Source organism: Hyla sarda, chromosome 1 (assembly GCF_029499605.1).
Source record: "Hyla sarda isolate aHylSar1 chromosome 1, aHylSar1.hap1, whole genome shotgun sequence".
Taxonomy (NCBI): domain Eukaryota; kingdom Metazoa; phylum Chordata; class Amphibia; order Anura; family Hylidae; genus Hyla; species Hyla sarda.
Genome location: NC_079189.1, coordinates 552,994,289 through 553,244,408, shown reverse-complemented (window position 1 = coordinate 553,244,408; position 250,120 = coordinate 552,994,289). Strand labels below are relative to the sequence as shown.

The 250,120-nt window shown below is 43.5% G+C and overlaps 3 protein-coding genes across 9 annotated transcripts; 1 reads left to right on the top strand and 2 right to left on the bottom strand.

Moving 5' to 3' along the window:
• Positions 1–16,705: 16,705 nt before the first annotated feature.
• ITGA2 (integrin subunit alpha 2) lies at positions 16,706–151,776 on the top strand. Of its 7 annotated transcripts, none has more exons than XM_056541896.1 (30): positions 16,706–16,842; positions 82,076–82,199; positions 105,871–105,977; positions 109,030–109,121; positions 110,699–110,813; positions 111,350–111,477; positions 112,481–112,629; positions 112,715–112,865; positions 113,758–113,923; positions 115,250–115,326; positions 118,197–118,335; positions 119,042–119,187; positions 121,589–121,732; positions 123,728–123,931; positions 125,599–125,729; positions 126,897–127,036; positions 129,214–129,368; positions 132,591–132,701; positions 133,582–133,664; positions 135,170–135,311; positions 136,432–136,524; positions 137,546–137,622; positions 139,098–139,181; positions 140,768–140,870; positions 143,414–143,524; positions 146,177–146,281; positions 147,537–147,650; positions 149,743–149,832; positions 149,956–150,072; positions 151,654–151,776. In XM_056541896.1, the coding sequence occupies exons 1-30, from the start codon at positions 16,800–16,802 to the stop codon at positions 151,729–151,731; spliced, it is 3,519 nt and encodes a 1,172-aa protein (XP_056397871.1). In that variant the 5' UTR covers positions 16,706–16,799; the 3' UTR covers positions 151,732–151,776. The 7 variants fall into 7 exon arrangements, with proteins under 7 accessions (XP_056397871.1, XP_056397900.1, XP_056397917.1 ...); XM_056541925.1 differs by lacking the exon at positions 16,706–16,842 and adding an exon at positions 80,509–80,610; XM_056541942.1 differs by lacking the exons at positions 16,706–16,842; positions 82,076–82,199 and adding an exon at positions 104,567–104,679.
• A 13,690-nt stretch (positions 151,777–165,466) lies between these two features.
• Positions 165,467–179,991, bottom strand: LOC130293332 (molybdopterin synthase catalytic subunit-like). Its single transcript, XM_056541872.1, has 5 exons — positions 179,871–179,991; positions 174,914–175,067; positions 167,279–167,402; positions 166,771–166,832; positions 165,467–165,663 (listed from the first exon to the last, which is right to left on the bottom strand). Coding segments are annotated over exons 1-5 (462 nt in total). The 3' UTR covers positions 165,467–165,662.
• A 1,022-nt stretch (positions 179,992–181,013) lies between these two features.
• LOC130293337 (molybdopterin synthase sulfur carrier subunit-like) lies at positions 181,014–188,485 on the bottom strand. Its single transcript, XM_056541884.1, has 3 exons — positions 188,335–188,485; positions 182,049–182,170; positions 181,014–181,152 (listed from the first exon to the last, which is right to left on the bottom strand). Exons 1-3 carry the CDS (start codon positions 188,344–188,346, stop codon positions 181,026–181,028), a joined length of 261 nt encoding a protein of 86 aa, XP_056397859.1. The 5' UTR covers positions 188,347–188,485; the 3' UTR covers positions 181,014–181,025.
• Between the last annotated feature and the right edge of the window lie 61,635 nt (positions 188,486–250,120).

Sequence of the window (250,120 nt, the reverse complement as noted above, 5' to 3'; positions counted from 1 at the left end):
AATTGTGTGGCTGGTAAGGCAGTGTAAACATGGACAGGGTAATGTGATAAAGCTTCCCCTGCACTAAGAAGAAGCACTGCTTGGTTATACAGCCTGTAACCTGTGATCAGCTGTTTCCTCTAAAAGTGCAGGGGGGGGGGGGGGGGGTTGTGTGTGAGGCAAAAAAGATCAGTAACACCATCCTGCACTGAGGAAATCTTAGTATCTGGATGACCTAGGTGTTTTCCAGACCAGATCCATTAGTTAGGGCAGATGGGGAAGTCTGGCACAGCTTAACGGAATAGAGGAGGAGATTTTGTAGGGCAGTAGCTGTAAAGGGCACTGGACCCCTCCTGCTACAGGCTGTATGCCTCTTTTGCCCTTTGCTATAGTGCCCCTGTCAACATTTTTTTGTGCCATGAAAATCACATGATTGTATTCATAATGTGTAATATACTGTTTATGTTGTACCAGCACCATCTATTGGCATTTACATATATCTTAGAACAAGTGTGTCCCAGTTTAGTCACCATAGCTTGCACCTATGAACTCTGGTGACATCATCAGCTAGTATAGCAGCCATCTTCTTTCCATCTCTCTCATTTTACAGCAAGCTCATCTAGAGGTGGCACACGGCTAGTGCATCTTCCTTCATTCTAGTTTATGGTCGCATCGCTGGTGTGTACATTATTACCTGATGTTGTAGTTTTTTCATCTTTATGCATAGTGATGTGTTTTCATGTTGCTCTGTTATTACAGTCTATAGTTAGCAGCTAGGGACCATGCTTCTCATTCAGATAGGATAGTGTGCTGCTTAGTATATATTTGTGTATACTCTTATGGACAGGGCTGCCATCAGAGATGTTGGGGCGTCTTACACAGGTTAAGGCCTGGGCCCCCTTCCCCCTAGTGGCCTGTCCCTGAGTCTGCCCCCAGAGACACCTCCTCCACCCCCCCCCCCCACATACACAGCCCCCATATACACAGCCCCCATATACATACACACAGCCCCCATATACACAGCCCCTATACACATCCCCCCACACATATACACAGCCCCACACATATACACAGCTCTCATATATACACACAGCCCCCATATACACACACACAGCCCCCATATGTATACATACACAGCCCCCATATACACAGCCCCCATATACACATACACAGCCCCCATATACACAGCCCCCATATACACATACACAGCCCCCATATACACATACACAGCCCCCATATACACATACACAGCCCCCATATACATATACACAACCCTCATATACACATACACAGACCCCATATACACAGCCCCCATATACATACACACAGCCCCCATATACACAGCCCCTATACACATCCCCCCACACATATACACAGCCCCACATATATACACAGCTCCCATATATACACACAGCCCCCATATACACACACAGCCGCCATATACACAGCCCCCATATATACATACACAGCCCCCATATACACAGCCCCCATATACACATACACAGCCCCCATATACACAGCCTCAATATACACATACACAGCCCCCATATACACAGCCCCCATATACACATACACAATCCCCATATACACATACACAGCCCCAATATACACATACAGAGCCCCCATATACATATACACAACCCTCATATACACATATGCAGCCCCCATATACATATACACAGCCCCCATATACATATACACAGCCCCCATATACACATGCAGAGCCCCATATACACAGCCCCCATATACACATACACAACCCTCATATATACATACACAGCCCCCATATACATATACACAGCCCCCATATACACATACACAGCCCCCACATACACATACTCAGCCTACAATACACGCATACACTGCCCTTGCACACATAGGGTTACCACCTTTTTTCCAAAAAATCCCATGGTAATTTGCATAATTAATTATATGTGCATGACATCACAGGAAGCTACGCACATGCCCATACATGTTGCATCGCGTAATGGCACAGAGGAATCAGAAGGGGATAGAAATGGCAGCGGAGGGGGGGGGGGATCAGAGAGGGCAATTGAATATACATAAAAAGAAAGAAATATGCCTAATATGCCTGGTTATCGTGACCTTAAACAACAACAAAAAACGTGACCTTACAATTCTATGAGAACTGTTTTGATCATTTTGGTGGAATTTGCATACTTTCACTTTCTCTTTCCATATCTTCACCATTATGTCTTCTGCTCCAGTTGACAAACATTAAGTCATAAGAATATTAGTTACTGCTACACCAAAAGCTATCACAAGAGGACAGGATACTGGGTTAGTTGCTACTTACACTAACCCAGTACAAACTCTCTCCTCTCCAGTCCATCCTTAATGCTGCAGCCAGACTCATCTTCCTCTCCAGCCGCTACACCGACTCCTCCTTCCTGTGCCAGTCACTACACTGGTTACCAATTCAGTCCAGAATACAGTACAAAATCCTCAGTCTCACACACAAAGCTCTCCACAATGCTGCACCTCCCTACATCTCCTCTCTCATCTCTGTCTACCATCCTACACGTTCTCTCCGATCTGATAATGATCTCACACTAACATCTTCTATAATCCGAACTTCTCACTCCCGTCTCCAAGACTTTACTTGTGCTGCACCGGTTCTCAGGAATGCTATCCCTCAATCCCTCAGACTCAACAACAACATCCATAGTTTCAAACGTGGCCTAAAAACACATCTCTTCAGACAGGCCTACAACAGTCTCTAATTGGCCTCAACATATCCTCAACATATCCCCAACATATCCCCAACATATCCTCAACATATCCCTAACATATCCCCAACATATCCCCAACATATCCCCAACATATCCCCAACATATCCCCAACATATCCTCAACATATCCTCAACATATCCCCAACATATCCCCAACATATCCCCAACATATCCTCAACATATCCTCAATATATCCCCAACATATCCTCAACATATCCCCAACATATCCCCAACATATCCCCAACATATCCCCAACATATCCTCATCATATCCCCAACATATCCTCAACATATCCCCAACATACCCCCAACATATCCCCAACATATCTTCAACATATCCCCAACATATCCTCAATATATCCCCACACCTCTTGTTTGAATAGTTATTGTGTAATTTTATGTCTGATACTTGTCTTTGTTTGTACCCCATAATTGTAAGCGCTGCGGAATCTGTAGGCACTATATATATAAATAAATAAATAAATAAAAATAAATACTTAAGGGGAGATTTATCAAAACCTGTGCAAAGGAGAAGTTGCCCAGTTGCCCATAGCAACCAATCAGATTTCTTATTTCATTTTGCAGAGACCTTGTTAAAAATGAAAGAAGAGAGCTGATTGGTTGCTATGGGCAACTGGGCAACTTTTCCTCTGCACAGGTTTTGATAAATCTCCCCCTTAAAGTACAGAACATATAACATGAAAGTAAGCAATAACTATTAATTATCAACAAATACATGAATTGTTCTCATAAACACAGACATGAAGAACAGATCATAATTCACACATAGTAAGAACTGTACAGGCTGAAGGCTGGTAAAATATTTAATATCTGTCTCATATTCATCTCACTGTAATCAGAATAGTCTTATAAGTGGTTATTTTTATTCAGTTTCCTATTTATAGTCTTATGATATTGTGGAAAATGTTAGTGTTTTGTTCTATATACAAGTGGTGGATTATTAGAATTTCCAGTTACTGGATTCCAGATTAAAGTGGACCTGTCAGCAGTTTTAGGGTATAAATTAAAGGGGTATTCCAGGCAAAAACTTTTTTTTTTATATATATCAACTGTCTCCGGAAAGTTAAACAGATTTGTAAATTACTTCTATTTAAAAAATCTTAATCCTTCCAATAGCTTCTGAAGTTGAGTTGCTGTTTTCTGTCTAACTGCTTTCTGATGACTCACGTCCCGGGAGCTGTCCAGCTCCTATGGGGATATTCTCCCATCATGCAAGGGATATTCTCCCATCATGTATAACTCCCGTGACGTGACATCATCATTGAGCAGTTAGACAGAAAACTTCAGAAGCTAATAACTATTGGAAGGATTAAGATTTTTTAATAGAAGTAATTTACAAATCTGTTTAACTTTCCGGAGCCAGTTGATATATAAAAAAAAGTTTTTGCCTGGAATACCCCTTTAACCCCTTCATGACCCAGCCCATTTTCACCTTCATGACCTGGGCATTTTTTGAAAATCTGACCACTGTAACTTTAACCATTAATAACTTTGGAATGCTTTTACTTATCATTCTGATTCCGAGATTGTTTTTTCGTGACATATTCTACTTTATGTTATCGGTAAAATTTCACTGATATTTGTATCCTTTCTTGGTAAAAAATCTAAAAACTTCATGAAAATTTTGAAAATTTAGCATTTTTCTAACTTTGAAAGTCTCTGCTTGAAAGGAAAATGGATATTCCAAATAAATTACATATTGATTCACATATACAATATGTCTACTTTGTGTTTGCATTAAAAAATTGACAAGTTTTTACTTTTGGAAGACACCAGAGGGCTTCAAAGTTCCGCAGCAATTTTCCAATTTTCTCAAGATTTTCAAAATCGTAATTTTTCAGGGCCCAGTTCAGGTTGGAAGTGGATTTTAAGAATCTTCATATTAGAAATACCCCATAAATGACCCCATTATAAAAACTGCACCCGCCAAAGTATTCAAAATGACATTCAGTAAGTGTTTTAACCCTTTAGGTGTTTCATAGGAATAGCAGCAAAGTGAAGGAGAAAATTCTAAATCTTCATTTTTTACACTCGCATTTTCTTGTAGACCCAATTTTAGAATTTTTACAAGGGGTAAAAGGAGAGAAATCACCCTAAAATTGGTAACCCAATTTCTCTTGAGTAAGGAAATACCTCATATGCGTATGTAAAGTGTTCGGCGGGCGCAGTAGAGGGCTCAGAAGGGAAGGAGCGACAATGGGATTTTGGAGAGTGAGTTTTTCTGGAAGGGTTTTTGGGGGGCATGTCCCATTTAGGAAGCCCCTATGGTACCAGAACAGTGGACCCCCCCCACATGTGACCCCATTTTGGAAACTATACCCCTCATGGAATTTAATAAGGGGTGCAGTGAGCATTTACACCCCACTGGCGTTTAACAGATATTTGAAACAGTGGACTGTGCAAATCAAAAATTTGATTTTTCATTTTCACAGACCACTGTTCCAAAAATCTGTCATACACCAGTGGGGTGTAAATGCTCACTGCACCCCTTATTACATTCCGTGAGGGGTGTAGTTTCCAAAATGGGGTCACATGTGGATATTTATTGTTTTGCGTTTGTCAGAACTGCTGTAACAATCAGCCACCCCTGTGCAAATCGCCTCAAATGTACATGGTGCACTCTCCCTTCTGGGCCTTGTTGTGCGCCCCCAGAGCACTTTGCGCCAACATGTGGGGTATCTCCGTACTCAGGAGAAATTGCGTTACAAATTTAGAGGGTCTTTTTTCCCTTTTACCTCTTGTGAAAATGAAAAGTATAGGGCAACACCAGCATGTCAGTGTAAAAAATTTATTTTTTTACACTAACATGCTGGTGTAGACCCCAACTTCACCTTTTCATAAGGGGTTAAAGAAGAAAAAGCCCCCCAAAATTTGTAAGGCAATTTCTCCCGAGTACGGCGATGCCCCATATGTGTCCCAAAACTGTTGCCCTGAAATACGACAGGGCTCCAAAGTGAGAGAGCGCCATGCGCATTTGAGGCCTGAATTAGGGATTTGCATAGGGGTGGACATAGGGGTATTCTATGCCAGTGATTCCCAAACAGGGTGCCTCCAGCTGTTGCAAAACTCCCAGCATGCCTGGACAGTCAATGGCTGTCCGGCAATACTGGGAGTTATTATTTTGCAACAGCTGGAGGCTCCGTTTTGGAAACAGTAGCGTACCACACGTTTTTCATTTTTTGGGGAGGGGGGGCTGTGTAGGGGTATGTGTATATGTAGTGTTTTTTACTTTTTATTTTAGGTTAGTGTCAGTGTAGTGTAGTGTTTTTAGGGTACAGTTACATGGGCAGAGGTTCACAGTAAGTTTGCCGCTGGAAGTTTGAGCTGCAGCGCAAAATTTGCGCCATCTCAAACTTGCAGCACTCACTGTAAACCTCCGCCCATGTGAGTGTACCCTGTACATTCACATTGGGGGGAGGGGGCAAACATCCAGCTGTTGCAAACTCCGAGCATGCCCTTTGGCTGTCCGTGCATGCTGGGAGTTGTAGTTTTGCAACAGCTGGAGGAACACTGGTTTGGAGACACTAAGTTAAGTAATAAACTTTCAAGTGTTTTGCAACCAAACTTAGTGTTTCCAAACCAGTGTGCCTCCAGCTGTTGCAAAACTACAACTCCCAGCATGCATGGTCTGTCAGTGCATGCTGGGAGTTATAGTTTTGCAACAATTGCAACAGCTGGAGGCACTGAGGTAGGAAACGGACAATGTTTCCCAACTAGTGTGACTCCAGTTGTTGCAAAACTACAACTCCCAGCATGCCCAGACTGCCAAGGCATGCTGGAAGTTGTAGTTCGGCAATATCTGAAGGATCAGATGTTGCCGAACTACAACTTCCAGCATGCTTGGGCAGTCTGGGCATGCTGGGAGTTGTAGTTTTGCAACATCTGGAGGTCCACAGTTTGGAGACCACTGTATAATGGTCTCCAATCTGTGCTCTTCCAGATGTTAGAGAACTACAACTCCCAGCATGCCTGGACAGACTGAGCATGCTGAGATTTGTAGTTTTGCAACATCTGGAAGAGCACAGATTGGAGACCATTATACAGTGGTCTCCAAACTGTGGACCTCCAGATGTTGCAAAACTTCAACTCCCAGCATGCCCAGAAAGCCAAAGGCTGTCTGGGCATGCTGGGAGTTGCAGTTCTGAAACTCTCAGAGGCAGCAGTGAGATCGCTTTACGGCGATCTCACTGCTGCCAATGAAGATGCCGCACTGCTGCCGGAAACTCACCTCCGGGACGCAGCGCAGCCGGGACCGCATGGAGGACGCCGGGACCGCTCGGGACACCGCTCCGACGGGTAAGTGACGCCGGGGGACGGGTCAGGGACACTTAGCAGAGCGGTGTGTGTCCCGATCCTCGTGATCGGGACTCACACACCGCGCTGCTAAGTATTTTCATAGGGAAACGCTGCTATCAGCTAGTCAGATTTGACCAGCTGATAGCAGCGATCGCTGGGGGGGGGGGGTGGGGGACGAAACCCCCCGTGGTCGCACGGTAAGATGGCTGGCTATCAGTGATAGCCACCATCTTTCCGGGCGCTGCGGGATGCCGCGAGTAGCGGCAGTAATGTCCATGACGTACCTGTATGTCATGGGTCGGGAACACCTTGCCACCCATGACGTACAGGTATGTCATAGGTCGGGAAGGGGTTAAGGCCTTGGTTTTTTTGTCCTTTTACCCTGAACCCTCAATACCCTCCATTAGTAAATGGACCCCATCCCGTACTGAGATATAGTGTTGAGCACGAATATGAATAATCGTCAATATATTTGCAAAATGTCGCAAAGTCGAATCTGGCCCCTGCTGCTCATCACTACTGAGATATCAGAGTTTTAAAAGATGTTCAAATTAGGCTATAAATGCCACTGGGCATTCCCCTCGGCTGCTAAAGCCCAGTTTGCCCCCTTCACCTATAAGTCACTACCTTGTCAATAAATGGGGTTCAGGAGGTAAGTAGCGCATAGAGGGAAGTGACTTACTGGTGAAGGGGCTGAATTGTGCTGGGCTCTAGGAGAGCACCCAGTGGGAGCCATAGCCTAATTTGCACATCTTTTAAGACTGTGATATCTCAGTGCTGAAGGGGCAAAGTAACCAATAAAAGGTACCAACAAATTCAGGATCTAAAGGCCGATACAGCCATGTCCTTACTTTATACCCTAAAAATCTGCTGACAGGTCCCCTTTAATCTGGCATCCAATAACAGGAAATTCTGATAACCCGCCACTTTATGTAGAGCAAATCTAAACAATATTTTGAAATATCAAAAGACTGCTGACAGGTCCACTTTAAATGGGTTGTCCAATGACATTGGACAGGTCAGTGCTGGTAACACATCATGTAATGTACTGAACTGGCTTAATGTAGAGATGGTACAAGGTAAGTTAAGTAATATAAATGTAAGCAAATCTCCAGGGCCGGATGGACTACACCCAAGAGTTCTTAGAGAGGTAAGTTCAGTAATATCTGTACCCTTGTTCATGATATTTAGAGATTCTCTGGTGTCTGGTATTGTGCCAAGGGACTGGCGCAAGGCAAATGTGGTGCCAATCTTCAAAAAGGGCTGTAGGTCTTCCCCAGGAAACTATAGACCGGTAAGTTTAACGTGCATTGTAGGTAAATTGTTTGAAGGACTTATAAGGGATTACATACAGGAATACATAGGGGATAATTGTATTATAAGTGATAGCCAGCATGGGTTTACTAAGGATAGAAGTTGTCAAACCAATCTAATTTGCTTTTATGAAGAGGTGAGTAGAAGCCTTGACAGAGGAATGGCTGTGGATATAGTGTTTCTGGATTTTGCCAAAGCGTTTGATACTGTCCCTCACAGACGTCTGACAGGTAAGTTAAGGTCTTTGGGTTTGGAAATTTTAGTTTGTAACTGGATTGAACACTGGCTCATGGATCGTACCCAGAGAGTGGTGGTCAATGATTCGTACTCTGATTGGTCCCTGGTAATTAGTGGTGTACCCCAAGGTTCAGTACTGGGCCCGCTGTTGTTTAATTTATTTATCAATGATATAGAGGATGGTATTAACAGCTCTGTTTCTATCTTTGCAGATGACACCAAGCTTTGTAGCACAGTACAGTCTATAGAGGATGTGCATAAGTTACAAGATGACTTGGATAGACTAAGTGTCTGGGCATCCACTTGGCAAATGAGGTTCAATGTGGATAAATGTAAAGTTATGCATCTGGGTACTAAGAACATGCATGCATCGTATGTCTTAGGGGGGATTAACCCGTTCATGACCCAGCCCATTTTCACCTTCATGACCTGGGCATTTTTTGAAAATCTGACCACTGTCACTTTAAACATTAATAACTTTGGAATGCTTTTACTTATCATTCTGATTCCGAGATTGTTTTTTCGTGACATATTCTACTTTATGTTATCGGTAAAATTTCACTGATATTTGTATCCTTTCTTGGTAAAAAATCTAAAAATTTCATGAAAATTTTGAAAATTTAGCATTTTTCTAACTTTGAAAGTCTCTGCTTGAAAGGAAAATGGATATTCCAAATAAATTACATATTGATTCACATATACAATATGTCTACTTTGTGTTTGCATTAAAAAATTGACGTGTTTTTACTTTTGGAAGACACCAGAGGGCTTCAAAGTTCCGCAGCAATTTTCCAATTTTTCTCAAGATTTTCAAAATCGTAATTTTTCAGGGCCCAGTTCAGGTTGGAAGTGGATTTTAAGGATCTTCATATTAGAAATACCCCATAAATGACCCCATTATAAAAACTGCACCCCCCAAAGTATTCAAAATGACATTCAGTAAGTGTTTTAACCCTTTAGGTGTTTCACAGGAATAGCAGCAAAGTGAAGGAGAAAATTCTAAATCTTCATTTTTTACACTCGCATTTTCTTGTAGACCCAATTTTTGAATTTTTACAAGGGGTAAAAGGAGAGAAATCACCCTAAAATTGGTAACCCAATTTCTCTTGAGTAAGGAAATACCTCATATGCGTATGTCAAGTGTTCGGCGGGCGCAGTAGAGGGCTCAGAAGGGAAGGAGCGACAATGGGATTTTGGAGAGTGAGTTTTTCTGAAAGGGTTTTTGGGGGGCATGTCCCATTTAGGAAGCCCCTATGGTGCCAGAACAGTGGACCCCCCCCACATGTGACCCCATTTTGGAAACTATACCCCTCATGGAATTTAATAAGGGGTGCAGTGAGCATTTACACCCCACTGGCGTTTGACAGATATTTGAAACAGTGGACTGTGCAAATCAAAAATTTTATTTTTCATTTTCACAGACCACTGTTCCAAAAATCTGTCATACACCAGTGGGGTGTAAATGCTCACTGCACCCCTTATTACATTCCGTGAGGGGTGTAGTTTCCAAAATGGGGTCACATGTGGATATTTATTGTTTTGCGTTTGTCAGAACTGCTGTAACAATCAGCCACCCCTGTGCAAATCGCCTCAAATGTACATGGTGCACTCTCCCTTCTGAGCCTTGTTGTGCGCCCCCAGAGCACTTTGCGCCCACATATGGGGTATCTCCGTACTCAGGAGAAATTGCATTACAAATTTAGAGGGTCTTTTTTTCCCTTTTACCTCTTGTGAAAATGAAAAGTATAGGGCAACACCAGCATGTCAGTGTAAAAAATTTATTTTTTTACACTAACATGCAGGTGTAGACCCCAACTTCACCTTTTCATAAGGGGTTAAAGAAGAAAAAGCCCCCCAAAATTTGTAAGGCAATTTCTCCTGAGTACGGCGATACCCCATATGTGTCTCAAAACTGTTGCCCTGAAATACGACAGGGCTCCAAAGTGAGAGAGCGCCATGCGCATTTGAGGCCTGAATTAGGGATTTGCATAGGGGGGGAAATAGGTGTATTCTACGCCAGTGATTCCCAAACAGGGTGCCTCCAGCTGTTGCAAAACTCCCAGCATGCCTGGACAGTCAATGGCTGTCCGGCAATACTGGGAGTTATTATTTTGCAACAGCTGGAGGCTCCGTTTTGGAAACAGTAGCGTACCAGATTTTTTTCATTTTTTGGGGGGAGGGGGCTGTGTAGGGGTATGTGTATATGTAGTGTTTTTTACTTTTTATTTTAGGTTAGTGTCAGTGTAGTGTTTTTAGGGTACAGTCACATGGGCAGAGGTTCACAGCAAGTTTGCCGCTGGAAGTTTGAGCTGCAGCGCAAAATTTGCGCCATCTCAAACTTGCAGCACTCACTGTAAACCTCCGCCCATGTGAGTGTACCCTGTACATTCACATTGGGGGGAGGGGGCAAACATCCAGCTGTTGCAAACTCCGAGCATGCCCTTTGGCTGTCCGTGCATGCTGGGAGTTGTAGTTTTGCAACAGCTGGAGGAACACTGGTTTGGAAACACTAAGTTAAGTAATAAACTTTCAAGTGTTTTGCAACCAAACTTAGTGTTTCCAAACCAGTGTGCCTCCAGCTGTTGCAAAACTACAACTCCCAGCATGCATGGTCTGTCAGTGCATGCTGGGAGTTATAGTTTTGCAACAATTGCAACAGCTGGAGGCACTGAGGTAGGAAACGGACAATGTTTCCCAACTAGTGTGCCTCCAGTTGTTGCAAAACTACAACTCCCAGCATGCCCAGACTGCCAAGGCATGCTGGAAGTTGTAGTTCGGCAATATATGAAGGATCAGATGTTGCCGAACTACAACTTCCAGCATGCTTGGGCAGTCTGGGCATGCTGGGAGTTGTAGTTTTGCAACATCTGGAGGTCCACAGTTTGGAGACCACTGTATAATGGTCTCCAATCTGTGCTCTTCCAGATGTTAGAGAACTACAACTCCCAGCATGCCTGGACAGACTGAGCATGCTGAGATTTGTAGTTTTGCAACATCTGGAAGAGCACAGATTGGAGACCATTATACAGTGGTCTCCAAACTGTGGACCTCCAGATGTTGCAAAACTACAACTCCCAGCATGCCCAGAAAGCCAAAGGCTGTCTGGGCATGCTGGGAGTTGCAGTTTTGAAACTCTCAGAGGCAGCAGTGAGATCGCTTTACGGCGATCTCACTGCTGCCAATGAAGATGCCGCTGCTATCAGCTAGTCAGATTTGACCAGCTGATAGCAGCGATCGCTGGGGGGGGGGGTGGGGGACGAAACCCCCCGTGGTCGCACGGTAAGATGGCTGGCTATCAGTGATAGCCACCATCTTTCCGGGCGCTGCGGGATGCCGCGAGTAGCGGCAGTAATGTCCATGACGTACCTGTATGTCATGGGTCGGGAACACCTTGCCACCCATGACGTACAGGTATGTCATAGGTCGGGAAGGGGTTAAACTGGCAGAGTCACTGGTAGAGAAGGATCTGGGTGTACTTGTAGATCACAGACTACAGAATAGCATGCAATGTCAGGCTGCTGCTTCCAAAGCCGGCAGGATATTGTCATGTATAAAAAGAGGCATGGACTCAAGGGACAGGGACATAATACTCCCCCTTTATAAAGCATTGGTACGGTCTCACCTGGAATATGCTGTTCAGTTTTGGTCACCTGTACATAAAAGGGACCCTGTGGAGTTGGAAAGGGTGCAGAGAAGCGCGACTAAACTAAAATGGGGCATGGAACATCTTAGCTATGAGGAGCGATTAAAGGAGTTACAATTGTTTAGTCTTGAGAAGGGACGTTTAAGGGGGGATATGATAAATGTATATAATTATATTAATGGCCCATACAAAAAATTTGGAGAAAAACTGTTCCAGGTTAACCCCCCCCCCCAAAGGACGAGGGGGCACTCCCTCCGTCTGGAGAAGAAAAAGTTTAGTCTCAAGGGGCGACACGCCTTCTTTACCATGAGAACTGTGAACTTATGGAACAGTCTACCTCAGGAACTGGTCACAGCAGGAAAAATGTACAGCTTTAAAACAGGATTAGATACATTCCTGGAACAAAATAACATTAATGCTTATGAAGAAATATAAAATCCCATCCCTTCCCCAATATCGCGCCACACCCCTACCCTTCAATTCCCTGGTTGAACTTGATGGACATATGTCTTTTTTCGACCGTACTAACTATGTAACTATGTAACTATGTAATGAAAAACAACTTATCCCCTATTCACAGGTTATGAGTGTCTGATTGTGGGACATCTGACCACTTGGACTCCCTGTAATCTCCAAAACAGGGCCAAGACATGCTCCATTAATTTCTATGGGAGCGCCAGAGATACCTGAGTACAGCACTTAGTCATCTCCGGCATTCCCGTTATCCCAGCAGTCAGGCAGAGGATAAGTTGCTTTTCATTGGATATCCCCATTAAATAGGCACTGTCAGATTCAAAAACTTTTTATATGTTCTAGATCATGGCTAAACATTAGCCTTTCTAATATACTGCACAAAAAATGTTTATATCCTCTTTTATGGAAATCATGGCTTAAAACGGTAGCACGACTATCCCAAGGTTAGGCAGGGCAATAATAGTCCAAGACCAGGTTAGGGTTAACGGTAGCTTTACTGAGGTAAACAGATGGAAATAGTCTTTACAGCTAGGCCAGGATCCCAGAGAGGTGGCCAGTAACACAGAAGGACCTCGCAGCTTGCTGGAACTTGTAGTGACTTTGACAGACTTTAGGACAGCCACGCTGACTATAATAGACTTGACTATAGACTTGACTTGATTGTAGGTAGTGACAGCAGACATAGACAACTTGACTTACTGGCATGTGGCTGTAGGTTAGGCCTAAGGCTCCTTTCACACTATATTATTGTTCCGTTTAGGAACTTCCGTCAGAAGTTCCATCACTATATCGGGGAAAACCGGCCGTTACAAACCCCCTGACGGCCGCGACTAAATATCATTGCAGCCTATGGGGTTTTGTAACTGCCCGTTTGCACCCGTATATGCCCGTAATTCAATGCGGACGTTATACAGTGACGGGACATCGTGGCGGAAACATTCCGCCACAATGTCCCGTCACTATATAACGTCCGTAAGGAATTACGGGCATATACGGGTACATAACAGGTGATACCTCCAAATGTCCTTAACGACCAAGGACGTATATTTACGTCCTGGGCCGGCTCCCTCGATATATCGTGGGGTCACGTGGTGACCCCGCGTCATATCGGGTCGTCCCGAGGCTAATAGCATGTGGCAGCTAACGTGGTGCCGCACTATTAACCCTTTAGACTAAAGCGAAAGCTGCCCGGCTGCTCAGTGGTGCTGATCGGGACCACCGCAGTGAAAATGCGATGTCCCGATCAGCTGGGACACGAGTGGAGGTCCTCTTACCTTCCTCCGGTGTGTCCATTCGGCGATTGATTGCTCCAAGCCTGAGATGCAGGCTTGAGCAATTGACCGCCGATAACACTGATCAATGCAAAGCTATGGCTTTGCAGTGAACATGGTATAAGATCAGTGTGTGCAGTGTTATAGCCCCCTATGGGAGCTATAACACTGCAAAAAAAAGTGTAAAAAAAAAAGTTAAGAAATGTCATTTAATCTAATCTAATAAAAGTTTGAATCACCCCCCTTTTCCCATAAAAAAAACATGTAAATAAAAATAAACATATGTGGTACCGCCGCGTGCGTAAATGTCTGAATTATAAAAATATATCATTAATTAAACCGCATGGTCAATGGGGTACGCGCAAAAAAATTCCAAAGTCCTAAATAACATATTTTTGGTCACTTTTTATATCATGAAAAAATGAATAAAAAGCAAACAAAAAGTCTGATCAATACAAAAATGGTACCGCTAAAAACTTCAGCTCACAGCGCAAAATATGAGCCCTCATACTGCCCCATAAGCGGTAAAATAAAAAAGTTATAGAGGTCAGAAAATGAAAATTTTTAACATATAAATTTTTCTGCATGTAATTATGATTTTTACAGAAGTACGACAAAATCAAACCTATATAAGTAGGATAACATTTTAATCGTATGGACCTACAGAATAAATATAAGGTGTAATTTTTACCAAAAAATGTACTGCGTAGAAACGGAAGCGCCCAAAAGTTACAAAATGGCGTTTTTTCTTCAATTTCGTCGCACAATTGTTTTTTTTTTTTGTTTTGCCGTAGATTTTTGGGTAAAATGACTGATGTCACTGCAAAGTAGAATTGGTGGTGCAAAAAATAAGCCATCATATGGATTTTTAGGTGCAAAATTGAAAGGGTTATGATTTTTAAAATGTGAGGAGGAAAAAACTAAAGTGCGAAAACGGAAAAACCTGTGGTCCTTAAGGGGTTAAAGGTCCTTTATACTTTATATACCTATTCATACCATTATACACTATATTTGCAACACTATAAATAACATTAGACTTACTACTATGGGGGAGACGCTGCAGGAGAGCCCCTAAGGACAATGAGGGACTCAACCTGACAGGGCCTAAGTATAGGGGTCCCTCAACATATGATGGTAATCCGTTCCAAATGAACCATCGTTTGTTGAAACCATCATATGTTGAGGGATCCGTGCAATAGGCAGAATAGGCAGTTAGTACAAACAGGAGGGGGACCTATGAGTGGAGGGTTAATTTAATATATTTACAATTGATCGCTAAGCGATCACTAGAACCCTATATTTCCCACCCAATATAAAATTTAACGTTTAATGAGCCAAGATTAAAATAGCCCCACACATAGAATTCCGTATTCCATTATTGGCATGTCACTGCATGCTATCTGATAAGAGTGATACGATTGTGGCTGCAGTCCACAATCTATATGTGTGAGACAAATTAAAATCTAACACATTGCCCGCCCGCCGGATGTTTCGCCACAAGCTGTGGCTTTATCAAGGGCTAAGAGGCAACTGGCCAATTGCCTCTTAGCCCTTGATAAAGCCACAGCTTGTGGCGAAACGTTGGGCGGGCGGGCAATGTGTTAGATTTTAATTTGTCTCACACGTATAGATTGTGAATAGGCAGTTATACTCACCTGTCCCCGCCGCTCCGGATCCATCACCACTCGTCACTGCTACCCTGGATGTCGCTCTCCATCGCTGTCATCGCGTCCCCGGGGTGTCCCTGACGCTCCAGACGTCTCAGCTTTCCCGGAATCCTCGCTCTCCATCGCCGCCATCACGTCAATATGCACCCCGTTCCTATTGGATGACGGGACGGTGTGCGCGGCGACGTGATGACGACGAAGGAGGGCGCCAGCGATGCAGGAGATCCCGAAGACGACGCTCCGGAGCTCTGAGGACAGGTAAGTGATCGTCAGCGGACCACACGGGGCACCGTAAACGGCTATCCAGTGGCAGCTGAAGCAGTCAGCGCTACCGGATAGCCGTTCATGTGATGGCCCCGGCATACAAAAGCATCGTATGTTGATGCTGCCTTTAACATGCGATGGCCTTTAAGAGGCCATCGTGTGTTGAAATTATCGTATGTCGAGGCCATCGTAGGTCGGGGGGTCACTGTACTGTACAGGAGTATATCCTGTATTGGGACATTACATATATATCATCATCAGAATGGCTGCTTACCCCAACAGCAAGATTTATTATCCATGCTAATAAGTGATGTATCTATGGGGTTCACTTATACAAATGATAATGTTTTCTTTGGCATTTCTATAGTATTTAGATACATTGTGATACCAGTAGACAATACAGTATTTATATTATGGTAAGGAAGGAAGTAAAAAAAAAGACAGGATATCAAGGAGAGGATGTCTAGAAGAAAGCGAGAGCTGAACCTGAATTGTTTAATATGACCAGGAAGGCAAATGTGAGGACAGAAGGCACCAAGTGTAATGTGATATATGCTACAGGGACTGTGTGTGTTCACTGTGCAGAGAGGTGCACACATAATATTCACTAGTACCGCCTGATCTTATAGGAGTGCTATGTGTTTGCACTGAGCTGGCACCCACTGACTCATGTGCCAACCTGACTGCAGGAGCTGCTGAGGCTATTCACTGCTGACATGGTGTATCCATTGTGAAATGCTCTGGCTCCTCCCTGGCTATTCATTGCTGCCTTTTGCCTATAAGATCTCCAGCCACTTAGGAAGACTGAGCTATTAACTTTCTCCTTGGCTGCTGCCATCCACAATAAGAGGCTGTGACAGGTTTATACTCCTCCGCTTTAAGATGGACAGAAGAAATTCTATTTCTTTGCTGTTGATACTACAAGGTAAATTTGTTTTCTATTGATATCTTATGCACTGGAAGTTTGCAATGTGGATACAAGTTTGATACAGTACAGAAGTCGCAGGTGTGAGTTGGCTGCATGTAGCATTCTGCGATTTGTCATTTGGCGCAATTCTTTGGTGTCATTGTGGTGTGTAAATGTGGTTCTACATAGGACTACAGGTAAACCTGCATTATCATTTAATATATATATATATATATATATATATATATATATATATATGTGTGTGTGTGTGTGTGTGTGTGTGTGTATGCATATTATCATGTTAATATATATTTATATATATATTTATATATTATGTTAAAATATATATAGATATGTTAAGATACATATATATATATATAAATATATGTAGATAATATATATATATATATATATATATATATATATATATATATATATGTGTGTGTGTGTGTGTGTGTGTGTGTGTGTGTATCTTATATATATCCTATATATATATAGGGGTACAGGGGTCAAGTCTTGGGAAAAAAAAGTTTTGGAACTCACCCAAGATTTCCACTCAAGGGTTGGTCCTGCATAACTCCAGCTAATGGGAATGGTGGTCTTGCTGTGGAAAAAGTGCAGGAACTCAGTTCCCATACGTTCCTGCAGGACTTGAGTCATATATATATATATATATATATATATATATATATATATATACACACACACACATATATACATATTTGGAATAACCTCATGTTTCTGGTATTTGACAGCAGCAATAGTGATGCACACTGCACAAATTTTTCCACGTAATACACAGAAAAGACACATATATAGCTATACATATATATATACACACACACACACACATATATACACTACCTATATAGTCTAAATATAATATGAAGAATAGTAGTAGTGTGAACAACAAAGTCTCGCATGACATATTCAGCTCCACTAGATCTATGTTCCAAAATTGTCCTATTGCTATCTATTACCAATTGTTCACCCGTTTCTAACGTGAAAATGTAGCAGAGACGAGTTTCTCATCATTATCTTTAATACAACATGATAGATAGCGAATAACAACGCTAGATCTGCTGCGTTGACAAATTCAGCACTGCTACATCATTCAGGGTACGCTCACACAGGCAGATTACCTGCTGAATTTCTGCAGCGTATTTGCTGCGGAAAATCCGCAGCAGATAATCTTCTACCATTGAATTCAATGGGTCCGAAGGAAGATCTGCAAAACTGCCTCTATTGCCGATTTTCTGATGACCCATTGAAGTCAATGGTAGCAAAATCCGCTGCGGATTTTCTGCAGCTGAATTTATCTCTTGTATGAAAGTGCAGATTTTTTTTTTATCATACCATGACTGTATATTGTACCAAATGACAAACTCTCCCACACTTGACAAACTCAGCTCTACTACAACAGAAATAACTGAGCAGTAAATGTTTTTTTATATCCTATACCTGTTGTAACATGACTGTGAACAGCTTCATGTACAGTATAAACATGTAGATAAAATAGAGTCAAAGTTGGTTTGCGACTATATCAGTGTTTCCCAAGTAGAGTGCTTCCAGCTGTGGCAAAACTACAACTCCCAGCATGCCCGGACAGCCTTCGGCTGTCCGGGCATGCTGGGAGTTGTAGTTTTGCCACAGCTGGAGGCCCCCTGACTATGTAGCTTGCTGTAGTGTTTTGGATTGCATTGAGTTTATTTTGTCATTTAAGCCGCAACATCATCATATTTACTAAATAGTTCTGCTATATCTATGCAACATTGTCACCATTGTCCCTAATGAAATTCTTCACATTGTAAAAAAAAGTAGCATTCTGTGAGATAATAAAGTATTTTTACATGTGAGTCTGCTTTGTAGAAAGAACAGTCTTTACTGTACACCAGTGTTCTGTCTGCCTGCAGTTTAATGGGAGGTCAACAGGGTCTTTGATCTTGAGTTTCCAGAGACCCTTGTCCTTACAGGTCATTATCTATGAGACCCCTCATCTTCATTTATGAACCATCTGGAGCCCTTTAGTGAAACTGCATATAACATCAAAGGGTCTAATGGTCAGCCAGAGAAAGTAATATCTGAGCTTTCTCTTCCACAGTAACAATAAAACAGATATCCTTTACAGATGCTGATAAAACAGCGCCACCCAGTGGTCAGCTTCTAATGAAAATGGTTTAGCAAAAGATAACATTATCGTGAAATTGTCACTTAAAAATTCAGTTCTTTTTTAGCATGCCTTTTTAAAGGTAGGATCACACGTGCGGTATTTTGCTGCACATTTTCTGCAGCTGATTTTTCCAGAAAATATGCAGCAGAATACAGCTGCATATTTTCAGCAAAATCAGCTGCGGAAAATGTGCAGCAAAGTACGGCACGTGTGACCCTACCTTTAAAAAGGCATGCTAAAAAAGTACTGAATTGTGAACATACCCTTAGCGTGCATCTTGCGCCAAAGTGAAGCTAAGTTTCCACTTTTTTGGGGGCCAAAGAAAAGGCCAAGAAAAAAAATGGGTGAAAAACTGCCACTGCATTATCCTACGTTTTTGTGGTTTTCCTTGCATTTTTTCTTTTGTGTGGAAATTGGATTTTTTTTCTCCTTTTGCAGTTTTTCCTGTTTCTGTGGCCATCCCTTTTTTTAAATTTTCTTTAAAAATAAAAATTAAAAGTTAAAACACCAGAGAAAAAGCCACTTTGTGTTTTTAATGGCTTTTTTTTCCCTCTTCCATAAACTTCTATGGGAGAGAAACACCAATATTTCCTAGAAAAAAAATGCCATAGTCCCAACATGCTGCGATCACATTGCACACTAACCGAAAAAGGCTAAAAAACTACAAAGATATATACAGCAAGTGGGCATGGTGTTTCATAAATCCGTATTGACTTGCAGCTAACATCTAGCCAACAAGTACATCTGCTATTCACAACCCCTGGAAGCGCACAACAAGAAAAATTGAGAAACCAGCACAGAAAACATAAAAATAGCATAAATCAGATGACAATTCCAGTGCTGGATAAAAGCACACTCCACACGCAATTTTTCAAATGCATGTCCATTGATAAAATCTCATCTAAGAGCCTATTCACGAGTATAGTATCTTGTGCATAGTTGATGCACAGGATTTAAAGCTACAGATTTTATGCTGCAGAGTACAATGTTAACTTAAAGACTGAGCACAGCTTCAAATATGCATAGGACACTCTATGTGTGAATACACCCTTAGGGTATGTTCACACTACAGAATTCCTGTGGAATTCCGCAGTGTGAACTTAACATTAGTGTGAATGGGTCTCCGCGAGACCCGTTCACATTGCGGAATTTCAGCGGCGGACAACTCCGCCGACGAAATTGTTCTGCGCAAAGAAAGAACATGTTCATTCTTTGCGCGGAAGTCCGCCAATGGTTCAGCGAGCCAATCCAGCGAGCGGAGATTCCGTTCACACTCTGTAGTGTGAACATACCCTTAGAGTACAAATAATTGTTGGATCATGTGAGCAATGTTTGTTCTGCACTTGCACTAAGACAGTGTTTCCCCACCAGGGTGCCTCCAGCTGTTACAAAACTACAACTCCCAGCATGCCTGGACAGGTTTTGGCTGTAGTCTTGCAACAACTAGAGGCACACTGGGTGGGTAACACTGCACTAGGGTTTAGATGTATTTGTATCTCTTCAGATAATGTTATAATAATCAGAATTTACAAATCCATTAGGCTAAGTTTCCACTTGGTTTTTTTTCTGGCAGTTTTTGGTAATCTGCCACTGCAGTGCTTCAGCCAAAGTCAGACGTGGATCTATTTGGGAGGAGAAGTGTAAGTTCTTCCTTTATTCGTCCTATTCCTTTTGAATACACTTCTGGCTTTGGCTCAAAAACTGCAGGGGCAGTATTCCAAAAACTGCCAGAAAAAAAAAACAAATGGAAACTTAGCCTTAAGGCAGTTTTTGGCTCACTCATTCTGACATTCACTGTTCAGGAAGGGGTGTGTCCGAGGCAAGAACTGAGTCTGCCCTCACTCACCATGAATCCACTTCCTCCCTGATTCTGCTGTGCTGTGGTCTCTTCATCCAATCACTGCAGGCTGCTCTGTAACCCCATCCTCCCGCTTCTCATGCAGCAGTCTGATAAGACAGGAGTGAGCAAAGAGGAGTGCTAGTCCCACCATCACTTCCCCAGACTTTTTCCTAGCCTGTGCTTCAGCTGGGACAAAGATGATGCTGGAACTGGACAGGATTATGTTCTGGATGGTATGGGGACCCCTAGTGGTCTTTTTTTTTATTTATTTTGTATAAGCCATGTTTTCTATAGTATACAATGAACAAAGTGTGTAGCTTAATTCCATCAAGGGTTCAAGGTGCGACGTTTCGGCTACCCATGTAGCCATAATCAGAGCATCATGGGTAGCCGAAACTCCGCACCTTGAACGCTTGATGGAATAAAGCTACACACTTTGTTCATTACCTTAGAGTGCTGCCATATTTCTTTCCTTCTATAAAAAGGAGATACAATTAGAAAGGTAAATGTTTTGCCAAGATGTACAACATATAAAAAGTTTTTGATTATGACAGTGCCCATTTAAAGAACCTTTCTTAAAAAAAAAAAAAAAATTGGTAGCCATACACATCAGTCAATCCTCGTTTGGAGGAAATTCCTTCCAAAGTGATCTGTGACAGCCTATCTTTGCAAGAAGAGATAAGTAGTGTCTATGTATTGCTGCTCATCTCTGTATTGCCGCTCATCCTATTGTGACATCACAATGTGGTGTTAGGTCACACCTAGCGCATTCGCCTCGTATTTGATGCTGTGGATGCGCTACTTACTGTCCCTAGAGTGAACCTCCTGATGCACCTTGCGTGTCTGCTCATAGCAGCAGTTTTCCATTCTGTTCAGATTCACAATGATCTGCGGGTTGCTGCGCGTATGTGCAACATGCTCACAGACGTGGCGGTCGCTCCCCTGCTCCCAGAGTTAGGCAGAGACTGTGTTCTGTGAGTACACTGCGCATGCGTGAGCGACTAGCAGATCACTGTGTGTCTGCTCTTAACTGTGGATTGCTGCTATGAGCAGACACGCAGGGCGCAGCAGGGGGCTGACTCTAATGACGGTCAGTAGCGCATCCGCAGCATCAAATATGCTGCGGATGCGCTACATGTGACCCTACCCTAACATTTAAATTTCAACTGTGGGCTGTACATTGCTTATTCTCAGTACATGAAGCAGATTTATGTAAGTGACAGTCTCTGTAGGACCTGAAATGGTGGCCATATTGCTACTTGGCTTTGCCAGCAGAGCTAAGAAATATCTGACTAGAACTATGCCAAGTTGTGAGTAGCAGACAGAGGGTCTTACTGTAAATTCACTGGTATTAGATTCTAGAAGTGCTCTTTAACAAAGTTTGCATTTATTTGGGTGCAAAAGGAGCGCCCGGGAATCTGACAGCTGTGCATATGTCAATGCGGCAGACAATGTTGTTTTATTGTCCCTCTAGAAAACCCATTTGATCACAGTTTCCTATTTGAAAGCAGCTAAAAATAACACAGCTGGCGACCCCGCTGCATGGAAGTAAGTGGGCCCTCCGCATCTAGGATCAGACTGTGAGGTTACATTTCTGGAGTCACATTTGTAGTCTCTTGTATATGGAGGTTTTCTCACAAATATCAGTGTTTTCCAACCAGGGCGCCTCCAGCTGTGGCAAAACTACAACTCCCAGCATGCTCGGACAGCCAAAGGCTGTCCGGGCATGCAGGGAGTTGTAGTTTTGTTACATCTGGAGGCGCCATGGTTGGAAAATACTGTTCTAGAGACTGGTAATACTGGAAATCAACTATAAGAAATATAATAGAACCTGACAATTATACAGAGAACAGCTGCACGATATGATCAAGAACTGCATAATAATAATAACAACACAACAACAATAACAATAATAATAAGAACCCCTTCCCGCCCTAGGACGCAAGCATACGTCCTAGCGATCTCCTGCTCAGCGACATGTGCTGCAGGAGATCGCCAGCGGGGCCCGGCTGTCAATCAAAGTCAGAGTCCCGCCGCAGCTGCCGTGACCGGGATCGCACCAGTCTCGGCCACATTAACCCCATAGATGTCGTGATCAGTCCTGATTACAGAATGTATGGGGTTGACAGGGGGAGGGGGCTCCCCCTGTCCACCAACTGCTATCCCGCAATGCGATCACGGGAGCCTGTTGGTTGCCATGGCAGCAGGAGGCCAGTTGATGGCCTCCTGTCTGCCTAATACGGCAGCCTGTGGGGTCCAGCTATAGGCAGCCATAAGCATATCAGTGTAGTACTGACTGTTATACTGTACTGCAACATAGTATAGCAGGTAAAAAGTGAAAAGGAAAACAAATTTAAGGTTTTAAATGAATTAATAAAAAGTAAAAAAAAAAATAAAAAAAAAATACTTCTTTCCCAATACAAGCATATATTATCACCCAAACAAAACAAAACCCCCAAACCTGTACATAATAGGTATTGCCACATCTGTAATTACGTGTACAATAAATTTATCATTGTATTTATCCCGCACAGTGAACACGTATTTAAAAAAAAAAACGACAAAAAAATGCAAAAAACGCAAGATCAAAAGATAGCATGAATCGCAAAAATGGTACAGCTTGTCCCGCAAAAAATAAGCCTTCCCGCAATGGCGTTGGATGAAAAAAATAATGGTTCCCTAATATTGAAGAGTTTAGAACATGCTGATCCCAAATCTGTCATTTTATCTATGTGCTTGCATTCTTCTACTGTAAGGCGGGGTTCACATATGTCCGGTGTCCGGCTTAGTAAACCCAGCCTAAAACTCGCAGCAACTGATGATGAACGTGCATTAAGGGTCATTAAAGGGGTACTCCGGAGGAAACTAAAAGGTTTTCAAATCAACTGGTGTCATAAAGTTAAACAGATTTGTAAATTACTTCTATTTAAAAATCTTAATCCTTCCATTACTTATCAGCTGCTGTATGCTCCAGATGAATTTGTGTAGTTATTTTCTGTCTGACCACAGTGCTCTCTGCTGACACCTCTGTCTGTGTCAGGAACTGTCCAGAGTAGAAGCAAACCTCTCCTGCTCTGGACAGTTCCCGACATGTACAGAGGTGTCAGCAGAGAGCACTGTGGTCAGACTGAAAAGAACTACTCAACCTCCTCTGTAGTATACAGCAGCTGATAAGTACTGGAAGGGTTACCTTTTTTAAATAGAAGTAATTTGCAAATGACCCTTTAAATTTTTTTTTTCAGCTGTACTGTTTTATATTATATTATGTATATTGCCCTATTAAGTATCAGGCCCTACATACTGCACAATATACAAATAAACGTGTCCGCTGCAGCTGTTGTATGGCTACGGAATTACTTGGTAACTTCTAATATTCTTAGATTTTCCAGAAGGGTGGCATTATTTCATGTGATCAGTTCTGAATATAAAGGAATTTACAGAGTGGCCAATGAATAGGATATAATGGAATTTCCCAAACAGTATTAGGTTATTTATAAGAAATACTGGTAATAAAAGTAGAGATGTAGTAAGCAGCAAATGAACAGTCGTGATATGCTACATTGTTATCATAGCGTACCCATTCTACTTACTTGGCAAGACATTCATACACTTAGTACAAGACACTAGTGGGACACTGGAAGCTATGATAGCATAATGCTCGGCCGTTTATTTGCAAAATAAATGAAAAAATTGGGCAATCTGAACCCCATTACTGCTCTTTTACAAGATGCTTAATTCTCTATATCTCAGAGTCATAATTATAGCTGCAGAGGTTGCAGCAACTTTTGGGCCCTGATCCTGGGAGGCCCCAGCAACCCCTCTGTCACTTGAGAATACTGCAGTATTACAAATGGTATACAATGGCATAAATTAAAGATACTGAGCCCCAAACTCTGTATCAGGTTCTACTCATATAGTAAAAAGATACCTTTTGGGCCCTTTAGGCTCTTGGGCCTTACAGCCACAGCATGCTCTGCTTCCCCTATAGTTACACCTCTGATGGTATTGGGCAGTTTGTGGGCCCTAATATAGATTTGCTATTTGGGCCCAGAACCTTAAAGTTACACCTCTATAGTTGCCCACCCACTGAATATTGAAGTGCTTTCATGAATGTAAAAACTCCACCATATATATAAGGATTTTCATGCTGTGCTGTTCATTCACGTGTTCTTACCCTCAGGACTATAGACATTTAGAGATTTCCTGTGCGTAAATCTATGGTTCATTCTACTTGGAAAATGGCGTCTCAGTTCTATTGACCAGAACACTTTGAATGAAGACTATAGTTCCTCTGATGTTTCCATGCTATTTTATGAATATAACATTTATTTTACATGACATCAAGTCAACCCAGATTCATATATGACATCCAATTTGTATTGTTCATGGTTTCACTGCAGAACCTGCTGGATGCATTTCCCAGTAACTCAGACTTATGTACCTCAATCCAAGGCCATCCTCCAACTGCTGAGCACACAACTTTAGGGTGCATTCACACGCTAGTAGTTAGCAGCGAGTTTCCCGTTGCGGAAAACCCGCTGTGAGTTACGCTGCCATTGATTTAAATGTGTCCGCGGACAGTCCGCAAATCTGACACTATTGCGGACTGTCTGTGAACCCATTCAAATCAATGATAGGGTAACTTGCAGCAGGTTTCCCGCAGCATGAAACTCGCTGCTAGTAATAGTGTGTGAACGCACCCTTAAAGCGGGTTTCCACTGAAAATGTATTGATGGCCTAACTTAAGGATTATAAAGGAGGAAGAGAGTGCTCCATAGCGTAAAACCGCCAGGGTAGGATCAATGGTAATTTGGAGGAACTATTACCACAGGCGGTTGTGTGAGCTTACACACAACAATGGTCAGCGTGGGTGAGTGACAGGCCTGGTCTGCAGCCTCCCCAACCAAACTAGCAATACCAGGTGAGGACTTCCAGGGAGCGGTAAGTTTCAGCAGCGCTGACCAGGAATGGACACGTCAGGTAGAAAGAAATTTATTTAGAACAATGCAACACATTTTACCACTGCATGATGAAACCGCGCAAGTGCGGGGAAACACGTTGCATTGTTTTAAATACATTTCTTTCTACCTATCTGACGTGTCCATCCCTTGTCAGCGCCGCTGAAACCCACTGCTCCCTGGAAGTCCTCACCTGGTATAACTTAAGGATTGACCATTAACATCTCATCAGCTGATCACACAGGGTGAACTGAGTCAGAGGCAGACAGCTCCATTGATTTTATAGTGGCTGTGCTTTGGAATTTCCTCTTATTTTTCATGAATGACCAATTTTTTTTGGGAGGAAGTAAGAAAGCGGGCAGCTTACCTCATTGGATGACTGCAACTCCAAGCATCTCCAAGGCCTTGAGTCGAGACGAATAAAGAGGGAGCCGTGAGGAAAGAGGGAGCGGACTAGAGGGAGGGAAGAAATGTTACTAGGTGGAGGCAGGGGTGCAAGAAGCAAGAAAGTCAGATGAGCCTATCAAAGCCAACCATGGGGACCAGATAGCCATGTATCTATCAATCCTGTGATGAGAGTCAGCAAGTAGCTCTTCAATTCTATGAAGGTGGGCCACTTCCTGAAGCCAGGACGAAAGGGTCGGGGGGATGATGATCTCCAAAGGCAGGGTATAACCGTTCTCGCTGCCAAGAGGAGACCAACATTTTTTTGTTGCTATAAAAAAATCTCCGTACAGACAATATTGACATAAAAATTATATTTACATTTGAATCCATCTGCGTTGAATTTATGGGAAGCTCAGATATAATGTTTCTTCTTTGAGTTATAACCAGGCCATGCATTGCATAAACTTTTCGCAGTTGGCTCTAACTGCAGCAAACATTTCCATTCATATTATTTTATATTATGTCATTATGATATTATGTCTATCTATCATACATGGGTTTTGGATTTACATTTATCATCTCGTGCTTCTAGTCACCGGTGATAATCTCAGGAAAAGCTCTGGACAGGCTCTCTTTAGCGCTCTCCCATGCCTGATATTCCTAAGGGCACAAGAAAACTCATTTACTTAATTTTCTTGGCAGCCATATTGGCTAAAACTAAGAGTTGGAAAATGCATTTGGTCTCATTAAATGTAGTTTAAAGCAAACTGGGGTTTATAATGGTCGATCATAAACTCACAAGTATTCGGAAGGGCTCCCAATCCCTTATTGATGTAGTATGGAAACCTTGGATATCATTCCTTAAAGACTCGCCATAACAATTTGCTCCTCATTAATGGCTGATAACATATACTTGGCACATCATTCCTCCCTCCTTTGTCTTGTTATTTCCATATGTGTCTCAATGGGTTAACTCTTGAGCTATCACCCATGGCCTTATCTTTGGCTCATATTGCTTATTGCTTTTCTTTTTCCATAATTCTATAATATTGGCTTTAAATATAATCACTTGCCAAGTTGATTTCTATGGGCTACAATAATGCAGTATCATAATTTTGTAACGTTATAAGAATTTCTGTATTTATTTCTGCTCGTTCTCTGTTTTTCCTGAAGTGTTTTGTCTACATTGCTTACGACTTTTGGATTTTTTCTAAATTTGTAAGATTCAATAGAAACCTGTCAGCGATAAAGAAATGACTCATGAGATAATTTCAGGAAGTTGTTCAATAAGTTCAAAACAAGAGAGGGCATGCTGAGGGAAAACCAAGACTTTATATGTTTGGTACTCCTTAACCCCTTAAGGACTCAGCCCATTTTGGCCTTAAGGACTCAGATAATTTAATTTTTACGTTTTCATTTTTTCCTCCTCGCCTTCTAAAAATCATAACTCTTTTATATTTTCATCCACAGACTAGTATGAGGGCTTGTTTTTTGCGCGACCAGTTGTCCTTTGTAATGACATAACTCATTATATCATGAAATGTATGGCGCAACCAAAAAACACTATTTTTGTGGGGAAATTAAAACAAAAAACGCAATTTTGCTAATTTTGGAAGGTTTCGTTTTCACGCCGTACAATTTATGGTAAAAATGACGTGTGTTCTTTATTCTGAGGGTCAATACGATTAAAATTATACCCATTATTGCATACTTTTATATTATTGTTGCGCTTAAAAAAAATCACAAACTTTTTAACCAAATTAGTACGTTTATAATCCCTTTATTTTGATGACCTATAACTTTTTTATTTTTCCGTATAAGCGGCAGTATGGGGGCTCATTTTTTGCGCCATGATCTGAATTTTTTTTGATACCACATTTGCATATAAAAAACTTTTAATAAATTTTTTATAATTTTTTTTAATAAAATGTATTAAAAAAGTAGGAATTTTGGACTTTTTTTTTTTTCGTTCACGCCGTTTACCATACGGGATCATTAACATTTTATTTTATTAGTTCGGACATTTACGCACGCGGCGATACCAAATATGTCTATAAAAAAAAAATTACGCTTTTTGGGGGTAAAATAGAAAAAAACGGACGTTTTACTTTTTTATTTGGGGAGGGGATTTTTCACTTTTTTTTTTACTTTTACTTTTACATTTTTTAAATTTTTTTTTTACACTTGAATAGTCCCCATAGGGGACTATTCATAGCAATACCCTGATTGCTAATACTGATCTGTTCTATGTATAGGACATAGAACAGATCAGTGTTTTCGATCATCTTCTGCTCTGGTCTGCTCGATCACAGACCAGAGCAGGAGATGCCGGGAGCCACACGGAGGAAGGAGAGGGGACCTCCGTGCGGCGTTATGAATGATCGGATCCCCGCAGCAGCGCTGCAGGCGATCCGATCATTCATTCAAATCGCGCACTGCCGCAGATGCCGGGATCTGTATTGATCCCGGCACCTGAGGGGTTAATGGCGGACGCCCGCGAGATCGCGGGCATCGGCCATTGCCGGCGGGTCCCTGGCTGCGATCAGCAGCCGGGATCAGCCGCGCATGACACGGGCATTGCTCCGATGCCCGCGGTTATGCTTAGGACGTAAATGTACGTCCTGGTGCGTTAAGTATCACCGCACCAGGACGTACATTTACGTCCTGCATCCTTAAGGGGTTAAAGGGGTACTCCGGTGAAAACCTTTTTTTCTTTTGAATCAACTAGTGGCAGAAAGTTAAACATATTTGTAAATTACTTCTATTAAAAAAAACTTAATCCTTCCAGTACTTATTAGCTGCTGAATGGTACAGAGGAAATTCCTTTCTTTTTGGAACACTGATAACATCACGAGCACAGTGCTCTCTGCTGACATCTCTGTCCATTTTAGCAACCGAGCATAGCAGATGCATGGTGGCTCAGTGGTTAGCACTGCTGCCTTGCAGTGCTGGGGACTTGGGTTCAAATCCCACTAAGGACAATAATAAATAAAGTATTATTATTATAATAACGTCAGCAGAGAGAACTGTGCTCGTGATGTCATCAGAGAGCATTCCAAAAAGAAAAGAATTTCCTCTGTAGTATTCAGCAGCTAATAAGTACAAGAAGGATTACTACTTTTTAATAGAAGTAATTTACAAATATGTTTAACTTTCTGCCACCAGTTGAAAAGAAAAAAGGTTTTCACCAGAGTACCCCTTTAAAGCAGTTTTGTTCGACACACTTTAGCTAAGCTTAAAGGGGCACTCTGCCTCTAGACATCTCATCCCCTATCTACAGGATAGGGGATAAAATGTCTGATTGTGGGGGGCCCAGCCGCAACATCTGGAGGGCCGTAGTTTGAAAACTAGAGAAAGCCTAGGAAAACAGAACGAAGTTTACACAAATTCCAGGTTTCATTTAGGTTTATTCTACAAGGCAACTGTGCCAACCACTGAGCCACCAATACTGCCTATTGTTTGTACATTGTCTCACACTAAAACTGGCCATGCATATTAGATTTCAGAGGAGAGGAGGATTGGACAATTGGATTTTAACCTGATCCTTTTGTTCTCAGCAGAGCTAAATCTCATAATCACGATTCACTACATATATATATATATATATATATATATATATATATATATGCATTATCTGTAATGTATGGATAATCTTACACATCTCCCCATGATGGAAAAACTGATGACAAACTGACTTCCTTCCTCTTTAAAAGTGTAGCTGTCCATTCAGATAACATGGATGAGGTAACTTTTTTTAAGTTAGTATATGCTCTAAAATTAGGTGTAGAGGCTAACCAACTAAGACTACTGTCACGATGCGGCTGGCAGGAGGTGGATCCTCTGTGCCAGAGAGGGATTGGCGTGGACCGTGCTAGTGGACCGGTTCTAAGTTACTACTGGTATTCACCAGAGCCCGCCGCAAAGCGGGATGGTCTTGCAGCGGCGGTAGTAACCAGGTCGTATCCACTAGCAACGGCTCAACCTCTCTGACTGCTGAAGATAGGCGCGGTACAAGGGAGTAGACAAGAGCAAGGTCGGACGTAGCAGAAGGTCGGGGCAGGCAGCAAGGATCGTAGTCAGGGGCAACGGCAGGAGGTCTGGAACACAGGCTAGGAACACACAAGGAAACGCTTTCACTGGCACAATGGCAACAAGATCCGGCGAGGGAGTGCAGGGGAAGTGAGGTATAAATAGGGAGTGCACAGGTGAACACACTAATTGAACCAACTGCGCCAATCAGCGGCGCAGTGGCCCTTTAAATCGCAGAGACCCGGCGCGCGCTCGCCCTAGGGAGCGGGGCCGCGCGCGCCAGGACAGGACCGACGGAGAGCGAGTCAGGTACGGGAGCCGGGGTGCGCATCGCGAGCGGGCGCCACCCGCATCGCGAATCGCATCCCGGCTGGGAGAGGAATCGCAGCGCACCCGGTCAGCAGATCTGACCGGGGCGCTGCAGTTGCGAGGAAGTTGCGAGCGCTCCGGGGAGGAGCGGGGACCCGGAGCGCTCGGCGTAACAGTACCCCCCCCCTTGGGTCTCCCCCTCTTCTTGGAGCCTGAGAACCTGAGGACCAGACTTTTGTCTAGGATGTTGTCCTCAGGTTCCCAGGATCTCTCTTCTGGACCAAAGCCCTCCCAATCAACCAAAAAATTTTTTTTCCCTCTGACCGTCTTGGAGGTCAGTATCTCCTTCACGGAGAAGATGTCAGAAGAGTCGGAAACAGGAGTGGCAGAGACAAGTTTGGGAGAGAAACGGTTGATGACGAGAGGTTTAAGGAGAGAGACATGGAAGGCATTGGGAATACGAAGAGAAGGAGGAAGAAGGAGTTTGTAAGAGACAGGATTAATCTGACACAAGACTTTGAAAGGACCAAGATAGCGTGGTCCCAGTTTGTAACTGGGGACACGAAAGCGGACATATTTAGCGGAGAGCCATACCTTGTCTCCGGGAGCAAAAATGGGGGGAGTTCTTCTTTTCTTATCGGCAAACCTTTTCATGCGAGATGAAGCCTGTAGAAGAGAATTTTGGGTCTCTTTCCATATGGTGGAAAGATCACGAGTCACTTCATCCACAGCGGGTAAACCAGAGGGCAAGGGAGTAGGGAGGGGGGGAAGAGGGTGACGGCCGTACACCACGAAAAATGGGGATTTAGCAGAAGATTCAGAGACTCTGTAGTTGTATGAGAATTCAGCCCATGGTAGAAGATCTGCCCAGTCATCCTGGCGGGAGGAAACAAAATGCCGTAAATAGTCACCCAGAACCTGATTAATTCTTTCAACTTGCCCATTGGATTGAGGATGATAAGCAGAAGAGAAGTTTAATTTAATCTTGAGTTGTTTACAGAGGGCCCTCCAGAATTTTGACACGAATTGGACGCCTCTATCCGAGACGATCTGCGTGGGCAAACCGTGAAGACGAAAAATGTGTACAAAAAATTGTTTAGCCAACTGAGGCGCTGAAGGAAGACCAGGAAGAGGAATAAAATGTGCCATCTTGGAAAATCGATCAACGACCACCCAAACAACAGTGTTGCCACGGGATGGGGGTAGGTCTGTAATAAAGTCCATACCAATCAGAGACCAAGGCTGTTCGGGGACAGGCAGAGGATGAAGGAGACCAGCAGGCTTCTGGCGAGGAGTCTTATCCCGGGCACATACAGTACAGGCCCGCACAAAATCAACAACATCCGTCTCCAGAGTCGGCCACCAATAGAAACGAGAGATGAGTTGCAAGGACTTTTTGATGCCCGCATGGCCTGCGAGGTGGGAGGAGTGACCCCATTTGAGAATCCCGAGACGTTGGCGTGGAGAAACGAAGGTCTTCCCTGGAGGAGTTTGCCTGATGGAGGCTGGAGAAGTGGAAATCAGACAGTCAGGAGGAATGATGTGTTGCGGAGAGACCTCTACTTCCGAGGCATCCGAGGAACGAGAGAGAGCATCGGCCCTAATGTTCTTGTCGGCAGGGCGAAAATGAATTTCAAAATTAAAACGGGCAAAGAACAACGACCACCTGGCCTGGCGAGCATTCAGCCGTTGGGCAGACTGGAGATAGGAGAGATTCTTGTGATCGGTGTAAATGATAACTGGAAATTTTGATCCCTCCAGAAGATGCCTCCATTCCTCAAGTGCCAATTTAATGGCCAGTAGTTCTCGATCCCCGATGGAGTAGTTCCTCTCCGCCGGAGAGAAGGTCCTAGAAAAAAAACCACAAGTAACAGCATGCCCGGAAGAATTTTTTTGTAGAAGGACCGCTCCAGCTCCCACTGAGGAGGCATCAACCTCCAATAGGAAGGGTTTAGATGGGTCAGGTCTGGAGAGCACGGGAGCAGAAGAAAAGGCAGACTTGAGCCGTTTAAATGCGTCTTCCGCTTGGGGAGACCAGGACTTAGGATTGGCATTCTTCTTGGTTAACCCCTTAAGGACCAGGCCATTTTACACCTTAGGACCAGAGCGTTTTTTGCACATCTGACCACTGTCACTTTAAACATTAATAACTCTGGAATGCTTTTAGTTATCAATCTGATTCCGAGATTGTTTTTTCGTGACATATTCTACTTTAACATAGTGGTAAAATTTTGTGGTAACTTGCATCCTTTCTTGGTGAAAAATCCCAAAATTTGATGAAAAATTTGAAAATTTAGCATTTTTCTAACTTTGAAGCTCTCTGCTTGTAAGGAAAATGGATATTCAAAATATTTTTTTATTTTATTCACATTTCCAATATGTCTACTTTATGTTTGCATCATAAAATTGATGTGTTTTTACTTTTGGAAGACACCAGAGGACTTCAAAGTTCAGCAGCAATTTTCCAATTTTTCACAAAATTTTGAACCTCACTTTTTTTCAGAGACCAGTTCAGGTTTGAAGTGGATTTGAAGGGTCTTCCCATTAGAAATACCCCACAAATGACCCCATTATAAAAACTACACCCCCCAAAGTATTCAAAATGACAATCAGTAAGTGTTTTAACCCTTTAGGTGTTTCACAGGAATAGCAGCAAAGTGAAGGAGAAAATTCACAATCTTTATTTTTTACACTCACTTGTTCTTGTAAACCCAATTTTTGAATTTTTACAAGGGGTAAAAGGAGAAAATGTATACTTATATTTGTAGCCCAATTTCTCTCGAGTAAGCACATACCTCATATGTCTATGTAAATTGTTCGGCGGGCGCAGTAGAGGGCTCAGAAGCGAAGGAGCGACAAGGGGATTTTGGAGAGTACGTTTTTCAGAAATGGTTTTTGGGGGGCATGTTGCATTTAGGAAGCCCCTATGGTGCCAGAACAGCAAAAATAACCCACATGGCATACCATTTTGGAAACTAGACCCCTTGGGGAACGTAACAAGGAATAAAGTGAGCCTTAATACCCCACAGGTGTTTCACGACTTTTGCATATGTAAAAAAAATATTTTTTTTTTCCACTAAAATGTGTTTCCCCCCAAATTTCACATTTTGCAAGGGTTAATAGCAGAAAATACCCCCCAAAATTTGTAACCCCATCTCTTCTGAGTATGGAGGTACCCCATAAGTTGGCATGAAGTGCATTACGGGCGAACTACAATGCTCCGAAGAGAAGGAGTGATATTTGACTTTTTGAGAGCAAATTTTGCTTAGGGGGCATGTCGCATTTAGGAAGCCCCTATGGTGCCAGAACAGCAAAAAAAAAACACATGGCATACCATTTTGGAAACTAGACCCCTTGAGGAACGTAACAAGGAATAAAGTGAGCCTTAATACCCCACACGGGTTTCACGACTTTTGCATATGTAAAGAAATATATATATTTTTTTCACTAAAATATGCGTTTCCCCCCAAATTTCAAATTTTTGCAAGGGTTAATAGCAGAAAATACCCCCCAAAATTTGTAACCCCATCTCTTCTGAGTATGGAGGTACCCCATAAGTGGACCTGAAGTGCACTACGTGCGAACTACAATGCTCAGAAGAGGAGGAGCACCATTGAGCTTTTGGAAAGAGAATTCGTTTGGAATGGTAGTCAGGGGCCATGTGCATTTACAAAGCCCCCCATGGTGCCAGAACAGTGGACCCCCCCCCACATGTGACCCCATTTTGGAAACTACACCCCTCACAGAATTTAATAAGTGGTGCAGTGAGCATTTACACCCCACTGGCGTTTGACAGATCTTTGGGACAGTGGGCTGTGCAAATGGAAAATTACATTTTTCATTTTCACGGATCACTGTTCCAAAAATCTGTCAGACACCTGTGGGGCGTAAATGCTCACTGCACCCCTTATTACATTACATGAGGGGTGTAGTTTCCAAAATGGGGTCACATATGGGGGGGTCCATTGTTCTGGTACCATGGGGGCTTTGTAAACACAAGTGGCCTTCAATTCCGGACAAATTTTCTCTTCAAAATCCCAATGGCGCTCCTTCTCTTCTGAGCATTGTAGTGCACCCATAGAGCACTTTACATCCACATATGGGGTATGCTCTTACTCAGAAGAAATTGGGTTACAAATTTTGGGGGGCTTTTTTTTATTTTCCCTTGTGAAAATGAAAAATTTAGGGTGACACCAGCATTTTAGTGAAAAAAAAAATTTTTTTTTCACTTTCCCATCCAACTTTAATGAAAATTTGTGGGGTGTTCAGGCTCACTATACCCCTTGTTAAGTTCCGTGAGGGGTGTCGTTTCCAAAATGGGGTCACATGTCTGTATTTATTGTTTTGTGTTTATGTCAGAACCACTGTAAAATCAGCCACCCCTGTGCAAATCACCAATTTAGGCCTCAAATGTACATGGTGCGCTCTCACTCCTGAGCCTTGTTGTGCGTCCGCAGAGCATTTTACGCCCACATATGGGGTATTTCTGTACTCAGCAGAAATTGCGTTACAAATTTTGGGGGTCTTTTTTTCCTTTTACCTCCCGTGAAAATAAAAAGTAAAGGACAACACCAGCATGTTAGTGTAAAAAAAAATTTTTTTTTACACTAACAGGCTGGTGTAGACCCCAACTTTTCTTTTTCATAAGGGGTAAAAGGAAAAAAAGCCCCCAAAATTAGTAACGCAATTTCTCCCGAGTACGGAGATACCACATATGTGGCACTAAACTGTTTCCTTGAAATACGACAGGGCTCCGAAGTGAGAGAGCGCCATGCGCATTTGAGGACTAAATTTGGGATTGCACAGGGGTGGACATAGGGGTATTCTACGCCAGTGATTCCCAAACAGGGTGCCTCCAGCTGTTGCTAAACTCCCAGCATGCCTGGACAGTCAGTGGCTGTCCGGAAATGCTGGGAGTTGTTGTTTTGCAACAGCTGGAGGCTCTGTTTTGGAAACACTGCCGTACAATACGTTTTTTATTTTTTATTAGGGGGACAGTGTAAGGGGGTGTATATGTTGTGTTTTACTCTTTATTATGTGTAGTGTAGTGATTTTAGGGTACATTCACACTGGCGGGCGTTTACAGTGAATTTACGGCTAGGAGTTTGCGCTGCGGTGAAAAATTTCTCCACAGCCCAAACTTGAAGCAGAAAACTTACTGTAAACCCGCCAGTGTGAATGTACCCTGTACGTTCACATGGGGGGGGGGGGGGGGGGGCAAACCTCCAGCTGTTTCAAAACTACAACTCCCAGCATGTACTGACAGACCGTGCATGCTGGGAGTTGTACTTTTGCAACAGCTGGAGGTACACTGGTTGGAAAACCTCCAGTTAGGTTCTGTTACCTAACTCAGTATTTTCCAACCAGTGTGCCTCCAGCTGTTGCAAAACTTCAACTCCCAGCATGTACTGATCGCCGAAAGGCATGCTGGGAGATGTAGTTATGCAACAGCTGAAGGGATCGCAACTACAACTCCCAGCATGCAGAGACAGCTGTTTGCTGTTTAGGCTTGCTGGGAGTTGCAGTTTTGCAACATCTGTAGAGCTATAGTTTAGAGACCACTGCATAGTGGTCTCCAAACTGTGGACCTCCAGATGTTGCAAAACTACAACTCCCAGCATGCCCAGACAGCAAACTGCTGTCTGGGCATGCTGGGAGTTGTAGTTTTGCAAGATCTGGAGGTGCACAGTATAGAGATCACTTTGCAGTGGTCTCAAACTGTAGACCTCCAGCTGTTGCAAAACTGCAACTCCCAGCAAGCCTAAACAGCTCTCTGGGCATGCTGGGAGTTGTAGTTTTGCAACATCTGGAGGGTTACAGTTTCGAGACCACTATAGTGGTCTCAGACTGTAGCCCTCCAGATGTTGCTAAGTAACTCACCGGCTTCCGTTGGATCCAGGGAGCTGCGTTGCGGTCCTCTTCTTCCGCCGATTGTCGCCCGCTGCCGCCGCTGATCATCGCCGCTGCCGTCGCCGGTGGGTAAGTGGATCTTCGGCGCCGGTCCCTGTCGGTTTCCCCGTCCTGCCCCGCCTATTGTGGGAGGGCAGGACGGGGAAACCGAAAGTAAACCCCTCCGCCCCCTATCTGCTATTGGTGGTCGCGTCTAGACCACCAATAGCAGAGATAGGAGGGGTGGCAACCCTGCCACCTCACTCCTATCGCTACAGGGGGATCGTGGGTGTCTAGGACAACCGCGATCCCCCTTCTATTCCGGGTCACCGGGTCACCATAGACCCGTATGACCCGGAATCGGCGCAAATCGCAAGTGTGAATTCACTTGCGATTTGCGCCGATCGCCGACATGGGGGGGTCTAATGACCCCCCTGGGCATTTGCACGGGGTGCCTGCTGATAGATATCAGCAGTCACCCCGGCGCGATCCCCGCCCGGCGCGCGGCGGGGACCGAAATTCCCACGGGCGTACAGGTACGCCCTTGGTCCTTAAGTACCAGGGAGCAAAGGCGTACCTGTACGCCCTTGGTCCTTAAGGGGTTAAAGCCACGATAGGAGCCACAATAGTGGAAAAATGTGGAATGAATTGTCTGTAATAATTGGCGAACCCCAAAAAACGTTGGATAGCACGGAGTCCGGAGGGGCGTGGCCAATCTAAGACGGCAGAGAGTTTATCTGGGTCCATTTGTAGTCCCTGGCCAGAGACCAAGTATCCTAGGAAAGGAAGAGATTGACATTCAAACAGACATTTCTCCATTTTGGCATAAAGTTGATTGTCTTGAAGTCTCTGAAGAACCATGCGGACATGCTGGCGGTGTTCTTCTAAGTTGGCAGAAAAAATCAGAATATCGTCCAGATACACAACCACACAGGAATATAAAAGATCACGAAAAATTTCATTAACAAAGTCTTGGAAGACAGCAGGGGCGTTGCACAGGCCAAAGGGCATGACCAGATACTCAAAGTGACCATCTCTGGTGTTAAATGCGGTTTTCCATTCGTCCCCCTCCCTGATGCGGATGAGATTATAAGCACCTCTTAAGTCCAGTTTGGTAAAGATGTGGGCACCTTGAAGGCGATCAAAGAGTTCTGAGATAAGAGGTAGGGGGTAGCGGTTCTTTACCGTGATTTTATTAAGTCCACGGTAGTCAATGCAAGGACGTAGGGAGCCATCTTTTTTGGACACAAAGAAAAATCCAGCTCCGGCAGGAGAGGAGGATTTGCGGATAAACCCCTTTTTTAAATTTTCCTGGATGTATTCAGACATAGCAAGAGTCTCTGGGGCGGACAGAGGATAAATTCTGCCTCGGGGTGGAGTAGTGCCCGGGAGGAGGTCAATAGGACAGTCATAAGGCCTGTGAGGAGGTAAAGTCTCAGCTTGCTTTTTGCAAAATACGTCAGCATAGTCCATATAAGCCTTAGGGAGACCGGTTACAGGAGGAACCACAGGGTCACGGCAGGGAGTACTGGGAACCGGTTTAAGACAGTCCTTGAGACAAGAAATACCCCAGCTCTTGATCTCTCCTGTGGACCAATCAAGGGTTGGGGAATGGTGTTGAAGCTACGGTAGTCCAAGGAGAATTTCGGAAGTGCAATTGGAGAGGACCAAAAACTCAATTTTTTCGTGATGAGGTCCGATGCACATTAGGAGGGGTTCCGTGCGGTAACGCACGGTACAGTCCAATCTTTCATTGTTAACACAATTGATGTAGAGGGGTCTGGCGAGACTGGTCACCGGGATGTTGAACCTGTTGATGAGAGAGGCCAAAATAAAATTTCCTGCAGATCCGGAATCCAAGAAGGCCATAGTAGAGAAGGAGAAGGTAGAGGCAGATATCCGCACAGGCACAGTAAGGCGTGGAGAAGCAGAGTTGACATCAAGAACTGTCTCACCTTTGTGCGGAGTCAGCGTACGTCTTTCCAGGCGGGGAGGACGGATAGGACAATCCTGTTCGGTACCGGCACAGTACAGGCAAAGATTCTCCATGCGGCGTCGTGTCCTCTCTTGAGGTTTTAAAGCGAGACCGGTCAACTTGCATAGCCTCCACGGCGGGAGGCACAGGAACGGATTGCAGAGGACCAGAGGAGAGAGGAGCCGGGGAGAAAAAACGCCTCGTGCGAACAAAGTCCATATCCTGGCGGAGCTCCTGACGCCTTTCGGAAAAACGCATGTCAATGCGAGTGGCTAGATGAATGAGTTCATGCAGGTTAGCAGGAATTTCTCGTGCGGCCAGAACATCTTTAATGTTGCTGGATAGGCCTTTTTTAAAGGTCGCGCAGAGGGCCTCATTATTCCAGGATAATTCGGAAGCAAGAGTACGGAATTGGATGGCGTACTCGCCAACGGAAGAATTACCCTGGACCAGGTTCAGCAGGGCAGTCTCAGCAGAAGAGGCTCGGGCAGGTTCCTCAAAGACACTTCGAATTTCCGAGAAGAAGGAGTGTACAGAGGCAGTGACGGGGTCATTGCGGTCCCAGAGCGGTGTGGCCCATGACAGAGCTTTCCCAGACAGAAGGCTGACTACGAAAGCCACCTTAGACCTTTCAGTAGGAAACTGGTCCGACATCATCTCCAAGTGCAGGGAACATTGTGAAAGAAAACCACGGCAAAACTTAGAGTCCCCATCAAATTTATCCGGCAAGGATAGTCGTAGGCCGGAAGCGGCCACTCGCTGCGGAGGAGGTGCATGAGCTGGCGGAGGAGATGATTGCTGAAGCTGTGGTAGTAGCTGCTGTAGCATCACGGTCAGTTGAGACAGCTGGTGGCCTTGTTGCGCTATCTGTTGCGACTGCTGGGCAACCACCGTGGTGAGGTCGGCGACAGCTGGCAGTGGAACTTCAGCGGGATCCATGGCCGGATCTACTGTCACGATGCGGCTGGCAGGAGGTGGATCCTCTGTGCCAGAGAGGGATTGGCGTGGACCGTGCTAGTGGACCGGTTCTAAGTTACTACTGGTATTCACCAGAGCCCGCCGCAAAGCGGGATGGTCTTGCAGCGGCGGTAGTAACCAGGTCGTATCCACTAGCAACGGCTCAACCTCTCTGACTGCTGAAGATAGGCGCGGTACAAGGGAGTAGACAAGAGCAAGGTCGGACGTAGCAGAAGGTCGGGGCAGGCAGCAAGGATCGTAGTCAGGGGCAACGGCAGGAGGTCTGGAACACAGGCTAGGAACACACAAGGAAACGCTTTCACTGGCACAATGGCAACAAGATCCGGCGAGGGAGTGCAGGGGAAGTGAGGTATAAATAGGGAGTGCACAGGTGAACACACTAATTGAACCAACTGCGCCAATCAGCGGCGCAGTGGCCCTTTAAATCGCAGAGACCCGGCGCGCGCGCGCCCTAGGGAGCGGGGCCGCGCGCGCCGGGACAGGACCGACGGAGAGCGAGTCAGGTACGGGAGCCGGGGTGCGCATCGCGAGCAGGCGCCACCCGCATCGCGAATCGCATCCCGGCTGGGAGAGGAATCGCAGCGCACCCGGTCAGCAGATCTGACCGGGGCGCTGCAGTTGCGAGGATGTTGCGAGCGCTCCGGGGAGGAGCGGGGACCCGGAGCGCTCGGCGTAACAACTACATTTACCCTGCTTATGCGTTATCCAGCTGATAGTAACTCCGGTCGGCTCATTTTTGCACTCTATCCAATTTTGTTGCCGTACTGAAAACCGTGGTCTGCCGTGGTTTTTAGTCCGGTAATATAACTGATGCGGTGCAAAAATAAACCAAGCGGAGTCACTATCTGATTCATTTAAATGAATGGGATGCGACACTAGTCCAGAGGGGATACGGCAGCGACTGGTTTTTAAATTAAAAGCCCAAGTAGCCACAGCACTGGTAAAACCATCCGTTTATTGTAATTCCATTAAAATCGACAGGATACAAAAAAGGTGCAAACCGACATGTTCGAGGTAAAACCTCCCCCTCTGAAGCGTTTCCGCCCGGTAGGGCGGAAACGCGTCAGAGGGAGAGGTTTTACCTCGAACATGTCGGTTTGCACCTTTTTTGTATCCTGTCGATTTTAATGGAATCACAATAAACGGATGGTTTTACCAGTGCTGTGACTACTTGGGCTTTTATTCTGGAGACAGTGATGGAGGACTGAATGCACGTGCACGGAGGAGGTAAGCGCTTTCCATTTTTTCTTTTTCCTGTTTTTTAAATTACCCTGTTGTATTGCTCCGGTGACTCTGTATTGCTATACCATGGTGTGAATGCACCCTTACACTAACACATCCCAATTCAATAGACCAAAATCACATCTAATCCGGAGGATAGGTCATCACTATTAAAAGCCAGGATAACCACTTTATTTAATCTCACAGAGAATGAGGACCCTTATTGTTAGATGAAATTAGGGCCCCGGCAGTTAGGGCCTTATTGACCATACATGTGTTACTTGGTTGACAGGTCATTAAACTGATTCTCCTTTTAATATTATTGCTCTTAAAGTGGCGACCATAGTGGGTATAGCTGTTATAATGGATTGTCTCTCAGAGGACACTTTCATGATGTGTTTCCCATCATCAATGGGCCAAAGGTGTTGAAGACCTGCTCCTGTTGTTCTTGGTAAATGGTTTTTCGGTATTTATGGTAGTCTATCTATGCCTGATTCCCGGCATAATAATGCACCTTTGGGTAAATCCAAGCCATACCTTGATACAAGTACATACTGTAAACCTACTGAAAACACAACTTTACAAGATAAGAAATATACCAGAGCATATCAGTGTACTCAAGTACTGTATATGAGGACTTCCGATGCCATCTGGGCTTCACTGATCATCTGGTGATTGGCTTCTCAATCTCCATATTACTGTCCATAGAGGGCAGTATTCTAACAACAGGTTCCTAAGGATATTCACCTTTAGAAAAACAATAATTGAAATGTGCTCGAGTAACAGCAACCATGTTTCTAAATAAGAAATAGAACAAGGACCACATGGACGCCTAGTACATTACCCCCAAGACACATTTAGGCTATGTTCACACAACGGAATGTCCGCACGGAAAATCTCTGTGCAGACATTCTGCAAACTGCGGACGCCAGCATAAAAATGCCGGCACTAGGACCAAACGGGAATGCTGCATCTCATAGACGGCTATGCATTCCTTGCGGACACAGCACATCCAAACACAAACATGTTCATTCTTTATGCAGACACGGAAATTGGAATTCCGTGGCGAAAACATCTGGCACAGAAATTCCACCGAGTGCACAGAGCAGTAAAATCCCATTGAATTCAGTGGGACTCTGCTGCAGCAGTATTTCCGTGCAGACAATTCCGCACAGAAATTTTTATGTGTGAACCTGGCTTTGGTGTCAGTAAAAAGGAGGTAAGAAATTGCTGCTCACCTGGAGCGAAGAGTTTATATGCATATAACCCCCGCCGTAGTGTCTGCATCGCCGCCTGTATCGCTATCCAAAGTAAGCAACAAGAAATAACCCAGAACCACTCAGGGAAAGGAAGATATCCAGTTTAGGAATTTTTATTTGACAGAGACTGATAAAGCTTTTATTTGACAGAAACTGATAACACGTTTTGGGGTTTGACTCCTTCAAAGTGCTGCTAGATATGCACAAAGGAAGTAGAAACACAGAGGGACATGTATCAATAATGGTGTAGCAATGTGGGATTTTATGTATGTTTATTTGCGTCAAATGGAGCATATTTGCTCCAAAATTATCAATTGTCGTACGCAAGTTTGAATTTTGGCATAAATGTAGCCCTACAAAAGGCGCAGGCCCCAGAATTCCAGGCAGTGAATCTGACTTTGAGACATTCTATTGTTGTAGCTATTTTCTCTGTCACTTTATTCATGGTGTAGATTTGCGCCTAAATGAAGGTATTTGCTCCTAAACTTGCTCCAAATCGAAAAGTCGCAATTAATGAATTCCAGACCAAAGAATGATTGTATCTGAAATCACGACTAACAAAGTGAAATCAGTGATTTTGTTCTAAACCATTTTGCGCAATTGTTTGTCGCAAAAAGTGACATAAAAGGAAATTTGAGACAAATCACAGTAAAAAAAACAGGGTAAAATCCTTCATACATACCCCCCCTAGACTGATGCAATGCAAAAAAATGGGAAAATTTACATAAAATGTACAGTGAGGTATTACATTTTTGTTTACCTAATATACATTTTTATGTAATTTCATTTTTTACATATTATGCTTTAAGCCTTTGTTTAGTGATTTGTTACTTACTAAAACTAATGATGTTTTTAATCAATACTTACTCTGCATTACTAATGGTTATTTTCCTCCTTTAGAGTAGGGTCACACGTGCCATATTTCTGCTGCGTATTTGCTGCTGTGTAGTCAGTGGGTACCAAAATCAGCTGCGTATTTTGCTACCCATACGACACGTGTGACCCTACCCTGTTTGATTACTCTTCTAGAATTACAGTAAAACTGTTATATTTTACATATTATTAATTGTTTTTTTCTTTTTGGGACCATGTGCATCAGTCATTGGAAAAGGGGGTTAATGTGGTTGTATTTATTTTGTAAACATGTTCCCCGCTGAGACATGGCGTCATGTGGTGGGAGTGTTCTTCCCACTCGTGGATGTCTCACCTGAGAATCACCTGAGGATCACTGTATATATATATATATATATATATATATATATAAAACGCAATGTGTATGTATGTGTGTATGTATGTGTGTATGTTCCACAAAAATTTCCAAACGGCTAAAAATATTAACATGAAACTTGGCACACATGTTACTTATATGTCAACAACAAACATAGGATAGGTGATTTAACTCTTACTCACCCCCATTTGCCAGGGGCGGGGCTTATGGTTAAATGCAAGCCCATGCAAGTCAATGGAAAATATATGTTACTGCATAACTTCCAAATGGCTGGAGATATTTCGATAATACTTGGTCACATGTTACTTATATGTCCACTTAAAATATAGGATAGTTAATTTAACCCTTAACTACCCCCATTTGTGAGGGTCAGGTTTTTTGTTTAAAGTCCCATGCAAATCAATGGGAAATGTATGTTCTCACATAACTTCTGTACGGCTGGAGATATTTCAATACCTGGTACACATATTACAGGTCGGGATAGGAGGTCAGGATAGGAGGACCGGGATAGGAGGACCGGGATAGAAGGACCGGGATAGGAGGACGAGATAGGAGGTCGGGATAGGAGGAAGGGATAGGAGGTTGGGATAGATGGACTGGATAGGAGGACTGGATAGGAGGACGGGATAGGAGGACTGGGCTAGGAGGACGGGATAGGAGAACAGGATAGGAGGACGGGATAGGAGGTCGAGATAGGAGGTCGGGATAGATGGACTGAATAGGAGGACGGGATAGGAGGACGGGATAGGAGGTCGAGATAGGAGGACGGGATAGGAGGTCGGGATAGGAGGACGGGATAGGAGGTCGAGATAGGAGGACGGGATAGGAGGATGGGATAGGAGGTCGGAATATGAGGACGGAATATGAGGATGGGATATGAGGACGGTATAGGAGGACGGGATAGGAGGACGGGATAGGAGGTCGGGAAAGGAGGTTGGGATAGGAGGTCGGGATAGGAGGTCGGGATATGAGGACAGGATATGGGGTTGGGATAGGACAACAATATATGAGGACTGGATATGAAGTCAAAAGCTTCCTCCTTTGTTTATTTTCCTCCCCAACAAGGATTAGAACAGAAAAACCGGGCAACGCCGGGTACTCCGCTAGTATATATATATATATATGTATATATATATATATATATATATATATATATATATATATAGCAGCACTATACTGTTCTCTACTAAGCTGTTTTCTCTTAAGCTGATGAAGGGGTCGAACTCCTGAAATGCGTTATCAGTTTCTGCCAAATAATAGTTTCCTGAACTGGATATCTTCCTCTCCTCGAGTGCTTCTTACCCCCACTCTGAGGACTGTTGTCCCCATCAAGGCATTATGGGAGAAAAAAGAATATGTTTCCATTTAATGGTGTTTATGTAAAAAGGCTGTGGATTAACTCTTTCATTTGAAACACGTATCTATGTTATGGATTTACTTGATATAAAAGGATGAGTAAGTATTCAAATCTGCATAGCTGAACGTGTCGTAACAGAGCCTATCCCCAATGGATACCTGCCTGTAAGGAAAGGAGGGTAAACATATTATACTTGCAGCTTGCCGCCTATTGGCTCATGGCAGTGAAGAATAGATGTCCGTGCACGCAGTCTCCAGGGAAGTGATTACACAGGAATGTGTGGCCGCAGGGTGCGAGGTTAAATGGGGAAATTTCGACGAAGTGTTCTACTTTTGTTGCTGTGTCATATTTTTGCTTTGGTGCAATAAGCTGCCTGCCATGCTACTTTGTGCTTGGTAATCCTCCCTTTATTCTCCTAGTTGTCTGTTTATAAAAGGAGCCATTCAGTCCGTGGGCCACCACTACTATGTCTTTGTCTGGATACGTGACCTCTGCATGCAAACAGGATCCATCCACAGTAGTAGGCTGATGTTCTCTTACATGGGACTGTAAAATAGTGGAAATAGTTTTCAGCATACACTACTTTAGTAGAACAAAATGAAATGTTAGGAATGGGTATCAGTTATGCATTTCATCTACAAAAATACTAGTAACTGGAGTAATGTATTAAGCCAGTGTTTCCCAACCAGGGTGCCTCCAGCTGTTGCAAAGCTATAACTCCCAGCATGCCCGGACAGTCTTTGGCTTTCTCCTGCGCTCGCATCTCTGCACTATACTCCGGCCGGCTAGTGATGTGAATAGAATTAACATCATTACTCATTCCCGCAGAGAGCTGTGATTGGCTAGATGGTTCCAGCCACTCACAGCTCTCTGCGGGAAATATGAATAATAGGTATATATATATATATATATATATATATATATATATATGGCATATACTCATACTACAGTGTACAGTGTACATTATACAGGATGATCGTATTGGGTGTCAGAAGTAACACCCGATGCTATCTGTCTATTAATACAGGTAATACAGCTCCCAGCATGGAGCAGAGTGTGCTCCATGTTGGGAGCAGTAGTACCTGCAGTAAAGGACAGATCACAGCAGGTGTCACTCCTGACACCCGATGCGATCTAGATATGAGAAAGCCGTCTGCATCTATACATGTCTATTAGCACAGGTACTACTCCTCCCATCAAGGAACAGTCTGTTCCATGCTGGGAGTAGTAGTACTACCTAAAAAAATGTAAAATAAAATAGAGAAAAAAGTAAAACACAAACACTTTATTAAACACATTATTAAAATACATTACTAATAAAAATTTGCTGAGAATATATTCGGATCGAATCGATTTTTTTTTTTAATTCGGTGAATTGGCAGATTTGAATTTTTCAAAAATTCGCTCATATCTAGTACTGTCATATACAGTCATCAGTATCCTCATCTGCTCCCTGGTAAGTAAGAAAGAGCTGCTGGAAGCTGCAAATTACTGTCTATGTAGAGGACAGGAGCTTCTTCAGGGTCCTGTACAGTACACACAATAGGGGGTATGTATCAATAATGGTGTTGCAATGTGTGATTTTATGTATGTTTTTTTGCGTCACATGGAGCGTAGTTGCGCCAAAATTATCAGGTTTGTAATTTTGGCACAATTGCAGCCCTACAAAAGGCGCAGACTCCTGCCCCAAAATTCCAGGCAAAAAATTCTGGCTGTGTGGCAGCAGCTGAAAAATGTTAAATCTGACCTTTGAATTTTGCCTGGTTCCCAAAGGTAAATCTTACACAGCTAGGTCCTTTTTGTATGTTTAAGGCTAAGTTTCCACTTTTTTTTTCTGGCAGTTTTTGGAAAACTGCCGCTGCAGTTTTTGAGCCAAAGACAAAAATGTATTAAAAAGGAATAGGACATATAAAGGAAGGACCTTCTTATTGACACATAAATTCCATGTGGCAGCCCTCTTTAGATAAGGAGACAGTAATCTGTAGGAACTATATTTCTGACTTCGAATGCAATGATGTCATGGAGGCTCTGGGAAAACAATGAGGGAAAGTATGTAGCTTTTATACGGCGAGTAAACACGCAATATTCTGCTTTGTTAATGAGCAACAGAATGGACTTTTTCTGAAAATATTTTCACTACCATCGTATCCCACATTGAAGAGAAGCGCTGCGTTATGTTCCGGAATGTTTCACATTAGAAGCTGATAAAAGTTCTTACTTGTGGGTTTGTGGTTTGTAATATTGTTAATGAAGCATTTTGTATGGTCCTGCTAATGACAGGATCACTGTGCACAGTAGAGGAACAATGTAAAATGCCTGACTATAGCATAAGCATATGCAGCTTTTTCTACCTTTCCATTCTACAGAAATGGTTACAGTGATCTCCTAGCTTTACAGGACATGTTTCATTTGATCCTTTGTTAAAGGGGTACTCTGCCCCTATATATCTTATCCAATATCTAAAGGATAGGGGGGATAAGATGTCTGGTCACAGGGGTCCTGCATTCTGAAAGTTATCAGTACGCTGGGTTTGCCCCTCCATTCATGTCTATGGGGGGCGTTACGGCCCTTCCATTCATATTTATTGGAGGGTGCGCCCCCTCCATTCATGTCTATGAGAGGGGGCGTTGTGGTACGCCCCTCCCATAGACATGTATGGAGGGGGTATGGCGTGACATCACGAGTGGGCATGACATGGCATGGCCATGGCCGCCCAAACCCAGCGTCCTAAAAATAACGTTCAGAACTCTGGATGCTGAACGGAGATCGCAGGAGTCCCAGAGGCGGGACCCCCCGTGATCAGACATCTTATCCCCTATCCTTTGGATAGTGGATAAGATGTCCAGGGGCGGAGTACCCCTTTAAAGTGTACCTGTCATTGGCATAAACTCTTTCTATAATGTAGATAATAACATTATATGTATATTTGTAATATACATTGGTTAAAAATGTGTATAGTTTTGGGTGCAAAAATACTGTCTTGTCCCTGTTTCATATTCTGGACCATCAATTGAGAAGACTACTTAAAAGTAACAACTAAACCAACTTAAAGAGTACCTGTCATGTCCCATAAAAATGTTTATGTTACTCAGGACCTTCCTGGACTTTGTCTCAGCCCGTGTTTCAACTCGGACAAAGAAAATGCTGCAGCCGGACAGGATTATGTTCTGGATAGTATGAGGACCCCTAGTGGTCTTTTTTTTATAAGCCATGATGATACATGTTATAAGCCAGGAGATACATTGTTTATGAAGTATACTTAAAAGGAAATTTTTTCCAAGATGTACAATATATAATAAGGCTTTGAAACTGACAGTACCTATTTAAATTTGGAGACTTACAGATTTACAGAACCGTCCCATAAAAGTGCATAGGCACAATATTATGGCATAGCATACATACCTGTATGGAAAACTTTTTATTTTACCCTAGATTCCATTGTAGCACTGGGGTCCTGGCTGGGTTTGAGCCATGATGATAAGTATATCATTCGGCCTCTATGGTTAGTTATTTTCTGTATGACACTCTTGCGGTTTAGCTCCCATTTCCATTGTAATGACAGTGATATCATTATACCATATATATTATTACTGCAGGCACTTTGCATGTAACAGAATCATATCGATGTCAGGAAACGCTGACACGGTGCCTCAAAGGAAGTATAGCAGATATTGCTTTATCTTAAACACGTATTCCTAGATGATCATCTCTATCGTATACTTCCTCCTAAGATATGAAAGATAGAAAGATAGTGTCTTTTGCATATAAGAAGTGTATTGTGCAGTAATGGTCTGTAATTTATATACTTTGTAGTTGTATTAATGCCTGAATTGTAATTTACACTATGTACAGATTTATATACCAGAGGAGGAGACAGCAGGATATGGGGGCAATAGCACATTGAGCATAATGGTAATTATGGAATTCATGGATTTAAGCACCTCATCTATTGATTTAACCCCCTCAGCCATTGCCACTTATTCCATTGCTTGCAACTTTAACCCCTTTAAAGGTGTTATCCAGCATAAAAAAACAGCAATAGCTTTCCTATCAGAAACAGTGCCACTCCTGTGCTCAGTTTGTGTGTGGTATTGCATCTCAGTTATATTGAACTTAATGAAGTCAAGTTCTATTATCATACACAACCTGAGGACAGGTATGAAGCTGCTTTACGGAAAAAAAAAACACACCATTGTTTTTCTAATCCTGGATAACCCTTACAGAACAAGCTACCTTTTTAACCTCCTGTTGAGTAGAAGTCCCAGTCTACATTCCAGTTGTTGCATGTGCCACAGATTGGTTCTCTGTTCTTGCTCATAGAGTGGGGTCATAAGTTTAGAATCCCCCTAAAGTTTACCTTGCAAATTAGATAGATGACGTCTACGATTGGCATTTCATATATTGTAAATTGTAGCCTTTCACATGAATTGGAAAGAAGAAAATAAACATGAATAAAAGAACTGGAGACATCTTACAAGGGTCATGAGTTAGAGCCCAATAGGGTGTTTATTCTGTTTGTTGCAATGAGCGTTTGCCGGCAGCCCAGTACTATCAACCATACTGTGTAACATTGAGATGCTTAATGGGTGTACAATAATGCTCGAACCATTGGGTAATTCTATTTCCAGTTGCTAGATCGACTGAAGGTAATCTTGTATATAAAAATGCCTTCCAACTATCCCCTGATGTCATGGGGAGAGAAGGATCAGGCATGTTGGATTTCAACTTCCCAATCCTTTTGCTTGGGTTTTTAAACCACACTAAAGGTGTCCAACAGTGTCGTTCTTCCCTCTACCCATTCAGAACACACGGTCACTTGGCTGACTTGCTGTCTAGGAATGATGGGAGTTGTAGTTTAGCAACAGTCGGAGGATTCCTGTGTGGGAAGACACTGGCAAAAAGGGTCTGTTCATATAATACATTTTTTACATGCCTTTTTAAAACAAGAAAGGCATCCTAAAAAGCATAATGTGAACAGAGTCATACTTACCACATCTTGTTCCAGGCTGTGAACTTCTTTTTGTGTAACTCCACCTGTAGTGATGTTATCGCTGGAGGCAGGGCTATACAAGAGGCTGTCCAAAACAGTGACAAGGTAGTAAGAAGAACTCTCTTTACTGTGTACAGTATACAGCCATCTATAGAGATGGCTGTATAAGGTATACCCCCCCCCCCCCCTAAGTTAAATAGCGCAGCACTAATTAACTTCTACCTTGCTGGGTTGGCCTCTAGCAAGCTGCTACAGTAAACCAGCGGATTTGCAAAGTTTGCCACAAACCAAACACTTTCCGAAAGTTTGGCCAACCAAGGGAGACAAACCTTCGGAAAGCTTGTTCATCTCTACTTACTTTCATTGGGGAGCAGATTATTATTTACCAATTCATCATGCCTAAGTCAACTTTCCCTTGACATCTGCCATCCAGGGAAAGTAAGGGCACTATTAATTACTTTTATACTTTAGATAGGTGACCTGTTCTGCCAAAATTGGCAAGTTTGGTCCACTAACATTAAACATGTACTGCTTTGTAGTGCTGTATTATGAGATATTCTACCCTAGCAGCGTTGTTTCTATTGGAGAATGCCTCCATGATACATCATTCAATGGTACATAACAGCATGATTAATTTTTTCTGTGCATACTGTATGAATATTGGAAATATGGTGTGGAAGTGGTCCCGTAGATTATTTGGAGGTTGTGCACAGCTACACTGTAGTATGTTGTGCAATAGTCTGTGATAAAATAAACAGTGATTTAGAGATGAGAAGACTGCTTCCTATTTTTGACAAAATTCAAGGAGCCTCAGAAGGTTCAGGGGCATGTCAATATGAAGAATCTGTATAAAGTTCTAGACCTCATGCTAGTCATCATGTTGGCATGATAGAGGGTAATATACAGTTATGGCCGTAAATGTTGCCACTCCTGAAATTTTTCAAGAAAATGAAGTATTTCTCACAGCAAAGGATTGCAGTAACACATGTTTTGCTATACACATTTTTATTCCCTTTGTGTGTATTGGAGCTAAACCCAAAAAAAGGGAGGAAAAAAAAGCAAATTGGACATAATGTCACACCTAACTCCAAAAATGGGCTGGACAAAATTGCTGGCACCCTTTCAAAATTGTTGAAAAATAAGATTGTTTCAAGCATGTGATGCTCCTTTAAACTCACCTGGGGGAAAGTAACAGGTGTGGACATTATGAAAATTACACCTGAAAGCAGATAAAAAGGAGAAAAGTTCACTTTGTCTTTGCATTTTGTGTCTTTGTGTGCCACACTAAGCATGGGCAACAGAAAGAGGACAAGAGAAATGTCTGAGGGCTTGAGAACCAAAATTGTGGAAAAATATCAACAATCTCAAGGTTACAAGTCCATCTCCAGAGATCTACATTTGCCTTTGTCCACAGTGCGCAATATTATCAAAAAAGTTTGCAACCCAAGGCACTGTAGCTAATCTCCCTGGCCATGGACTGAAGAGAAAATTTTATGAAAGGTGTAAACGCAGGATAGTTCGGATGGTAGATAAGCAGCCCCAAACAAGTTCCAAAGATATTCAAGCTGTCCTGCAGGCTTAGGGAGCATCAGTGTCAGCGCACACTATCCGTCTGAATTTTAAATGAAATGAAACGCTATGGCAGGAGACCCAGGAGGACCCCACTACTGACACAGAGACATAAAAAAGCAAGTCTATATTTTGCCAAAATGAACTTGAGTAAGCCAAAATCCTTCTGGGAAAACATCTTGGGGACAGATGATACCAATATAGAGATTTTTGGTAAAGCACATCATTCTGTTGTTTTCCGAAAACAGAATGAGGCCTACAAAGAAAAGAACACAGTACCTACAGTGAAATATGGTGGAGGTTCAATGATGTTTTGGGGTTGTCTTGCTGCTTCTGGCACTGGGTGCCTTAAATGTGTGCAAGGCATCCAACGGGTTACCAACAGATTTTGGATTGCACTGTACAACCCAGTGTCAGAAAGCTGGGTTTGCGTCCGAGATCTTGGGTCTTCCAGCAGGACAATGACCCCAAACATACGTCAAAAAGCACCCAGAAATGGATGGCAACTGTTACGCCGAGCGCTCCGGGTCCCTGCTCCTCCCCGGAGCGCTCGCGGCGTTCTCCTCTCTGCAGCGCCCCGGTCAGACCCACTGACCGGGAGCGCTGCACTGACACTGCCGGCGGGGATGCGATTCGCATAGCGGGACGCGCCCGCTCGCGAATTGCATCCCAAGCTGCTTACCTGTCCCGGTCCCCGGCTGTCACGTCCTGGCGCGCGCGGCTCCGCTCTCTAGGGTGCTCGCGCGCCAGCTCTCTATGATTCAAAGGGCCAGTGCACCACTGATTGGTGCCTGGCCCAATCACTGTAATTAGCTCCCACCTGCTCCACGCCCTTATAACCTCACTTCCCCTTCCCAGCATTGCCGGATCTTGTTGCCCTTGTGCCTAGAGAAAGCGTTTCGTGTGTTTGCCATACCAGTGTTCCCGACCTTCTGCTATCACCATTGATTACGAACCTTGCCGCCTGCCCTGACCTTCTGCTACGTCTGACCTCGCCTCTGTCTAGTCCTTCTGTCCCACGCCTTCTCAGCAGTCAATGAGGTTGAGCCGTTGCCGGTGGATACGACCTGGTTGCTACCGCCGCAGAAAGACCATCCCGTTTTGCGGTGGGCTCTGGTGAATACCAGTAGCAACCTAGAACCAGTCCACCGGTACGGTCCACGCCAATCCCTCGCTGACACATAGGATCCACATCCAGCCGGCCGAATCCTAACAGTCATCCAGCCTGCCGAATCCTAACAGCAACAAAGTGCTTGAGAGTTCTGAAGTGCCCAGCAATGAGTCCAGATCTAAATCCCATTGAACACCTGTGGAGAGATCTTAAAATTACTGTTGGGAAAAGGTACCCTTCCAATAAGAGAGACTTGGAGCAGTTTGCAAAGGAAGAGTGGTCCAACATTCCGGCTGAGAGGTGTAAGAAGCTTATTGATGGTTAAAGGAAGCGACTGATTTCAATTATTTTTTCCAAAGGGTGTGCAACCAAATATTAAGTTAAGGGTGCCAATAATTTTGTCCAGCCCATTTTTGGAGTTTGGTGTGACATTATGTCCAATTAGCTTTTTTTTCCTCCCTTTTTTGGTTTAGTTCCAATACACACAAAAGGAATGAACATGTGTGTAGCAAAACATGTGTTACTGCAATCCTTTTCTGTGAGAAATACTTCATTTTCTTGAAAAATCTCAGGGGTGCCAACATTTATGGCCATGACTATATATATAATAAAATATTTCCATGAAGAACTACATATAAAATCCAAGATGCAAAGGTTATTCCAATACGTACTGAATCGTCAACATTCAGCCAATTCGTGGAAAATCAACCCTCATTATATGGTAAATATGTCTCTGACTTCATACTCAGCTTTTCCTCTCCTGTCAAGCTCCGCATGTGGACTATAGTCAGCCCTGGATATATGTGATATATGATACGCACAGTATGTCATCTAGTGAGGGATGTTATTCTAACTAATAAGAAACATATTTATGGATGGTTTTCATTTCTCTATATAGAGAAGATCATTACCATCAGTAACAGATACTGTAGCAGAGCTTCATCTGAATATGGGGGAAAAAAATTTAAGGATTGAAGGTGAATATTTTGTTAGCCGGGACCCTAAGTGCCAATGCATTATTTTAGGTGGCACTTGAAGGTGACAGGCAGTCATGTACAACTAAAGAATAAATTCACCTCTGAACATGATTGTAAAGTTTACATATAGGATGATATATATATATATATATATATATATATATATTTGTTGCCGTGTAATATATGTCTACGTATAAAGAGTGTTCATGTTGCCTGAGGTGTGCCTTGGCCATATTTATAGGATTTACATATAAGTTGCTATGTATTACCATTCTTGTATTGATCCTCAGCTATAGTCAATTCTATGTTCCAGAGCTGCATGCACAATTCTGCAGGAACTAGCCTATTGTATGCACGTTGCATTACACCATATTCACGTAGCTATATGGCATCTCGCTTTGTATCTAAGCTTACCTCAACTCATAATAAACAATAGCAAATATAGAAAAAAAACATGGGCACTCACCATTAAAACGTAGCTTTTATTCTTCCATATTAAAAAAAAATGCTCATGGACAGAAAAACGGAAAATGACCCAACAGCCCCAGAGGCCGAGCAAGCGAAAGACTGTTTCACAGTAAAATCCACTTCCTCTGGCCAGACAGACTGTTTAGCGGGTTTTACAGCGAAACAGTCTGTCGCTTGCTTGGCTTTGTTGGCTGCTGGGGATGTTTTTTGTTTCCCAGTCTATGAGCATTTTTTAATATGGAAGAATAAGAGCTACATTTTAATGGTGAGTGCCCATGTTTTTTTCTATATTTGCTATTGTTTACTGCGGATTTGTCTTGGACTCTGTTCACATGTGAGCACCACCAATTGGGGTTTCTAGTTGAACTGCTTGTACTTGACTACAATTTTTTAAGGGTTTCCGTCTCTTTAAAGGAAAAACTGTCACCTTGATCACCCACACTAAACCCAATACACTGGGTAATAGTGTGGGTGACCAGGAATCCAAAGAGGGGTCACTTACTATAATCGCTGCTGTGGTTCCCGAAATATTGGCTGGCGAAGTTCCCCTTCTGAATTCAGGGAGTCGAGCGCAGGAGGTGGGGCCTCACGGCTGGCCGCCCCTACTTCTTTCCGTCCCCTTAGTTAGCATATTCATATTCTGCGACTCTACATCCTAGTGACATGAGTCGCATGTCACGTGAGCGCTGTGCTCTGTTGGTAGAGAACCTACGCCGACAGCTCTACAGCTCTCACATGACTACAGCTCCCACATGACTGCTTTCAGCAGTTAGAGCTCAGGACATGAAAGCTGTATGTAAACTGCTGGCGCATGCGCTCTACCGACAGAGCTACTAGAACTAACTTCACTAGGAAGTGGAGTCGCAGAATATGAATATGCTAAGGGGACAGCTGATTGAGAAGATGGAAAGAAGCAGGGGCGGTCAGCCGGCGAGGCCCTGCCTCCTGCGCGCGACTCCCTGAATTCAGAAGGGAAACTTCACCAGCCAATATTTCGAGAACCACAGCACCGATTATATTAAGTGGATTCTTTGGATTCCTAGTCACCCACACTATAACCCAGTACATTGGGTTTAGTGTGGGTGATCAGGGTGACAGTTTTCCTTTTAGTTTGCACTGCAGTAGTGCCACCTGCATTTCTTACTGGGCCTAGTGCTTATCTCATTTCAGTTTGCTAATATAACAGGAGTTACATTGGTAAGGTTAGGGTTCCATTGAAGTTTTTTCCAACCAGCTAAAAAGCCAGGAAAAACTGCCAGGAAAACTGCCACAGCTTTTTCCTGCATTTTGGCACAGTCACTCCTGACACCCGCTGCGATCGTCCTGTATAACGTATAGATGCGGCTGGCAGCTCTTCTCTGGTCCCCTGCACTGCCGTATATATATATATATATATATATATATATATATATATATATATATATATTCATATTTCCCGCAGAGAGTTTTGATTGGCTGGAACCATCTGGCCAATCACAGCTCTCTGCAGGAAAAATGAATCATCATGAATTCACATCGCAGAACATAGTGAAGGATAGCGGAGAAGAGCGGCCATGCTGCCTGCTTCTATACAGGAGGATCGCAACGGGTGTCAGAAGTGACACCCCGGGCCATCAGTCTATTAGTACAGGAACTACTACTCCTATCATGGAACAGGAACTTTATTAAACACATTATTAAAATACTTTACTTATAAAAAGTTAAAAAATATATTATTTTTACATTTAAATTACCCATTTCTACATTTTTATTATTGTCGGCTACATTTTTAAGGTCCCTGCCCACATAAATTGATCCATGTTTAATAAAAAATTGTTATAAAAAATATAAATTTCATTAAATACAATTTTTCCATCACTACTGTATCTCTTTTTTTTTTTTTTTTTTTAAATGGTACCCTACAAAATTTTAATTAAAAAAAAGGTATCTCCAACCATTTTTGGATCGCAAAAGTCCAAAAAAAGAATAAAAACTGCCTGCAAAAATGCCAAAGTTAAAACCCACATGACGTTTTTCTTGCTTTTGGACTGCTATGGGAGAAAAACGCCAGGATTTTCCTGAAAAAAATGCCAAAGTCTCAACAAAAGGTCGTTTTTGAAAAACTGCCAAGGAGCCAAAAATAGCTGAAAAATGCCAAAAGGATTAAAAAAATGCAAAACTGAAAAATGCCAAGTGGATATGGCATTTTGCAGTTCCCTATTGACTTGCAGCTAACATCTGGCTGCAGCGTTTTTTCACTGAAAAAACGCTGTGCGGCAGAAGGGCGTTTTTGTGTGAAAAACCTTAGTGGAATTTCAGCCTAATGCAGATTGTTAAATTTAAATATATAAAGTCATGGGAAAAGAATGGGATAAGATCCAGGCAGAACAAGGTAGAAACACCTTTCCCAGGACTGAGTTTGGCAAGCGGTTCCCTGCTGTATACGGTTAGGTTCCAACCCCATTCTCAGCTATACGTCTTAAATGCTCATTTTACTCCTCTGATCAGTCTAATACATTTTCAACCTTTTTTATAGTTTGGGATTGGATAAAATTGAAACTGAGGGAAATAGGTTGGAGATCACCGCAGTAAAACACAAAAACTGGGCAAATGCTAAGCAAGTGGTTTTTAGTATAAGGTTTCATGTACATTGCCCACACCTCTAGGGAGTAAGCACCATTGCTAGGTGCAAAATAGTACCCTACACAGGCACCATATGGTATCAGAGTGTTTACAGGTATAGTATACAGCACCGACCTTTAGAGACTACATTTGTTGCCACACAGGATCTGTGTAGTTGGCATTTCCTTGTGTCTAAGACCTTACACGTGACTCAACTTAAGGGGCATGTAGGGTGCACCAGAAGGGGTATCCCTGGCCTGATGAGCTTGATATATAGAATGCGCTCTCGCCCAATTGGAGCCTGAATCCAGAGCCACCATCAGGGCAGTACTGGTCATACTAACGTCAGGGGTTCAGGGCAAATTAAACATATAAAGGAACCCCTTGTTGTTGGCTCTCTTCAGTCCCTATACACTGGGGACCCAGACAGTTTGGCAGTATGGAGTCTCAACATTTTTGGTAGTGCTCCTGTCTGAACCTATATGATGACAGGTTTATCAGGTCTTGCTGCTTTCCCTAGTTTATCAATTGATCTGTGTTTTACATTATCGTATCATTCTATTATTTGGGCATTACAGTATATGGTATGGGGGTACGGGAGGTGTTGTAGAAGGTAATGCACAGGGCACCATCATATCTATATGGCCTTTACCTCATACATATTTCCCTGTTGGGTCTGACCATAGTTTTATAGTCGATTGAATTTTTACCACTGAGCCCACAAGGAGGCAGGTTGACAGTCATGCTGTCCATTTTGTGCAAATCACACAGAAAACATGACATGACCTCAATGTGTGAACAAAAACATTTTTTTGCAGCTGAATGTTGAGGATAACCATGTGGACTGATGACCTGGAGTTTATGACAATGAGGTCTGCTCTTTTATTACCATAATTGAATTTCACTCGGCCCGTCCATCCAACCATACAGGACATGGTTACAATTTGCTGATTTCCCCCTGGACCCACCTACCTAGAGACCTGTGTTTTGAATATTCTTGTTTCTAAGCATTTAATACCTCATTGGAAAAAATGAAACATAGTTATGGAAAGCAGGGCACAGAAGTAAGAAATGTTGTAATGTGACTCTTAGCAAATACAGCGCAACATGCTACTATATGAAATGATGTTAACAATAGGGAAACAATGTGAAGTCGAGAATTCTACATACATATAAAGTCACATAAAGCATGTCAGCATGTCACTGGGGCATTTGTGCAGAATCTGACAGAATAACTAACAGCAAATAGAGGTAGTGAAGAACTCATGCACTTCAATAAAATCCTATTGCAGCTCAATACAAAAGACCGTACATATAAACCTCAAAGTCCATTCCAGAAAGTGTTTATTTTTAACATTGATCCAGCAATACTCAGACTTTAGCCTGTCAAGATGAACTTCCTTATACAGTACTAATACATGTAGAATTATGAAGGACTCCAGTTTTTTCCTCCTTACCTTTTAAAAAGCATAACCCTTTCACCTAAAAATCCATATTATGGCTTATTTTCTGTGTGACCAATTCTACTTTGCAGGGACATTAGTCATTTTACCCAAAAATTCACGGCAAAACGGAAAAAAAAATCATTGTGCGACAAAATCGAAGAAAAAATGCCATTTTGTAACTTTTGGGGGCTTCCGTTTCTACGCAGTGCATATTTCGGTAAAAATGACACCTTATCATTATTCTGTAGGTCCTTATGGTTAAAATGATACCCTACTTATATAGGTTTGATTTTGTCGCACTTCTGGAAAAAATCATAACTACATGCAGGAAAATATATACGTTTATAAATATTATCTTCTGACCCCTATAACTTTTTAATTTTTCCACATACAGGGCGGTATGAAGGCTCATTTTTTGCGACGTGATCTGAAGTTTTTATCAGTACCATTTTTGTTTTGATCAGACTTTTTGATCACTTTTGGTATAAAAAGTGACGAAAATACGCTTTTTGGACTTTGGAATTTTTTTACGTGTACGCCATTGACCGTGCGGTTTAATTAATGATATATTTTTATAGTTCGGGCATTTACGCACGCGGCGATACCACATATGTTTATTTTTATTTACACTGTTTTATTTTTTTTATGGGAAAAGGGGGGTGATTCAAACTTTTATTAGGGAAGCGGTTAAATGACCTTTATTAACACTTTTTTTTTTACTTTTTTTTAAAGTGTTATAGGTCCCATAGGGACCTATAACACTGCACACACTGATCTCTTACACAGATCACTGCCGTGTATTAACACGCCTGTGATCAGTGTTATCGGCGTTTGACTGCTCCTGCCTGGGTCTCAGGCACAGAGCAGTCATTTGTCGATCGGACACCGAGGAGGCAGGTAAGGGCCCTTCCGGTGTCCTGTAATCTGTTCGGGACGCCACCATTTCAACGTGCCAGTTCCGAACAGCCCGACTGAGCAGCCGGGTGACTTTCACTTCAGACGCGGCGGTCAGCTTTGATCGCTGCGTCTGAAGGGTTAATACAGGGACGTATATCGCGGGAGCCGGCAGAAGATGTAAATATACGTCCTTCGTCGTTAAAGGGGTACTCCGGTGAAAAACGTTTTTTTTTTTTTTTTTTTTTTAAATCAACTGGTGCCAGAAAGTTAAACAGATTTGTAAATTACATCTATTAAAAAATCTTAATCCTTCCTGTTCTTATTAGCTGCTGAATACTACAGTGGAAATTCTTTTCCGTTTGAAACACAGAGCTGTCTGCTGACATCACGACCACAGTGCTCTCTGCTGACATCTATGTCCATTTTAGGAACTGTCCAGAACAGCATATGTTTGCTGTGGGGATTTCCTTTCACACTGGCAGTTCCCAAAATTCAGCAGCTAATAAGTAGAGGAAGGATTAAGATTTTTTAATAGAAATAATTTACCAATCTGTTTAACTTTCTGGCACCAGTTGATAAAAAAAAAAAAAAAAAAGTTTTTCACCGGAGTACCCCTTTAAAAGTGTATGAGGTCAACACAGTAAGGCAGTTCATTATTATGGGAACTTCTAGGGGATTTATCAAATAAAGGGTGTTTTCACTTTTTTTTTTTTTTTTAAACAATAACGATGTGTATGCTCTTATCGATCCTTTAGTTAAAAGGGGTACTCTTCAATGTCAAATGTTATTCTCTATTGACATAGGGAATATCTAGCTGATCGGTGGAGGTCCTTTTACGAAGATCACTACTGATCCCAACAACAGAGGTCGGATGTCCTTTAAATTAGTGCATTTTTGGTCACTGATCCATTTATTCTCTATGGGGCTGAGCACTGAGCTGAGCAATACTCAGAAGCCCCATAAAGAATGCATGGAGCAATGTACTGAGCCCAGCAATACTGAGAAACCACATGGCGAATAAATGGAGTGCTAGCCACACATGCAAGCTGGGGCTCTATTCATTCGGGAGACTTTGCACTGAATACATCAAGTTTAAGGTGAAGTTGAAGGGTTACTATCAGAATGGCTGGGGACAGAATACTGTTAAACTAAAAGTGCAATCTTGTTGCCCAAGACTATTGCCGAAACTTGCTCAGACGGACTCCCAGACATCCCATCCCAAGTGTTATAGACTTAAATGGGACCTTCAGATTGGGACATCTGACAGTCCATCTGATCATGTGAGCGTCAGTGCCAGTCTGGGGTAACAGGATTGCTCTTTTCATTTAACCTTTTCCTGCTGCCAGCCATTCCATAGTAACCCATTAAGAAAGAACACAACTGTAAATTTGTTATTTGTTGTGGGATATCATATCAAACCAGTGCTAACTAGGAAGAATGTGCATGGATTCTGCAAATGTTCTGTCCTACAACATGCACTCTACATATTTTAAATAGACACTATGTAACATGTATTTTCCCCAGTGGTCTTGCTCTACAGAAATCAATTCCTTACTGACAGGTTCCTCCACAACTCACAGCTGATCACTGGAGATCAGTTTATTGTCATGGGATTGCCTAAAGTGGACAACCCTTGTAATTATGTCATATCAATGACAGTGAGAATGAACAGGCCACAACTATATGTGTTAGTTATAAACATGGGACATCCCCGAAGCTTATTCACATTGCATATCCATCAGCGAAATGGAATTGTATTTATGTAGTGGCTACATATCGTGCAACAATGAGAATATATCCAATAACACAGGTCCCTGCTGTCAAACCTGCCTTACTTCTCAACCTTGCACGCATTTGTGTATTTATTATTTCATTCATCCCTCCATTCATGAATTAATATAAAACCAGCCTAGCAGCATCCCTATATGTTTTATATAAAGCTGAACCATATAAAATCCACACAAGCTTAGGAGAGTATATACGCAGCCTGAAGATGTTAATATAGTTAAATAAAAACACAAGGCCCTTGAGCGACTCTAATCTAATATGATAAACAGCTTAGTCACACTTAATAATCCTGCGGTGTTTGTTCTTTTATTGTCCTTTATGGCTTAGAATATGACTCATTGCACATTCCTTACAGTGTAAGAAACAGTAAGCGGCACAGGAAGTTGACTTTTTATGGTTGTCCTGCTAGTTATACAGTAACCTGTCCTCAGACGTTATTCACACATTACGAGGAGGCAGGTCACTTCTGTTTTACACATTCCTTATGATCCTATAGATGAGACAGGATGTTAGTGTTACCTAATCATTAAAGAGTACCTGTCATGATCTTGTTAAATTTTATACTCCTCCCAGTTCACTGCCCCATCATGATAAACCACTCCCTGCCTTAATTTTTATTATTTGTTAGTTTTCTACCTTGATATTGCCCTGTATTTTCTGCTCAGTCTCAGTCAGATTCACAGACTGGGAAGGGACGTTACCCAGCAGGCGTTACATCATCTTAATCCCTACAGGGGAGAATTTCCTCCCTCACTCTGCTACACACAACCCAGAGCAGTTCAGTGTGAGATGAGCCATGATTGGCTGAGGCTGCACACACATCCCCCCCCCCCCCCCCAAACTGCACTCCAGACTGCATTTCCTGATTTTGGACTTCTGCCAGGCCAGCAGGAGTCCAAAGTCTGTGTTAAAGATGGGGTAAAATGTGCTCTGGACAAGTAGGGAGACACCTAGTGGCAGTTTTTTAAACACAAATAAAACATAGAAAGCTTTTTTTATTTACCATAAGGAGTGCAATAGCAAAAAAAATGTTTTATTAGAGTGACCATTTAACTAATTGTAGTTATTATGGCAGCTGGGGGTGAAGTGGATAACTACCTGGCAAATGTCAATTTTGTGATGCCAAAAGTAGGGTTGTGTTTGTAGTAAATGCTTGATGATGAGGTTTGTAGTGTCACGTGGCAGGAGTGGTTCAACCATATGTTAAGATGTATAGTCCTATATACCACTGCTTCAATAAACTGAAATCTGTACCAAGGGCCCAGGAAAATAATACCCCAAATTTGCCACAGTTTTGGAGTAATTGATAGACTTGATATGGTTATTATAAGACTTGTAGTCCTCCTGAGATCTGAGCTGACTCTGTCATGTAGTAAGAATCCCCAAACGGGAATCTGTCGCTCAACTAGGCCAGGGCCTTAGGAATAGTCACACCTAGTCTTTCCTTTGCAATTGGAGCAATTAGAGATGAGCGGATTCTTGAAAAATCGCTATAAAAATGGCTATTTCTGGCCTACAGTGAGCCTCAATAAGAGTGTAGAACACCTTGCCTTGCTGAACCACGCATAGGGTGTGTGCTGGGTTAGTGAAATAATACTGTTATTCAGTATGAAATGCAGATCAGAGGTGTCACTATTAGAATTACTGTCACAGAGCGGCACAATGACAGAACCTGGAGGTGGCATCAGTATGAGGAGACCATATAGTGGCTAAATGACACAGAGTGCAGGTGGCGGCAGCATGAGGAGAACATATAGTGGCTGAATGACACAACCTGGAGTTGGTGGCAGCATGAGGAGACAACATAGTGGCTGAATGACACAGCCTGGAGTTGGCGGCAGCATGACGAGAACATATAGTGGCTGAATGACACAGCCTGGAGGTGGTGGAAGCATGAGGAGACCATATAGTGCCTGAATGACACAGCGTGGAGGTGGCTGCAGCACATGGAGAACATATAGTGGCTGAATGACATGGCCTGGAGTTGGCGACAGCATGAGGAGACCACATAGTGGCTGAATGACACAGCCTGGAGTTGGCTGCATATAAAGACACAGTCTAGAGTTTGCAGCAGTATGAGGAGAACATACAATGGCTGAATTACACAGCCTGGAGGTGGTGGAAGCATGAGGAGACCATATAGTGGCTGAATAACACAGCATGGAGGTGGTGGCAGCATGAGGAGAACATATAGTGGCTGAATGACACAGCCTGGAGTTGTCGGCAGCATGAGGAGACCACATAGTGGCTATTGGCTAAATGACACAGCCTGGAGTTGGTGGCAGCATATAGTGGCTAAATGACACAGTGTGGAGGTGGCGGCAGCATGAGGAGAACATATAGTGGCTGAATAACACAGCCTGGAGTTGGAGGCAGCAGGAGGAGACCACATAGTGGCTGAATGACACAGCCTGGAGTTGACATCAGCATATAGTGGCTGAATGACACAGCCTGGAGTTTGCAGCAGCATGAGGAGACCATATAGTGGCTGAATGACACAGCCTGGAGTTTGAAGCAGCATGAGGAGACCATATAATGGCTGAGTGACAAAGCCTGGAGGTGGCGGAAACATGAGGAGACCATATAGTGGCTGAATGACACAGCATGGAGGTGGCGGCAGCATGAGGAGAACATATAGTGGCTGATTGACACAGCCTTGAGTTGGCGGCAGCATGACGAGACCACATAGTGGCTGAATGACACAGCCTGGAGTCGGCGGCAGCATATAGGGACTAAATGACACAGCCTGGAGTTTGCGCCAGCATGAGGGGAACATATAGTGGCTGAATGACACAGCCTGGAGGTGGCAGCAGCATGAGGAGAACATATGGTGGCAGTATGAGACAGCTTGGAGATTGCATCAGCATGAGGAGAACATATTGTGGCAGAATGAGGTGGTGGCAGCAGCATCAGGAGTCCTGAAATTGACCCGGTGAGAGAGTGGTGCAGTGGGTGGTAATACCAGTCCCCGGTAAGGAAGGTGGGTGAAGAAAAGGAGAGCTTGGCATCAGATGTTTGGCACTAGGCAGGTGGCAGGATCAGAATAGTAGCTGAGGCAGGCAGGCAGAAGAAAACGGTCTGTTTTGTAAAAGTGCAAGTGTGCACAAGTAAGTATTGAGGATATGCATTGCATAAAACTTAACTTTTTATAATATGCTTAAGATAAAATATTGTTGTTTTTTTAATCAAACAAACGTAAAGGTGTGCAAAAAACACCATGTGCCACCTACACCACCAAGTATTGATGTGATACAAAGACCTCTAAAAGGTGGAAGGGAACAACGTATGATCCATTGTAAAAGGTGGGGGTAAAAACTTCCCCTGTAAGGCCCTAATCTTGCATTATTAATTCCCTTCTTGGCAAGTGTTACTCACCCTAAAAAGGGCAGCCCCACATAGGAACCTCTCCCTATTTCCACCTACAAACACTGCCATTTCCCAGGGATTTTAGGTGGAAATATGGTTTGGTTAACATGTGGGGCTGCCCTTTTTAAGACAAGTAACACTTTCCTCGAAAAGGTGGAAGGGAACAACGTATTGTCCATTGTAGCAGGTGGGGGTTAAAACTTCTGTGGTGTCCCAGTACAGTATTGCATACTGTACCTAGTGTAGAGGTCCCCATAGTCAGAGTAACGACGTTCAGGTAGGGTTCCTCAGGTTGGACAGCCTCTAGTCGCCTCTCCTTAAGTCTATCTCTAGTGATAATATATGTATATATTTAAGAATTATATATATTTTATAGTAATGTATAGTGCTTACCTTGTTCAGCGTCGCAGGACCTGCGGTCATGTGACCATGCTAATAACCTCTATGGTATGTTGGAGGACCTTTCGAGGTCCTTGGGTCCCGTGTTACCCACAAATCTTTGTAATGGTGATTGACATCAGTATGGACCAATTAGCATTAGTCCAGCCCCTGCCCATATTAGGGAGCTGCGTCCAATTATCGCTCTCTTGGGTTGCTGCTTTCGTGGATGCCGGACTAACAGGACGATGCTACGCAACTTTCAAAGACACGCTAGGCCTCAAAAACCTGCTGGCCTCAGCTGAACCAAAACCGTGAGTTCAAATTTAAATCCCGGCTAATGCTAACATGACTACTGGACCACAGCTAAACCCCTAAATCCAGTTGAACAACGCACATTACTAAAAGACTCTAAATACTAAAGTCCCAACCTTTGTCAATCTCCAAGGAAAGCCGTTGTTATGCTTAGAGACTGTTATGTTATTGAAGCTTGCAGAAAACCTTCAGTAAAAGTTAATACTGTTTCAGAAAACTCTCCGGTTGTGGACAATCTATTATTATCTACCTCCCTATCGCTCTTGGGAAGGGTGGCGGTAGGACAAGCATTACTGAGGACCCCTCACCCTGGCGTCACGAATAGCAAGGGTTAACAAGCACCCTTTAATAACCCAACAGCTACACTCCCCATACCCTACATCTTCCAGTCTATCACACTTCCACTGTAAGGCCCAACTCTCGTCCTATTAATTCCCTTCTTGACAAGTGTTACTCACCCTAAAAAGGGCAACCTCACACTCTCTCTATTTCCAACTTAAAGCCCTGGAAAATGGCAGTGTTTATAGGTGGAAATAGGGAGAGTTTCCTGTGTGGGACCGCCCTTTTTAGGGTGAGTAACACTTGCCAAGAAGGGAATTAATAATGTGAGAGTAGGGCCATACAGGGGAAGTTTTTACCCCCACAGTTACAATGGACCATACATTGTTCCCTTCCACCTTTTAGAGGTCTTTGCATCACATCATACTTGGTGGTGTAGGTGGCACATCGTATTTTCTGCACACCTTTCCTTTTGTTTGATTAATGCATATCCTCAATACTTACATGTGGTCTGATGTGGAGGAATGTCTGTAACTGTTGAGCAGCACCTTAAATATGCTTAGCACTATCCACACTTTGTGAAGTGTTGGTGTGGCACCATGGTCAATCTTCTCTGATGCATCAGGAATTGGTGGGTAGAAATCCTGGTTGATTCATGCCTGATTCATCTTTACAAAGGTCAGTCTCTCCACATTTTTCATGGACAGACATGTTCTCCCTGGGGTTACTATGGCCCCCGCTGCACTAACACCCGCTCTGATGGCACATTACTGGCAGGGCAGGACAGCTTTTCCAGGGCAAACTCTGCTAGTTGCGGCCACAAATCAAGTTAGGCCGCCCAGAAGTCCAGCGGATCTTCAAGGTGTGTTGGCATGGTCATGTCAAGGTATGCCACCATCTGCTGGTTCAGGTCCTGCTCCAGGTCTACCTGCTGCTGATGAGTTGCTTCACTATGCAGGTGAAGAAAGCTACTCATCAGCGACTGTAGACTCAGGCTGCTGCTAATGAAGCTGGTACTGCTCCTTCCACCCCACCCCTCCCCAGCAGCCATGCCAGTGGAAGGTGAGCGCAGAGGGCCCCCCGATTCAGACCTGCAAGAGTATGGACAATGGTGCAGATAGGCATCGGCCAACTGACTATGTAGGATGTCTCTGTAGTAGGTCAGTTTGTCCTCCCTCTCAGTGGGTGTAAAAAAGGCCCCCATTTTGTCCGGGTAGTGAGGGTCCAATACGGTGGAGAGCCAGAAGTCATTCTGCTGCCAAATGGTGACAATTCGGCGGTCATTACACAAGCAAGAGAGCATGCATCGTGCTATTTGTGCAATTCACTCGGAGGGACTCCCTGCCTCCATCCCCACTGCATAATGCCACGGTGTGTCCTATGTCTCGCCTTTCACATAACCCTCTAGCTCCTCTGGCTGCTCCTGCTCCTCCTCTCCTGTCAGATAACTAGAAAAACTGCCCATCTCATGAAACCTAACTGTGCTCTACTGTACCCCTCTCCCTCCAGTTCAGCCCCCACAGGGCTCATGTGACCATGAGATGTAGGCACCATGTCTCCAGTGCCCTGACCAGCCATTGTTTCCAACGTGTAGTAGTAGATGAAGCAGTGGAATGACGTTGTTCATCCCATAAATCTGGCAACTGACTAATAATGTGGCTTCCTCAAAGGGCATGAGCAAACGGCAGGTGTCACGTATGAGCTGCCACTGGTTGAGATTGAAGTTATACAGAGGAGTTCCCTTATCTGCTGGGATCATCAAGAAATCAATGATGGCTTTTCTCTGTTCATATAGTTGGCCCAACATATGGAGGGTGGAATTCCAACGTGTGGAAACGTTGCAAATCAGACTATGTTGGGGGATGCTGTTCTGACGCTGAAGCTTAAGGAGGGTGTGCTTTGCGGTGTACGAATGGCTGAAGTGCATGCAAAGTTTCTTTCGCATTGTTAGGATGTCTTGCAGATAGTGGGGGAACACTTCAGGAACCGCTTGACAACCAGATTGAACACGTGTGCTATGCAGGGCGCACGTCTCAGGCTTCCTTGTCGCAGTGCAGACAAGATGTTCTTCTCGTTGTCGGTCACCATGGTTCCCATTTCCAGTTTTCGTGGAGTAAGCCATGATTCAATTTCTTGATGAATGACTTTTAGCAAATCCTCCCCTGTGGGACTCCGTTTGCCAAGGCAAACCATGTGAAGAACAGCGTGACACCGCCGTGCCCTGCACACATGGTATGCTGGAAAGGCACTGAGACTTGTCCGTGTAGTGGAGGTTCAGGAAACGATGGAAGATGAGGAGGCGGAGTCCCACACTGTCACAGGACCAACCGCCTTAGACCGGTGGGCCATAAAGGACGTGTATTGTTCCTGACCATAGTTACAGCTCCACACTTTGGCGCTGCTGTGCACTTTGGTACATACCGACAGGCTCAAAGACTGGAACGCCTTCTGTTCCACAAAATTGTGCAGGGCTGGTACTGCCTTCTTCACAAAGAAATGATGGCATGGGACTCTCCACCTAGGCTTGGCACAAGCCATCAGTTCTCTGAAAGATGCAGAGTCCACCAATTGAAAAGGGAGGGATTGCAGCACCAGCAACTTGGACAGGAGCACATTCAGCTTCTGCGCCGTTGGATGAGTGGGTGAATACTGTTGTCTCTTGGACATGGCTTTGCCGATGGATTGCTGGTGGAATAACTGACTCGAAGTAGGAGGAACAGGAGCATCTGGAGCAACAGAAGATGTATATGACACACAGCTCCCTTCGGCTGAAGTGGTGGAGCTTTGGCTGGCTGAAACAGGGAGTGGCGTGCCACTGGGTGATGCAACAGGCTGGACCACCGCATCGGAGTCACGGTTCTCCTAGGCCACTTTGGTCTACTTGGTCTACCCCAGGCACAATTAGCTCCAGACTTTCCACTTCTGCCACCATGCTGACTGCCAACCATGCTGCTACCTTGCTGCCTCAGCTGCTACCTCATTGACAACCTGCAACCCTCTTCTCTTGATGATGATGAAGCCTCTTCTGCACCCGGCTCCCATGTGCGATCGGCTTAATCATCATCGAGTTGTTTCTGCACGTCACTAATGTCCTTCTCAGGTTCCTAAACAGTATCTGCTTCAGGAGCCCGAACACTCGCAACGCCACCTCCTTGCCACTCTCCTCCACTTCTTGGCTGGGAAGTAGCTGCTGACTGTCCTTTAGTAGATCGTACTCACTAAATAGTGGAGCTGAACCCACAGCATAAGATACTTCTGTGGCGGAGGGAACAGCATAGGACAGAGACAATGGGAGGACAGGGACTGCTCCCGGGCCATGCCAACTGAGGGTTGTGTCTGAGGAACCCACCGACTGTTGACTGGGGGTGTCAGATGTCACTTGATAAAGTGGATAACCATGTTAACCAATCGATGATGGCAGATGGGTTGCTGGTCGAGACACGACTGCCAGCTGATACTGGGAGCTCAAGGCTCTCGATGCGACTCCTGCTGCCACTCTAGTCTGCTGCGACCTCTGCCTGATGAATTTTGACCTCTACCACTCCTTTGTGCACGTCCTTGCACTTCTCTGCCTGACATACTTAGTGCGTATATGAGGGGAGAACAATATGATCCACTACGCTTAAAACAGTTTTTGTGTACAACACAGTATCTAGGCCCTTAAGACTTTAACAGGAGCAAAATGGTACACCACTTAGATGTACGTATGTGGTATGCACTTATGAGGGGAGAAAAATACGCTCCAGTACGCTTAAAACAGTATTTCTCTACAGCACCAGCAATACACACCAGTGCTGCAGCACACAGTCGCTGCGTATTGCACCTAAAATTGCACTTTCTCTCTCAATCTCACTCTCTTCCCTATGAGTGCTTCTAGGCTGGATTTGGGCTTGAGGTGAATCGCTGCTGTAAAAAAGCTTTTCTGTGCAACACACTGCTCTCTGTCCCTCTCTGCAATAGAACGCTGGGAGGTGAATTGCTACTGTAAAAATGCTTTTCTGTGCAACACACACTGCTGTCTGTCCCTCTTTCTCTCTCTGCAATAAAAGGCTGAAGTGACTGGCTGCAATATGGCTGCCTATTATATAGGGCTGTGACATCACAGGGGTGGCTGGCTGCTGATAAGCTGCATGCTTCATGTGATTCATGGTCATCCCGCCTACACTTGTTCCTGCTTTCCCTGGATTTTCTGCCCCATGTCCTCACATGTGGATCCGCCATTTTAGATGCCCTGGAGCCTGGACAGCACTAAATGGGGTTTAATGAAATGATTCACGCGATTGAATTGCGGCGATATTTGCATTCTTTGCAAATCGAATTTTTCCTGAAATTCTTTACAAATTCAGATTCGTCAGATTCGATTCGCTCATCCATAGGAGCCATCCATGAAAGAGACGCAGGGTGTGATGTTACCCTTTCTCTGACCAAGGCCAGACTAGACCATATATGTGCTTTGCTATTCTCCCCTATTCCCAGAATTGGGGTGGAGACAGTACAACCCTTAGCCGCACTGGCTGAGGGGTGGACATGTGACAGTGAAGATAAGGCTTTTTCAGATTTTACCAGTAAATTATGTAACATTAAAGGGGTTGTTGAGGTTAGAAAGCTTATTTCCATGTATCCTATTAGGAAATTCTAAATTAAGAAAAGAAGATTTTCTGCTCAGGATCCTCATCTCTTGGCCATAGAGAAAAGTTATGATTACAAAAGCTCCTCTCACTGTCCTGCCCTGCATTGCACAAACAATCCACTGATTTAAATAAAAATTTTGTAATGCTTAGTTTCCCTTGTGGGGGCGCTGCATTAAACATTTACTTTCTACAAATCACAACTAATCACCAGGGGTCAATTTTACATTCCAACAATTTAAGATTGTTAAAGAGCTAAAGACCTTTAATGACATCATCTCAATGGAAGAAAAAATGCGCATGAAGCAACCATATAGGTTAGTTACCAGCCACAGGCTCCAAAGCTTATTTATGCCCCCCCCCATACATATAAATGTTTGTCCCAAATGTTTATTTTTCCTCTATTGGGTGGTGTGAGCCACAGACAGAAAGCTCCGTTGCTGGCTTGTCCCTCCCAGAACAATAGGGTCAGGTGGTTGATATGCCCATCTCTTCTATCCACCAACATCATCTGTGGAGTGGGGAGATAGAAGACCGCCCTACACCTCAGACAATCAGCCAAACCTGTTGAAGGCAGAAGGTTCAGCCAACTTTAGTGTAAGGTGTATGGGTCCCTTTTTTGTATATGGGATCCATTATGGTACATGAGGATTTTGTTGTATATAGCAGTGAGGTGATCTGCCAACAGTAATGTTCTTGTAGGGACTGACAGATTTTCACCCATGTTCTGTTCAGGAAGAGCAGAATGGACAAGTGAGACGTCCTGCCCAATCCCACGATTAAGCTAAGCAGTGACGGAAGAATCTGGCTGGCACTCAGATCTGTCAGCTAACAATAAAACAATAACTTTGAATTTACTAGAAATGGTATAATGGTTAACCAGAATGATATGTCAACAGTAAGGAAGGCAATGTTCAAAGCACTTTTGTGCCCTCCATCAGATGTAATACTGTATTTTTTTTCTTTTTTGGAAACGTGTACAAATATATAAATTAGATGTTGAGCTTTCCTCCTAATTGTTCTCTACCATTACTATTACAATTGTCGCTAACTACAACTAATATTCTATAAGGCTTCAATGTGTGATAATGCAGAATATCTGATAATCTGTCAGGTCCTGGGGAAAGCTTACCATATGTGCAACCTATGAAACTACAGTGGGGCCAATAAGTAAGGGGCCCGCTGTCACCATAATAGCAGGTTTATGTTGTCTTCATCATGTGTTACTTAGAAAATCTTGCATCATGTTGACTAACTTCCTGTCTGGTATCTATGATGATGCTTACTGTAGACAATTGTTGCATAATCCATTCATTCATGTGTCTGTATTTATTTTGGAAATGTATACACATAGTAGAAATATAGTGTAGACACAAATGTTATTGTGAGTCACTCTCTGTAGGTGGCCTCTATCTTAGTCACTTTCGGTCTCTAACCTGGGTGTGTAGTCCCGTTATGAGCCACTTCCAGGAAATCCAATATACTTGTGATATATCCTTCTGCGATTTCTGCAGTTTAATGGAATCTGTCAGCTCTGTGCTGTTATGTGATGCTTAAGGGTCAAGGAGGCGGTGCTGAGCCACAGAATTCACAAATCTTCCCTCACCCACACCTCCTGCCTTAACTGATTGATAAACAGTCCTGAGTGTTGTAAGAGAAGTCTTGTAAGGCAGTCAGTCAAGGCAGGGATGGAGGAGGCATGCATGCTGCGACTCAGCACTGTCCCCTTGACACTTCAGTCCAACATACTGCTGATAGATTTCCTTTAAGCCATTCTTGTATTCTTGTATTCTTATTTCATTGGGCACCCAAAGGTGGCCAAACATTAACGCCCAAGGGAGACACCAAAACACTTTTCTCCTGGAAGTAGGCAACTGGACAACATTGTTCTTGAAATCTTTTAATAAATCCAATCAATATGCTATACATTGTCTATACGGAGAAAGCTCCCTCACCTTTTAGAGCTCTGACTCTCTTCTTCATCTCTGGGCTTGTGAAAGCTATAGTGAAGTATTCATTTTCCCTGCAGCAGCCCCAACACCCTATATGTCGTCCATATACCTAATACTGTATATAATTCTACATATATATATATATATATATATATATATATATATATATATATAGAAGCAGCACACCACAGGTAGACTTCAAAGGAAAGGTGAATTTATTCCATGATGTGAGAGACTACGTTTCTCAAGCCTTACGCTGGCTTTCTCTTGAGAAAGCCAGCGTGAGGCTGGAGAAACGTAGTCTCTCACATCATGGAATAAATTCACCTTTCCTTTGAAGTCTACCTGTGGTGTGCTGCTTCTATATTTTTGTATGCATTGAGGAACCACTGGACCGAGGTTCAGAATATGCGGGCACCTCAATTTCTTTTTTTCTACACATTTCTGGAGGTGCTGTTTTTATTGGATATATATATATATATATATATATATATATATATATATATATATGAATAGGTGTAAGCTTCAGACTAGAAAAATACAGCAACACACATTCTTTATATGCAAAAGAAAGCTATACAGTGCCTTATTTATCACACAAAAAAAAAATTACAACATTTTGGCAGTACCGCCTTTCCTTTGTCAAGGTACGTTACAAAGCCAATATGGCACTACCGAAAGGTTGAAATAAATCTTCATGTAGCCTTCTTTTGCATTCACAGAATTTGTGGTGCTGCTGTATTTTTCTATTCTTTGGTTTAATTGAGGCCTAGGAGGTCAATGCCTTATACTGCATGTACTGGGGGAAACACGAGGTTGGATCTACATTGGACTTCTATACAGAGGGTGCCGCTTTTCTCCATGTTGGACATGTGTAAGCTTAGTGAGTCTCATTGTTGTTTCAAACAAGGGGCATCCTCTACATCTAGAGGACAGAAGGTTTCACCATATCACAGGGGATTCTTGACTGTAAGAGCAGTGAGACTATGGAACTCTCTGCCACATGATGTTATTATGGTTTATACATTAAGAAAGCTCAATTTGGTCCTGGATGCCTTCTTTCAAAAGTATATTACAAGTTATGGTTACTAGAGTTCTGGAGGTGGGATGTTGGGATTTAGTTCAATTGCTATCTTTGGATTTGACATTTTTTATGCCTTCCTCTGGTTTAAGATAGTAGGGCTATAGGGTGGGCTTTAAAGGGGTACTCCGGTGTCAAACATTTTTTTTAAAGGGGTACTCCGGCACTAAGACATCTTATCCCCTATCCAAAGGATAGGGGATAAGATGCCTGATCGTGGGGGTCCCGCCGCTGGGGACCCCTGTGATCTTTCACGCAGCAAAAATCACGTCACGCCCCCTCCTATAGGTTTGCATTGAGGGAGTGGATCGTTATGTCACACGGGGGGTGGAGCCATGACATCACAATACTCCGGCCTCGTGTTCAGCAGTCGGTTGATGGTAACGGGGTGCTGCGTGAAAGATCACGGGGGTTCCCAGTGGTGGGAGCCCCGCGATCAGGCATCTTATCCTCTATCCTTTGAATAGGGGATAAGATGTCTTAGTGCCAGAGCACCCCTTTAAATCAACTGGTGCCAGAAAGTTAAACAGATTTGTAAAGACTTCTATTAAAAAATCTTTACCCTTCCAGTACTTTTTAGCAGCTGTATGCTACAGAGGAAATTCTTTTTTTTTTATTTCTTTTTTGTCTTGTCTACAGTGCTCTCTGCTGACACCTCTGTCCATGTCAGGAACTGTCCAGAGCAGCATAGGTTTGCAATGGGGATTTTCTCCTGCTCAGGACAGTTCCTGATAAGGGCACCATGTGTCAACAAAGAGCACTGTGGACAAGACAAAAAATAAAAAAAATAAAAGAACATACAGCTGCTAAAACGTAATGGAAGTGTAAATATTTTTTTAATGAAAGTCATTTACAAATCTGTTTAACTTTCTGGCACCAGTTGATTTAAAAAAAAAATGTTTTCCACCGTAGTACCCCTTTAAAGGAGTACTCTGATACCCAAAAATCTGACACCATAGTGAAGTGTCCTGGAATACCTTTCATTTGAGGTCCTGGTCGCCCAAATCGGTCCAGCCATTCTCCTGTAATTCTCCCCGGTAATTTTGCTTACTTCCGGGTACTGTAAGCATGGCCGTGATGTCAGGAATGACGTTTTCCCATCATGCTTACTACACTTCTTCCGCTCGCAAGACCTCCCTTACTCCTGTTCCCCACCCCTGAAATTATAATGTATAACGCCCCATGCTGCCTCCCCTTGTTGCTTTACCCACCCCCTGCCACTACGCCATCTCCTCCCACTCTGCCTCCTCCAATCAGCTCCTCCTAATCGCTGCAGCCGGCGCACAAAAGTAGCTAACAGCTCACATAGCTGTAGCTTTTGTGCCGGAGAAGCAGCGTTCCCTGGAGTTGGCTGGCACGCCGCTCGAACAGTGATAGGAGGAACGAATGAGAGGCGCTTACTGCACGCAGCGAATCACTGCTGGGGAAACGAGGTGGGTTATGCATATTCAGATATGGGACCGCACCGCAATAGTGGGGGCTGGCATTAGGCGGGGAGTGAACTTAGAGATATGACGTTTCGTTTTAAAGATGGCCGCGGGCAGACAGTGAGTGTTGAACGAAAGTCATAACTCACTATGAGAGGCTGCACTTCCGGTTTTGCCGAAAAACATGGATGCCTGCATGGAACGCTAGTGAGGTAATTGACAATCTTATATATCTTAGGGAAAGCTTTATAATGGTGCTTAATAGTTTTGCCTCAGAGTACTCCTTTAAGGACTCCTGTCTTAAAAATGGATTGAAACAATAAAATCTCACCCTGACAATGTCATTTTGTTAGCAGTATAATCATGTTCATGTGTAAAAATAATTGGAGCATTAGTTACTGTATGTAGTCTGTCTAGGTTTCAAACAATCGAGGAGGAAATGCATAACTGATGCACTAAAGTATGAAGTGTACAATTCTGATGCATTGGTGACACTATGAAGATACTGTAGCCCTTTTTGAGGATGTCTCTGTGTAATAAACATAAATAGGAGGCGCCGCGGCTTCCACACATTCCAGTTCCAATCCATGTTGTTTCTCACTAATTATATATTAAGCCCAACCTGGTTGTGATTACACTGTACTTACCGTATTACTATTATATGTCTTATATTCCACATTTGTGTAGAACTATATTTCTAAGGATTTTCAGCTTTTGAACATAAACAAGAATGGTTTAATTAACTGACAAGAAATACAGTGATGATACTGATAGTATATACACAAGGTCATTCTACATGACAAAGCTCTGTACACATAGCCTATACCAGTGGTCTTCAACCTGCGGACCTCCAGATGTTGCAAAACTACAACTCCCAGCATGCCCGGACAGCCGACGGCTGTCCGGGCATGCTGGGAGTTGTAGTTTTGCAACATCTGGAGGTCCGCAGGTTGAAGACCACTGGCCTATACTATGAATGGCACAAAGGCTTCCTATGATTTGGTATTAAGAAGCCGTAAGCAGGGACACGGGTATTCCAGGAAAAAAAACTTTTTTTTATATATCAACTCGCTCCAGAAAGTTAAACAGATTTGTAAATGACTTCTATTAAAAAATCTTAATCCTTCCAATAATTATGAGCTGCTGAAGTTGAGTTGTTCATTTCTGTCTGGCAACAGTGCTCTCTGCTGACATCTCTGCTTGTCTCTGGAACTGCACAGAGTAGAAGAGGTTTGCTATGGGGATTTGATTCTGCTCTGGACAGTTCCAGAGACAGGTGTCATCAGAGAGCACTTAAATAGAAAATAACTCAACTTTAGCAGCTCATAAGTACTGAAAGGATTAAGAGTTTTTAATAGAAGTAATTTACAAATCTGTTTAACTTTCTGGAGCCAGTTAATTTATTTTAAAAAAAAGTTTTTTTTTTCCTGGATAACCCCTTTAAAGCATACCTGTTATATCACAGAAAAATGTATCTCAAAGGGGGACATTTATCAATGTTTGCTTATGTATTCCTTTTTTTAGTTATTTTTTTCTTACAATTTTTTTTTGCTTATGTGCAACGTATTTATCAACTTGTTTCAGCCTGTTGATGCATTTCTTTCACATAAGTAATTTTTTTTATTTTTTATAAATTTTTTTGCTTTGGTACTAGCTTTTTCTGCTCCATGTCTGAGCTGGAGTTAATTTAGTAGGTTTTTTCATGCCATGCGACTTTTTTGCGACTTTCGCACTTGATAAATCTCTGACCACTGCAAGTCAAAAATCACTTTTTGCTTTGGTAAGCAAGATTTTTATTTTTTGCTTAGGACACTGCACAATCAAAAAGTTGCAGAAAAAAGAGAGTAGTCGCACTTGCGACTTTTTTGCGACAATTTTAAGCAAAAAAAAATCTACTAAATGCTTTGATAAATCTCCCCCATAGATTTTACTCACTAGATCGTGCAGATGCTTTACATGTCTTTTTTTTTTTTATGTTTCTAGCATTTGTATTTGGCTCACAAATGTTCTGCTGCTCACTCATTCTGACATCCACTACTCAGGAAATGGCAAGCACTGAGCCCGCCCTCACTCACCATGCATTCACTTCCTCGCTGAGTCTACTGTGCTGTGTTGGGTCTCTTCATCCTATCAATGCAAGCTGCTCTGTAACCCCTTCCTCTCTATTTTCAGACAGGAATCTGATAGACAGGACAGGAGTGAGCACAGAGGAGTGCTAGTCTTGCTCTCACTTACTGGAGTTTACATACTGCAATTCATATCACAACTACTGGCTGATGTTTGGCCACACACAGACATATACAACATTTATATCTAATAGAGTAATAAAAATGTTTTTGTTCTAAAAGGGTCATCTTATACACATTTTTGGATCTGTTAAGCCATGAGAAAAGGTGAGAAAGGACACATCTGTGTCAGTTACACCTCTGATATTCCATACTTTTATTCTTGCTGTATATTGATATAAACCAGAATAGGACCAAATGCTAAACAAAGTGTGTATTAGGTACACAGACAAATCCTCAGTATCCAGAAGATGTAGGAAAAAAAACCTTTTCAAGTAAGGCGCTGCTGAGGTCCAGTGCGAGGAGGATGTCCATAGTGAAGGTAAATGATCAAGCGGGAAAAAGCGGGAGTGTAGAACCACGCAGGAACAATTTATTAAGCAAAGAAAACAGGTATACACAGGATAAAGCGTTTCGGGAGACAGCGCCCCCTTCTTCAGATCAGCACAAGTGGCCTGAAACACATCTACAGGCAGTAGTTTTTGAGTTTTTGTATTGCTGTATTTTATGGTACTGCCTAGAATAAAGCTGTATTTTTATTGGATCTCTGTAGTTACTGTTTGCATTCTTGCGTTCAAGCATTTCCCAGGAAATCCTAGCGAACTATTGCCCAACAGGCAACCTGGACACAACACTAGTGCACAATATTCTTAGCATATGCCGATAAATATTTTTGTCAAGTTAAATCCAAATATTTTTAGACAATAATGTTTTTGTGACATTATATTTGAAGCATTGTGTTGTTATTATTTATGCTAGTTTATACCTAGAACTCCAATGACTTTCACTTTTTGTCATTGAATTTGTCTATAAACACCCAAAACCTTTAAACTTTCCTTTTTATTTGACGCCTTTTATGTGTCTTTGACCATTAGTCGTGTTATAAGGTCTTTGTAAAGCAGACAAGTAGTAAATTGTTAAACAGATTGTTGTCAAACACAACATTTGGCTTTAGAATTGTTGCTGCTTTTTATTTTTTCTAAATGCATTATTAGTTTCAGGATGTGGGATTGGAGGTATATTGCCTCAGATCGATGCGTGGTTTTGTTTTCCAGAGTGTTCACAGCGAGATAATGGTTTTTCTGGCCCTTTCCATTTCCTGAAAATGCCATATGTGGAGAAAAAAAATAATGCTAAATTTAAGACAACTGTTAGTTCTGTCACTTTCTGTGCAAACAGAATTAGTTTCCACGCTGTCTAAAAAATATATATTTCTATAATGTTTTCAAATGGTTAATAAGTTCACACATTTCTAGGCCGGTTGGGCCTTAACCGTCAGAATGTCCGCACATAAAATTTCATTGCGGACATTCTGCAGACCGCGAGCGCCGACATGATATGCCAGCACTAGGACCGCATGGGAATGCGCCGCCTCATAGTCGGCAATGTATTCCGTGTGGCGTCCGCAGGAGGAATGGACATTACTTTTTTTTCTGCGGACACTGGAATTTGAATTTCCACGCCAGAAACATTTGGCCCGTTTATAGATTACTTTATGTATGGAGTTGTTATTTAGTGATTGTTGAATGGTATTCTTTCGGCACTGTATGGTAGTACAGTGACCCCCCGACCTACGATGGCCCCGACATATGATCAAATCGACATACGATGGCCTCTCAGAGACCATCGCATGTCGATGTCAGCATCGACATACAATGCTTTTTTATGTCGGGGCCATCGCATTAAGTGCTATCCGGCAGCGCCAAATGCTTAAGCTGCTGCCGGATAGCAGCTTAATGTTCCCCGTGTGGTGCGGTAAGTATTACTTACCCCTCCACGATGCTCCGGGGTGCCCTCCGGGTCCAGCACTGGTCTTCCGGTGTCTTCTCGGCCCTCTCCGATGACGTCAATACGCTGCTGCGCACGTCATCCAATAGGAATGGCGTACGCAGCCGTGTAATGACATCACTACGCAGGCCCAGTAAGGCCTTGCGGAAGAAAGCAGAGGACCGGAGAAAACAGCGGAGAACCGGAGAAGACAGCGGAGAGCCCAGTGGAGGCCCGGGGACACCATCTCGAGGGGCAGGGACAGGTGAGTACAGCTTCCTATACTTTACATTGAACGAATCCCTCAACATACGATGGATTCGACAAACGATGGCTCGTTTGGAACGAATTACCATCGTATGTTGAGGGACCACTGTATATAGGTTGTGTGACATTGCCACTTAGTACTGTACAGTAAAGTAATTTTTTATTCTGCATAGCCTTGTTATTTAGTCAATTATAATTGAAGTATTATGTAGCCAATGACTTTAACTCTTCTTTGGGCGCCATACCTAATGGAACATATACCGTATTTTCCGGCATATAAGACGCACCTAATTTTATAGGATAAAAATCTAGAAAATAAAGATTCTGAACCAAATACAATGTAAAGTATAGGACAGTGATCTTCAACCAGCGGGCCTTCAGATGTTGCAAAACTACAACTCCCAGCATGCCCGGACAGCCGTTGGCTGCTACGCACGCCTCTCCTATTGGATGATGGGATGGCGTGCGTGAAGACGTGATGACGACGAAGGAGAGTGCCGGCCATGCAGGGGATACCGGCGAGGAGCAGTCACCGAGGAGGCAGGTAAGGTCCCTCCCGGTGTCCTGTAAGGTGTTCGGTCCCGAACAGCCCGGCTGAGCCGGGTTAGTGTTATTTTCGCTTCAGACGCGGCGGTCAGCTTTGATCGCCATGTCTGAAGGGTTAATACAGGGCATCACCGTGATCAGTGGTGTCCTGTATTAGCCGCGGGTCCCCGCCGTTGATGTTGATAGGTGTGTTTTCGCCTTATAAGACGCACCAACTTTTCCTCCCCCGGTTTTGGGGAAGAAAAAGTGCATCTTATACGGCCAAAAATACGGTAGTTGGGCACTATTTTGAATAGTTATGTATACACTTAGAGACACTTTGCCATTTAAAGAAGGAACTGTCCCATAGGGCCCCATTTATCAAAACCTGTGTAGAGGAAGAGTGGTGGAGCTGCCCATAGCAACCAGATTGCTTCTTTCATTTTTTTTTTAAAACTGGACAACTGCCCCACTCTTGTCAGGTGCCGCTGTTTTTCAGCGGAAGTAGTGGGAGAAAAAGACGGCATAAGCAGTATTTATTCTCCCGTCATTCTCCACGGCGGCCATTACACTACCGTGTCACTACGGTAGTGTGAAAGGTGCCTAAGGTAAAATGATCTATCACACTGTGTTGTAGTTTAGATGAGATTTTTACTTTTCTTATCACAGCCAACAGAATTATGAATGTTGTTCTGGGCTACGTTTTATATGGATGTTATCCATGTACGAAGGCTAACTGGGGTTCAAAGACGAACCAAACCTTTTTAAAGAAGTGTTTCAAACAAGCATGCGGGAAAAAAGTTTGTACATGCTTTTACGCATTCTGCTATGTTGTGTCATGAGGTATTAAATCAAGTGTGCAATTCCTGTGCGTTAACATAGCACCACTGTGAATGAAACCCCTTTCATGTATATGCGTGTATAATAATAACAACCAATAAACAATGATTGCAAAAATCTATACATTTTATTGAATAGTTAAACCAAATTCAATAACATTTATAGATTTTTGCAATCATTGTTTATTGGTTGTGGTGACAATTGTAGGAGTTATTGTTATAGGAGTTTTGTTACCATTTTTCTATTTGGTTCTTCTTTATAATATTCAGAGGGAAGAGTGTAGGTATTATATTACATGTATATGCGTGTGTAAGAAAAGAAAAAAAATAGGTCCAGCTGCTTCCAGACGATGCAATGCAAAGTCCATGGGGGGGGGAGAGATTTATCAAAACATGTCCAGAGAAAAAAATTGCTGAGTTGCCCATAGCAACCAATCAGATTGCTTCTTTCATTTTTGAAGAGGTCTCTGAGAAATGAAAGAAGCGAACTGATTGGTTGCTAAAGGGAACTCAGCAACTTTTCCTCTTGACAAGTTTTGATACATTTCCCCCCATGTATTTTTTTACATCAATAATACATTTAACATAACATCTCTGCTATATTACTTACCGTATATAATTGAGTATAAGCCAAGGCTCCTGATTTCACCCCAAAAATCTAGGAAAACTTATTAACTCGAGTATAAGCCTAGGGTGGGAAATACAACATCCCCCCTGTCATCATCCATCATCCCCCCCTTGTCATCATCCGTCACCCCCCACCCTGTCATCATCCAGACCCCCCTGTCAACCCCCCCTGTTATCATCCAGACCTCCCCTGTCATCATCCCCCCTGTCATCATCACCCCCTGTCAATATCCCCCCTGTCATCATCACCCCTGTCAATATCCCCCCTGTCATCATCCAGACCCCCCCCCCTTTCGTTGTCTACTCACCTCCCCAGTTGTTGCTCTCTCAGTCCTTTCCTGTTGCCTAGTAGCTGCAGGGACCGTCCGCATATCAATGGAGAGGGTGAGCCCAGGCCATCTTCACCGGGAGGCCCTCTTCTCCGCTCCGGGTCAGCCCCGGACTAGTGACGCTGCATTGACGCTGCCTCGCAGGAATGTCCGTGCGCAGCAGACATCCATAACGGACGTCCTGGACCAGTTCACCACCGAAGATGGACGGCCCGACCAACCCCCCTCCCCCCTCCTCACCTAATATGCCTGAAGCAATTACTCAAGTATATACGGTATATATTTACTAGCTGTGTAGGACTATGTGTGAATGGATTTTTAGCATTTGAATACAAACAAGATTGTTTTTCTCTACTGAAGCAAAATACAAAGCTGTAGGCAGAGGCATCAGTATAGGGGATGCAGAGGTAGCAGTCACACACGGGCCTTGTTGGTGTAAAAGGTTAAAAGGTCCAATGGCTCCTCTGACACAAAAGAAGATACCAGTATTATAAATGGAGCAAAGCAGGTGGTGGCCCTGTTAAAGAGGTTATCCAGCTAATAAGAGATAAGTGTCTGATTGTGGGAGGTCTAACCACTTTAACCCCCCTAATCTCCTGAAGCAGGCCCATCTTTCCCCATTGAGCCGGCCTCATCTTTCAAGACGTACTAGTCTTGACAGCCACAGCCTACTCAGCCAATCACCAGAAAAGGTGAGACATATAAGCAGCTGGTAATTGGCTGAGTGGGTCGTCAACACTGAGACTAGTATGTCTCAGAAGGTAGTGGCCAAAGCATTCAGCGAGTAGAGTTCTGGAGTTCCCCCGCTGGGACCCCCATGATCTGACACATATCCCCTATCCTATCGAACACATGGAGAAGGAGAAAAGTCGGCACTGCCGCACTCACGATTCTGCCGGAGTTACTGGATCACTGCACCTTCACGTCCAGCTGCCACAAATCCGGTGCTCAGTCCGCCATAAGCATAAGCGTGGGAAACTTGAAAGAAGAGATCGCAGACGGCACTCACGGAAACAGCAAGAATTTTTATTCGGGATCGCTGGTCCACGCAACAACAACGACAGGTAAGTCGACCGGTTTCGCGCTACACAGAGGCGCGAAACCGGTCGACTTACCTGTCGTTGTTGTTGCGTGGACCAGCGATCCCGAATAAAAATTCTTGCTGTTTCCGTGAGTGCCGTCTGCGATCTCTTCTTTCAAATATCCCCTATCCTGTGTTTGCATTGAGACCCAAAAGCTTCAAGTTACCATTTGACTATATGGCATCACCATATGGTATCCCTTTAGGGTATTGTGTTTTCTTTTAAGAAACAATGCTCTAAGGCAGTGTTTCCCAACCAGGGTATCCCCAGCTGTTGCAAAACTACAACTTTCAGCATGCCCGGACAGCCAGAGGCTGTCCGGGCATGCTGGGAGATGTAGTTTTGCAACAGCTGAAGGCACCCTGGTTGGGAAAAACCGCTTTAGGGAAAAACACCAAGCAGTTTGAAAGGCATTGTAATATTACATTTTCACTGCAGCAGCCATTGCTATGAAAACGTGTGGCTAAATGAACATCCTCAAAGCAAAAAGTGTACTACGCCTTGGAGTAAAATATGGTCATTTGCCTGGTTCAATTACTTTTAAACCCTAACTATTTATGCATTATAATTATAAACCCATTGTGGATACAATCGATACATTATTTAGTTTGTTACTTTGATGCCATTACTCAATTTTTAAATTTTTTTTTATTTTTAGGTGCCTTTTTGAAATTCTGCATCTCCTACAATGTCGGACTATCAGGGAATAAAATATTTTCGGGACCACCAGGTGTACAATTCGGTTATGCCGTACAGCAGTTCAGCAATCAGGATGGAGACTGGTGAGCATGAAGCCATACCTGTAATAACATGTACCGTCACGTTATGTAATATGTCATTTTATTGACTTCATACAAGTACAGGATGTACAGCACTGGGTGTGATTCCTTTTTATTGGAATCATATATTCTGGTGCCACATTGCATAATGAACCACCATATGCTACATCAAGAAAATTATGAACTAATAACCCTAGAAATTAAAGTGTTAAAGCACTCAAATTAAGGCTCTCCTTTTGAGAAGTGGGGCCTAGTTAAAGGGGTACTCCGGTGAAAACCTTTTTTCTTTTAAATCAACTGGTGGCAGAAAGTTACATATTTGTAAATTACTTCTATTAAAAAATCTTAATCCTTCCTGTACTTATTAGCTGCTGAATACTACAGAGGAAATTCTTTTCTTTTTGGAATGCTCTCTGATGACATCATGAGCAAAGTTCTCTCTGCTGACGTTATTATAATAATAATAACACTTTATTTATTGTTGTCCTTAGTGGGATTTGAACCCAAGTCCCCAGCACTGCAAGGCAGCAGTGCTAACCACTGAGCCACCATTCTGCCCTTAGCATACATTTGCTATGCATCTGCTATGCATCTGCTATGCATCTGCTATGCATGGTTGCTAAAATGGACAGAGGTGTCAGCAGAGAGCGCTGTGCTCGTGATGTCATCAGTGTTCCAAAAATAAAGGAATTTCCTCTGTAGCATTAAGCAGCTAATAAGTACTGGAAGGATTAAGATTTTTTAATAGAAGTAATTTACAAATATGTTTAACTTTCTGCCACCAGTTGATTTAAAAGAAAAAAGGTTTTCACCAGAGTACCCCTTTAAGGAAAGGGGCTTAAGCTATGTTCACACAATGGAATTTGCGTGCGGAGATTCCACAGCAGCAGAGTCCCATTGATTTCAATGGGATTCTGCTGTGCTGTTCACAAAGCAGAATTTTAAAGGGGTATTCCAGGGGAAAAAAAATGTTTTCTTAATATCAACTGGCTCCAGAAATGTAAACAGATTTGTAAATTACTTCTATTAAAAAAATCCAATAATTAGCAGCTGCTGAAGTTTAGTTGTTCTTTTCTGTCTGGTAACAGAGCTCTCTGCTGACATCTCTGCTTGTCTTAGGAACTGCACAGAGTAGAAGAGGTTTGCTATGGGGATTTGCTTCTGCTCTGGACCAAGACAGGTGTCATCAGAGAGCACTTAGACAGAAAAGAACAACTCAACTTCAGCGGCTCATAAGTACTGAAAGGATTAAGATTTTTACAAATCTGTTTAACTTTCTGGAGTCAGTTTATATGTATATAAAAAAAAGTTTTTTCCTGGATAACCCCTTTAAATCCCAGTGTTCACAGAAAGAATAGACATGTCTATTCTTTCTGCAGATTCCACACGGAAATGCATTGCCATCTGAGATGGCGCATTTCTAAGTGCTCTGCTTTCAGGGGAATGTGCGCACGGAGATTTTCCATGCGAGCATTCCCCATGTAAACATAGCCTTAGAGTTTTTAGTCTCCTCTTGTAGAGATGCAATCCCGTCAATTAATTTTCCTTAAGTTGTATCTCAATATGTATTTAGGCATATGGCAACATTGGCAGCTCAATAGTGGCCCTGTTACATATGTTACATAGGCTATTTCTCTACTTCAGACTTCTTTCCTGCCCTCCTTCCCTCATTCTGCACCTTTCATTTTGAACAAACTGCTTTAGTCTAGGTCGAACTAAAATATCAGCTTACATCTGCTTACAAAAAGAGAGGGGAACATCGCTGGAGAGAGACAAAAACAGAGGAGAAGACAGGGCTGCTGCTTATTTTGAATATTCTCACCCCAGTGATGGATTCACAGTTTACAGTGCTCAGGACTGCTCTATAATGTCTCCATGCTGCTGCTTGTAAGAATGTTTATAGGATTTAAGATCCCCTCTTCTATGGGTTATATTATCATTATAGCAGCTTGTCTACACCCAGTAGCAAGGACAATTGGAAACTAGAAATGCAAGAGAAAAAGCAAAGCAGAGCAGAAAACTGGTTAAAAAATTAAATATAAAATAAACATACATCATCTGGTGTGTGCCTCCTCTTGATTCCTGACATGTCATGATATTGAAGTAGGTTGTCCTAACTAGTTACAGAACACAAAACCTGAGTTTAACATTGCTCCTCAATTACCTATCAACTGGCTCCAGAAAGTTAAACAGATTTGTAAATTACTTCAATTAAAAAATCATAATCCTTCTAATAATTAAGCTGCTGAAGTTGAGTTGTTCTATTCTGTCTGACAACAGTGCTCTCTGCTGACATCTCTGCTTGTCTCAGGAACTGCACAGAGTAGAAGAGGTTTGCTATGGGGATTTGCTTCTTCTCTAGACAGTTCTCGAGACAGGTGTCATCAAAGAGCACTTAGACAGAAAATAACAACTCAACTTCAGCAGCTCATAAGTACTGAACTGAAAGGATTAACCTGTTAAGGACCCAGGGTGTAAACTTACGCCCTAAGTCCCGGTCCTGCGATATAATGCAGGGTCACAAGGTGACCCTGCCGCATCATGTCGCGGCGGGCCCGGCGTCATAGTGAAGCAGGGACCCGCCTCTAAGAGCGCGCGGCACTGATCGCGGTGCCGTGCGCTATTAACCCTTTAGCCGCGCGCTCAAAGCTGAGCCGCGTGGCTAAAAACGAAAGTAAAAGTGCCCGGCTAGCTCAGGGAGCTGTTCGGGATCGCTGCGGTATAATCGCGGCATCCCGAACAGCTGTAGCACAGGAGGAGGTCTTCTTACCTTCTCCTGCGCTGTCCGATCGCCGAATGAATGCTTCAAGCCTGAGATCCAGGCTTGAGCATTCAATCACCGAAAACACTGATTGATCCATTCCTATGGAGATGGATCAATCAGTGTAAAAGATCAGTAAATGCAATGTTATAGGCCCCACTGGGGGATATAATATTGCATAAGAAAAGTGTAAAAAAAATCGTTAACCCTTTCAATTATCCCTTCCCCTAATAAAAGTTTGAATCACCCGGCATTTCCAAGAATAAAAAAAAAACAGTGCAAATAAAAATGAAAATAAACATATGTGGTATCGCCGCGGGTGGAAATGTCCGAATTATAAAAATATACCGCTTTTTAAACCGCACGTTCAATTGCGTACGAGCAAAAAAATTACAAAGTCCAAAATAGCGCATTTTTTATCACTTTTTATACCACAAAAAAGTGAATAAAAAGTGATCAATCAAAAAGTCTGATCAGAACAAAAATAGTACTGCTAAAAACTTCAGATCACGGCGCAAAAAATGAGCCCTCATAGCGCCCTGAACACAGAAAAATAAAAAAGTTATAGGGCTCCGAAAATGACAATTTTAAACGTATAAATTTTCCTGCATGTATTCATGATTTTTTTCTGAAGTGATACAAAATCAGACCTATACAGGTAGAGTATCATTTTAACCATATTGACCTACAGAATAAAAATAAGGTGTAATTTTTGCCGAAAAATGTACTGCGTGAAAACAGAAGCCCCCAAAACTTATAAAATAGTGTTTTTTCATAAATTTTGTCGCACATTGATTTTTTTCCCGTTTCACCGTAGATTTTTTGGTAAAATGACTAATGTCATTACAAAGAAGAATTAGTGACGCAAAAAATAAGCCATCATATAGATTTTTTATGATTTTTATGATTTTTTAAAGTTAAGGAGGAAAAATTGAAAATGAAAAAACGGAAAAAGCCTGGGTCCTTAAAGGGTTAAGATTTTTTTAATAGAAGTAATTTACAAATCTGAATTCGAGTAGAATACAGACATGGCGCACATCTACAATCTTGTATAATGATCTGATTGCTTCTCAGCACAATATCAAAAACTAACAGGTTGTCAGTATACATTTTTGATCAAAAAGTACAAGCCCACTCGCCACGTCAAGGCCACCTATTCAGAGTGGGTCCCTAACGTCCCTAGCATAAAATGGCGATACAAATCTGTTTAACTTTCTGTAGTCAGTTGAGATATAAAAAAAGTTTTTCCCTGGATAACCGTTTTAAATGGGTATTCCAGGAAAAAAACTTTTTTTTATATATCAACTGGCTCCAGAAAGTTAAACAGATTTGTAAAATACTTCTATTAAAAAATCTTAATCCTTTCAGTACTTATGAGCTTCTGAAGTTAAGGTTGTTCTTTTCTGTCTAAGTGCTCTCTGATGACACGTGTCTCGGGAACCGCCCAGTTTAGAAGAGGTTTGCTATGGGGATTTGCTTCTAAACTGGACGGTGCCCGAGACAGGTGTCATCAGAGAGCACTAAGACAGAAAAGAACAACCTTAACTTCAGAAGCTCATAAGTACTGAAAGGATTAATATTTTTTAATAGAAGTAATTTACAAATCTGTTTAACTTTCTGGAGCCAATTGATATATAAGAAAAAAGGTTTTTTCCTGGATAACCCCTTTAACACACTCAAGATAACCATAGCTACATCTGTAAGTGAGACTGTATTCTGAAAAGTTACCTGCAGGTACACTTTAAAGAAGGAAAACTCAATCCGTACTAAAACAGAATGTTAACACATATCGTCTTTGACAAGTATGAAAAGTTTGTCTATCAAAGAGGGAGCAGGCATGGCATTACAAGGGAGAGGCGTTGCAGCGGACCCTTGGTCACACCTCTTTGACACTCTGGGCTTTTTAGCAAAATAAAGGCATCAACAGCTTATATAAATTTCTCGAATGTAGCATTACACTAACATCATATGTTTCATATGCCTAAACCCCCTCCTCTCTGCCTTCCTCTGCCTATATCTCTGGCCGGCCCTACAAAGTACTAAAAGTACTAGGATATAACATGTAAATCTTATAATTATGGTTTAATATTAAGTAACTGTTCTTGAATCTGTCTGCTTTCTTAAAGGGGTACTCCACTGGAAACATTTGTTTTTTAAATAAACTGGTGCCAGAAAGTTAAATAGATTTGTAAGTTAAAAGTCTATAATCACTGGCGCAGGGATGGTTCCCTTTTAGGCAGCCAAGATACAGCAATATGGGTCCTGGCTAAGGCCCAAAAATAGTGTGAACTCAAGGAAGAATTATACTTGTGTATCGGCGCACATAAAAGGAACACCCATATGGGAATAAACTTTATTATTCCCATATGGGTGTTCCTTTTATGTGCGCCGATACACAAGTATAATTCTTCCTTGAGATTTGTAAGTTACTTCTATTTATAAATTCTCACCCTTCCAGTACTTATCAGCTGCTGTATGTTCCAGTGGAAGTCCTTCTTTTTATTTCCTTTCTGTCTGACCACAGTGCTCTCTGCTGACACCTCTGTCCATTTTAGGAACTTTCCAGAGTAGGAGCAAATCCCCATAGCAAACGTATCCTGCTCCGGACAGTTCCTAAAATGGACAGAGGTGTCAGCAGAGAGCACTGTGGTCAGACAGAAAGGTAATTCAAAAAGAAAAGAACTTCCTGTGGAGCATATTGCAGCTGATAAGTACTGGAAGGATTACAAATTTTAAATAGAAGTAATTTACAAATCTGTTTAACTTTCTGGCACCAGTTGATAAAAAAAAAAAAAAAATGTTTTCCAGGGGAGTACCCCTTTATTTTACTTTCATTCCATCTTGTTCTAAAATTATAATTTTCCCAAGTCTGGACAGTATAACAGCTGCACGAAGCTTTAGAGTCAGTGACATAACACAACCTGTGCCTATGATTACAGCTACAATTCTGCCTTCTACCTGCTGTCATACAGTATAAAATGATCATTTATCATCTGCGTTAAGAATAATCTATGACAATTCCTCTACAAGGTAGTGGGATCAGATGTGTAATGTAAAGTGCATTGAATACAGCATATTTGATGAGGATGCTGCAGAACATCATATAGGCTGATTCAGTGGTGCAAATAGAGAAGGTCTCCTCCTATTTTTTGTTCAGGCCTTGGCATTCCTCATAAGAGGAAGAGCCTGGAGGTTGTTTCATTTGAGTAGTAGTCTAATGTCATATCACCATTAATACCATAGGCAGAAGAATACACGTAGGTACCACCGTGCTCACAACTTATCCCCTATCTAAAGGATAGGGGATAAGTTGCCTGATCGCGCGGGGTCCCGCCGCTGGGGACCCCCGCTATCTCGCACACAGCACCCCGCTGTCATCAGGCCCCGGAGCGAACATCACTCCGGGTCTGATGACTGCCAATTACGGGGCCGGAGTATCGTGACGTCACGGCTCCACCCCCATGTGATGTCACGATCCACTCCTCAATGCAAGTCTATGGCAGGGGGCGAGACAGCTGTCTCGCCCCCTGCCATAGACTTGCATTGAGGGGAGGAGCGTCACATCACATGGGGGCGGATCTGTGACGTCACGATCACAGGCCCCGTCATCAGACCCGGATCGGATGTTCGCTCCAGGGCCTGATGAGAGCGGGGTGCTACGTGCGAGATCGCGGGGGTCCCCAGAGGCGGGACCCCACGCGAGCAGGCAACTTATCCACTAACCTTTAGATAGGGGATACGTTGTCAGCATGGTAGTACCTCTTTAAACAAGACAAAACTGGAGTGATTTGCCCATAGCAACCAATCACAGCTCAGCTTTCATGTAACCAGAGCTCGGTAAGGTATGAAAGCCAAGATGTGACTGATTTGTGACTGAACTGTGTTGGATCTACATATTGTTGCCAAATATTGCTAACAGTAAATACACAGTGGTAAATTCAGCTGAAAAATCTGTATATTTTAAATGCAGATATTGATGAGGATGTTCCATGGTAAATTCCACAACAGAATCCACATGTATATATGTTGCATATGTTTGCCATACACCTGCAAAAATGTAATGTGAAAAGAGTCTAAGATGTACAAAATCTACTCTAAGGGCTCATTCACACTATGGAATTTATGCCTAGAGACACTCCAGGAGGAGACTCTATGTGCAGCGCAGTTGGTCATGATCGCACAAACATGCAGCGTCCCCATTTACAGCAATGCTGTCTGCACAGAATTCCTTTTCCATTTGTGTTATCCTGGGGAGTGTAGGGTATAGGGAGTGTAGCTGTGTGGTAATTAAAGGGTGCTTGTTAACCCTTGCTATTCATGAGGCCAGGGTGAGGGCTCCTCAATAAAGCTTTTCCTTTTACTGAAGATTTTCTGTACACTTCATTAACATAACAGTCTCTTAGCATAACAACAGCTTCCTTTGGAGATTGACAATGGTTGGGACTTTAGCATAAAGAGTCTTTTAGTCTATTGCGCTGTTCCACTGGATTTAGGGGAATTAGTTGCGGTCCAGTAGTCACACTAGCATTAACAGGAATTAGACTTGAACTCACGATTTTTGGTTCTGCTGAGGCCGTAGGTTTTGAGGCCTAGCGTGTCTTTGAAAGTTGCGTAGCACACCGTCCTGTTAGTCCGGCATCCACGAGAGCAGCAACCCAAGAGAGCGATAATTGGACGCAGCTCCCTTATATGGGCAGGGGCTGGACTAACGCTACTTGGTCCATACTGATATCAATCACCATTACAGAGATTTGTGGGTAACACGTGACCCAAGGACCTCTTAAGGTCCTACAACATACCATAGAGGTTACTAGCATCGTCACAAGAACGAAGGTCCTGCGACACTGAACAAGGTAAGTACTATACATTACTATAGAACATATATAATTATTAAATGTATACATATATTATTGTTAAAGATAAACTCTAGGAGAGGCGACTAGGGGCTGTCCCACCTGAGGAACCCTACCTGAACGTAGTTACTCTGACTTTGGGGACCTCTACACTAGGTACTGTATGCAATACTGTACCGGAACACCACACATTCTTTCCGTGAAGCCCGGAATCCAGAATTTCTGAAAATTTTGCCGAAGATATTCTGCAGTGTACACGGTGTAGCAGAATCCCATTGAAAGCAATAGAAGGCTGTTACACTGGAACAGTGGTCTCCAACTTGCGGACCTCCAGATGTTGCAAAACTACAACTCCCAGCATGCTGGGAGTTGTAGTTTTGCAACATCTGGAGGTCCGCAGGTTGAAGACCACTGCACTAGAATTTCCAAGCAAAATTTGGCTTGGAAAGTCAGTTTTGTGAATGGACTCTAAGGGTAGATGCCCAGAGTTACACAGCCTTTTCTTGTCCCAGAAGCATTCCATATGACATTTATGTCAGATTTAAATGAAACCCAGAAAAAAAAATAAAAAATAAAACGGAAAGCTTCTAAATGAAATGAGTATGAACCCTATGATGGCCCTATACAAAATGATTTCATTAATATAGCAATGTGCATGAGGCCCCGTGCCCCCAAGTCATTTATTATAGGAAGCTGTTTACATTATCTGTTTGTGGTTTATAATCTCTAGAGTTATTAACACATTTGCTCCTAATGCATGAGGTTATTTGAAAAAAAAAAAAAACTACATTCACATACACACATTCATCAGGATTTTTATTAAACAAAAACTTTAAACCATAAACAGTAAATGTACACAATCTGGTGAAAAGGAACGTCACTGGAATAACTGGAAATGTTGGGTTAGATTATTTAGATGTACAGTACTAATACATGACAGGATGTTACATTAAGTGCGTATATTTGCTTATACAAGATGAAATGTATTATGTTGTTGGAGGCATATAGGCAATGCTGAGCTACTGCGTGACAAAAAACACATATCATCCTAGACTTGGGGCAAACACGTTGTTAGGATTAGGATGATATCAAGTAGTCTTTTGGGACTCTGTGCTGTTAAAAAATTTTTTTTATATTTAAACAAAAATTTTAAAGGGGCACTCCCGTGGAAAAATGTTTTTTTAAATCAACTGGTGCCAGAAAGTTAAACAGATTTGTAAATAACACTGTTACGCCGAGCGCTCCGGGTCCCCGCTCCTCCCCGGAGCGCTCGCTACACTTCCCTCACTGCAGCGCCCCGGTCGGTTCCACGGACCCGGGGCGCTGCGTTACTACCTCCGGCCGGGATGCGATTCGCGATGCGGGTAGCGCCCGCTCGCGATGCGCACCCCGGCTCCCGTACCTTACTCGCTCCCCGTCAGTTCTGTCCCGGCGCGCGCGGCCCCGCTCCCTAGGGCGCGCGCGCGCCGGGTCTTTGCGATTTAAAGGGCCACTGCACCGCTGATTGGTGCAGTGGTTCCAATTAGTGTTTACACCTGTGCACTTCCCTATATCACCTCACTTCCCCTTCACTCCCTCGCCGGATCTTGTTGCCCTAGTGCCAGTGAAAGCGTTCCTTGTGTGTTCCTTGCCTGTGATTCCAGACCTTCTGCCGTTGCCCCTGACTACGATCCTTGCTGCCTGCCCCGACCTTCTGCTACGTCCGACCTTGCTTCTGTCTACTCCCTTGTACCGCGCCTATCTTCAGCAGCCAGAGAGGTTGAGCCGTTGCTAGGGGATACGACCTGGTCACTACCGCCGCAGCAAGACCATCCCGCTTTGCGGCGGGCTCTGGTGAAAACCAGTAGTGACTTAGAACCGATCCTCTAGCACGGTCCACGCCAATCCCTCTCTGGCACAGAGGATCCACTACCTGCCAGCCGGCATCGTGACAGTAGATCCGGCCATGGATCCCGCTGAAGTTCCTCTGCCAGTTGTCGCTGACCTCACCACGGTGGTCGCCCAGCAGTCACAACAGATTGCGCAACAAGGCCAACAGCTGTCTCAACTGACTGTTATGCTACAACAGTTACTACCACAGCTCCAGCAATCATCTCCTCCGCCAGCTCCTGTACCTCCTCCGCAGCGAGTGGCCGCTTCTGGAATACGACTATCCTTGCCGGATAAATTTGATGGGGACTCTAAGTTTTGCCGTGGCTTTCTTTCCCAATGTTCATTACACTTGGAGATGATGTCGGACCAGTTCCCCACTGAAAGGTCTAAGGTGGCTTTCGTAGTCAGCCTGCTGTCTGGAAAAGCCCTGGCTTGGGCCACACCGCTCTGGGACCGCAATGACCCCGTCACTGCCTCTGTACACTCCTTCTTCTCGGAAATTCGAAGTGTCTTTGAGGAACCTGCCCGAGCCTCTTCTGCTGAGACTGCCCTGTTGAACCTGGTCCAGGGTAATTCTTCCGTTGGCGAGTATGCCGTACAGTTCCGTACCCTTGCTTCAGAATTATCCTGGAATAATGAGGCACTCTGCGCGACCTTTAAAAAAGGCCTATCCAGCAACATTAAAGATGTTCTGGCCGCACGAGAAATCCCTGCTAACCTACATGAACTCATCCATCTTGCCACTCGCATTGACATGCGTTTTTCCGAACGGCGTCAGGAGCTCCGCCAGGATATGGACTCTGTTCGCACGAGGCGTTTCTTCTCCCCGGCTCCTCTCTCCTCTGGTCCCCTGCAATCTGTTCCTGTGCCTCCCGCCGTGGAGGCTATGCAGGTCGACCGGTCTCGCCTGACACCCCAAGAGAGGACACGACGCCGCATGGAGAATCTCTGCCTGTACTGTGCTAGTACCGAACACTTCCTGAAGGATTGTCCTATCCGTCCTCCCCGCCTGGAAAGACGTCCGCTGACTCCGCACAAAGGTGAGACAGTCCTTGATGTCTACTCTGCTTCTCCACGTCTTACTGTGCCTGTGCGGATGTCTGCCTCTGCCTTCTCCTTCTCTGCTGTGGCCTTCTTGGACTCTGGATCTGCAGGAAATTTCATCTTAGCCTCTCTCGTCAACAGGTTCAACATCCCGGTGACCAGTCTCGCCAGACCCCTCTACATCAATTGTGTAAACAATGAAAGATTGGACTGTACTATACGTTTCCGCACGGAGCCCCTTCTAATGTGCATCGGATCTCATCACGAGAGGATTGAACTGTTGGTCCTCCCCAATTGCACTTCTGAAATCCTTCTTGGACTTCCCTGGCTTCAACTCCATTCCCCAATCCTGGATTGGTCCACTGGGGAGATCAAGAGTTGGGGGCCCTCTTGTTCCAAGGACTGCTTAAAACCGGTTCCCAGTAAACCTTGCCGTGTCCCTGTGCTTCCTCATGTAACCGGTCTCCCTAAGGCCTATATGGACTTTGCGGACGTTTTTTGCAAAAAACAAGCTGAGACTCTACCTCCTCACAGGCCTTATGATTGTCCCATTGACCTCCTCCCGGGTACTACTCCACCCCGGGGCAGAATCTATCCTCTGTCCGTCCCAGAGACTCTTGCCATGTCTGAATACGTCCAAGAAAATTTAAAAAAGGGCTTTATCCGTAAATCCTCCTCTCCTGCCGGAGCCGGATTTTTCTTTGTGTCCAAAAAAGATGGCTCTCTACGTCCTTGCATTGACTACCGCGGTCTTAATAAAATCACGGTTAAGAACCGCTACCCCCTACCCCTCATCTCTGAACTCTTTGATCGTCTCCAAGGTGCCCATATTTTTACCAAACTGGACTTAAGAGGTGCTTATAATCTCATCCGCATCAGAGAGGGGGATGAATGGAAAACGGCATTTAACACCAGAGATGGACACTTTGAGTATCTGGTCATGCCCTTTGGTCTATGCAACGCCCCTGCCGTCTTCCAAGACTTTGTTAATGAAATTTTTCGTGATCTACTATACTCCTGTGTTGTTGTATATCTGGACGATATCCTGATTTTTTCTGCCAATCTTGAAGAACACCGCCAGCATGTCCGTATGGTTCTTCAGAGACTTCGTGATAATCAACTCTATGCCAAAATAGAGAAATGTCTGTTTGAATGCCAATCTCTTCCTTTTCTAGGATACTTGGTCTCTGGCCAGGGACTACAAATGGACCCAGATAAACTCTCTGCCGTCTTAGATTGGCCACGCCCCTCCGGACTCCGTGCCATCCAACGTTTTTTGGGGTTCGCCAATTATTACAGGCAATTTATTCCACATTTTTCTACCATTGTGGCTCCTATTGTGGCTTTAACAAAAAAAAATGCCGATCCCAAGTCTTGGCCTCCTCAAGCGGAAGACGCCTTTAAACGACTCAAGTCTGCCTTTTCTTCGGCTCCCGTGCTCTCCAGACCTGACCCATCTAAACCCTTCCTATTGGAGGTTGATGCCTCCTCAGTGGGAGCTGGAGCTGTCCTTCTACAAAAAAACTCTTCCGGGCATGCTGTTACTTGTGGTTTTTTTTCCAGGACCTTCTCTCCGGCGGAGAGGAACTACTCCATCGGGGATCGAGAGCTTCTAGCCATTAAATTAGCACTTGAGGAATGGAGGCATCTGCTGGAGGGATCAAGATTTCCAGTTATTATTTACACCGATCACAAGAACCTCTCCTACCTCCAGTCTGCCCAACGGCTGAATCCTCGTCAGGCCAGGTGGTCTCTGTTCTTTGCCCGATTTAATTTTGAAATTCACTTTCGGCCTGCTGATAAAAACATTAGGGCCGATGCTCTCTCTCGTTCCTCAGATGCCTCTGAAATTGAACTCTCTCCTCAACACATCATTCCTCCTGACTGCCTGATTTCCACTTCTCCAGCCTCCATCAGGCAAACTCCTCCAGGAAAGACCTTTGTTTCTCCACGCCAACGCCTTGGGATCCTCAAATGGGGTCACTCCTCCCATCTCGCAGGTCATGCGGGCATCAAGAAATCTGTGCAACTCATCTCTCGCTTCTATTGGTGGCCGACTCTAGAGACTGATGTGGTGGACTTTGTGCGAGCCTGCACTATCTGTGCCCGGGATAAGACTCCTCGCCAGAAGCCCGCTGGTTTTCTTCATCCTCTACCTGTCCCCGAACAACCTTGGTCTCTGATTGGTATGGATTTTATTACTGACTTACCCCCATCCCATGGCAACACTGTTATTTGGGTGGTCGTTGATCGATTCTCCAAAATGGCACATTTCATCCCTCTTCCTGGTCTTCCTTCAGCGCCTCAGTTGGCTAAACAATTTTTTGTACACATTTTTCGTCTTCACGGGTTGCCTACACAGATCGTCTCGGATAGAGGCGTCCAATTTGTGTCTAAATTCTGGAGGGCTCTCTGTAAACAACTCAAGATTAAATTAAATTTTTCTTCTGCATACCATCCTCAATCCAATGGACAAGTAGAGAGAATTAACCAGATCTTGGGTGACTATTTACGACATTTTGTTTCCTCCCGCCAGGATGACTGGGCAGATCTTCTACCTTGGGCCGAATTCTCGTATAATTTCAGAATCTCTGAATCTTCCTCCAAATCTCCGTTTTTCGTGGTGTACGGCCGTCACCCTCTTCCCCCCCTCCCTACCCCCTTGCCCTCTGGTCTGCCCGCTGTGGATGAAATTTCTCGTGATCTTTCCACCATATGGAAAGAGACCCAAAATTCTCTCTTACAGGCTTCTTCTCGCATGAAGAGATTCGCAGATAAGAAAAGAAGAGCTCCTCCCATTTTTTCCCCTGGAGACAAGGTATGGCTCTCCGCTAAATATGTCCGTTTCCGTGTCCCGAGCTATAAGTTGGGACCACGCTATCTTGGTCCTTTTAAAGTTTTGTGTCAAATTAATCCTGTCTCTTACAAACTTCTTCTTCCTCCTTCTCTTCGTATCCCTAATGCCTTTCACGTCTCTCTTCTTAAACCTCTCATCCTCAACCGTTTTTCTCCTAAATCTGTTCCTCCCACTCCTGTTTCCGGCTCCTCGGACATCTTCTCTGTCAAAGAGATTTTGGCCTCTAAAAAGGTCAGGGGAAGAACTTTTTTTTTAGTGGATTGGGAGGGTTGTGGTCCAGAAGAGAGGTCCTGGGAACCTGAGGACAATATCCTGGACAAAAGTCTGATCCTCAGGTTCTCAGGCCCCAAGAAGAGGGGGAGACCCAAGGGGGGGGGTACTGTTACGCCGAGCGCTCCGGGTCCCCGCTCCTCCCCGGAGCGCTCGCTACACTTCCCTCACTGCAGCGCCCCGGTCGGTTCCACGGACCCGGGGCGCTGCGTTACTACCTCCGGCCGGGATGCGATTCGCGATGCGGGTAGCGCCCGCTCGCGATGCGCACCCCGGCTCCCGTACCTTACTCGCTCCCCGTCAGTTCTGTCCCGGCGCGCGCGGCCCCGCTCCCTAGGGCGCGCGCGCGCCGGGTCTTTGCGATTTAAAGGGCCACTGCACCGCTGATTGGTGCAGTGGTTCCAATTAGTGTTTACACCTGTGCACTTCCCTATATCACCTCACTTCCCCTTCACTCCCTCGCCGGATCTTGTTGCCCTAGTGCCAGTGAAAGCGTTCCTTGTGTGTTCCTTGCCTGTGATTCCAGACCTTCTGCCGTTGCCCCTGACTACGATCCTTGCTGCCTGCCCCGACCTTCTGCTACGTCCGACCTTGCTTCTGTCTACTCCCTTGTACCGCGCCTATCTTCAGCAGCCAGAGAGGTTGAGCCGTTGCTAGGGGATACGACCTGGTCACTACCGCCGCAGCAAGACCATCCCGCTTTGCGGCGGGCTCTGGTGAAAACCAGTAGTGACTTAGAACCGATCCTCTAGCACGGTCCACGCCAATCCCTCTCTGGCACAGAGGATCCACTACCTGCCAGCCGGCATCGTGACAAACACTTATATAAAGTAGAAAAAGATAATGGCGGTGGCACCTAACGGTATATAAAAATGCAAAATATCTATTATAGAAGTCCAACAAATGACAGACTATAGTGGTAAAGGAGTTACAATTGATTAGTCTTGAGAAGAGACGTTTAAGGGGGGATATGATAAATGTATATAAGTATATTAATGGCCCATACAAAAAATATGGAGAAAAACTGTTCCAGGTTAAACCCCCCCAAAGGACGAGGGGGCACTCCCTCCATCTGGAGAAGAAAAAGTTTAGTCTCAAGGGGCGACACGCCTTCTTTACCATGAGAACTGTGAACTTATCTACCTCAGGAACTGGTCACAGCAGGAAAAATTAACAGCTTTAAAACAGGATTAGATACATTCCTGGAACAAAATAACATTAATGCTTATGAAGAAATATAAAATCCCATCCCTTCCCCAATATCGCGCCACACCCCTACCCTTCAATTCCCTCGTTGAACTTGATGGACATATGTCTTTTTTCGACCTTACTAACTATATGTAACTATATGAAACTATATATGTAGTCCATGTTCATAATGAATTTCCTGCGTTACGGTGGTGCCAGGACTGAAGTATGCAAACAAAACAATAATGGTAACAAAGAAAAGGGTCCGGAACCTCACCGTCTCGACGCTTACTGCTAAGAAGCTTGAAATCCATCCATGAGGCAGAGGTAAGTGCGGGAAGCTCAGGAGGCGATTAACCGGTTGATTTTGTGCAAAAGCACGAAATCAACCGGTTAATCGCCTCCTGAGCTTCCCGCACTTACCTCTGCCCCATGGATGGATTTCAAGCTTCTTAGCAGTAAGCGTCGAGACGGTGAGGTGCCGGACCCTAATCTTTGTTACCATTATTATAGATTTGTAAATCATATCTATTAAAATATCTTAATCCTTCCAGTACTTTTTAGGGACTGTATACTAAAGTGAAATCCCAAAAAGAAATGCATTTCTTCTGATGTCATGACCACAGTGCTCTCTGCTGACCTCTGCTGTCCATTTTAGGAACTGTCCAGAGCAGGAGAAAATTCCCATAGCAAACATATGCTGCTTTGGACAGTTCCTAAAATGGACAGCAGAGGTCAGCAGAGAGCACTGTGGTCCTGACATCAGAGGAAATGCATTTCTTTTTTGGATTTCTCTTTAGTATACAGCCCCTAAAAGTACTGGAAGGATTAAGATTTTTTAATAGAAGCGATTTACAAATCTGTTTAACTTTCTGGCACCAGTTGATTTAAAAAAAAAAAAGTTTTCCATGGGAGTACCCCTTTAAGTTAAGCAGAGGAACTGTACTGTTGCTATTCCAGATTGTATGTAAGCTGCTCTCTTTAAGAAGCAGTGTCCCTATTAGACTGGGACTTGTAGTGCTTGTAGCTGTGAGTGATCAGAAGGTGGTTCCATAAAGAGTAGCAGCCAAGCAATTGTTGGGAACCATGAATCAACTGGACAAAAAGAAACAAGTGGTTGGTGCAGCCTTACAAGTAAAAAACCTTCAGCAACAGAAGTGGTACAAGTTCTGCGGTCATTTTAAGCAAACTAGATCCTTGGTGAGATTCTACAGCATTTCTTATGGTCTCTTGGACGCCTGTAAGAGACCACTATGGTGGTGCTAATATTTTTGGGTAAATTTACATTGCCCCTGTGCTTCGTCCTGTTCTGGGTCCATTCAGCTCTTTTTTTGTCCCCAAAGGCCCCAAAAATGGGTTGGAGCACTGTAACACTTCTGTTGGTCAGCAAGCACTGACACGTGTGGGGAATAGCAGACAGTGATCACGCCTCTAAAAGGAAGACAGATGCCATCTATTATTAATACCCAGAAAAAGATTAACCTCCAGTTTCAGGTACGCATCTAAAGGGGTATTCCCATGCAAAACAAAATTACATCTTGCTGAGGCTGCTGAAAAAAAGAAATGATATTTACCTACCCAAGTCCCCCACAGCTCCTGTTGTGACTCCTTCTGGTCCCCCCTACTCATCACTTCTCTCTGATTCTGGAGAGGTCAAAGCAGGACCTACCTAACCCATTCATTCACTGACCACAGTAGCGTCCCATCTCAGCCAGTGATTGGCTAAGCCAGCAGGTCCTGCTCTAACCTCTCATATCAGAAGCTTGAAGTAGAGATGAGCAGCAGGGCACAACAGAAGCTCGGGGGGGGGGGGGGGGGGGTTCAGGGTAGGTAAGGTCAAAACAAACAAAGCAATATATATATATATATATATATATATATATATATATATATATATATATTATACAAAAAAGAGGATTGCAGCAGCACACATTGGTCAAAAAATTGAGGCTCTTAGCACACTTTTTGAAACGCTATGGCAGGAGACCCAGGAGGACCCCACTGCTGACACAGAGACATAAAAAAGCAAGACTACATTTTGCCAAAATGAACTTGAGTAAGCCAAAATCCTTCTGGGAAAACGTAATGCGGACAGATGAGACCAAGATAGAGCTTTTGGTAAAGCACATCATTCTAGTGTTTACCGAAAATGGAATGAGGCCTACAATGTAAAGAACACAGTACCTACGGTGAAAAATGGTGGAGGTTCAATAATGTTTTGGAGTTGTCTTGCTGCCTCTGGCACTGGGTGCCTTGAATGTGTGCAAGGCATCATGAAATCTGAGGATTACCAATGGATTTTGGGTCGCACTGTCAGAAAGCTGGGTTTGCATCCGAGATCTTGGGTCTTCCAGCAGGACAATGATCCCAAACATATGTCAAAAAGCACCCAGAAATGGATGGCAACAAAGCGCTGGAGAGTTCTGAAGTGGCCAGCAATGAGTCCAGATCTAAATCCCATTGAATATCTGTGGAGAGATCTTAAAATTGCTGTTGGGAAAAGGTGCCCTTCCAATAAGAGAGACCTGGAACAGTTTGCAAAGTATGAGTCGTCCAACATTCCGGCTGAAAGGTGTAAGAAGCTTATTGATGATTATAGGAAGCGACTGATTTCAGTTATTTTTTCCAAAGGGTGTGCAACCAAATATTAAGTTAAGGGTGCCAAAAATTTTGTCCAGCCCATTTTTGGAGTTTGGTGTACATTATGTCCAATTTGCTTTATTTCCTCCATTTTTTGGTTTAGTTCCAATACACACAAGGGGAATAAACATGTATATAGCAAAACATATGTTACTGCAATCCTTTTTCTTTGACAAATACTTTTTTTCTTGAAAAATTTCAGGGGTGCCAACATTTACGGCCATGACTGTGTGTATATATATACCGTATTTATCGGGGTATACCACGCACCGGCCTATAACACGCACCCTCATTTTACCACGGATATTTGGGTAAAAAAAGTTTTTTACCCAAATATCCATGAAAAAATGAGGGTGCGTGTGTGTGCGCGTGTATACCCCGATATACCCCCAGGAAAGGCAGGGGAGAGAGGCTGTCGCTGCCCGCTTCTCTCCCCCTGCCTTTCCTGGGGTCTAGAGCGCTGCTGCTGGCCCTTCTCACCCCCTGGCTATCGGCGCCGCTGCCCGTTCTGTCCCCCTGACTATCGGTGCCGGCGCCGATAGCCAGGGAGAGAGAAGCGGCCCCGACAGCCAGGGGGAGAGAAGGGGCAGCGGCACCCATTGCCGGCGCCGCTGCCCCGTTGCCTCCCCCCATCCCCGGTGGCATAATTACCTGAGTCCGGTCCGCGCTGCTCCAGGCCTCCGTCGTGCGTCCCCGGCGTCATTGCTATGCACGGCGCGGCGCATGATGTCAGAGCGCAGCGCCGTTCAGCGCATAGCAATGACGCCGGGGACGCACGACGGAGGCCTGGAGCAACGGAGCAGCGCTGACCGGACTCAGGTAATTATGCCACCGGGGATGGGGGGAGGCAACGGGGCAGCGGCGCCGGCAATGGGTGCCGCTGCCCCTTCTCTCCCCCTGACTGTCGGCGCCGCTTCTCCCTCCCTGGCTATCGGCGCCGGCACCGATAGTCAGGGGGACAGAACGGGCAGCGGCGCCGATAACCAGGGGGTGAAAAGGGCCGACAGCAGCGCTCTAGACCCCAGGGAAGGCAGGGGGAGAGAAGCGGGCAGCGACGGCCTCTCTCCCCCTGCCTTTCCTGGGGGTGTATCGGCGTATAACACGCACACAGACTTTAGGCTAAAAATTTTAGCCTAAAAAGTGCGTGTTATACGCCGATAAATACGGTATATATATATATATATATATATATATATATATATATATATATAAATGTAGCAAAGGGAAATCGGCACTGTAGAAATGACTTCAAGACAGAGGTGGGTGCTTTGCTCTTCAGGGTCAGACTCCAAAACCGTCCATAACATTTCAGATTATAAAAGCTGCACTCCAAGCTTGCAATTAAAGTGTCTTTTATTCACCCATCAAGGTGCAAAGTGCAACGTTTCAGCCTCACAATGAGGCTGAAATGTCCCCTTTGCACCTTGATTGGTGAATTAAAGACACTTTAATAGCGAGCTTGGAGTGCCGCTTTTATTATCTAAGGTTGAATGGCTAAGATGGGAACAGGGTTGTGTTCTACGACTGTACACCACGACTGATCTTGTGGGTACATTTGCATAGTGTAAGTGAACATCATGAGAAGACAACGGATGTGCATTTTCATCATGGAACACGGACAGGTCAAGCATTCTTATGTAAAGGTACTCAGCACCAAAATGTTGTGTAAGGGGGTCTGTTGAAATTTCCATTTACTGACTGTACACTTTGTGTCCCCACAAATAAAGGAGCCTCAACAGAATACTAACTGGCCACATTAAAGTCAATGTAGTTAACAATAGTATAAACAGAGTCCCTCACTCCATTCTCTTTCTTTCTTCTGCTCGTTGTATAGTGACAACTCAATCCGAGCTGAACACATTGTTTGTTAGAAATACCAGAGAACCAATCAGATACAGTTGAATATGTATGACATCTTGGGATCTTTAAGGGGTGATTATTTTCAATTGTCTAATACATTAACACATATCTTAGTAAAATTTTTATTTTATTACATAACCGTGGACTTTCATACTATTACTCTGCTTTTTTATGCAAACTGCTCTATTGTCTTCATAAGCCCAACTGCCTGCCTGGTGTACGTTCTGTAACAAATTCCCTGTTTCTGTGTGCACTCTAGCCAGGAACTTAGCCAACAAGATCTTCCTCACACTACACCTTCTTCACTATAACTCCTCCCACATAGCGGGGGAGAGATAGAGTTGGCTGAATTCCTGACTAGAGTGTCCACAGGAACAGGAAGTCCTTTACAAAATGCACTCCAGAAACAAAGTTGGGCTAATGAAGACAACAGAGAAGACAGTTTGCATCAAAAGCAGAATAAAAGCACAAACTACCACAAAAAGGTATTTAAACTAAATGTATTTACCAATATATGTTCAGTTATTAAACTGTTAAAAATATGTTTCCATGTGGGAAACCCCATACCCCAACCCCAATGACCAGATAGGAGTTAACTTTTAAGATTTTGTACAACTACATTCCATGAAGAACATCTTAAGACACTGGCACTTTATGGGTTACCTTACATATCCTGAATTTTTTATTAGGAAATATACAGCTGCCTCTAGAGTTAAGTAGGAGGTTTTCATATAATAACCGTTAATAGGTACATCTGTTTTAGATCTGGATTCCTCTGTAAAACATGTTACACGCACAGGGAAAGAAATGACAACATTCATCTTGCTACTAGATCTGTGATAAAGATGAGATTTATTGCAGAAGGAAGTGCCACTGATGGGTTTTACATAGACACTCAGAAAAATAAATGACTTGGCTATAACTGTTTCTCACACTAGGGGCAAAACTGTGTCTTTGATAGGAGTTTACAGTATATGGTGGCCTTCTTTCTGCTGAGTCATATAAAAGCTGTACATCTTAGAAGCTTGTATTTAAATGTTATATTCTCTCTTAAAGAGGTATTCCAGTGACTAAATTCTTATACTAGGGGGCAAGTCCTGGCAAAAAAAAGATTTTCATCTAAGGGCTGGTCCTGCAGGATTCCTACTAGATATGAGCGAAGTTACAGTGATTCGATTCGTCACGAACTTCTCGGCAGTTGCTGACTTTAGCCTGCATAAATTAGTTCAGCTTTCAGGTGCTCCAGTGGGCTGGAAAAGGTGGATACAGTCCTAGGAGACACTCTTTTAGGACTGTATCCACCATTTCCAGCCCTCCGGAGCACCTGAAAGCTGAACTAATTTATGCAGGCTAAAGTCAGCAACCGCCGAGCTGAGAAGTTTGTGACGAGTCGAATCACTGTAACTTTGCTCATCTCTAATTCCTACTAATGGGAACAGTATTCCTGCTGTGGAAAAAGTGCTGAAACTTCGTTTCCATGTGTTCCTGCAAGACTTGAGCTCCAGTGGATAGGGGATACATGATCTGATCATGGGGACTCTGACCTGATTTTGAAAATGAGGGGTTCCGACTCTATCAGCTCAATGTAGCAACGGGTCTGGACACACACCATTCATTCTCTATGGATCCGCCTACAATAGCCGAGTGCTGTACTTGGATACTGTTGCTTAGGTGTGGTGATTTAAGACAACCATTAGCCCTGGGAAGAGTCAGCTTTGGAAAGGCTGAAAGAGACATCGACTCTAACAGGGGCTGTATAAAAAGTGCGCTTGGGAACAGGGCCGGCTCTACCTATAGGAAAATAGGCAGCTGACTAGAGCGCCCTCTTGATTGGGGAAGGGGGGGGCGCTTTGCCTGCCGCAAGAAAGTTAGACAACCAACATCCGAACCACTCGTTCAGCCAGCATGGGGCGTGTCAATTTTGGCCAATGGATTGAGTCAAGAGGGCGGCAAAATTAGCTTTTGCCTAGGATGGCAAAAATCCTTGCACCAGCCCTGCCTGGGAAGGACTGTGACCAGCGAATAGCGAGACGTTGGCTGCCATGTGGCCTGTTGTATAGCCTGTAGAGTTCAATTCTGTACTGAAGTGGAAGTCCCGGGACTGTATTGTAGGAGGGGTTGGCTCAGGATGGTGGAGGTGACTATTGTCTTGTAAAGACAAGGGGCCATGCCAAGCAAGTTATGTGTACAAGTAAATTTAACTGGGACAGGTAGAGGAGGTGGGAAATGAACAATGACTTGAGGTTGTTTTGCAGAGCTAACATTGACCTGTAACAGACCTTTCCTTAGAAGGTGAATGGCTTTAATGTTGCCCGGTCTTGCAAAATAAAGCATAACCTTGTATGGCACTCTCTCAGTATGTTGCCCTCTTTAAAGCCTTACCCTTGTCCTGCACTTGCTGTCCTCCTTTTACCCAAACAGTATAAATCTATCAACATTTAAATATATGTAAATATTTCATGTTCACTGTATTCATGTGCAAATTATCTCCTAAGCAGATGTTCTTCCCTTGGGCCACCTATAAGCCCAGAGGTGTAGCTTGTAGCTTCTGGGCCTTGATGCAAAATCTGAAACGGGGCCCCATATGCCAATTATAATACTGGTCTCTTATGGGGAAGATGTGCTTTGGGGGCCCCCTTAGGTACCAGGGCCCCGGTGCCTGCTACCTCAATAGTTACACCCGGAGGTTAAGTCCTGGGGGGGAAAAAAGTGTGAGAACTCAGTTCCCACGTGTTCCTGCCTTGACTTAAAGGGGTACTCCGCCCCTAGACATCTTATCCCCTATCCAAAGGATAGGGGATAAGATGTCACATCGCTGGGGTCCCGCTGCTGGGGACCCCCGGGATCTACCATGCGGCACCCACCTTTAGCGGCTTCCGGAACCGCTGGAGGTCCTCAGGCTGAGTCCATCTCAACCACGGGTAAGGAAGATCGTGACGTCACGATTCCGCCCCCGTGTGACGTCACACCCCGCCCCTCAATGCAAATATACGGTTTTCACGCCCCTCCCATAGACTTGCATTGAGGGACAGAGTGTGAGGTCACATGGGGACTGAGTCGTGACGTCATGATCTTCCGAACCCGTGGTCGAGATGGACTCTGCCTGAGGACCTCCAATGGTTCCGGAAGCCGCTAAAGGTGAGTGCCGCATGGTAGATCCTGGGGGTCCCCAGCAACGGGACCCAGGCGATCTGACATCCAAAGGATAGGGGATAAGAAGTCTAGGGGCAGAGTACCCCTTTAAGCACTGAGTAAGGGACAACAGAAAAGACTTAGGGGAACATTTATCAAAACCTGTCCAGAGGAAAAGTTGTTGAGTTGCCCATAGCAACCAATCAGATCACTTCTTTCCTTTTTAACAAGGCCTCTGCAAAATGAAAGAAGCAATCTGATTGGTTGCTATGGGCAACTCAGCAGCTTTTCCTCTGGACAGGTTTTGATAAATCTCCCCCTTTGTCTCTAAAAATAAATGTTGGTTACAATATGATAGCTTCAACTCTGTCCCAAGATTTCCACTCTAGGGCTGGTCCTGCTAATGGAAACGGTGTTCCAGCTGTGGGAAAAGTGCAGGAAGTCAGTTCCCATGAATTCCTGGTGGACATAAACCCTGGTTACGCCCCTGTATAGACCCAGGCCCACTGCAGGTTTAGACTACACCAGTGGTGTCAAACTGTGTCCCTCCAGATGTTGCAAAAATTCAACTCCCAGCATGCCCGGACAGCCGTTGGCTGTCCGGGCATGATGGGAGTTGAAGTTTTGCAACATCTGGAGGGACACAGTTTGACACCACTGGTGCAGTTTGTAACCATGGAGAAACATAGATCTACATAGGAATGGTAGACGGGAAGATTTATCAAAACCTGTCCAGAGGAAAAGTTGCTGAGTTGCCCATAGCAACCAATCAGATCGCTTCTTTTATTTTTTCAGAGGCCTTTATAGAAATGAAAGAAGCGATCTGATTGGTTGCTATGGGCAACTGGGCAACTTTTCCTCTGGACAGGTTTTGATAAATCTCCCCAATGGTTGAATATTTGTCGGTTTATAGGTTAAATTAAATATTGCAATAAAACATTGAAGTTTACATAGGTAAACACGGCTTGAATGTATAACCAGAATGTATAGTATGGCAGACCGGTGACACTTTGGGATAATCTGATGGCGATGACAGATAAGGGAAGACAAGCAAAGTTTTCCTATTTGGTGAAGCTAAAAATACATAAAGTGTGAATGCGCTGTTGTTGTATGTTTCCTAACATGATGTAGTGCTGTATTGTAAAATTAGAAGAATGTCAAAAATGTATGAAACTAGAATATATTTCTATCACTCAGGTTACTGGTGAGTTCTCCTTGGAGCGGCTATCCCAAAAACAGGATGGGAGATGTCTATAAATGTCCTCTCAACTCCCAGACAAGGTGTGATAAAATGGACCTGCCAAGTAAGTTCTTCATGTCATTATAAAACAAAAACACATTTACTCACCGAATCTTATATATAATCGTATATATAGTATAACAATTTGTTACTCTCCGAATCGTTATATTATATCTTTTCGACTTAGGGTAGGGTCATACGTGCTATATTTGCTGCTGTGTATTTTCCTACCTATTAAAGTCAATGGGAAGCAAAATATGCAGCAAAATAAGGCACGTGTGATCCCACTCTTAAAGGAGATATCCAGTGCTGAAAAACGTATCCCCTATCCTAAGAATAGGGGATAAGTTTCAGATCGCGGGGGGTCCGACCGCTGGGGCCCCCCGTGATCTCCTGTACGAGGATACGGCAGCCTGCGGAAAAGGGGTGTGTTGACCACTGTACGAAGCATCAGCTGACACGCCCCCTCTATACAACTCTATGGCAGAGCCGGAGCGTTGCCTTCGGCAATCTCCGGCTCTGCCATAGCGATGTGTTGAGGGGGTGTGTTGGCCGCTGCTTCGTGCGGTGGTCAACATCCGCTATCTGGCCAGCGAGCCGGGGCCCCTTACAGGAGATTGCGGGGGGCCCTAGCAGTCGGACCCCCCGCGACCTGAAACTTATCCCCTTTCCCTAGAATAGGGGATACGTTTTTCAGCACTGGACTACCCCTTTAAGGTGTTTTTCGTGCAGGATAGTTTAATGTGGATTCTCTGTGGAAATTCTGCATTGTATCCATATGTAATTCTTCAGCGGAAAGTCCACACCAAACCTTGTTGATTTCTGAGTCAAAGGGGGACATGTATCAAAGATTTTACCCCTGTTTTGTGTGTATTTTTTTGCGCAAAATTTTGCTCAAGCCCTTTTTTTGCGCAATTTTTTTGCGCACATTTTGGTAGAGCATGTCCTCCAGATGTGGCTGAATCAGGGTACCTTGGAGTGACATCTATAGTACACATGGATTTATTAACTGCGTACTTTTTTTTTTACACCAAAAATTTTGCCGCAAGAGCTGTTTTTTTTGCGCAAATATAAGCCATCTTGGACTTAACGTAGCAAGATGCTCTAAATCATCGATTCTATTTTCCAAAGAGTGGATTTAGGAGATTACTATATTTACCCGCAATTTATGAAGCACATTGCACTTGATTGATAAATTTAGCGCTTCTGCACATAATTTAGAATTCGGGAAAAGGGGTAAAATGCTTCTACCATACACAAATAATGATACATGTCCCCCAAAATCCATATGGTTTTAGAGGAGTTTACATGGGAATCTATTGATCACCTTTCCACAGACAACCAGTCAATGTTTTTGCCAGTGTGCAAAGTGTGGTAGCCCAGTACGGGATGGTATTTCCCTGTACTCTCCTGCCCTTTCAGGCAGTGTCCTCAGGGCCCCCTGCAGTTGTTTTCCCCCATGTAAATAGGTAATGCATTTTATTTTGTGTTGTGACTTTAATAAATGTACCATGTGATTGTTATCTAGGAGGTACTAGTGACCAGCTGACCCCAAAGGTGACCTATGAGCTCCCTGTTAGTCTCACCCTTATAAACCTTGGGTGGAGCTAGCTTCTTTCTCTTTGAGCTCTGCTCTTGTTCCTGAGGTCCAGTGCAGTCAAGTCGTCTTAGTATGTGTGTCCAGAACATTGGAGGCCTTAAAGGGGTACTCCCGTGGAAAACTTTGTTTTTCTTTAAATCAACTGGGGCCAGAAAGTTAAACAGATTTGTAAATTACTTCTATTAAAAATCTTAATCCTTTCAGTAGTTTTTAGGGGCTGTATACTACAGAGGAAATGCTTTTCTTTTTGGATTTCTCTTCTGTCACGACACAGTGCTCTCTGCTGACCTCTGCTGTCCATTTTAGGAACTGTCTAGAGCAGGAGAAAATCCCCATAGCAAACATATGCTGCTCTGGACAGTTTCTAAAATGGACAGTAGAGGTTAGCAGAGAGCACTGTGGTCGTGACAGAAGAGAAATCCAAAAAGAAAAGAATTTCCTCTGTAGTATACAGCCTCTAAAAAGTGCTGGAAGGATTAAGATTTTTTAATAGAAGTAATTTACAAATCTGTTTAACTTTCTGGCACCAGTTGATTTAAAAATAAAAGTTTTCCCACGGAAGTACCCCTTTAAGTCAAGTCCTGCAGCTACAAGTCAAGTTATCAAGTTATACTATTTTTTGTGTCCACAATTCCATACTGATTTCAACATGTATGTTTAATAGTAGTTTGAGCTCTTAGGTCATTCATGCATGCCCACGACCTGTGCAGAACCCGGTACTGCCCCTGGTGCCCCTATGTGAAGCACCTTTCCACATCTTTTGGCAGTGGCCCTTTGCACAGGGTCTGTTGGATGCCCTGGAACCTGAACTCAAAGACTTTGTTCCCAGAAACTGCCTATTGTACCATTCAGTGCTTTATGGTCTGTTCCCTGGGGTCCACGAGGCATAGGCCATCCAGGAGGTCTGGACCAGTGTTTGGCCCTTTGATCCACTCAATTATTTCAATGGCCCTAGCAAAGACAGCAAATAAATATGTTCAGGCTTTTTTCTGAATGTATCAGATTTTTGTCTTGGACTAGAAAGTGCTGCAAGCCACAATTCTCAGTCAGAGCCAAAACTTGTATACACTCGGAAAATAAACCTCGCCTTAGCTGTCGTGCACTGTAATACCAGGCACAACTGCTGGAGATATGCTGCCCCTATACAGCTGATCAGTGGGGGGCTCATAGTTGGTCCCCCATCAATCTTATATAAATGGCCTGTCCCAAGTATAGCCTATCAATACAATAAAGAGCTCAAATTGTGTTCATTTATTGATGCTGCATTTTCATACTGTCAAGTGTATGAAGACCAAATGTGTTATCATGTTATCTATGCTTCCAGTGCATTTAGTTCCGAGCGCTCTGAGCGTGCGGCAGGGGTCGGCCACGCCCCCTCCCATAGACTTGCATTGATGGGGCGGGGCGAATGCTGGTCAGTGGAGTAACACTTTAACCTGTCAGTATGGTCCATTCCTTTTAGAATTTCTCATGTAATAATCAATTATTAAAATTAAACCCTTCATTCATCTTGCAGGTGCAACTGTGATCCCAAATGTTACTGAGGTAAAGGAGGAGATGAACCTTGGGCTGACATTGATAAGAAATGAAGATACAGGTGGATTTTTGGTAGGTTGAAACAGAATATAAATTGATATTAAATATTTTGCTAGATTAGGCAGGGGCTCACCAGGAATGGTCCAGTCCAGTTGTGAGTTGCAGCTCCTTTCATTCATTTCTACGAGTTATGAAAGTAGCCAACCATGCAAATTGAAAGCAGGTTAGGGGATCTCTGATATCTAAAATCAGAAAACTAAGTATTGACCAATGTGGTAACCATTAAAGCTCCCACTGTGGTCTTCAAACTACCATTATGACACAGTAGTGTGAAGAGCATCGGGGGAGCCGGGGAGAATAGCGGCAGGAAAATTACTGCAAGCGCCGTCTTTTTCTCCTGCTATTCCTGTCAAAAAACAACAGCACCCGGCAGTCCACATAATAGTAGATGGGAGCCACTGGGACTAATTGTTACCCTTTGCTTTAATGGCCATTATCAATGGCAGTGTGAAAGGGGACTTATTGTTAATAGGTCTGGAAAATCTGTGAGACTTGAAACATGTAGAAAAATAGCAAAATCTAATAAAAGATATAATTTCATTGTTGATTGGAGTCTGCTTGAGTGCAACCACAGAACCAGTTCCGAGGGCTATACCATGTGGTGTATAGAACGTGTGCACTTCTACATTTATTTGCATGTTTGCATAAAAAGGACCTAATATTAATAAGATCTAACAGTGTTTTAGGTGCCACCACAGGTGTGGACCCACTGTGTAACTTACCGGTGTTGCATAGGGCCAAACTTGGTAGTGGACACTAAGTGTTCCCCTAGTTTTCACCTTTTATCCTGCTCCAGGATGTAGAACCTTGTCTTAGCTGTAGGGAAGACACCAGGTCGTTTCCAGAAGAGTGGTTGCGGTAAGTGGCAGCTGGCTGAGTAGGCCAGAATTCCCACGGTGCCAGGAACCGGGGATAAAGGTAGGTAAGAGTGAGCTGACACTAAAGATGGAAGATCACAGCAGGCTGAGTCAGACACAGCAGGGCAAGCCAGGTGATTAGCAGAGCTGGTGCTGTTAACAGCAGAGCGGAATAGCTCAGGTGCAACTGGATGGAACAAGCTTGCTAGCAGGGAGAGGCATAGTCAAATGTCTGACAGTAGTCAAACAGTTGAGAGGCAAAAAAGGAGCAGAAGGATCAGGCAGAGATGAAGGAACAGGATCAGGTCAGGAAACTGGTACACAGGAACACAGCAGACGGACACCTTTGCCTGTGGAAACTATAATATTGCTCAGGCACCAGAGAAAGGAAGGAGCCCCCTTATATAGGTGGTGCCTGGCAGGGATGGAAGGGGAAGCGGAATCATGGGTGCGCACCCTTAAAGATACAGTACACATGTGGCCCCCACGAGGTGTACCTGAAGCTGTCCCCACCTGCGACAGTGCAGGAGAACAAGTCTGGAGCCTTCAGCGAAGAGGAGGAGCTGTGCCTTCAGTTCAGCCAAGTTACTCAGCAGAATGCTCTGCACAATGGCGGCTGTCAACTGTCTTAAGTGGATCTCTGTAAACCATTCTTTAATGTCTCGTATCATGAGATGTAATTCTGAAAAAACCTGCACCTGGTTACAGTTATGTTTTTCTTCATCTTTGTAGACATGTGGCCCCTTATGGGCACAGCAATGCGGAAAAGATTATTATGCTACAGGTGTATGCAATGACATAAGTCCTACCTTCCAAGTACTAAGAAGCTTTTCTCCAGCTCTTCAAAGTAAGTAAAATTGTAAATGTTTCTCATCTTTTTCATCTTTCTTCACCTTTAACTATTTTCTTATTATTTTGTTTTCTATTATTCTAGTTTTGTTAATAAAACTTATAATAAATTTTATAGATAATATATGTATTACCAAAGAAATGCTGTGGCACTCAAGTATGGTGAAAAAATGAAAACTATTTATTCATCCCAAATGTGCACAGAGCGATGTTTCGATGGTCTCACACCATCATTATCAAGCCGCTTTTCATTTTTGCACCATACTTGAGTGCCACAGCATTTCTTTGGAACTACGTATGCAGGATCCTGGACCCGGACCCTAGCTGGAGGCACCTACTCACCTTTTAGGAGTGCTGCTTTCTTCTTCAATATATAATATATGTATTAGAGTTACAGTATATACAGTTACTGATTAATATCAATATATCATTAATATTTTTAAATAATCAATATTATTATTTCTAATTATTATTATTTAACTATTAGTGTAATATACATTTAGACTTATAAAGTGTGTGTCTTTTACCCCTTAGCCTGTTCTTCTTACATCGACATTGCTATAGTGTGTGATGGTTCGAACAGTATTTACCCATGGTCAGCTGTACGAAATTTCTTGGAGAAGTTTGTGGAGGGCTTAGATATTGGACCGACAAAGACTCAGGTATTGTTATTATTTTATTTACCATGTGAATTTCCAGTTTAAAGCACTGTAAGTACATTATGTACAGACCTGCCTATGACTTGTATCCCCACTTCAATATTGAAAATGTTGTTTCACCTTAAACAATTAAAAAAATATTTAAATACTAGATTCATCCAGTGTAATAGTAAAAATGTCATTTCTGATACATAAAAAATGTTAATTGGCCATACGTGTACCACAATATATTTGCTATTCAAAATCAAACCACAGGCTTCTACTATATACAGTATACACCTTCATCACTCAGTCCCCATCTTATAAAGTTTAACTTGCCTAAAGCATTATTCTGGCTCTGTATAGGGCCTTATTTGCAATTATATAGCACTTTGAGAGTATTCTGATAATACAGCAGGGCAAATAAACATGGCCGGCGCTACCATAAGGCAGCTTAGGCAGCTGCTTTAGGGTGCCAGTGTTTGGGGTCCAAAAACTCTGAATCCCCAGCCACTGGCAAAATGAGAGTGGTATGGAGGTATTATATTATGCTTTTAAACCATAACCTGTGAGAAAATCCTGCTTCCACCCATCATGAGCGACAATGTATACACTGTATACATCAAAATTTTCTGAAACAATGGGAAGAGCGCAAGAAACAATGGGACATTTTCAATAGAATAAGATCAATTCTTACGTTTCCCTGCATTTGTGCTTATGGAATTTTTTTATCATTTTTTTAAATCTTGGCCATTACTGATGATAAAAACTATCAAAGTAACTAAATCATTTTATGCAGGGCTATGAGCGAAAACAATGTATACAAAGATGGGATTGATGGTCCCACTGGGGAAAAGTTTCTATCCTTTCAATAATTCTTCACTTTCTATACTAGAGTCCCCTTGTTAAATTTCGGGTGGAGGGATGTTACTGTCTGTGGCCATGTATATTTATATACTACATATATATGATGGATAGATAGATAATATCTGCACTTTTGATAACTGTGGATGTTTATAATTTGAAGGTGAGTCTCATACAGTATGGGAACTATCCGAACGTCATGTTTAAAATGAATACCTACAAGAACAAAGATGCCATGAAAAATGCAATATCAAGTATCAATCAGATGGGTGGAGATCAGACAAACACATTCAAGGCTATTGACTATACCAGGTACAATATGCCAATAACACTGAGGTTTTATAATAATCCACTTTTATTGACTAGTTAATACATAATTTTTCTCCTTGTACAATAGGCAGTATGCTTTTTCTGCTGACTATGGTGGTCGGCCAAATGCCAACAAAGTGATGGTGGTCATTACTGATGGGGAATCTCATGACAGTGCAATGCTGAAAGAAGTCATTTCACGCTGTGAACAGGATAAGATCACCCGATTTGGCATTGCAGTGAGTAACTCGTACCTGTATTGGATTCTACCATCATAGATAACACGGTTATACTTTCTAAGGTTGTTGTAAATCACTGATTGTTATTCACTCTTTCCTGGATCATAGAGGTTATACAGTTCTATGTGCCCATATGCCCTAACAGAGCATATAAAAAGGGATGCTCTAATAGAACAACTTCTTTTGTTATACAATAATGCTTCCTATTAAGTGAAAATTTATGGACAAGCAACTGTTGGGGAATTTATTGCACTACAACGTGGTCTATTGGCCCAAAAATACGGTAGATAAAAAAAACGTGTTTGGAGTGTTAAAAAAAAGTAGAACTTCAGTAGATAGATAACCATTTTAAGCATTTTTTTTAATTTGTTGGAAATACATTACTTTATCTATATTTTCTCTACATATTTTTTTAAGGAATTAAATCAATACAGTTGGCCCACCCTCAGAATCCATGCGTGTGTCTTTATCTAGTTCACCGTTGCTCATAGATTTGGTGTATTTTCTGACTGCTCTGATTAGCCAAACTGCACAATATTTTTGGGAGAGCAGACTTGTCCCCATACTGTTGTGTCATAGAGCCATGTTCACACGTCAGAATTTCCTGCCAGATTCTGCATTGGAATTTGGCACATAAGTTATGCTGCAGCAGGGATTCTGCTTCCTTGTGCACATGGTGGCTTTTCTGTGCCAGATGGAAATTCCATTTTTCATGTCCGCACAAAGAATAAATATGTTCATTCTTTGTGCGGAGTCCACATCAAATGCATAGCCGTCCACGTTCCTGTGCGGTTCTAGTGCCAGCATATTATGTTGGAGCCCTGCAGTGTCCGGAACGTCCGTGCAGAGATTGGACGTATAATCAATTTGGTAAAGTGCTTTTCCTCCTTAGGTTTTAGGTTACTACAACAGATACAGTATTGACAGTAAGAAACTCATCGAAGAAATCAAAGCCATTACAAGTGATCCCAAGGAGAAGTTTTTCTTCAACGTGTCCGATGAAGTTGCACTGTTAGACAAGGCTGGGACCCTAGGAGAGAGAATTTTTAGTATTGAAGGTAATAGTATATTAAATGGGCACTGTCATTAAAACTAATTTTTGCTATAGCGCTCCTTATGGTAGATAAAAAAAAATTCTAAAGTACTTTGTTTAAAAAAATGAAGCTTTCTATGTTTTATTTGTGTTTAAAAAAAGCTGCCACTAGGTGTCTCCCTACTTGTCCAGAGCACATTTCCCCCTATCTGCTGGCCTTGCAGAAGTCCAAAATCAGGAAATGCAGTCTGGAGTGCTGAGGGGTGTGTGCAACCTTAGCCAGTCATAGCTCATTGCACACACTGAACTGCTCTGGGCTGTGTGTAGCAGAGTGAGGGAGGAAGTTCTCCCCTGTATGGCTTCAGATGATGTCACGCCTCCTCTGTAACACCCTGTCCCAGTCTGTGAAACTGACTGACACTGAGCAGAAAATACAGAGCAATATCAAGGTAGAAAACTAAAAAAATAATAAAAATATAGGCAGGAAGTTGTTTATCATGATGGGGGCAGTGAACTGGCAGGATTATAAAATTTAACAAGATCATGAAAAGTACTCCTTTAAAGAGATCACAAATTTGAATGATCACAATATTTCTAGATACAATGAGACATATGTAGTTGTCCATCAAATACATGAAAAGTCTGTAATGACTGTAATATGAGGAGTTACTTGATCAGTACTGTACCTAGAAAGAACCCAACCAAAGCATATGTGTGCTGTAGGACCTCTATTTATGCCCAACATTGGCTTGAATTTCATATTTTGCTAACCCTAGGACTTCAGTATAAGGACTGGAGGTAAAATCTCTTTTAGAAACTGAAGCAGAGTAACACTCTCTAAAATGGGGTAAATGGTCACCAGTGGCAAGAGGACAGAATTATAGTCTGACCAGGTCGTCAAAGGGACAAAATCATAGTTAGCAATGGAGGTTCGGCAATGATCATGCTGCCTAGTTAAGAACTGTAGACAGGACCACATGATGTCTTCTTTCATTTTAGACCAGTGGTCTCAAGCTGTGGCCCTCTAGATATTGCAAAACTTCAACTCCCAGCATGCCCGGACAGCTAACGACTATCTGTGCATGCTGGGAGTTGAAGTTTTGCAACATTTGGAGGGCTCCAGTTTTAGAGCCCTGTTTTAGACCCCTGTTTTAGACCCACAGATCCATGGGATAAACCTTCTTTGAAGGCATATGTTATAGGGTATAAGTGATCCATGACTATTATTTCACATTGGCCAGTCTGTCCACCCATGGTGGTATGTTTTTCCAACAGCCGCAGAACCACTATTATACTTCTTATTTTATAACTTCATATATATCAGCAGTTCTGATTTATTCTTTTTATATAGGTACAGCACAAGGAGGTGATACCTTCCAGATGGAAATGGCACAAGTTGGCTTTAGTGCACAATATTCAAAAATGAAGGTAAGATGAAAGTCCTTATGAAAGCCCTGAAGTACTAGGCAAAAGGATCGTGACTTTGAGAGGAGGAACTGTAAATTCCTGTTATTCCTGTTAGTTATAATATAAATATATGAGTTAACAAGTGAATATATGCAATAAATTATTTCTTTTTATAATCTTTGTCATTTTATTGCGAACGTTGGGCAAGGATCAAGTATGGGTTTGATATATATATATATATATATATATATATATTATTTTTATTTTTTTCTTATTACCAGCATATAGACATATAGTTGGAGGGGTTAGTCAGACTGTAAAAATGATGGCTTATCCTCCAGACCCTGCAGGGTCGGCCACACCCCCTCGTGATGTCACGTCCCCTCAAAGCAAGTCTATGGGAGGGGGCTTGATGGCTGCGTCCCGCCCCCTCGATGCAAGTCTATGGGAGGGGGCTTGGCCTATGCCTTCAGCACACGCACAGTGTTTGGAACTAAATGTTCCGAACTCTGGCCAGTGGAGTACCCCTTTAAGTACTGGTGGAGCAAGGAACTGCAGCATGGTCCTATTCAAGTGTACAGGCCAATATTTTTAAAATAACCCTATATATAAGTATGAATTTTTGATATGGCTCTTATACAGTAGCAAGCTACCTATGTTTAATCTGTTTAGTGTCATGTATGGTAATTGTATTTGCTTCTCAGCATATGTATCTTATCTTCTTATACATTAATCTGTCTATTACTTTATCTGCCAGTAACTTCCCATTTAGAGGTTTCTCCCTTAAGAATATGTTTAAAGAAATATCTAATGTTCTGTTTCCAATTTCTCCTGCTTTGCATTCCTAGAATTATAGTCGCTCCAGAAAATCTAAAACATAAAGTATAAAACACATCATTTCTACAAAACTGACCCCCTCTATCGATCTATCTATTAGAGATCAGCGGATATCAGCAAACTTCCTGAAATGTGTTTTAGGATAGAATTCTTTGAAATCGACACTAAGATTTGATTCAGTCCAAATTAATTCAATCCAAAACAAAAGTGACCTTATTGCGATGGAAGTCATGTTTGTCACTCTGAGATCTCCTAGGTTTTATTAAATGTATCCTGTGCAGGGTAGGGTTCCCAGCAGCAATACAGTATGGGACATGATGGGCAATGCAGGAGATGGACGGCTGTGAAGGGCTAGGAGTAGTAGTAGTAGCAGTAGTAGTATGGAACATGATGGATTTTGAATTCATTTGATTTCTGTCAAATCAGTTAAATTATCTATCTATCTATCTATCTATCTACCTCATATCTATCTATTTATGTATCTATCTACCAAACAGATGCACAGTAGCACTCCAATCGGTGATTCAATTAGTGGCTTTATTTCATCGCACAGTTAAGCGACCTTTCGGTCACCTCACGTGACCTTTGTCTAGCAATACAATTAGAACAGTGCCTGGTTTAAATAGAGGGTGCATAGTGACATAATTTCCTCTGACATCATATTTTGATTAACATATGTAAATAAACAATGTGGTAACAAAGTGAACAAAAAGTGCAGTGATCATATATGCATACAGTAATAAATCCTATATTCATATACATGGTATTGCATCCAATATACAGGGTGATAGGGGCTGCTGTGAATTAGTGCTGGTGTACCTGGCATCAGGAGGAGGATATTCCGGCCGCCCACATAGAGTAAATGATAAGGAAACAGCATGGTTTAAACATAGAGCTGTCAGCAAGGACGCCGAAGACCGGTCGCGCAAATTTCCGGTCTTGGGCGGAAGTAACGTTGCGCACTGGAGAATGTCAGCGCATGCACACTTGTTCTTTGCAGAGAGGACACCATTGTAGATATTGGCCATAGTGCAGGCACATAGTATCAGCGCATGTGCACTGGTTATTTTTTAAGGGGACACCATTGTAAGTGTTGGCAATAGTGCGGGCACATAATGCAGGACTGAATTACAGTCAGTTAATTTGACAAAAAGAGAGGTAGTAAGGCATGGTTCATGGATTTGCACTAGTGTGTCGAGAAACTGTACTTCAACAGTGGAAGATGTTAATGTAAATTTAATGTGATCATTGATGGAATTTAGATAAAGGTGGAAGTCCTGTAGTTTGGCGGAAGTACCCGCCCAAACCAGGAAGATATCATCAATGTATGGCCACCACCTCAGCACATGGCTGAAATGGTGCCATACATAGATGATACTCTCCTCCAAATCTGCCACAAAAAGATTGGCGTAAGTTGGCACCATGTTGGTACCCATTGCGGTGCCAACTTGTTGGATATAAAATTGATTGTTGAATATGAAGTAGTTTCTCCTGAGGACAATAAGAGAAATCAAGAAGTCAACATGTGGGGAGTTAAAATAATTTTCAGTTACATATGTTAATCACAATATGATGTCAGAGGAAAGGATGCCACTATGTACCCTCTATTTAAACCAGCCACTGTGCTCATTGTATTGCTTGACAAAGATCACATGAGGTGAACGAAACGTTGTTCACCTGTGTGATGAAATAAAGCCACTTCTTGAATCACCGATTGGAGTGCTACTGCGCATCTGCTTGGTATATCGTGTGGGGGTTCAGGACCAGAGCCTGACCGCGGTTAGCACCCATTCACCGTGAAGTTTGCTGCCTTCTTTTTACTGCTGTGCATCTATCTATCTCATATCATATCTATCTATCTATCTCATATCTATCTATCTATCATGCATTCATCCAACTCTCTAAATTTTCATATAAGTTAATATTATGGACTTTAGAATGCATTTAAATGACGATAAAGATGAAACATGCTAAGAAAGAATGGAAATATTTTAACACACATTAAATAAGAGAGCTTTCTCATTATATATATTGATATAGTGTCATTTTTGCAGGCATCATTGGTGTTGGGAGCTGTCGGAGCTTATGACTGGAGTGGCACTATAGTTCATCAGAATGAGAAGCAGTTTTCCATTTTTCCTTTTAATGCATTTGAGAAGGTTATTCATGGGAGAAATGAAAGCTCTTATCTAGGTAAGTTACACCCTAAAGCACTGTATTTATACCTATACCTGGTATGTAACACAATTACGCCAATATAAATGATTTACAGCTTGTCAATGGTTGATCCTTGAAAAGTCATAATGGGCCTCATCTACATTCCAAGTAGATTTTACATGTGCCGTGTGGCAGAATTTCCAACAAAAAGTCCAAAAAACCCTACTAACTCTCCAATTTACTCAGAAAACCCTACAAAGGGGCAAGGCGGTCAGGGAAAAGGGGCTTGTCTCCAAAAAATTCAAAAAATGTTAATGAAACCTACAAATTTACAAATGTTTCCACATAAAATATGGTGAATATGAGCTTTGGAACAGATCAAAGCAGGTGTAAAAAGAGCAAAATGTAAGGAAAAATCAACAAATACAAGATACAATAGTAAATACCATGGAAAAATACCTGTCGGAAACCCACAAATAAAACTCCACTCCACTCCTAGTAAATGAGGGCCATTATGTCTGATTCTTACATTAACCAACATGTAGAGCTGGTCCAATGACTCGTGTTGTGATGTTTGCGGTCGGCTCCTGTTGGTGTCCTCTCACTTGCCATTCCCACCGAGTCTTTCTCTGTGCTCTTGGCCCCTGCCGCCACCGTGCTCCTACTTCCTCATGCAGTTACTAGGTCTAGCACTAGGACATGTGCCGACTGCATGTTTAAAAATTGTTTCCTTATTTTGTAGGATATTCTGTGGCTCTGATCAACATGGCAAAAACTGTAAATTTTGTTGGGGGAGCTCCAAGAACCAACTACACTGGACAAGTTGTAGTGTACAACATAAACATCCAAGGGAATGTGACAATTCTACAGATTCAGAAAGGAGAACAGGTATGGCAGAAAGGACATGACAATAATTATACTGGTATGAAATAGAACACTTGTATTCCTCATAAAATCAAAGAGTTTGAGAATCTTTTATACTGCATTGTGCTATTCCTCTGTGTCCTTTTAGAAACATAAGACTACATTGGCTCAGGAGTAACTTGAAGCTCTTGGGCGCCAATGCAAAATTTCTAACCTCACCCGCCATGTGTTTTCTTTTATTGTTTTTAATTATATTATTGTCTTAGTAACAAAGTAGGGTGGGCCTCTACACAGTCATGACCTGGGTTAACAACCATGCTGGAAGCTCCACCTGGTGCCTCCATTGCAGGTTCAGTAGAATAATACCAGACAAAATAACACATCATGCTGAAATAGCTTGACCTGTAAGATGCCAAAAACATGATGGAAACTTGATGGACCCTAATAAAGTCAATGGGGTTTGTCTGGATTGGTTGGTCACCAGCATGCATCTGATCCACCAGCACAGTTTTTTTTTTGTGTGTGTGTGATTTCATTGTTCTGCTGCAATGATACAGAAGAATAATTAGGCTGGGTTCACATATGTCCGGCATAGTTTCCCTCCGGAATGCACCAGAGAGAAACAGATGCTAGAACTGATGCCATTTATTTGAATGAGACTGTTAACAATCATCCAGAATCTCAAATTTTGACGCCGCATGGTTGGACACGCCGGATAGCATTGGACAGGGGAATGCAGCTTGCTACATTTCCCAGTCCAGCATCCAGAAACAATGGCTGCCAGATGCCATACAACTGATGACAACTGATGCACGTTGTCATCAGTTATGGCATCAGTTGCATCGAGATCTAGGCTGAATTCACCTATGCCGGATGTCAGACATATGTGAACCCAGCCTTAAAGGGGTACTCCCCTGGAAAACTTTTTTTTAAATCAACAGGGGCCAGAAAGTTAAACAGATTTGTAAATTACTTCTATTTAAAAATCATAATTCTTCTAGTACATATCAGCTTCTATTTGCTCCACAGGAAGTTATTTTCCTTTTGAATTTCCTGTTCAGTCTTACCACAGTGCTCTCTGCTGACACCTCGGTCCATTTTAGGAACTCATCTATCTCCAATTCCCACTCGGGCTTGCACCTTCCTGGGACTAATTTCCCAAACTCTGGAACCCTAAGTTTAAAATTTAACTTTTATTATACCATACTAAAATTTCATGTTGTGAGAAAAACAAATTAATGTGGGTTAAAACCACAGTCATTGGTCCAGTTTCGGGGTTAATTTGTTATATTCCCGTTAATTCAGAAGTGATCCCTCTATTTCTGAGGAATCTCTAATTTATAGGGTTAATCCCTTTTATTCAGCTCTCTTTATATTATTTAGAATACACTGTTACCAATGCTGCTGTTAAAAACTGCACACTGACACCCCCCCCCCCCCCGACGTTTCGCCGGCCGTAACCGGCTTTATCAAGGGCCGAGGTGCTAATGGCGCACGGTCCAACTCACAGGGATTAAATATCCTCTGTTTGTGGGCGTTGTTAATTGCCCATTCCAATTCCACCAATCGTGAACACAATAGAGAGAATCCATGTCATTTCCGTTATAGGGTATATCTTTATATAGAAACTGTTTTTAGGAACTGTCTGGAGCAGGAGAGGTTTGCTATGGGGATTTTCTCCTGCTCTGGACAGTTCCTAAAATGAACAGAGATGGCATCAGAAAGCACTGTGGTCAGACAGAAAGGAAATTCCAGAGCACTAAGTACTAGAAGGATTAAGATTTTTAAGTCACCAGTTGATTTAAAAAAAAAAAAAGTTTTCCAGGGGAATACTCCTTTAATCAGACAACAAAGATGTGAACCTAGCCAACAACTTTAAGACTGATTTTGTTTTTTGGGTCACGTCCGCTAATAAGGGGAATACCAGTGCCCGGTTGTCAATTTATTCATACATATTCAGGAGAATAGCCAGTGGCTACAAAAAATGTTCCTGTCTCTAGAGAAAAGTGGACATTCCCATAAGGATATATCATTTAAGTCATCTCAACTTTTTAAATAGAGCACCATTATAATTAACATTGCTCTATGAAAACCATTGTGTTGGGAATTTCTATTGAGCAGCACAACCCTGGATGAGTATCATTTCCCAGTAGACCCCTGTGATTGTAAGTCTAGGTTTCCACACAGTTTATTTTCTGTCATTTTTTGGAAAACTGCCAATGCAGTTTTTGAGCCAAAGCCAGAAGTGTATTGACAAGAAATGAGAAATATAAAGGAAGAACTTATACTTCTCTTTCCTCTTGGATCCACTTCTGACTTTGGCTTAAAAACTGCAGAGGCTGTATCCCAAACAACATCAGAGAAAAACTGTGTGGAAACCTAGTCTAATGCTGTTTGTTGTATTTTTTTTTTTTTTTACCACTAGATCGGTTCGTATTTCGGCAGTGTGCTGTGCTCTGTGGATGTTGACAGGGATTCAGTGACTGACATTCTATTAGTGGGAGCTCCGATGTATATGAATGAGTACAAGAAAGAACAAGGTCAAGTTTATTTGTTTACTATCAAGGCGGTAAGAGTAAATTTTATATTTTTTATCTATTTCGATTCAAGTCAGTTTTTGCTGAGTGCAAAACATTTACACCAAAATAATTTTGGTATCACAATTACATCCTCCTCAGTAGTTCCTAGCCTTTTCTTAGCTACCAGAGGGTGCCAGATCACTTCCCAAGAGTGATCTACTTTCCAGTTGGGGGTAGCAGCTGGCCTAGCAGACTAAAGTTTACAAGTCTTTGACAGGTGGCACAGTAATGGGGTCAGGTACAAACTCCACTAGATTATATACAGGAAAATCTAAACGGTACAGCATGGTTGGGCCGAGGCAGAGTCAGGAGGTCAGGCACATGTCAAACATAGGATATCAGAATAGCTTTTCAGTACACCTTCAATAAGGAAACCACTACACTGTATTTTGCTCAGTTACCAAGTAGGGGATGGGGCTGCTATAAATTGGCAGTGCAGATCCAAATAGGTTTTGGGTGCACGCATTGCCCCATTAAATGGCTTTGGGAGGCGTGTGCACACCTTACGATCTAGAGTAAACACTACAGCAGGGGGAGAAGCACCATAGTGGCAGCAAGTGCCAGATGCCTGGGGTTCTGGTCTGTTTCAAGGAAATCACACAAAAAAGAATACAATTACATATATAGCAAAAAATATGTGAACCCTCTTCATAGTTATTGAGTTTAGATGCATTAGTCACACTCACTGCCAACAGGTGCATAGCATTAAAGGGGTTATCCAGGAAAAAACTTTTTTTTATATATATATCAACTGGCTCCAGAGAGTTAAACAGATTTGTAAATTACTTCTATTAAAAAATCTTAATCCTTTCAGTATTTATGAGCTTCTGAAGTTTAGGTTGTTCTTTTCTGTCTAAGTAATCTCTGATGACACGTGTCTCGGGAACCGCCCAGTTTAGAAGAGGTTTGCTATGGGGATTTGCTTCTAAACTGGGCGGTTCTCGAGACATGTGTCATCAGAGATTACTTAGACAGAATAGAACAACCTTAACTTCAGAAGCTCATAAGTACTGAAAGGATTAAGATTTTTTAATAGAAGTAATTTACAAATCTGTTTAAGTTTCTGGAGCCAGTTGATATATATAAAATATAAGGGAATATAAGGGAATACCCCTTTAAGTACACAAACATGCAGTCTTCATAGACAAACAGTAGTAGTAGTAGTAGTAGTCTTAGTAGTGGTGGTGGTAGTAGTAGTAGTTGTTGTATGTGTCATGCACCTTAAACATGTATTAATGTGTAAAATTTATGATAACTACCCCAGGTCACCTGTATGTGTTACTATTGATAAACGGAAGCATAAAGTAGTAACAACAGCTCGTTCACAAAGTGATAGACCCCACTTCCTTAAGCGGTTGCTGTTAAGTGCTGAAGGGTAAGGTGTGTTAGAGAGTAATCCAGTTTCTGTCCACCATCTTTATAACAGTAATCACTCTTCACAGGCAGTAACTCTGTTCCTAAATGAATGCCTAATGTCTTGCCTGGGCACCATATTGGGAGATGGGGATGGGTCAAATATATGTAGCTTTAGGTAACAATTCCGAGAACAATGACACAATATCAGTCTTTAACTGTACCAACCCTAGGACCTAAATCTCAGACCCAGATTGACCCATAAGTTCTAAAACTTATTAAACTATATTAAATATAACTCAAACTTCAGCCTCCATTGTCCCTTTTCTTTTTTATACTCTATGATTTGATATTTCCCTATTTCTTGGATTACCACTGCAAGTTTTTAGATGGGTTGAAATAAAATTCAGATTTGGGACTTTTTGCCCAGATGCCATCAACATTTCAAAATATCGATGTATTCTACAATGTGCCCCTCAAATAAGTTAGATAAACACTTACATTGTATATCATATGAACAGGAGAGCTGTAAATGTTACATTTGCTTGATTCAATTACACAATTTATTAACCATACACAACTTTTATTTCTACTTCAAACATTTTATTTTATTTTATTTTTTTCTTGAACAGGGAATCTTACACCAGCGTGAACTTTTGGAAGGCCCTAAAAGTGTGGAAAATACCAGGTTTGGAGCAGCAATAGCTGCCCTTACAGATATAGATTTAGACGGATTTAATGATGTCATTGTTGGAGCACCCTTGGAAAACCAGAACAGTGGAGCAGTTTATATATATAACGGCTATAAAAACACAATAAGAACTAAATATTCCCAGGTAATCTATATGACTCATTTAGGATCAGCTTTCATATTATATATTTATGACTAGGTGTTATAGATATAACAGAACAATCACATAGATCAATTAGATTGACATTGGTTAATTAGGTCATGTTGGAAATGACAAATGAAACCCATTTCCACAAGTGAAACTACTTTTTTTATAGAGCACGTTATAGAGCAGGAGCTGAGCAGATGATATATAGTATACAGTACAATCTGCAGGCATCATGTTATAGAGCAGGAGGAGCTGAGCAGATGATATATACAATACAGTACAATATACAGGCATTATGTTATAGAGCAGGAGTTGCTGAGCAGATGATATATAAAATACAGTACAATCTGAAGACATCATGTAATAGAGCAGGAGGAGCTGAGCAGATGATATATAGTATACAGTATGATCTGCAGGCATCATGTTATAGAGCAGGAGGAGCTGAGCAGATGATATATAAAATACAGTACAATCTGAAGACATCATGGTATAGAGCAGGAGGAGCTGAGCAGATGATATATACAATACAGTACAGTCTGCAGGCATTATTATATAGAGCAGGAGATGCTGAACAGGTGATTTATACAATTCAGTACAATCTGCAGGCATCATGTTATAGAGCAGGAGGAGCTGAGCAGATGATATATACAATATAGTACAATATGCAGGTATCCTGTTATAGAGTAGGAGGAGTTGAGCAGATGATATATACAATACATTACAATCTGCAGACATCATGTTATAGAACAGGAGGAGCTGAGCAGATGATATAGACAATACAGTACAATATGCGGGTATCCTGTTATAGAGTAGGAGGAGCTGAGCAAATGATATATACAATACAGTACAATATGCGGGTATCCTGTTATAGAGTAGGAGGAGTTGAGCAGATGATATATACAATACAGTACAATATGTGGGTATCCTGTTATAGAGCAGGAGTAGCTGAGCAGATGATATATACAATACAGTACAATATGTGGGTATCCTGTTATAGAGCAGGAGGAGCTGATCAGATTCCTATTTACTTTTATTGGAAATGTTCAGGGATAACTTGTCATTTACCCATGTAACACTCTGCTCATTCTGGGCTAAGTAGTCATGTGGGCGGTGCTACTCAGAGATTGACAGCTATTTGTGTACAAGGGTGCATATAGATAGAGTGGTCTATCACTGAGTAGGAACACCCACTTAACTACTTTGCTCATTCTCTACTTAGTAATTGACAGATAGCTGTCAGTCACTGAGTAGGACCGCCCACATGACTACTAAGCCAGAATAAGTAGAGGGTTAACATAAATAAATAACTTTTTCAACAAACCATCTATCAATCAGTTCAGCTCCTCCTGCTCTATAAAATGATAATCGTTGGGATCCCTAGCCATCTCAACAACAGAGGTCAAGCATTGTAACTCCCAGCAAGGGCTCTCATTCACTCTGGGACCCATAGTAGTTGTTTGGCACAATTTCTATATAACTTGCCCCTGTACATGTACCCTTAGTATGACTGTGCTTCCTAATGATTATACTACTGTACTGTTCTATGTATTTATACACTTATTCTTCAATCTAGTGTAGCTAGACCTTATGTTTTTTGGTTACTGTGTAATGTTTTTTTCTTAATTTTGTAATGTTTTAAATATCTAAACTTCGTTCACATGCAGAAAATACTTGGTTCCTCATTCACACCGTCCCTGCAGTTTTTTGGTCAATCATTGGATGGTCATAAAGATTTGAATGGAGATACCATCACAGACGTAACTGTTGGTGCCTATGAGAAAGTTATTCAGTTCTGGTGAGTTGTCTGGTCAAAAAAAAAAAAAAAAAAAAGGCAAAATGTATTTAGCATAATAAAAATGTATGAAATGTAAGTGTTGGATGAGTGGGGGTCTACTGATCCGGAGAATCTGCTTGTTGGCCCCTATTGAGTATGTGCACTGCTGCTCCTTACAAACTCTATGAGATCAATGGAAATTTCTAAGTGTTGTACTCTGCATACAGAGATTTTGCATACATTGCACATTGACATACAACTTAAAGGGGCTCTCCGGTGTTTAGACATCTTATCCCCTATCCAAAGGATAGGGGATAAGATGCTTGATCACAGGAGTCCCGCCTCTGGGGACCCCAGGGATCTTGCACCCCGTTTGTAATCAGTCCCCGGAGTGTGTTCGCTCCGGGTCTGATTACCGGCGACCACACGGCCAGCGGCGTGTGATGTCACGCCTCCGCCCCCGTTTGATGTCATGCTCCGCCCCTCAATGCAAGCCTACGGGAGGGGGCGTGATAGCTGTGTGGTCACCGGTAATCAGACCCGGGGACATGCTCTGGGGACTGATTACAAATGAGGAGCCGCGTGCAAGATCCCGGGGGTCCCCAGCGGCGGGACTCCCGCGATCAGGCATCTTATCCCCTATCCTTTGGATAGGGGATAAGATGTCTAAGCACCAGATAACCCCTTTAAAGGGGTACTCCGCTGCTCAGCATTTGGAACAAACTGTTCCAAACGCTGGAGCCGGCGTCGGGAGCATGTGACGTCATAACCCCGCCCCCTCATGACGTCACGCCCCACCCCCTCAATCCAAGTCTATGGGAGGGGGCGTGATGGATGTCACGCCCCCTCCCATAGACTTGGATTGAGGGGGGCAGGTTGTGACATCATGAAGGGGCGGTGCTATTTGTTCCAAACGCTGAGCAGCGGAGTACCCCTTTAAGCATACTAAATGTAATATGTATCTGCTAGAGTAGCTCCCCCTTGTGGTTTATAGTGAGGGTCATGACATATTTAACTGGCTAATTATTTTATTAGGGAATATGGACAGGGAGCATCTCCATGAGACAAGCCCTCTAAATCCCTGCTACTTTATGCATATGACACCAGTATATGAATGAGACTGAGTTGCATTATTTTTTACCTTTGTCTTATTGTGTCATCTATGATAACTATGTGTCTTCTATATAGGTCACAGGGTATTGCAGATGTATCTGTGAAGGTTACATTTATTCCAGATAAAATCGTCCTCACAAATAAGAATAGTGAAATTGCTGTGAAAATCTGCTTTGCTGCTCGCTTCAGACCTGCAAACTCCAGACAACAATTGGGTGATTAATATAATGATTATATTTTATTAATAATAACTTTATTAAAATATTGAGTTGTCTTCAATAAGGGTCTGTTCACACTGTTGTCAGTGACTCTATTCCTTTGTTTATTCCTTTGTTCTAGCCATCAAAATACAGATGCCTTTATAATTCACCGAGTCCATCAGACCCTATTGGGATTTGTCATTTTGTCATTTTTGCTTCCCTTATAATTGCAAAATATTACACAGATGTCAACACTGTCTAATACTGGTCATGTAACAACAGTTAAAGGGGTACTCCGGTGGAAAACATTTTTTTTAAATCAGCTGGTACCAGAAAGTTATACAGATTTGTAAATGACTTCTATTAAAAAATCATAATCCTTCCAGTACTTATCAGCTGCTGTTTTCTACAGAGGAAGTACTTTTCCTTTTTAATTTCTTTTCTGTCTGACCACAGTGCTCTCTGCTGACACCTCTGTCCATGTCAAGAACTGTACTCCTACTCCTACTCTGGTCAGTTCCTGACATGGACAGAGGTGTCAGCAGAGAACACTGTGGTCAGACAGAAAGAAAATTCAAAAAGAAAAGAACTTCCTGTGGAGCATACAGCAGCTGATAAGTACTGGAAGGATTAAGATTTTTATATAGAAGTAATTTACAAATCTGTTTAACTTTCTGGCACCAGTTGATTTAGAAAAAAAAAATGTATAGTTCCACCAGAGTACCCCTTTAATATATTTGTATGATCTGTGTTAAAACAAAATCACATTTCAGTTTTCTTAGCATGGAATATTCTTAGATTAGTGGTGAATTGTTCCTCTATCTTGTTCGACTCTGATGTCATAAAGGGAATATGTCAGCTCTATTTTCTGACCTGTAGACACTATTAGATAGGTGCTAAGGTATAAAAGCAAACAGTATCTTTACTGGAGTTGATGGTGGTTGGCAAAGTTATAAAATCATCTTTTTGATTCTCAGCCAAGTGTCAAGGGGGTGGTGCCAAGTCCATTTTTCTCAGCAATAGGGAGCTTCACAAAGGACGGCCACCCCCCTGACCTACTTTTATTACCTGTCATGTGACTCTAGTCATATAACTTTAAGTGACTTTAAACCTTTAAATTATAGCAAATAATGTATAATACTGTTATTGTAATAAAAATTATTATTGTTATGAATTATTATTATTATTAATATTATTATTATTATTATTTATCACTGCATAGGAATCTATGTGAGTTACAAAAATCTTTAAGAAAGTAAACTTAATGTTGAGCCACCTCAGGATATCAGCTTTAGTGGTTATGTACTGAACTAAAATGCTGTTCTTATGATTTCATGTATTGATAATACAGGAGATGTAGTGTTGTGTAATATGTCAGTAGGACACAAAACATTGACTTGTGAAAGGCAAGGACCCCTTTTGGTCCTGTTTGGCTATAGAGTCTATACATGTTTAGCAACTTTTTGAAACTGAACTAATAAACCTTTTATAGATCTCTGTAATGAACAACCCAATGCTGTTGTACAGTATTAGGAAACAATGACTTTGCCAGGAATTTAATTGTAAACCCCCTTGTGATTCTACTGGACACAGCTGTGATCAACCTGGAACTTTACAGTCATTTACAGTAACTACAGCTCAAAAAAACCATAAGGGTATGTTCATACTGAGGAATTGGAAAGGAATTAACTTGAGTAATTCTCAAGTTAGGTAGTGCAGGTGACACTGATGACAACCATACTTACCTGATTCCGTTTCGTGCTTTCCTGCTATCTTCTTCAATATCTTTCATTCCGGGGCTGACTTGGAGCTTTGGTGAGTTTGGGTGAAGCTTTATGATGCACCAAGTTGGCCCTGGAACGGAAGATACTGAAGAAAATAGCGTGAGAACTGGAGCACAGAACGGGGATAGGTAAGTATGGTTTCATCAGTGTCACCTGTACTACCTGTCTGTACCTACAGGTTAGTGTATGACATTAAACTGTCCCCTAGATGACATTTCCTTTAAATGAAAGGTACATTGACTTTAATGGACTTTCTGCTTCTGCTAGCAAAATTCCTCAGTGTGAACATACCCTGAAGGTTTAGGGTTACGTCCTAATTACATATGGTTAAACAGGCTTGTATTACAGCTGTCTGTGCATGCTTTAAGGCTTTTACTATTTTGTAATCCTGTTTTGCTCTCGATGCAGTGTCTATCACTTACAATGCAACGCTGGATGCGGATCTCATGTCATCACGAGTGACATCTAGGGGACAGTTTAAGGAAAACGGAGACCGGTTCATAACTAAGGCCATTGAGATAGGCACAGCCGAAAGATGCACTGAGCATGTTTTTAATGTTCAGGTAGGTAAATTGTAATATATTTATACATTTGTATTCCTGATTATTTTGAAAGAAACTTATAGCAAAGATTTTGCCCTTTCAACTGCATGCATCCCCTCGTCCGCACCTCACACAACACAATTGTCTCCAAGATTTCTTCCAATCTTCCCCCATATACTGGACCTTGCTACCCTTACACATTCAGCTCTCACCTACTATCAATACCTTTACAACAACCTGAAAACCCATCACTTCAGGGCAGCCAACAACCTAAAATAACCCTTCTGCCACTGTATTACCCTATGAATGGCTGCTTCCTTACCTACCACAGATGACCAGCTGTCTCCTCAACTTCTGTTTCCTTCCCCTCTATCCTGTATATTGTATGCCTTTGCTTTACTCTGCCTTAGGTTCACTGTACTTTAACCCTTATAATAATCATAACAATAATAATGTAACATGAGATTGACAGGTCAGTCAATCATTAGCAGTTCTGTGGACACCTTTTGCACTACTTTTATTTGTTGTTGATTTGTTTCCTGAGGGTAGGGTCACACAAAGTATATACGCAGCATATTTCACGCTGTGCAGGGGGAAATAAATTGCATATTCTCCTATGAGCAGACACACATGGCTAACCAGTGGCAGCCCTATGTGGAGGTTTGGAGGTGGGCCCAGCACGCCGATATAAGTGTGACAACCAGGCCCACCTCCAAACTTCACTGCACACACAGGGCTGCAGCAGGTAGCCTGCTGTGCAGTGGATTTCGCACAGTGTTAAATACGCTCCGAATACGCTATGCGTGACTTTACCCTTAATGAAAACTAAAGCAACTTCGAATCTCATACAACACATTGTAGAAACTGCTAATTCATGCAAAATGTTCTCTATCAATAATAGGCAAGAAATGCTAGTGTCCCTCATTGAGTCTTTTATCCATATATCCTATTTTTTATATCTGCCAATGATATATGCACAGGGTGCCAGGTAAAGATGATTTGTTTTGGGAGGCTTTGTTTGAATAGGGTTATCAAAAGAATTTCAGATTGAACTCTGATTCAGATTTCTCACTGGGCTTGGTCCATAGCAGGAGGCATAGCGAGTTGAAGGTGTTGAGTAGTGATGTACAGCATCACTACTTACCTCTTTGGGTCATACAGTAAGGAGCAATGCATAGCACATCTCTGTTCACTTTACAGAATCAGGGACTTCTGTCAAAATGACAGGAGTCCCTACTCTCTGAGTACCTTAGGGCACAATGTAAATTATGTACTGAGTGGGAGGCTCATGCAAGTGTGAGGTGCTAAGTGGCAGTAAGTAGTCAGATACTCACCTGCTCCCCTCTATTGTCAGTGACCAGACCAGGATCAGGTGACCAGAAGTGGATACTAGAGGACACAGACAGCAGAGTGGGAAAGGATTTTCACAACATCACTTAGGATATGCCTGGCAGCTTAACAAATCACACATTGAAAAAATTTGAATTCAATTTTGACGTACAATTCATAAAATATGCAATTTGTTACCATTCAATTTGCTTATCACTAGTGCTGCAGGAGCACCCAAAAAGTCACCCTGTCTAGACTAGAGTACTTAGATACAGGGCTAGGACTCCAAACTGAATCCGAGGTAAAGATAAGAAAACTACATTCATTGTCTGAAAATATATCTAGATTTCTGTGATATGCATATGTGGTGACCCACAGTGGTGGCGGGACCATGGGGTGTAGCGGTGTAGGGGGATGGGGTAAGATGGTATTAACCCCAGGGGAAAGGTGTTATTAACCCCTAATGTTCGTGACACCAGAGTGGTTTTTGGGTACCGGAACCACCTAAACGGTATCTCCGCTATTCCAATAGCTAGGCAGTGAAAATGAGAGTCCATGGTTATGGTTTAACAGAGGCTTTACTGAAGTCAGATAGGTGTTATTATCTTCACAGCTAGGCCAGAATCCCAGAGAGGTGGCGAGGAACACAGAAGGACCTTGCAGCTTGCTGGGACCAATTATACTTGTAATAGACTTCAGATAATTGACTTGAGGCTTGACTAGACTGTAGATAGTGACAGCAGACATAGACTTGACTTACTGGAATTACTGTAGATTTGAGGCCTTCCAGGTGCTGGACACTAGCACTGAGATCTATGGTGTTTGCTGGTCTCAGTAAAGTGATGGAAGAGATAAGAGAGAGATTGCAGCACCTCCCTTCCTTATAAAGGGGGGGCTGTACTAACAGCCCATAGGTCAATCTGCGGGTCATGTGTTAAATGTATGCCCTCTGGGTAACATGTGATAACATAAACATTACATGTGACATCTCACAGGTCCTTTAGATGACTTCTCACAGGTCCTTTAGACTAACTATACACTAATACACTGACCACAATTCTATAACAATAAATTACAGCATAGTAACAGCAGGGGAAACACTGCAGGAGAGCCCCAGGTCACTGAGGGACTCAACCTGACAGGGCCTAAGTGTAATGCTGGACCATGTCCTGTACTGGGACATCACACATATGACTGACAGATAGATGTGGTCAATGATGCAGCCCCCATGTGCTTTAATGATTTATAAGGGGCTTGTTTCTGGAAGAGCTTCATCCCAGCTTGACGACTGGGAAGACTTATCATGGAATCCTCTCTAAGCAAACCAGACGGTTCCGTAATTCCACAATATACAGATGTGTAACCTTCGCAGTCAGCTTTCTGGTTAGCACTTCAAGAATAACCTCACTGCCTCCAGTGCAGCTATAATTATAACACTATAATAAAAGAGGCCACGACACTGCTACCAATTATCATGGCTGCAAACAGGAAGATGGAAAAAATAACAAGTGCTCCCAACCACCACATAAAAGTACAAACCACCTCCCCAAGGGGAAAAAATACTCACTAGTAGTAGAAATCCTTATGTCAACCATTTATCAGTTCCATCTAATCGGGAAAACATGGCAGTACAGAGAACATTTGCCTTTTCACAATCCTGAATTGCAAATAAGTAAAAAAAAAAATATGAGAACAGTAGAATATAGGAAGAGAAGACTGATATCAAATGGCAAATATACTGCACTATATACATTGTCACCAATAGTAACAGAATGTACTGCATTGATTTTGAAGGTTTATTTTTTTTTTATTTTTTTATTATTATTATTATTATTATTATTATTTCTACAACTGTACCTGTAAATATTTGCATCACTGTTTTATGTAAGGATTTTTTTTTATTTCTACCACCAGGAGACATCAGACTCAGAGAACGCCTTGCCATTGCGCATTAATATTGCTGCCCAGAAGCCAGACAGCAGTCCTGTCTTGAATCCTTATTCATCCGGCTCAAGTGAATGGCTTGTAAGTATATTACAATTCATAACCCAAGATTCGAGTGCCATACTTCCCCCACTTTGCCTTTCTGAAACCAACAACTTCCAGGTGGGAATGTCATTTGGCTGGTTCCGAGGGTTGGTCAATCCATAAAAGTTTCCCCAAAAGCACACTTCTGATAACCATCTATACGCACGAGACTACTGCTGGATACAGCCAGAAAAACTATTCTCCAGCTTGTATAATATTTTTGATACTAATATTGCTTTGCGTTTACAGCTCCTGTGTAGACCTATGTGTCTCCATGGTTACAGACTACAAATAAACCCTGTGTAGCCAGAAACTACAATCATGAGTTAGGTCATGATATCAGGATGGAATTTCTGTACAGAATCTAGAATTCCGCATGGACATTCCGCTGCAGCAGAGTCCCATTGATATGAATGGGTTTCTGCTGCACTGTGCCCATGGCGGAATTTCCACGGCAGATGTTTCTGCCACGGGAATCCGGAGTGCGCAGAAAGAATAGAAATGTTTATTCTTTCTGCGGAGTCTGCATGGAAATGCTTCGCCGTCTATGAGATGGCGCTCCTCCGAGCAGTCCTAGAGTCGACATGTTCTGCTGGCGCTCCGCTGTCGGTGGAATGTCTGCACAGAAATTTCCTGTGAGGACATTCCATCGTCTGAACATAGCCTTACTCTCTTCACTTTCTTCAACTATCTGTAGGGTTTACATATATCTGCATAGACTGACAAAGTGTGTTCTTAGACAGTGCTTATACTGACAAAGTGAATGGAGCTGTAATGCCAGATTTGGCCAATAGCCATGAGTGGCGCAGTTTCTAAGACATGTTTTATCTACTTTAGTGATGGATTTAAATAAGGTTCCATTAATTTTTTCCAATAGATTCCCTTCCAAAAAGACTGTGGTGATGATAATATTTGTCATTCAGACCTTTCCCTACAAGTGGTACAAAAACCTGATGATGGGTAAGTATAGTTTTATTTTTGCAGTTAAAGCCTTTATAGTATGCCCACACAATGAAAAACTAAAGGGTTCTTAAACAGCTCCCTGGGCATTTTATGGACATATCATGGCCTCTTTCTGTTGACTAGAAACTTACCTTAGGCTGATACATTGTATTCTGTATGTCGCATAGGTGAATTAGACAGGTGCATTGCATGTGTATTATAATAACACAATGCATTCTATATTCACAGCATTTGCATGGGATCCTTTCAAGGGCCTAGCCAAAAGAAAATCTGCAGATAACCCTATTTAACTACGTTGTTCACATTACCCAAAAATACTCTTTTACTTCCTACTAAAAATACTGCCTGTGTGCAAGGTAGGGATGTTCTGATTTTTTTAAGACCAAATACGAGTATCCATCCTTTTTTCAAGTACTTGCCGATACCAATTAATGATACTTTTTTCAATGTCATGTGACAGGTTTTTTTTTTAATACATTTTTTCTTTAAAGGGGTACTCAGCCCCTAGACATCTTATCCCCTATCCAAATTATAGGGGATAAGATGTCTGATCGTGGGGGTCCCGCCGCTGGGGACCCCCGCAATCTACCATGCTGCACTCACCTGTAACGGCTTCCGGAAGCGCTGGAGGCCCTCCGGCTAGTTCCATCCCGACCACGGGGGCTGAAGATCGTGACGTCACGACTCCGTCCCCGTGTGACGTCACACCCCGACCCCTCAATGCAAGTCAATGGGAGGGGGCGTGACAGCTGGGAAAGGGGTATTTTATTATAAGAGACATACATATATATATATATATATATATATATATATATATATATAGTAAAAAGTAATTGCAGCACAGCCCAGTCCCAAAAACAAGATGGGTGCCAGCGTCCAGACCAGATCAGGGCCTCCTTTAGACAAAAAACTCCAATGGCGCAGCACTCCAATAAAAAAAAGTGCATTTTATTCACACATATCTCAATACAGCAACGTTTCTGCTCCTATGGAGCCATTTTCAAGCCTAGTGATACATACAGCTTCAGGGGTATTTATACCCAATCCAAGTGCAAAATACAATTAAAGTGCCACAAGTGCATATCATAATCAATAAACAATTACATAAATATTCATATATTAAACATTATTTCATATTCGTGTTATACATAATAAAGTGCATTATGAGTGTCAAAGTGCATAAAGTGAAACAGCTTGAAAGAAAATATTCCACAGGAACTATATCAAAATTCATAATATTAATTCATCCTAATTAATAACAAATATGCATCTGTGTGCAAATTATAATTTTACATAAACTATAATAACAATAATAACAATAATCTCTGTGCTGGAGGCACCCTGGTTGGAAAACACTGACATAAACACTACAGTTCTGCTTCACAGACAACTTTTAAAAGTGGAGCTTACTGAACACTGCTACATCTGTACCATATCACTCAATATGAATGAATGACTACATGTACATTAGCCTTATATTTAGTGATACGTTTTTTGTACAGGAAACATCCGTACATTGTCAGTGACAAAAACAGACGGCTGATGTTCCAAGTAACATTGATGAATAAAAAGGAAAACTCGTACAACACCAAACTTAAGGCAGTTTTCTCAGAAAATCTTTTCTTTGCATCTTCAACTTCTCCTGTAAGTAAATATTTACATATTTTAATTATTGTTTGACTAATTTTTATATGCCATTGAATGTAAATTAAAAAATGATAAAGCAATTTTCCAAACAGTCTTTATTAAAATTGTCTTACTATTTTGTGTCTACAGCCCTTATACAGACCTAAGTGTCTCCATGGTTAAATTGTAGGTTTGTTTGTACTGTAGCTTGCAACTAGGAAGATGCATAGATGTGCATAGGAGTTGAACACATAAAACCGCATAATATTTATAGTCAATTTTAGTTTAGATTGTAGGGCAAGGAATTTCGCAGACGCCTCCCTCTTCAGCCTAGCCCCGTGCTTCATCAGGATGCCCCTAAGAACACACTTCAAGGCCTCCCACCTAGTTAGCGGGGATGAGGGGTCAGAAGCATGATCTGATATGAAATGTGTAGTGGAGGGCCTTAATTCCTGAAGACATAACTCATTTAGTAGAAGAGATTCGTTCAGGCGCCAATTTGAATGTGGCTTTGCGAAAGAGGGAAGCGGGAGCGAGCATAATACAGGGGCATGGTCCGATATTGTTATGGTGCCAATTTGGGTATGGGTTATGGAATCTAAGAGGTGGTGCAGGCAGAACAGGTAATCTAGTCTGCTATATGTCTGGCGGGCGTGGGAGTAAAAGGAGTAATCTCTATCTTGAGGGTGAAGTATAGTCAATTTTAGATACAGAAATTTGGTTCATAATAAATGTCCATTCATGCAGTCCCTTCAGAAGTGTCAGGCTTTGTTCATACTGTGTAAAAAATGTGCAGAATGGCTGCCTGGGGAGACATTCTGCATATTTGCACGATTTAACAGGCGCTAGAACCACTTGGAAATGCGCCATCTTATAGTCGACAATGCCTTTTTGAGCAAATTCCGCAGAAAGAATAGACAAGTCTATTCTTTCTGCGGATGCCGAAGTCGGGAAATTCCCCCCCTCTGAACAATGAAGCAAAATCCCATTGAAGTAAATGGGGCTCTGCTGCAGCGGAATGCCCATGCAGAATTCTACACCGACGTTCCGCCATGTGAACATACCCTCAGGCAGTTTTTTGTTTGCATTTTATGGTCCATGTATTCATTCTGTGTTGACACAATCATTTGTGTTGCAGAACGATGGAACAGAAGTTTTGTGCCAAGTTGGCAGCGCACAGGGGTCCGTAAGCTGTCTGGTGGGATTCCCTTTTCTGAAGGACCAGCAAAAGGTATTTTAAAGTTATTAACAATATTTGAGGAGTCCTTTAACAGTATGCTCTTTTGAAAATGCTAAATTACAACTAACATGGCTGCCATTATTACCCATTGATTCTGGGTACAACGATTCCCACTATATGCACCGATGCAGTCTTGCAGTGTAAAGCTTTAAAGGGGTACTCTGCCCCTAGACATCTTATTCCCTATCCAAAGGACAGGGGATTAGATGTTTTATTGCGGGGATCCCGCAGCTGGGATCCCCGCCACCTTTGTGCAGCTCCCGGCGTTTGGTTAGAACGTGGCGAGGAAACGTGGATGGCGGGGGTCGTGACATCAAGGCCACACCCCTTGTGACATCACCCCACACCAATACATGTCTTGCCACGCCCCCTCCCTTAGACCTACAGTGAGGGGGTGGGGTATGGCGTGACGTCACAAGGAGTTTAGCCGTGAAGTCACGACCCTCGCCGCCCGCTCCAAGACTTCTGGACAAAATGTTCCGAGCGCTGGGGCAGCAGAGTACCCCTTTCACCATAAACTCACTGGCTATTCTGCCTAAATAATATTAATAAAAAATAGTGTCATTATTTATATTTGTGACATCCACAGGCAGACCCTAAGTTTCCTAGATGTTACTGACAAAATAGTGATGAATACATAAATGAACCTGGGCTCAAATCCTGCAGGAATGCTTTGGAATGGAGTTCCTGCACTTTTTCCACAGCAGGAACACAGTTTCCATTAGCAGAAGTCCTGCAGGACCAGCCCTTGAGTGGAAATCTTGGGTGAGTTCCCACACTTCTTTCCCAGGACTTGACCCCTGAACTGAACCATCTCTCAGGAATCTGGGAAAGCTTGATGAAAACCCCTATGATAGCTCTATTAGTGATCATTGTGGTTGTCAACCAGCTCTCAAAGATGCAAATATGATGTAACTTCAAACTTATAATCCAAATGATACAGTTAAATAGGTTTTTAATCCAAAACTAGTGTGTCCTAACTGCCAGACGAAGAATATGTTTTCTTTTCTAGGTTAAATTTGATATTGGATTTGATTTCAACCTCAAGTATCTTCAGGATAAAGCTTACATCTACTTCCAGGCTACAAGGTACAGTCCTTTAAAGGGTCCAAATGAAGATAGATTTATGCTAAGTGATCGTGTGACATCTTTAAAAAACATTAACAAATTTCCTTGGCTGTAATAGTTCATGGCTTATCTCCAGCCAATCAGTTGTTTGGTGCCCTATACTACTGTAAACAGGGCCAGCAGCCCTCCGCCATTCATTATATAGTGTGGTACTGGGTTACTGCAGATCACCTCCCATTAAAAGGAAACCCAGAAAGCCTCTTTAAAGGACAACTGCAGCGGAAAACACTTATCCCCTATCCACAGGATAGGGGATAAGGGTTTGATAGCGGGGGGGTCCCAGCGGTCAGGGGGGTCCCAGCAGATCTCCTAAACGTGGCCCTGGCATTAGCACTCAGTGTAAGCACTAATGCACATAGTGTCGACCTGAAAGGTCGACGGTTACGCCCTGTCCCCGCCCCGTCCCGGCCCCCATACATTTCTGTGAAGATGCGGGGAGGCAAGAACACTGCATCCCTGCCTCTCCAATAGAGTTACATTGTGGAGGCTTGTCCCCCGCCGCCGCGTCATACTGCGGCCGGAACTCCTCCCATCGTTCGGACCCCCGCGATCAAACACTTATCCCTTATCACTTATCATGTGGATAGGGGAGAAGTGTTTTCCACTGCAGATCTCCTTTAAGTGGCCTTTCCACAGATTCAGGCACTTTTTTTTTCTAGCCCCCTCTTCCTTTCCCAAGTTTCTGGGCCAATAGTTTTGGTACTCGACAACTGGGTGATTATCATTTTCAGTTTTTAAAAACGAAAATGCTCACACTCATGTCAGTCATTTAACCCCCTGAATAACATTATCAATTGCAATAGGATTTAAGGAGTTTTCTGACAGGTGCTTTTCCTTTCATACCTGTGATTAGCACCCCTGCACAGCAATTGCGGGTGTTTATTGGTTACCATGGCAGCCACAGACCTTCTGAAGGCCTCCATGCCTACCAGGTTAACTCCACTTAAAGTTTTATACTATACTAAGAGTGCTAAACTTACAGCTCAATGCAAGGGCACTGCAATCATATGATGCACACCCAGATGAGCTGTAGTGCAAGCATTTTTATTTTACTATTGCCTTGATCTTTCCCAGCATTCCATGTGGCCAGAGTCAATATGCCATAAGTCATATGGTCTCCAGGGGTGTGGCTATGCTGCAGTGAGTAGGTGGGTAGCGTTACTTTAGTAAACCCCTTACAACCAGCTATTCACTCACCCACTGCAGCATAGCTATGCCCCCTGGAGACCATGTGACTTATGACATATTGTCTCTGGTTACATGGAATGCTGGAAAAGGTCAGAAACTACAGTAAAATGAAAAGACTAACACACCAGCACTTCCATGTGTGGGTACTGTGGCATAGAAACTGGACAATGCGATGAGGTGATAAAAACGTATTACACAGTATTATAACTTCAAATCCAATAACCTTTATTTTTTTTGTTTTACTACAGTGAAAGCTATGAGGATTTTTCTCAAGACAATACAGTGAACATATCTATCCCTGTAAAGTACAACACAGAGATGCACTTCACAAGGTGTGGTAGTTGCATATAATGAATGTTGTTATGTGGCACATATAGTAATGTGGTACCTGAGCCTATTCATGATCCATTGGTCAATTCCCCCATCCATTACTTTGTTGACAATGCAGATAACTGGAGAGAGGAGTTATAAAAATAGTTTTTTACCAATTGACCAATAACTTGTACTAACTGGGGCTGGCTCCATACTCTTCAAGGGCCCCATAGCAGCTGCATGTGCTGGACAGCTTTGCAAGGGAGTATATTATACAACATGCAATAGAAAATGCTAATAATATAGTCATCCAAACATGTTAAATCATGTTAAACATGAGTAGCTGGCTGAAGTACATGGCAAATGTCTTTACTGCCTGGCTGGCCACCTGATCCAACTCATTAACTCCATAGACGGCAGGGGAGTGAAGTGTCATTCAGCTGGCTATTACTACAATAGCAGCAGGTAATCAAAAAACAGCAGTCAAGCCAGGGGTCAAAACTAGAGGGCAGCATCAGAACAAAGCCAGAATCCAAAACCAGTACCAGAAATCAAGCCAGAACAGGAGGTCTTATCAGGTCCAAGTCAGAATCCAAAAAGCAAGGGTCAAAAAGTTGAGCAGAGGTCAGAATCCAGGCGATCAAACAGTGGACCAGCAGCTGCCCATTTCAATCTAGCACTATCAGACAGCATGGAATGCTGGTACCACACCTGACTTGCCCATTGTCCACACTGTCTCATAAGCTGTCCAGGCCTGCTGTCAGTGCTGCAGAGAAGAGGAGGTCTAGGACGTCGCTGTAGCGCAGCTCAGTAAGTTTCCTACAGCAACAAAAGCATCATTAGCAAACGTACTATATCATACTCCAAATCATAGAAAAATAGTGGTTTCTATGTGTAGCGCAGCAAATTTTGTTGGACTTGGTCATGCCCCTCATTAAAAGAAATGACCCTACTAGCACACTCTCGATGGTCTCAAGATCATTGTTGAACTAGGGTCCCTAGGGTCCACCATTAAAATTGATACTGCAGACCAACCCTACATACACCGAAGCTGCAAAAAGCTGCAGACTGATAGAATATGGATAGTTTGTCCAGCGTTCAGAAGTGTCTAGGTCCAGGTAGGGAGAAGTTTGGTAGTTACTATGCTAACAAAGTGGCTAGATGACGTGACATCTTTTTATGTTGCCACTTTTGCTAAAACTAGACACAACAGGGGGCCCACTGTAGCTCGGCTGTCCACCAAGTTTAGTCACCTGCTCCCCTGTGGACCAGACTAAGCCTGGTCAAATTCATATTCAAAAGGGGCTGCCGTTTGCTGAAACTTTGGAATCCATTACTGTGTCCAAGAGGGAAACTTGCACTGGAGCCCTTTTCTGTTTGTGCACATAAATGGGTCTCAGAAATGGATGGCCCTTACTCTCCACCAGTAATGATGAACCTTAATATTCATTCTTGGTCCAATTAATGCAGTCCAATAACCAATAGGAAGCTGCTATTATAGCAGCAACACTCTCCTTACCTACTGGGCCATTGTACAGCTCCATATCCCCTTAATGTGCTACTATCTATTGTGTGAAATGACGCATCTTATTATATTCACTACTAGGTCTTCAAGCATAAACTTTTATGAGGTGTTTCCGGTGGCTACTGCTCCATCAAAGATAAATCACCTTGAAGAAATTGGCCCAGAATATAATTTCACTATAAAGGTAAATAAAGTTATTTTTCCCTTGACCTCTCTTTTTTTGTGATTTACAGTGTGTTAATATGAGTGTAGAACTTTGAAAGGTATATTCATTATTTGTCCTATTAAAATAAACAAATTTGGTTAAGCACCACTTTGAAGGATCTTCAGAGATTATTTTGTATGTTAGACCTGAAGAAGAAAATATATAGTGATCACTTTGAGTTTTTTAATCTACATTGGTCCGAATTTGTGCTCAGAGTATTTTTAATATAGCTTCATAAGACACGGTGCTCTGTTTCTCTGCTTCAGAGTCTAAATCCTTTTCATAAGTGTGACTACCTACAGCCACCATCTAGAATTATAGAACTCCCATTGAACAGAGTAGTACATGTGTATGTAGTAAAATCCACCTAGCTGTGGCTTTTAGCAGAATTTTTATTATTTAAAGGGAATCTGTCAGCAGAGAGCTCTGTGCTTGTGATGTCAGCAGAGAGCTCTGTGTTCCAAAAAGAAAATAATTTCTTCTGTAGTATTCAGCAGCTAATAAATACTGGAAGGATTAAGATTTTTTAATAGAAGTCATTGACAAATCTGTTTAGCTTTCTGCAGCAGTTGATTTAAAGAAAAAAAAAAAGTTTTCCACCGGAGTACCCCTTTAACTACTGTATCTGCCTATGTCTGCAGCTCTAAACATGATATAATACTGAAATCTATCACTAAAAGCAAGGCCTACAGCGCTCTACATCAGAAAAAAGTTTCAACCTTTAAAAAGATTATATTTAGAAAATATTCAGCATTTTTGGACCAAAAACTTTGACATTTTTTTTGTGTCTGAACTTATTGTGTCACCCTTCCCATTTTCAATGTGCCTAACAGATCATATACTTAGAGAAAATACTTTTTAGAGGAAAATTGGCTGTTTGGAAATATGTCACTTGGCAGTAAACAGGAAGACTTGAAATAAGAAAAGGGAAAAAAGGAATGAATAGATTGTAGTTCCAGCTCAGTGCTCTCCATTACTGAATGTACACCAAGAGCAAAGCACATGTAATACTATTGAAAACATTTTTTAGTACCAATGAAAGCACACAATGCGTACAGGATCAAAATATTAATTCATATTGTTTATAAAATCTATATTTGTTTCTAAACCTAACATTATAACAAATAAAGGGTGATCATACAATATGAGTGACCTCTGCAGCTGCACATGGGCCCAGTAGGTATGGGGACCCACTACCAGCTTAAAGGCAGCTTTCTACTGTCTATTAAATGTCTGAGGAATTTTATGGGTCACCAATTCTGGTAGATTATCAAGAGGTATTCAGGAGTGTAATGAGCTATTGGAGAGCAAGGGCTGTAACAGATCACCATTGTCTAGTAACAGATCACCATTGTCTAGTTACAGATCACCATTGTCTAGTTACATATCACCATTGTCTAGTAACAGATCACCATTGTCTAGTAACAGATCACCATTGTCTAGTAACAGATCACCATTGTCTAGTAACATATCACCATTGTCTAGTTACAGATCACCATTGTCTAGTAACAGATCACCATTGTTTAGTAACAGATCACCATTGTCTAGTTACAGATCACCATTGTCTAGTAACAGATCACCATTGTCTAGTAACAGATCACCATTGTCTTGTAACAGATCACCATTGTCTAGTAACAGATCACCATTGTTTAGTAACAGATCACTATTGTCTAGTAACAGATCACCATTGTCTAGTAACAGATCACCATTGTCTAGTAACAGATCGCCATTGTCTAGTTACAGATCACCATTGCCTAGTAACATATCACCATTGTCTAGTTACAGATCACCATTGTCTAGTTACAGATCACCATTGTCTAATTACAGATCACCATTGTCTAGTTACAGATCACCATTGTCTAGTTACAGATCACCATTGTCTAATTACAGATCACCATTGTCTAGTTACAGATCACCATTGTCTAGTAACAGATCACCATTGTCTAGTTACATATCACCATTGTCTAGTTACATATCACCATTGTCTAGTTACAGATCACCATTGTCTAGTTACAGATCACCATTGTCCAGTACACAGCTTCAATTACAATGCAAACCTGTGTCTGAGAAAACCCCTTTGTCCCTCATTATAAAATTGCCAGCCCACAGTGGTGAAATATGGGCCTGTAAAACTATGTAAATGTAGTGTTGTTAATCTTGGTCCCTAAGGTTGACATTAAATGGGTTACAAATTGTCTATTTTTTTCTATAATTAGGGTTACTCTAGTTTATGGACTGAGTCAGCTTATGCAGTTTGACCCTTATTTAGGTTAATGGATATGAGCTGCAATACCAGTGTATGGACAGAAGTTGAGCTGTTTTTAGATAAAAATAATCCCTCCTTGTCTAATCTTAGATACACATTTAGTGTCACCTTAGGAATCATGTACATGTTTAGCACAGATCTGCATTACTGTGTCTATAGAGTTGTATTTGCCCATACTGCATGTCTATCATTGTCAGGCAATGATTTTAGCTTGTTTTAAGTTTTCTTTTTTAATGATATTATGGTATTATTATAGATCAGTATGGGGACAATTCCAGTAACCTCAGCATTCGTAACCGTTAATGTGCCAGAGTTTACAAACCAAAACAATCCCTTGATGTACATCACAGATATTCAAACAGACCAGGTAAGATAAAGCAATACCAATTGCAGTGTCCCACCGCGTGTCCTGTCAGGCACGAGTATTGGTTGTCAGGCATTTATTGTTAATGCTGAAATGTGTTTATGATGTTGCACTGTTATATGATGCACATGTGTGATTGTCCTTGTATTTGCTGTATACATGTTATTTCAATGTGTTGTGCTTTCAAATGCTTTTGTGCCTGCTGTAAGTGAGAGAACCCTTGTCATTCTAACAGATTTAGGCAAGAGAGGAAAAGCTAGAGACATAAAGGCAAGACCTTGTGGGGAGAAGTGGTACAGGAGCACCAAAGCACATTTAAAGTCTTCTGGTTAGACCTAGAGACATTTATGGAAATTTATCAACGCGTTTAGTCAGGTTTTCTTTACTATAATTGTCGCAACTGCGACTATGCGATTTTTCGTGCGACATTTTGACTGGAAAGTGAGAAAAGCAAGTTTTCCAAAAATTTACTACGTAGTAATAATTTTAAAATGGAATACGGGTAGACAGGTATTTATTAACTGCGACAGTCGCAACTGCGCAAAAAAAAGTCACAACAGGGTTAAAAATTGACTAAATTTACTGCTTACGTGAAAGAAAATGATCAACAGGCTGAAAGCAGTTGATAAAGAAGTCACACATAAGCAAAAAAAAAAAGTAAGGAAAAAATTACTAAAAAAAAGAATACATAAGCAAACATTGATAAATGTCCCTCATTGTGGCTGCCACAATAAGTTTTTACCAAAGGACTTGCACCCCACAGTGGGCACTACAGCTCAATTCTGATGAATATGATGAATATTATTTTTTTCACCTCAAACTGAAAAATCCTTGTACTAGTGTATTAACCTTAAAATGGCAAGAATGGAGCATAGACTGTATCTGGGTCCAACAAATATTACTTCATTTAACCTTAGGGTGCTCCCCTGCTAACTAGTTTTATCTGTTCCTCCACATATTGGAAAATTTGTCTGAACTTTGTTCAGTAAAGAACTGTGCCTTATTTCATCCATTTCTGTGTCTGGTTCCTTATCTGCAAGTTTAAGAGCAACCCACTCTCCATCTGACTGGACACAACACAGAACTAGCACCATCTACAAAAGCCCCCCTCCACTGTGCTGGCTATGGTATGTGGGAAACCCTGTGGAAGGCTTTTAGCACATCTGACTGTGAAACCAATGAACCCTGCAGTCACACAGGCTCTTTCCCCTGCTATGCTCGTACTTCACAATAATATAAATATTGGCAACATTTATTATTATTATAATTATTATTAAGTGGACTTCTTGAGGAGAAGGACTGAAAGGCTCATCAGTTTAGAATTGTAGAATTCAATACCCTTGAGGTGTCTCCTAGATTTTGTGGTTAATTTACATATTTTAAAGGCCAACACTACTGATGGGATTATCCCACAAAGTGGGCAGAGATGAAATAGGGCTTATGTAAACCCATTGGCATTCTGGAGGAGCTTTCTGAATGGTTTTGGGGCTGAACGTAAAGGGAATCTGTCAGCAGTTTTGTGCTATCTAATCTGCTAACAGCCACAATGGGAAGAGGAGATCTTACATACCTCGTCTCTCTAACTTTGCAAGATCGAGAATACAGTTTCTGATGTGCTGAAGAGTCGGAGAGGCAGGATTTTCCCCCAAGCTTCCTAATGTGAGAGCCCCCCAGCCCTGCCTCTCACCAATAATTGACAGCTCCAGCATCTAGTCAGAAAGCGGCAACAGCTGTCAGTCATTGGTGAGAGGGAATGCTGGGGAGGCTCTCATTACAGGAAGCTGCTGACAGGTTCCCTATTAACTGTCCAGAATACGGCTTTGATAATATTGGTAACTATGATGTGCCACATGATTGTATTTATAGCTCCGCACAATATTTTCCCATTAAAACACCAGTATTCAATTTTTTTCTCACTTATTGTCCAAAAATATTGTCTATTATGGGTATCACCATGGGTGTCACCAGGCTCTGCATTGAGGCCACCCTGTGCAGCCAATCCTGGGACACTAGAAAAGACCCTAGGGATGTCTATTGCTTTAGCACTAAGTATTGCCCTGATAACACCATGTTTAATAGCTGTGTTGATCATAGTGCATTAGCATGCAATTGTATTAAACATAATCACAATATTATATTGTATTCTATTATTTCTCTTAATAACATTGTTAATTTAACCCTACAAATTTTTTTTTATTTTATAGTGGGGTTGGATATAAATGTACAAAACTTAATTCAACCAAACACCAACATTGTATTGTAGTGCTGGACAGTGATCTTCAGCACTAATATGTTATAAGAGGAGTGAGGATTGTACCTGGCACTGGCAGAATCATTAACCTTCTGCAGTGAAATCACACGCACCACCTAATCTCCAACTATTCATTCCAGTGACCTTCACTTTAAAGTATTTGGAACATTTTTCCTGCTACACAGGACTGTGAAAGACATCTCCAGTAACAAATTCTTTACGGGAATGGTATTGATTTCTAATGGGATCGAAGCTGTTTCGCCCTTTGCGGATCTATGTTGCTTGGAGTCTCTTAAACAAACAAAGAATTTACAGTTAAACTAGTTCTAAGGTGTTTTACTTTTTTTTTGCACAGGGTTAGCTGGAAGTTAAAAGCTATTATGTTTTTTTAATTCTTTTTCTAGGTTAAAGGAATAAGTTGCAATGCCGTCACCAATCCTCTTCATGTCGGAAAAAAAGAATATGCGGTTATATTCACAGAAGAGAAATTTACGAACATCCAAGAATTAGTAAGTAGAATTGTCTAAAAGAAGAATTCAAGACAGTTCTGGATAAAATGTGCAAAAGCTTTTCTAAGTCATCTGACTGTCAGTAGATTGTGTGCCCATGACAACAGTCCCTATTACGCTAAACAGACCGAAATCTCCATTTCTGTCAATGTCAGAATCCTAGATTGCTTAAAGGGGTATTCCGGGCAAAAACATTTTATCCCCTATCCAAAGGATAGGGGATAAGATGTCTGATCGTGGGGGGCCCGCTGCTGAGACCCCCCACGAACTCCCTGCAGCACCCGCATTCTATGCGTCTGTTGAATCTCCAGTTCTGGAAACCTCCGGGTTTCTGGGACTGGGGACGTGATGTCACGCCACGCCCCCTCCATTCATGTCTATGGGAGGGGGCGTGATGGCCATCACGCCCCCTCCCATAGACATAAATGGAGGGGGCGTGGTGCGAAGTCACGTCCCCAGTCCCGGAAACCAGGAGGTTTTCGAAACTGGAGATTCAGCACCCGCATAGAATGCAGGTGCTGCAGGGAGATCGTGGGGGGGTCTCAGCAGCGGGCCCCCTGCAATCAGACATCTTATCCCCTATCCTTTGGATAGGGGATTAAATGTTTTTGCCCGGAATACCCCTTTAAGCAGTTAGGATGTGGACATTGAGGTGCATAGGGATTTCTTCCTATATCTATGTACAGTTTGACCCTATAAAAATGCTGGGGGACAAGCTAAAAATGTTTCATAGGGATACATAAGCTCTTTCCCTAGGCCACCTGTAATTTAAACATCGGATGTGCTATTTAGCATTTGATCTTAGGAGATAGCCCCCAGCCAATTCCAATATATTATTGAAGACAAATCCTCCCAATGTTTCATAGGATGGACTTTTCTGCAAACCTCAAAAATAAAGTGACCAACTATTTAAAAACACATCTTTTTTGTCCTTTTTTTGACCTCTTAGGTAATGTTTATGTTTGATTCCATTTTTTATCTGCATAGGATAGCATAGACCTAGATAGCAAAATCTGGACCTGTTCCTTTTCATTCTGATCCATCTTAAAAATCTATGCAAAGTATAGTGTAATGGATAGTTTTTTTTGTTTGTTTTGTGTCCGTTTAATGGCTCTGTCATTTTCTTTTCATATTTGGTCTCTTACAACTAATGCAAACTGTGAAGAAAAATTTATAGAATGGATTAGCATTTTATCTGTATTTATCCAAAAAGGAGGTCCTTAATGATCTTTTTCTATATGCAATCTCTTTTTAGACCTGTGATAATACTAGATGCGCCACATTCAAATGCCTGATGAAAGATCTTCAGCTGAGAGAAGATTACTTTGTTAATGTATCTACCAGAATCTGGAACGGGACATTTGCAGCTGTAAGTGTTGAACCAAAACCATAGTTACTTGCCCTTTATGTCAACAGTGGCCAATGTAATAGATTCTAGTGGCCTCCCCTGCTATTAATGCAAAAGAATTGCAAGTAAACACAGGCAGGTGATTCATACCTGATAGTTATTATTGCTTCTATTTGGCTGCCTTTGGATCAGTCCTATGTTTCCTTTATGGGGAGGGCTTACCTGCAGCCAGACAGCTCTGGTACCAGCTTATTCCTCCCAGAACATTCCGGTTGGGCAGAGAAAATTCAACACATCCGACCCTTTTCTCCATGGACATCATCTAATGGTGGAGATTTATTAGGCCACCATACACCTTAGACAGTCAGTTGAATACAACAAAGACAGTGGTTCAGCCAGTTATAGTCTAAGATATATGAACAGCATATCAACAGGGAAAGAGCACAGGTAAGTCCAGCCCATGTCTTCTATATTACAGCCCACTGGCCCACTTGCATCCACCTAAGCCGTTTGTTTGATGGGCTGGGCTAGGCTGGACTTACCTGGGCTCTTGATGGAAAAAAACCCTGGGCTTTTCAGCTTAATTTGCATAAAAATAAGGATCATATCTTGGCACTGGATAGGACTATAGAGCTATAAATAAAAGGTATGCCCAAAATCCGGATGACTGGCTCTATCTAGCCATGTGCTTATTTACACCCATGTTTTTCTGCTGACAGGTCCGCTTTAAGATAAGCAGCAGTGTCATGAGCCTATGTTTCCTATAAAAAGAGCAATATGGGCCAACGCTGTGTGTGGGTGGCATTAATAAAAATGTATGTGAAACATTTCACCAGCTTTCTCTTAGTGGAAAGTATAATGTAGGTCTTTTTGGACTTTACAAATCCAATCCACAGAAGGAGATATTATCCAGACATTAGTATGTACGATGGCAAGCACAACTGGAATATATTGAATGGAAAGAATAGTTTAAAGACACATCTGCCATGGACTTCATAGCTGTGGAAAATATGCTAACGAAATAATTGCTACTATATTTTCTTGTCTCAAATGCTTTCATATGGTTTGGAAATCAATTGATCAAAGAATAGCAGGCACATACCTCCTTTTTGTGACTACTGAATATTAATTTCTAGAATATAGTCCACCATTATATAATATGTAGACCTGAGTAACTCAGAGCCAAGGTAACCATATCAGTAATATGATTCCTCCCTACTTCTGTCATATAGAAGATGAAGACACAGGTGTCAGTCAGGGTAGGGATCACCTTTGGGGGCTTGGCCTATTGATATACCACCATTGAAATTCATTCGTATGGTCCCTGGAAGGTTATGTGCTCAAACAGACTATAAGGATCTCTGAACTACAACCTAATAATTTATCAAGGCCATAATAAACCTATATTTTGCACAGCGAGTGCCTTATTAATTATTCAACTTTCGCCAGCATATGTTGCTTTCTGTGCCCGCAAATCCAGTGGGCCTTTTGTAGTCATGATGCCCACATTTTATGCTCTTATTTGTAACAGTGCTCCAAACCTCTGCATAGACCTAGGTTAAAAAACCTATTTCAGTATAAAAAAAAAAAGCTTTTTTTGTAAATTGTTGCCTTCAGTGTCCTGTTCCAATGCTGTTTTTTTTGATGCTTCACTTCCCCATAACATTTTTGAGCACATACTCTAATATTATTACATTACTTTTTTTCTGCAATTCTATTAATATATGAGCAATGGAAAGAAGAGGAAAAATCTCACATTTGGTATGGTGATATTGTGATTAATATTTGAGCTACTTTTCCTGTAGGCTTTCATATAATGTATATTGTTAAAGGGCTTATCCCCAGAGTATAACTTATTACCTATCCTCAAAATAGGTGACAAGTATGGTGAGTTTGTGACAATGGAACCTCCACTAATCACAAGAATAGGAGTCTCTTGTCCTCATATGAATGCAACAGCAGCAGCCAGACATGCACTCTTGTGCTCCATTCACTTGCTATAGGTCTGCCTATGATAGGCAAGGACGCCTTTGGCTATATTTGGCAGTCCCATATGGAGCGGCATCCAGCTTGACAAGGGGTCATAGGTAACAATTGTTTTTATTTTTCTCAGGCATCATTCCAATCATTGGAGCTGGTAGCGAGTGCAACACTTGAAACCCTTAACCCTGAAATATTTGTTGTCAACAACAACAAGTTATCGGTGAGTGTAATATACATAACATAGGATCATATATCCAGCTATTATGTAGATGGTATCAGAACAAGAATGTGATTTTGGCAAGTAACAACATGGCATCTGATGTTTTCTCACTTTTTATCATAGATCTCACTCACTATTATAAAACCAGGTGAGAAAGCGGAAGTCCCTATTGGCGTGGTGGTTGGAAGTGCCATAGCCGGACTTTTACTTCTTGCTGCTTTGGTGGCTGCTTTGTGGAAGGTATGAGAAACAACTACTACAGTGCTTTTTATTACTACATGTTGATTATATTTTCATTATAAAACAGGCCAGGAGATCTATTTGAGAATTTTGCAGTAGATTTTTTAGCAGGTTTGACAGTACCCATTTCAATGTCAAGGGTAAAATCTGGAGCAAATTCTTAGCAAGTAAAGCATATAGCAGATTAGAAAATCCCCAAAATGGCCGCAAATCAGGACATATGCTTTGTACTTGGCATGTACTGAATATTGTTGGAAACTGGGAAAAAAGGGGAAAGTGTTTTTAGCCAAAACCAGGAATGGGCCAAAGTACAGAAAAAGGTACAACTCTTACAATTGTAGTTTTTCAGTATTTGTTCTACTGCTGTTTTTAGCTAAAATAGTGACCAAAATAAAGATAAAATACTAGCCAAATACTGACCAAAATACCATGTATGAACCTATCCTTAAAGCGGTACTCCGCCGCAAACAACTTACCCCCTATCTAAAGGAGAGGGGATAAGATGTTTGCAGCGGAGTACCCCTTTAATGTTCTGAACTCATCCAGATGAGTTGTTTAGACATTTCTCTAACAGACATATTAAAACTGGATAAGGTTCTTTAATAAATAATCCTTGTTGCCCCCCCCCCCCCCTTGCGGTAAATAGCTGAAATTTCACTGAGCCATTTCTTTAGTTTAATTTTACCCTTAGGTCAGGTTCACATTTTCTTCAAGTTTTTCAACATATACCACAGCCATTTAATGGGGCTAAATTCCTTCCATGGTCCTGAGTAAAATATGTGACACAAAGTTAAGCCTACCCTCAGAATCCCTACCACATTGTCATCCCCAATAATCTCTTGTGATCTTAAAAATTATTACAGTCACATCCAGTGATTAGAAGGGAGTGTCGGAGTTGTCTTTTTTTTTCTCACCTTCTCAATCTGGTCCTGACCACCATGAAAACTTCTCCTAGCACAAATCATCTCTGCAGGCTTTTTTTTCTAAAAATATTAGAAAACATTTTATGATCTCACTTTTCCAGCACTCTCCTCAACTTTTTCAAGCTCCAAATCCGTAGAACCCCAAACAGTAATAGTTGCCCCACACTGTAATGAGCCTCTTTTGTGCTCACACACTTTATTTAGGCCCCCACAGTGTATGCTGGCTCCTTTCTGTGCCCTCACAGAAAAAGCCTAAATTAGACATATAGAATGGGCTAAGTAATCTGGGGTGCACTACCAAGATGTGTGAATGAGAAATCATATTTTCATATTAAAGGGGAGTACAAGCGCAGAATAAAAAAAATAATAATAAAAGACGTAGTACTCACCTAACCAATCCCAGTTCACCCTTATTCTGTTGCTTACTGGGTTCCTCTCAACACAGACGTCTGACTGCAGCCGATCAGCCAATGTAGCAGATTACTGTTATGATTGGTGCATTAGTTACATCCTCGTTGCAAGGGATGGGTAGGGTGAATACTACCACTTTTATTTTACAACATTCTGAGCATTTTATCTACTTAGGTTACCTGACAGTTCCTTTACATTATAATGCTGCATTGCTCTATAAAGTAAATTTCCTATTTCTTTGTTCCAGCTCGGATTTTTCAAAAGAAAATATGAAAAACTTCAGAAAACTGAAGATGAACTTGCTGAGACTGCACAACTAAATTAAAGATGGAATCGTTTAATGTATATTTTTTGGGGAGAGGGGAAGGGGTGGGGGTAATTCTTCTAAAAGTATTTTAAGAGTAAATGAATTTAAGGGGTTTCAGAACAAAATGTATTTTATCAAACTGCTGGGCAGTTTTTGTATATCTATATATATATATATTTTTTTTTTTTTCATTTTTACTATTTTACTAGCTGGTCTGGGGAACTTTGCTATACATTTGTATGTTTATGATGATGATGATGGAAAAAATATTTTACATTTAGGTGAACTTCAATTACTTTAAAGAGTATCTGTCACCAAACAAAACTTTTAACATATTGATGTGATGATAAGACAATTTGCTATTTACTTGCTGTTAAAATTCTCAACCTCTTTATGTTTCATGTTTTTGATTGAAAAAATGGCCACTAGGTGGCTCTGTTCTGTTCCATGTGCAAGTCAAATAGTTAGTTTGGTCTCCTCCCGGCCAGGCAGGAAACCAAGCTCAGGAAGTGCGTGCGGGGCATGAGGCACAGCTCTTGCAGGCTTCAGTGATGTCACGCCTGCTCTTGAACCTCCACTTTCCCATGCTGGGAGCTCACACAATGTGAGCAAGGGGAAAGGTATCATACAGAGCTTTTTAAAGCTAGGAAATTTTTTAAGGGCAGCGGGGTGTTAGAAGTAGTTAGGGAATGTAATCTTAGTTTGGGAAAAAAAAATTTGATGACAGGTACTCTTTAAGTCAGTGTTTCTCCTTCGGCTCCATTGCGGGACACAAAGACCGTGGGTATATGCTGCTGCCACTAGGAGGCTGATACTAGGCAACAAAAAGAAAGTCGGCCTACAGACTCTGAGATATCAGTTTTAGCTTAGTGCCCGTAGGAGGCAGACACAGGTCTGAAGTTCCCCAGACCTGGTCTTTTACTTTTTTATTTTTTAGTTCAGGGAGGTATTTTTAGCTTTTTATGACCTTTTTATTTCCTTGTTTTTAGGTGGGGGTTCAGGAGCAGGGTGCTACCTGTTCCCCCATATGTGATGAAAGGACACAGACATCGAGTTATGCACTGTCAGCCCCTTCTCGCCATCGGCAAGCACCTGGGGTTGTACCTTAGGTCCAGATCCCCCTACCTTCCCTGCTCGCCTTGCTGTCTCAGCCTGCCCGGGTCTTTCTTTTCAGGGCTTTCAAACTCTGGAGTACCCCTGTTTTGTGCCCACTCTGTTGGGAGGCAGACTTCCTCAGTTGCTCCTCTGCTGACACAGGCGAGTGGTCTCTTAATCCAGAGGTGTTTGCGGAGATCTTCAACCTCTGGGGCACCCCAGACATGGACCTCTTCGCATCTCACCACAACCAGAAAGTTCATTGCTTTGTTGCGAAGTCCCGAGATCCTCTGGCCCTAGCCGTAGACGCCTTAATGATCCCCCTAGTCGCACTTTGTTCTCCCTTATCTCTTCCCTCCTCTTCCTCTCCTTCCCAGGGTCCTGAGGAAACTGAAAGCAGAGGGCGTCCCTGCCATTCTCGTGGCTCCGGACTGGCCCATTTGCGAATGGCACGCCGACGTTGTATGACTAGTGGCCGATGTACCACTGCGCCTCACAGTTTGTCCCGACCTGCTCTTTCAAGGTCCCCTTTGCCACCACAATTTACTGTTGCTGCATTTGATGGCGTGGCAGTTGAAACCGCGGTTCCAAGGGCCAGGGGGTTCTCTCCCCAGGTGATCTGCACAATGCTCAGGGCACGCAAGTCTTCCTCTGTGAAGATTTATCATAGTACTTGGCGGTCCTACTTTCGATGGTGTGAGTCTCAATCCTTCTCCACAGTTGTTTTCTCCCTTCCATGCCTCTTCCTTTTTGCAGTCTGGGCTGGAACAACGCTCTGCTCTTAGTTCCCTTAAGGGTCAGGTGTCAGCTCTCTCCATTCATTTTCAATGCCCCCTTGCGTCCGACCCTCACATCCGCACTTTTCTGCAGGGTGTAGCTCTGCTGTACAGATCCCCTCCTCCTCCGTGGAATCTGAATCAGGTTCTCAGTGCTCTCCGGGATGTTTCTCTTCCTGTCCTTTCCAGGAAGGTGGCCTTCCTCATTGCGGTCACTTCCATTAGGAGAGTTTTGGAGCTGGCAGCTCTCTCCTGCCGTTCCCCCTACCTGTTCTTGCACCAGGACAAAGTTGTTTTCCGTCTGCTCCCATCTTTTTTGCCTAAGATGGTCTCTGCCTTTCACCTAAATGAGGATATCGTCCTCCCGTCCTTTTGTCCAGCTCTGTCCCATCCCAGGGAACAGTTGCTTTATGGCCTTGACGTGGTACGGGCCATATGGATTTTTCTTTCATCGTAAGGGATTTCCTGCTTCGAAGGTGACCATTTCGCAGTGGATCCGTTCTGCCATCTCGGAAGCTTAACGCTGCATAGGGAAGACTCCGCCATTCCGAGTTCATTACACTCGTTCCGTCGGGGCCTCCTGGGCTCTCCGCAACAGGGCTTCAGCCGTGCAAGTCTGTAAGGTGGCCACCTGATCGTACTTGCACACTTTTACAAAATGTTACCAGGTGCACACTTTTGCGTCCGCTGACGCTGGTTTGGGTTGCAAGGTGTTGCAGGCGGCTGTGGCCCAGCCTTCCAACTGAGTTGCTTGGGTTCTCTCCCACCCCGGGGACTGCTTTTGTACATCCCACGGTCTCTGTGTCCCCCAATGGAGCCGAACGCGAAAAGTAGATTTTTATGGAAACAGCACTTACCCATTTGTTCTGGTGTCCTTGGTCCGGTTGCCTGTCCGAGGGTTAGTTTGGTTATTTTTTTGTCTGTGGTTTCCTCGGACAGTTGCTGTTTTTTTTTTCCCTGTCGGTCCTCTCCTACTGCTTTGGGACTGACAGCTCAGAGTCTGTAGGAGGGGTATATCCTGCTAGGAGGGCCCAGCTTTCTTTTTATTGCCTAGTGTCAGCCTCCTAGTGGCAGCAGCATATACCCACGGTCTCTGTATCCCTCAATGGATCCTCCGAGAAACAGTTTTTTACGGTAAGCATAAAAATCTACTTTTCCCAACCAGTGTGCCTCCAGGTGTTGCAAAGCTACAACTCCCAGCATGCCTGGACAGCAAAAGGCTGCCAAAGGCTGTCCAGGCATGCTGGGATTTGTAGTTTTGTAACATCTGGAGGCACCCTGATTGGGAAACACTGCATTAAGTATTTTATTTTATGACAACAGAAGTCCATGAAAATTTTATATAATTATCTTGCCATTGTATAAAGTCAGTTTTTGCACTGTACAAGAACAAATCTGTTTTCAGACTCTCTTATGTAAGGGCAGCATAGTAGAGGGACAAGTCTGCTTTCCTATTGGGTATATTGGCTACTATGAGAGGGGATCTTTCTCTATATTATACTGTTCAGGGCTTAGAAAACACTTTACACTGCTGTGGCTATGCTTTCCTTCACTAGCGAACACATTATTTCTTTCCCTACCCTTATATTGAAATAACTTGGCCAAGAAAAAGAAGCTTGTTGGCATGCCCCACCAACACTATGCATACTACACCTCTGCATTACAGACCATTTTCACCTAAGTTTAGTCAGCCTTTGCAACCATTTCCCCCTTGAATCTAAGGCCCTTTTCACACTATACATTCATCCGTCTTAAAGTTCCGTTATGAAAACTCTGAAATTGGCCGTAAAATGGCTGTTACAAAATCCCATACGCCTATTACAAAATCCCATTATAGTCTATGGGATTTTTACATTATCTGTTTTAACCCATCATAGCCCGTTATTAATAAAGGACGTTAGTTAGTAACGGGAGAAATAGTGCATGCATTCTTTCTCTCATCACATTATATCGGCTCTTTAAAATGGATGAATGTATAGTGCGAAAGGGGCCTAAACTCTCCTCCCGGCACCCCAGCTCTCTGCCTGAATGGAGTGTGAGGAGCATGGCATGAAGCATGTTTTGTATGTCGATCTATGGTAACAGACTGCAAACAATCTCTGTGTGGTCCGATCCTGCTGACATATTCCAACTCAACTGTCCCCTACTTCTTACTAATACACCTTAAGAAGGTTTGTAAGAATTAAAGGGGTACTCCAGTACTTAGACATCTTATCCCCTATCCAAAGGATAGGGCATACGATGCCTGATCTCGGGGGTCCCGCCGCTGGGGACCCCCGTGATCTTGCACGCCGCACCCCATTAAAATCAGTCCCCGGAGCGTGTTCGCTCCAGGTCTGATTACTGTCGATCACGGGGATGGAGCGTTGTGATGTCACACGGGGGCGGAGCCGTGACGTCACAACGCTACGTTCCCGTGATCGACAGTAATCAGACCCAGAGCGAACACGCTGCGGGGACTAATTTTAATGAGGTGCGGCATGCAAGATCACGGGGGTCCCCAGCAATAAGATGTCTAAGAACCGGAGTACCCCTTTAAAGGAGTAGTCCAGTATCCAAAAACAGATACGTTTTAGATCGCTGGGGTCAGACCGCTGGAATTCCCGCAATCTCCCGCCCGGCACCCCAGCTTTATGCCTGAATGGAGTGTGACGACCATGGCATGAAGCAAAGGCCAACACACCGACTCCATGTATCTCTATGGCAGAGCCGGAGATACCTGAATGCTGTATCTCTGGCTCTACCATAGAGATACATGGAGGAGCCTGATGTCCGCAGCTTTGTGCAGTGGTCGACACGCCTCAACTTATGTGGAGAGAAGGGCCCTGTGATCTGACACTTATCCTGCGCATGTGGGATACATTTTACTGGATAACCTTTTTTTAAGAAACAGGTGCAAAGGAGTACAGTAAGCCAGTAGGATCAGCTACACAGGGTATATATGGAGACTGTTACTTTGGAAACAGTATAAACTCAACATCATTTTTAATTAGGACTATTTTCAAAGTTTTGCATTTTAGATGCAGTAAAGCAAAAAAAAAAAATAATTTAGTTGTGAAGATAACTTTAGCCTCTAAGGCCAGAGCTCCATGTGACATAAGATTGCCCAAAAATCCTGATAAAGTCATTATAGCATCCTTCCTATAAAAAAAAAAAAAAAAGTCCTTGTTGGAATGTTTGCGATTGTCATATTCATTCCCACCCTACTCATTTTTTCATTCATTGTTGTTGAGGTAATGTTGCTGCTGTGACATGCTGCTAGAAGTGCAATAGAAGTTAATGTACACATTTCCACACTATAAATGTAATCAGAATTTATACAAAAAAAAAATGATCGTGTATTCAAATATACAGTGTACAATATATATATATATATATATATATATATATATATATATATATATATACATATATTTTATTTTATTTTTTTCAGGGTCACACACTGGATGTAAGTATGTCTGATAGTTAAAAAAAAATTCTAGCTGTTAATATCGTACTCAACTTTCAAAACCTCCATAAAACTTCAATTAGATCAGATTTTTGAAGTTTTGCTTTGTTAAAGGGGTTTTCCACACGAAATGTATTCATGAACCCTCGCATATCAGCTGCATCGTAGAAGAAGACAGCTCTGTACATTGTGTAGTGGCCATTCACTTCAATGGTACTGATCCGCAATAATCTAGCATGGCTTCTTCTAAACAATATACATAACTTTATCACTGCAGTCCACTCTTATTGACCAATGGCCCACGCTATGCTATGTGTATGCTGTATATGTGTTATTAATAACTCTTGTAGGTCAGTGACAGCATCAGTGCACTTTAGTATTTTCTGTATTAAAGGGGTACTCCGGCACTAAGACATCTTATCCCCTATCCAAAGGATAGGGGATAAGATGCCTTATTGCGGGGTTCCTGCTGCTGGGGACCCCCATGATCTTGCACGCAGCACCCCATTATAATCAGTCCCCGGAGCATGTTCGCTCCGGGTCTGATCACTGGCGCTCACCGGGGCCGGAGCATTGTGACGTCACGGTCCCGCCCCCGTGTGATGTCATGCCCCCTCAATGAAAGCCTATGGGAGAGGGCAGGACCCCCGCAATCAGGCATCTTAGGGGATAAGATGTCTTAGCGCCGGAGTACCCCTTTAACAAAAAAGATGTCACAGACAGATATTTGTAGTAGATCTGGAAAGGAAAGTGGTGCTAAACAATAAACCATCATTTACTTTATACATCTGATAATATTTTTATGAATTTAAGGGGGTTTAAAGGAGGTTTCACAAAAATAACTTTGATCACTTTTTATTCAGAGAGTTCTTGGCAGTTTCTGTATATTATCTAATGAGAGAGACTGCAAGCAGAGGTGTAACTTGTAGCTCCAGGGCTGTAACAGGGTCACCAATCTACCATTTATAATACTGGGGTCTTTGGGTACCATTCAGGCACTTTGGCCTAGTTGCAACTTTGTCTTCTAGCACATGACCACTAAAATAGAGTTTTTAAAAAGTGAGTGCAACATTTTTCTTGCAACAAGTTGCACTTTTGGGATATTTGTGTCTGACTTTTGTATAGAACTGTTATAAATGTACTGTATAGAGTTTAAGAATTTTTTTTTTTAAATACTTGAAACACATTTTACTTATTAATTGTAAAAACATTTAGAGAATAAACATTTCTAAGCTGGTGGGTGTTTTTTTTTTTTTTTCTTCCAGAAGTTCCATGCTGCCCAAATCGTAGGCAGCATGAAATAGGTTCAGTGAGCAGGGTCACTGACCACTATGATTTATTCTGAAAGGCTAGAGTGTGTCAGGGAAATCATAGCTTAAAAAAGCCGCAGGAACCTAGCTCAGTAGTCACCGAGGGATGGTTTTAGCAGCCTAAACCAATGATGAGAAACAAGGTTTGCCTTAGACTAATTCAGACTTCCTATATGTATTGTAGCCAAGCTGTAGTCACAGATCAAAGCTTGGCCCTAATTAAACTATGCAAAAAATCGGGTGTAGATGCTACATTCTGTTCACATGAAAGCATTGTCACTGGCCACGGATGGGGTGCCCAGAAACAAGGGCTATAAGGAAGTGAAGGAAGGCGAGTTAAAGAGGTACTGCTACCCTAGACATCATATCCCCTATAGGATAGGGGATAAGATGTCTCATCTCAGGGGTCCCGCCGTTTCTCTGCTGCACAGAGTGAGGATCACTCTGTGGCTTATGACAGGTGATGCAGGGAACTGAGTATCGTGACATCACGGCTCCGCCCCCTCGTGGCATCACTTCCCGCCCCCTCAATGCAAGTCTATGGGGGGAGGGTGACTGCCGCCATGTCCCCTCCCATAGACTTGCATTAAGGGGGTGGGGCGTGAATAGGGGGTGGGGCCGTGATGTCATGATACCCCATCCCCTGCATCGCCTGACATCAGCGACAGAGTAATCCTTGCTCTGTGCAGCTGAGAAACGGGGGTGCTGCAGGTGAGATCTTGGCGGGCCCCAGCGGCGGGCCTCCAGAGATCAGACATCTTATCCCCAAGATGTCTAGGGGTGGATTAACCCTCTAAACCCAGAGACTACTGCCCACCAATGGTGCATAGCAGAATGGTGGTGTTTAATGTCAGAGGATGCATGCTGGTGAAATAAGGACCTCCCAGAATTTTACAAACAACTCATTTTTTTTTTTTTGCTTATATAGATGCAAATTACACTCATTGACAACAAACTAAACAAAAATAATGCAGAAGTTCTTGAAATTCAAAAAAACTTTGTGTGTGAATGTAACGAATTTAGGGGATTGCAATATAAGAGGAAAAGGATATGTTTATTGTGGGAAAATTGTATAACTAAAATGAAGCCCAAGCTCTAGTCTGGAGATAGAGCATGGTTAATGGTGTTATTCACCAAAAGGTGATTTAATATGTACCTGCCAGACAGTAATGGACATGGTTAGGATGTATCTGTGCTTGTCTTGGGGCTAAATGGCTATGTTGTGAGATTACCATAATGCTGTGGGGCTATCTTTTTGTAATCTGGGTATTTCCTGTTGGATATTGTTCTCTCAAACTACATATGCCATAGTTCCTTCTTTGTAAGTGTGAGATCACTTTCCTCCCTCCCACACCTCAGCCACCCTACCCATTGAAACACAAATGAGTTGCATTCCATTCAAAAGACCAGTGTTTTCTAACCAAGGTGCCTCCAGCTGTTGCAAAATGAACTTTCTCTCTCTTTCACTCAGCGGTCGCTCCACCCATTGAAGCAGGACAGGCTCCCTGTCATCACCTGATTAGTGTTAACATGTCTTGACGCACTGCAACCTAGGAAAACCCAAGACCTGAGTAATTATGTATGCTTTTAACAATAAATATTGGGGCAAAAATCACAAACCACCCTAACACACAGGTACAGACACTATATTATGAAGTACACTAACTATCTTAAAGACCCTTAGTTCTTCTGCAGAGTACTAATGGATTGAATCCTACTACTATTCTACAGATATTCAGAACTGTTCCAGGAAGTTATCCCCAATGGTTATTGAACTATAGACATTCATTATAATTTTATTGTTATTCGCATCAAAGAAATAGGGAGAATTCAGTAAAGCAACGCCTTATATATCACCTGGGTGATTATATGGTTGGCTACTGACTACTATATAGCACCCTTGGTTATATGTCTACTAAGTTTTTTCTTTATTCTGATGTTTAAAAAACATTTTATTCTTGCTGCTAAGCTTTTCAGTAAAGAAAAAAAATGCATTTAATGCTCCCCTCCTGTCTTTCAAAAAAACTATATTTTCTGTCACCTAGGAGAGGAAAATCTAAAATTTTTCATTTTCAAAAGGGGTAATAGGATAAAATGCCCTCCAAAATCTAAACCCCCATTTGGAAATACCTCATATATGGACGTAAAGTGCTCTGTAAGGGCACTACAGTGCTCAGAAGGAGCAAAACTTGGCTTTTGGAAATAGAGTTTTGCTGAAATGGTTTTTTTGGGGGCATGTTGCATTAAGAAAGTCCCAAGGGTGCCAAAACAGCCAAAAAAAAAACACATGGAAACTATTTGGGAAACTAAACCCCTCAAGGAACGTAACAAGGGGTACAGTGAGCCTTAACACCTCACAGGTGATTGACGACTTTTCGCTAAAGTTTGATGTGAAAATGTTAAATTAAAGTATTTTTAACACTAAAATGCTGGTGTAACCCCAAATTTTTCATTTTCACATGCGGTAATAGAAGAAAAAGGCCCCAAAATTTGAAGCCTAATATCTCCCATATGTGGATGCAAACTGCTCTGCTGGTGTACTACAGATCTCAGAACAGAAGGAGCGCCATTGGGCTTTTGTAGAGAGAATTTGGCTGGAATTGAAGTCGGGGGCCATGTGTGTTTACAAAGCCCCCATGGTAACACCAAAAAGAGAACCATACCACAAATTAAACAGAAAAGTAATAGAATGTACAAAATCAACTTTATTAATACAATTTAGTAATAAAAAATAGATATTAAAATTAAAACAAAAATGGATAGGCACTAGTGGACATACAAAGATATAGGACAATAGTAGGACCCAAATACATCAAAATATACAAGTATAAGGAGTAAATGCCACAGTAGCTGGTAGGATACAAGAGTAATACCTGCCAAAAGTATACAATAAAGGGTGCCAAACCATACCTACACCTGACGCCCCCTGAAGAAGCGGCATAATAGCGAAACTATCGTTGGGGTTCAGGTGTAGGTATGGTTTGGCACCCTTTATTGTATACTTTTGGCAGGTATTACTCTTGTATCCTACCAGCTACTGTGGCATTTACTCCTTATACTTGTATATTTTGATGTATTTGGGTCCTACCATTGTCCTATATCTTTGTATGTCCACTAGTGCCTATCCATTTTTGTTTTAATTTTAATATCTATTTTTTTATTACTAAATTGTATTAATAAAGTTGATTTTGTACATTCTATTACTTTTCTGTTTAATTTGTGGTATGGTTCTCTTTTTGGTGTTATAATTACAAACACATACCTTTACCTACTATATATGTAGGGTTATATATATTTTTGGTGACAAAGCCCCCATGGTGCCAGAACAGTGGAAACCCCCCACATGTGACACCATTTTGGAAACTACACCCATCAAGGACCGTTACAAGGGTTACAATGAGTACTTACACCTCACAGGTTTATTGAACAGTGGGCAATGAAAACGAAAAATTTGATTTTAAAACACAAAAATGCTGGTGTTACCCCAAATTTTTCATTTTCACATGGGGTAAAAGGAGAAAAAGGCCCCAAAATTTGAAGGAAGGAAATACCCCATATATGGACGTAAAGTGCTCTGCTGGTGCACTACAGGTCTCATAACAGAAGATGCGCCATAGGGCTTTTGAAGAAAAAATGTGGCTGGAATGGAAGTCGGGGGCCATGTGCGTTTACAAAGCCCCCATGGTGCCAGAGCAGCAGAACCCCCCCCCCCCCCCCCCGTGACACCATTTTGGAAACTACACCACTCATGGGATGTTTTAAGGGGTGCAGTGAGCTTTTACATCCCACTGGCGTTTGACAGATCTTTGGAACCGTGGGCTGTGCAAATAAAAAATTTAATTTGTCATTTTCACGGAGCACAGTTCAAAAAATCTATCAGACATCTGTGGGGTATAAATGCTCACTGTTTCCCGTATTACATTCCATTAGGGGTGTAGTTTTCCAAAATGGGGTCACATGTGGGGGGGGGGGGGGGTCACTGTTCTGGCAGCATGGAGGCTGTATAAACGCACATGGCCTTCAATTCCAGCCAAATTCTCTCTCCAAAAAACAAAACACACATTGTAGTGTGCCTGCAGAGCACTTTACGTCCACATATGGGGTATTTTCAAATGTGGTTGAAAAATTTGGGGGCCTTTTTCTACTATATCCCTTTGTGAAAATGAAAAAATTGGGGTAACATTTTTTATTTTCACATACAATTTAACGAAAATTCATCAAACACCTGTGGGGTGTAAATGCTTACTGCCCCCCTTATTACCTTCCTTGAGGGCTGTAGTTTCCAAAATGGGGTCACATGTTTTTTTTTTTTTTGCGCTTATGTCAGAACCCTGTAACTATCAGCCATCCCTGTGTAAATCACCAATTTACACCTCAAATGTACATGGTGCGCTCTCACTCCTGAGCCCTCTTGTGCACCGCAGAGCACTTTACGTCCACATACGGGGCATTTCCCTACTCGGGAGAAATTGTGTTACAAATTTTGGGAGTCTTTATTTCCTTTCACCTCTTGTGAAAATTAAAAGTATGGGGCAACACCAGCATGTTCGTGTAAAAATGTTGTATTTTTTTTACACTAACATGCTGGTGTAGCCCCCAACTTTTCGTTTTCAGAAGGTGGTAAAAGTAGAAAAAGCCCCCCAAAATGTATAACACAATTTCTCCCATGTACGAAAATACCCCATATGTGGCCCTTAACTGTTGCCTTGAAATACGATAGGGCTCTAGACTGAGAGAGCACCATGCACATTTGAGGCCTACATTAGGGATTTGCATAGGGGCAGGCCCGGATTGAAGGGTTACAATTGCCTCCTACCAAAATCCCCCTACGGCAGTGTTTCCCAAACAGGGTGCCACCAGCTGTTGCAAAACTCCCAGAATGCCTGAACAGTCAATGGCTGTCCGGTAATGCTGGAAGTTGTTTTGCAACAAATAGAGGCTCAATTTTGGAAACAGTGGCGTTTTTCATTTTTATTGGGGGGAAGGGGCGGCGGATAAAGAGTAAGGGTGTGTAGTGTATATATAGTGTATTCCTCTTTATTCTGTGTAGTGTAGTGTTTTTAGGGCACATTCACATGGGCGGGGGTTTACAACGAGTTCCGTCCTTGGAGTTTGAGCTGCGGTGGAAAATTGCAGTGGGAAACTCACTGTAAACCCCCGCCTGTGTGAATGTATCCTGTACATTCACATTGGGGGGGGGGGGAGAAAAACTCCAGCTGTTGCAAAATTACAGTTCCCATCATATGCTGAAAGACCATGCATGCTGGGAGTTATAGTTGTGCAACACCTGGAGGCACACTGGTTAGGAAACGCTGATTTGGGTAGCAGACCTAATTCAGAATTTCTCAACAAATGTGCCTCCAGCTATTGCATAACTACAACTCCCAGCATGCACGGTCTGTCAGTGCATATTGGGAGTTGTAGTTTTTCAACAGCTGAAGACACACTGGTGCGGAAACACCAAGTTAGGTAACAGACTTTAACTCTGCATTTCTCAACCAATGTGCCTTCAGCTGTTGCAAAACTACAAATCTCAGCATGCACTGACTGTCAAAGGGCATGCTGGGAGGTGTAGTTATGCAACAGCTGGAAGTACACCACTAAAACTCCCAGCATGCCCTTTTGTTGTCCGTGCATGCTGGGAGTTGTAGTAATGCATCAGTAGCTGTTGCAAAACTACAACTTTAAGCATACACAGACAGCCAACGAGCATACTGGGAGTTGTAGTGGTGTGCCTCCTGCTGTTGCACCACTACAACTCCCAACATGCTCTTTGGCCGCCAGTGCATGCTGAGAGTTGTAGTTTTGCAACAGCTGGAGGCACATTGGTTGAGAAACGCAGAGTTAGGCTTGGTATTTCCACACCAGTGTGTCTTCAGCTGTTGCAACTCCCAGCATGCACTCACTACCAAAGGGTATGCTGGGAGTTGTAGTTATGCAACAGCCAGAGGCACACCACTACAACTCTCAACATGCCCTTTTGTTGTCTGTGCATGCTGGGAGTTGTAGGTATGCAACAGTAGATGTGCATAACTGCAACTCCCAGCCTTACCTCCTGCTGTTGATGGCCCTCCGGTCCTGGGGCCCCCGATCCCACCGCCGACGCCGGTCCCCCACTGCAGGTGTTCCCTCCTGGCACCCGTTTTTGCCCTCCAGAATAGGGGCAGAGCGGGTGCCATTAGTGACACTCCCAGCAGGAGCCCTGATTCCTCGGTGACTATAAGTACCAGAATGATTAAGATTTTTAAATTTAAGTAATTTACAAATCTGTTTATCTTTCTGGAGCCAGTTGATATGAAAAATGTCTTTTTCTCTGGAATACCCCTTTAAAGGGTTACTCCGCCCCTAGACATCTTATCCCCTATCCAAAGGATAGGGGATAAGATGTCTGATCATGGAGGTCCCGCCACCGGGACCCCCCGCGGCACCCGGCGTTCGTTTAGAATGCTGGTTGTGGCACCGGCGGCTGGTGACCTCACAGCCACCCCCCCATGTCACGGCCACGCTCCCTCAATGTAAGTCTATGGGAGGGGAAGTCAGGAAGGGAGGTGAGGCCATGACGTCAGCGCCACATAGCTAGTCATCAGGCAGAGAGGGAAGTTCGCTTTGTGCACCAAACGACTGTGGTGCCGAAGCAGAGATCACGAGGGGTTCCAGCAGCGGGACCCCTGCGATCAGACATCTTATCCCCTATCCTTTGGATAGGGGATAAGATGTCTAGAGGCGAAGTACCTCTTTAATTAATGTAAGTTTTAATCACCCCCTTTTCACAGAAAAAAAATACAGTATATATGTAGACAAAAACACAAACATAAGTGGTAATGCCACGTGGGTAAATGTCCAAACTATAAAGATATCATGTTAATTAAACTGCACAGTCAATGGCGTATATGACAAAAAATACCGAAGTCCAAAATTGCATATTTTTGGTCACTTTGTATACCCTAAAAAAAAAAAATGTATAAAAAGTGATCAAAAAGTCCCATAAAAACTAAAATGGTAACAAAAAAATGAGCCCTCATATAGCCCCATGTTATAGCTATAAGAGGACAATTTTAAACGTACCGATTTTCATCCAAGAAGTTATAATTTTTTAACAGAAATAAAACAAAATCAAACCTATAGAAGTTGAATATCATTTTAATCGTATCGACCTCCAGAACAAAGTGTAATTTTTACCGAAAAGTGCACTGCGTAGAAACGGAAGCCGCCAAATTACAAAATTCATTCAATTTTGTCCCACGTACATTCTGTGGTGAAATGACTGATGTCATTACAAAGAAAAGTTGGTAGCGCAAAAAACAAGCTCTCATGTAGGTCTGTAGGTGGAAAACAAAGAGTTATGATTTTTAGAAGGTCAGGAGGAAATAACGAAAGTGCAAAAATGAAAAAAAGGGGTTAAGCATAGAATAATAAGAATTAGTTTCTAGTAGTTTTCAAAGTAGTATACATGTGTGATTATCACATGACCAGGATTTCTAATTAATAACTACCGTACAAGCAGAAATCTTGAAAAACATACCAGAAAATATATCTATCTATCTATCTATCTATCTATCTATCATCTATCTATATATATATTTTTTTTTAAAAAAGCACAATTAGATCACATAATAAATTAGCTTAAAGGGGTATTCTGCCCCTAGACATCTTATCCCCTATCCAAAGGATAGGGGATAAGATGTCAGATCGTCGGGGTCCCGCTGCTGGGGACCCCGGGGATCGCTGCTGCAGCACCCCGCTCTCATTACTGCGCAGAGCGAGATCGCTCTGCACGTAATGACGGGCAATACAGGGGCCGGAGCATTGTTATGTCACGGCTCCACCCCTCGTGACGTCACGGCCCGCCTCCATCAATACAAGTCTATGGGAAGAGGGCGTGGCGGTCGTTACACCCCCTGCCATAGACTTGCATTAAGGGGACGGGCCGTGATGTCATGAGGGGCGGAGCCATGACATCACGCTGCTCCCGCCCCTGTATCGCTCGTCATTACGCACAGAGCGAACTCGCTCTGCGCGGTAATGATAGCGGGGTGCTGCAGCGGCGATCCCCGGGGTCCCCAGCAGCGGGACCGCAGCGATCTAACATCTTATCCCCTATCCTTTGGATAAGGGATAAGATGCCAGGGGCGGAATACCCCTTTAATAGCTGGAAGCTGAAAATCTGAAACTGGAAGCTACATTTCCGCTCGGATGATAAGGATTTTGGGTTAGGGACAATAAGAACTTTATTCTTTACATAAACACAGTAAATGTATTCTTATCAGATCCCTTTTGTAGAATGTTACTTTTTATTTAAATATTAAAACCATTTAGTGGTATAAATGTACAAGGGGTGCAGATACTTTTCCACACAACAATGTGTGAGAGATGAGGGTTTGGGGAAAGCAGCGGAGAAGATAAGAGTCATCTGCATCAGGTGTCATTTTAACTTCTCCAAAAACACTCCTTATTTTCTTTCCAGGCAGAGTCTTCATCTTCATATACTTCCTAAAAGCAAAAAGAAAAAACAATGATACAATGATACAATACAGCTAAAGTTGCAGCACTTTTCACAAGTCTTTCTTTCCAGTACTGCTCGACTTGTATTGCCATCATCTTCACAGTTCACAACATAAACATTATTTTTTTTATTTTTTAGAAGCACTGATCCCCATTGATCTCTAGATATAGCTGGAAGAAATGCGCAAATGTGCACTTCACTCCCGAGCTCCCTGTCTCGCCGCAAGAGACAGGCCCCATAGAGTTATAATGAAACTTGTCTCATGCAGCGAGACAGAGATCACAGGGAGCGAAGTGCACAGCCATAAAAATCGGACACTCAATTACATCGACTGCCCTTAAAGTGGAGGAAGGGCAAGAACTAATACCTGTAGATATGCAGGGAATATACACATATAAGATAATGGTAACTATTATGTATCAATAATTCTCACCTTCTTCCATATAGGCACAGTGGCTTTTATTGTGTTTATGCAGTACTTCACAGCATCCAGGGAATCTTCCCTGTGTGGTGAGGAAATCGCAATAATAATGCTGGCTTCAGTTATTGGGACCGAGCTTGGAAAAGAGAATAACAGATTTTAACTATGATTCATATAGATAATTTATATATTTTTAGACTTTTTATATATATTATTAAATGACATCCAAGTCTCTGTACCAGAATTTCTTTAATATGACAAAGTAACAGATGCAGCTAAGATGAGATGGTATAAACACCATACGCCACTGTACAGGATCTGTGTACAAAGCTTTACCATTTACATGATGTCCAAATTAGTATTTCTTCTCATTTAAACACACAGTAAAACATAGTGTATGTGTGTATATATATATATATATATATATATATATATATATATATACACACACATATACAAAAAGTGGGGGTGCTTCTTTGCATTGTAGTCTGGGATATCTCTGTGACTCAGCACCACAACACAGGTGTCCACTAATCTGGTATCTATAGGAAAAACTCTATACAGTGATCCCTCAACATACGATGGCAAATGGACCATCGTTTGTTGAAACCATCGTATGTTGAGGGATCCGTTCAATGTAAAGTATAGGACAGTGGTCTAAAACCTGTGGACCTCCAGATGTTGCAAAACTACAACACCCAGCATGCCCGGACAGCCGTTGGCTGTCCGGGCATGCTGGGAGTTGTAGTTTTGCAACATCTGGAGGTCTGCAGGTTGAAGACATCTGGTATTGGAGGTTATACTCACGTGTCCCCGCCACTCCGGACCATCACCGCTGCCCTGGATATTGTCCTCCATCGGTGTTGCCGCGTCCCCGGGGTGTCCACGACGCTACGGTAAGGCCTCTGCTTCCCCGGCATCCTCGCTCTCCGTCGCCGCCATCACGTCGTTACGCACGCCGCTCCTATTGGATGACGGGACGGCGTGCACAGTGACGTGATGACAACTATGGAGAGCGCCGATGATGCAGGGGATACCGAAGAGGACGTGCCGGAGCCCCGAGGACAGGTAAGTGATCGTCAGCGGACCACAGGGGGCACCGTAAACGGCTATCCAGTGGCAGCTGAAGCAGTCTGCGCTGCTGGATAGCCGTTTACGCGATGGCCCCGACATACAAAAGCATCGTATGTTGATGCTGCCTTCAACATGCGATGGCCTCTGAGAGGCCATCGTATGTTGAAATGATCGTATGTCGGGGCCATCGTAGGTCGGGGGGTCACTGTACAAGGCTTTGAAATGTCAGCAGCTTACTGCCAGGGTGACCCTATCCGGCAACCATAGATAACTGGAACAAACAGCAAACCAAATGGGCACAGGAAAAAACGGTCTTTGCACTGGGACTGCTGCTAGTAGATTTATGAATTCTACATTGAAGTAGCCCAGAATTAGAAAACATTTATCAAAGAAAATTTGGACAAAAAGTTTTGGTGCCCACTAGCGGCATTTTTTGTATTTTCCATTGTTCTGCTCTACCATTGGAGCAGAACATAAAAATCTTTTGCATGCTGGAAATGAACCCCCTTACAGTCTGTGGAGATCCACATGCGCTGGTCATCAGGTTTCTGGCATGATGTCCAAACAAAAAAGCTCAGCATACTTTAAGTTTTTTTATGTTTTAGTGTTTTTGATGGAATCAGTGATGAAAAACAAATCAGGTGTAAACTCAGCATTATAAAAAGGACGGTTTTACATTAGCGTAATGCAGCGACAAGTCCCGACCTGACTGCGGGTCTAATGACCTAAATTGACAGATGTCAGTCTGAGTCATCAGAAATTACGTCAGATAGGGGCTTGTGGAGGTAATAAATTCAGCTTGAAAGAAATAGAGGGTCCAGTGTGGTTGACAAAACCTCCTTACTTTAAATGGGCACTGTCACCAACCTTTTTTTTTTTTTTTAATATGTTGTAGTACTTATGTACTACAACATATCTCTAATATAGATTCATTATCTTTTATTTTTTTATTAAAATATTGTATTTTACATTTGAAAACCGGCCACTAGGGGTCTCCTTCCTAGTGGCCGGCTGCAGCCAGGCGTGACGTCACGCTTTATGCCGACTGGGCAATCGGTCCTAATTCAGTCAGGTTGCGCTCACTCCCTGCCTGTCAATCAGACAGGTGGGAGTGAGTGCGGAGAACAGAAGATACACGCATTGGCTCCCTGGCCTCGCACGCCGGCCCCGCCTCTCGACAATTATGCTTCGCTGCTGCAGGACTGTCCTGCACTTGCATGTATGTCTTCTTTGGGGGGGAGCAGGGTGCATGGCGGGGTTCAGGTAGCAGGGTTGGGTGGGGGGGGTTGGGTCAAGGGGGATTCGGATTACACGGCGGCCATGGAAAGATATTGATTTCAACACAGGCTGCCTCCAGTTGTTTCACCACTACAACGCCCAGCATGCCCTGACAGCCAAAAGATGTCAGTGCAAGCTGGGAGTTGTAGTGGTGAAACAGCTGGAGGCACCCTGTATAGATGAACTAAGGGCGGAAGTTGGCCCCCCCCAGCAGGCATCAGTGACGTCCCACCTGCTGGGGAAGTCTGCCGGGTAAGTGAGCATACTACTAGGCAGACAAAAAGACATTTTTAATATAGTAAAAAAAAAAAATTAAAGCAAGGAGGGGGTTAGGGATAGATGGGCAATAGGCAGGGACAGAAAAAAAATTAAAAAAGGATGGTGGGAGCTGCTCTTTAATGGATTACCTTCTTAAAATCTAGAAAGGACATTAAAGGGGTACTCCGGTGGACAACTTTATTTAATTTCTTTTTTAAATCAACTGTTGCCAAAAAGTTAAACATGTTTGTAAATTACTTAATTTTAAAAATATCAACCCTTCCATTACTTATCAGCTGCTGTATGCTCCAGAGGAAGTTGTGTAGTTCTTTCCAGTCTGACCACAGTGCTCTCTGCTGAGCAAATCCCAATGGCGAAACTCTTCTGCTCTGGACAGTTCCTGACATGGACAGAGGTGTCAGCAGAGGGCACTGTGGTCAGACAGAAAAGAACAACACAATTTCCTCTGTCGTATACAGCAGCTGATAAGTACTGGAAGAATTAAGATTTTTATATTTTAGTAATTTACAAATCTGTTTAACTTTCTGGCACCAGTTGATATTCCTACAAAACCCCCCTTTAAGACATTAGAACATTCATATATAGTCATAGCGCTATGTCATGAAACCCTATTAAACCAACGTACAATAAAGTAGGAAGAGGACACCAATAAGCAAAAACTGTGTCATCTCTCATAGATGTCCTCAGGTGTGTTATTAGGTTCTTCAACACAACAAGATACCATCATTACATATAAAAACGGAACAATGGAGGAGATTTATCAAAACCTGTCCAGAGGAAAAGTTGCCCAGTTGCTTATAGCAACCAATTAGAACGCTTCTTTAATTTTTCAGAGCCCTTTTCAAAAATGAAAGAAGCGATCTGATTGGTTGCTATCATCAACCGGTCAACTCTTCCTCTGCACTGGTTTTGATAAATCTCCCCCAATGTTTCTATGTATACAAATACATACAGGAATTAATAAATAGGTCATTCAGAAGAGAAGAAAAAATAATTTCATGGCACTGACCAAATAATCTCTCTTATCTAGGCTTTATTTTCATTTGGTGAGCTCAGATTTGTCCACATATAAAAAATTTTGATTCCGATCCAACTAATGGTTTTAAAACAGAATTGTGCTTTTGGTGGATGAAGGCTGCAGGATAGGAGATTATATATTGTAGTAATGCTGACTTTTAGATCTCCCATCCCTCAGTCCCCAAAGTTCATAAACCAAGATTTCATCTGCTATTTTGTCCTATTGTCACTGGTATAGGCTCTCTGCATTGATCCAAACTTTACTGATCACTTTAATGATCTGAAATTTACAATTACATCTAAATTCAGTCAAATTCCTTTCTTGACTTTATACTGACATCTAGTGGTGACACGATAGACAGCAACATTTACAAAAGTATGGCAGGTAATCCTATCCTTCAGGCCAAAGCCTGTCATTTGTACTGCGCGTCTTAACACATCTTCAACACCTACACAACCGGCAAGAACAGAGACATGACTCTAGTCCAGTGTTTCCCAACCAGTGTGCCTCCAGCTGTTGCAAAACTACAACTCCTAGCATGCCCGGACGCGGCGACAGCGATGGAAGGCCGACATCCAGGCCAGCGGTGACAAATGGTGACGGTCTGGAGCGGCGGGGACACGTGAGTATAACCTCCAATACCAGTGGTCTTCAACCTGCGGACCTCCAGATGTTGCAAAACTACAACTCCCAGCATGCCCGGACAGCCAACGGCTGTCCGGGCATGCTGGGAGTTGTAGTTTTGTGACAGCTGGAGGCACTTTGGTTGGGAAACACTGCTCTAGTCTTCCCTTCTCCATACAGCTTAGAATTTCATCAACTTTGTAAAAGAATATGCCTATGCATACATTAGATCATGCAGTTGAATCTACCTTAAAGGGTACCTCTCATCAAATAAACTTTTGATATATTTTAGATTAATGAATGTTGAATAACTTTCCAATAGCATGTTAATGAAAAATATGCTTCTTTCTTTGTATTTTTCCCGATCAGTCCTGTCAGGAAGCATTTCTGACTCATGCTGGAGTCCTAAACACTCAGAGCTGCCAGCCTGCTTTGTTCACAGCCAAACAGGCTGTGAACAAAGCAGACTGGCAGCTCTGAGTGTTCTCCTTTGTGAACAAAGCAGACTGGCAGCTCGTAGTGTTTAGGACTCCAGCATGAGTCTGAAATGCTTGCTGCCAGGACTGGTAGGGAGACCCCTAGTGGTCATTTCTTCAAAGTGGAAAATTAAATAGAAAGAAGCATATTTTTTAATAACATGCAATTGTAAAGTTATTCTGCATACATTAATCTATAATATATCAAAAGTTTTTTTGATGAGAGGTACCCTTTAAGGGAGGATACCCAAAGTGCAACCAAAAAAAAAAAGTCCATACTAAAGGCCAAATAGTGTCACCTAGTTTCCTAACAGATACGTTCTACAAGACTAATACCTTGTAGATAGATATAGGAATTCATTGAAGCGCAGGAATACAAAATGTTTGTACTGCAAGTACAAGTATCTTCCCGGTTCACTGCATTTTTGAATGTCTGCTGCTTTATAATATCTCAGTACATAAATTGCATTACTTCCGGTGTAAGAATATATCAATTTATAGTTGTGCAAAAGCCAACATTGGCTATAAAAAGGAAGCTCCTATACAGATAATATGTACTAAAACCCTAAAGTTAAATTAAAATAACTCCTATAAATATTCAAATCACAGATCATACAAAAATGCATTGTCTTTAAAAATTGCTGTAAAAACGCATATGGTATCCATGAGATAAACTTATTATGGTAAATCCCAGCTATGCTTAGTCTCTATAATAAGTCCATAAAGCAAAGAGGTTCTAACTTCGAGCATAGGGGTGTCACGTCACGCCCCCTCCATTTATGTCTATAGGAGGGGGCGTGACTGTCCAATATTCATGTCCATGGTAGGGGGCATGACTGTCCCATACACATGAATGGAGGGGGCGTGGTGTGATGTCACAAGGGGGCGTGGTGTGACGTCACGACCACTGCCGCCGGAACCCGGCGTTCGTATAGAACACCTGGTGCGGCGCGGAGATCTCAGGGGTCCCAGTGAAGGGACCCCTGCGATCAGACATCTTATCCGCTATCTTTTTGGATAGAGTCTTACCAGATTCCATAAACAAACAGTGGTGTTTGTAGGAGCAAGACACTGATGTGGAGACGCAAAGTTGAACAACGTAGGCCAAACCGACAGAGGAGTCACCACTAAAGTCGGAATACATCCTACCAGCAGGAGTCAGGGGGACGAGGCATGATCAGAGCTGTGCTCAAGTCTCATAATCCTGCCGATTATACTAATAATGCGCATTACTGGTAAGCTTTACACTCTCATATGTGGACACTAGGCACCGATTTTTAGAACTAAAAAATAGTCATCTGGAGTCTGAGTGCCCAAACCCCTACCATCTGCACTCCAGGTATGCAGTCACAGTGCAATGTCTCTACGACTTGTCAAAAGATTTTGTGATAGGTACACTTGGAAGTTTATCCAATAAGATAAACCGCTAAGAAGCTTTTACTGTCTGGTCCATGCACTGCTTGGTTGAATACGGTGGGTTAATTTACTGCAACTTGTTGTTCAATTAAAGGGGAACTCCACTGGGAATTTTTTTTTTTATAAATCAACTGATGACAGAAAGTTGAACAGATTTGTAAATACTTCTATTAAAAAAAATAATAATCTTAATCCTTCTAGTACTTCTAAACTTCTGCATGCTTCACAGGAAGTTCTTTTCTTTTTGAATTTCCTTTCTGTCTGACCACAGTGCTCTCTGCTGACACCTCTGTCCATTTAGGAACTGTCTAGAGTAGGAGCAAAACCCCATAGCAAACCTATCCTGCTCCGGACATTTCCTGTCATGGACCGAGGTGTCAGCAGAAAGTGCTGTGGTCAGACAGAAAGGAAATTCAAAAAGAAAAAGGACGTCCTGTGGATCATACGGAAGCTTATAAATACTAGAAGGATTAAGATTTTTCAATAGAAGAAATTTACAAATCTGTTTAACTTTCTGTCATCGGTTGATTTAAAAATGACAAAAAAAAAAAATTCCCAGTGGAGCACCCCTTTAACCCCTTAAGGACTCAGACCATTTGGGCCTTAAAGGGGTAGTCCAGTGGAAAACTTTTTTTTTTTATCAACTTGTGCCAGAAAGTTAAACAGATTTGTAAATTACTTCTATGAAAACATCTTAATCCTTCCAGTACTTATTAGCTGCGGAATACTACAGAGGAAATTATTTTCTTTTTGGAACACAGAGCTCTCTGCTGACATCATGACCACAGTGCTCTCTGCTGACACCATTGTCCATTTTAAGAACTGTCCAGAGTAGGAAAAAATCCCCATAGAAAACATATGCTGCTCTGGACAGTTCCTAAAATGAACAGAGATGTCAGCAGAGAGCACTGTGGTCATGATGTCAGCAGAGAGCACTGTATTCCAAAAAGAATTTCCTCTGTAGTATTCAGCAGCTAATAAGTCCTGGAAGGATTAAGATTTTTTAATAGAAGTAATTTACAAATCTGTTTAACTTTCTGGCACCAATTGATAAAAAAAAAAAAAAAAAAAAAAAAAAAGCTGAAAACCCGTGGAAGGCAGTGGAGGCAGGTGAGGGGACCTCCATCTGCCGTTCTGGATGATCGGAACAGCATTGCCGCAACAGCATTGATCACGGCATCTGAGGGGTTAATGGCAGACATCCGCGTGATCGCGGATGTCTGCCATTATCGGCGGGTCCCTGGCTGCTATCAGCCGCCGGGACCTGCCGCGCATGACGCGAGCATCGCTCCGATGCTCGCGGTTATATATAGGACGTAAATGTACATCCTGGTGCATTAAGTACCACCTCATCAGGGCGTACATTTACGTCCTGCGTCGTTAAGGGGTTCAATTCTGTGTATGTCCTGCTTTATCATTAACTTGTGTTCAGATGACAGATCCTTGTTAAAAAAAGAAAAAAAAACATAAAGTCTAATATACCCAAGTCTATGATACACAGCCATATTCTTGACAGATGGCCATTTCTGTCTGATATCCATTAGGATCTTCTTAATTTCCATTTCGGCCATGGGCACATATGCTTCGTACTCTAGGTGTATGACTTTCTTTTCTTCAAAACTGTTTCTTGTAGTCCCTAAGAAAGTACAAAAGTATAAATACAAAATGTAAAACCCATTGGTAAAAGCTATCAGAATATTTAACAGATTTGATGTTAGACACAAGTACAAGAGAGGCATTTCTGTTAAAGAGCAGATTCTTATTTCTATTCATGGACAACCCCTTAAAAGGGGTACTCCACCCCTACACATCTTATCCCCTATCCAAAGGTTAGGGGATAAGATGTCTGATCGCATAGACTTGCATTGAGGGGGTGTGGCGTCACATGGGGGGGGCGGAGTCGTGACGTCATGATCTTCCATCCCCGTGGTCGGGAGCCAGACCCTCCAGCGCTTCCGGAGCAGTAACAGGTGGGTGCTGCTTGCTATATTGCGGGGGTCCCCAGCGGCGGGACCCCCGCGATCAGACATCTTATCCCCTATCCTTTGGATAGGGGATAAGATGTCTAGGGGTGGAGTACCCCTTTAAAATCTCCAATTCTTTCTAGGCATGAATGGATCCTAAAATTACTCTAGTCATAGGTTAGTTCCTATAATCCTGTTGGCTCCAGTGTGTGTGACTGCTGAAATAAGATTGCAAGACCCACATTGTGTCTATATAAGTCATGGTCAACTTTTCCAAAATTGCTAGGAAACCTGACACCTGACTAATTAGTTAAAGAAAGATAAAGTTTTATTTTGTGGGAGCATTTTTTTTCTTAAACTTTATTTAACTTAGCTTTTTACTTTATTTGTTGATAGGTTCTATTTTGCTTTGAATATATAATATCCAAACATAATATTACTTGGCAACCTAATAAGCCCTATAGTCCAAAAAACAAGGGGCACTATTAAATACTAAATATATTATATCTATTGCATGCTGCACTTTGGTAGCCTTATAGATAGCCTAAGTCACTTTAATATATTTATATCCCTTCTTATTCATATGCCATGTATATGTAGTTGTCAGAATTTTCCTGTTTGTTGCTGTCTCTTTTTAATGTGCGTACAGTGACCCCCCCCCCCCCCCCCGACCTACGATGGCCCCGACATATGATAATTTCAACATACGATGGTCTCTCAGAGGCCATGTTGAAGGCAGCATCAACATACGATGCTTTTGTATGTCGGGGCCATCGCATAAACGGATATCCGGCAGCGCAGACTGCTTCAGCTGCCACCGGATAGCCGTATACGGTGCCCCGTGTGGTCCGCTGACAATCACCTGTCCTCGGGGCTCCGGCGCGTCCTCTTCAGGATCCCCTGCATCGTCGGCGCTCTCCATTGTCGTCATCACGTCGCTGCGCACGCTGTCCCGTCATCCAATAGTAGCGGCGTGCATAGCAACGTGATGGCGGCGACAGAGAGCGAGGATGCCGGGGAAGCAGAGGCCTTGCCGGAGCGTCGGCAGCGATGGACGGCGACATCCAGGGCAGCGGTGACAAACGGTGACGGTCCGAAGCGGCGGGGACACATGAGTACAACTTCCTATACCAGTGGTCTTCAACCTGCGGACCTCCACATGTTCCAAAACTACAACTCCCAGCATGCCCGGACAGCCAACGGCTGTCCGGGCATGCTGGGTGTTGTAGTTTTACAACATCTGGAGGTCCGCCAGTTGTAGACCACTGTCCTATACTTTACATTGCACGGATCCCTCAACATACGATGGTTTCAACAAACGATGGTCTGTTCGGAACAGATTACCATCGTATGTTGAGGGACCACTGTATTCTATGCATCTTCAATAAAGTATTATCAACTTTCACTATATCTGATTTGTTCTGGTGTGTTTTTGGGTATTACCTAATAAGCCCTGCCTCATGCCATATGGCAAAAATGGGTGGGAAATCCATTTGTGCCCTGTTATCATATCACAGAACACAGGTGGGCAAAGGGAGATCAGAGGGCCTGCCATGCCCCTATGATGTGATTGTACATCCTGGTGCCTCAGTGTAAGCAATCCATGACACACTGTCACATCATGGTGTGACAAGGGGTCAAAAACCCTCCAGGAGGTTCATTGCTCAAATCTGATTAATTTCTTAATATACATTTATGCTGGCTCTGTTTTTTTGATACAGGGCTCCAAAGCCCCTACATAGACATAGCTTTAAAAAGTACCTGTCACCAAATAAACTAACTCAGGCTATGTTCACTAACTACTCCTAACACCCCTTCCACCCTTAAAAAAAAATTCAGAGCTTGAAAAATCTCTGTATCATTCCTTTCTTCTTGCTCACATCTATGCATGTTTCAATGAGGCTCTGTGCAGCTGTCAATCAAGCTCAGAGGAGAGAAGCACTTCCTGATTTTGGTCTCCTGCGAGGCCGGGAGGAGACCAAATTCACTGTATTAATTGTGGCAGGGAACAGAACAGAGCCACCTACTGGCCGTTTTTTCTATTACATTTTAAACATATTTATGTTGATAATTTTAAAAGCAAGTGAATGGGAAAGTGTCTGCTAATTACACAAGGAACACTATATTAAAAGTGTTATTTGGTGACAGGTACTCTTTAAGCCCTTAAGGACTCAGCCCATTTTCACCTTAAGGACGCAGCCAATTTTATTTTTGAGTTTTTGTTTTTTCCTCCTCGCCTTCTAAAATTCATAACTCTTTTATATTTCCATTCCCAGACCCATATGAGGACTTGTATTTTGCGTGACCAGTTGTACTTTGTAATGACATCACTCATTTTACCCTAAAATGTATGGTAAACCCCAAAATTTTTTTTTTTGTGTAGGGAAATTTCAACGAAAATCATAATTTAGCCAATTTATATTGCACTCTAGTATGTGATTTTTGATGTTTTTCACTTGGTACTGTAAGATTGCATGTTTGATATTACTAGATGGCTCCACGTTGACTTATGACATCCATGTCCCAATGAGAACTGATATTATTAGCATAAAATGTGGCTATTGCCACTATCTCTTGCATATTGCCGGATTATAGGATGTGATATCTGATATGATATGAGATCAATTAATAATTGCACACACAGGATAACTAGAATGCCAAAAACTATATGGTGAATCCATCAAGTCTATGCCAGCCTGAAATAACACTGCAGGGGTTAATTTGGCACTAGAGGAGATGAGGGAGTTGTGATGTATCCACTTCTGTGCTTTGTAGACCGGCCACTCTGTAATGTATGACCATATATGGAAGCTCTGACGTAGGGACGCGCTGAACGTCCCCATAGTAACATAACCAGACACTCCCCCCTCGCTTCAGGGAAGCCCCGACACTGAAGGGGAGGTCCCGATCTCGGTCAGAAGCAGTTTACTGGCTAGATGCCACTGAGGGGAGACGCAGTAAGGTGCGGCCGTAACCCCGGTGACGTCACTCGGAAAGAGACATCTGGGAATCCACACACCTGCCGAAGGAGTTGCTCTCATGATGTGGAGGTAAGTGTAATTAGAGGGAGTGTGTTTAAAGTATAAAAAGACCGCTAAGGGCGAGAATGGTTGCCACTACCACTCCACCGTGCCAGGATATCATGATCTTGACTGTCTCCCTGATTAGCTGAGCAAAACGCTGCGTTGGAGACCAGGTTTTTTCGTTCTTTATATCTGATACTTTCCTAAAGGCATTCCTTTATGGCATAACAATTTGCACAAACAGCACTAGCATGTAAGCACTTTTCTCTGTACCATATCTGATAGGACCATTGCAGTACAGGGACAGGGTCCTGAGGCATCGGGGTTGTCCTTATTAGGACGAGTGCCCCAGCTACATGCCACACAGTGAACAATATATAAGGATGGGATATGAAGTCAAAAGCTTCCTCTGTTGATTTTCCTCCACAACAAGGATTAGGAAGGAAGAACTGGGCAATGCCGGGTACTCAGCTAGTATTAAATAAAATACATATGCAATAAAATCATTCAGAGTAAGTGGAAAGTTGTGATTACATAACCAACTGATAGTCCGGCAATATTCATGCAAAGTTTAATCAAATTGCTATGTCAACAATGAAATAGTGGATAAATGTCCATATGCTGTCATAAATTGTGCTCATATAGTATTTGTGACAGCATATGGACATTTAGCCACTATTTCATTGTTGACATAGCAATTTGATTGAACTTTCCATGAATATTGCCGGACTATCAGTTGGTTATGTAATCATAACTTTCCACTTACTCTGAATGATTTTATTGCAAATGTATTTAATTTAATATTTCTCCCACAAGGCCCCTGTGAGGGGAATTTCATGCATTTTATATTATTTTAGAATAATTTTTTTAAAAAATTGTTATTTGAAGCACAGTCAAATATCATTTATTATTATCTTTACTAATTATTCTCATTACCCTAGTGGTTGGGCTATTTTTTTTTATTATAATTTTTTTTTTTCCCTCTTTTTAGCTATACAGTATTATTTACACACCTTGGGTATAGGTGTTTGCCCATTATACCTCGGCTAGTGACTAATTGTGAGCTGCACCATTTTCCTATTAGTAATTAATTGACCTAATGTCCTAGATAAAAGTCCTAGATACTGTACTAAGAGTGGGTGGTCTTTCTCAGAGATGGACAGTTATTTCTGTATGCACACTTGAAAAGTAGCCTTTCAATCACTATGTACGACCAACCACTATGTACTATGGAATTTAAAAAAGTTAGTGTTATTAATATAAACTTTTAAATTCCACTGCCAAAAGAATGAGCTCGCTCATTGTTTAGGTGGAATCAGCGCTAAAAACATTGCAGTCTATGGGGACAGGAATGTTTGCGCGATCCTAAAACCAACTGATCCATTTGGCGAACTCAGAATCTCTGGATGGAAAAACTTAGATTCTAGCCTAATTCTTTTGCCAGCTACCTACCTACAAATATGGACACTGCACCACAGCTTGGAGAAACCACCAACTGTGACACTTCCTCAACAGAGAGCTTTGTTTTACATATTTTAATAGTGTCTTGAGGTTCCTCATCCTTTTCATCCATAGCAGCTAAAATGTAAAAGGGAATAAAAGTAAGAGTAAGATACTAGTGATTAAAATACAGTTTAGGAGAACCAAACACAGACATAATGTATACACAATAATCAAATCAAATATTACAGTTTACATATGGATACAATGCATGCAGTCATTACATTGCCGGGGACAGAGGGATAAGGAAGGTAGATCACGTTTTTCTTTGACACATGTTGTCGCAGAGGGTATTACCCATTCTCCCATAGCAGTAATACCTTTTGTCTAACTGCTGAAATCCCTGGTAAATAGTTATCATCACTAGAAGGCTGGTAAGAAACCTGTGATAGCACTGTAGGGGTCTGATGAGCCCTCTCGAACCCACCGACACCTCTAGTTTCACTATAGATGCCATGATTGTCATTGATCACGGCATCCATAGGGTTAATAGCAAACATCAGCATGATCGTTGATGTCTATTATCAGCGAGTCCTCGGCTGCTAACAGCAGCCGAAACTCACCCACTATGAAGCTAGCACAGCTCCTGCGCTTGCTTTATAACCGCACAGTAAACATACGGCGCTGTGTGCGAAGTTACTCGTTGCAGTGCCGTACATTTATGGCGTGTTTCCTAAAGGTGTTAAATAAAGGAACTTACAGACCTGAATTTGTTCTTTTTTTTCTTAATTTCAGCATGATGCAAGTATTTCACATAGTAACATTTTTACAAATTGTCTGGAGTAAGTCCCTACATGGCTACTGTTGATTCTGACTCTACATTTCGAGGCGTATCCCTTAGTCATGTGCAAAGATTAGACAAGAAAACAGAATGGAAGCACCAATTCAGGTCTGTGAGTTCCTTTATTACATTTATAATTGCCATACACTTTATGTTAAGTTGCTATCCGGAGCACGATAGAGCTCCAAAGGTGGAGCAGGCTTAAGTAACTAGCTACACATATACAAGGGTTGCACTAGTGGGTAAACTGCTACAAAAAACTTATCTAAACTGCTACAAAGACTTAATTTACCATCAATCATATCATACCTGCAATTTGGAGAATATTAACCACCACTGATAGGGGGAATTACTGCAACCTCATCTCCAGTACGGAGAGTTATGATATCATCGCCAATGGTGACATACTCCTGACGCACAGCAAGGACAACGTGATCCTTAATAGCACACAGGCTAGGGGGAAAAACAAAATTTTGTTATAAGGTTGTGTTTAAATGAACACTGCCAGATTCAAAAACATGTTATCTTGGCAAAACATTAAGAACATTTCCTTTTTATAGAGATCATGGCTCATAAAAAATCATGGCTTTGTCCAAGCTGAAGCACAGGCATTGACAAAGTCCAGTAAGTGAGGATGGGATAGTACTCCTCTGTGCTCTCTCCTGTCTGATAGCACTCCTCTGTGCTCTCTCCTGTCTGATAGCACTCCTCTGTGCTCTCTCCTGTCTGATAGCACTCCTCTGTGCTCTCTCCTGTCTGATAGCACTCCTCTGTGCTCTCTCCTGTCTGATGGCACTCCTCTGTGCTCTCTCCTGCCTGATGGCACTCCTCTGTGCTCTCTCCTGCCTGATGGCACTCCTCTGTGCTCTCTCCTGCCTGATAGCACTCCTCTGTGCTCTCTCCTGCCTGATAGCACTCCTCTGTGCTCTCTCCTGCCTGATAGCACTCCTCTGTGCTCTCTCCTGCCTGATAGCACTCCTCTGTGCTCTCTCCTGTCTGATAGCACTCCTCTGTGCTCTCTCCTGTCTGATAGCACTCCTCTGTGCTCTCTCCTGTCTGATAGCACTCCTCTGTGCTCTCTCCTGTCTGATAGCACTCCTCTGTGCTCTCTCCTGTCTGATAGCACTCCTCTGTGCTCTCTCCTGTCTCATAGCACTCCTCTGTGCTCTCTCCTGTCTCATGGCACTCCTCTGTGCTCTCTCCTGTCTCATAGCACTCCTCTGTGCTCGCTCCAGTCCTATTAGGCAGGAGAGAGCACAGAAACTGTATAGAGCCACAAAATGGACATGTGCTTTTGGACCAACATAAGATATAGATATTGGTTCACGTCTATATTAAAAAGTCACTACCGTGGATGCAGAGAAGCTATTTTGTCCCACAGTTCTTTAGAAGTTATTTCTTGAGGCAGAATTACGTTTTCTGAACGGACACCAGCTAGTTCCAAACTCTTGGCGAAATACAATATCACCACCTGCAAAAAAAAAAAAACCTTAATGCAAACAAAACATGAAGCCTCTGGACACAAATTTCCCATCCTCTCTGACTAGATGGGCTGAAGTGAAGCTGTAACATGGCTCTGTTCATGAGTTGTAAATGGAAAATGGGATCAGATCCAGACATGTCTAGTAGTGCAACTAGCGCCAATGAATCAGGGCCTTCAAGCTCTTCCCAATACTGTTATTCATTCTATGGAGAAACACAGCCCAATCTGGGACCAGGAAGGGGAGGCTTCTTGTTTTCTGAACATGTTCATTCTTTCAGCTACATGCGCTTGGATATGCATTGCCATATGACAATGGTGACAGCGCATGTCTAGGCAGTCCTAGCACTGACTGAATCCGTCACACCTGCTGTGCATAGAATGTCAATCCAGAATGTCTCTGGGCAGACATTCTGTACCATGAACGTATCCTCAGTCAATGATAAAAATCAGCAGCAGAAAATTTGCAGCCAAGCACGCATGTGTGAACCTACCCTTAGGGTCAGTTCACACATCCTTATTTTTGCTGCAGATTTTATGCCCATTGGCAAGCAAAATTGCTACAGCAGATCTGAAGCAGAAAATACACACGTGTGAATGGACTCTTAGGGCTCATTCACACAAGCGTTTTTTTTTGCTCCAGATTTGCTTCAGTAGATTTTGCTGCCCATTGAAGTCAGTGGGCAGCAAAATCTGCTGAAGCAAATCTGCAGATCTGCTGCAGAAAATCAGAGCCCTTAGATTCTGTTCACACGATCAGATCTTCTGCAGTGTATTTGCTGCAGAAAATCTGCAGCAGATTTTGCTACAATTGACTTAAATAAGTATGCAAAAAATCTGAAACCCAGTTAAGCCAATGGTACCAAAATCTGCTGCAGATTTTCTCCAGCAAGTATGCTGCAGGATATTAGCAGAAAATCCGCCTGTGTGAATAGGCCTTTAGGGTACATTCACAGGAGCGGAACCCCAGCGCGTATTAGGCTGTGGATCTGCTGCTGAAGGACTGCTGTATGCTGCCTTTACAGGTGAGTGCTCGAAGCAGCAATACGCCGCAACAAGCAGACACACTGAAGCGATGTGTGATTTGCCTCGTGCATGCGCAGTATACTCGCACATCGCGGCAGCTCTCGGCCTAGCTCACAGAGCAGGGGGAGTGGCCACTATGTGTGCGAGTACACCGCGCATGTGCAGCGACTAGCACACAGCTTGTGTATGTCTGCTTGTAGCGGCGTATTGTCACGTAAAGGCAGCATACAGCGGTCCTTCAGCTGCGGATCCGTAGCCTAATACGCGCTGGGGATCTGTTTGTGTGAACGTACCCTTAGGGTACGTTCACATGTGTGTATTTTGCTGCGGATTCCCCCCCCCCATGATCACGCTCCGGCAGCATAATATCTGATTACATTTCCCAGTCATTTGCAAGTCCACAAGATTTCTGGTAAACTCGTATTCTAATCGCTGCAGTCTCAGGCTATGAAGTTGCCGGGAGATTTAAACAGATATCCTGCCGTCAGGGTGCGATCGGAGTTACGCCTTACATTTAAAAGATACAAAGTTTCAAAAACAGTTCATGAGTAGGAAGCAAACATTACCCACTGCAGAACAGCCACCAAATAATCCACTAACTGCCCACTAGGGATCGACCGACAATCGCTTTGGCCGATATTATCGGACGATATTCCTGATTTTGGACGTTATCGGTATCAGCAATTAACTTTGCCGATAATGCCCCCCGCAGCGCACCCCTCAACACTGCACCGCACCCCCCACCGCACCATCCCGGCCAGAGACCGCCGCTTCCCCATTGCCTCCCCCATCCCCGGTTTTATAATTACCTGTTCCAGGGGCCCGGGGTCCGATAGCCTATAATTTATACCGATATTCCGGTATAAGCTATCGGCCTTAACCTCCACAGATTATCGGTATCGGCCCTAATCGATATCGGTGGATCCTTACTGCCCACAGACCAGTCATAACTGATATACATTAGTAATGGCAGCTTTTACTTGCACTAGAACTTGCCCCGATGACGTTTTTGGTACATTGTCCCTAATGGCTTACATATGGGGCACATACATGCACACCAGGCCTTACCTAGGTTCCTTCACATCCTGACCAAGTGACATTACTGATACATAAAACACATTTTATTTAGCCACATTATAAAAAGCTTCAAATCCTTCCTGTTACAATAAGTGCAGGTGCAGACGCCATCTTTTCAGAATGGCTACCTGACTGTTGTGAGACTACAACACCCAGCAGGGCTGCAGAAATAGGGTTGTCACCTTTCTTGCAAAAAAAATAAAATAAATACCGGCCATGCTAATTTGCTTACTTAATTATATAAGCGTAACATCACAGGATACACATATGCGGGGGAAATTTTGTCCTATTATGACCCCTATAACATTTTTATTTCTCCTTATATGGGCCTGTATGAGGGCTCATTTTTTGCGCCCCAATCTGTAGTTTTTAACAGTTTCATTTTTGCTTCGGTGTGACTTTTTGATCGCTTTTTTAAATTTATTTTATTAAATTCAGGAGGTGCAGTTGGTTATTAACTACAACTCCCAGCATGCCCTAATACAGACTATGGCTCAGCAGCTGCCCCAAACGAAAACTACAACTCCCAGAATGTTGGCCTATATAGTAGTATATAGTAGAGGTCAGTGTTTCCCAACCAGGGGTGCCTCCAGCTGTTGCAAAACTACAACTCACAGCATGTTGGCCTATATAGTAGTATATAGTATAGGTCACTGTTTCTCAACCAGGGGTGCCTCCAGCTGTTGCAAAACTATAACTCCCAGCATGTTGGCCTATATAGTAGTATATAGTATAGGTCACTGTTTCTCAACCAATGGTGCCTCCAGCTGTTGCAAAACTATAACTCCCAGCATGTATGCCTATATAGTATAGGTCAGTGTTTCCCAACCAGGGGTGCCTCCAGCTGTTGCAAAACTACAACTCCCAGCATCTTGGCCTATATAGTAGTATATAGTATAGGTCACTGTTTCTCAACCAGGGGTGCCTCCAGCTGTTGCAAAACTACAACTCCCAGCATGTTGGCCTATATAGTAGTATATAGTATAGGTCACTGTTTCTCAACCAGGGGTGCCTCCAGCTGTTGCAAAACTATAACTTTCAGCATGTTGGCCTATATAGTAGTATATAGTATAGGTCACTGTTTCTCAACCAGGGGTGCCTCCAGCTGTTGCAAAACTATAACTCCCAGCATGTTGGCCTATATAGTAGTATATAGTATAGGTCAGTGTTTCCCAACCAGGGGTGCCTCCAGCTGTTGCAAAACTATAACTCCCAGCATGTTGGTCTATATAGTATAGGTCAGTGTTTCCCAACCAGGGGTGCCTCCAGCTGTTGCAAAACTATAACTCACAGCATGTTGGCCTATATAGTAGTATATAGTATAGGTCACTGTTTCTCAACCAGGGGTGCCTCCAGCTGTTGCAAAACTATAACTTACAGCATGTTGGCCTATATAGTAGTATATAGTATAGGTCACTGTTTCTCAACCAGGGGTGCCTCCAGCTGTTGCAAAACTATAACTTCCAGCATGTTGGCCTATATAGTAGTATATAGTATAGGTCACTGTTTCTCAACCAATGGTGCCTCCAGCTGTTGCTAAACTATAACTCCCAGCATGTATGCCTATATAGTATAGGTCAGTGTTTCCCAACCAGGGGTGCCTCCAGCTGTTGCAAAACTATAACTGCCAGCATATTGGCCTATATAGTAGTATATAGTATAGGTCAGTGTTTCCCAACCAGGGGTGCCTCCAGCTGTTGCAAAACTACAACTCCCAGCATGTTGGCCTATATAGTAGTATATAGTATAGGTCACTGTTTCTCAACCAGGGGTGCCTCCAGCTGTTGCAAAACTATAACCGCCAGCATGTTGGCCTATATAGTATAGGTCACTGTTTCTCAACCAGGGGTGCCTCCAGCTGTTGAAAAACTATAACTCCCAGCATGTTGGCCTATATAGTAGTATATAGTATAGGTCAGTGTTTCCCAACCAGGGGTGCCTCCAGCTGTTGCAAAACTACAACTCCCAGCATGTTGGCCTATATAGTAGTATATAGTATAGGTCACTGTTTCTCAACCAGGGGTGCCTCCAGCTGTTGCAAAACTATAACCGCCAGCATGTTGGCCTATATAGTATAGGTCACTGTTTCTCAACCAGGGGTGCCTCCAGCTGTTGAAAAACTATAACTCCCAGCATGTTGGCCTATATAGTAGTATATAGTATAGGTCAGTGTTTCCCAACCAGGGGTGCCTCCAGCTGTTGCAAAACTATAACTCCCAGCATGCTGGCCTATATAGTATAGGTCAGTGTTTCCCAACCAGGGGTGCCTCCAGCTGTTGCAAAACTATAACTCCCAGCATGTTGGCCTATATAGTAGTATATAGTATAGGTCAGTGTTTCCCAACCAGGGTTGCCTCCAGCTGTTGCAAAACTATAACTCCCAGCATATTGGCCTATATAGTATAGGTCAGTGTTTCCCAACCAGGGGTGCCTCCAGCTGTTGCAAAACTACAACTCCCAGCATGTTGGCCTATATAGTAGTATATAGTATAGGTCACTGTTTCTCAACCAGGGGTGCCTCCAGCTGTTGCAAAACTATAACTGCCAGCATATTGGCCTATATAGTAGTATATAGTATAGGTCAGTGTTTCCCAACCAGGGGTGCCTCCAGCTGTTGCAAAACTACAACTCCCAGCATGTTGGCCTATATAGTAGTATATAGTATAGGTCACTGTTTCTCAACCAGGGGTACCTCCAGCTGTTGCAAAACTATAACCGCCAGCATGTTGGCCTATATAGTATAGGTCACTGTTTCTCAACCAGGGGTGCCTCCAGCTGTTGAAAAACTATAACTCCCAGCATGTTGGCCTATATAGTAGTATATAGTATAGGTCAGTGTTTCCCAACCAGGGGTGCCTCCAGCTGTTGCAAAACTATAACTCCCAGCATGCTGGCCTATATAGTATAGGTCAGTGTTTCCCAACCAGGGGTGCCTCCAGCTGTTGCAAAACTATAACTCCCAGCATGTTGGCCTATATAGTAGTATATAGTATAGGTCAGTGTTTCCCAACCAGGGTTGCCTCCAGCTGTTGCAAAACTATAACTCCCAGCATATTGGCCTATATAGTATAGGTCAGTGTTTCCCAACCAGGGGTGCCTCCAGCTGTTGCAAAACTACAACTCCCAGCATGTTGGCCTATATAGTAGTATATAGTATAGGTCACTGTTTCTCAACCAGGGGTGCCTCCAGCTGTTGCAAAACTATAACTGCCAGCATATTGGCCTATATAGTAGTATATAGTATAGGTCAGTGTTTCCCAACCAGGGGTGCCTCCAGCTGTTGCAAAACTACAACTCCCAGCATGTTGGCCTATATAGTAGTATATAGTATAGGTCACTGTTTCTCAACCAGGGGTGCCTCCAGCTGTTGCAAAACTATAACCGCCAGCATGTTGGCCTATATAGTATAGGTCACTGTTTCTCAACCAGGGGTGCCTCCAGCTGTTGAAAAACTATAACTCCCAGCATGTTGGCCTATATAGTAGTATATAGTATAGGTCAGTGTTTCCCAACCAGGGGTGCCTCCAGCTGTTGCAAAACTATAACTCCCAGCATGCTGGCCTATATAGTATAGGTCAGTGTTTCCCAACCAGGGTTGCCTCCAGCTGTTGCAAAACTACAACTCCCAGCATGTTGGCCTATATAGTAATATATAGTATAGGTCAGTGTTTCCCAACCAGGGTTGCCTCCAGCTGTTGCAAAACTACAACTCCCAGCGTGCCCGGACAGCCGTTGGCTGTCCGGGCACGCTGAGAGTTGTAGTTTTGCAACAGCTGGAGGCTCTCTGGTTTGGAAAATCTGGTATTGGTTATGGTGCAACATTCCGGGAGTTGGAGGATTGGTTGGATAAATACCGGCCATTGTATTGCAGGTATTTTTAATATAAAAGTACCGTCAGGGTTGCCATAATACCGGCTGTGCCTACCCTATGCAGAAAGGATCCTCCATATTAACTATTGCAAAATCAAATTGACTACTTGCAAATGCAACCCTGGCCTCATTGCATTCAACATGCACATACCACTCCACATTTAGGGAAAGCCTGGACTCACCTCACAAGTCATGAATGCGAAGGACAGGACTGTCAGCAACACAGTGCAGAGCTGGAAGAGAACAGTGGAGAGGACTTTACTATCAGCATGTGAGGTCCCTACTCATTGGTAACTCAGTCTGTGTCTGTAACCCAGGCAGCCATTGGTGCAGAGTATTCCACCCACACCAGGAAGTCACTGAGTAGCCCAGGCTGCAGAGTATCACATGTCACAATATCATGCAGCACAGCAGTGAGTGTGGTTGTGTGAATAGTATATAGTACAGCTATTACTGGAGGATTTATGCGCTAGTGTATGTATAATAGGTGTGGAAGGGTTTAAGGTTCCAAATATCTATAACTCTAATACTGTCATCAGTAAAATGAGAATTATGAGGCTATGTTCACACAGTGCAGAATAAGTCTAAACTTTTGACTTTTGTTTTTCTTTAACATTTGGAACTTTTTTTTATGAGCAATTCTTTTGCATTTGGATCATTTTTCATCCTTTTTTTTAACCATTTCTTAAATATTTTTGGCCAGTTTTTGTGGGCTACAACAAATATTAATACACATTCTGCAAAACAGCAATTTTTAAGCAACATTTTAAAGGGGTACTCCACTGGAATAAAAACATTTTCTAAATCAACTGGTACCAGAAAGTTAAACAGATTTGTAAATGACTCCATAAAAAAAAAAAAAAAAAAAAAAAAATATCCTTCCAGTACTTATCAGCTGCTGTATGATCCAGAGCAAGTTTGAATGAACAAAGCCATTCTTCAGGTGGATATTTTAAAGCGGATTTACCATTCACAAATTCCGCTTCCAAAATTCCGAAGTGTTAATTGGTGAATGGAAAACCCATTCACTAGCTTGTACATTTTAGTAAGCAGAATTTCTGGCTGCAATTTCAAAGCGGAATTGTAGGCAGAAATTCTGCAGTCTTAATCTAGCCTTAGGCTGCTTTCACACTATAAAAAGTACCCGTTATATAACACCCGATCGCGGGGGTTAAACCGCCATTAGAAAATCCCTAGCATAAGTTAGAAAATCCCATTATAGTCTAAGGGATTTTTCTAATAGCCCTTTTAACCCGTTATCGTCCGTTATTCATAACGGGCGTTATTTTGTGATGAGCGATTGAACGGAAGAAATAGTGCATGCACTATTTCTCCCGTTACTATCTCCTGTCATTAAATAAAGCCTGTTATGAATAACGGACGATAACGGGTTAAAAGGGCTATTAGAAAAATCCCTTAGACTATAATGGGATTTTCTAACGTATGCTAGGGATTTTCTAATGGCGGTTTAACCCCGCGATTACCCGCTATTTTATAACGGGTGTTATATAACGGGTACTTTTCATAGTGTGAAAGCAGCCTTACAATTAGAGTCCTCTCCCCCTTCCTCTGTGTCAGTCTGTTAATCATTATGTATATTTGGACTTGTTTCTTGTTATGTATTCAAAGGGATTTTCTAGGCGAATATGCAAAGAAAAAAAGCTACAAAAAACTATGGGGGGGAGATTTATGAAAACCTGTCCAGAGGAAAAGTTGTTGAGTTGCCCTTAGCAACCAATCAGATCGCTTCTTTCATTTCTGGAAAGGCCGCTGAAAAATGAAAGAAGTGATCTGATTGGTTGCTATGGGCAACTCAGCAACTTTTCCTCTGGACAGGTTTTGATAAATCTCCCCCCCCCCCATGTGTTGAAAGGGATATTCCAGGAAAAAACATATATATATATATATATATATATATATATATATATATATATATATCAACTGGCTCCAGAAAGTTAAACAGATTTGTAAATTACTTCTATTAAAAGATCTTACTCCTTCCAATAATTATATCAGCTGCTGAAGTTGAGTTGTTCTTTTCTGTCTGGCAACAGTGCTCTCTGCTGACATCTCTGCTTGTCTCGGGAACTGCACAGAGTAGGAGAAGTTTGCTATGGGGGTTTGCTTCTACTCTGGACAGTTCCCGAGACACGTGTCATCAGAGAGCACTTAGAAAAGAACAACTCAACTTCAGCAGCTAAAACGTACTGAAAGGATTAAGATTTTTTAATAGAATTAATTTACAAATCTGTTTAACTCTCTGGAGCCAGTTGATATATAAAAAAAAGTGTTTTCCTGGATAACCCCTTTAACCCGATAACGACCATGGACATCTATGCTGGTCCAATGGCCATTAACGGGGTATAACGCGGGCTCCCGACTCGAGCCCGCGTCATGCCGGCCCCCAGCTCATTCCTGTAGTTGAATCCCATGACTTGTAATGAACTGGAAAAAAAAATGTCTGTTTATGTTTATCAATTACTTATTAGATGCTGAATATTACAGAGGAAATTATTTTCTTTTTGGAACACAGCGCTCTCTGCTGACATCATGAGCACAGTGCTCTCTGCTGACATCTCTGTACATTTTAGGAACTGTCCAGAGCAGCATATGTTTGCTATGGGGATTTTCTTCTACTCTGGACAGTTCTTAAAATGGACAGAGATGTCAGCAGAGAGCACTGTGCTCGTGATTCAGCAGAGAGCTATGTGTTCCAAAAAGAAAAGAATTTCCTCTGTAGTATTCAGTAATAATTAATAAGTACTGAAAGGATTAAGATTTTTTATAGAAGTAATTTACAAAACTGTTTAACTTTCTGGCACTAGTTGATTTAAAATTAAAAAGTTTTCCACCGGAGTACCCCTTTAACGGAGTAGTGCAGACTATTCTAACTTGGTGATAGGCTGAGCGCCGTGTCATGATCTGTACACAGGAAGAAGGATGAAGACCGGATCGGTGGACCGATCAGCTGTAGCAGCGCTCCAGGGGAACGCAGGAAGGTGAGTGAAAGTTTGTTTTCATTTTTTTTTCAGCCTGTGAACAAAGGAGTTGGAATAGTCTTCACTAGGCTAGGGCTGGGTGGTATACTGGTTCATACCGAATACCGACATTTTTTCCCTGCACGATATGAATTTTTCCCATACCAAAATACCGATTGGGCCCCCCCCCCCCCCCCTCGAATGAATGAACTAGCAGCCGCAGATGAGTTGCGGCAGCGCTTTATATGAATGAGTTGCGGACCGCACTTCAAATGAATAAGTTGCGGCCGCGGCAAGCTGTCACCTCCCCCTGCAAGCACTAGCGCTTGCAGGGGGAGGTGACAGCTTCCGGCTCGCAACTTAAAGGAAAACTGTCAGATATTTTCTCCCGCACTATCCTGGTGGATAGTGTGGGAGACGCTGATTAAAACTAGCCCTACCTTACCCGGGTCCGCCCGGCCGTTCGCCTGCAATTGTAGTTTTATTCTATGTGTATATCTTGCTGTAACTGGCATGGGCAGGGCTGATGTCAGTGCCGCTTATGAATATTCATCCCCTCTCCCTTCAGTTAGGAGCGGCGAAGAGAGGGAGAGCTGGAGGGAGGGGGAGGAATATTCATAAGCGGCGCTGACGTCAGCCCCGCCCGTGCCAGTTACAGCAAGATATATACATAGAATAAGGGCACGTTCCCACACGGCGTATACGCAGCGTATTTGAAGCTGCGCAAATTGTATGGCAGCAGCGGGAAATACTCTGCGTATCCCTTGCTCACCATACACACAGGGCTTTTTGGGGGCAGCCCTATGTGTGCAGTGAGTTTCGGAGGCGGAGCCACGCTTCACAGTCACGCCGACACACGGCCCCGCCTCTAAAACTCACTACACGCATAGGACTGCCCCTGGAAAGCCCTGTGTATATAGTGAGCAAGGAATACGCAGCGTATTTCCCGCTGCTGCCATAAATTTTGCGCAGCGTATACGCCGTGTGGGAACGCACCCTAAAGCTACAATTGCAGGCAAACGGCCGGGCAGATCCGGGTAAGGTAGGGCTCGTTTTAATCAGCGTCTCCCGCATTATCCACCAGTACCTGTGGATAGTGGGGGAGAAAATATCTGACAGTTTTCCTTTAATCGTTTCCAGCGCCAGCGGCCCGCAAGTCATTCATTTAAAGCGCCAGCGGCCTGGAGGAGATGGGGAGGGGGCGGGGGGGCTGTTAGAGAAATGTAGCAGCGCCTGGGGGTCATATATGATTAGTTCCTCGAGGGGGAGGGGGGGAGAAAATACTGTTAAATACCGTGGAACCGCCATAACTTGAAAAAATACTGTGATGTGCATTTTTGGTCATACCGCCCAGCTCCACACTGGGCTACTCTAACCTGTTGCAAATAGCAACCAATTGCGTCTTGCATTTTTCTGAGGCCTTTATAAAATGAAAGCATCAATCTGATTGGTTGCTGTGGGCAACTGCAACACTTTTCGTCTACACAGATTTTGATAAATCTCCCCCACTATTTTTGTAGCGGGAAAAAAAAACTGTAACATGAACAGCAAAAAAACAACCTATTTTTGGCTTTTTTCAGAGCAAAAAAATAAAAAATTAAAAACCGCTAAGAAAAAAGTATGTGTGAAGGAAGCCATGTCAACCAAAAAAAAAGTCAAAAAGATACGTCTGCTGGAATGCAAAAGAGAAATAAAGTAGAAATATTATTGTCCTCAAAGCCAAGATTGGTGCTTTGATATAATCCTCCACAAATATTGATGTTATTCTCGCTCTGCTTCTGTGTCTTCTCCTCTTCCAGTAATAATCAATTGTTAACCTTTAAGGATCTGCCCTTGTGATCGAGTTATTCCACCATCTCATCAATGCCACCATTGTATGCTACGTCTGTATATACCAGTGTTTCCCAACCAGGGTGCCTCCAGCTGTTGCAAAACAGCATCTCCCAGCATGCCCGGACAGCCTTCGGCTGTCGGGGCATGCTGGGAGATGAAGTTTTGCAACAGCTGGAGGCACCCTGGTTGGGAAACACTGGTATATACTGATTATCTACCAAAATAATTACATATACGTGAAGAACAGAAAGACCGACCCTTTATGGCTTAATAAGACAAATTATTATGCTAGTTAAGACTTGGATACTTCTTATACTGAAGAAAAATAAGCAAATGAGAGTTCAAAAGTAGAGTGCTGACATGTAACACTGAATTTGAGTAAATTATTATGGGGAGAGTCATCAAAACCTGTCCAGAGGAAAAGTTGCTGAGTTGCCCATAGCAACCAATCAGATCGCTGCTTTCATTTTTGAAAAGGCCTCTATTAAATGAAAGAAGCACTTTCACTTTACAGAGGCCTTTTCCTTGGATGCACTGGATATGATCGTAAGTAGTCCATAGAAAGATAACTGGTGAACGAGCAACATAATAAATGTGTCATCAACTGTCTGTAGAGAAAAGAAAGAGGATTCTTTACTGTAAGAGCACTTAGACTTTGTGCCATCCACATTTATTAATGGAAAACTGTCAGATATTTTCTCCCGCACTATCCACAGGTACTGATGGATAGTGCGGAAGATGCTGATTCCAACGAGCCCTACCGTGCCCGGATCCGCCCGGCCATTTGCCCGCAATTGTAGTTTTATTATATGTGGAAAATCTTGCTGCAACTGGCACAGGCGGGGCTTCTGCAGCTTAACTGGCACTGACGTCAGCTCAACTTATGAATAGTCATACCCCCTCCCTCCAGTTAGGAGCGGCGGAAAGAGGGAGAGCTGGAGGGAGGGGGGATGAATATTCATAAGCGGTGCTGATGTCAGTGCCAGTTAAGCTGCAGAAGCAACGCCCATGCCAGTTACAGCAAGGTTTCCACATATAATAAAACTACAACTGCGGGCGAATGGCCAGGCGGATCCGGGCAAGGTAGGGCTCGTTGGAATCAGCATCTCCTGCACTTTCCATCAGTACCTGCGGATAGTGCGGGAGAAAATATCTGAAGTTAACAAGCCGGCGGCACATGGGGCTCCTCTGCGCACCCCGCTCCAGACGGGGAATACTGTATACGCTGTCATAATTCATATTCCCTACTGCCGGGGAGACCGTAGCTCTGATTGGTGAATAGCTTTTCACCAATCAGAGCTTTCGTCTCTGTTGCCGCATGTGCCGCCGGCTTGTATAGTTAATAAATGCGGATCGCAGTGGGTCTCTGGAGAATTACTGTAACATGAACAGCAAAAATCTGCCTATTTTTGGCTTTTTTCGGAGTGAAAAAAAAAAAAAACGCTAAGCAAAAAAGTATGTGTGAAGGAAGCCATGTCAACCAAAAAAAAGTCAAAAAGATACGTCTGCTGGAATGCAAAAGAGAAATAAAGTAGAAATATTCTTGTCCTCAAAGCCAAGATTGGTGCTTTGATATAATCCTCCACAAATATTGATGTTATTCTCGCTCTGCTTCTGTGTCTTCTCCTCTTCCAGTAATAATCAATTGTTAACCTTTAAGGATCTGCCCTTGTGATCGAGTCATTCCACCATCTCATCAATGCCACCATTGTATGCTACGTCTGTATATACCAGTGTTTCCCAACCAGGGTGCCTCTAGCTGTTGCAAAACTGCATCTCCCAGCATGCCCGGACAGCCTTCGGCTGTCCGGGAATGCTGGGAGATGTAGTTTTGCAACAGCTGGAGGCACTCTGGTTGGGAAACACTGGTATATACTGATTATCTACCAAAATAATTACATATACGTGAAGAACAGAAAGACCAACCCTTTATGGCTTAATACGACAAATTATTATGCTAGTTAAGACTTGGATACTTCTTATACTGAAGAAAAATAAGCAAATGAGAGTTCAAAAGTAGAGTGCTGACATGTAACACTTAATTTGAGTAAATGAATATGGGGAAGATTCATCAAAACCTGTCCAGAGGAAAGGTTGCTGAGTTGCCCAAAGCAACCAAACAGATCACTGCTTTCATTTTTGAAAAGGCCTCTGTACAATGAGAGAAGCACTTTCACTTTACAGAGGCCTTTTCAAAAATGAAAGCAGCGATCTGATTGGTTGCTATGGACAACTCAGCAACTTTTCCTCTGGACAGGTTTTGATAAATCTCCCCCTATGTCTTTATATCTCCCGTTATAATCCTCTTATATTAGACAACAAGTAATCGTTCAGTTCTTGAAGTTGATAGAAGCTAGAAAAATGGGCAAAATGGGAAACTGAATAACGTCCCGCATAAAGATGCCTACCCTCTACCCCCGATTGAAGAGTCCTTAACTGCTTTAGGATCAGCCGCATAATTCTCCACATTGGATTTGACCAGTGGATATTGGCAAGTTCCGATGGCTGAAGAGGACCAGGAGAAGACTGCTGTCGTGACTCCGATGGGGTTGTTTGGATTCAAGAGTATGCCCTTTGGGCTATGCAACGCCCCTGCTTCTTTCCAATGTTTGATGGAGCGATGCCTGGGATATCTCAACTTCCAAAGTGTCCTGTTATATCTGGATGATGTCATTGTATATTCCAAGACATATCAGGAGCATCTTGACCACTTGACAGAGGTATTTCAAGTCTTGATCCATCATGGACTGAAGATTAAACCCTTTAAATGTCATCTGTTGAAACCTCAGGTCCACTACCTAGGTCATGTCGTCAGCTCAGAGGGAGTTCAACCTGACCCGGAAAAGTGGATGTTGTCAAACACTGGCCTACCCCGTGCATGGTGAAGGACATCAGGAGCTTCCTGGGATTTGCCGGCTACTACCGCCACTTCATTCCTCACTTTGCACAGATTGCTGGACTTCTTACAGCTCTCCTCCGGGGTACCGCAAAGGAAAACTATAACGTAAGACTACCTGTCAAGTGGGCCGAAGAGCAAGAGACGGCGTTTCAAGCTCTTAAATATTTGTTGACCGAACCACCTATATTGGCATATCCCGATTATGGTCAACCCTTCCGATTACATACCTATGCCAGTTTTGAGGGCCTGGGCGCTGTCCTGTCCCAAGTTTAAGAAGGTAAAGAGCGGGTAATAGCCTAGGCCAGCAGACATCTGCGGGGAGCAGAAAAGAACGACTCCAATTACAGCTCCTTCAAGTTGGTTTGGGCAGTGACTGAAAAATTCAAGGATTATCTGGCAGTTAAGCCTTTTACCGTCTATACGTACAACAATCCGTTGGCCCATCTAAATACTGCTAAATTGGGAGCCATTGAACAGCGTTGGGCCTCAAGATTAACCAACTATGACTTCAACATCAAATATCGAAGTGGCAAGTAAAATGTGAATGCAAATTTGCTGTCCCAAAAGAACCACCTGTCGAGGACGAGTGGGAAGACGTGGAAATGCCCCCATTTTACCATAGGTTCTTGAGTCAGAGTGTCCTGGCTACGCGGGATGACAGTGAACCCAGGTCCGAAAGGGTTCAGGAAGACCTCTATACCTGGAAGACTCTACAAGAAGAAAGTCGAGTCATGGGGGATCTGTTGGACTACCTGTTAATGAAGAAGGTACCAACCCGTCTAAGCCGGTCCCAGTGTGACTACGAGTTGAAGAGATTGTGGCGAACGAGGAAACGACTGTTCGTGCACAAGGCACTGTTGTACAGGAATTCTTTGGATCCAGTCTCTGGTGAGCAACTTCATCAGGTTCCCCAAAGAGACGCTGCAATGGTCCTCAACGCCTACCATGATCAGTGGGGACACTTTGGAATCCACAAGACCGAGTCCATTGTCAGACAAAGATTGGGATGAGGAGTGACATGGAAAAATGGTGCGGTGAGTGTACTGTCTGTAACGTCACCAAGAATTTACACAAGGATGCGAGAGCGTCCCTCCACCCCATCCAAAGTGAAAGGCCTAATCAACTGGTTGCGCTAGACCATGTCAAGTTGTCTTCTACCCGGTCCGGGTACACTTATGCTTTCACCATGGTTGATCACTACTCCAAGTGGGTAGCAGTAGTACATGTCAAGGACCTCACAGCCAAGACTGCTGCCCAGATGTTCTACTCTAACTGGGTCCAGACCCTGGGTTGTCCGTAGTCGGTCCTCATGGATCGGGGAACAGCCTATGAGGCCCAACTGTTCCAAGAATTGTGTCAGTTCCACGACTGCAAGAAGCTCCGGACTACAGCTTACCAGCCCCCAGGGGAATAGATTGTGTGTGCGCATTAATCAAGTCTTCATCCACATGTTGCGAGCAGCATCAGTATCCAAGCATGAAGAGTGGCCCCGGCTGTTGCCAGAGTTGTTGGAGATCTACAAGAATACCATCCATTGCTCCACTGGGTACACACCACTCTTCCTGATGATGGGACAACATGGACAACTGCCGAAAGACCGAGCATTCGGAATGCAAGCGCCCTTTAGCAACTCTCTGCAGGTTTCACAAGACTTGGTCTCTGACCATCAGAGAAGAATCCAAGAGGCGAAGGAGATTGTTGGGAAAAAGATGGGGGAGGCCCAAGAAAGACAGCAGAGAGACTATAACCGTCACGCCTCTGCCAAGCCCTTAGAATTGGGAGATAGAGTTTGGCTGCGGAAGTTCCCAAGGACGCATAAGTTGGACTCCATTTGGGAAACAGAACCCTACACTATCACCGCAGTGCCCTATCCAGACTCCAATGTCTATGAGATTCAGAAGACTGGTTATAAACCGCAGGTAGTATATCGAAATCGCATAAAACTGTGCCTTAGAGAAGATCTGCCTGAACCTCCTGCACCTCCTCCAACTGCTGGTAGAGGGAGGGAATTTGTACCTAGAGAGGGGAACCACCCGTCAATGGATGTACCGATGTTCTCCTCTAGTCAGTCTGCAGTCTTCTGTGCTATGCCATACCAAGGATCGGTGCAACCATCCCTGGTCTCCTCACCGGTTTCTGACCTGTCTCCCGTGGCATCTGCTTCCATTCCAGATTCCAGTCTATCAGTCCACGTAGATTCAGTAAGTCCAGGACCAAGTACAGTTCCAGAGTTCAGTCTGCAAGAGTGTCTTTCTACTCTGGAAACACCAAGAGCTCCCGAAGAGGAGAATGTTCCTGAGTCCCAAGAGATGGTGTTGCTTCTGTCCCAAAGGTCAACACAAGGACAGGTACCAGCCAGATATCTAGACTGACTTAAATAGTGTACACACATAAATTCAGTACACATAAAACAAAAGTCATGTACATCAGTCACAAACTTCAGGCAAATATACATTAGGGACTGTAACTGACACGATTCGGCTTACAGGTAGTGGATCCTCTGTGTCAGCGATGGATTGGCGTGGACCGTGCTGGTGGACCGGTTCTAAGAGGCTACTGGTGTTCACCAGAGCCCGCCGCAAAGCGGGATGGTCTTGCTGCGGCAGTAGCAACCAGGTCGTATCCACTAGCAACGCCTCAACCTCGCTGACTGCTGAGAAGGCGTGGGACAGAAGGACTAGGCAGAGGCAAGGTCAGACGTAGCAGAAGGTCGGGGCAGGCGGCAAGGTTCGTAGTCAAGATGGATAGCAGGAGTTCAGGTAACACAGGCTTTGGACAACACTAAACGCTTTCACTGGCACAAGGCAACAAGATCCGGCAAGGGAGTGCAGGGGAAGTGATGTGATATAGCCAGGGAGCAGGTGGAAGCCAATTAAGCTAATTGGGCCAGGCACCAATCATTGGTGCACTGGCCCTTTAAGTCTCAGAGAGCTGGCGCGCGCGCGCCCTAGAGAGCGGAGCCGCGCGCGCCAGCACATGACAGCCGGGGACCGGGACGGGTAAGTGACTTGGGATGCGATTCGCGAGCGGGCACGTCCCGCTGTGCGAATCGCATCCCCGCCGGCAATGTCAGTGCAGCGCTCCCGGTCAGCGGGTCTGACCGGGGCGCTGCAGGGAGAGAGACGCCGTGAGCGCTCCGGGGAGGAGCAGGGACCCGGAGCGCTCGGCGTAACAGTACCCCCCCCCCCCTTAGGTCTCCCCCTTTCTTTGTCCGGCAACTGCTTCCCATGGAATGAGGACACCAGGAGTGATTGAAGGGTTTCCTCAAAGGCAGGCCGCACAGCAGGAGTGGGAATGGGGAGGGAGGGCAGGGGGTGAAACATGGCACGGGACAGGGTGTCACCAGGACGGGGGCCATGAGGAGGCAAGGCACAGTCCAGATAAGCCTTGGGGGAACCAGGTGTACGAGGAGGCACTGAGGCTTGCCTGACGGGACTGGGAGGGGGGGAGAGGCATTTCTTATGGCAAGCAGAGTCCCAGTTCTTGATCTCCCCGGTGGTCCAGTCAAGGGTGGGAGAATGAAGCTGGAGCCATGGCAGACCGAGGAGGACCTCAGAGGTGCAGTTGGGAAGGACGAAAAATTCAATCCTTTCGTGGTGGGGTCCAATGCACATTAAGAGAGGTTTTGTGCGGTAACGCACGGTGCAATCCAATCTAACTCCGTTGACCGCGGAAATGTAGAGCGGCTTGACGAGACGGGTCACCGGGATGCAGAACTTATTCACCAAAGACTCCAAAATGAAATTCCCTGTACTGTTACATCACGGTGTATATTATGCCTGTACTGTGACATCACAGTGTATCATTCCTGTACTGTTGATACGATTCGGCTTACAGGTAGTGGATCCTCTGTGTCAGCGAGGGATTGGCGTGGACCGTGCTGGTGGACCGGTTCTAAGAGGCTACTGGTGTTCACCAGAGCCCGCCGCAAAGCGGGATGGTCTTGCTGCGGCAGTAGCAACCAGGTCGTATCCACTAGCAACGCCTCAACCTCGCTGACTGCTGAGAAGGCGTGGGACAGAAGGACTAGGCAGAGGCAAGGTCAGACGTAGCAGAAGGTCGGGGCAGGCGGCAAGGTTCGTAGTCAAGATGGATAGCAGGAGTTCAGGTAACACAGGCTTTGGACAACACTAAACGCTTTCACTGGCACAAGGCAACAAGATCCGGCAAGGGAGTGCAGGGGAAGTGATGTGATATAGCCAGGGAGCAGGTGGAAGCCAATTAAGCTAATTGGGCCAGGCACCAATCATTGGTGCACTGGCCCTTTAAGTCTCAGAGAGCTGGCGCGTGCGCGCCCTAGAGAGCGGAGCCGCGCGCGCCAGCACATGACAGCCGGGGACCGGGACGGGTAAGTGATTTGGGATGCGATTCGCGAGCGGGCGCGTCCCGCTGTGCGAATCGCATCCCCGCCGGCAATGTCAGTGCAGCGCTCCCGGTCAGCGGGTCTGACCGGGGCGCTGCAGGGAGAGAGACGCCGTGAGCGCTCCGGGGAGGAGCAGGGACCCGGAGCGCTCGGCGTAACAGTAACATTCTTATATCAGTCCACACCACTGTTAGTCACTAAAATGTCATATAACTAATGTCATTTCTTCTTGTCTTTGCGTGTCCTGGGTACTTTACTGTCCATAAGGTATTCCTGTAGCTAACCAAAGGCACATACAAAAGTAAGGTAACAGAATGTCAAATGTTATCTAGAGTAAAGTGTTCTAGGGGTAAGTGTGTAATGCCGATATACCCTAGTAGCCAAGGCATTGGACAAAAAGCCTCAGGCAACCCAATCCGCAACTATTGTCTAACAGCAAAAATAAACAGTGGTATAATGTCATGTCTAATAGTAAAAATAAACAGTGGTATAATGTCAAAGTGTATGTATAAGCATTGCTGTCACCATGCATACCAAGTCTAATATTCTAATAGTCAGTCAAAAGTCAGTAATATTCTAATAGTCAGTCCAATGTCAGTCATAGTCAAATATATCATAGTACTAATCAAATGTCACAGTACTCATAAAGTGATGTCATAATCATAATAAAATGTCATCAAATGTTCCTAGTCAGTCAGAAATGTATAGTCAGCTATGTCTGTTAAATGCATAGTCACTAATTGTGCACAATCCATAGTCAAACCTACTAAAAAGAAAAAACTATGTAATAAGTATAAGTCATGTCATTATAGTCAAAGGTATATTCATAAGTTAATTAATCCTTATCTAAAGCAAGTCCTAGAGTTATTATGTTCATCAGATTTGCAGAGCATGTATGGACAATATATACAGAGACTCTTATCACCAGATCATCAGTTTTCATATTACTTTCATCAGCCTGGAATTGGACATTGTACAGTGTATGTAATGCTTCAGGACTGCATACGGCCCAGTGGCCATTTCGCTCCTCTCCCTAAGGGGACAGACCTCAAGGGCATCTTATATTAATTAAGGGGGTTTGTGGTGTCCTGGTACAGAACATGGTTCTGTACAGTTCTAAAGTCCCCTCAGGCAGAGTTCCTCAGGTCCACAGGGCTCTCCTGCAGGGTCCCCCTAAGTCACGATATGGTATTCTATTGTATATTAAGTATGTCCATCTATTATAAGTACTGTACAGTAAATGTGAAGTGTACATAAAGGTTATTAGGATATTTACCCTGTATAGGACCTTCCTAAGGTCATGTGATATGTCATGTGATGTGTGATCACATGATATACCCAGAGTTTCATGGCCACAGGCAACCAGCTACCAATGGGCTTTAGTCCAGCCCCTCTGATATATAAGGGACTGTAGTCTCCGCATTCTCTCTTAGTTCCTGCTCTTATATCCTAAACTCAAAAGCAAGCACAAGTCCTGTACAAGTCAAGTCCAGCATATCTAGGCCGAAGCCTATAAACAAGTCAAGTCTCTACTGTCCCTACCAAAGTCATAACATTAGTACAGTGGCCTGCATCATTATTACTGAAGCTACAAGTCCAAGCAAGCCTGAGAAGTTCCCTGTGTCCTGGTCACCTCTGTGGAAGTTGGCTATTTGTAAAGACTGTTTTCTGCCTTCTTCAGTAAAGTTCCAGTTGCATCAAAACCCTGCTTTGGACTTTCATTTATTATATGCCGTTTCGGGTTGGTTGTCGGCGGTACCCTACGCCATACAACCACATCCTGACGTCATGAACACTAGGGGTTAACAACATCTTGCCCCAGGGGTTAATACCATCTGGCCCCGCTACCTACACCGCTACACCCCATGGTCCCGCCATAACACCAGTGACTCACCACAAATATATTCACTGCTATGAATAAACAGTGACATGCGCACAGCCAGGAAGCCGGATCGGTGTATGCCCGCCCCAATATGTGCGTCATGGAGGCGGGCGTGACTGTGTGCTTAACTTCCGCTTCTGACCGGCAGTGACGTCAGATGCCAGCACCTTGCTGGAACAAGCGAGCAGAGCTGGAAACCTCCAGCTCCCTGTGCCACAGAAGTGCACTGCACCTATCTTGGACATAGGGAAACTGTGAGTAGTGTAGGGACTTGTTATCACACTGAATAGGTCTTTTTGTGCCTGTTATATATTTTAGGTGGAATCACCGGTTATCCAAAATACAAGTGACACTGAACTACTCTAGGGACAGAGCTTCCTTTAAAGGCGATCCAGATGCTGTGTTTTTCTTTTCGCTACAGGAACATTAGGCATAGTTCTATTTTTCAAAGCAGGCCTGCCTTATATTTATAATGCTAGATGTCTACCTCTAATACAAAAAAGTTGCCATTGTTTGATACTTTATATATCTGTGGTCACTTGATATACCTTATATTTTATGATACTGAACCAATGCTCATACCTCCCTGATGACGCCATTTAAATAAATGGTAGAAACGCGTCAGCTGTTTAATTGGTGGTATGTTTTGTTCTTTGGTGGTGCAATTGGGCTGACAGGGTATAGCAGAGCCCAATTGTGCTATGTTGTGTATACGAGCCATAAATATTTATATAGAATTTTAGATGGAACACCATTATTTGGTGATTGGTTACACATGCACATTTATTTAGGAATTTTAATTAATCTATTAAAAATTATGTTTTAGGCATGCCCGGAACACATGGAATTGTTGTTCTATAATTTTTTGATTCAGATTTAGGAAGTAATTTTTCCCTAATGATAAAGAATTTGGCTTCTGCCATGTGAGGGTTTTAGATGTATGCAGTTTAATGGTGTAAATATATCGAAAATTACGGTGGTCTTTGGAGAGGTTTTAATATGTATGCCTCCCCTTGCATTAAAACAATAAATGCTATAATACTTACCTCCCCCGCAGCTACCAGATGTTCCTGTCCCCGGTACAGTCCTGTTCTTTCTCATTCTGGTGATCTCTAGCTCCCCACTAGGCCCTGTGAGTGGAGTTGAACATCACTGGAAGCAGAAAGAATGGAAACCCCTGGCACGGGGTGCTTTCGAGTGGCACGCAGGGCTCTGGGCGGAAAGGCGCTCACTCCGCTAATGGGGATCCAGGACCCCCAGGCGAGCGAGTGCCGCTTTAAGCTGTGTGCGCACACACAGCTAAAGCCTCCTCTCAGTGTGAGCCGCAGGACCTGCAGCTTCACTGTGAGGAGACCTGTGAAATCTGCCCCAATGCAGTGCAGGCGCAGATGACGTCACTCATCGGCGCCTGCACTGTAGTGGGAGAAGAACGCAGCCAGCTTGTGCTGCCGAAGAGAGGTGGAGGTGAGAGGGGGGTGATGATGTGGAGGAGGTGAGGGGAGGGGGTGTGCAGGTGAGAGGGGGTGATGATGTGGAGGAGGTGAGAGAAAGGGTGTGCAGATAAGATGATGTGGAGGAGGTGAGAGGGGGTGTGCAGGTGAGAGGGGGGTGATGATGTGGAGGAGGTGAGAGAGGGGTGATGATGTGGAGGATATGAGGGAGTGTGTGCATGTGAGAGGGGGTTGATGATGTGGAGGAGGTGAGGGGTGTGTGCAGGTGAGAGGGGGGTAATGATGTGGAGAAAATGTGTGGGGGGGGTGTTCAGGTGAGAGGGGGATATGCAAGTGAGGGAGGGGTGATAATGTGGAGGAGCACTGGCTACTTCTCTACCTGGCTACGTACCCAATTACTTGCTTTGCTACTTCCCTACCTAGCAACCTACCTAGTTACCTGCCTGGCTTCTTCCCTACCTGGCAACCTACCTAGTTACCTGCCTGGCTATTTTTCCTACCTGGCAACCTACCTAGTTACCTGCCTGGCTACTTCCCTACCTGGCAACCTACCTAGTTACCTGCCTGGCTAATTTCCCTACCTGGCAACCTACCTAATTACCTGCCTGGATACTTCCCTACCTGGCTTCCTACCTTATTACTTTCCTGGCTATCTACCCACCTACTGGGCCTCCTTAGTACCTACCTACATAGCTACTAGTGTTGCTCGCGAATATTCGCAATTCGAATTTTATTCGCAAATTCACGAATATTCGCGAATATAGCACTATTTATTCAAATTTTTTTTTCACAGTACACATCACAGTGATCATCCCTCTCTGCTTCCAGCTTGTGTGGTCTATAGAAGGCTCTAATACTACTGTGTGGGCGAATATTAGACCGCCGGGCGAATATTCGCATGTGTGAATATTCGCATATGCGCGAATATTGATCCATCCCTACTGCTGCTTCTATCAAGTTACACTGGTATACTTGCTATAATGTTAATAAATTTTCACATATGCGAATTTTATCATATGCGAAAAAAAATGTGAATATTACGAATATGCGAATTTAGCGAATATATGACGAATATTCGTCCATATGTTCGTGAAATATCGCAAATTTGAATATGGCCTATGCAGCTCAACACTAATAGCTACTTACCTACATAGCAACCTAATTACCTAGCTAGCTACCCAGCTACCTACATATAAAGCTACTCACTTATGTACCTGGCTACCTACTTACCTTGCTACCTTCCTATTAACCTCCATATCTACATAACTATCTACCTACATAATTGGCTGCCTACCAACCTAGCTAGCTACCTATATTCAAGGAAAATTGCAGCACACCAAATTATAAAGTGCAGAATTCATTGGAGTTTATTCGATTTCAAACAATGTTACAGTACAGGCTAAGTTTCGTCGCTTCTCGTGCTTGACAAAGTTGAAGACAGGTCGCTGATATGCAGCCTGCTCTGTAACACTGTTTGGAATGGAATAAACTCCACCGAATTCTGCACTTCTGGGGAGTGTACTGGAAAAATGCAGAAACTAAGATGTTTGTCCTGCAGATGCTGCAGTAATGCGTTTTGGCTGGAAGAAGTTGTCATGGTGGTCTAAGCCAGATGGAGAACAGAAGGAAAGAGGATGATGCAGACCGTAAAAGAGGTAAATTGTGAGTCGTGAGTCAGTTAATGTAACTGTATGTGTATTATTGCGCAACACGACTGGAGTCTGATCATGGGCTCTGTATTATGTAAGGGGGCGGTCTGTATTATGGTGCAATCTGATTCTGAGGTCTGTATTATGTAGGGACATCTCCTTCTGGGGTCGGTATTATGGTGGGTCTGATTCTGGGGTCTGTATTATGGTGGGGTCTGATTCTGGGGTCTGTATTATGGTGGGGTCTGATTCTGAGGTCTGTATTATACAGGTCTGAGTTAAAATGTTTGTCCTCACTGTAAGGTCCTTACAGAGAGAACAATATATAGGGACAATTCTAAAAATAACACCCTGTGACAAGCCACACGCCCAAAAACCCTTATCACAGCAAGCTACACCCACGTCAAGCCACACCCATATTGCCGGCACCCCAAGCAACATAAAAGGTTGCCTACCCCTGGGTAAAGAAGGTCTTACCATAATCACAGATAGAGATTCTTTACTGTAAGAGCAGTGAGACTATGGAACATTCTGCCACATGATGTTGTGATATCTGACTCAAAAAAACTAGTTCAAGGGGGGCCTGGATGTTTTTCTAGAAAAATATAATATTAAAAGTCCTTTAAATTATGTTTTTAATATAATATTGTAACTGTTAAAGTCATAGTTTGACAGCTATCAATCACATGTCAACCTGCATGTGACAGCAAGGACACATGATCACAGCTCTGAACACCAGCATCATAGATTTACGGCACATGTTGCCAAATTGCCAGAACATATTATTTTATTCTTTTAGGGTAGGGGCACATGAAAAATTATGACAAAACCCTACAGTGTGCCTCTAGATGTGTCTGCGAGTGTTCTGTGAGTTATTGAGCACATGCGCAGTGTACTCGCACACATCACGGCTGCTCTTGGCCTAGCTCAGGGAGTAGGGGGAGCGGTCGTAGAGTCGGCTGTGCATGCACGTGGTGACTCACAGATTGCTGTGTGTCGGCTCAGATTGCCACTACAAGCAGCCAGGCACAATAAAGGCACACTGTAGGGTCAGTGGATGCGTTGTGTGTGACTCTATCTGTAATCTATAAATTGTGTTAACTTCCATTCAATTTGTGCCCCATGTAGCCACCTGTTCTACCTACTCTTAATCCAGCCCCAGGTAAATCATACAGATATGATAGAAGATAAGAATGATGGAGCTCTGTAAGTAGTATCTTTGCAATATAAAAATATAAATAGAGATACACAACCCTCTAACTTGCCTTAAAGCATACCTGTCAGAGCCCACAAAAAAAAAAAAAAATACTGTTATATGTTACTCAGTACCTCATCCTGATCATACTATTTTTATGGATCTATCACAGATGTTTCACAAAAAAATAGCATATTATAGCTGCTCACTTTATTTTTCATCGTGTCAAAGGGAGGGGGCATTATTTACAGTTGATCACTATGTGATCATTAATACCCTAATTTCCCATCCACTGATTTATTGTTTTTATATATAAAACGTAACTTTTATTGAACTTATGCCTAATATTAAAATGCCAACAGGCGGTCTCTATATGTATTAATTCTTATCCTCAAGCATGTAACTACATGCCAATAATGCAATACCATGTATTGTTGCGGTTGCAGTCCGCTAAACATGTATCCATATTCTAGAGACCTGACTGTTGGTTTTAAAAATATATACACATCGCCCTCCGACGTTTCACCACCAACAGGTGGCTTTCTAAAGGGCTTAGGGCAAATGGCGTGTTTAGGAGCCAGTCTGGGGGTTTTATAACCTCCCCTATGTGATGTCATAAAGCAGGATATTGCTGCGTTTGTTGCCCCCACAAAATTCCATTGGTGATTCAATGATTGATATTGCTCTTAGCCAATAAGGTCCGTCACTGTCTGTGACGATTTAAAGCATCCCATCATGCAACAGCATCAACAAACATCACTGACAAGTTATTTGACCTATCCCTGTTTTACCTGTTCTCTGCCGCCTCTCTCACTGGCTGTAACGGTCGCTTCCGTACCTGCGCATGTTTCTATGCGCACAGAGATTGATCTCGCCACAAGCGTGTCTGGACTGCGCACATGCTTTTGTTTATATACATTTCTATTGATCCTCTTGTCGGGTGACACTGCTTCCTCTGATTGGTTCTCCAGCTTTCTTTGCTTATTGGTCTGTCATTCCACTGCGTAGAACTTCCTGCGCTAGCTGTTAGTTTCTTTCTGTCTCATGCACAGAGTTTACTGCGCGAACTAGATTTCTGACAAATACAATTCCACACTAACCTCTCGTATATTACTCATGATTGCTATTTTAACACCAGGTAAGTATCTTTTTCATAGGTATAATTACTTATTGTCATCTAGGATTGATTCACCAATAGGTTTATGAATTTATGGATTAAGCATGATATAACTTGCCCATAGTGTCCCAATGAGATCTTTTAACTGAATTTGTCACATAATTACTTCTGTATTTAAGGCTACCTCCACAGCAGAATCCGGCTGGATGGCCTGGATTTTTATTTAAAGTTATATAATTCTTTGCTCCATTTTAAGGCAAACATAAGGTTTTTTATATATAATCATTATTTTACTGCAGGTTAAATTCTTTATTGTGTTCTTCACAAGAAAGCCGTGAAGGTAAATCCTTCATTTAACCCATTAGGATTCTTGGTCTTCAGGAGGTAAATCCACTTTACTTCCTCTTTTAATAATGTTTGATTTAAATTTCCACGTCTTGGTGAATGCTTGCAATGAGTAATATCCCAAAATTGCAAATTTAGAGGATCTCTGTGAATTTCTCTCATATGTCTGGAGATTGGCATATCCGCAGCAGTATTGATAGTACTAATATGTTTTGAGATGCGTCTCCTCAGTTCTTGATAGGTTTTTCCAATATGAAGTTTTTGGGAGGGACATCTTGCCACATATACAACCCCAATAGTATGACAATTTATTAAATCTCTAATTGTGTATATTTGATTGTCCTTAGGATTTGTAAATTCCTTTGTGCGAGGCATATAGCTTCAAAATCCACATCTTCCACATGGATGAGAGCCCTTTATTGATGACTGAAGCCATGCTGTCTGTGGTCTCTCCCGATAGAACCTTCTCACCAACTATTCCCTGATGTTACTTCCTCTCCGGTAAGTTATAGATGAGGTAGTTGTAATAACCTCCTTTAAATCCGCATCTGCTGTTAGGATTGGTCAAAATCTTCTTAGTATTCAGAGAATTTTGGGATTATTTTGATCATATGTTTCGATACATCTGGTCAATTTATCCTCCAAATTTTTTGGTTTATCTTGTAAAAGTGGCTCACGAGGAGTCGCCCTAGCCCTAAGATATGCCTTATGTAGGACTTTTTTTTGGATATTCTGATACAGGATATCGCATTCCTCTTAAAATTTAGTCAGGTCTGAACAATTTCTCCTGGCTCTAGTGTACTGGCCAGTCGGTATTCCTTTCTTTAACGGTTTTGGGTGATAACTTTGCCAGTTTAGGAGACTATTAGTTGAGGTGGGTTACTGATATATTTCAGTGTGTACCTGTCCTTCATTATCCAAAGAAATTGTTAGATCCAAGAAGTGTAAGTGAGTTTTGTGAATTTCTGAAGTGAAGTGCATCCCTATACTGTTTGAATTAAGTGTCTCTACAAATTCATGCAAAAAGTGCTCAACTGCGTTTATCCCCAAATTGTTACGCCTAGCGCTCCGGGTCCCCGCTCCTCCCCGGAGCGCTCACGGCGTCTTTCTCCCTGCAGCTCCCCGGTCAGTCCCGCTGACCGGGAGCGCTGCACTGTCATGGCCGTCGGGGATGCGATTCGCACAGCGGGACGCGCCCGCTCGCGAATCGCATCCCAGGTCACTTACCCGTCCCGGTCCCCTGCTGTCATGTGCTGGCGCGCGCGGCTCCGCTCTCTAGGGCGCGCGCGCGCCAGCTCTCTGAGACTTAAAGGGCCAGTGCACCAATGATTGGTGCCTGGCCCAATTAGCTTAATTGGCTTCCACCTGCTCCCTGGCTATATCTGACCTCCTCCCATGCACTCCCTTGCCGGATCTTGTTGCCTTGTGCCAGTGAAAGCGTTTAGTGTGTCCAAAGCCTGTGTACCTGAACTTCTGCTATCCATCCTGACTACGAACCTTGCCGCCTGCCCCCGACCTTCTGCTACGTCTGACCTTGCCTCTGCCTTGTCCTTCTGTCCCACGCCTTCTCAGCAGTCAGCGAGGTAGAGCCGTTGCTAGTGGATACGACCTGGTTGCTACTGCCGCAGCAAGACCATCCCGCTTTGCGGCGGGCTCTGGTGAAAACCAGTAGCCTCTTAGAACCGGTCCACTAGCACGGTCCACGCCAATCCCTCGCTGACACAGCGGATCCACTACCCGTAAGCCGAATCGTGACAGTAGATCCGGCCATGGATCCCGCTGAGGTGCCGCTGCCAAGTCTCGCTGATCTTCCCACGGTGGTCGCTCAGCAATCGCAGCAGATTGCCCAACAAGGACAGCAGCTGTCGCAGTTGACCGCCATGTTACAGCAACTTCTGCCTCTGCTACAGCAGCAACCATCTCCTCCGCCAGCTCCTGCACCTCCTCCGCAGCGAGTGGCCGCTCCTAACCTACGCTTGTCCCTGCCGGACAAATTTGATGGGGACTCTAAACTCTGCCGTGGATTTTTGTCTCAGTGTTCCCTGCATATGGAGATGTTGTCGGACTTGTTTCCTACAGAACGGTCTAAGGTGGCGTTCGTAGTAAGCCTTCTTTCAGGAAAGGCCTTGTCTTGGGCCACACCGCTCTGGGACCGCAATGATCCTGCCACAGCCACAGTCCAGTCCTTCTTCGCTGAAGTCCGAAGTGTCTTCGAGGAACCTGCCCGAGCCTCTTCTGCTGAGACTGCCTTGCTGAACCTGGTCCAGGGTAATTCTTCCGTTGGCGAGTACGCCATACAATTCCGTACTCTTGCTTCTGAACTATCCTGGAATAATGAGGCTCTCTGCGCGACCTTTAAAAAAGGCCTATCCAGTCGCATCAAGGATGTGCTGGCCGCACGAGAGATTCCTGCCAACCTCCAAGAACTCATCCATTTGGCTACCCGCATTGACATGCGTTTTTCTGAGCGACACCAAGAGCTCCGCCAGGAAAAAGACTTAGATCTCTGGGCACCTCTCCCACAGCATCCTTTGCAGTCTTCGCCTGGGCCTCCCGCCGAGGAGGCCATGCAAGTGGATCGGTCTCGCCTGACCCAGGAAGAGAGGAATCGCCGTAGAGAAGAAAATCTCTGTCTGTACTGTGCCAGTACTGAGCATTTCTTGGTGGATTGCCCTATCCGTCCTCCACGCCTGGGAAACGCACGCACGCACCCAGCTCACGTGGGTGTTGCATCTTTTGGTTCTAAGTCTTCTTCTCCACGTCTCACGGTGCCCGTGCGGATTTCTCCTACAGCCAACTCCTCCCTCTCAGCCGTGGCCTGCTTGGACTCTGGTGCCTCCGGGAATTTTATTTTGGAGTCCTTTGTTAATAAATTCAGCATCCCGGTGACCCGTCTCGTCAAGCCGCTCTACATTTCCGCGGTCAACGGAGCCAGATTGGACTGCACCGTGCGTTACCGCACAGAACCCCTCCTCATGTCTATTGGACCACACCTCGAGAGGATTGAGCTATTCGTTCTCCCCGGCTGTACCTCTGAGGTCCTCCTCGGTCTGCCATGGCTCCGGCTTCATTCGCCCACCCTTGATTGGACCACCGGGGAGATCAAGTACTGGGACTCTGCCTGCCACAGGAAGTGCCTCTCCCCCCCTCCCAGTCCCGTCTGGCAAGCCTCTGTGCCTCCTCATGGCTCCCGTCCTCGTGTCTCCCTGCCCCGTGCCAAGCTTCACCCTCTGCCCCCCCTCCCCATTCCTACTCCTGCTGTACTGCCTGCCATTGAGGAAACCATCCATTCTTTCCCGGTGTCCTCATCCCAGGGGAGGCAGTCACCGGACAAAAAAAAGGGGAGACCTAAGGGGGGGGGTACTGTTACGCCTAGCGCTCCGGGTCCCCGCTCCTCCCCGGAGCGCTCACGGCGTCTTTCTCCCTGCAGCTCCCCGGTCAGTCCCGCTGACCGGGAGCGCTGCACTGTCATGGCCGTCGGGGATGCGATTCGCACAGCGGGACGCGCCCGCTCGCGAATCGCATCCCAGGTCACTTACCCGTCCCGGTCCCCTGCTGTCATGTGCTGGCGCGCGCGGCTCCGCTCTCTAGGGCGCGCGCGCGCCAGCTCTCTGAGACTTAAATGGCCAGTGCACCAATGATTGGTGCCTGGCCCAATTAGCTTAATTGGCTTCCACCTGCTCCCTGGCTATATCTGACCTCCTCCCATGCACTCCCTTGCCGGATCTTGTTGCCTTGTGCCAGTGAAAGCGTTTAGTGTGTCCAAAGCCTGTGTACCTGAACTTCTGCTATCCATCCTGACTACGAACCTTGCCGCCTGCCCCCGACCTTCTGCTACGTCTGACCTTGCCTCTGCCTTGTCCTTCTGTCCCACGCCTTCTCAGCAGTCAGCGAGGTAGAGCCGTTGCTAGTGGATACGACCTGGTTGCTACTACCGCAGCAAGACCATCCCGCTTTGCGGCGGGCTCTGGTGAAAACCAGTAGCCTCTTAGAACCGGTCCACTAGCACGGTCCACGCCAATCCCTCGCTGACACAGCGGATCCACTACCCGTAAGCCGAATCGTGACACAAATCATGTTTAATATTGGTGTTAAGTGACTCTACATCCAAACTGGCAATTAGAGTCCCTAAGGGGGAGGAAGGGGATGCGATCTCCTGCAATCTTGTAACTGCATCCTTCGTATTTTTAATATACGACGGGAGTGTAACTACATGTGGGGACAGAAATTCATCCACATAGCGTCTAATGTTTTGCGTTAGGCTTTCACATCCTGAAACAATCGGTCTACCAGCGATGGGGAGACTCATCTTATGTAGCTGTGGGAGTGCATAAAATATTGCAATAGTGGGGCTAGCTGTAAACAAAAATTTCAATTCTTCTTCCGTGATTAATTGATCATGTTTTCAACTCATTAACAAATTGGGATAAAGGGTTTGTATCCAATTTTTTGTATGTGTCTCTATCATTAAGGAGACGCATTACCATTTCCTTATAATCAAGTCAATCCATAAGCACTATGTTCCGACCTTTAACAGATGGTTTACATACAAGTTAATCATTATTTTCAATCTCCTTCAGTGCCTTCATCTCTTCCCTACTCAAGTTGTTTCTAAAGATGTTACACTTGGGAGTTGGTGTAAATGATAAACCTTTACGGAGATGATAAGTTACAGATCTGCATCTGGTCATCTCCTCCATTTAGTATCCTTTGGGTTGAAAGTTGTAAGCCCACTTGTCCCGGTCTCTGAGTTGAATTCCTGGTTCTAAAAAAGAGGGCTGAGGTGTATGAGTAATTACCATACTCATAGCTCCACCAGTGCCCATAGTTACGGGTGCAGCTGTTGTAATCACTGGATGTGATAACATTGGGGTTAATTCCACTCTGGAAATAGATGAAGGCCCAGATATCCAACTGGTGTATGTTGTGCACATGGTAGGGCTTGAATAGTCAATTTATTTACACTTTGATTAGATGTTTCTGAATTTAGACCCCTTTTGGTATTATGATGGGCTCTTCGGTTGCTTCCAGACCTTTGTCTAGAGGTATAGCTTTTTGTATTGTCCCCGGATCCACCTCTATCTTCAGGTCTAGATATATCAGAGTCAGAGATATCTGTGTATCTATTATATGATTGGTCTTGCTGCCTGGATCTAATGTATATTCGTCCTGTCTCGAAATCCCTTTTGTCTCAGATATATTTCCTATGCTTGCGTTCCTTTATGTCACTCTGCAAGTTGTCTATGTGTTTCCTGAGTTTTTGTTCAGCTTTAACAAACTCCGGGTTTGCCCGAAAGACTTGGATATCTTTAATTTGACTTTGTAGTTGTTGACTAATTTTTAGAAACGCACTTTTTTCATAATCTTGGAGGTATTGCAGCATACTTGATGAATTTTCCTGTTAATAATTGTTGCCAACCAGCTAAAAATTGTGGATCGTCTTGGTGTGAATTGAGGGTAATATTAATCCGAATACGCTGATTTTAGACGATTATAGATGATTTTTTGTTGGAGATATGTATCCAAACTTGTTATTTACCGCCAGGATCTATAATAATGTTTATAAGTTTTTTGAAGGTCACGGAAGGCTGATCCTAAATCGGTCTGACTAATAGGTAAATTTTGCAAGGAAAAGGCATGAAGTGCCTCTGCCTTAGTGTTCTCAAGGTCAGGGACATTTGGCGGTCCAATTTGATGGGGTAATTAACCCCCGATTATTGTACACATACAAAAATAGGGCCTATGAATGGAGGGTCATTTCCTTCAATCCACTATTTACAGTTGATCACTATGTGATCATTAATATCCTAATTTCCCATCCACTGATTTATTGTTTATATATATAAAAGGTAACTTTTATTGAACTTATGCCTAATATTAAAATGCCAACAAGCGGTCTCTATATGTATTAATTATTATCCTCAAGCAAGTAACTACATGCCAAAAATGCTCCACCATGTATTGTTGCGGCTGCAGTGCGCTAAACATGTATCCATATTCTAGAGACCTGACTGTTGATTTTAAAAACATATACACATCGCGACTTTCAGCACCAACAGGTGGCTTTCTCAAGGGCTTAGGGCAAATGGTGTGTATAGGAGCCAGTCTTGGGGTTTTATAACCTCCCATATGTGATGTCATCAAGCAGGATATTGCTGCTTTTGTTGCCTCCATAAAATTCCATTGGTGATTCAATGATTGATATTGCTTTTAACCAATAAGGTCCGTCACTGTCTGTGATGATTTAAAGCATCCCCTCCCAACAGCGTCAACAAACATCACTGACAAGTTATTTGACCAATCCCCGTTTTACCTGTTCACAGCCGCCTCTCTCACTGGCTGCTCGGTCGCTTCCGTATCTGCGCATGTTTCTATGCGCACAGAGATTGATCTCGCCACAAGCGGACCTGACTAAATTTCAAGAGGAATGCGATCTCCTGTATCAGCGATTTATTTCACGTGGATATCCAAAAAACCTATCAAGAACTGAGGAGACGCATCTCAAAACACATTAGTACTATTAATACTGCTGCGGATATGCCAATCTCCAGACATATGAGAGAAATTCACAGGGAGGATCCTCTAAATTTGCAATTTTGGGGTATTACTCAATGCAAGATTGGACCAAGACATGGAAATTTTAATAAAAAATTATTAAAAGAGGATTTACCGCCTGAAGACAAAGAATCCTAATGGATTAAATGAAGGGTTTACCTTCATGGCTTTCTTGTGAAGAACACAATAAAGAATTTAACCTGCAGTAAAATAATGTTTTCAGATATATTAAAAACCTAATGTTTGCCTTAAAATGGAGCCAAGAATTATATAACTTTTTTTTAAATCAATGCCATCCAGCCGGATTCTGCTGTGGAGGTAGCCTTAAATATAGAAGTATATACAAGAGGTTAGTGTGAAATTTTATTTGTCAGAAATCTATTAGTTCGCGCAGTGAACTCTGCGTATGAGACAGAAAGAAACTAACAGCTAGCGCAGCAAGTTCTACGCAGTGGAATGATGGACCAATAAGCAAAGCGAGCTGGAGAACCAATCAGAGGAAGCAGTGTCACCCGACAAGAGGACCAATAGAAATCTATGTAAACAAAAGCACGTACGCAGTCCGGGAGAGACACGCTTGTGGTGAGATCAATCTCTGTGCGCATAGAAACATGCGCAGGTACGGAAGCGACCATTACAGTCAGTGAGAGAGGTGGCAGTGAACGGGTAAAACGGGTATAGGTCAAATAACTTGCCAGTGATGTTTGTTGACGCTGTTTCATAATGGGATGCTTTAAATCATCACAGACAGTGACGGACCTTATTGGTTAAGAGCAACATCAATCATTGAATCACCAATTGATTTTTGTGGGGGCAACAAACGCAGCAATATCCTGCTTTATGACATCACATAGGGGAGGTTATAAACCCCCCAGACTGGCTCCTATATGTTTTTAAAATTAACAGTCAGGTCTCTAGAATATGGATACATGTTAAGCGCACTGCGGCCGCAACAATACATTGTGGAGCAATATTGGCATATAGTTACATGCTTGAGGATAATAATTCATACATATAGAGACCGCTTGTTGGCATTTTAATACTACGAATAAGTTTAATAAAAGATAAGTTTTATATATAAAAACAATAAATCAGTGGATGGGAAATTAGGGTATTAATGATCACATAGTGATCAGCTTTAAATACTGGATTGAAGGAAATTACCATCCATCCATAGGTCCTCTTTTTGTATGTGTACTAAAGGGGGGGGGCATGTCCTTTTCTTGCCTACACTGTGATGACTCCTGCCCCCCCTCACTCTGCTGACTCACAGCTCTAGGGAGCCTGGCAGCCCTTCTCTTTAACCCTTTCCTCTGGATTATGCTGTATACACACACAAAATGATTATTGGAGATTATCTTTACTCTACCAAAGACAATATGGCGAGTGCATAACTTAAATCTTTGTATGTCATTCATGTGTGTCATCCTTAGGCAGTCCTGTAATGCTAGGAGTTGTACTTTTGCAAAAGCTGGAGGCACATGTTTTGTAAAAGTCTGTGTTACAGCAGTGTTGCTGCAAGCTCTGTTCCTCCGGCAGCCTTGTCAATCAGCCATCTTGTGTCCATGACCCTTGGATACACTCATGCTGCTGTGGGACTTATCAGTGTCCCAGGAGGTATGGGGACCCCTAATGGTGGGATTTTCAAAGGCAGTTTTCTTTAATAAAATGTGACATTTTTTTAAAAGAAGTATATAGAAAAAGTATTGTTTTGCCAAGATCTACAACATATAAAAAGTTTTTATATCTGACAGTGCCCATTTAATGATACATTTGAATCTAGCACTATGTATGTTACAAATATATAACTGGACTTCATCTCTTACCTAGAACCCATAAGATTACTTCATCATATAACGGAAACCAGAACTGAATTCGATGTAATGTTTTCCAACCTGTTACACACAATTTCTCCAGCAGGTGGCACCATTGTATAATTGAAGTTATTAATTTATGAAACTTTCCCATAAAAACAATGACCCCCTCTCTCTTTGGATAAGGATCCCAGACATCATTATATTTTGGGGTATTCCCATTCAACTAGCATAGTTACACTTGTAGGGCACATCAAGTTTAATATATTTGCAATATAGGAAACTTCAATTAACAAACATGCCTCCTCATGATATTCCTGCTCCTTTCCTCCCCTTGTTGTCTTGGTTACCGACCACCGTTACATTCTCGAAGCAGTTGTTATATATACATATATACCAGCCCTACCACTGTTTCTTCTTCTGCTAGTGATTATGTGGACACAATTGTCGTGCCCAAATGATCACAGTTCTATAAGTGTACAAACACCCAGTATTATAGACTTAAATGGCACTCAATTCATTAAATAGCACTGTGGTAGGTGCATTGTTTTTTTTTTTTTTTAAATGCTTAAAAAGTACTCCCCCAACAATTGCACCCCATTTGGCCACTTTTTCTGTCTACTCCTCATCCTCCACAGTTAAATCATAGATACATGACAGAAGACATGTTGGAATGACATCCCTTATATGTGATGCTGCATGATTTTACTGTACATATTTATCATTGTCACAAAAATACCTATGTTAAGGTGGATTGTCTGTATTTCTAATTGTTTCTATATTTCTGTGACTGACGTTTTAGACACAACTGCACTTTACTATATTTACAATATAAATGACACTTTAATGTGCATTGCAAATTACAAGCAGGGAGTGCCAAGCTCATGTGATTGTTTAAAGATGCTGTAAATTAGACATGAGAAGCACAATAAAAGGGTATATATGTATACTAACTGTTAGGAGTTGCACCACGGTCAGACATGCTGGCCGCGGACACACTCCTCCTCCGCTGCCTCGCACGGTCCGTACTGCAATTCGCATCCCGCGATGCGATCGTATTCAGCCCTTTGCTTCTTACCTCCCTCGTCATACCCCGTGTACATCCTGCTTGCCGGCACACGCGTCCCCACCTCCTAGGCCACGCGCACAATGCCTCTGTGAAATATAAAGGGACAGTACACATTTAATTGGTTCATGCTTCTCCATGACCCTATAAGTACAAGCACTTCCTTTTGACCCTTACCCTTGCCGGGTCTTTGTACCTTATCTGCCTTAGAGAAAGCGTTCAGTTTGTGACCCTATTGCTTCATATCTTGACTTTGCTCCTGTGCCGCCTGCCCTCTGACCTCTTGTTACGTGACCTGACCTTGCTACTGTGCCGCCAGCCCTCACCTCCTGCCAGTCCTGACTACATGTTGTCTTATCCTTCCAGTGTCAGAGGTTGTGACCTGGGTGCCGCCTGCCGCAGCAAGTCCATCCTGCTTTGCGGTGGGCTCTGATGAAAACCAGCGGCACCTAAGACTCCGCTCCCTGGCACAGCCCATGTCATCATCCTTACAGGTTAAGCGGATCCACTACACCTCAGTCGTAACAGTAAGATCCGGCCATGGATCCCTCCAAGGTGCCATTGCCTAGTGTCGAGGATCTCAGTGTAGTGGCTCAGCAGTCACAACAGCTGGCTAAAAAGGTTCAGCAACTAAATCAGCTGTCCACCATGATGCAGCAGCTACTTTCCATACAGCGGCAACAGCAGAAATAACCGCGGCAATCCGCTCCAGCAGTTCCTTCAGGGAAAGCAACTTCCGGGACATCTCTTGGTCCCAAGTTTCGCCTGTCGCTGCCAACCAAGTATGAAGGGGACCCTAAATTGTGCAGAGGCTTCGTTACTCAGTGCTCTATGCATGTGGAACTCATGTCTGATCAGTTTCCGTCTGAACGTGCAAAAGTGGCTTTCGTGGTGAGCCTTCTTTCCAGTAAGGTGCTGGCCTGGGCTACTCCTCTCTGGGACACAGTTGATCTAGTGATGACCAATCTGCAAGCTATCCTTTCGAAATTCCACAGTATCTTCGAGGAGCCAGCACATTCTTCCTTGGCAGAAACCGTGCTCCTGAACCTCCGTCCAGGGGATTCCTCCGTTGGCGACTACATGGTCCAATTCCATACTCTAGCTTCTGAATTGGATTGGAATAATGTGACCCTGTGTGCCACCTTTAAGAAGGGGCTTTCTAGCAGGGTAAAGGACTCACCATTTTCCCTGTCTGAATTGATTCTGCTGGCTACTTGTTTTGATGTGTGTTTTGCTGAGAGAAAAGAGGAGCCCTGTCAAGAACATGAACGTGCCCATTCACGTCGTCTTCCCCGCTTGGCTCCAGTGTTTCAGTAGCCACCTCTGCCTACTTCTTTGCCTTCTGCTGAAGAGCCCATGCAGGTGGATTGAGCTCATTTGTCTCCTCAAGAGATGTCACGCCGACGGGAAGAGAATCTGTGCCTGTACCGTGCCAGCCGGAGCATTTTCGCAATAACTGCCCTCTTCAGCCTTAGTGACTGGGAAAAGGCCTCTCTGAATACCCCCTCTCCTCGCTTATGCATGCCCGTCTGGCTCTTCTCCTCCTCCGGTTCCTCGTTTCTGCTTTTGTGGACTCTGGTTCAGCAGGGAACTTCGTGGATGCCTCTCTGGTCCAAAAATATCTTCTTCCAGTCACACAGCTTGCTAAGCCTCTGTACATCTCTACTATCAACGGTGCCTGAATTCCGCTGTGAAGTTTATCAGTGAACCTCTGAAGATGCAAGTGGGTGCTATGCACAAGGAGTGGATCAAGTTCTATGTGCTTCCGCTCAAAAATCCTCCAAGGGCAAAATGGTGACTTGCTGCTTCTTCTCTTAAACTTTTTCTCCTGTTGAGAGGAATTACACCATCGGAGATCGGGGACTATTGGTTATTAAGCTTGCGCTGGAGGAATGGCATCACTTGTTAGAGAGAACAACTCATCCTATCAATATCTATGCGGACCATAAAAATCTTACAGTCCACACAATGTCTGATTCTCCGGCAGGCCAGTTGGTCACTTTTCTTTTCCAGGTTAAATTTTCTCATTAATTTTCGACCTGCACACAAGAACATCAGAGCCAATGCCCTCTCTCGAGCTTCCAATTTGGTGGGTCAGGAACCTTTACCTCATCATATTGTGCCTTCAGATCGATTGGTTTCGGCAGCAGCGGTAAATCTTCAGCAAGTTCCTCCGGGAAAGACTTTTGTACCAACTCGATTTAGGATTAAGTTTCTACACTGGGGACATTCTTCCTTATTTGCCGGTCACCCAGGAATGCAGAATTCTACTTTGCTCATCACCCGGTGGCCGAACCTGGAGCGAGATGTTGCTGAATATGTCCATTCCTGCGCAATATGTGCTTGTCTCCTACAGCTTCTGCCCATCCCTGAGTCTCCGTGGACCCACATCGCTATGGATTTCATCACTGATTTACCATCCTCCTCCTGTTACACGGTCATTTGGGTGGTCGTTGATCGTTTCTCTAAGATGGCTCAATATGTACCTCTGCCTGGACTTCCTTCTGCTTCTCAGTTGGCAGATCAATTTTTTGACATATATTCTGCCTGCATGGTCTACCGCTTCATATGGTTTCTGACAGAGGGGTTCAGTTCGTTTCCAAGTGTTGGTGGGCCCTCTGCTCTCTCCTCAAAGTCAAATTGGACTTTTCATCAGCGTACCATCCGCAAACCAACGGCCAGGTAGAGGGGGTGAACCAAGTTCTTGGAGAGTATCTTTGCCATTTTGTTTCTGTTACCTTGGGCTGAGTTCTCTTACAATCATTGCGACTCTAAGTCTACAGTACCTCTCCATTCTTTGTTGTTTAAGGTTATCATCTTCGTCCTCCTCTACCTCTGCCCGCCTCTTCTGGAGTACCAGCAGTTGATGTTTTGGTTAGGGACTTTCAATCCATTTGGCAAGAAACCCAGCATTCTTTAGCTGTCGCCTCCTCCCGCATGAAGTCCCAGCCTGACAAGAAGAGGAGGTTTCCACCAGTCTTTTCCCCTGGAGACAAGGTTTGGCTCTCTGCAAAGTATGTTCGTCTGAAGCAACCTAGTAACAAATTGGGCCCGGGGTTCTTGGACCCTTTTAAAGTTCTACGCCGCATCAATTCGGCTGCGGCTAAGTTTTGCCGTGGCTTTCTTTCGCAATGTTCCCTGCACTTGGAGATGATGTCGGATCAGTTTCCTACTGAAAGGTCTAAGGTGGCTTTCGTAGTCAGCCTTCTGTCTGGAAAAGCCCTGTCATGGGCCACACCGCTCTGGGACCGCAATGACCCCGTCACTGCCTCTGTACACTCCTTCTTCTCGGAAATTCGAAGTGTCTTTGAGGAACCTGCCCGAGCCTCTTCTGCTGAGACTGCCCTGCTGAACCTGGTCCAGGGTAATTCTTCCTTTGGCGAGTACGCCATACAATTCCGTACTCTTGCTTCTGAACTTTCCTGGAATAATGAGACCCTCTGCGCGACCTTTAAAAAAGGCCTATCCAGCAACATTAAAGATGTTCTGGCCGCACGAGATACTCCTGCTAACCTGCATGAACTCATTCATCTAGCCACTCGCATTGACATGCGTTTTTCTGAGAGGCATCAAGAGCTCCGCCAGGAAAAAGACTTAGATCTCTGGACACCTCTCCCACAGTCTCCATTGCAATCTGCGCCTAGGCCTCCCGCCGAGGAGGCCATGCAAGTTGATCGGTCTCGCCTGACCCTGGAAGAGAGGAATCGCCGTAAGGAAGAGAATCTTTGTCTGTACTGTGCCAGTACCGAACATTTTTTGGTGGATTGCCCTATCCGTCCTCCACGTCTGGGAAACGCACGCTCGCACCCAGCTCTCGTGGGTGTGGCGTCTCTTGATGCTAAGTCGGCTTCTCCACGTCTCACGGTGCCTGTACGGATTTCTTCTTCAGCCAGCTCTTCCCTCTCAGCCGTGGCCTGCCTGGACTCTGGTGCCTCTGGGAATTTTATTCGGGAGTCCTTGGTGAATAAATTCCGCATCCCGGTGACCCGTCTTGTCAAGCCACTCCACATTTCCGCGGTCAACGGAGACAGGTTGGATTGCACCGTGCGTTTCCGCACGAAGCCCCTCCTAATGTGCATCGGACCTCATCATGAGAAAATTGAGTTTTTGGTCCTCTCCAATTGCACTTCTGAAATTCTCCTTGGACTACCCTGGCTTCAACACCATTCCCCAACCCTGGATTGGTCCACAGGGGAGATCAAGAGCTGGGGTACCTCTTGCTTCAAGGACTGCCTTAAACCGGTTCCCAGTACTCCCTGCCGTGACCCTGTGGTTCCTCCTGTATCCGGTCTCCCTAAGGTCGTTATGGACTCTGCCCGCCTTAAGAAGTGCCTCTCCCCCCCTCCCAGTCCAGTCAGGCAAGCCTCGGTGCCTCCTCATGGCCCTCGTCCTGGTGTCACACTGCCCCGTGCCAGGCCTCGCCCTCTGCCTTCCCTCCCCATTCCCACTCCCGCTGTACTGCCTGCCGTTGAGGAATCCCTCCATCCTTTCCCGGTGTCCTCATCCCAGGGGAGGCAGTTACCGGACAAAGAGAAGGGGAGACCTAAGGGGGGGGGTACTGTTACGCCTAGCGCTCCGGGTCCCCGCTCCTCCCCGGAGCGCGTACGGCGTCTCTCTCTCCGCAGCGCCCCGGTCGGTCCCGCTGACCGGGAGCGCTGCACTGTCATGGCCGTCGGGGATGCGATTCGCACAGCGGGACGCGCCCGCTCGCGAATCGCATCCCAGGTCACTTACCCGTTCCCGTCCCCTGCTGTCATGTGCTGGCGCGCGCGGCTCCGCTCTCTAGGGCGCGCGCGCGCCAGCTCCCTGAGACTTAAAGGGCCAGTGCACCAATGATTGGTGTCTGGCCCAATTAGCTTTATTGGCTTCCACCTGCTTCCTGGCTATATCTGACCTCCTCCCATGCACTCCCTTGCCGGATCTTGTTGCCTTGTGCCAGTGAAAGCGTTTGTGTGTCCATAGCCTGTGTACCAGAACTTCTGCTATCCACCCTGACTACGAATCTTGCCGCCTGCCCCCGACCTTCTGCTACGTCCGACCTTGCTTCTGTCTACTCCCTTGTACCGCGCCTATCTTCAGCAGCCAGAGAGGTTGAGCCGTTGCTAGTGGATACGACCTGGTCACTACCGCCGCAGCAAGACCATCCCGCTTTGCGGCGGGCTCTGGTGAAAACCAGTAGTGACTTAGAACCGGTCCACTAGCACGGTCCACGCCAATCCCTCTCTGGCACAGAGGATCCACCTCCTGCCAGCCGGCATCGTGACAGGTAAATGGTACTTTCTGGTTGATTGGAAGGGTTTTGGTCCTGATGAGAGGTCCAGGGAACCTGAGAAGAACATCACCGGGATCTGGTGCTCAGGTTTCTCCGGACTAAAAAAGGGGGTGACCTTAGGGGGGCACTGTTCGGAGTTGCGCTGTGGTCAGACATGCTAGCCGTGGACGCACTCCTCCTCCGCTGCCCAGCACGGTCCGTACTGCGATTCGCATCCCGCAATGCGACCGCATTCAGCCCTCTGCTTCTTACATCCCTCGACATCTCCATGTGCTTCCTGCTTGCCGGCGCACACGTCCCTGCTCTGTGAAATTTTTATGGACAGTACACATTTAATTGGTTCTTGCTCCTCCATGACCCTATAAGTACAAACACTTCCTTTTGACCCTTGCCGGATCTTTGTGCCTTATCAGCCTTAGAGAAAGTGTCCAGTTTGTGTCTTGCCTTGCTTCTGACCCTATTGCTTCATATCCTGACTTTTCTCCTCTGCCGCCTGCCCTCTGACCTCTTGCTACGTAACCTGACCTTGCTACTGTGCCGCCAGCCCTTACCTCCTGCCAGTCCTGACTACATGTTGCATTATCCTTCCAGGTTCACGTTTGACCTTGGCTGCCTATGTGGACGAGTCGTATTAGGGGTAGCGACCTGGGTGCCGCCTGCTGCAGAAAGTCCATCCCGCTTTGCAACGGCTCTGGTGAAAACCAGCGGCATCTTAGACTCCGCTCCCTGGTACAGCCCACATCATCATCCTCACAGGTTAAGCAGATCCACTACACCTCAGTCGTAACACTAACATTTCACACTTGACACTGGTCCCACACCTCTGGTGACATCACTGTGCACTAAATGTCACTGATTTAGCCATTGCCCAGGGCTGACAAGTGGTCCTGGATAACACATCATTCCCAAAGACCTTCAACTAGGTGGAAGGGTCAGGTGTCAGGGTAGACCTACAGTATGTAATATTAACAGGACTAAGATTATGTTTGACTTATCTTAAATAATGAACCAAACTGGGTTGTACAGGAAGAGATCCTAAGAGGGTAAAAGTTCATGGCACTAACCCTGTGTACAATAAAATGGAGTTCTTTATTTTGATTATCCAAAAAGTTGAAAAAGTGTAGGATGATACAAACAGCAGACACCCACAAACTGGATTGGAATTACAGCCGTTTCATGCAGGTGCACTTCATCAGATTCCACCTCGCATTTTCATGTGGGATTTTTCATGGGGCTTTCCCATCACACACTGAGGGGTTTGATAAACTTGCCAGAGATGTGCTAAATCAACAGTAGTGAAGTCATGTGTGTACTCTGTATTATAAAATAGCATGTTGTAGTAATCTGTGTAGGAAACAGAGAAACATAGAATGTGTTGGCAGATAAGAACAATTTGGCCCATCTAGTCTGCCCAATAATCTGAATCCAATCAATAGTCCCTGGCCCTATCTTATATGAAGGATAGCCTTATGTCTATCTCTATCTGATATGAAGGATAGCCTTATGTTTATCCCATGCATGCTTAAACTCCTTCACTGTATTTGCAGCTACCACTTCTGCAGGAAGGCTATTCCATGCATCCACTACTCTCTTGGTAAAGTAATACTTCCTGACATTACTTTTAAACCTTTGCCCCTCTAATATAAAACTATGTCCTCTAGTGGTAGTTTTTCTTCTTTTAAATATGCTCTCCTCCTTTACTGTGTTGATTCCCTTTATGTATTGAAAAGTCTCTATCACATCCCCACTGTCTCTTCTTTCTTCCAAGCTATACATGTTAAGGTCCTTTAACCTTTCCTGGTAAGTTTTATCCTGCAATCCATGTACTAGGTTAGTATATTCTCTTAACTCTCTCTAGAGTATCTCCTTTTGGAGATACGGCCTAAGAGTGAGGCCTCACCAGTGTTCTGTACAGCCGCATGAGCACATCTCTCTTTCTACTGCTTATACCTCTCCCTATACATCCAAGCATTCTGCTAGCGTTTCCTGCTGCACTATTACATTGTCTTCCTACCTCCAATTAAACAAAGCATATGGAAAGTCTTTAGACCCTTTTACTTTTTTTCACATTTTGTAATTTTGCGACCTTGTGCTAAAATAAAAAAGCAACTTTCCCCCCATCATTCTGCGCTTAATAATCCATAAAGAGATAGTGAAAACTGATTTTTTTTTAAATTGCAAATTTATTTAAAAGGTAAAACTAAAATTTAGCATGGACATAATTATACACTTTGCTATGACAATGATTGGACATAATTTGGAAAGACACAGCCCTATGTGACAATGTATATAAGAGCAAAAACCAAGCCTTGAGGAAGAAAAAACTGGATTGTGTGGACCCACAGATCTAGAGAAGGGTGCAATAAAAAAATTCTGCTGAAGTGAAAGTTTACAAAAGCACAGTGGCCTCCATAGTGCTTTAATGAAAGAAGTTTGGAACAACAAGTAATTGTGGGAACCTTTTGCTGTCTTTAGAGAGGTGACTGGTTGAGCTCCAAAATTCCTGTGTGCAGATGGGAGAAGCTTCTAGAAGGTCAAATATCACCGAAGCACTCCACACCTGAGCTTTTAAAGGACTGTAAGATCAAGACTCTCAGGTCTGAAGAAAACAAAATTAAACTGTTTGGCCTCAATTTTAAAGGGGTATTCCAGGAAAAAACTTTTTTATATGTATCAACTGGCTCCAGAAAGTTAAACAGATTTGTAAATTACTTCTATTAAAATTTATTAATCCTTTCAGTACTTATGAGCTTCTGAAGTTAAGGTTGTTCTTTTCTGTCTAAATCCTCTCTGATTACACCTGTCTCGGGAAACGCCCAGTTTAGAAGAGGTTTGCTATGGGGTTTTGCTTCTAAACTGGGCGTTTCCTGAGACAGGTGTCATCAGAGAGGATTTAGCCAGAAAATAACAACCTTAACTTCAGAAGCTCATAAGTACTGAAAGGATTAAGATTTTTTAGTAGAAGAAATTTACAAATCTGTTTAACTTTCTGGAGCCAGTTGATATATATAAAAAAAAAGTTTTTTCCTGGAATACCCCTTTAACCCCTTAAGGACTGAGCCCTTTTTCACCTTAAGGACTCAGCCATTTTTTGCAATTCTGACCACTGTCACTTTAAACATTTATAACTCTGGAATGCTTTTAGTTATCAATCTGATTCCGAGATTCTTTTTTCGTGACATATTCTATGTCACGATGCCGGCTGGCAGGAGGTGGATCCTCTGTGCCAGAGAGGGATGGCGAGGACCGTGCTAGTGGACCGGTTCTAAGACACTACTGGTTTTCACCAGAGCCCGCCGCAAAGCGGGATGGTCTTGCTGCGGCGGTAGTGACCAGGTCGTATCCACTAGCAACGGCTCACCTCTCTGGCTGCTGAAGATAGGCGCGGTACAAGGGAGTAGGCAGAAGCAAGGTCGGACGTAGCAGAAGGTCGGGGCAGGCAGCAAGGATCGTAGTCAGGGGCAACGGCAGGAGGTCTGGAACACAGGCTAGGAACACACAAGGAACGCTTTCACTGGCACGATGGCAACAAGATCCGGCAAGGAAGTGCAGGGGAAGTGAGGTGATATAGGGAAGTGCACAGGTGAAGACACTAATTGGAATCACTGCGCCAATCAGCGGCGCAGTGGCCCTTTAAATCGCAAAGACCCGGCGCGCGCGCGCCCTAGGGAGCGGGGCCGCGCGCGCCGGGACAGGACCGAGGGAGAGCGAGTCAGGTACGGGAGCCGGGGTGCGCATCGCGAGCGGGCGCTACCCGCATCGCGAATCGCATCCCGGCTGGAAGCGGAATCGCAGCGCCCCGGGTCAGTGGATCTGACCGGAGCGCTGCAGCGGGGAGAGTGTAGCGAGCGCTCCGGGGAGGAGCGGGGACCCGGAGCGCTCGGCGTAACAGTACCCCCCCCCTTGGGTCTCCCCCTCTTCTTAGAGCCTGAGAACCTGAGGAGCAGACTTTTGTCTAGGATGTTGTCCTCAGGTTCCCAGGATCTCTCTTCAGGACCACAACCTTCCCAGTCCACTAAAAAAAAAGTTTTCCCTCTGACCTTTTTAGAAGCTAAGATTTCTTTGACAGAGAAGATGTCCGAGGAGCCGGAAACAGGAGTGGGAGGAACAGATTTGGGAGAAAAACGGTTGAGGATGAGTGGTTTAAGAAGAGAGACGTGAAAGGCATTAGGGATACGAAGAGAAGGAGGAAGAAGAAGTTTGTAAGAGACAGGATTAATTTGACACAAAATTTTGAAAGGACCAAGATAGCGTGGTCCCAACTTGTAGCTAGGGACACGGAAGCGGACATATTTAGCGGAGAGCCATACCTTGTCTCCAGGGGAAAAAACGGGAGGAGCTCTTCTTTTCTTATCCGCGAACTTCTTCATGCGTGATGAAGCCTGTAAGAGAGAATTTTGGGTCTCTCTCCATATGATGGAAAGGTCACGAGAAATTTCATCCACAGCGGGCAGACCAGAGGGCAAGGGGGTAGGGAGGGGGGGGAAGAGGGTGACGGCCGTACACCACGAAAAATGGGGATTTGGAGGAAGATTCAGAGACTCTGAAGTTATACGAGAATTCGGCCCATGGAAGGAGATCTGCCCAGTCATCCTGGCGGGAGGAAACAAAATGTCGCAAATAATCACCCAAGACCTGGTTAATTCTTTCTACTTGTCCATTGGACTGGGGATGATATGCAGAAGAAAAATTTAATTTAATCTTGAGTTGTTTACAGAGAGCCCTCCAGAATTTAGACACGAATTGGACGCCTCTATCCGAGACGATCTGCGTAGGCAACCCGTGAAGACGAAAAATGTGTACAAAAAATTGTTTAGCCAACTGAGGCGCTGAAGGAAGACCAGGAAGAGGGATGAAATGTGCCATTTTGGAGAATCGATCAACGACCACCCAAATAACAGTGTTGCCACGGGAAGGGGGTAAATCAGTAATAAAATCCATACCAATCAGAGACCAAGGCTGTTCGGGGACAGGCAGGGGATGAAGAAAACCAGCGGGCTTCTGGCGAGGAGTCTTATCCCGGGCACAGATAGTGCAGGCTCGCACAAAGTCCACAACATCCGTCTCCAGAGTCGGCCACCAATAGAAGCGGGAGATGAGTTGCACAGATTTCTTGATGCCCACATGACCTGCTAGATGGGAGGAGTGACCCCATTTGAGGATTCCGAAGCGTTGGCGTGGAGAAACAAAGGTCTTTCCTGGAGGAGTTTGCCTGATGGAGGCAGGGGAAGTGGAGATCAGGCAGTCAGGTGGAATGATGTGTTGCGGAGAAAGTTCAACTTCTGAGGCATCCGAGGAACGAGAGAGAGCATCGGCCCTAATGTTCTTATCGGCAGGACGAAAGTGAATCTCAAAATTAAATCGGGCAAAGAACAGAGACCACCGGGCCTGGCGAGGATTCAGCCGTTGGGCAGACTGGAGGTAGGAGAGGTTCTTGTGGTCGCTGTAAATAATAACTGGAAATCTTGATCCCTCCAGCAGATGCCTCCATTCCTCAAGTGCTAATTTAATGGCTAGAAGCTCTCGATCCCCGATGGAGTAGTTCCTCTCCGCCGGAGAGAAGGTCCTAGAAAAAAAACCACAAGTGACAGCATGCCCGGAAGAATTTTTTTGTAGAAGAACAGCTCCAGCTCCCACTGAGGAGGCATCAACCTCCAATAGGAAGGGTTTGGAAGGGTCAGGTCTGGAGAGCACGGGAGCTGAAGAAAAGGCAGACTTGAGTCGTTTAAAGGCGTCTTCCGCTTGAGGAGGCCAAGACTTGGGATCGGCATTTTTTTTGGTTAAAGCCACGATAGGAGCCACAACGGTAGAAAAATGTGGAATAAATTGCCTGTAATAATTGGCGAACCCCAAAAAGCGTTGGATAGCACGGAGTCCGGAGGGGCGTGGCCAATCTAAGACGGCAGAGAGTTTGTCTGGATCCATTTGTAGTCCCTGGCCAGAGACCAAATATCCTAGAAAAGGAAGAGATTGGCATTCAAACAGACATTTCTCAATTTTGGCATAGAGTTGATTGTCACGAAGTCTCTGAAGAACCATACGGACATGCTGGCGGTGTTCTTCTAGATTGGAGGAAAAAATTAGGATATCGTCCAGATATACAACAACACAGGAGTATAACAGATCACGAAAAATTTCATTAACAAAGTCTTGGAAGACAGCAGGGGCGTTGCACAGGCCAAAGGGCATGACCAGATACTCAAAGTGTCCATCTCTGGTATTAAATGCCGTTTTCCACTCATCCCCCTCTCTGATGCGGATGAAGTTATAGGCGCCTCTTAAGTCCAATTTAGTAAAGATGTGGGCACCTTGGAGGCGATCAAAGAGTTCAGAGATGAGGGGTAGGGGGTAGCGGTTCTTAACCGTGATTTTATTAAGACCGCGGTAGTCAATGCAAGGACGTAGGGAGCCATCTTTTTTGGACACAAAGAAAAATCCGGCTCCGGCAGGAGAGGAGGATTTACGGATAAAGCCCTTTTTTAAATTTTCCTGGACGTATTCAGACATGGCAAGAGTCTCTGGGGCAGAGAGAGGATAAATTCTGCCCCGGGGTGGAGTAGTGCCCGGGAGGAGGTCGATAGGACAATCATAAGGCCTGTGAGGAGGTAGAGTCTCAGCTTGTTTTTTGCAGAAAACATCCGCGAAGTCCATATAGGCCTTAGGGAGACCGGTTACTGGAGGAACCACAGAGTCACGGCAAGGGTTACTGGGAACCGGTTTTAGACAGTCCTTGGAACAAGAGGGCCCCCAACTCTTGATCTCCCCAGTGGACCAATCCAGGGTTGGGGAATGAAGTTGAAGCCAGGGAAGTCCAAGGAGAATTTCCGAGGTGCAATTGGGGAGGACCAAAAGTTCAATCCTCTCATGATGAGATCCGATGCTCATAAGAAGGGGCTCCGTGCGGAAACGTATGGTACAGTCCAATCTTTCATTGTTTACACAATTGATGTAAAGGGGTCTGGCGAGACTGGTCACTGGGATGTTGAACCTGTTGACGAGAGAGGCCAAAATAAAATTTCCTGCAGATCCAGAGTCCAAGAAGGCCACAGTAGAGAAGGAGAAGGCAGAGGCAGACATCCGCACAGGCACAGTAAGACGTGGAGAAGCAGAGTAGACATCAAGGACTGTCTCACCTTTGTGCGGAGTCAGCGTACGTCTTTCCAGGCGGGGAGGACGGATAGGACAATCCCTCAGGAAGTGTTCGGTACTAGCACAGTACAGGCAGAGGTTCTCCATGCGGCGTCGTGTCCTCTCTTGAGGTGTCAGGCGAGACCGGTCGACCTGCATAGCCTCCACGGCGGGAGGCACAGGAACAGATTGCAGGGGACCAGAGGAGAGAGGAGCCGAGGAGAAGAAACGCCTCGTGTGAACAGAGCCCATATCTTGGCGGAGCTCCTGACGCCTTTCGGAAAAACGCATGTCAATGCGAGTGGCTAGGTGAATAAGTTCATGTAGATTAGCAGGAATTTCTCGTGCGGCCAGAACATCTTTAATGTTGCTGGATAGGCCTTTTTTAAAGGTCGCGCAGAGGGCCTCATTATTCCAGGATAATTCTGAAGCAAGAGTACGGAATTGTACGGCATACTCGCCAACGGAAGAATTACCCTGGACCAGGTTCAACAGGGCAGTCTCAGCAGAAGAGGCTCGGGCAGGTTCCTCAAAGACACTTCGGATTTCCGAGAAGAAGGAGTGTACAGAGGCAGTGACGGGGTCATTGCGGTCCCAGAGCGGTGTGGCCCATGACAGGGCTTTTCCAGACAGAAGGCTGACTACGAAAGCCACCTTAGACCTTTCAGTGGGAAACAGGTCCGACATCATCTCCAGATGCAGGGAACATTGGGAAAGAAAGCCACGGCAAAACTTAGAGTCCCCATCAAATTTATCCGGCAAGGATAGGCGTAGACCAGGAGCGGCCACTCGCTGCGGAGGAGGTGCAGGAGCTGGCGGAGGAGATGACTGCTGAAGCTGTGGTAGTAACTGCTGTAGCATAACGGTCAGTTGAGACAGCTGTTGGCCTTGTTGCGCTATCTGTTGTGACTGCTGGGCGACCACCGTGGTAAGGTCAGCGACAACTGGCAGAGGAACTTCAGCGGGATCCATGGCCGGATCTACTGTCACGATGCCGGCTGGCAGGAGGTGGATCCTCTGTGCCAGAGAGGGATGGCGAGGACCGTGCTAGTGGACCGGTTCTAAGACACTACTGGTTTTCACCAGAGCCCGCCGCAAAGCGGGATGGTCTTGCTGCGGCGGTAGTGACCAGGTCGTATCCACTAGCAACGGCTCACCTCTCTGGCTGCTGAAGATAGGCGCGGTACAAGGGAGTAGGCAGAAGCAAGGTCGGACGTAGCAGAAGGTCGGGGCAGGCAGCAAGGATCGTAGTCAGGGGCAACGGCAGGAGGTCTGGAACACAGGCTAGGAACACACAAGGAACGCTTTCACTGGCACGATGGCAACAAGATCCGGCAAGGAAGTGCAGGGGAAGTGAGGTGATATAGGGAAGTGCACAGGTGAAGACACTAATTGGAATCACTGCGCCAATCAGCGGCGCAGTGGCCCTTTAAATCGCAAAGACCCGGCGCGCGCGCGCCCTAGGGAGCGGGGCCGCGCGCGCCGGGACAGGACCGAGGGAGAGCGAGTCAGGTACGGGAGCCGGGGTGCGCATCGCGAGCGGGCGCTACCCGCATCGCGAATCGCATCCCGGCTGGAAGCGGAATCGCAGCGCCCCGGGTCAGTGGATCTGACCGGAGCGCTGCAGCGGGGAGAGTGTAGCGAGCGCTCCGGGGAGGAGCGGGGACCCGGAGCGCTCGGCGTAACATTCTACTTTAACTTAGTGGTAAAATTTTGTGGTAACTTGCATCCTTTCTTGGTGAAAAATCCCCAAATTTGATGAAAAATTTGAAAATTTAGCATTTTTCTAACTTTGAAGCTCTCTGCTTGTAAGGAAAATGGATATTCAAAATATTTTTTTTTTTATTCACATATACAATATGTCTACTTTATGTTTGCATCATAAAATTGACAGGTGTTTACTTTTGGAAGACACCAGAGGGCTTCAAAGTTCCGCAGCAATTTTCCAATTTTTCACAAAATTTTGAAACTCGCTTTTTTTCAGGGACCAGTTCAGGTTTGAAGTGGATTTGAAGGGCCTTCATATTAGAAATACCCCATAAATGAACCCATTATAAAAACTGCACCCCCCAAAGTATTCAAAATGACATTCAGTCAGCGTTTTAACCCTTTAGGTGTTTCACAGGAATAGCAGCAAAGTGAAGGAGAAAATTCACAATCTTCATTTTTTACACTCGCATGTTTTTGTAGACCCAATTTTTGAATTTTTGCAAGGGGTAAAAAGGAGAAAATTTTTACTTGTATTTGAAACCCAATTTCTCTCGAGTAAGCACATACCTCATATGTCTATGTTAATTGTTCGGCGGGCGCAGTAGAGGGCTCAGAAGGAAGGAGCAACAAATGGTTTTTGGGGGGCATGTCACATTTAGGAAGCCCCTATGGTGCCAGGACAGCAAAAAAAACCACATGGCATACCATTTTGCAAACTAGACCCCTTGGGGATCGTAAAAAGGGGTAAAGTGAACCTTAATACCCCAAAGGGGTTTCACAACTTTTGCATATGTAAAAAAAAAAAAAAATTTACCTAAAATGCTTGGTTTCCCAAAAAATTTACATTTTTACAAAGGGTTAAAGCAGAAAATACCCCCCAAAATTTGAAGCCCAATTTCTCCCGATTCAGAAAACACCCCATATGGGGGTGAAAAGTGCTCTGCTGGCGCACTACAGGTCTCAGAAGAGAAGGAGTCACATTTGGCTTTTTTGAAGGAAATTTTGCTCTGGGGGCATGCCGCATTTAGGAAGCCCCTATGGTGCCAGGACAGCGAAAAACCCCACATGGCATACCATTTTGGAAACTAGACCCCTTGGGGAACGTAACAAGGGGTAAAGTGAACCTTAATACCCCACAGGGGTTTCACAACTTTTGCATATGTAAAAAAAAAAAAAATTTACCTAAAATGCTTGGTTTCCCAAAAAATTTACATTTTTACAAAGGTTTAAAGCAGAAAATACCCCCCAAAATTTGAAGCCCAATTTCTCCCGATTCAGAAAATGCCCCATATGGGGGTGAAAAGTGCTCTGCTGGCGCACTACAGGTCTCAGAAGAGAAGGAGTCACATTTGGCTTTTTGAAAGCAAATTTTGCTCTGGGGGCATGCCGCATTTAGGAAGCCCCTATGGTGCCAGGACAGCAAAAAAAAAAAACATGGCATACTATTTTGGAAACTAGACCCCTCGGGGAACGTAACAAGGGGTTAAGTGAACCTTAATACCCCACAGGTGTTTCACGACTTTTGCATATGTAAAAAAGCAGGGTAAAAGCAGAAAATACCCCCCAAAATTTGTAACACAATTTCTCCCGAGTACGGCGATACCCCATATGTGACCCTAAACTGTTGCCTTGAAATACGACAGGGCTCCAAAGTGAGAGCGCCATGCGCATTTGAGGCCTAAATTAGGGACTTGCATAGGGGAGGATATAGGGGTATTCTACGCCAGTGATTCCCAAACAGGGTGCCTCCAGCTGTTGTAAAACTCCCAGCATGCCTGGACAGTCAGTGGCTATCTGGCAATACTGGGAGTAGTTGTTTTGCAACAGCTGGAGGCTCCGTTTTGGAAACAGTGGCGTACCAGACGTTTTTCATTTTTATTGGGGAGGGGGGCTGTGTAGGGGTATGTGTATTTGTAGTGATTTTTACTTTTTATTTTATTGTGTGTTAGTGTAGTGTAGTGTTTTTAGGGTACAGTCACATGGGCGGGGGTTCACAGTAGTTTCACGCTGGCAGTTTGAGCCGCAGCTCAAACTTGCAGCCGGATACTTACTGTAATCCTCCGCCCATGTGAGTGTACCCTGTACGTTCACATTGGGGGGGGGGGGGAACGTCCAGCTGTTGCAAAACTACAACTCCCAGCATGTACGGTCTATCAGTGCATGCTGGGAGTTGTAGTTTTGCAACCGCTGGAGGCTCCGTTTTGGAAACAGTGGCGTACCAGACGTTTTTCATTTTTATTGGGGAGGGGAGGGGGGTTGTATAGGGGTATGTGTATACGTCGTGTTTTTTACTTTTTATTGTGTGTTAGTGTAGTGTAGTGTTTTTAGGGTACAGTCGCACGGGCGGGGGGTTCACAGTAGTTTCTCGCTGGCAGTTTGAGCTGCGACAGAAAATTTGCCGCAGCTCAAACTTGCAGCCGGATACTTGCTGTAATCCTCCGCCCATGTGAGTGTACCCTGTACGTTCACATTGGGGGGGGAACATCCAGCTGTTGCAAAACTACAACTCCCAGCATGTACGGTCTATCAGTGCATGCTGGGAGTTGTAGTTTTGCAACAGCTGGAGGCACACTGGTTGTGAAACACAGAGTTTGGTAACAAACTCAGTGTTTTGCAACCAGTGTGCCTTCAGCTGTTGCAAAAGCTACAACCCCCAGCATGTACGGACAGCGGAAGGGCATGCTGGGTCTTGTAGTTATGCAACAGCTGGAGGCATACTACTTTGGCTGGGGATGCTGGGAACTGTAGTTATGCAACAGCTGGAGACACACTGGTTTGCTACATAACTCAGTGTGCCTTCAGCTGTTGCAAAACTACAACTCCCAGCAGTCACCGACAGCCAACGGGCATGCTGGGAGTTGTAGTTATGCAACCAGCAGATGCACTACTACAACTCCCAGCATGCACTTTAGCTGTTGGTGCAAGCTGGGAGTTGTAGTTACACAACAGCTGAAGGTACACTTTTTCATAGAAAAAATGTGCCTCCAGCTGTTGCAAAACTACAAGCCATAAGGGCATGCTGGGAGTTGTGGTGGTCTGCCTCCTGCTGTTGCATAACTACAGCTCCCAGCATGCCCTTTTTGCATGCTGGGAGCTGTTGCTAAGCAACAGCAGGAGGCTGTCACTCACCTCCAACGATCCTCTCCGCACAGGTCAGTCCCTCGTCGTCTCCGCCGCGGCCGTCGCTCCTGGGGCCCCAATCCCAACATTGACGCCGGGGATCGGGGTCCCCAGCACCCGGGGTGCACGTCCCGCACCCGCTCACGTCCTCCGGAAGAGGGGCGGAGCGGGTTGCGGGAGTGACACCCGCAGCAGGCGCCCTGATTGGTCGGCCGGTAATCCGGCCGACAAATCAGGGCGATCGTGAGGTGGCACCAGTGCCACCTCACCCCTGTAGGCTCTGGCTGTTCGGGGCCGTCGGATCACCGGGTCACTGGAGACCCGATTGACCCGCAATCTGCCGCAGATCGCTGGACTGAATTGTCCAGCGATCTGCAGCCATCGCCGACATGGGGGGGCTTAATGACCCCCCTGGGCGATATGCCCCGATGCCTGCTGAACGATTTCAGCAGGCATCGGGCACCGGCTCCCCTCCGGCTAGCGGCAGGGGGCCGGGATTTGACAGGACGTACTCAAACGTCCTGAGTCCTTAAGGACTCGGAAAAGGGGCTGTTTGATTACGTCCTGTGTCCTTAAGGGGTTAAGCATCATATCTGGAGCAAATCTAACAATGATTCTCACCTGGCCAATACCATCCCTTAAATGAAGCATGGCAGTGGCAACAGCATGCTATGAAGGTGTTTTTCAGCAGTTTTTATGCTGAAGGACAGGGAGAATAGTCAGGGTTGAAAGAAAGCTGAATGGTTTGTCAGTTTTAAATGCAGGCAAAACAACAACATCTTCATTCACAGAGGGAGTCAAACACAGAATCATTAACAGTATTAAGGAAGAAGGCATGCGTGTAGGAAATACAGGGGGGGAATCAACCCAAACCAGGCTAACACAAAGTAACACCCCACCAGCGCATAAATAACAAAAAGCTAATTTGAATGAGGAGGAGAAATAGAAGTTGAGAGAAGGATGGAAAACAGAGGTAAGGTTGCTGGATCCGGTTGGGAGGGGCGAAAACCGTCCGCTCCCGTATCCCAGCCGCATTCATTTCAATGAGCCGGCCGGAGTCAAACACTGACTCCGGCTGTCTCATTTTTCCCCGTATACGGTTTTCTGACTGGACCCAAAACCGTGGTATACCAGTTAGCGTTTGACTCCGGTTGGCTCATTGAAATGAATGGGGTTCAGGCCGGATCTGGCTGGGATACGGGAGCGTAGGGTATTCGCCCCTCCCAACTGAATCGAGCAACCGTACACTACAACACTACAAACTTAGTGTGAACCCACCCTTAGAAAGAAAAAATAAAAACACTGGGGACCACAGAGAACAATACGGGATAAACAACAGGGCTACAACAGGAGTGTGTGTGTGTGTGGGTGGGGGGGGAAACAAAGGAAAACGATGTTAGTCACGTAACAAGGCGCGGTTTTCTGATGTCTCCTGAAAGGAGGACTAGTAGAACCAAGTATATTGATCTGTATACTAATCTGTGATTGAAATGACCAGTGAGCTCCTCCATGCGCTGTATCTCCAGAATCTTTGTGATACACAACTGTAGGGTGTGGGGCTCTGGATGCTTCCCTTGGGGTGGGGATGCAAGCTTTGGCAGCATTGACCAAATGACGCAGGAAAGAGTGTCTGTAGGTCAAGAGCAGAATGTCCGAATTATGAAGACGAGAGAAAGCTGGGGAAAACGGCAAAACGTGGTTTGTAAACGACGACATTCACTTTCAAACTTCCCTCCAAAAGGCGGAGAGCAGCGGGCATTCGCAGAACACATGTAAAATGGATGGTGACAGCAGCCTCTCCAACAGAGAGGCGAGTAACGGGAGAACATTTTATGGAGCGGTGTTATTCTAAATGAAAACCTGATCCAGAATGTTATGGACCACAGACTGCGCCTTTAAATAAAACAATGATCCTAAGCACACAGCCAAGACAACAAAAGAACGGCTTAGGGACAACTCTGCGAATGTCCTTCAGTGGCAGAACCAGAGCCCTGACCTGAATACACTAGTGGAGGGCTGGAATTTAAGAAACATGGGAGCTCCTCCTGGGCGCAGGAAACAGTCTGTTGCCGCAAGGTTGCTCCTTGATTCTACCCACTGTACTTTCACTGCTTTTTAAGAATAAAGTTCTTCAAGCAAGTTCTCTAAACGGGTGAGTGCATTCATTCCTCTTCTTTATGGTAGCTCCTCATATGTTTGTTCCCCTTTGTGCCTTTGTATAGTATTGGAACCCATGTCCCCCATAAAGTAGTAGGCCCCTTTGCCCCTGTATATTATTAGGCCCATAGAAATAGGCCTTCTGTGCCCCCATAAATATTAGCACCCCTCAGTGCCCCTATATAGTAAATAGACCCATCTGTATCCCCCATATAGTATTAGTTCTCTCTTTATGTAGTAGTTAGGCGCACACTTTGTCCCATACAGTATAGGCCCACACTGTCCCCATATATTATGGGCCCACACTGTCCGCCTATAGCAGTAAGGCCCCTATATACTTCATATAGTAGATAGGCCCCTCTGTGCCCCCGTATAGAAGATAGGCTCCTCTGTGTCACCATATAGTTGTTAGTCCCCTTCTCTGCCCCATGTAGTATTAGGCCCTTTTGTGTCTATGATGTATGCAGTGCCTTCCAGTCCACAGACCTGGTTTACATGTACATGTCCAGACTCCTGCACAACAACTCCTGTACAGTCAGCGCTCACTGTGAAAAGGAGGATGGGGAGCTAACAGTGACGGGTGGTGGAGAAGCACATGAGCAGCAACCCACAGCCCAGTGCACACACTTCTGCTGCTCTCTGCTGGGTGCCCTGCTGCATCAGTAGCATGACCTAGTAGACCTGCTTAGCTTGCAGCATATCTGTCAGCGTAAGCAATTTTGTTGGCTGCATCCACAGCAAGATTAGAGGACCAACTCTGAACCTACCAACAGATGTCAAGGGAATAATGTCCCAACTACTGCAAGCACACAGTGAGTATAATAAGAAGTACCATTTATTTTAGTTCCTTATGCTCTTTCACATTCTTTAAAGGGGTACTCCACTCCCTAGCATTCTAAACATTTAGTTCTGAACGCTGGTGCATGCTTCAGCGGTCGCCACGCCCCCTCGTGATGTCACGCTTCGCCCCTCGTGGGGCCTCACACCCCGCCCCCTCAATGTTAGTCTATGGGAGGGAGTGTGAAGGCCATCACACCCCCTTCCATAGACTTGCATTGAGGGGGCAGGACATGATGTCACGAGGGGGTGTGGCGACCCCCAAAGTCCGCACCAGCATTCAGAACTAAATATTCTGAACACTAAGCAGTGGAGTACCCCTTTAAATGGAATGTGTCACCATTTTATTTTTTTAATAAATATTTTATTTATTTATTTAGTTTTAGGACAATGCGGTTTTAATGTTATTTATTAATTGTGTACTGGAGGCTGCCATTACTATAGCCTCTTTGTGGTGTGTCACTTTACAATACCTACACAGTTGCTTTATGGCAGGCACAGGGCATAAGAAAGTTAAGACTGAGAGTATCTCATAGAAAAAGCATTGACTGCTTACTGCACATGTGCATAGCACAGATTAAGTGAAATGAAAGGGTAGCCATTTTCCTGAAGTCCCTGAGGAGCTGTGACCTATCAAGAGACATCTTGTCTGTCCTTACCACTCTTCAGACACCAAAAAAATGGTGAAAGTGGAATTGAAAAAAACTACAAAATCCCCTGACCTCCCCCCCCCCCCTCATTTTTTCACATAGACAGAGGAGGAAGGTAGAAGAGCAAGGTCAAATTTGCAGCAGCCAGGCAAGTTCACCAGATTCCTCATGTTATCTCCCACTGCTGGTCAACAGAGGGAGATATGAAAAGTTATTATTTAATTTTTCATATCTTATGACAAGTACATTTTTAAATATTTCCAAAAATATTTAAAACATTTAAAAAAAAATAACCTCTAAGAAAAATTATCACATTTGGTGAGACATTCCCTTTAACTACTTACTTGCTATACTATATGATTATTTTAATTACATTAACTACAAAGTAAGGAACTAACTATATACACAGGATAAAAAACCTAAGGCCTAGTAAGTATCACAGAAGAACTGGCCACCATTACCAAATTTATAGAAGCAGTCCACTGACTTTTTTCTCATGTACATAACGTTAAACGATACTCCTATGGGCATCGCCCTTATTTTATTTTCTATCAGAGTCAGGCATCATGTGTAACTCCAGATGTTGATGAGGTAGCAATGTAGCAAGAAAGGCCTTCCTAAAATTTGGCTGAATTGCCAATGTTTTCCCCTTGGTGTAAGACAATGGCTATGAGTTCGAATCCAATAAGCTATTTGTTATCAGTATTTTTAGTTTTAGTAATATTCCCTTGTTGGAATACTTCACCAACACTCTCTAATGTGAGGGAAAGGTTACATTTAAAATAGACAAGAAAAATTGACTGACCAGAGAAAATGACTGAATCGTTGGTCCTGTCCTGATTCCCCAGACACAGTATTGTTCCTGACCCCGGTAAGGACAGCATGAATCCGCATCTCCAAGAATATGTGTTGGTGTGGGTGTTTGTTGATAAAATACACTTGTGGGGATACTATCAGTCCCTAAAAAGTTGACTGTCACACTTGTAACCAAGCAGATGCAGGTTCTGACATCCCTTATTTAAATGAAGCTACAAAAATTGAAAAAGAAAAAAAGTAACATGAATAGCTAAAGCTTGACCAGAAATTCTTAATTATCTTAATACTTCTTTGACAGCTATGAAAAACTTAAAGACGAAAGACATTGGAGGGAATTTATTATAATCTGTACCTGACGCAGATCGAAAAAAAGTTGCACATTTTTTTGCAACCCCTGTCGTCTATTAGCTGATTGGAGCTGTGCTCAACAAATGGGTGTGAAACGCCAGTCTTAATAAATTCTCCCTTTGTGCTTTTACTATTAACAACCTTACCAAAAATAAAAAAGTAGTATAGGTCAAGTTAGCTAAACCTTTATCTTTTAGAAAACCCCAAAACAAGGAACTGTGTATTAATAATGGGGAGTCCATCATGTATGAACCCCATAACAAGAGCAGTGGGCAGCTAGAAGGAGCATCTCCCTATCTGGAGAACCCACTTTAGTTCAAGGGGTATATTCAGTATGCAGAGCTTTGTTTCCCTGGTGGTTGTGTTTGAAGGGAAACTGACCAGTAGATGTTGCTGAATTCCAGCACCAGCAGCATAATTATATGAACTGCAGTGATGAGACTCCACTGCCTCTCTGCAAAGCCAGCGCTTTCTTGGGAAATGGAGGCAGCAAAAGAAAATAATTTCAGTGTGGCAATGCACATCAATTTGTCTGAAAACCAATGCCTGCCGCATCAGCTAAAACAGGTAAGCACAAAAACCTCTACATTATTCTTTAACAATAGTCTATGTTGCACTATATAAGCACAAAAAAAATCCTGTAGTATTTTTTAAACCTTTCTTGAATTGTGTTGAGCTGATCCTTCACTATATCCAGAAAAAATACATATATATTATTCTTATATGTTTTTGCAACATTAGAGCCTATAGGAGGAGGATGACAGATTTCTAATGGAAGGCATTCGTCAACATCTCGTGTACTGTATCTCAGGACATGTCAGGTTTAGAGAAAAGTTAAAGAGGCACACATCTGTATATGTTAAATGGATTGCAGCTTTCAGATATTCCATCTTTTTATATAAGGTCCCTGCAATGATAAACTGACCACCATGGTCCTCTCCGACTGATACTCTCAGTAATCAGCTGTAATCTTTGAGGAAGACAAGTGATTAACCCCTTAAGGACTCAGGATTTTTCAGTTTTTTCACTTTCATTTTTTCCTCCTTACCTTTTAAAAATCATAACCCTTTCAATTTTCCACCTAAAAATCCATATTATGGCTTATTTTTTGCGTCACCAATTCTACTTTGCAGTGACATCAGTCATTTTACCCAAAAATCTACAGCGAAACGGGAAAAAAAATCATTGTGCGACAAAATCGAAGAAAAAATGCCATTTTGTAACTTTTGGGGCCTTCCATTTCTACGCAGTGCATATTTCAGTAAAAATGACACCTTATTATTCTGTAGGTCCGTACGGTTAAAATGATACCCTACTTATATAGGTTTGATTTTGTCGTACTTCTGGAAAAAATTATAACTACATGCAGGAAAATGTATACGTTTAAAAATGTCCTCTTCTGACCCCTATAACTTTTTTATTTTTCCTCGTACAGGGCGGTATGCGGGCTCATTTTTTGCGCAGTGATCTGAAGTTTTTATCAGTATGATTTTTGTTTTGACTGGACTTTTTGATCACTTTTTATTCATTTTTTAATGGTATAAAAAGTGACCAAAAATACGCTTTTTTGGACTTTGGAATTTTTTTGCGCGTACGCCATTGAACGTGTGGTTTAAGTAATGATATATGTTTATAGTTCGGACATTTATGCACACGGCGATACCACATATGTTTATTTTTTTTTTTATTTACACTGTTTTATTTTTTTATGGGAAAAGGGGGGTGATTCAAACTTTTATTAGGGAAGGGGTTAAATGACCTTTATTAACACTTTTTTTTTTTTGCAGTGTTATAGGTCCCATAGGGACCTATAACACTGCACACACTGATCTCTCATGCTGATCACTGGCGTGTATTAACACGCCTGTGATCAGTGTTATCGGCGCTTGAATGCTCCTGCCTGGATCTCAGGCACGGAGCAGTCATTCGTCGATCGGACACTGAGGAGGCAGGTAAGGGCCCTCCCGATGTCCTGTAAGCTGTTCGGGACACCGCGGTCCCGAACAGCCCGACTGACTAGCCGGGATAGTTTCACTTTCACTTTAGAAGCTGACCGCCGCTTCTAAAGGGTTAATACCACACATCGCCGCAATCGGCAATGTGTGGTATTAGCCGCGGGTCCCGGCCGTTGATGAGCGCCAGGACCGACGCGGTATGATGTGGGATCGCAGTGCGACCCCGATTCATATCGCGGGAGCCGGCGCAGGACGTAAATATACGTCCTGCGTCGTTAAGGGGTTAAAGGGGTATTTCAGGAATTATAATTTTTTTTTTTTTATATGACTGTGCTACAGGCACAGTAAAGGTAATGTAGTTCATAATATAGTGTCTGAAGTTGTGTTTGAGGGCTGGTCCCGCAATTTTAATGTGACCTTTGCCCCAGTGTTTATTTTTAACAGCATAGAAAATGAGTGTTGTCTCAGTTTTTCCCAGGTTACAGTGCGGCCCGAGACATTATATCACTAGTCAGGCTATCGCTGGGGGGTTCCTTCTCCAGAGGGCTGCAGGGAATTATCCCAGATGTGCTGCAAAGGGTGGGGTGGCTGATGTGAGGGAGAAAAGTGACCTCATACTTACAAACAAGGGATCCTGTGACTTGTAGTTCGAGGGAGGGAACTCCAACAGGAAATAGCTTTTTCACAAAAAGAAATCAGCAGCGTTATGGTGGACTTACAACACAGCTATTTAGCACCAAGACAAGCACAGATCCTTCCTAAGCATGTCCATTACTGTTTGGCAGGTAAGTAAATCACCTTATGGAGGATAACCCCTTTAATTCCTTTGCAGTGCCACCAAGGAAAATGGAGCATTATGCAATGTCCTCTGAATCAATAATCTGTCTGTGCAATGAACAATCATGTCGGGTCCTCCAGCATAACAAAAGCTGTTTCTATCTGCTAGATGAATGTCCTGAACAGGGAACCTTCTCTATAATAATTTATGGTTCTTACTGTTTTGTAAGGCATCTTCTCCACATTATCTACCATTAGTTAATCTAGGTTACTATTCGGATAGTGTCATAGCCTAGTAAGCAAGTATTATTAATTTTCAGAAAAAAAAACTCATTAGAGCATTCTCTACAGGAAGAAACAGAAAGTTGTTTTTACATCAGTCTTTTATCTGGAGAATTAACTTGGCAAATACATATTTAGCATTGTGGCTTCTCAATTTCAATATCATTTTTTTTTTTAAAAGAAAAGCAGATATGATAGTTTTCTAGATATCAGTACCTAAAATAATGTTTACCAGAGTTCTACAGCCAATGTATGTTTACCAGGTCAACATTGCTCTTACTAGACTTTCTACAAGGAGTGTGAACCCCAAGTGCTCCTGACCTTGAGAATGACTGTGGGCCTCAGTAATAACATACAGCAAAATGAGACAGCCCCTAACGTTTTTTTTTTTTTATCCACGATAATGGAAAAGTTCAACCCTTCATCACGATGCAAGTTATTTTAATTCTGTAGAACATTACAATATTGAGTGCACCAGTATAGATGGGAGATCAAGGGATGCAAATAGAAAAAAAGGAGCAATGAGTGAGAACAGTGACAATGAGGGGGCACAGGGGATAGCAGAGAAGGAAAGGAGGTCTTTTAAAGGGCGCATTTTCATAACAAGGAAGCAGAGGATGGAATGGAAAGAACTCAATAGACAACAAATAGGCGCATCGGAGAACACAGGAAACGGAGGATAAAGAGAATGACATAAAGGAATGAAGGGCAGAGCCAGGACACAGGGATGATGCTGAGACATATTAGCAATTTTCAATAGAAAAGGGTAATTTGGGCTAAAAAGGCTATTCCTCACAGGGACACATGGAAAAAATGTGCTGATGACAGTTGTTTACAAAGAGACCCATAGACATAACATTCAGTATAATATAATGCTGTGTGACAACCTGTCCAGGAAGTGACCATCCTTTCAATCCATTTTAGCAGCTATGTTAACCTTTCACAAAGTTTATTGTCGGGTCAAAGTTAAGGCAACAATTGAAGTTTTTTATTTTAATTTTCAAAAAGTTGTAATATTTGTAAAAAGAAAGTGTATACCATCTAGAAAAGTAAATAATCATCATGGGAAAAACAGACTGATCTATAAAAGGGAATACCAAATGTCTGTATTAGACATAAGAAAAACAGCAGATGGATTTAGTAGAAGTGTAAAAAAATACCAAAAGGGATTTTAAAAACGGAGCTCATGTAGCAAAATAAACTATTGTGTAGAGATGTGTAGGTCACTTTATCAGGGATCTAGATGTGAGATGGGATTGGAATTTGGATTGGAATTTGTTAGTAAAAAATTGACAGATCAAAGTTTTTTTTTTTTTGTTAAAATGTAATAAAATGGTGGAAGTGGACTGCCACCAACTACACATCCTAAGACATAGTTTTTTTTTCTATAGGTCACAGGCTACTTTCAAATATACTCTAAGCAAAAAAATCCACTGGCACTCACACCAGGTCCAATACTCCTTAATTTCAGGTGGTGTTTGGCAGTAAGCAAAACAGACACAGTTCATAGCATTGCCATCTTCAAATGTAGAATTATGTGGCACTCACCAATTGTGAAACACCTTAGCAGTTTATTTCACAACAACAGGAGACATCCTGGAGACCCAAGTGGACAGGATCAAAGTTAGCTATGGGCTATCAGCACATCATCATGGCACAACCATGACCCATGATGATGTGCAGAAAGTAGAAAACAATCATCTCTCCTGTACTCTTATATCTCCACAATGTCTCCTACTTTTAAATATGACAATTGAGTAAAAGTGTATTTCGCCAAATTGTATGAATTTTAATCCATTTTAAACAACAGTAACATAGTTTTGACTCAAGTGCCAAATTCTAGTATTGTTAGATATGCATTGTGATAGTAGATCACAATGTTATTAATTGGTGAGCCACATGTAGAGACTCCAAGAGCCAAGCATGTCTCCCAAGCCACTGGACACTCTCCATACTGAACCATCAAAGTCATATCGTTTAGTTTATGTTGAATAAGAAATGGATTCAGCATAACACAGAAGAAATCCTAGATACCTTGAAATCATTTATTATGTTTAGCTTAGCAAAACAAATTGAGTAATTGAACAAACACTTTTGAGGGAAATCAGTGTTATTGTATACAAGTCATGTTTACATATTTCTTGACACACTTGAAATAAAATAAAATTTGTGTTTCAAATTTTTATTCTATTTATGGATTAAAGGGTTTTTCCAGGGCTAAGTGATTGATGGCTCCGCCTCAATCTAGGCTATAAGTATCTGAATATGCCTTTAAAGGGGTACTCCGGTGCTTAGACATCTGTGACGATCCGTCTTGGGGATTAGCTCTGGGATCGTCCTGGACCACGCCACAGGATGCGTTTCTTCTCAATAAACCAGCAAACAAGCGCTTATAATGCAAATCTGGCACCTTGCCAGTTTTATTAGACAGGTTGCAGGGAAAGAAATAAACAAAAAGCAGGAACAAAACTAAATCCTAGACCGTCTGGTCACTGACTAAACAGATCAGCTTGTCCTGACTAACAACCGCTGAGCTTCCCTCAGCCGGTTAAACATATGTCCCCTGCAACCTTCTATTCACACTTCATGTCAGTCTCTTTGAGCCCCTCATAGCTCGGGCTGTGTACTCCTCAGCAGGCTCTGTCTCTTCCCTACAGCCCACATGCTGTCTCCTAGGAAGAGCCTAGATTACACTGAGTCTCCATCTCATATACACCTCCCTTCCCTCCTGCCTCATTACTTACGAAGCAGGTGAGAGCTTCTGCAGGGTGAGCCAAGGAAATATACCCTTTCCTTGCCACACTGCCACATATCCCCCCCCTTTGCTCAGACCACCGGGAAGGAGCACATGTATTTGAAAGGCAGAAACCATCTGCCTTTCCTTTCTCTTGGACAACTTTTGTCCCACAGTCTCTGAAGTCCTTGACTTTTTTCTTCTGGACTTTTACCAGCCACCAATTGCAAAGTCTCTTGGTCACACCTCTCCAGTACCAGGTTCTTCACCCTGGTGTGGGCAGGGTTCTTGAAATTAAGGAGTGAGAGGACCGATGCTTCTAACCTTTGTCTTCTTCTTGCTTGCCGGACCTCTGCCTCTGCTTTAGAGAATCTTTCGGCCTCAGTGGCTTCACCAACCACTGTCTTGTTCTCTGTACCGTCAGAGGAGCTCTGACACGGGTCCATCTCAGTTTCAACTTTAGAGAACTTCCCACCTGGTTTCACCTCAGTCTTGTCTTCAGTGGATTTCTCACATGGTTTCACCTCATCCCATCCAGCTTTCTCTTCTGGGGCACCAGCTTCCTCAGGTTAGGCTTCAGAGTCTTTGGCTCCTTCAGATTCTTGTGTAGAATCAGCTTCTACTACTGCAGCTTCTTCAGGCTTACTCTTCTCTTCACCTGTAGCTTCAGTTGTGCCATTCTCTTTACTCACAGCTTTTGAGGTTGACTCTGGTTTAGCTTCTGCTTCAGAGGATTTCTCTGCCTCAGCATTACCTTCAGAATTTTTGGTCTGCTCAGGTTCAGAGGATTTCCCACCAGGTTTCAGCTCAGTCCTAGCTTCAGGAGACTTCTTACAGGACTTCACCTCAATCTTAGCTTTAGAGGACTTTTTCGCAATCAGAGAAAGCATAACTGTATCCTGTAACTTCGGCCCCAGAAGCCTTTCTTGAGCCAATTCCGCCATATCTTGGTTTCTGCTCACTTTTAGGACTTCCTGGTCCTCTTCCTTTTTCTCACATTTTCGCAGCTTACACTGGAGCTTAGCGGACTTCATCCTCTCACTGTCAAGTAACTCTGTCAAGTCCCTGACAGTATCTTCCGAAGACAGCAATTGTTTCCTCAATTGTTCATTGTCCGCCAGCACAGCCACCTGCTCGTAGAGTTGCGCTCCCAGCAAAACCAAGGCAGCTACGTGGGACCTTCTGCGCGTTTCGTTCTGCGCTTCCAGGCTCTCTTTTAAGATCTTCATGTCATCTTCCAGCTTTATATATCTCAGCTGCTCACTCTTGAGTTGTGCGGAGATCACCTTCTCACTGTCCAGCAACTGATTCTTGGACTTCACTAACTCATTGATAGATTTTCCACTCTCACCAATCTGTTCAGATAGATCTGAGATCTCCTGTTGCAAGTTCTTGTTTTCATGTTGCAGAGTCTCAACTTGTTCCAGGGCCTCCTCATACTGCTCACGGAGCAAGACATTGTCAAGACGAGCAGATTAAAGAACATGTGCAAGGGCATTCTTCACCTTGACTTCCTCCTCAAGTTGTCTCTTAGCTTTAGAGACACTCTCCAGATTGCTGGCAAGAGCTTCAGCTTCCATCTTCATTTCATTCTTCTCTTTTTCTATTTTTTCCATGGCTACCAGGCTAGCCTTGTGATCACTCTGCAGAGCCTGATATGCACCATGTAGAAGACTCACTTCTTCTTCCTGGAATGACATCCGCTTGGCCAGACTCTGCACTTCACTCTCCTTGCTGGTCACAAGACCCTGGGAGCGGGACAGTTCATCCTGCAGAGCCACAAACTTACTTCTGTGATGCTCCATGACTTTTTCCAGCTGAAGCCTCACTTCTTGCTCTTTTTTAAAGTCAGCAAGTGATTTGTCCCTCTCCTCTGTCAAGCGATGTACCTCTTTTTCTTTCTCCAACAACTTCACAGAAACCATCTGCAGGGTTTTTTCCAGATTCTGGATCTGCTCCAGTTTTTTCCCAAGGCCAGCTCGTCTTTTCCGAGACCTTTTACTGACAGCGGTCTCCTCACTCTCGCTGTTAGACCTTGAGACATCCTCTGGTCCTCTGTCAGACACTCGACCCAGCTCTTCTCCATCTCTAGATAAAGTCTCCCCCTTTTCCGGGGTTGCGGCCACTTGTGCCTCATTATTATCATCCACAACAGGTGCCACTGACACCTGGCACTCTTCCTCTCCCACCACGTTGGCAATTCTGGAGACTCTCGCTAAACACTCCTGTCGGACCGGCAATCCCTTGGCGGTAAGTTTGTTGCCCCTAGCAACAACTTCAATGGCTCTTGACACCAGCGAGTCAGGGAGATTCCTGATCAGTTCCTCTGAACTGTCTCTCGGCTTCTTGGCAGACTTTTCTTTTGTCTTGTCACAGTCTCCTTCACTTAGGACTCTGTCTTTGACCGTAAGTGCAGCCCCCAGCTCCACTGGTACTCTTTTCTGGAGTTTTTGTTTTTTCCACAGCCATCTCTGGAGCTTCTATTCCAGTCACCACTTTAACTTGACTCGTGGACTGTTCTTCAGCTCCCCTAGTGGTCTGGCACACTCCCACCTGACATATACCTAGGGTCTGCTGACACTCCCTGTCCTCAGCTGAGTTACTGTCCCCTGCTATGTGGTGAAAACCAAGTGTTGTGAGCCTATCAGGTGTTCCTGCTCTAGTCACCTGACTTTCTTCCCACAACTGCTGAAAAAACGGAAAATCCTTCCCCAGCACTACTTCATACTCTAAGGTAGGCTCTATTGCAACCTTGTGACTTATGGTACCATAGGGAGTAGAAATACAGACATTAACTGTTTTATAACCCCAAATACCGGCTTGTATAGACACTATAGCGGGGTCTGGCTTTCTGCAGCTGGTCTTTACCAGACTTATTATACATTTTGGATCTAACAAAACCGTCATCTTTTTACCTTCTATTTCCAGCCCACACAGGTTTTCTTTTCTCCTGCGAGAGGTGGGAATAGAACTCTTTACATCAGAAAACATTAACATAAGTGTTTCAAGAAAAACATTATCAGCCTGCATGGGTTCACAATATACAGCACCATTCACACAGTCCAGTAGAGACCCCCCAGTCCTCACTCCTTCCGGAACCTTTGTGTGCGAACTCTCAGGTGCACTCTCAGCATCCCACAGCTGCCAGAAATACGGAAAGTCTCTGCCCAGTACAATTTCCACTGTAAGTTCCGCACATACCTCCATCATATGGCTTACTGTCCCAAAACATGTATCAAAGGTAATTTGAACAGTCTTACCGGGCTCCGGGCGGGACTTCACAAAGGGAATTATTTCTGGCATAATCCGAGATACAGTCTGGCAACAATCCAAGTCCACCCACAGTGGGATTCTGCCCACAGACAACTCACGGGACCTCGGCTTCTTCTTGGCGTCCATCGGTTGTGGCCCACGTCGGTTGCTCCCAGCAACAGCCTTTCGAGGTTGTCCCATTTTCTTGAAAAAAATTCTCGATCCGTTGCCCCTAGCAACGCTCCTCCACAGACACCAAACTGTGCTTGAACTCCTCTGCTGGGCTCCTCCGACTTGCAATCTTGCAGGGGGTTGCTCCTAGCAACAGCTCCTCTCCAACTCGCTTGTTGGTTGCCCTTGGCAACGGGTTGCCCTTAGCAACGGCGTGCCCGCATCCTCCACCAAAATGGGACGATCCGTCTTGGGGATTAGCTCTGGGATCGTCCTGGACCACGCCACAGGATGCGTTTCTTCTCAATAAACCAGCAAACAAACGCTTATAATGCAAATCTGGCACCTTGCCAGTTTTATTAGACAGGTTGCAGGGAAAGAAATAAACAAAAAGCAGGAACAAAACTAAATCCTAGACCGTCTGGTCACTGACTAAACAGATCAGCTTGTCCTGACTAACAACTGCTGAGCTTCCCTCAGCCGGTTAAACATATGTCCCCTGCAACCTTCTATTCACACTTCATGTCAGTCTCTTTGAGCCCCTCATAGCTCGGGCTGTGTACTCCTCAGCAGGCTCTGTCTCTTCCCTACAGCCCACATGCTGTCTCCTAGGAAGAGCCTAGATTACACTGAGTCTCCATCTCATATACACCTCCCTTCCCTCCTGCCTCATTACTTACGAAGCAGGTGAGAGCTTCTGCAGGGTGAGCCAAGGAAATACACCCTTTCCTTGCCACACTGCCACACATCTTATCCCCTATCCAAAGGATAGGGGATAAGATGCCTGATCGCGGGAGTCCCGCCGCTGGGGACCCCCGGGATCTTGCACGCGGCACCCCGTTTGTAATCAGTGTTCGCTCCGGGTCTGATTACCGGCGACCACATGGCCGGCGGCATGTGATGTCATGCCTCCGCCCCCGCGTGACGTCACGCTCCACCCCTCAATGCAAGCCTACGGGAGGGGGCGTGACGTCACACGGGGGCGGAGGCGTGACGTCACACGCCGCCGGCCGTGTGGTCGCTGGTAATCAGACCCGGAGTGAACACGCTCCGGGGACTGATTACAAATGGGGTGCCGCGTGCAAGATCCCGGGGGTCCCCAGCTGCGGGACTCCCGCGATCAGGCATCTTATCCCCTATCCTTTGGATAGGGGATAAGATGTCTAAGCACCGGAGTACCCCTTTAAGGAGAGCTACAATGCCTGGAACAGAGCTAGAAGTCTGATCATTTTACATTGTGTAGTGGCCATGCAGAGTTACTGTAGAGCAGAGTTACTGTAAGAGCAGTGAGACTATGGAACTCTCTGCCAGAAGTGTTGGTCATGGGGAACTCTGTAAAAGAGTTCAAAAGGGGTCTGAATGCATTTTTGAAGAGTAATAACATCGCTTGTTATGTATACTAGATTCATAGGGACAGAACGTTGATCCAGGGAATTATTCTGACTGCTATATTTGGATTCAGGAAGGAATTTTTAACTCTAATGTGAGTTTTTTTTTTCCTTCCTCTGGATCAACTCAGTAGGGACTTATTAGGGTTATAGGTTGAACTTGATGGACTCTGGTCTTTTTTCAACCTTATGAACTATGTAACTATGTTACATGGAGTCAACTT

Coding starts and splice junctions, on each gene's coding strand:
- ITGA2 (XM_056541896.1), top strand. CDS start 16,800: ATGGACAGAAGAAATTCTATTTCTTTGCTGTTGATACTACAAG. Junction 118,336..119,041: donor AAATGAAAGCTCTTATCTAG/GTAAGTTACACC, acceptor CTTATTTTGTAG/GATATTCTGTGGCTCTGATC. Junction 129,369..132,590: donor AGCATGTTTTTAATGTTCAG/GTAGGTAAATTG, acceptor TTCTACCACCAG/GAGACATCAGACTCAGAGAA.
- LOC130293332 (XM_056541872.1), bottom strand. CDS start 179,991: ATGGATGAAAAGGATGAGGAACCTCAAGACACTATTAAAATATGTAAA. Junction 167,403..174,913: donor GCTGTGTATCATAGACTTGG/GTATATTAGACT, acceptor CTCTTTTCCAAG/CTCGGTCCCAATAACTGAAG. Junction 166,833..167,278: donor CTGTGCCTATATGGAAGAAG/GTGAGAATTATT, acceptor TTTTGCTTTTAG/GAAGTATATGAAGATGAAGA.
- LOC130293337 (XM_056541884.1), bottom strand. Junction 181,153..182,048: donor ATAGCTTCTCTGCATCCACG/GTAGTGACTTTT, acceptor TTTTCCCCCTAG/CCTGTGTGCTATTAAGGATC.